Source organism: Macaca fascicularis, chromosome 9 (genome assembly GCF_037993035.2).
Source record: "Macaca fascicularis isolate 582-1 chromosome 9, T2T-MFA8v1.1".
NCBI lineage: Eukaryota > Metazoa > Chordata > Mammalia > Primates > Cercopithecidae > Macaca > Macaca fascicularis.
In genome coordinates, this window is record NC_088383.1 from 99,703,582 (window position 1) to 99,991,939 (window position 288,358).

Here is a 288,358-nt window from a genome sequence, read left to right on the forward strand (position 1 = left end):
TCACTCAGGAGGGGTGAATGAAATAAAAGTAGGATAAGGCCAAAGTCTGATCAAGCACACACCCAAGCCCACACACAGCCCAAAAAAGAGAGCTCTTCTGGGAGGATGAGAAGGGCCCAATGATTGCGTTGGATGTGAAAACATCCTCTTTTTCTAGGCTTCCCGCAGAGGAAGAAATGACTCAAGAGCCATCCTATCTCAGCCCAGGACTTCTACTTGATATAATGGAAATAACGATATCTCTCTCATTGGCTATTGCAAGGATCAAATCAGATAACTGATGTAAAATGCTTATCATAATTATACAGTACTTTTTTTTTTTTTTTTAAACAGAGTTTCCCTCTTGTTACCCAGGCTGAAGTGCAATGGTGCAATCTCTGCTCACTGCAGCCTCTGCATCCCAGGTTCAAGAAATTCTCCTGCCTCAGCCTCCCAAGCAGCTGGGATTTTTAAGAGACTGGTCTCATTCTGTCACCCACACCGGGGTGCAGTGGTGCAATCCATAGCTCATTGTATACTAACATCGAACTCCTGGGCTCAAGTGATCCTTCCACCTCAGCCTCCCAAGTAGTTCGGACTTTAGGTGTGTGCCACCACTTCTGGCTAATTTTTTTTTTTTTTTTTTTTTTTTTTTTTTGTAAAGACAGGGTCTCACTTTGTTGCCCACACTAGTCTTGAACTGGCTTTAAGCAATTCTCCTGCCTCAGCCTCCCAAAGTGCTGGGATTACAGGTGTGAGTCACTGCTCCCAGTCTTATACAGTACTATTATCTTCCAGTCATAAATGTCTATGGTCTTCTTCAAGCTGCAGATTCTTGCTGCCACAGCCATCCCTTCAGATCAACTTCTGACCCCTCTTCCCTATTCATCTCCCCTATTCTGTCTTGTCCTTTTCTTCTTCCCACTTCTCTCTCTGCTCTTCCACTTCTTTCCTTTCCTTCCTTCTCCCTTCCTACTTCTCCTTTCCTCCACTCACCTTCTCTCCAGTCTCCCTTCTACTCACCTTCTCTCCAGTCTCCCTTCTCTTCTTTTCTCTTCTTCTCCTCCTCCCTCCCCAACAACTCTAGTCTCTGCTTGCTTTGCTCAGGAAGCAGTACACTAGGCAAGAACTGAAACAAATTGCCTCCATCCACATGTAGTTCTACCACTACTAATGCCTTAGATTTCTCAGATATAAAAATGAATATTGATTTTAAAAATAAAATAACAAAAAGTAAAAAACAGTACTTCTGCAAGTCTAGATCTGAAAACAGTAATAAAACAAAAATAAAAAACAGCACTTAACACAGAGCTGCTTTGAAAATAAGATACATACATAAGTACTTAGCAAGTTTGCTGACCCTCAGTATAGTGCTAAATACTGATTGTTATCTATTCCTATTCTTTCTTACCTTTTCTATTCCTCTTCATCTAGGCTTAGGGTGCAGAGAAGAAAAGAGGTTTATATGATACAGTCCACAGCAAAAGTTCTGTGACTTTCAAAGAAGCCCACTTTAGTCTCATACTAGCATCAGATAATTAAACCGTCTCCTAGCTAAAGCAACTAGGCAATAAAAAGAAGTAAAAGGCATCCAAATTGGAAAGGAGGAACTCAAATCATTCCTGTTTGCAGACAACACGATCTTATACATGGAAAACCCTAAAGGCTCCACAAAAAAACTCCACCATTTAAAACTAGCGAGTAAATTCAGTGAAGTTGCATGATACAAAATTGACATACAAAAAATCAGTAGCATTCTGTATGCTAATAGCAAACTATCTTTAAAAATCAAGAAAACAATTCCATTTACAATAGCTACAAAAAAGATACCTAGGAATAAACTTAACCAAGAAGGTGAAAGATCTCTACAATAAAAACTATAAAATATTAAGGAAATAAAGATGACACAAATAAGTGGAAAGATATCCCATGTTCATGAACTGAAATAATTAATATTGTTGAAGTAGACATTCTATCCAGAATGATCTAGAGATTCCATGCAATCCCTATCAAAATACCAATGACATTCCTCACAGAAATATTTTTTAAAATCCTGAAGTTTGTGTGAAACCACAAAAGTCCTCAAACAGCAAGAGCAGCCCTGAGCAAAAAGAGCAAAACTGGGGACATCACAAAGCCTGAGTTAAAAATATGCTGCAAAGCTATAGTACCCAAAACAGCATGGTACTGGCAGAAAAACAGACACATAGACCAGTGATGTGACAGAATAGAGAGACCAGAAATAAATCACCTATAGCCAACTGATTTTTTTTAAAACAGATGCCCAAAACACACATTGGGGAATAGACAGTCTCTTTAATGAGTCATGCTGGGAAATTGGATATTCACATGCAGAAGAATGAAACTAGACCCCTATCCCTCATCATATTAAAAAATCAACTCCAAACAGATCAAAGACTTAAATGTAGGAACTGAAACTATAACACTACTATAAGAAAACAGAAGTGCTTCATGACAAGCATTGGGCTGGGCAAATATTTTTTAAATAACACTTCAAAAGCACAGTCAGCAAAAGCAAAAATAGACAAATGGGATTAAATCAAACTAAAAGGTCTCTGCACAACAAAGGAAAAACTTTAAAAGTGTGAACAGACATGAAGATATTTGGAAACTATGCATCTTACAAGGGCTTAATATCCAGAATATATAAGGAACTGAAATAATAACAACAAAAAAGCTAAAATAAATAACCCATTAAAAATGGGCAACTTGGCCAGGCACGATGGCTCACACCTGTAATATCAGCACTTCAGGAGGCTGAGGTGGGAGGATTACTTGAGGCCAGGAGTTTAAGACCTGTCTCATCTACATAGCAAGACTATTGCTATAAAAGGAAGTTTTAAAAACTATCTGGGCATGCATATAGCCAAGACAATCCTAAGCGAAAAAAGCAAAGCTAGAGACATCACTCTACCCAACCTCAAACTATACTACAAGGCTACAGTAACCAAAACAGCATGGTATTGGTACAAAAACAGACATGCAGACCAATAGAACAGAATAGAGATCTCAGAAATAAGACTGCACATCTACAACCATCTGATCTTCGAGAAATCTAACAAAAGCAAGCAATAGGGAAAGGATTCCCTATTTAATGAATAGTGCTGGGAAAACTGGCTAGCCATATGCAGAAAATTGAAACTGGATCCCTTCCTTACACCTCACACAAAAATTAACTTGCTTGTTTGTTTGTTTATTAAAATTAACTCATTTGGATTAAAGACTTAAATGTAAAAAGCAAAACTATAAAAACCCTAGAAGAAAATCTAGGCAATACCATTCAGGACATAGACACAGGCAAAGATTTCATGATGAAAACGTCAAAAGCAATTGCAACAAAAGCAAACATTGACAAATGGGATCTAATTAAACTAAAGAGTTTATGCACAGCAAAAGAAACTATTATCAGAGTGAACAGGCAACCTACAGAATGGGAGAAAATTTTTGTAGTCTATTCATCTGACAAAGGTCTGATACCCAGAATCCACAAGGAACTTAAACAAATTTATTAGAAAAAACCCCATTAAAAAGTGAGCAAAGGACATGAACAGACACTTCTCAATAGAAGACATTCATGCAGCCAACAAATGTATGGAAAAAAGTTCAACATCATGGATCATTAGAGAAATGCAAATCAAAACCACAGTGAGATACCATCTCATGACAGTCAGAATGGTAATTACTAAAAAGTCAGGAAACAACAGAGGCTGGTGAGGCTGAGGAGAAATAGGAAGGCTTTTACACTGTTGGTGGAGTGTAAATTAGTTCAACCATTGTGGAAGACAATGTGGCGATTCCTCAAAGACCTAGAAGCAGAAATACCATTTGACCCAGCAATCCCATTACTGGATATAAACCCAAAGGAATATAAATCATTCTGTTATAAAGATACATGCACACAAATGTTCATTGCAGCACTCTTCACAATAGCAAAGCCTGAAATCAACCCAAATGCCCATCAATGATAAACTGGATAAATAAAATGTGGTACATATACACCACAGGATACTATGCAGCCATAAAATGTAATGAGATCATGTTCTTTGCAGGGACATGGATGGAGCTGCAAGCCATTATCCTCAGCAAACTAACACAGGAACAGAAAACTAAATACTGTGTGTTCTCACTTATAAGTGGGAGCTAAGCAATGATAACACATGGACCAGGGAGGGAAACAACACACACTGGGACCTGTTGGGGTTGCAGGGGGAGGAAGAGCATCAGGATAAATAGCTAATGCATGCTGGGCTTAATACCTAAGTGATGGGTTGATAAGACTTTAATAGGCATTTCTCAAAAGGAGTCATACAAATGGCCAACAGGTATATGAAAAAATCAAAAAATCATCAGCCTCACTAATCATAAAGGAAATGCAAATCAAAACCACAATGAGATACCACCTCACTCCAGTTACAATGACTATTATCAAAACAATAAATGAAAATACGTGGTGGTGAGGATGTAGAGAAAAAGGAACACTTACTGTTGGTGGAAATGTAAACTAGTATAGCCATTATGAAAAACAGTAGATGTTCCTAAAAAAATTAAAAATAGAACTCTCATATAACCTGAAAGTTGCACTACTGGGTGTATAATCCAAAGAGAGTGAAATCAGTATGTCAAAGAGATATCTGCACTCCATGTTTACTGCAACGCTATTCACAATAGCCAATATTTGGAATCAACCTCCATGTCTGACAACGAACGAATGGATAAAGAAAATGTAGTATACACATAATGACATACTATTAAGCCATTTAAAAAGTATGAAATCCTGTCATTTGGGATAACATGGATGACACTATCTTCAGTGAAATAAGCTAGACACAGAAGGACAAATAATGTGTAATCCCACTCGTATGTGAAATCTGAAAAAAAATTAATTTGATAGAAGTCTAGAAAGTAAATAGTAGAACAACGGTTAACAGACTAGGGAGGGATTGGGGGAGGGAGGATGGGGAGAGGTTGCTCAACAGGTACAAAGGTAGATAGGACGAATAAGTTCTGATGTTGTATTGCACAGAAGGTGACAATGGTTAACAGTAAGGTATTGTTTATATATCACAAAACAGCTAGAAGAGAGTTTTTTTAATGTTATCACCAAAAATACATGAGGTGATGACTATGCTAATTACCTTGATTTGTTCATTATACAACATATACATATATCAGAACATGAAATTGTACCCTATAAATACGTATAATTACAATGTGTCAACTAAAAATGAAAAAATAATTGAACTATCACCTTATTCACCTTCACCACACATTGGTCATATTTTTGACCAATCTAGATTGTTATGGTCATAGGTGAAGATGCCTGTGTGACCCTGCAAAATTAACATTCGACATTCTCATGAAAAACAAAGGGTTTGTTTCATATGACCTTATTCTATTTGCAGAAGTAATACTCTCTTCTACTCCTACTTAGGAAATATCAAGTACTGGAAAAGGCAAAATATCTCTTCTTTACAAAAGTTAACCAAGAGGAGAATTGCATGCTACTGCATGGAGCAGATCCCTCCTGCCTTCTGAGAACGACAAGAAAATCGCATAAAGGAGTACTAATTAAGGTGTGGTCCATAGACGAGAGACTGTGAACTGTCTGTGATCAATAAATAGAGAAATTGATGGGTGGGGCACGGGAGTGGGCGCGTGTGAATCACAGCTAGGAGAGAGGACTGCTTGCGTTAGAGTCCATCCTGGTCAATAACGAGGTGCTCTCTCTAAAAACAAAACAAAACAACGAAACGAAAACTCAGCAGGCCACCAACCGGGACACTCCCCAGGTCAAATGACCGAGCCTCTAATTCTGTGATTGTTGTTGCTGTGCTCACGTTATTAAAACAAACAAACAAAAAGTGAAGATGTTTAGAACGTTTACAGTACTTTGGCATTGTCCTGATATCCGAGCTCCTGATCAGCAGACTCTATTCAGCCAGGTATAGGGCAGTTCGAGTGCTGTCAAATTTGTGATTCCCATGAGGCCAGGCTGCTTACCGGTGATGCATAAAGGACCACATCCTGGTTCGTGAAGAATTTGGAGGTAGGGGAGAAGGAGGGAGAAACTGGTCCTTTATCACAGGTGGTTTGAGAGCACTGATGTAAACTATCGTCACACTTTTGTAGTATAATTTGCTATTAATCCTCAATAGATCATTTACACTAAGTCGGAAAAAAGTGGAAACATCAGATATGTGGGATATGCGTCACCTTGTACATTTCTCAGCTGGAAAAGTGTAAAACATCTCAATTTTGCACCTCCCTTTTCAAACGTGTCTTTGGCTAAATCAATGTTGGCTGTAACCGCTCGTCCTCGAGCGAGCCCTGCCATCTTGTGGTTGAAGGTGTTGACTGCAACAGAGATTAGCGGTCTTTGACATCAACAGTTCTGATTGGGTAAAAGTACCCTCGTCTTGGGGTAGTTCTCTTTTGATGTCCTAGAGTCAGTCATACACAAATGCCTTCTTCCCGGAAAGTCCATTGTAAACAACGGAATGGACTTTAGGGAAAGGAAAGGAAAACGTGTTCTTTAGGACTCTTTAAATAGCATTCACCTATTAGAAGAATTCTCTGATTCATGAGCAGCGCTACATAGATACCGTGGGCGTGAATGTTGAACGAATTCATTTCTACACTATTTTATAGGAGTACTGAATAGTGGGGAATTGGAACCCCTCCAGGGGGAACCGAACATTATCATTCAGAAGAAGACAAAGAGGGACTGAAATGAAGCTGTTGATTTCAACACACAAATTCTGGTGGTAGTTGAAGGCAAAGTAAGTTTCTCCGAATCCCTAGTCAACTGGAGGTAGAGACGGACTGCGCAGGTTAACTACAGCTCCCAGCATGCCTGAGGGGCGGGCTCAGCGGCTGCGCAGACTGGCGCGCGCGGGTGGTCATGGAACTTCAGCATGGCGGTGTTTGCAGACTTGGACGTGCGAGCGGGTTCTGACCTGAAGGCTCTGCGCGGACTTGTGGAGACAGCGGCTCACCGTGAGTTGCCCCGGCTTCGCGGGCCGCAGCGCCTGCCCAACCTCATGCCACCCTGACCATCGGGACCCTCTTGGGAGGAACTGTTTCCTGATGAGTCTCTGTCAGGTCTTCCAGAGTCTCTGGGATGTCCCTGGAATGTCCCTGGAGGCTGATGCCCGCCGAGGTGTTGGTCTGATTCCTGGCGCGGAAAACTGAACAAGGTTGTTACCTTGTTCAGCTCCTTTCCTGCAGTGAGGGAACGGAGACACCCAACGAGGGCGAGGGATTCGCGTAGGGACCTACAGCTGATAGATGACTGAAACCGGAGCTGGACTCCAAGTGTACAATCTTCTAAGCTTCTAAGTTACTATCAGCCCTTCCTGACTCTCACGACAGTATCTAAACAAATGCTGGAATTTGGGGCACGGACAGGAAGCGCCGTGGAGGCTCAGAGAAGGAGGAGGATGCGGGAGTGTTGGAACAATATTATCCAGACAGAGAGAGGGTAGGTGGGGACATACACGGTGGAGTGGAGGTGGAGGAGGACAGCATGGCCCGAATCGAAGGGAAGCGAAAGCCTTGAGAGACTAGAACCTGTTTTAACTATTGGAGTTAGTCGTGGGTTCTGTATTCCTTAGACTGTAAAGTGTGGGGATAGAGATATTAAAAAGAATCAAGAGGTTCGTGCAGTAACATCTGCTCCTCAGAGACAGTTTTCAGCTCATTGTGAGTTCTGATTACTGATACTGTTCAGAGGTGGTGCTAGAAATGACAACCACTTCTTGGCAAAATGAATCACACCATTTTTTAAATTGTCCTCTTTATGAAGTACCCTTGGCGAAATGACTTTGCCTTTCCACTGCTGCCACTAAATGAATGTTATCTCTGTGGTACTTTGCTCATCAGCACGAAGAGGAAAGTAGACAAGATGATCTGGGCCATTTAGCGCTAATGTTCTTTGCTCCTGTAAAATAAATTTTCCTGGGTGTAGCTCGTCGCAATTATTACCTCCTCAATAGGCTTTTCCTGATGCCATCCCATTTTTAAATAAATCATGAGCTTCTTAAGAGAATTGCCATGTCTTATCCTTTTATTTACTGTGCTTAACATATTCACTTTGCAAGCACTAATGCATGGCAGTTACTCAGTTAATGCTTGTGGAATAAACTGAACACATTAAAAAAAATACAAAAAAGAAAAGTTATAATGATTTCTTTAGAGAATTTCCCCCAGTTTAAAATACACTTGAAAGAGATGTGGTAATTATGTACATTGTTAGTGGTTATTTTTTTATAAATTAAATGGAATTCATGGCATATGACAAAGTTGCCTCAACTTACAAGTCAGACAAAGGACTGCTATTTGATGAGTCTGGAAATAAATAGTGGACATTTTCAAAGAATAGGGAAGACAGAGCCCTGGTTCTTAGTTTCTGATGTGATATAAGAAACCAATAATAAGCTTCAGAAATACACTGCGTAAATTAAAATACCTTAAAGCCTGATTAGGGAAGTAAGTACTCCTAAGCTGCCAGATGAGGAGTAGTCTAGGAAAAAGTTTTGTGGAGAAACAGATCCTAGTTGACATTTCTGTAGAATGGTAGGGACATTGTTTAGTAGCCAAAAGGATATCCCAAATGGGTATAACAAGGAAGTTTAGAGCAGATTTGGGAGTGTGGTAAAGAAGAATAGGGAGAAGGTGTGACTGGTTGATTTGACTAACTGGGTGCAAGGTGAAGCCCAAGGTACAGGCATACATGTGATTTTTTTGTTTTTAAGGGTGACTTTCTCCAGGGAGGCTTTGTGACCCCTACACCAGGTTTCATTGTGCTATATACTTCCATAGAAAACTTACTTATAAAAAAATGTATTTATATACAATGACTCGCTTAATTGCCTTATTTGCCTTAGTTCTCCAACAGACTGGGCTGTAAATTTCTTCTGGAGAAGGATTGTATTATTTATCCTGTATGCTCAACACCAGTTTAGGGCTTGTCAAGTAATGGATGCTCAGTAAATACTTGAGGGAGGAAGGGAAGAAGGAAGTTGGACAAACTGTTGAGAGTTTGGCATTGATATGTATTTTAATATTAATATCCTTTCATCCCCATTGGTATTTTTAAAAATTAAAGATGAGAATCATGATTTTTAGATTTTTTTTGGTAGCCCAAAGGTCCAGAACAGTGCTAACTGATGAGGGTAATAAAGCAAGCCCTTGACCTCAGGGAGCTCCCAGTCTGTCGATAGTGTGCAGCTTCAAACGGGAAGTGGGCGGCAGTGGTGTGAGGGAGTTATCACTCCATTTCTCTCTAGGAAAGGAGTCTCTGAAGGAAGTAAAAGGACAAAAAGCAAAAGAATGAGAATAAAAGTGACAGTGATAAAGTAGGAACTTCATGGGATGAAAATGAATACAGGGACATGAAAGAGAATGACAGTTGAAAAGGAGAAGCACAAAGTTAAGAGTCTTTAGTATCATTTTAATAATAATTCATAATGGTTAAACAAAGACCTATGTGCCAGGCACTGTTCTCAAACACCTCGTGTGTATTATTTAAATTTCATGAGAGGTGTATGAAGTAAGTGTTGTTATTTTCACTATTTGACATATGAAGAACCTGAAACTTCACATTAAGTAACTTGTAAGTGGTAGTGCGTAGACTTTAAATCAGGCAGACTGACACTAGAGTTCACATTCATAACCACTCCTTAAATGGCCTCCTACTCTTGACATCTAGACTTAGGATGGACCTGTGTTACAGGAAGGAGAGGTTGTTATATTTAACAAAAGTGTTCAATTTTTCTTTTTCAGTTGGCTATTCAGTTGTTGCTATCAATCATATCGTTGACTTTAAGGAAAAGAAACAGGTAAAGTAATATTTCTGAAGTTAATAAGTTCATAAATAGGTATTTTTAATTCTGTTTATATTGGTAATTTGGAAGCTACAGATTAGAATATTTCTTAAGTGCACTCCTTTGTGCACTATTCCTTTTCTATTTTTATATGTTAACAGTTGAACTGATGCATATTTATATAAACAATGAAGATTTTTGTGAGATACTATGATATAGTGTTCAGGATTCCTAAAGTTGATTTGAAATTAAGTTACTTTCACTGTTCAAAAAGTGCATTGTTATTGGCTGGACTGTACTCAAAATATTTAGTCCTTTTTATTTTATTGTCGTGGACTTATTAACTAATTTCTCTCTTAAACATTACTAGTAAGTATGTATATTTCTCTTCAGGCCAACAACTGTATCCTGTAGATTATTTCAGTCTAAAAATTAGTTTTCATTCTTCCTATTCACTGATGTTTACAGTTGCTTCTCTGTTTAGCTTTCTTTTTAAAAATAATTTTAAAAAGTCTTTTTGAATACCAGAAATCACCTTGCTTTCTTTTAAAAATAAATGCGTATTTTTTTTCTGAGAACCCCTCCTAATTTTTCCATTATGCCTTGTGCTATTGATGTATTCAATCTGCGGTAACTATTTATCATTTGTTGTAGGAAATTGAAAAACCAATAGCTGTTTCTGAACTCTTCACAACTTTACCGATTGTACAGGTAGGTGTTTTGTTGCTTAAGAAACATAGTATCTATTTATTCAGTTAAAAGTTACCTAATTATGTGTGTATTCTCTAACTTGAGCTGCACCTTACTCTGAGTACCAGTCTTACATTTTCCTCAAGGCTCAGCTCTTCAGGAAACATTCTTTTACTATCAGTTCAATACTGCTTTGATGATCTTCTTTCCTGAAGTCCTACAACTTTAAAATTATCTCATTATGTAGTTTAAGATACATACATCCCTTTCTGTGTCTGTATTGTAAATTCATAGAGAACAAGGACTGGGTTTTACTGATCTTCACTATCCCTTATAGCCAGTACCTTTTAATGAGTACTTTCCACTGGTAAACAGGAAAATCAATCGTTGTCTTTTGTGCTTTTTGACATCATGTTTTTTTTTAAATAGGGAAAATCAAGACCAATTAAAATTTTAACTAGATTGACAATTATTGTCTCGGATCCATCTCACTGCAATGTTTTGGTAAGTTAATTAATTTTCTTCTCTCCTTTTGGCCTTGTAAGTTGTATTGATTAATGTTGAACAATGTTGCACTTTGTCTTCCCCCTTTTACATTTTCCCTCGCCCACCCTAAACCATGACACCTGCCTGCTCTCCTTGTCCTCAGAATTCACACAGTGTAATATGTCTGTTCTATTTACTCATGGCACATATGTAGTGATACCACAATTAAAAAGAATCCCTTGGCAACTGTTATTCTGAACTCATGTGCACCAGACTTGAGGTGGGTGCTGGGGGGTATTGCCATGAATAATATGAGCACAATCCTTGAACTTAGAAAGCTTAGAGTTTACTTGGCAAGACAAGCACTGAACAAATAATAATTACAAATGTAAGGAATGTTCCAAGGTAAGGAAGTGGTAAATAAAGGATGCTCCGGGAGTATGTAACCTGAGTAAGTTGATATTCAAGCTGGGAGACGGAAGAGTCAGTAAATGTTATATAGGTGACAAGCAGGGAGCTGGTGTTCCCAGATAGGATGGATTATGCATAGGTCCTGAAGCTAAGGAAAACATGGTATTTTCTGGGAAGTGAAACCAAACAATAGGGCTAAGCCTAGCGAGCCAGTTACATGGGATGAGGTTAGAGATATAAACTTGGGTCAGGATTCCAAGAGCAGTTGGAAGCCCTTGAAGGTTTTAACTAAGGGAGTGAAATTATGAGGTTTGAATTACAGATAATGGATTAGAGAGAGTTAGGGAGGGGACTTAAGAGGCATCCAGGAGGGAGAACTGAAAGGATTTGTTGGTTAATTGGATGTAGGATGATTACTCCCTAGGCCTGAGGGAGTGGCCTGAGCAGCCAGGTAGGTCATGGTACCATTTCCTGAGATGGACCATACAAACAAGCAGGTTTGGGAGCATCCTGATGAGTTACTGTGAGAGTTTCAAAAGAGTCTGTCAAAAAAGATGTGCACGGTGGCTCACGCCCATAATCCCAACATTTTGGGAGGCCTAGGTGGGCAGATCACTTGAGGTCAGGGGTTAAAGACCAGCCTGGCCAACGTGGTGAAACCCCATCTCTACTAAAAATCCAAAAATTAGCAGGGCGTGGTGGTGGGCACCTACAATCCCAGCTACTCCAGAGTCTGAGGCAGGAGAATCGCTTGAGCCAGAGAGGCAGAGGTTGCAGTGAGATCACACCAGTGCACTCTAACCTGGGCAACAGAGCCAGACTTCATTTCAAAAAAAAAGATGTGGCCTTCAGAAGAGTGATCCCAATTAAAGATGGTGCTTTGGAAGTGTTCACCTGCAGTGAGTAATTGAAATCATGGGAATGGATGAGACTTCCTGGCCAACGTGCATTGTGGGAAGAAGAAGTTTAGTACAGAGTCCCAAGGAACTTCACTATTTAATGGTATAAAAGAGGATGAACTAGAATTGGAGACTGAGAAGAGACTGCCCTAGAAGTAGAAAGACAACAAGCAAAGAGAAAACAGAAAAGGAGGAATGAAAGGTCAGCAGGGTCAGTATACCTGTGTAGTCAAGCAGAAAGGCAAAAAAAAAAAAAAAAAAGTCTGTCAGATTTATTGATATGACAGTCCTTTGCTGCCTTAGCAAAAAACATTTCAATGGATATGATAGAGATGTGAGAAAATGCAGACTCTGCTGCTGACTTTGCTTAAGAAATTTGACTCCATAGGAGAATGGGAGGCATAGGGTGGTTGGTGGATAAGAATCTGCTACATAAAGAGATTTTATTTCTTAAATGAGAGAGGTTTGGGTATGCCTGCTATCAGGGGAGAGAGAAAGTGAGATTTCCTGAGAAGGTGAACTGTTTTATCTTTAGCCGGGATAGACATCTCCATCATAGAATAGAAGTAATTAAGGAAAGACCCCCTTTATAATAGTTACTGTTGCCAAAGAACTTGTGAAAAACCAACTTTTGGTGTCTTATACACCTGCAAGGCAGCATTCTGGTTCCTTAGGCCCAGGTAGACATAAATGGAGCTGACTTTTGATAGATGTAAAGACTTTCATTTACTCTTGTTACCATGAACATCTTGGTTCATGTTCCTTTTTGTATCCTTCACAAGTGGGAGTGGGCAGGTGAAGGAGAGCAAATCCCAGATCCTGGCTATTTCTGAGACCTGGACCCTGCCCTATCTCAGCACAGGTCTGCCTAGCAGGCCCTCTTACCTGCTCAAGCACAGCACCTGCTGCTTCTCTTATACCCTCCTAACTTTTATTATACTTTTTACAAAATAAGAGATTGCAAAATTTTAGAAGATGCCAACAAGCAGAGAAGAAATATGACACTTTATTCCCTAATTCAGAGATTATATGTTTGTGTAGAAATATATATATTTTTTCTAGTCTTTTCATATACAGACTCACACAATTTAGGTTTGAAATGAGATTTTCTTCTTTTTTTTTTTTTTTTTTTTTTTTTGAGACAGGGTCTCACTTTGTTGTCCAGGCTTGAGTGCAGTGGCATGAATGTGGCTCACTGCAGCCTTAACCTATGGGACTCAAGTGACCCTTCTGCCTCAGGCCCCCCAAGTATCTAGGACATAAGTGCCTACCACCACACCCAGCTAATTTTGTAATTTTTTTTGTAATGATGGGTTCTCACAATGTTTCCCAGGCTAGTCTCAAACTCCTGGGCTCAAGCAGTCCTCCCACGTCGGCCTCCCAAAGTGCTGGGTTTACAGGCATAAGCCATCATGCCTAGCCTAATTTGATTTTTACATCTCAAACACAATGTTTGGTACGTGGTTAAAGTATAACCAATGTAGGAAGGAAGGAGGAGAATGATTAGTGAGATGGATATATGTATCTAAATTCTCATGTGCTTAGGTCTTTTCTGCCAACATACACAGCAAAGCAGAAATGTCAGTAGTATATTAGAAGTGTTCCATGATTGAAATATAAGTGTGAGTCAGTCACTAGACAGAATTTCATGTGTACAGATTTTGTTATTGTATGATAACATTCTTTTTGTATTCCTAGAGAGCAACTTCTTCAAGGGCCCGGCTCTATGATGTTGTTGCAGTTTTTCCAAAGACAGAAAAGCTTTTTCATGTGAGTAACGGATAAGTAAAAGAAAGTAGTATTTATGTGTTATGTAAGAAGTCTGATGATCTGCTTTTGTAGATGACCTGTTTTGACTCATCTGGAAACTTTTAGGATTTGTTATTTATACTTGGAGTTTCTAGAACCCCATAAGGGTATATATAACTGGCATTTGTGTTTTTTGTTTTGTTTTGTTTTATTCATCCTGCTATCATATGATGGGCTCAGTTTGAAAGAGCCCGTTTTCTTCTGTTTCTTTATCTGCTTCATTCATTCAAAACTTCTCTTAGGTAAGTGTTTCTAAAATCACTTGTTTCTGCCCTTCTTACCATTTGCTGCTCCTTGGGAGGGAAAGGAGCAAGGTTCTATTATGTAGCATAAAAGTTTCCACCTCTGTTTCAGATTCCTCCTTTGCATGCTCTGAGGTATAGCCCATATGCCAGCATGATTGTCTCAGCTTTTAGTCTTTCAGAAATTCTTCAAAATCAGCCATTTGCTAGTATAATCCCTCTTCTCATCTTGAGAGCCTTTATGAATTGAATTTCTTTTGTACTTTTAAAATTGCCATTTCATTGCCTTTGTAGAAGGGAAAGGAGCTTACCATGTATGCTTGTTTGTCACCTTGAGACAGAACACCCTGGGCATTTTAAATGATTACAGTAGGGAAAAAACATCAACTGTAATGCATTTTACTGTGTAAAATGAGGTATGGCTACTTTTAGAAAGTTTGAAAGTTGCCTTTATTTGGGTTCACAAAAGTGTCCATCTGCCAAAAGTATAAAATGAGGTATAGCTACTTTTAGAAACTTCTGAAAGTTGCCTTTTTCTAGGTTCACTAAAGTGTCCATTGCCGAAAATATAACCACCAAAGGTACTACTCTTTGATTTTTTTTTTAAAGACTAATCAAGTGCCCTATTAAGAAGAGGAGAAAGAGTAGAACAGGGAATTCAATTTGTAACTGACTGTGAATAGTCAAGATAACTGACTGTGAACAGTCAATTAAGATAACTGACTACCTTCAGACCAGCCTGGTCTTTGAGATTTTAATGTTACTTCAGGTTTTTTTTTTTTTTAAGCAAAATTCGTTCTAAAATTGCAGAAAGATGTTTTTGCTAGATGTATCCAGTAGATGGAGCTATTAACTAAGGATGCTAATGTGTGTGGTAAACATTAATAGTTTTCAAGACATGCTATCAATTCTTAATTATTTATATTAACAGAGGGAAACAGCACAAATTATTTATGAATGCCTACTCTTTTTTTTGTTGTTGTTGTTACTTCCTTTAAAAAATGCAACTGTAGCCCGGGCACAGTGGCTCATGCCTGTGATCCTAGCACTTTAGGAGGCCAAGGTGGGTGGATCACTTGAGGTCAGGAGTTCAAGACCAGCCTGGCCAATATGGTGAAACCCCGTCTCTACTAAAAATACAAAAATTATCCAGGCATGGTGGCACGTGCCTGTAATCCCAGTTACTTGGGAGACTGAAGAACAAGAATTGCTTGAACCCAGGAGGCAGAGGTTGCACTGAGCTGAGACTGCACCACTGCACTCCAGCCTGGGCAGAGTAAGACTCTGTCTCAAAAAAAATTTTTTTAATGCAATTATAGATATTCTCAAGAATTTTGTTTTAGTTAAAGGGGTAAGTAGAAGCAAGTGGTTTTTAGTCATAAAATACACCTGTAGAACTTTTTAAAATCAGGCACATTAGTCTTCACCACTGGAGACTCTGGTCCAATAGATTTGGGGTTGATTCTGGGTATTTGTTTTTTCATGTTCTGTAAGAAAGTATAATTCAGTGCTGAAACCACTAGTGTTTAATATAAGGCAGACCATGGTCATTTCCAAATTTGTTAAACAACCAGCAGCAACTTAGTTTTGTTATTAAATAATGGCAACTCAGTTGTGATTTGGAATAAAAGTTGCTGATGTACCAAGCATTTTGTTGTCCATTTGATTTCTGGATTAATTTTGAAGATCGTGCAACTTACATTTCCATATCCCTTTACTGATGATTAGAGAAACAAAAGAAGGTACACATTTGTAAAACCTTTCAAAAGCTTTTACATATTTATTTCCTTTAACTTTTACAACAGTCCTGTAGGATAATTGGGACAGATATTTATTACTATCCCCATTTTATAGAGGAGAAAACTGAGACTCAGGCTGAGTGATTTGCTCTAAATCTCCCAGCAAGTATGTTCTAAAGATAGGACTTTGGGTTTTAGACTATATTGTAATTTCATATAATAGTTTTATTTGTTTATCTTACTGTTTTTCTCAGACTTAAAGTTTGAATTTGCTGAACACATGCTTGATGATAGTAGATGGGCCTGTCAAAAATACTTTGGAAGATGGAAGAAAGCACAAAGTATTGACTTTACACATATACTCAAAAAGTTATATGAAAATGCAGTTTTAAAAATTGGAACATCTTCCTCTTCCCTATCCAAATATTACCCATTCCTTAAGATTAAATTGAAATTAGAGTTCTCCCTATTTTCTATAGGAAATCAATTTTAACAGACATCTCTTTTAAAGCTTTTATAAGTATATTGTGGTTTGGAATCAGGTCAAATGCCAGCAGTTTGTTTCTTAAGTTACATTCTATAAGTCATTTTATTTGTTTTGTTTGTAAGTTGATTATCTAGAATTCTAACAGCTATCTATCTTTATAGGTATGGTATTCTAAAACTAAGTTAGGTCTCCAAGATGAGTCATCAAGCATACACACACACAGACACACATTTATGTCAATAGTATAAAATCTAACCACATTAAATAGCATCATTTCCATAGGACATAACATAGCATTATATTTTCTACTCAGAGTATCTGGAAGATTTCTCACAGAAACTCCCTCTCCATAACTACTTAAGGAGATAAGGCAGAGGTTAAAGATTTTGAGGGTGTCCATTGGTTAGGGCTCCTTGGACTGTGGGACAGTTGTGGAATATGACACAGAGAGTTGCATAGAAGCTTCAGGAGCATCTGGACCAGTTATTCCCATTTAGGATTTAAAGCAGCTGAGCAGGTTGAGGAGAATTCAGGTTATTTAGTCCAGTGGTCTCTAATCTGCTTTGATTGTGCACCCTATCAGTTTAAAAATTTTTTGAGCCTGCTTCCAAATATATATATGTTTTTTATAAATTATTTGCATCTCTCATTGTACTGGTGTGCCTTACAAAAACTACATAAACACAAAACAAATCTTAAGATAGTGAATTAAAAATTTAGTAAATGGGCCAGGCATGGTGGCTCGCGCCTGTAATCCCACCACTTTGGGAGGCCGAGGCAGGCAGATCATCAGGTCAGGAGATTGAGGCCATCCTGGCTAACACGGTGAAACCCCGTCTCCACTAAAAATACAAAAAGTTAGCCAGGCATGGTGGCGGGCGCCTGTAGTCCCAGCTACTCAGGAGGCTGAGACCGGAGAATGATGTGAACCCGGGAGGCGAAGCTTGCAGTGAGCCGAGACTGCGCCACTGCACTCCAACCTGGGCGACAGAGCGAGACTCTGTCTCAAAAAAAAAAAAAGCAAATGGAGGCTGGATCCAGTGCCTTGTGCCTGTAATCCCAGCACTTTGGGAGGCTGAGGCAGGATGACCACTTAGACCAGGAGTTCCCAGACCAGCCTGGGCAACATAGTGAGACCCTGTCTCTATTTTTAAAAAATAAAAGTAAATGGAAATAAAAGTTTTATTTTCTTCCTGCTCCTGAAATTCATGCCTTTCCTTTGCAGAGCACTGTTGTAGAGTATCTTGAGGAAGGGAGTGTCCTGGTGTTTCTTGGAGTATGGTCTGGCTCCACTGGCTTTAGAATTACCTGGGATATGTATTAAAATGCAGATCATTAGGCCATACTTAATGAATCAATGGAGGTAGGGCATGGTTGTCTCCTTCTTTATACATTCTTTAGGGAAGTTTTATACACACTAAAGTTGAGCGCCACTGTTAATGGGCATCTCTCTTTTTCCTTGGTAAGCCTGATTGTCTCTTCACAATTTATCAACCTGATATCTTTGAAAGGGATTCAGGGAGGAATATGAATCCCTGCAGTCCTATTCCTTTTGTGCCATAGAGGCAAAGATGTGTATATACGTGTGCATGTTTATGGGAATACGTTTTCTTTAAATTGTCATGGGAGTCGCTGGCCAAAAAAAAAAAATGGTTTGGACAACTCATGTAAATTCATATGTAACCTACCAGTTTTCAGAGAAAACCATGATAAGATTCTTAACCCCAAGGCTCTATTGGGCATAATGTAATCTTTTAAAATGATATAGAAAGCATTTCATTGTAGTGTGAACATTAACTCTTATTTTGTGGTTATCTAAAAGTATCAATTAGACATTTTGGTTAATAGAAAACTAAATAACAAAATAATTCAGTTTGGGGCATTCTAAGGTTGAAGTGTCAGAGGGAGCCATGTAGAGCTGTCCCTTGTAATTAAGTTTATGTTAGTTCATGTATTTGCACATACTTAAACCAACATAGAGCCATTGTTTAATTGGCCACTCTTATATAGGAGAAGGGAAGAAAGGAACAATATGTATGAAAAAAGTATGTATGAAGCTAAACCTAATTTAGCTTCATTCTGGGGAGAATGTTTAACAGGCTTTTAAAGAATTAATCAGCTTTTTAAACTGAAGAAATAATTTATATTCATGATGACTAATTTAAACATTACAGAGGTACTGAAAAGTACTCCTTACTTCCACCTAAAACTCCCTCCCCATTTTTTCCAGAAGCAACCACTCGTAATAGTTTTTGTGTATCTTTTTAGAAATATTATTTACCTCATCTTTTTTTCCTTTGTTCTCCCCCTTTCTCCTTTCCTCTTTCCTTCCTGCCTAACACCATGCTTCTTTTACCTTACAGTTTCTTAGAGGTTGTTCCATAATATCCACTCGTCATTCCCTTTAACGAGTTGGCATATTCTGTCATATAAAGGGATCATAATTTATTTAAGTAAAATTGAGGGATATTTAATTGTGTCTAGTGTTTCATGATTGGTATTGCAATGACTGTCATTGTACTAATGTCCCCTGAGCCTTTGTAGGGTATATAGCTACATAATATATTTCTAGAGCCTCTACACTTATAGAGACTTCTCTATAGGAGACTTCACTTATACCTACTACATACCTATAAGTAGAATTGCTGGTGTGCGCGTTTAAAATTTTGGTAGCCATTGCTAAAATGTTTTTCAAGACCTTATACTGATTTAAAGACCTTGTGAGTACCTGTTTATTCATTCTCATGTCAGCAAGGTAGTACTAAACTCTTTTATCTTTGCCGGTATGATAGATAAAAAATGGTGAACAGAACTGAATTTGTTTCAGCTATCATTCAGAGCTTTCCTTCATCCACTCTTATTAAATTTTCAATGACTTTTATGAGTTGGACAGCTGTGGCAGTTGGGATGGGGCAGATTCTTTATGAGCCAATTATTTCTACCAAAACAATATTGCTTCCCAGGCTTACTAAGTTACTATGACTGTTTTAAAGCTAGCCAGCCTCTGATCTCTACTTGCTTCCTAAAGCCCTGGGGTTGGCGTAGGAGTGACTGAAGTGGGGATTCTGAAGAAAAAGGGCAAGATACGGTATTCCTGTCATTGCTGAAGGTTGACACCAATCCTACAGGTCATTATTGCTCCCTCTTTTCTGCTCTTCCTTACTCTGCCCTTTCCCCTGGTACGTGCCACTGATGTTGTTTTGTCAGCATAGCCATCCTGGAAGTTTGAATTTGTCTGTCAAGCCTGTACACACTAGCATTGTCAGTAAGCTTTATTTTTAATGTAATGTATAACAGCCAAATATTTTATCACTATAAATCAAATAATGGCAGAATCAGAGCCAGGTATATTTCTTCCAGCAGTGTCTTCTGGCTTGCCCTCTACGCTAGTAACCTTTTCCCAGCTTTATTTTTCTTCCCTGATTTTCCATTTATCCTGATTTTCTTATCTGTTTATTTTATCTTGTATGTGGTTTTTATAAGCAGTTTGCAATCTCTTTGAGAAGAAAATGCAGAGTATTACTAAGCAAGTCATAACAAAAATTAAAACAACGGAAAAGGAAATTAAAAGTTGAGAAAATGCATTCATTATCATTTGACTTGTAATAGCTCTGCTTTAACTATTTATGTAGATTCCTTCTATTAGTTTTTGAACAAATGTCATGAGGTGCTGTGTTCATACTTCTTTAGCTGCTCATTAGACTTGATAGGAGCCGCAGCTCTGGGACAATTCTTGGCACAGAGTTGTTCAATAAATAGTTTGTGGGATAAATGGACCATGCATACATTCCATTTGGCTTATTTTTTCCTTGGATTTAGAATAGTCAGTTTCTTCTTTCTGGAACAGTCTGAAGTAATCTTCCAGAAACTGAGCCTCACTCCACAAACCATCCTTATGTAGCAAACCATATGAGTTAGAGAGTCTCTAGGCTCCATCTTTTGAGAAAGTCTATGGACATAATCCGCTTTTGCTAGATTACAGTTAAACCATTTAAACCCAACCTAAAAGAGTAGCAAAACAGTTGACTTTGTAAAAGGTCAGATGTATTTCAACACAGAACCATCAAAACACCTATGGAGTGAACCATACTTATATTTCATTATATCGGGTTTGACCCTATCTCCCGTTCTTACTTGTGCCAATTTTCCTTTTGGCCTTACCTATTTTTTTTCTTCTTTATAGATTGCTTGTACACATTTAGATGTGGATTTAGTCTGCATAACTGTAACAGAGAAACTACCATTTTACTTCAAAAGACCTCCTATTAATGTGGTAAGTGTTATACTTTCCATTCTGTATTTGAATCTTAGAAACTTACATAGCAAATTGGAAGCAGAAGAAACCAGTATTCTTAGAAGGAAAAACAAAGGCTAGGGAATAGGAGGCGGTTTTAGAAAAGAGAATTTTAGTTTTGAAAGCTGAACAAAGGGAGAAAGAAAGTTTAAAATTTAAAATATCCAGTTAATTATTAAGATGTTTTTAAAAGGCTGTAGAACCCAAAATTTATGAAGGATATTTCTTGAGAGGATAGCTAATAATCATGGGTACTTATAACTTGAACATTGATTATTAAGGGAACAGAGCAGTCGAAAAAGAAGGGGAAGGGAAAAAGTAAAAAGCAGAGGATCCTTGAGGCACCAGCAAGCTAAAGAGAGTGAAGAGGGAACAGAGCATGGCATCACATAGACGTGGTCTATGCAAAATTAAAATGTGTGTTGAAGCATGCTTATTCACAAAGAGCCTAGAGTTATATTAACCTAATAGGATGGCCATGTGTTCAGAGAACTTTTTTGTTTCTCCCTCTGCTATAGAATTTTTCTCATTCCCCTTCTACATAGTTTTCTCTTGTTTTCCCATACCCTTCATCTTCCATCTGCCATGCCTTCTTCTAAGTCTTAATTTCCTCCCATTTCCATCATAAGGTACTATTATTTCACACCAGTAACTATTTTAGTAGCATAAGGTCAGCACAGCTGTTAACTATTTGCTTTGCCAATCAGATCCTAGGAAGAGTTGAGATGCTATTTTAGAATAGTGGCTTCCAAAACCCTACTTAGTCTCCTGTTCTCAAAAACTGGTATCCAGGGAGAAAAAAAGAGTTTAGCAAATACAGTCCAAATTACGTATCCAATCCTATCAGAGTCAGAAGATTAATTTTTGTAAGAAGTTTTTCAAAGCAGGATAATTCCCCTGCTCTTTTGCCTCTGTAGAATCGTAACTTTCTGAATTTTAATTCTCTTTGGTGCTAAGGCATTGGCTTGAGAATCGGGGGAGACAATAGGAGGAGAAAATGGAAAATTGGTATGGGAAAATTCAATGTGGCAAAAATAATAATTTATTATAATAAATTATATATAAAATTTATATATATACATTATATATATAAATAATAATAAATTATTATTATTATTATTATTATTATTAGATACAGGGTCTTACTCTGTTGCCCAGTCTAGAGTGCAGTGGCATGATCATAGCTCACTGCAGCCTCAACCTCCTGGGGTCAAGTGATCCTCCTACCTCAGCCTCCTGAGTAATTGGGACTACAGGTGCATGCCACCACACCTGGCTAACTTTTTTATGTTTTGTAAAGTTGGGGTCTCACCGTGTTTCCCAGGCTGGTCTTGAACTCCTGGGCTCAAGCGATCCTCCCACCTCAGCCTCCCAAAGTGCTGAGCTTACAGGCATGAGCCACCACGCCTTACCCACCCAATGTGGAAAAATTTAAGTTAGCTTATGTTCTACCCCTAAAAATATGCTACTCAAACTGAAAATATGTAATCATATATTTCAAGGGACAAACATGAAAGCTCTTGTTGGGTAAATTTTTTTTTGATACAGGGTCTTGCTCTGTCACCCAGGCTAGAGTACAGTGACACAATCTTGGCTCACTGCAACCTCCGCCTCCCGGGTTCAAGCAATTCTCCTGCCCCAGCCTCCCAAGTAGCTGGGATTACAGGTGCATGCCACCATGTCCGGCTAATTTTTGTATTTTTTTTTTTTTTTAGTAGAGATGGGGTTTCACCATGTTGGCCAGGCTGGTCTCAAATTCCTAACCTTATGATCTGCCCGCCTCAGCCTCCCCAAATGCTGGTATTACAGGCATGAGCCACCATGCCTGGCCTAGGGTAAATATTGACAGTACTAGTGAACATAACAATATAGGCTAAGCTCAAATCATTGGTTCCTTGTGTTGTTGCCAGTACTTATAAATAAGTAAACAGTGAAAAACCCCTGAATCACCACATTTTCGACTTGGAAATCTATGTTGTGCAGCAGCTCATTTGTCAAATGTGGGGAAATGAAAAACTGCAAGAAGTCATTCAGCTCTTTAGTCACACAGGATTAGGAAAGTTGTGATTGGTTGTCTGTCAGGATCTCTGATGTGCCCCAGGTACCTATGATAAAAGTCACAAATTAATACAGTACTCAAGGTTATGACAATCTTGTTGGCCTCACATATTGTTTCTCTCCAGAGGTAGCAATCTCTGTCTTTAGAAGTTTCCCTAACCTTTTTACAAGCCTCAAACTGCCAATACAGTTTCTATGGAAGTAGCACCCCCAGAGTTGGGCAATATAGCCACTCAGCAAATTGCTAGTGAACTTACAACTTTTTCACCTTTGTCTTCACCTTAATGAACTAGGAAGGTCATTTTCTAGACGGCTTTGCCTGAATAAGCCCACATATGATACTGTGACCTTGGTTGGGAGGAGCTAGCATGTGATGCTAAGCCAAGTCCATGGATTGGACAGCAGTGCACAGCACATAATTCCTCATGTCTCACGACAATGGTAAGATTCCCAGTGGCTACTTCGGTGAGAGCTTTTAATTGGGGTTCTTAGGAACTTGTATTATTGTTTAAACCAGAGTGTGAGCTTCTAGAGAGCACTAGCTGTGTCATGGTCCTTTTTTAAGTACTCCACTGTCTTGCCCATAATGAGTCCTCCTTACAGTTTGTTGAGTGAATAAGTACATGTTGAGCTTAGCATCTCAGGGTACAGCATAGGGGATGTGACCAAATTCTCGTTGTTGGTCGCTAGCTGGATGTCCGCATTCAGCAGGAAGTATATACAGTGAGAGAAATGGGGCAGCAGGGCAACATGAGGAGGACAGTGGCATTCAAGACAATGACACCAGGACACCCCACCCCCGATTCCATTGGGAAGTTCAGGAAAGCTACTTTTGTTTGATGGGCATTTTTGGCTTAATTCCTACATTTTTCAATTTAAGAATTCTGAAAAGTAAAAAATTTTGTCAATTTAGAGGGATACGCAGTTTAACACAGTGTCTGCTTTTAAAAAAATCTGGTGTGAACATTTTACATATGTTGTTTAATAAAAACTAGATGATGGAGTGGAAAGAAAGGCTGCACAAGATTATTTTTAGTCTTCATCTAGTAGAGGAGTAGGCTGCACTGTGAATTGGTCAAGAAGCAGAAGCGTCCCTGTTAATTTATTCACCTATTTTTTATTAAAGAGAGAAAGTTGGAAACATACAGGGTCCAGCTTGTTGGATAATAGTTGTGGTATAGGTATGTGTGTATTATTTATAACATAATATCCAATCTGGCTGTGTAGCTATTTGTCTACACAAAGGGTGGAAATGTATACATTGTGAGAGCACAGAACATGTAGTAAGTAGGTGTGGATAATAGTTCAGTCTTCAGTCTTGGTCCTTGCGTGTTCCCTTGGCTTTGAGGATAAACCTGTTTTTGGCCTTGAGAAGTTCATAGATTGGCTTTAAAAGGATCACTTTATAAGGATTACTTTTTTTGTTTTTTTTTTTTTTTTTTTTTGGAGACGGAGTCTTGCTCTGTCACCCAGGATGGAGTGCAGTAGTGTGATCTCGGCTCACTACAGCCTCCGCCTCCTCAGTTCAAGCGATTCTCCTGTCTCAGCCTCCCAAGTATCTGGGATTACAGACGTCTGCCACCATACCTGACTAATTTTTTTGTATTTTTAGTAAAGATGGGGTTTCATCATATTGGCCAGGCTGGTTCTGAACTTCTGACCTCAAGTGATCCACCTGCCTTGGCCAGGGTTACTTTAAATTAAGCACAGATCTTAATTTTGTTACAATTTGGGCCCTTTTCTTTGGTTGTGGTGAAAAGCAGTGTTAAGAAAGGTAAGTCGTTCATATTTTACCAATAGGCCAGACGCCATGTGAGGATCTTCAGCTTGGAAGGTTGGGATTGTGAAGGAGGGCCCAGGAGCTCTAGAGCATACCAGACACTCCATTTGTGTACTTTGCAGCTCATCTCCCCTTTGTCATCTTCACTGCATACTTAGGGCACCATGATTTCAATTATGCAATTTCCTCTAAAATCTCCCACAAACCTCTTCTGGAGTCTAAGTAACTTGTCATTGCAACTCTATCATGTGATAGATGTGTTTCTAAAAAATTGGATTCCACTCCTCTTCTTGGATAATCACATGACTTCAGATTATTTAGCATTTTATGACGAGCAGTTTGATACCTGCTGTGGCCCAGCAGCTTTGGGATGGGGTAGATATTAATTATCTCCATATGCAGGTAATACAGTCTTTCTCAGGTAGTTCATGGTTCACACAGTTAAATGACTCTCTCAAGGGGTTGACTAGGGTTTTGTACTCAAGCTTTGATTCCAAATCTGTCATTTCCTACTGGGAAATGCTATTTAAAGTTACTTTACAGCAGTACTCTTTGTTAAGCAGAGTCATTTCATATTTTAAAACACGAGCTTTATGAATTCAGGTTGTGAGAAGAAGGATGCTCTTAAAGCCGCATGTATCTCTTTACTTTCCCTTTGATTTTTTTACAATGTTATTTCCATTTCAATGTTATTGTCATTTAACAGTGACTTCAAGCTTATTGAGTTATTTTAAGGGATCTTATATGTTTTACACTCTGATGTTTTCCCCTCAGCCCTTCCTTTAACCCTAATCCATTTCTGTCTTTGTGGTCCAATTACTCCCCACTGAGAGATGTTTAGTAAGTAGTATCTAAAGCAGTGAGGTAGTTCCATGAATCCTGCTATAAATACTTGATTTGGATGTGAGTGTTCTGTAAACTTTGTTTTATCACACATGAATCTAATGTGTTAAGTACTGTGTCCATTCAGTGCCAGTATTAAAAATTTTTGTGGCAAAAACAACAACAACAGCAAACAACTCCAGAAACAAAATTAAAAGACAGATGACAAACTGACGGAAAATTTTCACTCATGTCATAGACAAAAAGCTTACTTCCTTAACACAGAAAGACCAAAGAGTGCTTAGAAATTAATAAGTTAAAAAAAAAAGATGAACAATACAAAAAAATGGATTAAGAATATGAAAAAGGCATTTCACATTAAAGGAAATGCAAACAGGCCTTAGACATATGAAAAGATGATTAAATTTATCATAGTAAGAGATTTCACATTAAAATCACCTGTGTGATTAGAGATACACTCTGTTGTAAGGCTGCAGGAAAGCAGTCATTCTCATACTTTGCTTGTAACAGTGTAAATTGGAACAATCCCTACGTGGAGGGCGTGTAATTTGGCAACAGCTCTTCAAATTACAAATACATTTACTGATTTAAACAACAGTTTTAAACTGTATGATCTCACAGTTCTGAAGCCTGGAAGTCTGAAATCAAGGTGTCAGCATGGACTTGTTCCCTCTGAAATCTGTGGGACCGCCATCTTTGCCTCTTTTTAGCTTTTGGTGATTTTCTGGCAATCTTTGGTAATCCTGGGCTTGCAGCTACATAACTCCAATCTCTGCCTTTGTCTTCAGTGTGTTCTCCCTGTTTGTCTCTGTGTCTTCACATGGCCATCATCTTACAAGAACACCAGTCATATTGGGTTAGGGGCCTACCCTATTCCATTCTGACTTCATCTTAACTCATTACATCTACAGTGACCCTATTTCCAAATATAAGATTACATTCTGAGGTACTGAGGTTTAGGGCTTCAACATATCTTTTGTGGATGAGGACATGATTCAACCCATTATGACTAGCAATCCCACTTTAGTGTTATTCTACAGATACACTGAAACCACCCAAAGGCTATCAGTAGAGATTTGGTTAAATACATGATATACCTCTACAATATAATACTGTGCAACTGTAAAACAGAGAAAGTTATGAGCTGACTTGGAAAAGCTTTCATGTCAGGACAAGAATGTAGCAGACTACCTTTTGTATAAGAAAGAAAAATAGTATCCATATTTGCTTATAGTTGTATGAAGAAACTCTGGAAGAAGACACAAGAAATTAATAAAAGTGATTATTGGAGTAAGGGATAGGGCAGATAGGATCGGAGATGCAAGTAGTACTTTTTATTGTTTTCTTATGTTGCTTTGTGAGTCATGTGGACAGATTACCTATCTTAAACACTGAAAGGGTGTCATTCATTTGAATGAATAAAGAACTAATTTTTATGACATTAACAGGGAATCAGTATATTGTCCCAGTAATCAGCTCCTTATTTTCTTCTGTCTTTCTCTAAGGCTTTGCTTAATACTTGGAATTTTAGTGCCAGTGTGTCTTGATTCAACTGTCACACACCTGTCCTTAGTAGCATCTTTATAACCATTATTTCTCATTAGTAAAAAAATCTGATCACCCACCCATGCCAGAACCTTTGGTCAGACATGAGAACAAAAGCTAATCAGGCAGGCACTGTTAAGAAGAGGCTGTTATGAACAATCATTTGATGAGCTTTAGTCAATTTGCATTAAAATGATCTTACAGCAAGATCCCAGGTAATGAGTCTGTATTTTATCCATCTAAAAATTTAAAATGAGATATTGTGAAAGAAATATTCACAACCTTCAATAGCGCATTATTTTTAATTTTTCTTTTTCAAGAATTCCTATAGCAGTTTTAAAGTAAACTTGATTCATGTACCAAGATGAAAATCAGAACTTTTTTCTTAAAAAATAATTGCGCTGATAATATCCTTTTTTTCTCCCCTTCCCCCTACAAAAGTTGTTTTTATTTTGATTTGGTCCCCACAAGGGTCTAGAAATTTAGATTCAGTCAATTAAGAATATTTTGAGATCTAGCCATCCAACTCTATGTATCATTCATCTCTTTAATTTGTTTCCCCTCTTCATCATCCTATTGCCTTGTATTATAGTTCCACAACTAGAAGGATAAGGAAAAGAAATACAGGTCAGCCTCTTCAGCTAATTAATAGTTTTGGTAAAATATATAGCCAAGGAGATGGCTGATAATATGGCTAAAAGGGATGTTTCTGTTTATCTGTGGCTTTTGGTTAGCCAGGTGCATCGAGGTTCCTTTGATGATGGATCGTCTATAATGAACAACGTTATTACAGGACATCTTCTCCATAAGCTACTATTTATTCACTCAAAATATAAATACACACTTTTTATGTAAAAGGCAGTCTAGCTCTCAAGAAGTGTACAAGCTTGGCAGAGAAAATGAGATACACGTTCAACTATGACAGAAATATTATCTTAACAAATGTCATTCCTAGAAATAATCAACACAGGTAAAGAATTAGAGATGGGGAAAAGTCAAAAAATGAGAGAGGGGAAGGTTGCAGTGTGGAAAATAGCATTTAAATTCTAACCAAACTAGAATCAGACAGACAGGAAAATCTAAAATAAAATCTGGGAGCCTTGAAGCCAGAGGAAGAATTAAGGAAATCTGTGTTCAGGAAGGAAAAGTAGAAGGGGCCTTGAAGTGCAAGTGAATTAAATCAAGAGAGACTGCCAGTTCTAGAAAAAGGCAAGTTTCTCCATTCCCTGTAAATGCTCAGGAGTAAACCCTAGGAGTCACAGCTGGGCCAGCCTCAACTCGTACTCTGGGCAATCGAAACTCATTTGCCAAGCAGAGACTTGGATCATACTGCCTAGAACATGCCTACCATTCTTTATTCATTGGAAAGAGTACTGCCACCCAAGTGACTTTTGCAATTGGATAAGAAAGAAAAATAGTATCTATTCATATTTGCTTATAGTTGTATGAAGAAACTCTGGAAGAAGACACAAGAAATTAATAAAAGTGATTATTGGAGGAGGGGATAGGGCAGATAGGATCAGAGATGCAAACAGTACTTTTTATTGTTTTCTTATGTTGCTTTGTGAGTCATGTGGACAAATTACTATCTTAAACACTGAAAGGGTGAGAATCTGATTATCCTCTCTATGCTGAAAATCCTTCAGATGTTTTCTTCATTAGGAATAATCCTCGTCATCAGCTCTAAAGGCCTGCACAGTTGGCCTTTCCCGTCCTCTTTAGCTTGTCTTCCTCATTATTTTTCTCCAGCATTTGACCTTCCCTACATACTGCCATGCTGCAACCTTGGAGACTTTGCCAATGCAAAAGTCTGACCTCCCTATGAAAATGCACCTTCCTCTGCTAATTAACTACTTAATTTCTTCCTTACCCCCATCCAATCTTCTCCTTGATAGCACTTAACACGGTTGAAGTTTTATATTTTTGTGTGGTTATTGATCGTCTGTCTCCCCCACTAAAATGTGAACTTTTAGAAGGGAGGAACCATCTCAGCTTTTGCACGTAGTGGGCTTAAAACATATCTTCTGTGAATGGATGAAGACATTTAGGTGCTCATTAGGAAAGCTGAATAGTATGGTGGTTAATTTCAATCTCATTTCCACTCATCTACTTACCTGTGGATCCCTGTGTAGTAAGAGTACATTAAATAAAGAAGTTTCTTTTTCTCATGAAAAAAGCCAGGCTTGTATGGTGAGCTGGGCAAAATCTTCACGGGCACTTCCTTCTTTTTTGTTGTGCAGCTATAAGCCCAGTGAAAAACCAGGGCCTTTATTACTAAAGAAAAAGGAGAGGACAGATATCCGGGCAATTAGCAGTCTTTGCAGTAATGCTTTATAAAGATATTATAGTAAGGATTAAATGTTACATATAAGACTCTCTTAGCATATAGTCAGCACTCAATTAACTATGGCTGTTATTCTCTCTTCAACATATAGGTAATAAATTACTTACCTGAAAGACCTACCCACCCTTGGTTCTTTGGGCTTTTTTCAGCTCTTCATTTCTTTGTCTCTTTGTGCATTCGTAGGTCAGATTACTTGGTTTACTATGTTTGCATACAGTTTACTCTAAATGTAGGGAGTACATTTCTGTTTTCCTTTTGATAGTGCATAGAGTAATAGCCCCTCTCTCACCCCATTGGGACTTCGTTCTTCTTAGCCTCTTCGTAATTCCTGTAAAGGAATTACGAAGTCAGCTTCCCCACAGCCAAGATAAACTCTTTTGATCAAGTAGAGCCACAGATTTATTTTCTTCTCCTTGTGGGTGGTGCCATTTGAGTGTTAATCTGTCTTTCATAAAGCTGTACCTTGACATGTAAGGGGTGAGTGGTAGGGAGTGAGGAAGGAGGTGAAGAGAGAATCTGTGAAAATGAAGTAGGCCAGTGCATGTTTATCTCTGACAGTTTTCTTTATTTCCTGTGAAGGCAATTGACCGAGGCCTGGCTTTTGAACTTGTCTATAGCCCTGCTATCAAAGACTCCACAATGAGAAGGTATACAATTTCCAATGCTCTCAATTTGATGCAAATCTGCAAAGGAAAGGTATGGTTCTATAATTAATTTTAGGATGTTTTTCGCATCTGGCAGTTTATTATTAGTGGTACACTGGAATTGTCAAACTGACTCCTTTTCCTTAATGCAGAATGTTCTCAAAGCATAGGAACAAATTCTCCCATTTCAGTGAGCTCTGCTAGTTTTAAAGGAAAGAAAAATACCAAGGGAAGAATAATATAAGGGAGAAAAAGATGTGTTGGAAGCCATATCTTTTGATAAAAATTTGCAGTTTACATACTGTGAAAGAAAAGTCTAGAATAACAATTGTCCTCACTGAGTTGAATTAAGATTATGTGACCTTTTCATCTTGTTTTTTAAACTTAATTCATCTGTACTAAGATCTGTTAGGAAAACATATTTTGTTTTTTATTAGAGATTGCCTTTAGTTTGAAATGAAATCTTTCATTTTTTTCACCTTAATCATTTACCTTATCTTTAAAAGAAGATGGTATTTGAGCCTTAAATGTTAAAATGTGATTACCGGCTATTTATATTATGAAACTCTCCTTTTTTTTTTTGCATTTATCTAAGATTAATATTAATCACTTTCTATTTTGTAGAATGTAATTATATCTAGTGCTGCAGAAAGGGTAAGTCTAGCATGAAGTACTTTATTTTCATCTTTCAGGTTATAAAACTTTGCAGTTTCTAGGAGATAAATTAAAATAGTAAATGAAAATTTGTTGCATTTTTTTCTATTTTAACTGCATTTGCTCATTGTAATTGCTAAACAGTAAAATTTATCCCCATTTTCTTTAGGCTTCAACTTTTGTTTATATAATTAGTTTTTCTTTTATACTTTTACAGAATGCTTTTCAAGCTTCTCTTATATTTTCTTTTTTTTTTTTTTTTTTTTTGAGACAGAGTCTCGCTTAGTCACCCAGGCGGGAGTGCAATGGCGCGATCTCGGCTCACTGCAAGCTCCGCCTCCCGGGTTCACGCCATTCTCCTGCCTCAGCCTCCCGAGTAGCTGGGACTACAGGCGCCCGCCGCCTCGCCCGGCTAATTTTTTGCATTTTTAGTAGAGACGGGGTTTCACCGTGTTAGCCAGGATGGTCTCGATCTCCTGACCTCGTGATCCGCCCGCCTCGGCCTCCCAAAGTGCTGGGATTACAGGCGTGAGCCACCGCGCCCGGCCTCTTATATTTTCAAAAACTATAAAACCCATCAATATTATAAGGACTTAAATTTATGTAATTTTTTATTTTTGGATACTTAAATATTCTATTAATTTGCTATAAGTTATTGAAATGTTATAAATAATTTTCTCATATCTACTCTTTGTTCATTTTATTTCAGCCTTTAGAAATAAGAGGGCCATATGACGTGGCAAACCTGTATCCTTTTCTGAGTAAAAGTGGTTGACATTGTCTTCAGGAAATTTTGAATTCAAAGCTGTATTATAGTTGAACGTGGCATTTTTCTCAACCTTTTACTGTAAGTTTACCAATTAATAACTTCAAAAATAAATTGTATAACCTTATAGAGATCTTTACGTTTGTTTTTTAATTAATCCTGAGATAGAAAAGAGGAAACGGGGGACTTCATATGATAAAAGCTTAGAGTTAAATGAGTCTTTTCTCAGATGCATGTTCCAGTTGGACTAAGAACTGCTGTCGAATTAATTAACCTCTCAACACGACCAGGTTAGCTGGCACTTTCTGTTATGTTTGTGTTAGTCTCGTGTCCTTGGCTGACTCTGGGTTGAAATCTTTAATGCTCCCCCAAGAGGCTTGCTGTTTGGGCTCTCTGAAAGTGATGCCAAGGCTGCGGTATCCACCAACTGCCGAGCAGCACTTCTCCACGGAGGTAAGCAAGTTCTTCCAGTACAAACTGAATGGTCATGTTAGAAGCAAGTCATTTTTACAGCCATACCTATTTTTATTGCCCTATCCTCCTGAGTTCCTTTGGGGTCATCTTTTCTCACCATGGCCATCAGTGTTTTCTCACCCTCACTTCAGGCTTTACTTTCTAAAGTTTGTAGAATGAGTATAGTTTTCATTACAGAAAGAGTATTGAATAGTTCCTCCAGCTATACATGTGTGCTCCTGCCCACATTTTGATAGACTTCTAATCTCCCTTCTTCTCCCTCACCAGAGGGCCATGCTTTCCCTGTTGAAAATCTGTTTTAGAGAACTGATACATTAAAAATATACATTAAACTATTTATTAGGAAAACAAAAACAGCAAATACATTTTAAAAATCCAACTAACAAAACATAGACTGTAACTTTTACATTTATTATAACTCAGAATGTTTCTTTTCCCATGTTTGCTTACCATGGTCAAGTTGTGTCCAGACTGTACTGTTTTTGTTGTTGTTGTTGTTGTTGTTTTCTGTTTTTAAATAGAGACAGGGTCTCACTATGTTAGCCAGGCTGATCTTGAACTCCTGGGCTCAAGCAATCCTCCTGCCTCAGCCTCCCAAAGTGTAGGATTACAGATATGAGCTACCATGCCTGGCCAGACTGTACATTTTTTACTTACGTTTTGTATACGTACCTTTTCACTGACTGAATTTCCTATTCATCAGATGTTAAAAATTGAAAGTATGCTGAAACTTTGGAAAATGAAAATGAAATTTTATTAAAACAACTTAAGCTTTTGATCACTGTTTTGTCTTCATTATCTTTATAATCCTTAGGACGAGTTGTAGTGGTTAAGAAGCAATTTCATTGATACCACCCAAATGAATTTTAAACTTTAAAGTAGATCGCTACATATAGACTAAGTTATTTGTCATATGAATAGCTAGGTTATTGAGGGCTTGTGTGTTGGGCTTTATTGATCTGATTTCCACTTGAGAGAACTGCTTACTGTATTGGCTTGCCATAAATTAGATGATTTTTGCTTTTAGTTTCAACATTTTTAGTTTGAGATTTTTGTGTTATGTAGCCTAAAACTCATCACATAAGCTTTAGGAGTGATCAAATTAATTGAGATTTTTTATGATGATTTTCTTGAAATTAGGGAACAGTTGGTTCACACTTTCGTAGTTCTGTCATTATTTTGATCTATTTTAAATAAACAATCATCAAGATTTTGAGTAACAGGGTTCCAAAATGGACTAAACAAGAAACAGTAACTAAAATACAAATACATATATAATTTTATATATAGGAAAATAGGAAGTCCTGCATTTGACTTTAAGAACTCAACTGTTCAGCATACAATATATAATATGTAATGTATTTTTTTTTTAGAATTTCTTTTTGTGGGTACATAATATGTGTATATATTTATGGGGTACTGAGATATTTTGATATAGGCATGCAATGCATAATAATCACATCATGGAAAATGGGGTGTCCATCCCCTCAAACATTTGTCTTGTGTTATAAAAATCCAATTATGCTTTTTAAATTATTTTTAAATATACAATTAAGTTACATTGACAATGGTCACCCTATTGTGCTGTCATATACTAGGTCTTGTTCATTCTATTTTTTTTGTACACATTAACCATCTTCACCTCCCCCTCAGCCCCCCACTACCCTTCCCAGCCTCTGGCAACCATACTTCTACTTTCTGTCTCCAGGAGTTCAGTTGCTTTGTTTTTTAGATTCCACGAACGAGTGAGAACATGTGATGTTTGTCTTTCTGTGTCTAAAATCAGGCTTTTATAGGAGCTAAACTTAAAGAAGACTTGTGAACTTCAGGTGGCATTACCATTCACCCCAGTGTACCCAGGACAGTTCTAGTTTATGCCTGCTGTTTCTGTGACCTTATTAGCACTTCTATTCCCTGAAGAGTGTCCTAAATAGATGATAAAATATGGTTACCCTGGTTTTCGTTGCCATTGGGATCAGTATGAGACGGTAGTGTGATGTGTTCTTAAGATTGCTAATTCAGCTTAGGTAATATTAGAAATAAAGGATTCTGAGGCGGGGCCGGGCGCGGTGGCTCAAGCCTGTAATCCCAGCACTTTGGGAGGCCGAGACGGGCGGATCACGAGGTCAGGAGATCGAGACCATCCTGGCTAACACGGTGAAACCCCGTCTCTACTAAAAAATACAAAAAATTAGCCGGGCGAAGTGGTGGGCGCCTGTAGTCCCAGCTACTTGGGAGGCTGAGGCAGGAGAATGGCGTGAACCCGGGAGGCAGAGCTTGCAGTGAGCTGAGATCCGGCCACTGCACTCCAGCCTGGGCGACAGAGCATGACTCCGTCTCAAAAAAAAAAAAAAAAAAAGGATTCTGAGGCAAGGAAATGCAAAGCCTCATTATTATACTCTTACTTATGAAATCTCAGCCAGCATCTGTATCATTCTGAGTGCCACATTTAAGAAGGACAGCAGTGCACTGAAACACTATTGGAAAATGTCTACTCGGTCCTTAAAGGGTCTGGAAACCTCATGATGAGAGGAATCATGACAGTGGTGCAGGCATGGATACCTGGCAAGCAGAAGACTTTGGACACATAGTAGTTGGCTTTCAACTTGGAAGGCTTGCCACAGGAAATCAGAATTAGGTTCCTTGGGGGTCCAGAAATCCAGAAACTAATGAATAGCAATTCTGAGGAGGTTGCATGGAAAGGATAGAGGAAAGAGGCCCAAGGTCAGAGTCTTTGGCCTGTGATTGACAAAGTTCATGCTGTCAGTCAGCCCCTGGACCAAAATGAACCTGTTGGGGACACCTGCCTTAGCCCCTTGTGAACAAAATTATTCACTTGTAAATAATCCTTTAGCTTTTCCTTGGCAAGATGATTAAAGGAAATACTATATGTGAAAACATTTTGTAAACTAAAGCATACCCAAATGTAACTTCTCGCTGTTACAGAAATGCATTTATTTTTAAAAGACACTAAAGAAATTAATGCATTTTGTTTAAAAGTGCTGATTTTCACAATGTTTTATTTCAGGTGATTTTTAGACTAGACTATATGGGTAGAGAATCAGTGATATAAATTAATAGCTATTAAGTGTGACGTTTTTCATTTGGTGAAATGGAAATAATTGACAGTTTTTATTTTGAGGTTCTCATTATATTGACATTTTAATGACCTTGAGAGCAGTTTTATCCCTTTTATAAATAAAAGTGTTTTAAAATAATTGGCAAAGCAGATTTACTAAGTTAATCTTGATAAATGGGAAAATAATGCTTAACACTTTATAGTTGACTTTATTTTTATTACTTGAAATAAGAAATAATTCATAGCTAAATTTCTCGTCAAGTTGTTTTGATTCTGCCACCTTTGTAGCTAATGGGTATCTCTCTCCTTCTCCATAATCCCTTTCCCTTTCTAAGAACAGAGTTGGAGTCTATTTTCATGACACTATGGCCTTTCATAAGCTACCCTTCTGGCCTCGTTTTCTCCTAATTTTTTCATATTCCTCCTCCACATCAGCCATATATTGTCCTCTAAACTGCCTTACCTAGGTTCTTCTTACCTTTCTCTCCATGGCTTTGTAAAGGAATACTTCTCTTTTTCTTATTCCATTTACCCTATTCAGAGTAGTGTCACCTTTATATAATACCTCATTGCTTTATCCAGCAGTTAATTCTTGTGGATGCCTCCACTCCTCTTATATTTGCTCTTACTGTGCTTCTCACATGCATGTATTATGGGGAAAAGCACCGACTGTTAGGCATCTTAATACCCTCTGTATATGGACACAGTGCCTAGCCTATTAGTAGGTTTCTAGGAGAAACTGGTTAAATTTAAGTTGAACTCTGCTGCCAACCTAATCTAAGCATTTAATAATTTCTATTAATTCTTTGTTCATTGTCACCAGTTAAAGAGATCAATAAATTTATGAGTTTGATTTTATTCATTAACTCAACTAGTATTTATTGAACACATTTTGCATAGCCAAGCCATTGTTGAGTGTTGGCAATATAATACAATTGATTCTTCAGAGGTACCTTGATGTTCTAATGAGAGAGATAGGGTACATGCTGTAAAATGAGGTACACATGTGCTCCACTTGGGAGCTGTACACTCAATTGCTGTGTTTGCTCTCTTGATTTGTCTGTCTCTCATATATAAAGTATCTGCTACACCAATGTCTATGACGGGGTTCTGGCTACATAAGATGCCATGGACAGACCACTGGAGATAACACTGTCCTGCAGTTTTACCCATGAGGTAATCTTCAGGAATGAATTAGATGTTAATAATATACTGATATTTGTGTATGTTGGGAAAAAAGATAATGACAGTAAATGGCACTAGCACCCGTAGCAGTTCGTTATGGCTTATCATTTACTAGTGCTGTAAGCCAAAGTAATATGTTAAACCACCTCATTTTAAATTATGTCTTAACTTCAAGCACAATGGTTTCCCTGTTTGTTTTATAGAAACTAGAAAGACTGCTTTTGGAATTATTTCTACAGTGAAGAAACCTCGCCCATCAGAAGGGGATGAAGATTGTCTTCCAGCTTCTAAGAAAGCCAAGTGTGAGAGCTGAAAAGAATGCCCCGGTCTCTGTCAGCACTCCCTCTTCCCTTTTATAGTTCATCAGCCACAACAGAAATAAAACCTTTGTGTGATTTACTGTTTTCATTTGGAGCTAGAAATCAATAGCCTATAAAAACAGTTTTACTTCCAATCCATTAAAACAACAAATGAAACCTAGTGAAGCATTTTTTTAATAGGCTGCCAGCTTAATGAATTTAGATGTACTTTAAGAGAGAAAGACTATTTATTTCTCCTTTGTGTAAGTGATAAATAACAGCAGATATACTTGAATAGGATGTTTCAGGTATTTTTGTTTTGTTTTGTTTTTGAGATAGGGTCTTGCTTTGTTGCTCAGGCTGGAGTACAGTGGCATAATCACAGCTCACTGCAACCTCAATCCTGGGCTCAAGCAGTCCTCCCACTTCAGCCTCTCAAGCAGCTGGAACTACAGGTGTGCACTACCAGGCCTGGCTATTTTTGTTGTTTTTTTTTTCCCTTGTAGAGACATGGTCTCACTATGTTGCCGAGGCTGGTCTCAAACTTCCAGGATCAAGCCATTCTCCTGCTTTGGCCTCCTCAAGTGCTGGGATTACATGAGCCACCACATGCAGCCAGATGTTTGAATATTTTAAGAGCTTCTTTCGAAAGTTTCTTGTTCATACTCAAATAGTAGTTATTTTGAAGGTATTCAAACTTACATTGAAGAAGTGACTTAGTTGATCTTGTTTTAAGCTTCTTCCATGTATTCATCAAATCAGCATTTTTTTCTAAAAGAATTGCTATAGAATTTGTGGAACGAGAGAGGATACACATGTGAAATTACACCTGGCCTCTTCCTTCACTGCTTCATACCTATGGGAGGTCTTTGAAATAGGATTCCTTACTTTTAGTTAGAAACCCCTAAAAACCTAATATTGATTTTCCTAATAGCTGTATTAAAAATAGCAAAGCATCGGACTCAGCCAATTTTGGAAATAATTTATTTTTATAATGGGATCATATTAAGTAGAAGTAGCTTTTTACGCAAATATGTACATTTATGCAATATTAATGTAAGGGCTCTAAAACACGATGGAGTGGAGCCAGAGGTATAACTAAATAAGAATTTTTTTTTTAAAAAAAGAGAAAAATGTTCTATGGGTTGGATAAAATACAATTTTAAAAAGAGAAAGCTTTATAACCTCACCAATGAATATAAATGTTTAAATAAAATATTGATTTAAAAAAACCATTAAAGCAAAGTACATCATGACCAGGTGAAATTTATTCTTTTTTTTTTTTGGGGGGGGGGGACAGGGTCTCATTCTGTTGCCCAAGCTGGATTGCAGTGGCACAATCTCAGCTCACTGCAGCCTTTGCCTCTTGGGCTCAAGCCATCCTCCCACCTCAGCCTCCCGAGTAAGTGGGACCACAAGCCTGCACCACCACATCCCGGCTAATTTTTGTATTTTTTTTGTAGAGATGGTGTTTCGCCATGTCCAGGCTGGTTTCAAACTCCTGGATTCAAGCAGTCTGTTCGCCTCAGCCTCCCAAAGTGCTGGGATTACAGGCACAGGCATGAGCCACCATACCCGGCCTTCCAGTTCTTTTTAATGCAGTATCCTTTATCATATTCATAGGTCAAAGAGAAAAATCAGAATATTTTTAACAGATGCCAAAAAGACATTTAATAAAGTTTAAAATCTCCTGATTTTTAAAATGACAACAATAAAAACCCATGGCAAAATTAAAGTAGACAAATATTTTATGCGTACATATATATGTTCGTATGTGTCTATTTTTTGTGTATATTAAACATGATGGCTCCAAAAGCATTTTTGACTACCACTTGGCCAATTTGATGGATTAACCTACCCATTCCTTCTGTAAAACAGGCCAGTGCTGCTGAGCCCACACACCAAAAGTCTGCCACTTCCTTCTGTGCAGTTTGCTTTTGTCTTCACCCCACTTAAGTTTAGTCAGCTGTGTTTATTCACAAATCTGTTTATGCCAGCTGTATTTAGCATTTTATGTAAATTAATTTTTTAAATATGAAAATTGATGAACTATTGGGGGGCAAATGAAGAATTCCCAGGAAAACTAAGTCAACACTTTGGAAAAGTTTGGAAAAGAGTCACTACAAAGAACTGCTGTCAAATTAGGTGTGAGAAAGATAACAAATTTGGGGGTGATCAGTAAAAACATTGGATTGCTTCGCTAATGTCAAGTTCGTTTTCTGCTTTAAAGGGACTAGAATTCAAAAAAGATAACTTTGGATCTCTCGTCAATGTATCCATACTCCCAAGAACAGGCTTTGACCCTTCTTTAAAATTGGTACCCAAGTATACATTTATCTATTTTAAACTCAAAATGCTTAACAGGATGTATGTTCAATTTTTTGCGATGTCCCACCTTAATTTATGAATTAGTGACATACCAGCTACAGTTACCAGATACAGTAAGATTTTCATGTTACAGAAAGGAGGTAAAATTATTTGCAGATATGACTGTCTTGGAAAACTTGTGAAGTAAATGGGAAAAAAATAGAAATAAGGTGCCTTTCAGCTTATGTCCATGTACTACACATTTGTGTAGTATGTGTTTGCAGTTGTGCCTGCTTTCTATTCATACACGTTTATGCCATTGTTCACAATAGTAGGGCATGATGGCTGATCACCAGTGAATAGCAGAGGCAGGTTTCCTTCTAATATTTACTTTTGTTAAAATGAACCACTGATTTAATTGCTGCAAGATGACGATACCTCTGCCAAACCAAGATGAAGTTTGGCAGAGTGGCCAATTATGTATAAATACGCAAAAAACAGTTTTGATTAGTAACCTGTTATATAATTTTAAAAGATGACACTATTCACAAAGATGTAAATTACCAAGAAATGTGTAGGGCCTCTATAAAGAAAACTTAATGAAAGTAATAATAAAGGGAAAATAAAGAATACATGGAGAGAGACATTCTGTTTTCTTGAATGAGACAAATTGCAAATCAAATTCTCCCCCAAATTATGCATTTAACAAAATTTAAAATCAAAATGCCTATAAGTATTTTTTGTTTTCTTGTTTATGTATTTGGTCTTTGGACTTGGTATTCTGAAAGAGTAAATATGAGAACTGGAAATTTCAGAGAAAAATCTAATGGGAGGGACTTACAATGCTGAATATTACAGAGTATAACAAAACTAGTACTGTAATTAGAACTAATTGGTGCAGAAATTCAGAACAGTGAAAAGAGCAGGAAGTCCAAGATCACACTTAAGATATAAGAAGAAATGATGGATTGATTGTTCAGTTAGTGATACTGAAATGATTGGTTATCTATTTGGGAGAGGCAGTACAGCATACCAGTTAAGTGCATAGGGGAAAGAAAAACTAAATTCATTAAAAACCCAACTTGCTAGTACTCATTAGCTATGACCTTGGGCAAATTATGTAACCTCTCTGTGCCCCACTTCATCTGTTCTCCCTACCTGTGACATTATTGCAAAGGTTAAATAGGTTAATATTTGTAGAAGGCTTACTTTGGACAGGGCCTATCATATAAAATGTACCAACTATGGCCAGGTGCCATGGCTTACCCTTGTAATCCCAGCCCTTCGGGAGGCCAAAGAGGGCAGATCACTTGAGGTCAAGAGTTCAAAACCAGCCTGGCCAACGTGACAAAACCTCGTCTCTACTAAAAATATAAAATTAGCCAGGTGTGGTGGCACACACCTGTAATTCCTGGTACTCGGGAGGCTGAGGCAGGAAAATTGCTTGAGCCGGGGAAGTGGAGGTTGCAGTGAGCCTAGATCGCGCCACTGCACTCCAGCCTGGGCGACAGAGTGAGACTCTGTCTAAAAAAGAGAAAGTATCAACTATTTTATTATTTATTACTTGGTTATATGAATTTAAATATTGAAGTGTCAGCTATTATTTAGGAAAAAACTAAGTCAAATCTCTATCTCACACCCAATACATACCCATAGTGAATCCAGGTAGATTAAAATTTTAAATTCTTTTAAAAACTTGTAAAATACTAGAGGAAAATATAAGTTAATTAAAAAAATGATAATCTTGGGTTGGAATAGACCTGCTAAGCATGGTCATCAAAGCCAGAAAACAAAGTTTGATTGATTTATCTCTACATAACAACAACTGGGAAAGTACATTTACAATGCATATTCCAGGAATGTTTAATATGCTTAGCTTTTAAGAATTTTTTTTTTTTTTTTTTAAATACCCGGCATGACATGCTGTTAGCATCCACACAGATCCCCGTTCCCAGGGTGGTGTACCTATTTTGCTGGTGCTTCAGACATTGGATACTAATGACTTCTCTTCACCCTTTTCCAGAGGATTGTCCTGGGCTGATGAGAGTCACTTTACCTGGAGATACCTGGGAAGTTTTGTCTCCTCTGAGGTTGGCCCATGGCCAGTGACTGATGCAGGGCATTACAGCCCAGCCCACTGGCCTCGGTGGTGGTACAATTTATGCTCCTGAGCACCCCATGGGATTACGCTGAGTGTGGATTTCTCCTGAAACCACATATTTGCCTCTTTTGCCCTGTTCTGTTTTTTCTCATTCCCTTGCAGAGGACTCTCAGTAAGTCACTTGCACAAGAATCCTAATTTGAAACACTGCTTCCGGGAGACTTGACTTTAGAAAATTGGACAAATAAAGTTGATTTTTTTTTAATGTCCAGTAACATGACGATGCTGAACTTTCCTAGTCATTTAAGGGAAAATCACCACAAATATATCTGGCTGATCAGGTTGAAAGTTAAAAGAAAAGAAGATTTATAAAGTGGGTATTTTCAAGGTTGAGGGGAAAGGCAATAACATTGTGGAGGGAGATATAATTTGATGCAAGTCTTATACTTTTTATGTCAATTTATTCTTCAGAAATAAATGGTTAATTATAAAGGGTGGATGGATAAGGATATTCACTGCAACAATGTCTAAAATAATGTGAAAATGGAAACAACCTAAATACCCAATAATAACAGGATTAAATAATCCATTGTACATTAAAACAAAAGAATACTGTCTATAAAGACGTCTAGAATAAGTTGTTCGGTTGAAAAAGATGTAAAGCTAAATACACAATAGCCATAATTTGCACAGAAATAATCAGAATGTCATGAAACCAGGATTATTGGTGATGTGTTGCTTCCTTTGTTGTTCATTTCTGTATTGGCATAATCAGTATTGGGTGTTCAAGAGTAGAGGGAAGGCAGTATGACAGATGTTATGACATGGGGAAAAAGCAAAGTACAACCAGAAGACACCTAGGGGAAACTAATAGAATCTAAGGACTCAAGGTTGGCTTCCTGGAGGAAATACAGCTAGACCAAAGGGGAGGAATGAGGAGAAGTGATGCGATGGGGCGGAGTGGGCTGTAGTGGGAAGAAGAGACTTCCAGGGAGCTGGCACAGTATGTGAAAACAGTAAAGCAAGTGCCTGGATTTTTTAAGGAACTGAAAATTTAGTTGAGTTGAAATTTAGAGTTTGGCTAGGAAAGTAATGAGAGATAAGAATGAAGAGTTAACAGCAGCCAGATTTTAAGGATTTTATAAGACATTTTTAGGAGTTTTTATTTCATCCTGAGGGAAATGTGAAGCCATCGAAGGGTTGAAAGAGGAGAGTGAGTTGATCAGCATTGCATTTTAGAAAAATCACTCTGGCTGCAACTTGAAAAACGTTCTGGAGGTAAGCAAGCCTGGAGGCCAGGAGCTTGGGAGGACTGTTTGCGTGATCCAGATGAGAAGTAATGGTGACCTGAACTAGGGCAGAGGCACCTAGGATTGGAAGACACAGACAGATCACAGCACTACTTACGTAGTATACTTGGTAAGACCTGGTGGTTGATTGAAAGAGAATGGTGAGGGAAAGAAGGTCAAAAACAACTAGGACTCTCCATTGGCCAGTGTGATGTGCCCTTCACTGGAGAGCAAACACAAAATGAAAGATTGTGGACAAAGAAAGAGTTGAGTCAGTGGGAAGGCAAGGAGAGAACCTTAATTTAAAAAGAAAAAATGACTGTGATTAAAAACGTGAATATTTCCCCCAACGTCTTTATCTTTTCCATTAGCAGAGATAACTAAGAGTTGGTCTTACTCTAATGGGATTTATTCCGTATTGTCCCTCATGCCCTCTAACTAGTTATTAGTGCAAATAGTTATATGTGGCAACACAAAAAAATAACTCTTTATTCTCTTCTCTCATGTACCTTCCATGAGGTACTCTTTAGCGGAGTGGATTTGAGGCAGATACCATAAAGAAAAGTTGGTCACATGGTGGTAACACATTGAAGTTATGCCACATCAGCACTAGCAGGAGAAATGTCTGTATTGTAGGTGCTTCACTTGGAAGAAATTGGAGGACCTTGAGCCTTAAAAGTCTGACAAACTTAAGCCAGGACCCCTGTGGGGAAGGTAGATGGGTGGACAAACAGGATTGGGAGTCAAAGAGATAACAATGAAATCCCCACTGCCTGCGGGAGGTGGACTCCCTGGATTGGTAAAACACTAGATAGAAAAGTCACAAAAATATTTCAAACCATTCTCACAACTCTGTATGTGTCTATGACCGGACACCTGAAAGACCTTCTGGTTATGGACTGTGCATATACACTCTTCCAGATGGTTAGAGGCATATCTAAGAGGTTAACATATATGATCTTGTCCAAAATGGGTCTCTTGGTTCTAGTGTTTCACATCAGACTTCATTGGCTTTCATGTATTTCCACAAGGGCCAAACATTTCTCATATATTTGCTGTATTCCAGAAAGCCGTGTTCCTGCTACCTGGAACACTTGTTGCTTGAATAACTTCTGTTTATCTTTCAGACAAACCCTAAAGGTTACCACCTCAAAGAAGTCTTTATGGAAGCCTCATCATCTTATTGACAGTCACAGCACTCTGTATTGTTTCCTTCATCGTATTTACTACAGATGGATACTATGCACTTATGCCTCACTTAACAACAGGGACACATTCTGAAAGGTGCATTATTAGATGGTTTCGTTGTGTGAACATCACAGAGTGTTACTTACAGAAGTCTAAATGATACGGCCTACTACATACCTAGGCTATATGAGCAATACAGCCTATTGCCCCTAGGCTACAAACTTGTACAACACGTGACTGTACTGAATACTGTAGGCAACTATAACACAATGGCAAGTGTTTTGTGTCTCTAAACAAACAGAAAAGGTAATGCACTGTACTATGATGTTACAGCAGCTAGGATGTCGCTATCAATAGAAATTTTTCAGCTTCATTTTAATTTTATGGGACCACCCTTGTATATGTGGTCCATTGTTGACGAAACATCATTCTGTGTCACATGACTATATATTTATTCCTTATTATTCCTTTAATATTAATCTCTTCCAGGAGGGCATGTCAGGGACAATCTCTTTTTCTCACCACAGGTCTTAGGACCTGGCCTAGCACCTGGCCAAGAACTACTGGCATACTTTCTTTTATTGTGCTTCAATTTATTGTGCTTTGCAAATATCGAATTTTTTACAAATTGAAGATTTGTGCCACCTCTGTAAACAGCAAGTCTATTGGTGCCATTTTTTCAGTCATGTGCCTGTTTTCTGTCTCTCTCATGTTGCATTTTGGTAATTTTCACAATATTAAAAACTTTTTCATTATTATTATATGTGTTTTGTTGGTTAGTGTTCTTTGATTTTACTGTTATAACTTTTAGGTAGCCACAAATTGCACTCATATCGGACAGTGAACTTAATCCATGAATGTTGTGCGTGTTCTGACTCCTCCACCGACCAGCTTTCCCCATTTCCCTCCCTCTCTCCAGGCCTCCCCATTGCTTGAAACAAGGCAATATTGAAATTAGGCCAATTAATAACCCTACAATGGCCTCTAAGTGTTCAAGTGAAAGGAAGAGCCACACATCTCTCACTCTCAATCAAAAGCTAGAAATGATTAACCTTATTGAGAAAAGCATGTAGAAAGCCAAGATAGGCTGAAAACTATGTCTCTCAAGTTGTGAATGCAAAGGAAAAGTTCTTGAAGGAAATTAAAGCTGCTACTCCAGTGAACACACAAATGATAACAAAGCAAAACAGCCCTATTGCTGAATGGAGAAAGTTTTTGTGGTCTGGATAGAACACCAAACCAGTTATAATAATGCCTTAATCCAAAGCCTAATCCAGAGCAAGGCCCTAACTCTTCAATGCTATGAACGCTGAGAAGTGAGGAAGCTGCTGAAAAACAGTTGGAGAACTGCAGTGGAAGTTGGTTCATGAGATTTGAGGAAAGAAGTCATTTCTGTAACATAAAAGTGCAAGGTGAAGCACAAGTGCTGATAGAGAAGCCACAGCAAATTATCCAGAAGATCTAGCTAAAATAACTGATTAACATGGCTACACTAAGCAACAGATTTTCAATGTAGATGAAACAGCCTTCTATGGGAAGACGCCCTATAGGACTTTGATAGCTACAGAGGAGAAGTCAGTGCCTGGCTTCAAAGCTTCAGAGCTTTGACTCCCTTGTTAGTGGGTGATTTTAAGTTGAAACCAATGCTTATTGACCATTCTGAAAATCCTAGGATTGTTAAGAATTATGCTAAATCTACCTTGCCTGTGCTCTATAAATTGGACCACAAAGCCTTGGTGATAGCACATCTTTTTACATCATGATTTATTGAGTATTTTAAGCCCATCATTGAAACCTACTGTTCAGGAAAAAAAAAATATTGCTTTCACAACATTACTGCTCATTGAAAATGCACCTGGTCACCCACGATTTCTGATGGAGATGTGCATCTGATGAGGATGTACAAGGAGATGAATGTTATTCTCATACCTGCTTACACAACATCCATTCTGTAGCCCATGGATCAAGGAGTCATTTTGAATCAAGTCTTATTAAGAAACACATTTCATAAGGCTGTATGCCATAGATAACGATTCCTTTGATGGATCTGGTCAAAGTAAATTCAAAACTTTCTGGAAAGGATTCACCATGCTAGATGCCACTAAGAACATTCGTGGGTCATTGGAGGAAGTAAAAATATCATTAACTGGAATTTGGAAGAAGTTAATTCCAAACTGTGTGGATGACTTGGAGGAGTTCAAGACTTCAGTGGAGTAAGTAACTGTCGATGTGGTGGAAATAGCAAGAAAACTAGAAATGGAGCCTGAACATGTGACTGAATTGTTGCAATCTTGTGATAAAACTTGAACAGCTGAGGAGTTGCTTCCTATGGAAGAGCAAAGAAAGTGGTTTCTTGAGATAGAATCTACTCCTAGTGAAGATGCTGTCAACATTGTTGAAATGACCAAAAAAAAGGATTTTGAATATTACATCAACTTAGTTGATAAAGCAGTAACAGGGTTTGAGAGGATGTACTCAATTTTGAAAGATGTTCTATTGATAGTAACATGCTATCAAATAGCATCAGATGCTACAGATAAATCTTTTATGAAAGAGTTAATTGATGTGGTAAGCTCATTGTTGTCTTCTTTTAATAAATTGACGCAGCCACCCGAATCTTCATCAACTACCACCCTCATCAGTCAGCAGCCATCTACATGGAGGGAAGACCCTCCACCAGTAAAAAGATTATGACTCACTGAAGGCTCGGATGATCGATAGCATTTTTTTTAGCAATAAAGTATTTTTAAGTTAAGGTATGTGCAATGTTTTTTAGATATCGTGCTATAGCACAATTATTAAATCACAGAATAAAGTAAACATGACTTTTGTATGCACTAGAAAACCAGAAAAATTGTGACTCACTTTATTGTGATACTAGTTTTATTGTGGTGGTCTGCAGGTCAAAAATCATGGACCTGCATGTTCTCTCCTGGGAGGTCTTTGACATTGCCAGCCCCTGTCCACAAGAATTGTTAAATCTCTAGTTAATTTGCATTTTTCTAATGATCAGTGATCTTGAGCTTTCTTCTCCAGATGTTTGTTGGCCGCATGAATGTCTTCTTTTGAGAAGTGTCTGTTCATGTCCTTTGCCCACTTTTTTGATGGGGTTGTTTTTTCTTGTAAATTTAAGTTCCTTGTAGATTCTGGATATTAAAGCTACGTCAGATGGATAGAGTCTGAATGGCAATTATTAAAAAGTCAAGAAATAACAGATGCTGGCAAGATTACAGAAAAATAGGAACACTTTTATACTGTTGATGGGAATGTAAATTAGTTCATCCATTGTGGAAAATGGTGTGGTGATTCCTCAAAGATCTAGAACCAGAAATACCATTTGACCTAGCAATCCCATTATTGGGTATATAACCAAAGGAATATAAATAATTCTATTACAAAGATACATGCATGCATATGTTTATTGCAGCACTATTCACAATTGCAAAGACATGGAACCAACCCAAATGCCCATCAATAATAGACTGCATAAAGAAAATGTGGTAGATATACACCTTGGAATACTATGCAGCCATAAAAAGAATGAGATCATGTCCTTTGCAGGGACATGGATGGAGCTAGAGGCCATTATTCTTAGCAAATTAACACAGGAGCAGAAAACCAAACACCACATGTTCTCACTTATAAGTGGGAGCTGAACAATGAGAACACATGGACACAGGGAGGGGAACAAAACACACTGGGACCTGTAGAGGGGTGGGGTGGGAGGAGGGAGAGCATTAGGGAAAATAGCTAATGTACCTAAGTGACGGGTTGATAGGTGCAGCAAACCACCTTGGCACACGTTTACCTATGTAACACCCCTGCACATACTGCACATGTACCCCAGAACTTAAAATTTAAATTAAAAAAAAAAATCACTCGTTAAGCCCTGATGGGAACTTCTTAAGGAATGCGGGTTTACCATGCAGAAATCATTCTGACCACCAGGGGTCTCTTTCTACACATGACTGGGACTGAAGGCTCGCTAGAATTCCTTTGTGTCTTTACAGATCTCAGCCTAGTTGCTGAGTGTGGTGGTGCCATTTCGTGGCCTGTCACCTGGGAGCTTATCAGAAAAGCAGAATCTCAGGCCCCACCTGAGACCAACTGAATCAGAAATCTGCATTTTAACCAGATCCCCAGGTGATCTGTATACATATTAAATACTGGGAGTGCTGTTGTATGGGACATTTCTAATCCACAAAACTTGGAAAACAATGGGAGAAAACCCCTCCTATAGAGCTTGTTTTTCACATAGGACATTTCCACCACACTTATAGACAGATTTAGAGGTTTAGAGTTTGCTTGCTTTTATTATGAATATAAAATGTACATACAATACAATATACATTTACACATTTACAGTTTGCATTTCCTTTCATCTTTTTTGAGCAAATTCAATTTTGCATGTCCCAGTTTGCCGCTCCTTCCACTGCCTTGCACTTACACTCATGACGTTCTCTTCACCTGGGTACTCTGTGTACTTGGTTAAAAAAAAAAAAAAAAAAAAAAAAAAAAAAAAAAAAAAAGTCCTGCCTGGGGGTAAAATAGCTGGCTTCACTGTCCTTTTCACAGAATCACTTTCCTTCCATTGTTTCCTTTCCTGTCCCTACATGCCTTCCCTTGCTTCATTCAAACTTCTGCATTAAAAATTCAGGAGAAAAGAGGGCTGCAATAATCAGCCCTCTCTTAAAAACTCTTACATAAGCGAATGACACGTAAGTAGGCACTTGAACTTTGCTCTTTCACCTGGTTTAAGAACTACCTATGGGAGGGCTCTGAAAGTGTTATATACAAATGAAGCTCTGGTCACCAAATGGATTATCATGAAGGTCTGAATATCAGTAGCGTGGTAGTAAATAAATAAACAGAAATACATAAAAATAAACAGAGTTTCACTAAAGGAAATTTAAACACATATAACCCTGTGCTTTCTCAAAACTTCATTAGGTACATCTTCACAACACGTTGATAAATAGAAACTAGATTTTATGGCTAGTGTCTCTTCTCTTGGGCCATGCCTTCAAAATACCAGTAAACATTTACTGATCAAAGAGTCTGTCGTTTCCCTCAGAATGTAGCTATGCGAGAGGTCTTGTAGGAGTTCTCTTTGAGGCTATCGAATATTGCTTTGGTTCCATTCTGCCAGTGTAGCACCAGATCCATTGGCGTCTTCCCAGCCTAATCAAATGAGACAAGGAAACTTGACTTTCAGGTGGGTGACATCTGTAAATTCACATTCTCTGTGTGTGTTTCATGAGGTAAGGATTAGGTATATAACAGTGTTTTACAGTTTCCACTAGTGCTCTGCAGTTTGTACTCAAACCAACCCTTCACTGTTTCTCAGAGGGATGCTTTTCCCATTTTAAGAGTAGAAATCTTTTTCACGTGGGACCATTCCAGGTATTGGTAAAATCCATTGTCCCTAGATACTAAGTGTCAAGAGCACCTCAAGTCATTTTGAAATTCATAAAATGCCTCCATACATCTTCCAGTATCCTGTGGAATGGGTTCCCGGAGGTGGCAGCATCCCTCTTGGACCAAGAATCAATGCCTATCCATTTGAACGATAGTTCTTTGATTGATAAGAAATGGTAGTAAATGAGCTGCATCAATAACTTGGCTTAAGTACTCAGGTACTGCTTGGGTACTATTACTGTTCCTGGGAACAGATTTTTCAGAACTTGTCAGAATTTTCAATGACCTCTCCCAGGAAATTTGTTTTTCTTGGAGTTGATGGCAATGACATGTGTGAACAAATCATTTTTGAGACGAAATTTTGATTTCCCTTATGCACATGTCTCAAGATTTAAAAATATTAAAACCATATCATCTCTCAATTCTTATCTATAGATCTGAGAAGTCCTAATTTTTTCCATCTCTATTCATTGAGAAATTTCTTTTTAACCCAGTGACTGCAAATTGGCAGCTTTGAGATGCAAACCAGAATAGAGACTTGTTTTGTTTTGACCCAAAGAGAACTTAGATTTTTGTTAAGATTAGTATGAATTGGCAACAATTGGAAACCAAGAGATTTCCCAACTGGATTTGTGACTTCTATGAAAAAATCAGAAGAGTTAACAACATGGTACCCATGGTTCTACAGAGCAACATAGACTGGGTTGGGGAAGGGCCACCTTTAAAAGAGTTATGTGCACAGACCCTGACAACCACACATTGAAGTCACTTATGCCATTTGCCCGGCACAGTGAGGTCAGCCTGCAGTCAGATTACGCGATCTGTAGGTATTTAAATTAGTGGCCCTATAACTTTCATTTTGGAACTTCCCCACCTTTGTAGTGTCTTTCTCTAGGAACAGTCATCAGTAGACATGAATATAGAGTTTTGGATAATGAGAAAATATTGTATGCTGCTCCCGATCTCCTTTACATGGTATCAATAGGTTATTGATCTTTGGGGAAAACATCAATCCATTGGGTCAATGACATTAATAGTTCCATAAACCTGATGCTAAGATCTAACTGATAATTCAGAGCCCTATTTGTATATTCTGGGCTACTCTTCCAAAAATTCCTTGCACTTCTCTCCATTGAAATTTATATCGTGATTTTTCTGGCTACTTACACAGTCTCCCTAAAGCTGTATGCTGCCATTTGTCTCTGCTGGGAGTGTCTGACTGCCTGAAAAAAACTCTTCACATTTTCTGCAGCTTTCAAGATTTCATTGAACCTGCTCTTTTTCTGAGAGTTTTAAAAAATTACTAGATAAGATCAATTCCAATATCTAGACTGAGGGAGCCCTACTGTTAACACTTTCCCACTCCAAGCAATCTTCATTTATCACCATTCTTTGTTCCTGTCACCAAGCCAGATTTTTTTTAAACGGTAAAATATTCTTCTCAGTCTTTGCAACACAAATAAGGGGAGAAAATTATTTGCATTTATATGATGACTGAGTTTCCCTCCCCACCCCCTCCTCTTTTTTGTAAAGTGATTCTTCAAAAGCTTCTTTAAATTTATTTCTTCAGAAATTTATACCTGTTCCTCTGGGCAATATTTTTTAAGCTTATATTAGATGGTGTTTGTCTGGAAATTGAGACCATGAGGAAAAGTTGGTTATGTTCCCTGCTTACAGATGAAGTTAAATTAATATGTACTTATACAAGAATTTTCAGGGCCTAAATATAGGAAATTATTTTGAGAGATGTGAAGACAAATCCAAGTGGAGAATGGATAGAAATTATCTGAAAAAAAATACAGGCAAAAGCACAGCTACCCCTGGAAGAAAATGATGACATTTCACATTGCTGTAAGGAGGAAAGGGACTTTCTGAATTACTCAGATTGGATATTGATTAACCTTAGTTCACTGCCTGCACTGACCCTTGTGGAATTTTAGGACATTTTGGAAATGGTGGATGCCTTTATTTCTAACTTCCTCAGCCCTTGCACAGACAGAAATGGCCAAGGCAGATTGGACTTCTAGGTGTTTGTGGGGATGAGCAAATTTTGACTATCTTTCATTTCCAAGACCAAATTGTAAAAGAATTATTATGCACTGTATCAGGCACTGAGGTCACTGAGGTCATAGAAGTATCTATGGCTTCCCCCATCTCTGGCCGTGTGACCTGAGTCCTAACCAAGATAAACACCATCCTTGGGGAAATGGGCAGGGGCATTTAGACCATCGAAGACCCCTCAAATGCTGCCACTGTGGGAGTCGTTTCACCTATTTAAGAAATGCTCCTGGAAATTGGAAAGCTTGCAAGCGGTGTTTCTTGTTTCCAGTACTTACACAGTTCTTGATGTTGAGATCCGCGCCATACATAATCAGGAGTCTGATCATCTTATAGCGGTTCAGTCTCACCGCATCATGCAACGGGGTATCTCCTTCCTAGAGAAGCAGAGTCAACAGGTTCAAGCTGGGTCTGAGGCCAGGAAGTGGGTCCTGCAAGGGCACCCAGGCTTGGGAGAGTGATTCCCAATACAAAAGCAGTGAAGCTTTGGGAAACCCGAGCGTGTCCAGCTACTCACTCTGTCTTTGGCGTTGAGGTCTGCCTCACAGGCGATAAGATGCTCCGCGCACTCATAGTGGCCAGTCCTCACCGCCACATGCAGCGCTGTGCTGAGCAACTGGAAAATTGGAAAACGCTGCTGATTCGCTAGGAATGAGGACAGAGGCTGTCCCAGACCCCAAGACATGTGCGAGGGGGAGAAGTGGTCACTAGGGTGCCTGCGCACAGCATGGGCCTCCAGATGACTTTAATGGAGAGGCAAGGTTAGGAGATGAAGGAGTAGGGGAGGAGGACGGGCGAGTAGGGAAGAGGGAGGCGGGGGGAAGAATGTGAGAAGTGGAGAAGGGGAGGCAGGGAGGGGGAAGGGATGAATGAAGGGAGAAGAAGAAGAAATACCTTATCTCGGGCGCTAATTTTTGCTCCTTTGTTCAGCAACAATTTTAAAACATCCAGGTTTCCTCCACGGCTTGCCCAGTGGATGGCTGTGGATTCAAGCTACACCGGGACGGAAAAAGACCCAACAATGTGAAGGAGAATGTGGTCTGGGGAATTAGAATCTGGTTGCTAGGGGCATCCGTGATAATACTGAGTTGTCCCCATCTAGATCGCCAATTCTAACTGGAGTCAAAGGCTCTTACCAAATGTGTTAGCTAAATTACGTGTGTGTGTGTGTGCATATGTGTGTCTTATTAGGAGGCTCTTAATAAATCTAATAATGTTTTAAAAGAATAAGAGCGACCATTTACTGAGACAGTTCTCATGCCAACATGGTGCTACACTCTAGACACCTTGATTCTTCCAGCAACATTTTAAGGTAGATGTTACTATGCACATTTTGCAGATAAGAAAAACCAGGTTCCAAAAAGTTCAAGTTTCTAGCCCAAGGAAACACAATTAATAAGAGGCAGAATACATAGTCCAACCCCCATCTGCCTGGAACTTCTAACTACTTTTGTCAAATGTACTCAAAAGTTCTAAACACATGTATTTAAAAATTCTAGCAGAATAAAAGTTGTCCCTTCCAAAATATTTTAATCTGAATCTGTCACCTCATCTAGGGTCCCTGTCGCTCTTTCTCTATCTCTGTGGGTTTTCTGCTCTCATTTTTGCTAGCACAGCCTCTGTACCTCAACTATAGTCACTTGTGTCTACAGTTGTAACGTGTATAGTTACACCTGGGAGACCCTCTCCTCACTGATCTATGTGGTTGATATGCCCCTGGCCTTAATCTCACACTCAAGATTTTTAGTTTCCATGCAAACTTCATATTTTGTTTCTTTATTTTTTTTTTCAATGTGTTTATGTTTTGGATTCAATTTTGGCCAAGTCCTTTGGATTTCTTTGATATCCCGTTTCTGCTTTGCTATAAAGTCAAAATGAGCTGCATTTAAGTACATAAAGAATTTTCCCAGCTCAATCTGCAGTTCATAAATTATGCTGCATACTGGTCTTTGTAAAAATCACAGTGATTGAATTATTGAGGTCTGAATAGCAGCTACTTTCCATAGATGCAACTCATTTCATATTCAGTCTAGCCCTAAATCTCATTGGTAACAATTGGCATCTATAATATAAAGTGTACAGCTAGAGAATTCATATACGTTGCTGGCAGCCAAGGGACCATGAGCAGGCTGCCCTGTGAACAATGGAGGGACAAGGCTGTTGAAAGGCAAGTGTCGAAAATGAATGACTAACTCACTGATGAGGATATTGAATTCAGTTGAACAGCTTTCACTTCCTTCTTTTCCCTAAAATATTCCTCTATTTTCAGTATGTATGGAAAATATTTTCACATGACCTACTCTCATCTCCCAACTTTTCTTTATTTGGAGAAATGAGCTTTTGCCTAGTTCTCTCAGATCAATTTTCAGTCCAATCAGTCCGGTTTTGCATTGGAGGTTTTCCGGAGCTTCATATAGTCTACTTCTTTTGGCTCATTCCCAAGCAAAGAAATATATTTACCATATCACGGAATTCGATCTGGGCTCCAGCTTCCATTAACTTCTCCACAATTGCCAAATGTCCTTCCAAGCATGCTCTATGAAGAGCTGTCCGTTTATACTGTCAGAACAGAGATTTTAAAAAGAGATAGCAATAAATATAAAAATGTGCATAAACCCTTTTAAGAGCTATGAAGCTGGAGATTCTGATGACCTAACTGATAGAAACTCAAGTGCTTCTTTATGAATAGAAATGTCAAAGTTAACTAAAGTTGCAGAATCAGAACAATTATCCTGCAACTAATATTTGAGCTTCCTTCAACATACATTTCTAAGGGCTCAAAGGCCTACGTTGAGGAATGTGAACTTAAAGGCTCAAAACTGTCTAAATGCTGACGTCTCCCTTTCTTGTATCTTGCACCTTCCTTGTTCATGTAACATTACCATGCAGATCAGACAGTTTTCTTGTATCTAGGACTGTTGCTAGACTGACTATCAAAAAGTTTCCATTCATTTTTAGGAGAATGGGAGACACGTTTTTAGTTCAACTTTAGAAGCGATCCCCAATTTCACTTCATGGGGGAAAGAATACAAAAGGATTAGTGATTTCTGATAAATTGGCTTTATCTGAATGGGCGAATGGACTATTAGAGCTGGAACAACTTTAGGCATTATTTCACTCCAATGCCCCATGTTTACAGATAAGGAAACCACAGCCCAGAGGATGCAAATTAGCTGCTCAAAACCAAATAGCCAAGTAGTGGTACAACTGGCCCCTGAACTCCAGTCTCCAGATTTCCTATCTAGTGTTGACATGTTTGGTTTTAATCCAAGATGATGCTAATTATCTCTCTCTAAAGGTGACTCTTTGGCCCACATTAAAATCTTATCACAAGGATCTAAGAAGTTAAAAAAAAAACTGAAAAATCAGCCAGATGTATATGAGTGCAAAAGACAATACAATCCGTAGCACTGATCCAATATCTATTTATTTTTTGGACCACTGAACTCTCCTATTAGGCTCCTGGCACACACAGCAACAGCTGGGGAAACTGTTTCAGGTGGAAGGACTTTGGCATTATATTAGCAAGACTGCAGTAAAGCATAAGAAACATAAAATTAATGTGCTGGATTTTGCAGTGCTTTGCATGAGTCTTACCTCATCACAAACATCTGGGTTGTTCTTGTCTGACAAGAATTTTTCTACTACTGGCAGTTTATTCTCCAGAGCAGCCTTCAGAAATGTAGGCACATCCACAGGTTCCGTCTAAAGCCAAAAAATATAGATATATATACATAGCATGAGAGTTACCGTGAGCTTGCCAACATTCAATCAAACCCTCCACAGATATTTGCTCCCCTGTAGCACAATACTGGACACGTATTACTGAAAACCAAAAAAAGTCCTTACAATGATTTCAGGTTCTGGTTCCTTTACAATGGGAACTTTAGTTTTCCTGTATTTTTTCCTTTTCTTCAGTTGAATGATTATTTCAAGGTCTTCTAAATTTTCAAGCTTTGATCTTTGTTCTAGTTTTTTCTTTTTGAGCTAAAAAGAAATTCGTATTTCAAAAATATGGTGAGTTCTACTGACAAGCATTCTGGTTGTGTCTAAACTAAATCTGCAAGGTCTGAGATAAACATGTGAACAGTTTGAGCAAAAACATTTTTTAAAAATTATATAAATCTTTGACTTCATTTTAGGGATTTCTTATTCAGATATTTATCTGGGAGTCTAATTTTCAGCTAATTGCCATCATCTTTACTTCTGTTGCTTGTAGAATCAGCTCTTGCCTAACTGAGGACACAATCTGGTCTCTAAGTGATGACTTTGTAATTAATGCCGTAAACAAGCTCTAGATTTTTGAAGGATTTTTAAAATTATGCTCAAAACTTGGTTTAATTTTTGAGCATGATAAAAAAGAATCTAACAATAAATGTTAAGCTCTGAAATATCAATGTCATTCTCTTTCACTAGGCAGAGCCTTCTAAAACAGACTGTCCAGGTACCACAGCTAACTAAAGCAACTTTTATCTGTGTTAGTAATTAAGGAAAATTCACCCAGAAACACAGATTGTGTCAACACAGACAGCAGACAGTTAAACAATGATCCAAGGACCACAGACCATGTTATTGAGAAAAAGAGATCTCCCTTGCTTGGGATTAACTACATGGTGTGTAACATCAGGAATTCACTGGACATGTGTATCTTTCAATCAAAACATGGTCACAGCACATTTATTCATTGATTCAGAATTCAGAGGTCATAGTCTTGTCAAAGAATTATTCCCAAAACCTGTTCCATACAAGTTGCCTCTTTATGGGTTAGAATCTGGTAAAGAAACATCTTAATGATTGGGTTTGCTTCTCTCTTCTCCTTCCCTGGCATTTCCAATCCCTGCTCCAGCCCCAACATCCTACTAGTGGATTCCACAGATGGCTCTCACCTCTGCCTCTCGTTGTTTCTCGCTTTTCCACTGTTGCTCCCCCAGGGTCACAGGGTGGGCTGGAAGTGTCTTCAGATCCTCCTGCTTCTCTAAAGTAACAGCAGCCTCATACTCTCCATCTCTGAAATCCTCAGGAAGGAATTCCCCTGCCTCCCCGTTGCCATTCTTCTTCCCAGTGACCTATTAGGGAAGAAGATGGCAGCGTCAGAAGCAGCAGCCTTGTCCTGGGTCCTTCTTCACAGACAATGCTGCAGGAGGCTCTGGGTCCTTCTTCCCTGGGAACAGCCACCTTTGAGCAGTGCACTCTCAGATCTCAAGCTGCGACACACGCACGCTGCTACAAATGTCTCAGAATTAACTTCAGGTGCTTGTCCTACTCTCTTGGTTAAATCAAAGCTTGGGTTAGGTTGACATATTTACATCTACTTTTAATCTGCTTAGTCACATTTCTTTTAGGAAAGTCACAAACCTTCTCTACTTAATTAAAACTCAACTTTAAGTACTTTTGTTGACGCTTCACCTTGTTGTAAAGTTTCCAGACTTACATTCTTGCAAGAAAACTTCTTGCCTAAGACATTTTGATAACTACATGTGATTCCACACCGTAGTAATAAAACCAAAGGAGAAGATATTAAATAGGAAATATGCAGAGAATTCATTGCTGGTAGCTCCATTTTTTTTTTCCAATTTTACTTGTTTCATCACGCCAACCTTTTTCCACATATGACATTTTCAGAGTTCCCTTGCATTATGCCTGAAAGCAAAGGGCATTTCCATTTTCAAACAAAAACCAAGATGAACCAGTTGTCAATTTATTAAATTAATGTATCTTACATACCAGTTCCTCTACTTTCAGTACCATCATGTTGGCTGAAGGAGTCTTGTATGTTTTTCTGTCGTGGAAGGAATCCCTGGAGTTGGCCCTGCTGGGCCCCTCCACACCGGTCAGCTTATATAGCTGGGGCCGGGTGAGATAATCTTCCAACCTGGGAACCCTAGTAACACCCCCGCCCCTACTAGGAGCCAACTCAGAGGCAGGTGAATTTTCATTCCAGACTCAGTGTCTGGGAAGCTGAAGAGGGAGGGGAGGACAAGCTAACCCCGCTGAATATGTGAATCAGGAAGAAATGTGAGAGGGCCATTCCTTTGGTGGTGATCACACCGCTCAGCAATGCAAGTCATCCTATTTGTCAAGAGGCAGGGGACAGCTGTCTGTTGACATTGCACCACATCACTGCCCTTTTTTTTCTTTGTCAGCTTTCATATGACTACCTATCAAGAAAATGTAGATGCCCTACATATCACACCCCAGTAATATCTTTCTGATAAGCAGACTTATCAACACTTCACTTAGGGGAAACTTGCCTCAGGACATCCTATTCCCTGGGTAAACAGCCTAAGGGGAAGGGATCTGGGCCCTAAGGGCACTTGTCTATATCTGTTTGGAATTCTTTGGAGTGATGTCTGGGGCTAAATAGGCCCCATGACATGCCACCTTACCATCATTATAAGAAATTGAAAGCATTCAGTAATGCACTTGTCTTTTATGATGTCACTGGCCATAATTAGCACATGACATGCTTACCGTGTTCTTAAACAGCATAATAATTGCAGCATTTTTTCTTCAAAATGGATCAGAGAGGTCAAGAAATAGAGTATATGAAACCAGCTATTGGCCAGGCACAGTGGCTCACACCTGTTATCCCAACACTTTGGGAGGCAGAGACAGGCAGATCGCTTGAGCTTAGGAGTTCAGTACTAGCCTGGGCAACATGGCAAAATTCCATCTCTACTAAAAATACTACATATATATATATGCACACACATACACACATACACACACACGCACACACACACATATGTGAAAAAAAAAGGGACCATTTATTAGCAATGGCAGGACTCTGATTAGGTCATTGGGCTGAAGTTCTCAAATGCTATGGGGAAAGGAATCACCTGTGGGAGCTTGTCAGAAATACAGATCCCTGGGCCCCACTCCAGGGAATTCTGAGTCCATTTATGGTATTTATGGTAACTTGCAGGAATCATCTTGAATTCCAAAGCACCCAGATGATTCTGATGCATCAAGATTTGAGACATGTGGCCAGAGGGATGATGCACTTTGCTTCAGGAAGGGTTGAAAAAGGTCTCTATTTCTGGTTTCTAATCTTTGAGGTATAAATTATGTAAAAATACTGGGGTCTTTTTATAGTTTCAGGAAAAACTGGGTTTACTATCCTTAAGTTGTTTAAAATCTTACCTTTTTTGTTTTTTTCAGTAAAAGAAAGAAGAATGGGAGAAGGGAATTGTGAATGGAGAGGAGGGTTAATTAGGAAGTTATGTTTGATCTTTGTGTGTCTATTTCTCCCCAGACTCATCCAATCAACAAATGTGGCTGCCATTCTCCTCTTCCCTCTTGAATGCTCAGCCAGTTGATGGTGTTTCTGGAACTTTCAGAAGACATCGACTCCCCACCCCAAGACAAAACACTGACAAAGAGGGACCCACCCCCCCAGTACCTTCTGCATCATATGTTCTGGTCTCCTAATGTTCTATCTTAAAAGGGGGTTAATTAAAGGAAATCTCCTGGGCTTTTCTTTGAGAGGGACACAGCTATCACTATTTTCTTTTTAATTTTTTTCTTTTTTCTTTATTATTTATTTATTTTTAGTATATGGAATGTTTCACAAATTTGTGTGTCATTCTTGCACAGGGGCCATGCTAATCTTTGTATAGCTCTTATTTTAGTATATGCCCTGCTGAAGCAAGCAGAGTCATTACTATTTTCATTGGTCTCTTCATCTAAGTCAGAAGTAGTCATGGACACTTTTTCTACCATTTCTTATGCCTTTTTGTTCCAGGCCTGACCCAGACTGGGGGAAGTATTAGGAGGAGAAGTCTTTAGGGGAAGGACTGTGGGATGTTTAAGGTTCTTGGATATGAAATCCTAGAGCTGTCCGTGCCCTCAAAGTTGGAGCAAGACTAATGCTCTCATTTTACAGAGAGGATGCTGAGGCACAGAAACGTTAAGTAACTTGCTGCAGATGCATAGCTAGTTGGTGAATGCTAGGTTGAAGACTTTTTATTCCATGGAACGAAGCACACAATCATTGAGCCCAACAGATTTCCAAGGGCAAGTCTCACTTAGACCCACTCAGGATGCAACCAAAACTGATAAAAAGGCTCTTTACTGTTTCAATCACCTCAAAGAATGCAAGTGAAAGTGGGCAGGGAGGCTTACCAAGCCCTTTTCTTTCTCCAGTCATTTAATTATCCCTTGAAACCTAGCTGATTCTATAGAGCGGCTCCAGGAAGTCTTGAAGAAAACTTCGCACAGGATGACACTTGAAGATGACTTGACGGAATGAGCTGAACTTAAAGGAGCACGCAGGTGGATGCAAGGATGTCAGGGCTGGTGAAATCACTGCCAGTTCAACCTTTTCCCATGTTGATTCAGTTTGTCATAAAACATGAGAGGTACAGCTTGAGGATAAGTGGTCAGAAGATATAAAAAGAATATGACAACAAATAAAGAAAAAAACATGAGAGAATCTGCTTTTTGAAAAGAGATTCTGGGCACCTTTAGCTCTCTAACAAAACAAAAACAACCACCATTGTATTTTCAAATCATTCGTATTTATCAAAGTGGAGAACAAAATTCCCCTGCCGGAGAGTTTTCTGTCATTTGTTTTTCAGGAGTATCCTTCCCATAAAAGTTCACCCAGTGGTGTAAATTCTGACATTTGTGTATTTGGCTTTATCATAGCCTCGATCCGGACATCATCTATCCTTACTCAGATGAATTAAAACAATAAAGGTCCTAGTCAGTTCTACAATCATGAAGCAACTTGGCATCACCCATCTCCAACCAGAAAGAGGAAAGAAAGCACCCCTGAGCTTCTCCAGTGTCACCCCATGAGCCTTTTCCCACTCCCCTCGGGATCACGTGGGTGAAATGACATGTGACTAGACTATGACCATGGTTATAGTTGGAGAAAGTGAGAAGCAGAGAAGTAGCACCTAAAGTGCTTACTGCTGTCACCTAGGGATTAAAAGAGGTGCTTCGACCCCACCCAGATCCATGTGCCATAGCTCAGCTCCAAGTCCAAGGGCAGTTTTATCTTTCTGTATAAAATATGAAGTTCAAGACATTCTACTTCTACTCCAACTTTTCATTCTTATATTTTAACTATATAATAGACACATTATTGTTAAAAATAGCACAGAGAATGTTACCTAGTTGAGATCTCACTGTTGATTTGATACTTGATTATTTTTCACCCAGTAACCGTGTCTTGGAGATTGTCTCCTATCAGCACAAACAAATCTATCTTTGCTATTTTAAACAACTGCATGAATTTCCATGTATGGACGTACCATTTCTTATTTAACCACTTTCTTATTTGTGGACATGTGGGCTGTTTTTTTATAATGGGCATTTTTATTTTTTAAAAAGGCATTTTATAGCACATAAAACTGTATTGTTATTAACACTCCTTGTCCTTAGAACACCCACCTTGATACTAAAAGGAAGTGCTCCAAGGGCTGTAGCCAGATTCTGACTTGGAAACCTCCTTGTTCTACTGTTGTACTTACAATTGCTCATTTTGCCATCCCTTTTAATAGCCTTCCCAGACCCAGCTGTTACTCACCTTCCTTGGCCCAGAGAAGTGGCTGACTTAGCCTGACCGGCAAGCCATGGCTCAGTTACATGTTTGAAAATGCCAAAGGAAGGTCACAAAAGTGAAGCAAATAAGGTTCAGTGTTGGAATGGAATAACCTGTATTTGAAAAGCAGAAAAGTACTGGAGACATTTTCAACAGGATTGTGGCACCTGCCTTCATCTCCTCTGGAAAGGCAAAGTCAAGACTAAAGTCCTTCTGCCCAGGACTCTGGATAAAAAGAGCACAAACTGCCCTAACACAGTTGGGCTGCCCACAGTAGGTTACTTTTTGGGGATATCGGTGGCCTCCTAACGTTAGAGGTAGGTGAAGGCTGTAGGTCTCACCTCCACACCTTACAGCACGTGCCTTGTTACAGTAAATAATGTATCTCAGTGCAAATTCTGCCGCACATAAGAACTCACGTCAGCCAACAGGCACAAAAGGCCACATGGACTATTCAGTAAACTCATGAAGCCCAACCCTTTGTCCATTTAGGCCCTTGGACAGTGTCCAGCACAAAAGATTCACTTGGCTAGGCACAGTGGCTCATGCTTGTAACCTCAGCACTTTGGGAGGCCAAGGCAGGAGGATCACTTGACCCTAGGAGTTTGAGACCAGCCTGGGCAACATAGCGAGATCCTGGCTGTATGTTTTTTATTTGAAAAAAGAAAAGAAAAAGTTTCACTTGAAGCAAATGAAACCACCACCACATTCTAGCAGCATATTTCAGCTAATTTTCTAGTCTACTCAAGATGACTACAGACTCCTCCACATACCGCCTACCACAAAATATGGACTCCTAGCACTCACTGTAGGCCTAGGACTCCAAGGACATAGAAAAGTGCCTGACACATAATGGGGCTAAATAAATATTTACCTGAGACCCAGCAGGACTCATATTCTTTTCTAACCAAACCACATATTTCAAATTCTCCTTTCAATGAGAAATAATTGGTAACATTTCTAATGCTAATTAACCATTAATCCTTCAATACTACTCAAAGGTAAAGATAGGTAAAGTGCTTGGGATTACCTCCACTGGAGTGGGAGCCGCTCATTAGCGTCTTTCAAATGCTAACTAACCCCAACAGTTGTAATCACAGAGTTAAGGCTTCTCAGGTGTGAACTAACATTTCTTGGAGCAGTGGTTCTCTAAGCTGGGTGCATCTTAGAATCCTCTGTGAAGCTTTTTAAAAAATGCTGATGCTCAGGCACATGAAATCCAAATCTCTGCTCTAGGGTCCAAGGAATTGGTATTTTTTAAAGTTTTCCAGCTGATTCTAATTTCCACCCAGCGTTGAGAATACTGCTCGACGGTGTAGAATTAAACGAATATGTATCTAAATACACTTGTATTTTCTCGAAGTTGTAGTGGACAGTCAAGCTATTGTTATTCTGGTCTCAGAATTTTGATTGATGAAGACTCTGCCTATGCTAAGACCATGGGAAACACACACATACAATTTACCCATTTAGTATTCATTTTTATTTTATTTCATTTATTTGAGACAGAGTCTTGCTCTGTTGTCCAGGCTGGAGTGCAGTGGCACGATCTCGGCTCACTGCAACCTCTGTCTCACGAGTTCAAGCCATTCTCCTGCCTCAGCCTCCTGAGCAGCTGGGACTATAAGCGCATGCCACCGTGCCCAGCTAATTTTTGTATTTTTAGTAGAGATGTGGTTTTGCCATGTTGGCCAGGCTGGTCTTGAACTCCTGGCCTCAAGTGATCCTCCCGCCATGGCCTCCCAAAGTGCTGGGATTACAGGCATGAGTCACTGTGCCTGGACTACTCATTTAATATGTATTTAGCTCTACTTTGTGTCAGGCACTTTTCCAGAGCTGAGGTATACTTATGCTCTCAAGAGACAAATGCCTCTGCCCTCATGGCATGCACACAGTTTTACTGAAGTATTTAACAAAAACTACAGACAATATAACATGCTGCTTCTGCCACAAACCAAGAAGAGTAAGGTGAGCCAGTAGTTTTGTGGGTCTGGTGGACATGAGATGAGGAATCGGGAGGCTTGCCTCTAAATCCTGGCTTTGCCCTGTGTTCCCTTGAGCAAGTCCTCTCACCTCTTACCATTTCAAATCCTGAAGTTATAAAAGGAGAGCTGTGAACAAAATGATTTCTAGGGCCCTAAAGTTTTATTGAGGTCTCAAAATCACTGAATCAAAAGGTAGAAATAAACATTCATAACTGCAGCATCACTGCAGACAGTGAAGTTGATTCTCCAATGCCTCTAAAAGAGGAAATGGTCCATAAAGCTTTCGCTAGCCCAGAGTATTTCCACTATCTTTAAGACATTCTCCCATTTGATAAACATAAAAATTTCACACTCTCTGTTACATGGATAGAAATTTCAAGAAGATCAACTTGGGGTCAAAATGAAATAAAAGTAATGGCAATTTTGATTATGCCTCTTCAAACCTTCCAAGACCACAGAGATTTTTATAAGGCCTCGTCCCCTTTCTTCCCCTTCTGAGAATCCCTGCCCAGGCTCTTGCCTAGGCTGGCATCTGTCCCCATAGAAAAGGTAGTGATAAGTGGCCAGGAAGGGTTGTCAGTGACTTTCTATCACATTCTTTTTTTTTTTTTTTTTTTTTTTTTTTTTTTTTTGAGACGGAGTCTCGCTTTGTCGCCCAGGCTGGAGTGCAGTGGCCGGATCTCAGCTCACTGCAAGCTCCGCCTCCCGGGTTTACGCCATTCTCCTGCCTCAGCCTCCCGAGTAGCTGGGACTACAGGCGCCCACCACCTCGCCCGGCTAGTTTTTTGTATTTTTAGTAGAGACGGGGTTTCACCATATTAGCCAGGATGGTCTCGATCTCCTGACCTCGTGATCCGCACGTTCTATCACATTCTTATTTCCCCAAATAATGGGTTCTTGTTTAGGCCCCTTACACTGATTCCCAGAACATTAGGAAGGCAGAGCCTCTAACAATCAACATTCTGGGACTGTGATAAGGACAACTGGCCCGTCTATTACAACCTCAAGAAGAATGGGTGTGGGTGGGAGAATCAGTTAAAATATGAATGCATAATGGTTCCCCTCCCACCCCTCAACTTTCTGAAAAGCCAAATTTACTTCATGAGATTAAATTTCACTCAATGGACGGTGGGTTGATGGAGAGTTTGCATTGAGATGATTTTTTAAAAGGAAGTTTGATTGTCATAGTAACGCTCTGAAAAGATTTTGATGTAACTTTGGAATGACTTCACACCCAATTACATAGGACATCTACTTGGAATGAGAGATAAGTACTTCTGTGACTGCAAATGTAGAAAGAAAATCCATTAACCTTTTTAGCCATTTATTAAAGCAGATGAAAATTATTTTAAAAATGCAATTTCTGACTTCAAGAAGAAGTACTGAAAAAAATATTTTCTTGGTTTATTTTGGAGTTTCCTAATAAAAGGAAAATGCCACAGAACATCTTAACTATGGATTCTTTGAGAATCAGAGAAATTTAGGGCCAATAACACACTGAGTGGTCATTGAGTCCATTCCCTGACCAGGAAGGGCCAGAGTTAGGCAGGTAGAACTCTATTACTTTAAAAACTAAAACCTCCCTTGGTCATTATCCTCATATTTAAAATCTTACTGTAATACAGTTTCTTGTGGTTTGCTTAAAGCTGGGCAGTTTAGTCTGTTTGTCTCATTCTAGTTTCAGGAATGATCATCACCAAAAACACGTATTGAGCATTTTTTATGATGACTTTTGCTAGTTAAAGGGAAAAAAGCTAAAAGGTGAAATTACTGCCACTGAAATCTTACTTGAACTACCTTCATCCACTGGATCAAAACCCTTTTCATAACTGGCTATTGTTAAGCTTTCCAAAACATAGGCTTTTGGACCATTAAAAGGGTTTTCACATTGTCTAGTCCAGATCTGTAATTGTACACATTGGAGCAAATGACACCTGAAGAGGTTCTATACATATGTATTATCTTACTCATTCAACACATTTGTTTAGTGTGTTCCTGTGGGACAACCGGACATTATCCATTTCCTGAAGTGCTGCAACAAGAAATACCATACACACCATCACTTATGTTCTTATCCAAAATTTTACCCTGAATCCAATTTCAGACAAATCCAGAATGTAGGACATTCAACAAGGCAACTATTTTGGGCTCTTCAAAAAGGTGAATGACTAGAAAAACAAAACAAAAAAAGAAGTGAGGAATTGTTCTCACTTCGATTAAAAGAGACGAAAGAGCATGAACCTTGGTGGGATCCTGTAGTTCAAAACACAAAAGCTGTAAAATATGTTTTTGAAGACAACTGGAGGACTATGGAAGGTATTTTAGACAATATTATTAACTGAGTGATGGTTTTCTTATGCATGATGATGGTTTTGTGATAAGGTAGCAGAGTGTCCTTATTGTTAGGGGATGTATTCTGAAGTATTTAGGAATGACCTATGATGCTTTCAAATGATTCAGCAAAAGAAGTTGAATGTGTGTAGAAAGAAAGAAGGACAAGAGAGAGAGAGAAAGAGAGTACAACTATAAAATATTAGCAATTGGTTAAGCTAGGTGACGGTGCTCATTCTACTATTCATTCAACTTTCTGTATATCTCAAAATTTAAATGTGAATAAACCATTTTAGTAAAACAGATACCCTAGCATGTAAGTTCCACGAAGCAAGAGATGTTTGTCTCTCCCACTGATGTACACCAAGCACTGAGAGCAGTCCCCAGCACATAGTAGGCACTCAATAAATATGTGTTTACATGGAAAACAAAAAAGGAGGTGGCCCCAGCATGGGGTCAGAGGGAGAGAGGGGATAGAAGCCAAGGAGTGGGCAAACCTGCTGGCACACCACCCTGACATCAGCGTTTTTTCAGAGGCTTCCCGAGAGCCACAGGAATGCTACAGAATAAGGCTCCTGTGGACAGCGCCCTCTCAGCTGCACCTGCTTTTGGTGCAGGCAGCTGGGCAGAAGATTAGGTAGAGAAGACTCACTCAGCCAGAATGTCTTACCCATGTTCCCCCCACACCACGATCAATCTGGAAATGGCATGGGGATGTTTCTGATCAGAGTGTAAAAATGTAGGCATCCGTCAGCTCGCACTGGTCCAGTCATCCCATGTATACAAGGGAAAGCTTGAATATATGTCAAACCTCAGGGATCGTGAGATCCACTAGAACCCACTTAATATTATGATGCAAATGGTGAAATTGAAGGTCTTACAATTAGGCAAGAACTGGCTTCTTTCTTCATTTGATTTTCTTTAATGGCATCATAATAATATACTGTTTTTAAAAAGATGAGTTTTCTAAGATTCTACTAGTTGATGATTTATTATCACATTTCCAAATTCCAGGGTTAAGGAAACATGTATATTAAGAAATGGCTAAAATATGAATAAAGCACAAATGCTCTGGGAGGCTGATGGAGGAGGAGGAGGGTACCATGGTGGCTGTGCGAGGTCATGGTCCAGCTGAAGGTCGATGAACTGAAAGTTTCCTTCTTTCCTCCTCTTTTTCTTTTTATCTTTCTTGTCTCATTTTCTTTCAAGGTCTCTTTTCTTCTTTCCTCCCTCTTTGCTTCCTCCCGCCCTTCTTTCTTCTCTTCCTCTCTTCCTTTCCTTCCCTCCTTCCTTCATTCCATTCTCCCATTTTAAAAACCACAGTGACTGAAACTAAAGAGCTGGCCTCCGCACCTCAGGGCTGAGGGCTGGTTAGCACTCCTTGCCTCCTGGCAACCATGCCCCTTCTAATAGTGACTGGTTGAGAAAGAGGCTCAGATTATTTTAACTAGACGAATCCCCCCAGGCATGTCATCTCTTTCCTGTGCAGACCTGCAAGGGAGGTGATCTTACTTCTCTCACTGAGAAGGAGCCTGGCAGTGCTTCTAAACTGAATTCTCATAAGAAAGGGAAGAGCCTGTTTGCAAAAACATACTCTTTTGCTGCCAACACAAGCAGATATTTTAGGGAGGAGGGGAACTGTAACCCCTCCAAGATCTTTGCTCTCCTTCAGCGCCAAGGCTCTCAGGTTTCACAAAGGAATTTATAGAGCAGACTGACGCCTCTGGGGTTGGAATCAGCTCACGACTAAGTGGAGAACGAGGAGAGGGACAGACACCCCTCTCTGCTCTGTGCAGGCTGGGGATTGTTTACCAGGGGATGAAAAGGTCCTCTCCCTGAAAAGGAATGTTTGGCAAGGAAATGACTTCTGGAGGCACAACTGAATGGCTCCCCAGGGAGTCAGTTTGGGTTAGTTACAGATCAGACCCACCACCCTGGACAAATCTCACTGGGCAAGGGCGGCGGGGCTGTGATCACGAGAACTTGGGGATGTTTAGAGCAACTCCTGCCTTTAAAAGACAGCTGTCCTCTTTTCCAGATAAATTCTGTATGGTAAAAGAAGGAAAAGGAAAAAAAATAGAGGTTAGAAATCATATTGAAAACTTAAAGGAATGTTTGATTTGTCCATAAGAATTTCTTGACTGTGCCACTTTGCTCAGCGCTTGTCCTAGGTCCTTCCAATATCACATTTAGTGGGTAGTGAGAAGGCATGGAGTAAGTGACTCTGGTTGCTGACATTCACACTTGGATGAAGTGGAGAAAGATGATGTCCTTCCTTATTTGGTGGCTCTGGAAGCCACATTCCCTTCTCATCTGCCTTCCCAAAAGAACCTTGTGGCTGGCCAGCGGAAGCCCACGCTATTCAGCAGCCCCCACCCTTGGCATTTCCTTATCTAGGAGTCTTCACTGCGGAATTCCAAGGCCCACCCCAATGCTCCGGATGTGTTTCAATCCATGGCCTGCCACTTTGTTCCTCTTGTGATGACAAGCAGATAACATAGCTCACATGCCTTCTTTTCCTGCATACCAACCAGACCTCAGTTCTGAAAAGGAAACAAACCACAAACCAAAAGAGATGTGTTATTTTTATGTAGACATTGTTAAGACGCTGCAATAAGCCTAGAATTGTGGAAAGTGCTTTCCCATGTTGCTCCAGTTAATCCCCTCAGTCACTCCGGCATTCATACAAATGAGGAAACCAGTGAGTGTGGAGGTTAGTTAAATAGTCAAGGTCTCATAGCAAGTGTGTGTGTGTTGGGGAGTGGGGGTTGCCATTTCAAAGTCCAGAATGACTCCAAGTCCACAGCATCTTTGTTGCAGTTAAATGCCATTACGACTAAGCCTAACCCCCTTGGCCATCATTACTAAGAGGCTTTACCAACTTCTGACATTGTTAACTTCAAGACAAGTATCCTTTTTTCAAGACAAGGCATCAAAAACTGTATTTCTGTTATTCATCATCACCATGGTTACAACCACAATTCAAAGACCCTCCATCTGAGAAACAACAAAAATGTGGAGAAAATATTTGCTGAACACATCAGTAAATAAATAAGTATAAAATATGAAAGTGGCCAGAATACACCCAAATCAATAAATATGAATGAGTTAAATGCCTCTTTTGAAAGACAAATATTGGCCGGGCACGGTGGCTCACGCCTGTAATCCCAGTACTTTGGGAGGCCGAAGTGGGCTAATCATGAGGTCAAGAGATCAAGACCATCCTGGCTAACACAGTGAAACCCCGTCTCTACTAAAACTACAAAAAATTAGCTGGGCATGGTGGCGGGCACCTGTAGCCCCAGCTACTCAAGAAGCTGAGGCAGGAGAATGGCGTGAATCCGGGAGGCGGAGCTTGCAGTGAGCCGAGATTGTGCCACTGCACTCCATCCTAGGTGATAGTGAGAGACATTTAAAAAAAAAAAAAAAAAAGGAAGAAAGAAAAAAAAGATAGATATTCTTAAAATTCAACAATTCCACTTCTGGGTATATACCCAAAAGAATTGAAAGTAGAGTCTTGAACAGATATTTGCATACCGATGTTCATAGCACCATTATTCAAAATAGCCAAAGTATGGAAGAAACCCAAGTGTTCATTGACAGATGAATGAACAAGCAAAATGTGGTATTTACACACAATGGAATACTACTCAGCCTTAAAAAGGAAGGAAATGCTGACATATGCTACGACATGGATAAATCTTGAGGGCATTATACTAAGTGAAATAAACCAAAAAGACAAGTACTGTATGATTCTACTTACATGAGGTACTTAGAGTATTCAAAATCATAGAGACAGAAAGTAGAATGATGATTGCCAGGAACTGGAGGGAGGGGGAAATAGGAAGTTATAAGAGTTTAGAATTTCAGTTTTACAAGGTGAAAAGAGTTATGGACATGGATAATGGTGATGGATGCACACTATGAATGCATTTAATACAATTGAAATATACACTTAAAATGGTTAAGATGATAAATTTTGGGGAGAGGAACTAGAACCCTAAAAATGAAAGAAGAATGAATTTTCTTAGAAAGATACTCTTATCTGATATAAAACAATACAAATAATAAAAATATATGCCATTTATAAGAGATATAGCAGGATGACACTGGAAGGTTGAAAATAAAGGAATAGACAAAGAGATACCATATGAATGCTGCCAAAATATGCAGAAGGGGCAATATTAGTGCCAGACAAAATCAAACTCAATGCAAAAAACACTAAGTGGGAAAAAGAAGATTGAAAGACATAATCCAACAAGAAGTTATACTAATAATTAATTTTTGTGCAATAAACAACATAGCATCGAAATATCTAAACACCAAGTCTGTGTACTTAGGCATGCTAAGAATGGGTAAATATAGTAAAAAGTACTGTTTTGGCCTGATAGGAACTTGCTGTCTCTTCCAGTGGATAATTTGTCTGCAGTGTATTTAAAGCAGGGAGCTTAAGCTCAGACTTCCAGATTGAAAAGATTCTAAGTATTTCAGGGAGAGGTTATTTATGCTGTATGAGTATTTTACGTCAGGGAAGCATTATAACAAATAGACCATAAAAATCGTACCACATCCAAAGGAAAAACAAAAAGCCACAGAAGGTTCTTGGAGTGTCTCTTCAGGAAATCCTCCACACTCAAGGCTCTTGCCAGTTAGGGTAACGTGTTCATAAATTTCCTCTAACAAACTCATTCCAGCATCAGAAAATGACAAATCAATCAAATTTTGGGAGATTGATAGCTAAACTCTTCCAGGACTATGGGCATAAATCCAGGAAAGGAATTTGTGCCAAAAATTGAACCCTTTCCTGCCAGAAATGGAAATGCAGACAGAAATAAAACCAGTTACTTCATTTCAACTCATATCTACCATGTTTTAGGCAAGACAGTGAGGATGCAGCTTACAACTTCTCACAGGTAAGATAAAATTTCTAGCAAAAGTAAGGTGCTGGCCAGTGTTGGAGCTTTGGGAAGTAGAGCTGGAGGATCCTTTGAGGCCAGAAGCTCAAGACCAACTTGGGCAACATAGTGAAACCTCATCTCTACAAAAATAAAATAAAATATTAGCTGAGTGTGTTGGTGCATGCCTGTAGTCCCTGCTACCCGAGATGCTGAGGTGGGAGGATCACTCGAGCCCAGGAGTTCAAGGTGACAATGAGCTAGGATCTAGGTACTACACTCCAGCCTGGGTGACAGAGTGAGACTGTTTCAAAAGCAAACAAAAGTAAGGCACTTAAAACACTCTAAAGCACTCAGTTGTTAAACAAATCTCATCTCCAGTGTGGACTGGGTTAGTGGAGCAAAGGGGCCAGGGAAGCCAATGACAGAGAAGGAATGGACCGGGAACCTGGGTTTTGAAATATCTTTCTCATAATTTGAGTTGATATTAAAGAAAAACCTAAACCTACTAAGGGCTAATCTAGCATTTTTTAATTCTGAAAAGTCTAAATTAGACATAAGGAATTGGTTAGAAGTACTGGATAATAATTTTCCAAGCAAAGAGGGCTTTTTTCTTCCAGATCCTTTGTCAGATGTACTGAGGCATGAACCCTATTCTTGAAAGGGAGTTGTTGCAGCTGAGCTCACTAGTACCTTATGTTCTACATCCTAAGCAAATGCATACCTACCAACTCTGGGGAATTGCGGAGTTGAGACCCTACTAGGTCGCTGGCCAGCAAGTTTTTTGGTGTGTGAATGGGTTGAATAAACATGCATGTAGATATATTTATGTATATCTAAATGGGTAGATAGAAAATAGATAGATAAATGATAGTTAGATAATAGATAAGTCATAGATAGATAGATAGATGATAGATAGATAGATAGATAGATAGATACATAGATAGATAGATACATAGATACATAGTGATATGGTTCGGCTGTGTCCCCATTCAAATCTCGACTTGAATTGTATCTCCTAGAATTCTCACATGCTGTGGGAAGGACCCAGCGGGAGGTAGATAATCATGAGGGCCGGTCTTTCCCATGCTACTCTTGTGATAGTGAGTAAGTCTCACAAAATCTGATGGGTTTATCAGGGGTTTCCACTTTCTCTTCTTCCTCATTCTCTCTTGCTGCTGCCATATAATAAGTGTCTTTCACCCTCTGCCATGATTATGAGACCTCTCCAGCCATGTGGAACTGTAAGTCCAATTAAACCTCTTTTTCCTCCCAGTCTTGGGTATGTCTTTATCAGTAGCATGAAAACGGACTAATACAGACAGATACACAGAGAGATAGATAGATAGATGATAGATGATTGCTAGCTAGCTAGATGATAGATAGATAGATAGATAGATAGATAATAGATAGAAGATAGACAGACAGATAGATAGACAGAGAGATACTACTTTTGGTCTTTCTATCTCTCCCTCTTTATTCCTGGTATTCTCTCTTCACTTCCTCCTCTCTCTGGTCTAGCTGTCTGCCTCTGTTTCATTTCCTTTGTGTCTGCAACTAGGTAGGTCTTGTCTCTCTCTGAGCATTTCTCCATGGGTCTCAGTGTATTTCTCCCCATCTGTCTCTGGCTGTCTGCCCTTCTTTCTTTCTCTCTCCATCTCCCTGCCTTCCTTTTGTCTTTCTTCCACTCTGGTGGTGGTTGCTGCCCTTGCTGCTGTGATGCATTTTCTATTGATGGAGTGAGCATTAAGGAGGCCCAAATATGGTCATGGGTTTCAGGCGGAGTTGAGATCACGGCAGCTAGGCAATGCTCACCCCCAGCACAGTCGTTGGGAAACTCAGAGCTGTCACAAACAGTGGCCCACCTTATATCCAGACACTTAAGTTCAGGAAGAGACAGAGTGATTCAGCCAGAGTCCCGTTCGTAAAAGGCAGCAAAGGCTCTCTGCTTTCAGTTGCCACTTACAATACAGTCAATTTTCTATCCCACAGCAATTTACATTCATGTCTCTGTTATAATCACTTTGCTGTGCCCTTACTGGAAGGGAAACCATTTTCCTTAGTATCACTCAGATAATCAGAGCAAGTCCTCTGGATAAGGAAAGCTCAGGTACAACAATGAAACTATTGAAATGTCTTTTAAAAACCTCTCCTTTTAAAAGAATGTTCAAAGAAATTGCCACATCAAAGTTCTGAAATGTCAAGAATTCCTATAATTTCCTTCTGTGGCTAATGCCAGGAACTTTCTAGAATACTACAATTTCTTATTCTTTAGAGTGCAGGATAAAGGATAATTTTGTTTGCCTGAGATTTAACCCACCTGAGAAGTATTTTTCCAGGGTTATGCTTGAGCAAAAGACTGGCTGAGAAACTTTCAACCAACCTGTGGGGAAATAACTTTTTGATTAAAGAGCTTTGATTAATTAAGCATTCCTTCATGGAATTCTTTTAGGGAATTCATTCTTTACTGAATTCTTCTAGAACTGCAGAAAATCTTCAGAATGGGCCGCAACAACTTTGGTCACAGAAGACAGCTGCAGCTGCACGGCAGAAAGACAGGCTAGAGAGCAGAATGGCAAGGGTTCAGCTCCATTTTTCCATGTTTCCTTTTTTCATGTTTATTTTGTAGGGGAGTCTAAGCCAGAAAAGTAGAGATGCCTTTCCCTTAAATTCATGACTCTTGAAATTATTATTATTATTTTTTTTGAGACGGAGTCTCGCTCTGTCGCCCAGGCTGGATTGCAGTGGCCGGATCTCAGCTCACTGCAAGCTCCGCCTCCCGGGTTCACGCCATTCTCCTGCCTCAGCCTCCCAAGTAGCTGGGTCTACAGGCGCCCGCCACCTCGCCCGGCTAGTTTTTTGTATTTTTTTAGTAGAGGCGGGGTTTCACCGTGTTAGCCAAGATGGTCTCGATCTCCTGACCTCGTGATCCGCCCGTCTCGGCCTCCCAAAGTGCTGGGATTGCAGGCTTGAGCCACCGCGCCCGGCCGACTCTTGAAATTATTACAAAAGGTCTAAACATCTTCTGGAAAGGTTACGTAGGGTGTAAAACTTTCCACCCAGGACAAATTCTAAACACTGTAATGGAACTTTTCCTTCAACCCAATCTATTTGGTACCATTTACTGAGCACTTACAATACATGGCAAGCCCTGGGATAAATGTTCAATGTGCTCATTTAAATCTCCCAGTAACTCTTTAATGCAAATCTATTATTTTCCCCCATATTACAGATGAAGAAACTGAGCCTCATGTGCTAAAGTGGTTTGTTGAAAATCACACAGCTAGGAGGGAAGAGATCTTGGATTCAAACCCAAGTCCGCTGGCCTTATAGTCTGTTTTCAAATACCTGCCTCATGCCAGGCTCGCTACTCTGACTCCAACTAGAGAGAGAAAATGAACTGAAAACTGGCAGAAAATTGGCAACAAATGTCTTAGATGGATAGATAGCCTGCTTACTCTCCTCTGGGCCTGTGCAGTAAGTCTATATAGTAAATCCTGCATGGGATGTTACAGAGACCATAGAGTAGCAAGAACTATTTAGATTGGTCCAACCCTATACCATTTGCAAAGCCTGATATCTGTGTTCTCAGATGATCTTTTCTAAAACCCTGTGACTTAGAGGTTATTGTTTCCATTTTAGCAGAAAAAGAGACTAACACCCGAGTTGGTTAACTGACTTGGTCAAGGTCTCATAACTGTTAACTGACCAAGCCAAGACTTGGTCCTAAGAAGGGTTTGACTCCTTACTCAGTGCCCTTTGAGCTCCTGCTCCTGAGCCAACTCTGGACAATTGATCATGACTGGCCTGTGGTGTTATTTGGGAAAAAATAGTCCTAGGAAGTATTAAGACTCAGCAAAAAAAGGTGTCACAGGCAAGGCATGGTGGCTCACACCTATAATCTCAGCACTTTGGGAGTCTGAGGCTGGAGGATTGGCTGAGCTCAGGAGTTCATAACCAGCCTATGCAATGTGGTGAGACTGTATCTCTACAAAAATTTAAAATTAGGCAGGCGTGGTGGCACACGCCTGTAGTCCCAGCTACTCAGGAGACTGAGGTGGGAGGATCACTTGAGCCCAGGAGATGGAGGCTGCAGCGAGCTGTGAAAGCACCACTGCACTCCAGGCCAGGCACCACAGCAAGACCCTGTCTCCAAAAGAGAACTTAAAAAAAGAAAAAGAAAAAGTATCGCTGTTGATTAAGCATGTCTGCACCTACACCAGCATGAGGAGTGACAGCATCCTTGCCACAGTGATGCCATCTCTAATCTATTTAGTGCAGCCCCTTAATTCTATAGAAAAGGAAATGGAGGCCTAACTCAGAAATTCTGAGACTTCTGCAGGTTCTCTCAGAAAGTTGATGACAGTCAGAACAAAACAGCCTTTTGAGAAGTTGTCCAGATCTCTTTTCATAGTACTTTAAACCTGGGATTTAGGCTTTTCCATGCTCATGCTTGCTCAACTCTAAGTCCCAGAGTCCCTTATGAATCGGGGACAGAAGGTGTTAAGCAAACTTAACAGAGAGCACAGAGAAAGCTGGGATTGGTGCAAGATGTAGCTTCCACTTAAGACTGCTAAGCCTCCCCTGACACCTGCCTTTCTCTCTCCTTCCCTGACTCTCACCATTGCCAACACTGACCTCTCCCAACCCTGCCCTGAGCTAATCCTCCTGCCTTTGAGAAGGAGTTTTATTCTACCCCATCTCTCCCACAAGACTGTAAACCATCTAAGGTCAACTGATGACACTGTCTTGTTCAGTCGTGTAGAAGCCTCATAGTACTCCACATAGGCTTGGCACACATGCTTATGGAACTCAATTGATTCTGCCCAAACTGGAATTGGAGTAAACTGAATTGAACTAAATGTACCTGAACCAAAGTAGGTAATAAAATAGGCCTGGTGACTAATGTATTACAAGGTGAAAAGTAGAAATAAAACAGGAAGGAACTGGAATTCTTGAGAGGGAAAATAGCACCTTTCTATCTCATATTCCCAATATCCTCCCCGAAATCACCAGCACATTAATAATAGCAAATATTATCAGCTAATTTATACCTATCACAAGACATTGAGGGGTACTTGTCTTCTTGTCCTAGTTTTGGTCTCTGGGACCTATAGCTAAAAAGCAAAGACAGCATCCACATATGGTAAGATGTGGGGCCGAAAACTGTACCACGAGGAGATGATATAAAAATTGTATCACAAGGAAGAGATGGTGCAAAGGTAATCACCCCTTTCATCCTCCTTTCTCAGTCTATATCAATGACTATCAAACCCATTGGACTGCAGGTCTTCATTTAGTGACAAATATCATGCAATGCCAATTTGCAAATTGAAATGTAATGGATAGACAATAAAACTTTGTATTAAAAAATTATATATGTATATAATTTTCTCCCAAAGCCAATATAATCCCTAACTTTATAGAGATAATATAAATAAAGGAGAGGTAACTTATTAAAATAATATGTGTTTCCTGGGGCACCACAACTCTAGGAGACACAACGAAGTAGTCAGTGGTGTGGGCCTGTTTGTAATGAATAAGTTTGCATTGATAAGAAAATAAGTCAATATAAAGTTGAATATCATCAACAATTTGTCTTTATACATATTGAAACAATGGGTAAATAAATTTGTTTTTATACATAGACTTTTTGCCAACTGAACAGATAAAATGCAGACTGATATTTTGACAACTTAAACAGCACAACTGGCTTTGCCATCAGCGAAGTGATTATTCGAAAGGCGAACAGTCTTTGGTAAGTTTCCAAAAGTAACAAGTACTGTATAATCTTCCCTTGATTTACATGGTAGTTATGTTTCTGGAAAATTCAATGTATATCAAAGCTATACAAAAATACCTTGTGTTTTTTACATAAAATGGAATTGAGTTATAGGCCTATGTCATTATAAAATGTCTGGGAGGACACCAGAAAGATGGATAAATGTGAGTTGGTTCTCCATGTGGAATTGTCTTGTGCATTGCAGGATGTCTGGAATCCCTGGCCCATTAAGTATCGGAAGATCCCCCAATCACTGTGACAACCAATAACAGCTCTGCATATTTCCAAAATGTCCCTAGGAGATGGTGTGACCCTCACTGAGGAACACTGCCCACTATATAAAAAGACAGGCAGAAGAAGAGGAGTCTGAGAGATGGTCATCCTTCCCGTGATTGGGTATCCACAGCAGACTTGCTCTTCTGCATCTGCATCAGAGACTTGGAGAGACGTGAAGGTGGAGACAGGTGGTGCAGCAGCTGCATACCTACCACTGGGTGTGACAATGAGCATGAGTTTCCCATGGGACCATTGGACACAGGGCATCACAGGGAGCTGACTTGAGCCATCTTGCTATTATCCCACCCAGGAGGGTTGTCTCTTGATGAAGATGCACTACAACAAGAGGATGTTGCACACAGGGCCCCTATGGAGCAGAGGTGGGCGGGGAGCAGGGAAGCAGGTGAGGTGGGGCTGGAGTTGGATCTTCTGGTCAGGGAATTAGGCAGCAAGGGAGGGGAAAGGGCCTTTAAGGGTCTCCAAAGAACTGCTGCATGAACTCCGTCACACTGGGCATGGACATTGGCTAGAGTGTGCTGGCTCCTCAGTAGCCATTAAAAACAAGTTGATTCTTTCTCCCTCCCTCTTCCCTACCCCAACCCAATGAGGGAGTGGGAGCCCTGAGGAGCGGAGAGGCTTTGAAAACATAGGAGATTGAAGTTTTGTGCTGTACCAGATCTTTCTCTCTCTCTCTTTATTTTTTTTTTTGAAACAGGGTCTCACTCTGTCACCCAGGAAGTGCCATGGCACAATCACAGCTCACTATAGTCACAACCTCCCAGGCTCAAGCAATCCTTCCACCTTAACCTCCTGAATAGCTGGGACTACATGGGATCCACGTGCCACCATGCCTGGCTAATTTTTTTTTTTTTTTTTTTTTTGGTAGAGACAGGATCTTCCTATATTGCCCAGGATGATCTCAAACTCCTGAGCTCAAGCAATCCTCCCACCTTAGCCTCCCAAAATGCTGGGATTATAAAAGCATGAATCACTTTGCCTCGCCCAGACTACATTTTAACTGCTGAAAGTGAAGCAAACGTCATGAAAGATGTTGTTAATTACACCTAAGATGTTGTTAAAGCATAAAGAATGATTTGATGGAGTATAACTGGGACTTGGGAACAGGTAGTGAAAGAAATTAAAATGTTTCATGTCTGTCCTCCAAGAAGTTGAGATTCTTCCATAACCCAGTTACATACTTGATTTTGTCCCACAATGGATTTAAAAGAGCTAATAAGCAGCCATTTAACAAAACAGAGAATGAAAACTAGACCCAGAAGAAATATAAACTGAATAGAATAACAACCAAGCAAAAGGGAACATCAGGTCAAAAATCCACAGGACTTTCAGTCCTGCAATGCCATTATGGTTAGGCCACCAATTTTGGCTCCCTAGAAGCCAAAACAGAAAGGAGAACATGATCCTTTAGCTGGTAAAAGGGATACAATATGTTAACAACTTCCAAAACAAAAATGGTCTGGGATGTACACAAAGTGGTCGAAGAATGAACACCAATGACTACCACTGTCCAGTGCTCTTTCCCCAATTGCTTTAATGATTTAGATAGGCCTTCCAGCTAATCATATACTTTAGATTAATAATATGTGCTGAGTATAGTGCTAGGATCTCTGTTATCACTCACATTTTATAGATGAGAACCCTGAGGCTCACAGAGATAAATAACTAGAGAATATTGTCCCAGCTAACAAGTGGAAGAACCAGAATTCCAAGTTAGGTCTGCTAGTCTGTATACCACGCTCTTCATTAAACCCAGCTCTATAATGCTGTTATGAGAAGTGAGAAAATACTGACAGTTCTGGCTTAGCTGGAGCCCTTGAGGATTGGAGCACTCTGGTAAACTGAGGAGTGAAGCCACTGGTGCCATCTCACAGTTTGGAAAAGGCAACACTATGACGACAGTGGGTAACACTGGCCTGCCACATAAATACAAAATGTTTCAAAACCCTACCTGATGAGGAGTATTCTCCATCATAGCTGCCTTTTCATGCCATGAAATAAGAGTCCACACACCTCTCATCATATCCATGGCAGAAATTTGAAGATTGTATTTTGATCGTTTGTTTTATCAAAGAAAGCACAAGATTGCTTTTATTTAAAAAATGTTTTTAAGGATACTCATCATTGAGCTTTTACAGTGAAGCTTTGGTTTCACAACTTAATGCAAGATCTGATTTACCTGATTCTGTGGTCCAATCGGCTTTAAGTTCTGAGATGCTTTTGTTCAGTATTAGGGAGGCTGCAGAAGTGTAGGAGGAAGCAGACTGAGTTTGGAATCTGAGGACCTGGGTGCAAGCTTTGTCACTTAAATTGATTATGTTGAGTGATCTTGATCTTCAATTTTCTTATCTATAAAATTGAGACAATAAATCCTAGTATTCAGAACAAAGATGAAAATAGATATGTTAAAAATCATTAGGCCGGGTGCGGTGGCTCATGCCTGTAATCCCAGCACTTTCAGAAGCTGAGGCGGGTGGATAACGAGGTCAGGAATGCAGCCAGCCTGGCCAACATGGTAAAATCCCGTCTCTACTAAAATACAAAAAATTAGCCGTGCATGGTGGTGCGTGCCTGTAGTCCCAGCTACTCAAGAGGCTGAGGCAGGAGAATCACTTGAGCCCAGGAGGCAGAGGTTGCAGTGAGTCGAGATCGTGCCACTGCATTCCACCCTGACAACAGAGCAAGACTTCGTCTAAAAAAAAAAAAAGAAAGAAAGAAAAAAAAAAAGAAAAAACTTTATGAACCCTAAATTGAAATTAAAATATACAGCATTACTTTTCTGAATTGAATTAAAAAGGCGAGAAGCTAGTTGAAAGAGCATTAGGTTAACGTTAACAAGATCACAGTATTTACCTAGCCTGGGTCCCAGTAAATCACCTACCACTCTGTCTAACTTCCTGGCTTTAGATAAATCATAATTAAAAAAAAAATTAAGACAGAGTCTTGCTCTGTCACCATGCTGGAGTGCAGTGATGCGATCTCCACTCACTGCAACCTCCGCCTCCTGGGTTCAAGCAATTCTCCTGCTTCAGCCTCCTGAGTAGCTGGGACTACAGGCATGTGCCACCATGCCCAGCTAATTTTTGCATTTTTAGTAGAGACCGGGTTTCACCATGTTGGCCAGGATGGTCTCGATCTCTTGACCTCGTGATCTGCCTGCCTTGGCCTCCCAAAGTGCTGGGATTACAGGTGTGAGCCACCACACCTGGCCATAAATCTTTTAAATGCCTTTTTTTTCCAGCTATTAAATTAAGTTAGATTGGTGTTACCAAAAGCCTCCTCTTTTTTCCCCCTTTCTTTTTTCTTTTCTTCAACTTTGTTTTAAAATTATGGGTTACATGTACAGGATAAATCGGTTTGTTACATAGCTAAGTGTGTGCCATGGTGGTTTGCTGCACAGATCACCCCATCAATTAGATATTAAGCCCAACATCCATTAGCTATTCTTCCTGATGCTCTCTCTCCCACCACTCCCAACAGGCCCCAGTGTGTGGTGTTCCCTTCCTTGTGTGCATGTGTTCTCATCGTTCAGCTCCATTTATAAGTGAGAATATGCAGTGTTTGGTTTTCTGTTCCTGTGTTAGTTTGCTGAGAATAATGGCCTCCAGCTTCATCCATGTCCCTGCAAAGGACATGATTTCATTCCTTTTTATGGCTGCATAATATTCCATTGTTTATGTGTACCATATTTTCTTTATCCAGTCTATTATTGATGGGCATTTGGGTTGATTCTATGTCTTTGCTCTTGCGAATGGTGCTGCAATGAACATATGTGTGCATGTATCTTTATAAAAAGAATGGTTTATATTCCTTTGAGTATATACCCAGTAATGGGATTGTTGGGTCAAATGGTATTTCTGCTTCTAGATCTTTAAGGAATCACCATACTGTCTTCCACAATGGTTGAAATAATTTACACTCCCACCAAACAGTGTAAAAGCGTTCCTTTTTCTCTGTAGTCTCATCAGCATCTGTTGTTTCTTGAGTTTTTAATAAGCCATTCTGATTGGCATGAGATGGTATCTCCTTGTGGTTTTGATTTGCATTTCTCTAATGAAGTGATGTTGAGCTTATTTTCCTATTTTTTTCGCTGCATGAATGCTTTCTTTTGATAAGTGTCTGTTCATGTCCTTTGCCCACTTTTTAATGGGGTTTTCTTTCTGGTAAATTTGCTTCAGCTCCTTGTAGACTCTGGATATTAGACTTTTGTTAGATGGATAGATTACGAAATTTTTCTTCCATTCTATAGGTTGTCTGTTCACTATGATGATACTTTATTTTGCTGTGCAGAAGTTCTTTAGTTTAATTAGATCCCATTTGTCAATTTTTGCTTGCGTTGCAATTGCTTTTGGCATTTTTGCCTTGAAATCTTTGCCCATGCCTGTGTCCTGAATGGTATTGCCTAGGTTTTCTTCTAGGGTTTTTATAGTTTTGGATTTTACATTTAAGTTCAACAGCCCCTTTTTAATCCCTAAACATTTTGGTCTTTGACTGTCAGCTTCCACTTAAGTTTTCATGTTTGTGTAAGAATATAAATTAAAATCAAGAATATTACGGTCTGAATTTCTATTTTGGAAAAGTATGAAACGTGAAAATTCTTAGTATTTGTAACTAATACATGTAAAATCTCTCAAATTGACTTTTGGAATAGTTTTATGTGTTAACAGATTTGAATAGTGGCATCTGGGTGATAAACGTCAAATTGCCAATGTGGTGAAACCTTTAGTTGATATCCAGTTAGAGTTTCAACTCTTAAAAAACTGCCTTTTTGCTTATGTTTACAATCTAATTTCCTAGGGTCACCTTAACAAAGTACCACAAACAGGGTATTTACACAATAGAAATTTGTTTTCTTACAGCCGGGAGGCTAGAAGTCTAAGATCAAGACATTAGCAGGATTGGTTCCTTTTAAGGGCAGTAAGGAAGAATTGTTCTGTGCCTTTCTCCTAGTTCCTGATAGTTTCCTAGCTGTTATGGGTCTCTACAAAATTCATATTTTGAAGTTCTAACCCTCAAAACCTCAGAATAAGACTTCATTTGAAGAGAAGATCTTTACAGAGTTAATCAAGTTAAAATGAGGTCAGTACGGTGAACTCTACTCCAATATGAATGGTGTCCTTACAAGAAAAATAAATTTGGATTCAGACTCATGCAGAGGAACGATGATGTAAAGACACAAGAAGAAAACAAGCCATCCACAAAACAAGTAGAGAGACCTGAAACAGATCTTTCTCCCACAGCTCTCAGAAGCAACAAACCCCACTGACACCTTGATCTCAGACATCTAGCTTCCAGAACTGTGAGAAAGTAAATTTCTGTTATTTAAGTACCCAGGTTGTGGCACAGTTGGCCCTTCATATCCGGGGGCTTAACCAACCACAGATCAAAAATATTCAGAAAAAAAATCTGATGGTTGTGTATGTACTGAACATGTATAGACTTTTTTTGGTCATTATTCCCTAAACAATACAGTATAACTATTATTTACATGGCATTTACATTGTATTAGGTATGATAAATAATCTAGAGATGATTTAAAGTATACAGGAGGATATATGTAAATTATTTGCAAATACTGCACCATTTCTATAAGAGACTTGTGCATCCATGAATTTTGGTATCTGAGGGAAGTCCTAGAACAAATTCCCCCAGAATACTGAGGGACAGCTATACTTTGTTACAGCAGTCCTAGCAAACTAAGAAACTGGCAATCTTTGGCATTCCTTGGCTTGCAGACGCATCACCCCGATCTCTGCCTTTGGGGTCACATGGTGTTCTCCCTGTGTGCATGTCTGTTTCCAAATTTTCCCTTTGGATAAGGACGCTAGTCATATTGGATTAGGGTCCACCACAGTTTAGCGTGACTTCTTCTTAACTAATCACATCTGTCACAACTGTGTTTTCAAAAACAGAGGTACTGGAGCTGAGGACTTCAAAAATGAAGGGGAGACACCAGTAAACCCATGACAATTACTCACTGGGGTAAACTGAAAAACTCAGCCACAATATTTCACAGCTCATCTCATCATGAGGTAGAGTCAGTTCCCTCATCCCTTGAGTCTGGGCAGGACTCGTGACTTACTCTGACTAAAATGGAGCAGTGGGGATGCTGAGTGAGGTCTGGAGCCAGCCTCAGAAGTCTTGCAGCCTCTACCTTCCGCCTCTTGGAATGCTGCCCTGAAAGTGCCACGAACAAAGCCAATTCAGCCTTCTGGAGGATGAAAGACCTTGTGGAGGGGAACCAGGGCGCCCCAGCCAGCAGCAACTGCCAGGTCTGTGACTGAGACTACCGGGGACCTTCTAAACTAGCGGCCAGATTTGGCCCACTGCCTATTTTTGTATGGCCTGCAAACATAAGAAATTTTTTTACAATTTGAATGGTTAGAAAAATTAAAAGAAGAAGAATATTTTGTGATATGTGAAAATCACATAAAATTCAAATTTTAGAGTCCACAAATAAAGCTTTATGGGAACACAGTCGCACTACTGTTTACATATTGTCTGTGGTTGCTTTTGTGCTGTACCGGCAGACTTGAATATTTGTGACAGAGACCAAACGGCCATCAAAACATAAAATATTTATTATCTAGACCTTTACAGAAAAAGTTTTTCTACCCCTATCCTAAGAACAGCCAGTTCTCTGCTGATTACAACTGCATGAATGAGGTCCAAGGGCAGCAAGCAGAGGAACTGTCCAGCCAATCCACAGATCACAAGAAGAGTAAGACCTTATTTAACAAGACTAAGTTTAAGGATGGTGTGTTACGCAGCAATAGATAACCACTTTTAGATAATTGTTACCTGATTTCTAGTCACGTAATTTTTTTTTAAGACAGGATTTTGCTTTGTTGCCCAGGCTGGAGAGAAGTGGCACAATCTCAGCTCACTGCAGCCTCCCCATCCTGGGCTCAAATGATCCTCCCACCTCAGCCTCCCAAGTAGCTGGGACTACAGGTGCACCCCGCCATGCTTGGCTAATTTTTAAATTTCTTGTAGAGACAAGGTGTCATTATATTGCCCAGACTGGTCTCAAACTCCTGGGCTAAAGTGATCCTCTTGTCTTGGCCTCCCAAAGTGCTGGGATTATAGGGGTGGGCCACTGCACCCAGCCTAAAAAATAGCTTTTAAGGCCGGGCGCGGTGGCTGAAGCCTGTAATCCCAGCACTTTGGGAGGCCGAGACGGGCGGATCACAAGGTCAGGAGATCGAGACTATCCTGGCTAACCCGGTGAAACCCCGCCTCTACTAAAAAATACAAAAAAAAAAAAAAACTAGCCGGGCGAGGTGGCGGGCGCCTGTAGTCCCAGCTACTCGGGAGGCTGAGGCAGGAGAACGGCATAAACCCGGGAGGCGGAGCTTGCAGTGAGCTGAGATCTGGCCACTGCACTCTAGCCTGGGCGACAGAGCGAGACTCCGTCTCAAAAAAATAATAATAAAATAAAATAAAAAAATAGCTTTTAATATGAAGACAAAACAAAACATGTCTGCTTTTGGGAAAGAAAAAAACTGTGAAGACACTGAGAATTTAGAAGTCAAACTTCTCAAACCTTTTTTCATATCCATAGCATTTTTTTTCAGGTGTTTCTTTTTAACTAACACTTTAAAGAGAAAATGACTGGTAGAGCTAAAACTCTCCACTAAATTTTGTTAAATCCCCTCAGTTTACATTGGATTTTGTACTAAATTCTGATTTTCAGAATTTCCTGCTCTTTGACTAGTAGCTTAAGATTTTGACCAGGTCTACTGAAAAGAGCCTTCCAAAGCTCGCTCTTTCCTTTGCATACTGGTAAAAGAATTGAGCTGCTCTGAGATGAACCTGGGAAGAAATAGGTTGTCAGTTTGTTTTCTGAGTACTTCTATGGTTAACTGACTTCCTGTGCAGGAGACACAGCCATAGCCTAACCACAGCGACATGCAGTTTCCAGCTCTAACAATGACAGCTAGGACCTATGAGGTCTGGGAAAACCTGGGCCTGAATCTTCCCACTTCATCTGGAGCTCCTGCCTCAACAACAGCAGCCAAGTTCACAGGGGGTGCCAGGGAAATGACTGAATGAAGAGTTGAAAGACCCAAGTTCTCATCTCGTGCCACCTTAGGTATCTTCTCGACAAATGAGGAGTATAAGTAACACCTAACGTGTCCTTCATTCGGCTGTTGAATGTTAACAATGTGTCCAGTATTTTCTAGGGACAGAACCGTAAACAAAACTAAGCCCTTTCTCTTATAGAACTCCTCATGGAAGAGAGAAAATTCTACAGTGAGAGAAGCTAAACAATACACATATAAACAAGCAAATACTGCATGGCAGTAAGCACCATGAAGGAAAACAAAACAAGGTAAGAAGTAGCTTACGTGTTACACAGGATGATAAGGTAACAGCTGAACACAGGCCTGAAGGAAGAGGAATCCATGTACATATCTGCAGAAAGTGCCTTCCAGCCAGAGGGAACCGCTCATGAAAAGTCCCTGAGGCAAAAGCATGCTTAGCGTATTTGAGGAATAGTGGAGAGGCAGTGTGGCTGCAGTGGAGAGAGAGAAGAGAAGTAGTGAAGGCCAGATCCTGTTGGAATGTTTATTTATGAGTTTATCTTTAGAAACCGGGTCTCGTTCTCTTCCCCAGACCAGAGTGCAATGGCACAACCTTTGCTCACTGCAGCCTTATCTCCTGGGCTCAAGCGATGCCCCCATCTCAACTTCCCAAGTAGCTGGGATTACAGATGCGCACCACCACACCCAGGTAACTTCTGTATTTTTTGTAGAAACAGAGTCTCACTATGTTGCCGAGGCTGGCTTCAAGCTCCTGGGTTCAAGGGATACTCCCTCCTTGTATCCCAAAGTGCTGGGATTATAGGTGTGATCCAGCCTGACCCTTAGGACTTTGGTTTTTTTAGACGGAGTTTCGCTGTTGTCGCTCAGGCTGGAGTATAATGACGTGATCTCCGCTCACTGCAACTTCCGCCTCCTGGGTTCAAGCGATTCTCCTGCCTCAGCCTCCCGAGAGGCTGGGATTACAGGCATTAGCCACCAGGCCTGGCTAATTTTTATATTTTCAGTTGAGACAGGGTTTCACCATGTTGGTCAGGCTGGTCTTGAACTCCTGACCTCAGGTGATCCACCTGCCTTAGCCTCCCAAAGTGCTGGGATTATAGGCTTAAGCTACCATGCCCGGCCATGTAGGACTTTTTGGATCATTGATACTTTGGATTATTCTGAATGAGATGAGAGATCCCTGGAGAGCTTGAATAGAGGAGTGACAATTTTTTATTTAAATGACACTTTTATTTATGTTTAAAAAGGATCTTTTGGCTGCTATGTTGAGAAAAGATGGCAAAGCAGAAAGGGTGGAATCACAGAGACCATTAGAAGGCTAAAACAATAACACAGGTCAGGATTATTGTGGCTGGGTAAAGCGGAAGTGTAAAAGGTGAACACAGAATGGGTATGTTTTGGAGGTAACACCAACCAAGATTTTCTGATGGAAAGGTGGTGGGTTATGAGAAAATGAGAAGAGTCAAGAATGAACCAAGGTTTTTCACTGAGCAAATGGGGAGATGAAGCTGCCATGCACTGAAGCGGGGAAGGCTTTGGGAGAGACATGTTTTGGAAGAGAAGGAATCAGGTTTTGTTTTTGGACATATTGAGCTTGAGATGTCTATTAGACCTCCAGGAAGGCATGTTGAGGAAGTAGTATGAATATAGGAGTTTGAAATTTAGGGGACTAGTCCATGCTTGAGAGATGCTTGAGAATTATCAATATGGAGATGTTATATAGAGATATAAAATTTACTGCTTTATTGGGCTGGTTACCATTTTGGGCAACTGGTCCCTGGTCTTGCTGGAGAAACTCTGAGGAGCCAGGTAGAAAGTATGTCAGAACTGTCTGAGTGAGACATGGTACAGAGGACTAGCCATGAGCTCTTGTTCCCCTTGATCAAGGGTTGTTCACTGGGATATTAATTCTCTCAAACCTCCAGATTTCTTTTCTTTTCCTTTTCTTTTTCATTATACTTTGAGTTCTGGGATACATGTGCAGAACATGCAGGTTTGTTACATAGGTATACACATGCCATGGTGGTTTGCTGCACCCATCAACCTGTCATCTACATTAGGTGTTTGTCCTAATGCTATCCCTCCCCTAACTCCCCACCCCCTGACTGGCCCCGGTGTGTGATATTCTCCTTCTTGTGTCCATGTGTTTTCTTTGTTCAACTCCCACTTATGAGTGAGAACATGTGGTGTTTGGTTTTCTGTTCCTGTGTTAGTTTGCTGAGAATGATGGTTTCCAGCTTCATCCGTGTCCCTCAAAGGACATGAACTCATCCTTTTTCATGGCTGCATAGTATTCCATGGTGTATATGTGCCACATTTTCTTCATCCAGTCTATCACCGATGGGCATCTGAGTTGTTTCCAAGTCTTTGCTATTGTGAATAGCACTGCAATAAACATACATGTGCATGTGTCTTTATACTAGAATGATTTATAATCCTTTGGATATATATCCAGTAATAGGATTGCTGGGTCAAATGGTATTTCTGGTTCTAGATCCTTGAGGAATCTCCACACTGTCTTCCACAATAGTTGAACTAATTTACACTCCCACCAACAGTGTAAAAGTGTTCCTATTTCTCCACATCATCTCCAGCAACTGTTGTTTCCTGACTTTTTAATGATTGCCATTCTAACTGGTGTGAGATGGTATCTCATTGTGGTTTTCATTTGCCTTTCTCTAATGACCAGTGATGATAACCTTTTATTCATATGTTTGTTGGCTGCATAAATGCCTTCTTTTGAGAAGTGTCTGTTCATATCCTTTGCCCACTTTTTGATGAGTTCTTTTGTTTTTTTCCTTGTAGATTTAAGTTCCTTGCAGATTCTGAATATTAGCCTTTTGTCAGATGGATACATTGCAAAAACTTTCTCCATTCTGTAGGTTGCCGGTTCACTCTGATGATAGTTTCTTCTGCTGTGCAGAAGTTCTTTAGTTTAATTAGATCCCATTTGTAAATTTTGGCTTTTGTTGCCATTCCTTTTGGTATTTTAGTCATGAAGTCTTTTTCCTTGCCTATGTCCTGAATGGTATTGCCTAGGTTTTCTTCTAGGGGTTTTTATGGTTTTAGGTGTTATGTTTAAGTCTTTAATCCATCTTGAGTTAATTTTTGTATAAGGTATAAGAAAGGGGTCCAGTTTCAGTTTTCTGCATATGGCTAGCCAGCTTTCCCAACACCATTGATTAAACAGGGAATCCTTTCCCCACTGCTTGTTTTTGTCAGGTTTGTCAAAGACCAGATGGTTGTAGATGTGTGGTGTTATTTCTGAGGCCTGTGTTCTGTCCATTGGTCTATATATCTGCTTCAGTACCAGTACCATGCTGTTTTGGTTACTGTAGCCTTGTAGTATAGTTTAAAGTCAGGTAGCATGATGCCTCCATCTTTGTTCTTTTGCTTAGGATTGTCTTGGCTATATGGGCTCTTTTTTGGTTCCATATGAAATTTAAAGTAGTTTATTCCAATTCTGTGAAGAAAGTCAGTGGTAGCTTGATGGGGATAGCATTGAATCTATAAATTACTTTGGGAAGTGTGGCCATTTTTACAATATTGATTCTTGCTATCCATGGACATGGAATGTTTTTCCATTTATTTGTGTCCTCTCTTACTTCCTTGAGCAGTGGTTTGTAGTTCTCCTTGAAGAGGTTCTTCACATCCCCTTTAAGTTGTATTCTTAGGTTTTTATTCTCTTTGTAGCAATCGTGAATGGGAGTTTACTCATAATTTGGCTCTCTGTCTATTATTGGTGTATAGGAATGTTTGTGATTTTTGGACATTGATTTTATATCCTGAGACTTTGCTGAAGCTGCTTATCAGTTTAAGGAGATTTTGGGCTGAGATGATGGGGGTTTTCTAAATATACAATCATGTCATCTGCAAAAGAGACAATTTGACTTTCTCTCTTCCTATTTGAATACCTTTTATTTCTTTCTCTTACCTAATTGCTCTGGCCAGAACTTCCAACACTACGTTGAATAGGAGTGGTGAGAGAGGGCATCCTTGTCTTGTGCATGTTTTCAAAGGGAATGCTTCCTGCTTTTGCCCATTAAGTATGATATTGCCTGTGGGTTTGTCATAAATTTAGCTCTTATTATTTTGAGGTATGTTCCTTCAAAACTTAGTTTATTGAGAGTTTTTAGCATGAAGGGGTGTTGAATTTTATCAAAGGCCTTTTCTGCATCTATTGAAATAATCATGTGGTTTTGTCATTGGTTCTGTTTATGTGATGGATTATGTTTATTGATTTGTGTATGTTGAACAAGCCTTGCATCCCAGGGATGAAGCCAACTTGATCGTGGTGGATAAGCTTTTTGATTTGCTGCTGGATTTGGTTTGCCAGTATTTTATTGAGGAATTTTGCATCGATGGTCATCAGGGTATACTATAAACACCTCTATGCAAATAAACTAGAAAATCTAGAAGAAATGCATAAATTCCTGGACACATACACCCTCCCAAGACTAAACCAAGAAGAAGTGGAATCCCTGAATAGACCAATAACAAGTTCTGAAATTGAGTCAGTAATTAATAGCCTGCCAACCAAAAAAAGCCCAGGACCAGGGGGATTCACACCTGACTTCTACCAGTGGTACAAAGAGGAGCCGGTACCATTCCTTCTGAAACTCTTCCGAGCGATAGAAAAAGGATTCCTCCCTAATTCATTCTATGAGGCCAGCATCATCATGATCTCCAAAGACTTGCTTTATGAATCTGGGTATTCCTGTATTGGGTGCATGTATATTTAGAATAGTTAGCTTTTCTTGTTGAATTGATCCCTTTACCATTATGTAATGCCCTTTGTTGTCTTTTTTGATCTTTGTTGGTTTAAAGTCTGTTTTATCAGAGACTAGAATTGCAACCCCTTGTGGGGTTTTTTTTTTTTTTTTTTTTTTGCATTTGCTTGGTAAATATTCCTTTATCTCTGTATTTTGAGTCTATGTGTGTCTTTGCACGTGAGATGGGTCTCCTGAATACAGCACACCGATGGGTCTTGACTCTTTATCCAATTTGCCAGTCTGTGTCTTTTAATGGGGGCATTTAGTCCATTTACATTTAAGGTTAATGTTACGTGCGAATTTGATCCTTTCATTATGATGCTAGCTGGTTATTTTGCCCATTAGTTGATGCAGTTTCTTCACAGTGTTGATGGTCTTTACAATTTGGTATGTTTTTGCAGTGGCTAGTAATGGTTTTTCCTTTCCGTATTTAGTGCTTCCTTCAGGAGCTCTTGTAAGGCAGGCCTGGTGGTGACAAAATCCCTCAGCATTTTCTTGTCTGTAAAGAATTTTATTTCTCCTTCATTTATGAAGTGTAGTTTGGCTGAATATGAAATTCTGGGTTGAAAATTCTTTTCAAGAATATTGAATATTGGCCCCCACTCTCTTCTGACTTGTAGAGTTTCTGCAGAGAGATCTGCTGTTAGTCTGATGGGCTTCCCCTTGTGGGTAACCCAACCTTTCTCTCTGGCTGCCCTTAACATTTTTTCCTTCATGTCAACATTGGTGAATCTGACAATTATGTGTCTTGGGATTGCTCTCCTCGAGGAGTATCTTTGTGGTGCTCTTTATATTTCCTGAATATGGATGTTGGCCTATCTTGCTAGGTTGGGGAAGTTCTCCTGGACATATCCTGAAGAGTGTTTTCTGCCTGGTGCGGTGGCTCACGCTTGTAATCCCAGCACTTTGGGAGGCTGAAGCAGGTGGATCACCTGAGGTCGGGAGTTCAAGACCAACCTGATCAACATGGATAAACCCTGTCTCTACTAAAAATACAAAATTAGCCGGGGTGGTGGCACATGCCTGTAATCCCAGCTACTCGGGAGGCTGAGGCAGGAGAATCACTTGAACCTGGGAGGTGGAGGTTGCGGTGAGCCGAGATCGCACCATTGCACTCCAGCCTGGGCAAAAAGAGCGAAACTCTGTCTCAAAAAAAAAAAAAAAAAAAAAAAGAATGTTTTCCAACTTGATTCCATTCTCCCTGTCACTTTCAGGTACAGCAATCAAGTGTAGGTTTGGTCTTTTCACATAGTCCCATATTTCTTGGTGGCTTTGTTTGTTCCTTTTCATTCTTTTTTTATCTATCTTGTCTTCATGCTTATTTCATTATGTTGATCTTCAATCTCTGATATCCTTTCTTCCACTTGATCAATTCCGCTATTGATACTTGTGTATGCTTCAGGAAGTTCTCATGCTGTGTTTTTCAGCTCCTTCAGGTCATTTATGCTCTTCTCTAAACTGGTTATTCTAGTTAACAATTCCTCTAACCTTTTTCAAGGTTCTTAGCTTCCTTGCATTGGGTTAGATCATCCTCCTTTACCTCGGAGGAGTTTGTTATTACTCACTTTCTGAAGCCTACTTCTGTCAATTCGTCAAACTCATTCTCCATCCAGTTTTGTTCCCTTGCTGGCAAGGAGTTGTGATCCTTTTAAGGAGAAGAGGTGGTCTGGTTTTTGGAATTTTCAGCCTTCTTGTGCTTATTTTTTTCTCATCTTTGTGGATTTATCTACCTTTGGTCTTTGATGTTTGTGACCTTGGAATGGGGTTTTTGTGTGGACATCCTTTTTATCGATGTTGATGCTATTCTTTTCTGTTTGTTAGTTTTCCTTCTAACAGTCAGGGCCCTCAGCTGCAGGTCTCCTGGAGTTTGCTGGAGGTCCACTCCAGACCCTGTTTGCCTGGGTATCACCAACAGAGGTTGCAGAACAGCAGCCTGTTCCTTTCTCTGGAAGCTTCATCCCAGTGGGGCACCCACCAGATGCCAGCTGGAGCTCTCCTGCATGAGATGTCTATCAATCCCTTCTGGGATGTGTCTCCCAGTCAGGAGGCATAGGGGTCAGGGAGCCACTTGAGGAGACAGTCTGTCCCTTAGCAGAACTCAAGTGCTATGCTGGGAGATCTGCTGCTCTCTTCAGAGCGGGCAGGCAGGAATGTTTAATTCTACTGAAGCTGAGCTTACAGCCACCCCTTCCCCCAGTTGCTCTGCCTCAGGGAGATGGGAGTTTGATCTATAAGCCCCTGACTAGGGCTGCTGCCTTTCTTTCAGAGATTCCCTTCTCAGAAAGGAGGAATCTAAAGAGGCAGTCTGGCCTCAGTGACTTTGCCAAGCTGTGTTGGGCTCTGCCCAGTTTGGACTTCCAGGCAGCTTTGTTTACACTGTGAGGGGAAAACTGCCTACTCAAGCCTCAGTAATGGTGGATGCTCCTTCCCCAACCAAGCTCAAGCATCCCAGGTCGACTTCAGATGCTGTGCTGGCAGCGAGAATTTCAAAACAGTGGATCTTAGCTTACTGGTCTCCATGGGGGTGAGATCTGCTGAGCTAGACCACTTGGCTCCCTGGCTTCAGCCCCCTTTCCAGGGGAGTGAACAGTTCCATCTCTCTGGCCTTCCAGGTGCCACTGGGGTATGGAAAAAAACTCCTGCAGCTAGCTCAATGTCTGCCCAAATGGCTGCTTAGTTTTGTGCTTGAAATCCAGGGCCCTGGTGGCATAGGCAACCAAGGGAATCTCCTGGTATACAGGTTGTGAAGACTGTGGGAGAAGTGTAGTATCTGGGCCAGAACGCACCACTCCTCACAGCTCAGTCCCTCATGGCTTCCCTTGGCTAGATGAGGGAGTTCCCCAATCCCTTACACTTCCTGGTTGAGGCAACACCCTACCCTGCTTCAACTTGGCCTCTGTGGGCTGCACCCACTGTCTAACCAGTCCCAGTGAGATGAGCCGGGTGCCTCAGTTGGAAATGCAGAAATCATCTGCCTTCTGCATTGATCTTGCTGGGAGCTGCAGACCGGAGCTGTTCCTATTTGGCCATCTTGCCAACCACTGCCTTTTTTTTGTTTTTTTAGACAGGGTCTCTCTTTGTCACCCAGGTTGGAGGTGCAGTGGACAATCTCAGCTCACAGCAACTTCCACTTCCCGGGCTCAAGCTATCCTCCCATCTCAGCCTCCTGAGTAGATGGGAACACATGTGCGCGCCACTCCGCCTGGCTATTTTTTTTTTTTGCATATTTAGTAGAGACGAGGTTTCACTATATTGCCCAGGCTGGTCTTCAACTCCTGAGCTGAAGTGACCCACTTACCTTGGCCTTCCAAAGTTCTGAGATTACAGAGTGGGCCACTGTGCCCGGCTAAACTTCCATATTTTTTTGTGTGCACCAGAATGCCTGATCATGTTCCCTTAGGCATACCATATGATGGTTGCTATGGTAGGCTTAATCACAGCCCCCAAATGTATCCAGGTCCTAACCTCTGGACCCTATGAATATTACTTTATATATATATATATATAATGGACTTTTCAGATGTGATTAAATTAAACACTTTGAAATGAAGAGATCATCCTTGATTGTCTGGGTGATCCCTAAGTGCAATCCCACGTGTCCTTATAAAAGGGGGATTTGACTAACATTGAAAAAGAAGGCCATGTGATGAAACCAGATTCAGAGAGACAAGATGCTACACCACTGGCTTTGAAGATGGAAGAAGGGGTCATGAGCCAAGGAATGTATGTCAAGAACCAGAAAAGTTGAGGAAGGAGGTTCTCCCCTTGAGCCTCCAGAGGGAGCATGACTGTACCAACACCTCAATTTAGCCCTGTAAGATTTAGTTTGGATTTCTGGCACCCAGAACTGTAAGGGAAAAGTTTTATGTTGTTTTAAGCTACCATGTTTTGTGATAATTTGTTATAGCAGCCATCAGAAACTAGTGCAGTGGCAGAGAACAGTGTTTCCAGGTTATACCTGCATGTTGTGGCAGCAATGACCAGCGTAAAAGGTGGACTAAGAGGACATGAAGCAAGGAACTAGTCTGGACCAACATCCATTGGTCCCTTCACATCACTTGGATCTGTTCTTGCCGTATGTTAAATCTAGTGCATCAGAGAGTCTTCAAGGTGTTGTGTGGTCTTAAAATCTATTAAATACTCAATTCAGGAGGATTGATGGAACAAGCTGGAGCCTCTGTGGCTGCCACTGCTCCTAGGCTATAATTGGTGTTTATCATCTTCTTCCTCCACTATCGTTTCCATATTTTTCTCATATTTGGCTTCACTTCAGTAGGTATAGGATGCTTGTCTGGTGGGGTGACCTGACTTTCACTTCTGAGGGATTGGAGCCCATGGTTAGTTTTTCCTTGTTGGATCATGATTCCTATAATTGCCCATTTATGGTTATCACTGAGCATGGAAGCACCAAGAAATACCTCTGATTCCAGATGCACTCCTTCCTGCTCTGACTATACAACATTAATCCTAGCTCCTCATAATAACCTGGGAAAAGAGTTATATTAATAATTAACAATTCCTGAATCTAACTTTTGGCCCATTGGCTTTAAAAATTAAACATGACTAGATGCTAATACTAGTTTCAGATTCAATAGAACCTTTACTGAGTGCCCTTGTGGAAACATCCTTCTCCTACTGCTCATAAAAAAAGAACCAGTCACAACTTAAGACTGCAGGAATAGGAAGCACAAGTTCACAAGTGAGTCCTTGAGAATTATGGTGAGAGGGGTCAATGCTACTCCCACCCTCTTGGTTCCCAGAACCATGTATTCTAGCTATTGGGTATACAACATTATATGTCAGTTATTGGTTCATTGTGTATACTGCATTCCAAAGGAATGCACCCCACTTCTGCAGGATATGTTTTTCTTGATATGATGCCATATCAAGAAAGCTGAGCCTTTAATTGACCATTCCACCATTCTATCATTCTGGTATCTTCCAGGTGATTTAGTATATAGTAGGACAAATGAGTTCCATAGTTATATGCCAGACATCACCTCCTCTTCACTGTAAAACAGGTCTGTTGGTCTAATACAATATAATATGTAGATTTCATGTCAAGAAATCAGACATTCTATAAGACCTGGAGTGGGGGGTGCTGGAAGAGGCACCACAGGTAGCGAAGGCACACCCATAACCAGAGAGAGAGATATCAAATCTGGTGAGGATGAATCATTGGGTATGAAGGGGTCCAGCATATCCTAGCCAATCATAATCCTGAATGCCACAATCCCAAATGTTGAAATTCCAAAAGATCTGGAAAAACTAATTTTTAAAATTATTTAAAATATACTTATTTACATTTTTAAAAGGGGATTTTTTGAGAAACATATAAAAACACATCAGAACATTTCATGGGCCACTCTAAACAATAAAATGGACAATAATAACACACATATTTTTGCAAGCATAAGCACTCAGGTATACTAATGACAGTCACACAGATATAACAGGTATGAGTAGGCAAACTGTATGGTAAAGAAATAGGTCAAAAAGGGAAATGTATAAACAAATGTCACTATGGTTGGTAATTGTGTGCACTCAGCTTTATAACTGTGGTCATCTGAAGTACTGTGATGAACAACCTAAGTCTTTTGACAAGATCAATCAAAAATCGCCATGGGTCACCACCACGTATGGGGTTACCCAAAGAGCTGAAGTTTCGAGAAATTTCATCTTTCACAAATGCAGATGTAAGAAAAGAAGGTCCAGGCCAGGCGCGGTGGCTCAAGCCTGTAATCCCAGCACTTTGGGAGGCCGAGACGGGCGGATCACGAGGTCAGGAGATCGAGACCATCCTGGCTAACACGGTGAAACCCCGTCTCTACTAAAAATACAAAAAAATTAGCCGGGCGAGGTGGCGGGCGCCTGTAGTCCCAGCTACTCGGGAGACTGAGGCAGGAGAATGGCGTAAACCTGGGAGGCGGAGCTTGCAGTGAGCTGAGATCCGGCCACTGTACTCCAACCTGGGCGGCAGAGCGAGACTCCGTCTCAAAAAAAAAAAAAAAAAAAAAAGGAAAGAAGGTCCCTTAATTTACTGAGAAAGTTTCAATGTTTTTACATATACACACAATGCTCACACACAAAATTGTGATAATGAACTTTTATGAGGTCAAGTTTGCAACAAATGCGTAAAACAAATTAGAACTCTCAAAAAATCTCTATACAATGTCTACCTCCCATATCAGAAATGATGCAAAGATGAAACAGAAACATAGAGTATAAAAAAATTGTAAAAAACAATGTTCGTAATTTAAAATAGTGTAAAAAAGCTAAAAAAGAAAAGAAACAACATAAAAAGAAAATTTAACATATGAAAAAGTACATTACAGGAATAAGTTATGGGCAATCATTCATAAGACCTAGCTAACTTTCACAATCATCAACTATATGTTGAAATCTTGCATCATGATGAATAGCTGCTATTTTTCTTTTCGGATATGGCTGTCCTTGGAGAACACATTCATACTAACTTTCTACGTGACATTGCTCTGTTTGAGCTTTTTCTATGAGTCACTGACATGAATGTTCCCTATTAAATTTTCCAATATTCTGGGTCACTCTTCTGTGTTGTTTGGGGTACTTGGAAATCCATACTGCATGCATTCATATACAGGTCACAAATTTGGTGGAAACAATACTGGTGATTGAACAGCAACACCCAAAATAATGCTTTACCAGGTTTCTACGTATTTCCCAATCCAGTAAAGTTGACACCTAAAATGAAGCCCACAGATCTGCCCCTTGTTAACTTGGCACCCATACACATCTTCTTAAGCCGTACTTAATTTCCAAATAAAGACAACAAGGTAATAGTTCTAACATGATGCAACTATTCTGTGATTGTGATCTTCAGAATTTTAGGCATCAGGGACTTTAAACTTTAGGGATTTTGATTTTTCTGGGATTTCAACATTTGGGATTACAGTGTTCCAGACTGTGTCTTGCAGGATTATGATCCAAACCTCCCCTTCTAGTAATATAGTAATCACATGATCAATAATAAATGCTACCATGTGGCTGGCTGGTTTCCTTACAATAATAGTGCCATAGCAAGTGCTCGGTGTCAGTCTCTGCAGATGTCAGGAAGGGCATTCATGAATGCCAGTGCCTGTGAGAGCCATAATAAGAGGAATGCCATAATCTTGGGCTCATTAATAGCACCATCCCTACAACAGTGGCCACTCATGAGCCCATTGCCCAAGTATTGAGGTGGCTGAGAGGAGATGCTGGCTTAGATCCATAGGACAACTCATCCTGCCTACCTGTTCAGTGCCTCCCCTTCAAAGATACAGGTGTGTTGCTCCCATTTCCATGACTCTTTCCCAAACTTCCTTTTCTCTGGTCTTTCAATCTTTCTCTTCCCAGGATCCCCTAGCCAGCCAAGCCACTCTTCACTTCTCTAGGTTCTGTGTATGTCTATACCTCAAGCTGTTTTTTGCTTTATTTAAACTGAATGACCAATTACACTGCTGAAAGTCTTGCTGACTGGGAGGATTTTCCTTTTGCACTGTCCTTTGGGACTACCTCTGAGTATTTCTGAAATGTGATAGCTGTACTTATTCCAGCTCTACACCAGGCTGGAGCTTTTTCTCTCCGTTAGTTGATTGCAGGGGAATCTCCATGAAGTCATAGTGAGAACTGAGGTCGAGGAATTTGTGCAACAGAGGTAGGTAACATGAAGGTCTGTGTAATCTATTCATGTAAACTTATTTGTACCTTTTGGGTCTGCTTGGATCCAAGTCTAAATGTACCATTTCTATTGTACAATGGATTGCCTGACCTCATGAAATGGTGAATCGGATAATACCCATCTCATGATCTGTAATTTTATGTCCCATGCTCAGGTACTTAACCTCTGCTAAGGCCCAGAACTACACCAGATGCTGCTTTGCAAATGGTAACTAGTTCGCTGCCATAGATGGCATGGCCTTGCTCCAGAAGCCTTGGGTCTGTGATGTGACTCTTCTGTTTGACCTTGGCAGAGACTCCACATGGAATTGGTATCTGCCATAGCTATTTTTAGCACTACTGAGTCTGATGAGTCATATGTCCTGAATGGCAGAACACTTTTCACTGCATCACAGCCTGAATCTGCTGCAGATTCTCTTGCTCTGGTCCCACTCAAACCTGGAAGCTTTCTGAGTCACTCAATAAATGTGTTGTGAATTAGTCCCAAGTATGGAATATGCTGCCTCCAGAATCCAAAGAAGCCTATTTAGTGCTGTGCCTGTTCTTAGTGGTAGGAGAAGCAAAGTACAACTTGTCCTTTACCTTGGATGGGATTTCTCCGCATGACTCAGACTGTTGGACCCAAAAACTAGACCAATGTGGAGAGTATCTGAATCTCCTTGGGATGTAGCTCCCTCCCTCTGGTATACATGTATTTTTACTACAGTATCCAAACTACTTGCCACTTCCCACTTATTAAGTTCAATCAATATAGAGGACCTGAATGATGCTCTCTGGAATGTCAATATGATCAAGGCCCTTTGGACTTCATTGTAACAGAGAACAGGAGATATTCCTGGGACCTAATCCTAGATAAAACAGTGGATATGTGCCACTCTGCAGCTTGAAAAAAAAAATCAAACTATTTTTGATTCTCTTTATTGGTGTTTGTTGAAGAAAAAGATTTTACCAGATTAATTGCAATTAGAAGCCCTATAATTATTTTATAGATGAAGCCCCTAGTGGAAGTCCCATGATTATTTTATAGATGAAGAAACTGAAGCTCTGGAGGATTATAAAACTCCAAGCATTGACCAGACTAGGGCAGCACACTACAGGATCAGAGATAGCTGGGCTGTCATAAAGTGGCCCAAAGTTACCTGGAGAGAGAGAGAAAAAAATGATGAAGGAAAACTGCTGACAGATTTTGCTTGCTGCACAGAGAATCATAGATCCTGGTGCTGAGGGTGCTTTGGAAGTCATCTAGCACAACCTCTTACCCTGACAATGAAGTGCCTCTGACACTGTTGGATTTAAGGTTATGCGTTTCATATAGTGAGGAGGGAAAAACACAGGTGTGCAGGTTTGGAGACATACTGTATCTGACAGCTATTGCTGTTAATAAACCACCCCCAAAACTTACTAGCTTAAACAACACTTTTTATTATTATTTTTGAACCTATAGGGTTGGCTGAGGGGTTATACTACGTTGAGCTGGGATCAGTCAGCAGCTGGCCAGCTGCAGGTTGGCTAGCTGGATGGCTTGCTGATCTTAGCTGGGCTCTCTCACACATCTGTGAACAGCTGGGCTGGCCTGGTCGTTCTCTGTCTGTCTCATTCTCTAGGCTACCCAAGCATATTCTTGTGGTAAAGTCAGAGAAACAAGAAGAATATAAGGGCAAGAAGCATAATTGGCTTGTATTCCATATGTTAACAAATGGAGTAACAATGGCTCATTAGCCAAATAAGTCATACGAGTCCAAAGTCTGGCAGAGCAGAGTGCCCTGGCTACAATGGGAGCAAGGAAGACTCAGGCAGGGCCTTGATGCAGGCAATCTAACACATATAACTCAATTCCAATCCTAGCCATGGCACTTATCAGATAACTCACTTTTCTGAGCCTAAGTTCCCCTAACTAAAAAAATGAACAATAATAACATCTATTTCAAAGCATATTATAATGATCAAATAATATTTATATAATGTATCTAGTATAGTGCTTGGAACATGAGGGAGGTGAAAAAATGGATGGTTCTTCTGATTATAAAGAGAGGTGTCTGAGTTGATATGCCTTTTGCTCTCTAGAGCTCAGGATGCTCTGTGGAGGCCGCCAAGGTAGCCCAAAGCTAGAGTCTCTCCCTAAACACTTGGTTGAGGGAGGCTGACCTTCTGAGGACCCACACTGGCCACAGCTAAAGGGTCTTAGGACTTTGGGGACTGAAGCTTACCACATCCCTGGGATGCGATATTCTCCAATGTGCTGCCCCCATCCTGACCTAGCCACCAGGTGGAGATGATGGGGAAAGCTCTGTGCCTCCTTCAGAAAAAGGCAGTATGAGTATTGGTAAGAGTCAGGCAGGCCAGTGTTTAAAGTTCGGCTTGGTCACTTACTGGCTGTGTAACTTTGGGCAACTTAGGTAATGTCTTTAATCTCAGTTGTGTTCTGTTCCACAGGCCTTTTGTGAGCACTAATAAGGTGACATCTGTTTGGGATACAGCATTACAAGGATGATGTATATGTGGTGAAATGGAGGGTTGGAGACAGAGATAATGATCAGGAAGACATGCGCATGATTCTATATTTCCCTATGGATGAGAATATGGTCTGCCTGACAGCAAGTTTAGTTCAAGAACCAGGAGAATCCAATATTTGTAAACATGTCCTTAAATATAAACACACAGATTTTTAAAAATTATTAAACTTCAAGTTCTAGGTACATGTGCACAACGTGCACGTTTGTTACATAGGTATACACATGTGCCATGTTGGTTTGCTGCATCCATCAGCTTGTCATTTATATTAGGTATTCATTCTAATGCTATCCCTCCCCCAGTCCCCCACCCTCAGCAGGTCCTGGTATGTGATGTTCCCCGCCCTGTGTCCAGGTGTTCTCATTGTTCAGTTCCCACCTATGAGTGACAACATGCGGTGTTTGGTTTTCTGTTCTTGTGATAGTTTGCTGATAATGATGGTTTCCAGCTTCACCCATGTCCCTGCAAAGGACATGAATTCATCCTTTTTTATGGCTGCATAATACTCCATGGAGTATATGTGCAACATTTTCTTAATCCAGTCTATCATTGATGGACATTTGGGTTGGTTCCAAGTCTTTGCTAATGTGAATAGAAGCACATAGATTTTAACTGCATTTTTTTGCAGAATAGTAATGCAATTTCAGGCATAAAAATGTGATGGCAGAGCAAGCCAAGAGCTTCAGATCTGTACAGACTTTGCTTTGTATGCATGCTGTCACCAGAAGTTCACCACTTGTTAGAGACTCTGGAGGCCAGGATCAAGTCTACAGATATAAAAACTGCACCTCGTCCCACCCTGTTGTGCTATCTGCTTCTCAAAGTTCCTGGATTCTTGGTTAGATAAATCAGGCATATAAGATAAGCACATGGTGGATTTGAATCTATTTTTTCTTTGCTTATCCATCCACAACCCACCGTAACTGCTGCAGCATACAAAACACTTAGCATAGTACACAACACTTAGAGTAGTACAAAACACTTCGTATAGTACAAAACCCAGGAAGAGCACTCAGTCAGCGTTGGCTCCTTCAAACCCTCCATTTCAGAGAGATAAGAACATCATAGTTAGATTCTATACTTTCTCATCACTTTTAGTTATTGGAACAGCCTTTTAGTTATTGGAACACTTTTAGTTATTGGAACCAGGGTCTTAAAACTTAGATCTGGCTGGGCGCAGTAGTGTACGCCTGTAATCCTAGCACTTTGGGAGGCCAAGGCGGGTGGATCACGAGGTCAAGAGATCGAGACCAGCCTGGCAAACATGGTGAAACCCCGTCTCTACTAAAAATACAAAAATTAGCTGGGCGTGGTGGTCCACGCCTGTAGTCTCAGCTACTTGGGAGGCTGAGGCAGGAGAATCACTTGAACCCAGGAGGCGGAGGTTGCAGTGAGCCAAGATTGTGCCATTGTACTCCAGCCTGGCGACAGAGCAAGACTCTGTCTCAAAACAAACAAACAAACAAACAAACAACAACAAAAACCTTAGACCTATTCATTTTGAAACAGCCATGCCTTGTTCAATTCAAAGTTCTCTTCCTCCCAACCCTGCTGCCCAGCTCAGGCTGCTCTGGGGGCTCTGGTTGCCTGGGATGGAACAGTGGGATGGAGGGAGATATGCAGCTGAAGAATGGTCCACCGTTCACTTCTCTGCACTTAGTTTTCTGGTACTGGGATGTGGGACAGAGAAACGATAAGCCCCACAAGACAACCTCTCCAGATGTGGTCCCTCTGGCAAGCTCCTCTCCTGAATCCATGTTCCTTGTCCAGGGATTGGACAAATTGGAAACACAAGGAACCTCACTGGCCAGTTATTCAGCCCCAAGCAGCCCCTTCCACACCCAAAAAGCATTAGTAGCTCCCTTCAAAAACCCATTTTCTCCACCAGCTAGGGGCCTCGTGCCTTGTTTTTCTCTGTGCCCTTGCCTGTGGTGGCCCAGAAGCCCTGGAGCTCCTTCCTCTGCCCAACCTTGTCTCTTCTCTGGAGACTTTGGCACATGAGGAATTGATTATTTTCTGCCTTTAGAGAAATGAGAACCTGAGGGAGATGTTCTTTGCCCTCTTTTTCTCCCTATCCTGCCTCTGATCTCTCCCCAGGGCTCATCTACCACTGGATCAGCATATCAAGAGGCTGAGCAGACATTCAGCTAAGGATGGAAATGACCATCGGCCCACCATAGTTTACAAGGCAGTTCTCTTGGGCATCACTTCAGTGCCTGTAGGGAAAAACTAGTTGGTGGCCTTCTTCTTGAGAGCGGGGCAGCCTGGCTTTAAATATGAAGGGTCTCCCCAAAAGCAACCTCTTTCCTCTATAAGTCAGCTTATATCTCTCCTCCCCAAGGGGCCCCAGGGTAGCCTCTACTGTACCCTGTGGTCAGTGGTGACAAGTGAGAAGGGCATCCTGCAGCCAGAAGTAGGACTTTCTTTGAATTCCAAGGGACTTGGATAACTTACACCTCAATGGTTCATTATCTCTGTGTCATAAATCAAAGTCAAGAGCAGGAAAAACTTCAGTCAATACTTCACAACATCCTATCACATAGAAATGAGTTGTTGGCAATGAAAAGACCCCCATTTGTCCCTAAAGACTTGCATCAAAGATGAGGTCCCCTGACCAAAGCAATTAGGGAAATTCCTACTGACAGAAGAGATGTAGAAACATCTGTTTCCCACTCATGTCAAGGCCGGGGTGGAGGCGCTGGCCTAAAATAACCTTTCCTGGACCAAACAGCCTAATGGGACATTTAACCTCTCTGAGCCTCAATTTCCTGATCTGTAAAATGACAATTGAATTAGTCTGTATGGCATTCCCAGTTCAGAGACTTTAAGAGTTAAGATAATGGAATGTGATGATACTGTATAAATAAAAGAAACAAGTAATATTTTTAAAAGCTATTTGGAAACCCCCTCCACAATTCGTGACTAGAGATATAATTCAGATTTATAACTGAAGATAATCTTTTCCTATCTCCCCAAATACTTGCAATTTACTTTTTAGCTTACTGTTATATTCCATTGTGGATAAGCCAAATGTATTTTGTTCTGATTACATAAAAGCAAAACCAAGTAACTACTCCAATTAGGTACGTAAAATGAACCTAGAGTGGTACCGCAAAGATGTAAATGAAAACTCACAAAATATAATAAAGGACTCTAGTGACAAATGGATAAAGAGCAATGATGTCTGTGTTCAGGACCATTAAAATGACCTTAAAACTAAAAGTGGAACCCAAGGGCAGACAGGACAGCAGGCCCCACGGGCACTGGCACCAGCAGCTGGGCCACCAGGGCATCCCTCTTGCCAGCGACCCAGGCACATGGCCTCTTATCTCTGCATATCTGCTTCCCTCTCATGATGAAGGGGTGTGGGCGGAGTGGACAAACTGATGAAAAAGTCTGCTACAAAGTGCAGCTATCTCAGCGAGGTTTTTCCCTAACAACACTGAGTCTTGGGTTTTAGCTACTTGTGATTCTGGTTTTAATAGACTTTGCTGCTGTGGGATGCCTAAGAAGCTTAAATTTGGGGTGCCTTAGGATCACCAGTAAGAAAAACAAACAAACCAATAAAGATTTGGATAACAAGAGAGAAGGTGATTGAAAACTGTCAACTCCCTGAAAGTTTTAAACTAGGCACGAAGCCTCCTGTGTCTTTCATTCGTCATGTTTCTGAAGACAGTTGACCTGTTGACTTAAACACATCATTTAAGAGAGTCAGCCAGAAGTAACGACGGTGTGAGGACCTGCTACCCATGCTGAGTACTGAGAAAGAGCTAGCTCAATAAGAAAAAGTGGACCTTGGCCTATTACTCAGACATCTTTGGCTTAAAAAAAAATAATTTTCATATCTCACAATAATTTGGGCAAGGAGTTAGAAGGTTAGACCCTCGTTCAGGTTTGAGGCTAATTTTTCAGAAACCTTTTTCCTGGAGCTATTTGGTTAATACCCCAGAATCCCTTCCCTACTGCCTTCATTGGCTAAATGTTTTGATGTTTTGGAGAGTGCTAGAATCCTAGTTTCATCACTTACCATCTGTATGCCTTGTGTATGTGACTGAACCTCTCTAAGCTTTTCTCGTTATAAAGAATTGTTAGCTTTCTTTTTATGTCTATGCGATTTGGTTTTTTTGTTATATTTTTTAACTCTTTAAAAGCAGTATTTCTCACCTATGATACTTTGTCCTGTATCTTCTACCACCATTAGCATAAAGCCAATCTGGGAGACTGTGCTCAATAAATGTTGTTATTTTTTGATTTGGGCATAAATATTAATAATCGTTTATTGAAAAGTCTCTCTGGGCAAGATATTGAGTCTTGTTACTACATGAGGGGAGACAGGAAGGACAAACAAGGAATGAGTTTTTCCTTAAGGAAGGTTCAATTCATTGTGGGGTCAGATAGCTATAGACATGCAGCAAACTACTTGGCAGGTCTTTCCTCTTCTCTCCCACAACATGCGACTCTAGGGAGTGATTTGGGAAGTAGAAACTGTTGGAACAGAGCTATTTTCTGGACAGACAATCCTGGCTTCCTGGATCCTGTTTCTACCAAGACACAGGAAGGGAGCTGCTGATGCTCATTTGATGCCCATGCCCCATTTTCCTAAAACAAACACATATTGGACATCAAAGCAGCTATGTAGTTCTTTTCTAGAACTTTCAGTTAGTTACCTTAAAGGTCCTAACTAGAGGCTGGGTGTAGTGGCTCATGCCTGAAATCCCAGCACTTCCAGAAGTTGAGGCAGGAGGATTGCTTGAGACCAGGAGTTTGAGATCAGCCTGAAGAGAATAGGAGACTCGGTCTCTACAAAAATAAAAACAAAACCATTAGCCCACTGTGGTAGCCTGTGCCTGTAGTCCCAGGCTACTCAGGAGGCTGCGGGGGACGGGGGAAGGATCACTTGAGCTCAAAAGTTCAAAGCTGCGGTGAGCTGTGATTACACCACTGCACTCCATCCTGGTGACTGAGTGAGACCCTGTCTCTAAAAAAAGAAAACCAAAAAAGATCCCAAGTAGAACAAGCAGTGATAAGCAGGGATGTGGAGAAGAAGAGAGTTATTCATGCCTGTCGTCCTGGTCCCCCTCCTTCTCTAATCACCTTGCAGTCCTTTCAGCCTGCAGGGACCCGGGGCCTCACGGTGGATGCTCCCCTCTCCCCAGCTCTCTCCCTCTTCTGGCCAGTCCATGCTGATCTTGCAGAGTAGAAGGTGAGGTTGGGAGCAAGCTCTGGTTTCCACAGATGAGGGGAGAGGATGCGGCTGAATGAGAATGGAGTGAAGGTAGAGGGACAGAAAAGACAGACTTCCATTTCAGGTTACCATAGTTTCCTCCTTAATATTCTAAAATCTAACACTATTCGCCAGTAAGAGGACTTGCTTTCTTCCGGTAATACCCCAGTAGCCTATGTGAGGAGATCCTATTCCCATCTGAACAGAACTTTGGTCCTCTGTCTTGTGAAATAATAACTCTGGACTTATGGAGCTCAGGGAGTGTTTGTCCCCTCCATGCTCGGGTTTATTGTGAAGCTTTCTGGTGTTAACTGACAATAATGAATGCCTGTTATCCCTAATTTCTCCCCTTCCCAGGTGGGGGAAAGGAGGCAGAGAAGAGTAAAGTTTCAGCCAACCTCGTAACAATGAAATACATGTGCCAATGTTAATTCTAGCAGTATCTTTCTATAGGAGTCCAAGAAGTGTTTGTCCCCTGAGACATTGTGGAAGACATTAGCGGATAGTTGAATCTGAATGTTGATTACACTGCTTTCTTCATGATTTCTAGAGAAACTGCTCGAGTGACACTTTCCTATATTCTGAGAGTACAGCACAAACCCAGTGTAATTGTTTTATTCATTTCTACCACTCCCTACTTTAGACTGTGAGACGCTTGGTGACAAAGGCTGCCCTATCACCACTAGCAACTAAGGGCATTCAACCTTCCAACTTGTCTCTGGCATACAACATTTTGTAAAAAGAAAAGAGGGAATCTTTTGCCTCCATTGTAAGTGTTTAATTGGTTCAACAGCATCCTCCCTACCACCCAAGCTCTCGGAGTTAAATATAAATTCAGCCCGTGATTGACGTGACAAAATATATACAAAGACAAATAAAAGACAGATTGCCTATCAGGTCTGAAGCAGGAAGGCCCGGGAATTCTAGCAACATTGGCTTGTCTGAAACAGCACAGAGTGAATAGTATTATCATAACCAAGTGTGGTCAGAATAGCTGGACAACAGTAGCTGTATAAAAGGAAAGTCCAGGAAGCAAGCACCTGAAATGTGTCTCTGGGGCTGACCCACGGTTGTGATTTATCTGTTCCTAGTTGCACTGACAGATGATTCAGCTCTTAAGAGCCCAAAGCCATAAAATACTTGCACCATACACACAATTTCATTTGTTCTGATTTTATTCTCCCTAAGCAACTGACAAATTAAGATTTGATTTCCCATTTAGTTTTCAATGGTTCACTTTGTTCTAAAAAGTTTATAAGGGGCTTATAAAAGTGTATATGCTTCAGTTTAAAAGTTAAAATGGAATGTAAATGGACACAGTGGGTTGTGGTTTTGCCTGCCTCATATCCATTTTACCCTTATTATTTTCTCTGGGGAAACATTCTACCTCTCAAGTGGAACTGGTACCATTTCATCACAAGTTCTGAGTGAAGGAGTGTAACCCACACCTGGCCTATTGGTCATTTCCATCCATCTGGTCTCAGTGGCTTGGCCAAGTGACTCACAGAAACTCAATCCTGGGGACTTTGTCAAAATGATAGGGAAAGAGAAGCTCTTCTTCCACTGGCACTTTTTTTTTTTAGATGGATCCTCCCTCTGTCCCCCAAGCTGGAGTACAGTGGCTCGATCTCGGCTCACTGTATCCTCTGCCTCCTGGGTTCAAGCGATTCTCATGCGTCAGCCTCCAAGTATCTGGGACTACAGAAACGCACCACTACACCTGGCTAATTTTTGTATTTTTAGTAGAGACGGGGTTTCATCATGTTGCCCAGACTGGTCTGGAACTCCTGACCTCATGTAATCTGTCTGCCTCGGCCTCCCAAACTGCTGAGATTACAGGTGCAAGCCACCATGCCCGGCCTCCATTGGCACTTCTAACTGTAGGATGATACAAGCCTGGTGCAGCCAGAGGCCCTAGACAGGGAGGCAGGAATATAAGAATGGAGTCAACACAGAAGAGAGAAGAACTCTGAGATGGAGAGAGAGACAGATTATAAAGCTGAAATGTGAGACATTTTTGGTTTTGTTTGTTTGTTTTTTAGTTTCCAGATCCAACCATGGCTGAAGCTAGAATGATTCCTGGAATTTCTTAGTAGGTATCATATAGCCCCTCTCTCTCTTTTTTTCAATTATGTTGAGTTTCTGACCTGGCTGAAGGTCCTGATTAATTCAGTATATGAGAAAAGTAGGGTGAGAAAAATAAAAATAGTGAAGAAAAAAATGAAACTAGTAGTCAAGTGAGCACATATTCGCTAAAATGTTTGCCATGAATTCCAGGATACTTGCTGGTACAGGCTGATCCGTCTACTCAAACTTCACAGCCATCAGCACAGGGCCAAACCTGCTTAGTCATGTTGGCCAGAGTGTCCATAAGATTAAAACTCACCCAGCTGCTCAGAAGAAAGAAAATTATATTCCTGATTATGGTACTTGAAAAAAAATTCTACCTTGGGCTCCTTAGAAGGAAGATGCTGTGTAAAATGGTGATTCATACCCTCAACCATATTCCTACAATAAACATGACAATGAATTAATGGATTTCATGGGACTGTTTCTTATAACACCCTGATGAAAAAACACCAAAGTACAGTTTAATGAGAGCAGTTTTAAAGTCAGGAAATGATGCAGGCCACTTGTGTAGTCACTGCTAGAAAGGCTAGTCAGAACAAAGGTGACACCTCCAGGATAAATGAGTGTAGGCTTGTTACAGTTTGGATCTGTGTCCCTGCCCAAATCTCACGTTGAATTGTAATCTCCAATGTTGGAGGAGGGGCCTGGTGGGAGATGACTGAATCATGGAGGCAGATTTACCACTTGTGCTGCTTTCATGATAATTAGTGAGTGCTCATAAGATCTGGTTGTTTAAAAGCGTGTAGCACCTGCCTGCTGTCTATCTTGCTCCTGCTGTGGCCATGTAAGATGTGCCTGCTTCCCTTTCACTGTCCACCATGACTGAAAGTTTCCTGAGACCTCCTGAGGAGCTGCTCTGCTTCCTGTACAGCTTGCAGAACTCTGAGACAATTAAACCTCTTTTCTTTATAAATTACCCAATCTCTGATATCTCTTTATAGCAATGCAAGAATAGACTTATACAAGGCTCTACCCCTAGGTGACCAAATGGTTTAGGGCCATAAAGCCACTTAAAAATTCCTTTGCTTTGAGCAGCTGATCTAAGTCTTATATTCTATGGCAATTAATTGACAGAAATCTTTGTCTATTGAATCCATTTTTACTCTGATTCCAGAAAACCACATCTCAAGCAAAGAAAAGGTTGTTTGTCTTTCTCTTTCTTATGAGGGGAGTGGGCTATGGGAGTGGGCTTCCCAGCTAGTTTTCCTAGAAGAAATCCCTCTCTAAGTTAAAAGAGCCTTCCTGCCTACAATCTGGCTGAGATAGAAAATTTTTCATTTGTTTGTTTGTTTGCTTTAATATGACTGTCACCACTGAGTGACTAGCATGGAAGTAGGCCCTATGGAGTTGAAGGACAGTTCAGGCAGTCCCTGCTTGCTTACATAAAGTGTTGGAAAACACACCTGAGTTGGACATGTGATAATCACACAGAAATATACGTAATACAAGTTTTCTGTTCCTACTGAGATGGAAAAGTCTATAAAATCCCTAATAACACTTTACGCTCTGGATGCAATTTTGGAAGCTAGGTTTCTAGCATTTTGTATGTCCAACCAATTCTTCTCATTTATATGACCATTATTGATTCTAAAAATGTATGAAAAGTTCATTTTAATAATCACAAATTTTAATTTGTTCCTTTTCTCCCTTGAGTTGTATTTCCATTCCATTTCTTCTGTATAATTTCATCCTAATATATTTTTAAATTTGAAAGTTCTTTTGTTGATAGTTATCTTGAACAAATATACTTTTGTAAATTGAAATTCATTATTTTTATTCTTGTGACTGTAAAGTTCTTAGTGTTAAAATTTTCATCTGGATTCAGTTAACACACAATAGATATTAAAACCTGATTGATCAAAACAACAGAACTGTATTATAAATTTTAGTGAGTACTTATTAAACATAAGAAATAAAATTTTATTGAATAGTCCTCTCAATGAAACTTAACAATACTATTTTTTTCAGTTAGTTCATGTATTTATGGACAAATATCACTTATTGCTAGAATAAGAGGATTCAACATCAATTCTATTTCTCAGTTTTGTTTTTATAAATATAAGCATTAAGAAACTTCGTTTACATAAATAATTAGACAGAAACTAGATGGAAAACATCTTGCTTTCTCAATGCAACTTAATCATTTGAGTGCCTTCTAAGTTATATTCAGAAAATCACATAGTGATCCATGTTAAAGTAATTTTTAATGGTCTTTGAAAAAATATGTGGCTTTCTTTTAATTTTCCTGAAGCAAAACACTAGACACCATAATGCTTGGGAAAAGATTTTTTAAAAATCCTGTCATTAAAGTCATTTACTTTTGAAAACTTTTATTTTTAATTGCCCCATTTTTCCAGCCCCAGACTTTTTCATACCCACAGTAAGTTCAGGTTGAGTGAGTGGCATGTACATAAGATAAGCACGACTGTGATAGGGGAATGGGAAATGGAGAACTAGCGTAATGTCTCCATTGCAGGTCAGTTTCATATGGAAATTAGGTATCTGGAAAAAGATTCCCTTAAAACTGATTATTTATACTCTTATATCTTTAGAAGGCCTTATGTACCTCCGGAAGTATGTGTATCTCAGTTTGAGGGCCAATATTCTCGTAGAGACAAAAATGTATAAAATTATACACAATGTGATACTTCCTGATACTAAAAAAAAAAAAATGCTATGAAAGGAAGCATATGGTAAAAACCTGGAGGGAGAGTGCTATTGAGATAAGGCAAAGAGAGAGGCCCCTGTGAGAGGGGACACCTAACCTGAGCCTGAAGGATGAGCACAGTTGGCTTGCAGAGCTGGTCAGGCGCGTTCTAAGTGGGAGGAACAGCATGTGCAAAGGTCCTGCTGGCATGTAAGCTTGGCATGTTTGAGTGGCAGAAAGAGGATCTGTGGGGCTGGAACATGATGACCAAGGGGAAGAGTGGAAGAAGGTGAGGTCCAGAAACGGGCAAGGCCATATTTATAAGGCCCTGAGGGATCTGCACATTATTTTCAGCATGATTCAAAGCCATCTGAGGTTTTAAGCAGGAGAATGACAAGAGCTGAGTTTTGCTTTAGAAATATCTTTCTGGGTACTATGAGGTAGGGGCAGTGGATGGTAGGGAAGTAAAAATAAGCTAGCAAGTAGCAAGATAGCTATAGACTACTGCTGTCATCCACGAGGGAAGTGACTGCAGCTTAGAACAGGGGAGAACACTGAGGCTGATAAAAGGACCTCAATTTAGGAAAGCGTTTGGAGAAAAAGCCAACGAGAATTACTGATGGGTTGCATATGCAGTGTGAAGAAAGAAAAATAATCTACCTGTAGAATAAATTCTAGAGGTGGAATTGCTTAATCATGTCTATGACATATTTCAAAATCAAAAAAACATAAACTCTGAAGTACTGGGCAGATATTTTGGACGTGACAATATGTGATCAAGAACTCCAGTCTGAAAATCTACCTGGATAAGCAGTGATATGGACCCTACTCATGGGCCATTCTTCCGTATCACCATACATGCCCCAGGCAGTGAAAACTGCCAAATAAACCTTCTTAAAAATGAGGTCCATTTTCACGGAACAACTCTTATTGACAGTTCTGGTCAGTCCAAAGTATGCAACTATCTAGTTTCAAGTGCATTTTATTTAAATAATGCCACAACTATCTAGTCTTAAGTGCATTTTATTTAAATAATGCCAATAGGGAGTTGTGAAGTTAAAATTAATGTTTTGAAACTATCCATAATTTTTAGATGAATTTTTTATTAACCTTGCAAGAGACATGATCTAAATTTTTATCCTCTTCTTGCTATGAAACATATTATAAAGATGTTGTTACACAAAAATCAATCAAAGAACAAGCAGCCAATGTGTAGGGAAAAAGTATTACAGAGAGTTGTCAGGCAGGTAATTAATAAAGTTTAATGTTATCTTGCTTGACTTTGTGATTCTTGTGGTATTTTTCAGTAGTTTAAAATTTGTAATTCATTGTAGTTTCCTTTTCTCAGACTAAACAAATACTTTTATACTAAATATGTATTTAAATTTTGTATTCTTTATGTGAAAGAGGGCTCCCTAAATTTTTTAAGCTTCAGGACCATAAAACCTGGAACTGCTCCTGGCAAGTGTCATCACTCAATAACATAGGAAAGACACGACATGGAGCAAATGATTGTTGCTGTTTGGGGAGATGTAATGTAGGGGACAATTAATAGGGCTTTTTTGGCTAGGTTAAGTTAGAAATGTCCATTAACCATCTGAATGGATGTAGGCATGCTTTCAAGCAGGATGAATATATGCACTGTCATTGCTTCCTTTTTCTTTTTCTTTTTTTTTTAAATATTTATTTATTTATTTATTTTGAGACAGAGTCTTACACTGTCACCCAGGCTGGAGTGCAATGGAGTGTAGGATGATGGATCTGGAGCTCAAGAGTTCTGGGTTGGACATATAAGTTTGGGTATAATTAGTATCTTTAAGAGACTGTGAAGATTCCTAGGGAAAGAGTTTATACTGAAGGAAAAGAAAAGAAGAGGATTCCTGACAGAGCTCTGAGGTCCTCAACATTTAGAAATTTAGTATAAAAGCAGAATCAGCAAAGAGGGCCAAGCAGCAGCAGGCAATGCCATAGGAGGGAAACTAGGCAGGTGGTGGCCGAGAAACCTAGAGAAAGGATTCCATGGAAGAAGGGCAGTCAGTCAGGCCAAGCCCAGCTGGGAGGTTGTCTTAGTTCATTTAATGTTATTATAACAGAATACCCGAATCTTATTTAGCTCACGATTCTGGTGGCTGGAAAGTCCAAGATTGGGCAGCTGTATCTGGTGAGGGGCTTATACTTCTATAACTCAAGGCAGAGTGCAGAGCAGAAGCAAGCACGTGCAAACAAAGAGGCCATGCAGGAGGAGTAATCTCACTTTATAACAACCTGCTATTGCAGGTACTAATCCATTCCTAAGAGAGTGAGAACCTACTCACAACATTAATCTATTCATGAGGGATTCGCTCCCATGAGACAAACACCTCCCACTAGGCCCCATCTCCCAATTCAACTGAACTGGCAATTAAACTTCAACATAAGTTTTAGTGAGGACAAACCACAACCAAACCATAGCAGAGGTCACGAAAGACAGATGTGGGGTTGGTCAAGAGCCTCAGCCATTGGTGACTCTGACATGTGCCATTTTCTTAGAGTGGTGGATGAACAACTCTGGAGAGAATTTAGGGGAGTCTGGGAGGTAAGGAAGCAATGGGCCTGGCACAGTGGCTCCCACCTGTAATCCCAGCACTTTGGGAGACTGAGGTGGGCAGATCACCTGAGGTCAGGAGTTCGAGACCATGCTGACCAACGTGGTGAAACTCCATCTCTTCTAAATATACAAAATTAGCCAGGCATGGTGGTGCATGCCTGTAATCCCAGCTACTTGGGAGGCCGAGGTACGAGAATCATTTGAACCTGGGGGCCAGAGGTGGCAGTGAGCTGAGGTCGCACCATTGCACTCCAGCCTGGGTGACAGCGTAAGACTCTGTCTTAAAATAAATAAATAAATTAATTAAAATTAAAAAAAAAGAAAAAGAACAAGGAAGCAATGACAGTGCATATATTCATCCTGCTTGAAAATTTGGCTGCAAAGAGGAGCAGAAAAGGGTGGTAGGAGCTGGAGAAAGTGTGGGTCCAAGGGGTGAATTTAGTTTTTTTTTTAAATGAATAATATTAAGCATATTTGTTTGCAAATGGAAATGAGCCACTAGCAAGGAAATATTGATATTGCAGGAAAGAATGGGGATAATTGCAGAATGATCTAGGGTTTGAATGGAAGTCTTTGCCTGATCTATTTTCTCTATACAACATGGGGAGAATTTGGAATCAGAGAATGACTATTCTGACTCTCAGGAATGGGGCACAAGAGAAGGAGTAATAAAGATTTGAGGTGAGAAGAAATGTGAGGTATTCTTGAAGGGAAACATGACTTTGCTATTTCTATACTTTATTACAAAACTCTTTAGGGGAGGCCCTGTGTGTTATACATTTATGGAAATCCCACAGAGTCAGCATAGCATCTTGCATACTGTAGGCCCTCAATGTGCTCCTGTTGAGTAGGTGGATGGTTTGGATGAATGAGAAGTGCCTTGTAGGAATCCAAAGGAATAAATTAAAAGACTTCATCAAACGGAGGAAAATTTGAGTGATGAGGAGGATTCTAGATAGGAGGGTGGCATGAGTAAAGATGCAAGTGTAGCTTCTCCTGGGGGGACTGTGCCTGGATCTGAGCAGAGATATGTGTGTTTGAGATGATGGGAGATGCATTCATATGTGTTGGTGGGATAAGCCCAAGTAGGTGATGCCTTGCAAGTAATGTTAAAGACTTTGGATTAGCATGTAATTAGCATGTAATGTGGTATCCAGGCTGGGACTTTTTGAAACTTAGTAAAACCTGGACAAACAGAACATTTAAAGCCACAAGTAGTTTTCAGTCATTCAAAACAAAGAAATTTAAACTAGAAAGATAAAGACTTCTGTTTTTTGGGATATCATCTCAAGAAGTCTACAGTACAAAAATGTAAAATAAATACTATTTTCTAAAATGCAGCTACTGTTACCCCAAGAGGCTGGAGATTAGCCTAGAAAGTACCATTATTAAACCATTGTGTTATCATGCAATTGTCTGGTAGGGAATGGGGGACAGAGGAACATGTAAAATCTCAATAGATGGAGGGTGGTATTTCTCTTGAAAGGAGTGAACATCACCACTGTCAATTGCCCTGGGAAGAAGTAGATCCTATGACAGGAAGTAAGGATTGAGAAGGTAGAGCACAGACTAGAGAGGAGGAAAAACTCATCTGTTTCTGTGGGCCTCTGGTGATGAGCCTGACCAGGCTTTGAGTACTTGCAGTGGCGGGCATGAGCGTGTACTTTGTAAGCAAGTCAACATTTAGGCAGAAGGCAGTGGGTTGGCCTGCAGATTCAGAGAAATCACATCTTACATTAGCTCTAAGTTATCTTCTTGTGCTTCCCCAACCCTTGAGTCAATTTCAATTCACTTTTAGCCTGGCCTAAGCAAGGTGGTAGGGAGAGAAGAACATGCCTGGGACATGTTTGGGTCCTGGTGGTGAAGGGCAAAGCAGAGCCCTTTCCTGAGGCCTGAATGGTAAAAGCATCATAGATGCCACCATGAGCCACAGAGCAGTGATCCTTTGGGATCACAGGCAGTAGTGGCAAAGGCATGAATCATTATTAAACAAAAGAGTTTGTGATAAGCGATTTTCTGAAATAACTGAGGGAAACCACAGGAGCAGGTGGTGGCCAAAGTCATAGTTTAGCAATTTAATGCAAAAAATCTTAGTGTTTAAGCATGTGATGATAAGTCATTCCTCTATCCCCCCTCTCTGAATTTGGAACCTTTAGAGATTTAGATACAGGAGACTAAAGATGAAAACATCAGCTTTATTACTAGTAGCACTGGCTTGGAAATTGTCATATAAACACGGTAAACAACCAGACAGCAGACACACTCTCTCTGTTGTGCCAATGTTCCTGGGGGAAACCACAAAGACAAGAATAGCAGCAGGTGTGTGGGTCCCCAGTGCCCGCTGCCTTCTAAAGAAGAACAAAGTGATCAGTGGAATCAGACATCAACTTTCAGGAAAGGGACTCTGCCCCTTGGGCTGAGAAATTTTAGAGCTGCATTAACAGCTCTGGAGTAAGTAGAGGTCAGAGTACAATATAAGGATAATGTACAGTTCTGGCATGGCAGCTCAGGGTTTGTGGCTGGGGGAACATGAGCCCCTCCCATTGCATAACCAGAAAGCTAGGTCTATGCCTGGCCATTGCTGCTGTGTACTGTGACAAATTCACAGTGTGAAAGAAAAATACCTTGGGCTCCCTAAATCACTAAGCTAAAGGGAAAAGTCAAGCTGGAAACTGCTTAGGGCAAACCTGACTCCCATTCTATTCAAAGTTATCCCCCTGCTCACTGAGATAAATGCATGTCTGATTGCCTCCTTTGGAGAGGTTAATCAGAAACTCAAAAGAATGCAACCATTTGTCTCCTATCTACCTATGACCTGGAAGCCCCCTCCCTGTTTCGAGTTGTCCCACCTTTCCAGAGCAAACCAATGTTCATCCTACATATGTCGATTGATGTCTCATGTCTCTCTAAAATGCATAAAACCAAACTATGCTCTGACCACTTTGGGCACATGTCAGGACCTCCTGAGGCTGTGTCACGGGCGCGTGTGCTCAACCTTGCTTGGTAAAATAAACTTTCTAAATCAACTGAGACCTGTCTCAAATTTTCTGGGTTCACGTTAGCATGACCTGTTCCCCCAGCGTTCATGATTGGGAAGCCACCGCCTTTCTCCTGGCCTGCTCAGGAGGCCGGGTCTGATCCTCGGGATTCACTGGGATTGGCCGCCTTCCACCCACAGCTATAATTCATTTCCAAGGAGCTTTGCATCCAGCTCCTTTTCTAGAAGGCTGATGAGTGAGAATCAGTCTTGGACACATTAGGGCTTACCTTTCTGAGCCACCCCAAATGAGCTTCCCACACCGTCTTCCCAAATTGTCCTTACCTTCTCAGATCTGCAGGCCTTCCAGCACAGAGGTAGGATCTGCCTGAATAAAGTTTACTGGTTGGAGGAGCAGAAAACGTATGTGTCCTGAAGCAAGATGCTGTGAAAGAGAAAACCCAAAAAAGGCTGAACTTCAGTCCTTCTTCCAAATCATCAGCTTAGTCATTCACCTACCCTTGGAGAGGGGAGCAAAGGATGGAGAAACTGTCAGAAATATTCTAGTTTTTCCTCCTGGGGAGGGAAGCACAAGTTTTTTGTCTTCTGTGGAAATGTGCAGCAGCTTTGGATAAAAAATAAGCTGGACATGGATGGATGGTGGTGATGGCTTCACAACAGTGTGAATGTATTAAATGCCACTGAACTGTACATGAAAAACTGGTTAAAATAGTAAATTTTATGATATTTTGCTCTAATCACCCAATCAATGTAAAAAAGGAACTGGATATAATCATGTTTTTGATTTTATTTTTGCTTTGTTTTGAATAGTTAATATATTCGTATGGTTTTAAATGTAGAAAACACAAATGACCCCTTCATCATCTTTTCCTAGCTAATGCAGTTTCTTCTTCAGAGGCAAACAATAAAAGCAGCATTTTTGTATTCTTCCAGAGATATTTTATGCATTCTCTAGCAAATACTTGTTTTAAAAATTTTTTGACACAAATGGTATTATATGTTACACACTGTTCTGTAATTTGCATTTTAACTTAATGAAATTTCTTGGGGAATGCTCCATATCAGTGTTTCAGAGTTCCAGCATTCATAGAGCTACACATTTTCCTAGAGCACAGATTTCTGTAGTTGGTTTAACCAGTCCCCTTTATGGTGCAAATATAGATATTTTTACTCTTTTGTTGTTCCAAACAGTGAATAACCTGTTATGTGTGTCATTTCTCACATTTATCTACTCATAAGATAAATTCATAGACATGGAATTGTCCAATCTTGGTTTTAATAGTTTTCATTATAGGCAAACTTGACTTTAATACTGTTGAGTAGACATTTGGAATGCAGTGCTAACTGACCAAGACCTCTAATCTGACTGGCTATCCAGAAAAGTGACGATACCTTTCCTACTCACAGATCATTGTTCCACAGTTTCATATGTGCACTAAGGTGGGAAAACCATCAAACAGACCCCAAGAAAATAATGTCCATTTTCAAAAAGCAACTCTTTCTGGCAGAGGTCTGATTAGCCCATAACATATAACTATCTGATTATAAGTGAACTTTCTTAAGATAATTTTTAATATTTTTCCCACTGTAATTTTTTCATGTTTCTATGCATGCTATACATTTTTGTTTTGTAACAATTAAAGAGCCCTGACAGGTTAGCCAGAGAAAGTAATATTTATTATCTGTGTATTAAGGTGAGAAAACAAGGAACATAGGCCAAGGGAAATTGCCACTTGTCCAAAGTCACCTAGCAAGTTAGTGGGAGAGCCTGGACTAAAATGCAGGTCACAACCTAATCCCATGCTCTGTTCACTAATCTGTATTTGTCCTTTTTGCCAGTTCTCAAAAGTAAGTGAGCTGTTCCTGAAGCTATTAGGTCCAGGAGAGGTCTCAGTTTATGGGCAGCTGACGATGTCTCACTATGAAGAACTTGTCCTGATGGTGTGCAACTGTTGAAAATGAATAGCAGGGATCTTCCATAGGAGGTCCAGGAAGGCTGATATCTTCCAGGTTTGCCTATAGGCTTATGTGGCTCACATGCCAAGAGGGGAATAGGTAAGTCTGAGCTTGGAGGACGTTTGATGGTGCTAAGAAGAGAAGAACCAGGGGTGAGTGAACTTTGTGCAATGGGGAAGAATTTTTCACATTGTGTGTACTAAAATGCTATGAACTATGAATACTGTCATGCTTTGCATAATGATGTTTCAGCCAACAATAGATCACATATACTATGGTGGTCTCATAAGATTATACTCGAGCTGAAAAATTCCTATTGTCTATTGACGTAGCCATCATAACATAGTACACAATGCATTATCCATGTGTTTGTGGTGATGCTGGTGTAAACAAACCTACTGCACTGCCAGTCATATGAAAGTGTAGCATGTACAATTATGTACAGTACATAATACTGGATGATGGTAATAAATGACTATGTTACTGGTTTATGTATTTACTATGCTATCATTTTAATTGCAATTTTAGACTGTGCCCCTTCTACATATAAAAGAACAAAATTAACTGTAAAGCAGCCTTAGGCAGGTCCTTCAGGAGGTATTCCGGAGGAGGGCACTGTTATCATAGGAGATGACAGCTCCATCCTGTTATCGCCCCAAAGACCTTCCAGTGGGACAAGATGTGGAGGTAGAAGACCGTGATATTGATGATCCCGACTCTGCGTAGGCCTAGGCTAATGTGTGTGTCTTAGTTTTTAAAAAAGTTGAAAAAGTAAAAAACAACTTAAAAATGTTTATTAGAATAAAGCTTACAGAATAAAGATATAAAGAAAGAAAATATTTTTGTACAGCCATAGAATTCGTGTTTTAAGCTTAGTGTTATTACAAAAGGATCAAAACTTTCAAAACGTTTAAAAGTTTATAAAGTAAAAAAGTTGTAGTTGGCCGAGTGTGGTGGCTCACACCTGTAATCCCAGCACTTTGGGAGGCCGAGGGGGGTGGATCATGAGGTCAGGAGTTCGAGACCAGTCTGGCCAACATGATGAAACCCCATCTCTACTAAAAATACAAAAATTAGCAGGGTGTGGTGGCAGATGTCTGTAATCCCCGCTACTCGCGAGGCTGAGGCAAGAGAATTGTTTGAACCCGGGAGGCGGAGGTTGCAGTGAGCTGAGATGGCGCCACTGCACTCCAGCCTGGGTGACAGAGCAAGACTCTTTCAAAAAAAAAAAAAAAAAAAAAGTTATAGTTTAATTTTTAAGGTTAATTTATTATTGAAGAAAAAGTTTTAATGAGTTTAGTGTAGCCTAGGTGTACAGTGTTTATATAGAGTCTACAATAGTGTATAGTAATGTCCTAGGCCTTCACATTCACTCATCACTTACTGACTCACAGAGAGCAACTTCCAGTCCTGGGAACTTCATTCATGGTGAGTGTCCTATGCAGGTGTATTACTTTGTATCTTTTGCACTATATTTTTACTGTATTTTTTCTATGTTTAGAAATGTTTGGATACACAAGCACTAGTGTGTTACAAATGCCTATAGTATTCATTCAGTACAGCAACATGCTGTTGTAGGCTAGAAGCAATAAGCTACACCATGTAGCCTAGGTGTGCATTAGGCTACACTATCTAGCTTTGTGTAAGTACCTTCTTTGAAGCTTGCACAATGACAAAATTGCCTAATGACACATTTCTCAGAACATAGCCCCATCATTAAGCTACGTGACCTAAACCCTTCCTATGCAATGAAAACTCAGGTGACATAGAAAAAAACAGAGAACTCAAGCATTGCATACAGAGAAGCCATTCTTGGAACAGCAGACAATAGGCATTGCATTAGATCAGAGCAGCTCTGAGTATACCTATGGTCAACAAGAAATGTTCTCAAAGTCTGAACTTTGAGCTATAGTAGACAGAGAAACTAAGAATTCCTTGAAGCTAGTATTTCCAACCTTGGTGTAAGAGTCTATTCTGAGTGTTTTAACAAACTATCTTCAGATCTGGCTGGAGTAACACAGTGAAAGTTTGTGTCTGACCCATCACAATTGGGTATGGCTGTATGAGGGAGGTGTGAGGAAGGCTCTGCTCCACGCATTCATGGAAGTGGCCTTGATCACCAGCCTAGCACTTCACTGGCAGGGCTCAGTCCATGACATCTAGTGGCTGGGAAGCTGGGAAATGAGCTTTCCTTTGTGCTCAGAAGTAGGACTCGGGTGAACACATAGCAGTGTCTCTGCTCCATCCACATAAACTGGCTCAGAACTTGAATGGAAAGAGACACTGAAGAGGGCACCAAGTATATGAGAACAGGGACAGGGAAAGAAACAAAGATCTAAACAGGATCAGATAGAGATATTTGCCTATAGACAAGTCCTTGGTTAAAAGACCGTGGAAATTGATTCCAGAACTCTAGCCTATATTATTTATGGTTTGTGGGACATAGAAATGTGTTCTGGTTACCTGTGTAATAAACTGTGCATACTTCTTTTTTCAGAGTTGGAGTCAATCACGCTCTGTTGGCCTTTTTTGCTGTCTTTACAAAGTCATGGGTTAAAGAACCCTACCGGGTACTTCTAACATGAGGTGTCTGGGCTGGGAGAGTCTTACTGGCAATTGAGGTCAAGACGCTTTGTCCAGAGGCACAGAGCAGAAAGGTTCTTGGTCCACAGACACCTTAAAACAAGGCCATCCTGTCCGGGTTTATTCCTTTGTGGCGGCCTACACATTTCTTATATCCTGGAAAAACTAGTGAGCAAGCAAGCGTCAACCTCAGAGTCCCTGACGGGGTTATTTTGAAACCACACACCATGAAAACTCTCAGGGAAGTTAAAAAACAAACAATCATAACCAAGGCAGTTAAGCTGTTTTGAAAAGAGATGGAGCTTCATTACTTCAAACCCAAACTTCTGCAAGCCTGGCAACCACCTTACCTCAAAATAAATGTCCATCTGCTAACTGAAATGTTTAAAACACAGGTGAGCTCTATTCTCTGAAATACAACCCTTCTCTAACCTGAGAAATGTAAATACCTATGAAGGTGGGTCCACGAAGGGGCGGTTGATGAGGATGGGCCTATGTAAGAGTGTGTGTTGAGGTTGTTACTTGTGTTTGTGTTACCCTGTGGATGTGTGTGTTTGTGTGTGTGAGAGAGAGACTCAGAGCAGGAAGAGGAAGGCAACTCACGTGGATCCATGTTTTTCATAACATTGTGTAAAACTCAAGTTAATTGACTGTAAAGAAACAGGAACCCACAAGTAACTGACATTAGTACTGCTGAAAGGCTCCCGGAAGACCTAACTCTTGCTGGCTCCGTAATCACAAGCACCTGCAAAGCTCTGCCTTCGTGAGGAGAGGGCAGAACACACCTGCTAGCCGACATCTGCCTGGAGGAAGGAAAGACAGAGCTTCAATCCTGAACACAGAGCGCAGGTCCCTCTTCTGTGCTTGGCTGTCATGCTCAGTTGCATTGTGCGTGGGTCTGCCTGCCAGCCTGCACTGAATTTTGTAGCACTGTTCCAGGGTTTACTAACTGCACTCTGTTCCCAAAGACCTGTTGCCCCTACCTGTGTGCTCCCAGAGGAATCTGGTTTCTATAACAACAGACCCCATCACCAGCGTGGTGCACAAGGCCACCTGCCAATCTCTGCTGATTAAGCCCAGCCCTCAGCCTGTCCCCTCCAGACCTGTCACACCGATTCCCATTCACGCACCAGCACTGATCATCAGTATTTCCCAAGAGTGGAAAGGGGAAAACGGAGACTCAGTAAATATGTAAATAAAAGCAGAGGTTTCGTAAGCCATTCTAATCTTGATATAGTTTGCATTTCCTTCGCTGTTGCTTTATAAAAGCCCTTTTAAGCTTGCAGCAAGAAGAATAGGAAGTCAGCTGTCAATTGGCTTACTATGATGTTTTCTCAGTCATATTTTGAAAGAGAAGTTGAATTCAAGGTTTTCCAAAAATCTGCAAACAGCAGCATGCTGCATTTATGGAGATGACACCTTTTATGGGTTTTTCTCTTTCATGGGTAGGATTTTTCTGAGAGACCACATTGGGAGAAGAGAATAGGTGAGGAGTTGCTCTGTGAGCTTGCTGCAATCTGGAAGGAATAAAGTTGCAGAAATAGGAAATCGGAAGCAGAAATAGGAAATCGGAAAGTCTTAAGGACTACGATTTTTGTATTGCAGCTGGATTCACATTTGCAGCCATCCTTTTAATAAGACGAGCCACTCGACTAATGCGTGCTCTGAAGGAGCAAACAGAACTGACTAAACTAATGCAGAAGCAGGGGCTCAGTGGCTGCAGATTACATGAAAAATTGCCACTTGCAGTTGCAGGGCCCCATTGTGAGCATCAGTCCTCTGGGGGAATGCTGGGCTACTTCTTTCTTTGCCAATTGTAGTTGCTAAGAGCAGGTGACCTCACACACTGTTTTAGCAACCCTTACTGCTGGGAATTATTCTCTTGGGAAGTTCAGAAGCTGGCAAAATAAATCTTTATGTTCACTCTGCTTATATTCTAACAACACTGACTAAAATCCTCTGCTTTGAGAAGGAAATATTCTTCCCAGGCAAATGCAACTGATGGAATAGATTCTCTGTGTGTGGCTTTGAAGGTGTTAAAGTAATGATAATAATTGCTTTCATTTTGATAAGCTTTACAGGCTCCAGAGTTCTCTCACGAGTTCCATTTCATTTGATATTTGCAGTTACCATGTGAGGTAAGCAGAGCTGACCTTGACTGGCATCCCTATCAGAAGCTCAGTGGGATTAAATGGCTTGCCAATGTCACAAGGTGAGAAGTTGACATGAATTGCAATGCAAATATTCTGGCAAATAAGTTAGCAGGCTTTCTATTCTACCATTCTGCTCAACTTAAAAAATAATCCTGAGGATTTTTAAAACTGTAATGGCCACTCATGCACAAGCCCCTGGAATATTCACAGGCTGATGAAAGCAATCTATTTTGGTGATTCAGGGAATATTGAGCTGCTGGTTTGGAGCAAAAGCAGCTGATGCAAATAAGCGTGATATATTCATATATTCATCTGTTTGAAAGAAATCTGATGGCAGGAATTTTCTCCCAACAAAGCAGATTCTAGGATGTGCCAGCATCTGTACAAATGCATGTCATTCTTTGCAACCTCCATACTTATAGGGGGACCACAGACTCCTTGAGTATGAAGACTAGGCAGAATCTTAGAGGTAATTTTATTCAACTTCATGCTACATGGGAGGAAAGCAGGTTCAGAGAGCAGCGTTTGCCCAGGTCACACATTTAATAGTTGTCAGAAGTAGGACAAGACCCCAGACCTCCAGATATCACACTCAGTTCAGAGTGACTCTTCTGAGTCCCTGGGAAGGTTCCAAGTTACTACAGTACCACTAAATTATATGCACTGCAGTATTTTAGCAGATGAGTGCAGTAAGGCCTTTTAGCAGGATTTAGAGCAACAAAGGCTGAAATCAAAAGCCTTTGATTAGCTTAAAGTTGTTCTGAGAGTGGATCTCTCCAGAGTGCAGGTTCACTGAAAATCAGCGTCCTACAGCCTCAGCATTGGAGTGCAAAGCTGGAGTTGGCTGGTGCTTGGTGTGGTGTGATGGCTGGGGTAGGATTTGGCTCTGTGATCCTGTGCTTTCTACATGGCTTAGTTTATCAGCCAGGGCACAGTGTGAGTCCCAGAAAACCTGGCCAAAACAATCCTAACCCATGTAGCAAGGGGCTACGGTATTTATTCAGGGGCTTTCTCAGAAGGCTTTCCAAATAGTCCACTGGAAGGTCTATTTTCAAACCTCAGTCCAAGACCAAACCACTTAGAGTTATGTCAGCAGCTGTGCCCTAGGTGTTCCTGAGCTGTTGTCAGCAGGTTTCTAAAAGAGCCACACTGGCTTGGGACTCGCACTGTGCCTCTGAAGGAAAATCCTGCGAGTAGGGTCAATAAGAAACTTTCCCTTACCTCTCTGCATCAGGAAATTGATCAGACAAAATAGGGTTGAGGGATGCTTCTATGGTGTAGCAGATACTGTGATGGTGTAGCAGATACTGTGTGGTGTGCTGTACTGACCCATCTCAGGACAAAAGCACATACCCTCCCAGATGATGGGAATGTGGCCTGCTGATGGCCCATAGCTGAGTTTCACCACGGATTGTCCTTGGTCAACGGTTGCTGCCTTATGCAAGATTGCAATGCCTTCCCTGGGAATAGCCTGCATCTGACCACAAGCCAATATAGAGGTACAAAAGTTTGGCCCCTTTGTTCAAGTTGGGCCCTCTTTGAAGGACTACCCTAACTCCACAGCTCCCCGGGGGTTGGGTTGAGGCCTCTGTGCTACTGCATTAGAGTGCAACTCTCCATCAGTGCAAGCCTGCATCCCCCACCCTTTTACAGATGTTGTTTCCCCACAGCACTCCCCAGGAAACACCTGCATGCAAATCTTTGTCCCAGAATCTTTTTCCCAGGGACCTTGGCATACCACAGACACACAGACATGCACACACTCAGACACATTCTCTTTTGCCCTCTTTGGTTCCAGCATCTTGTCACCCAATGGAGAATACTCCATCAACAACTCCATATCAAATGTCTGCAAGGCTCTTTTCTATCCAATCAGCCAAAGAAATCTGTATTCCTTTCCTATGGCTGCTGTAACAAATGACAACGAACTTGGTGGCTTCAGACAACACACATTTATGCTCTCATGGTTCTGGAGGCCAGATGTCCAACATCATCAGTTTTACTAGGCCAACCTCAAGGTGTCAGCAGGGCTGGGCTCCTCTAGAAGCTCTAGGGGAGAATGCAGTTTCTTTCCTTTTCCGGCTTTTAGAGCTGAATTCTTTGCATTCCTTGGCTTGTGGTCCCTTCCTCCATCTTCAAAGCCAGCAGTGTAACATCTTGCTTCAGTGGTTATGCTACCTTCTCCTTTTGTGTCAAATCTCTCTTGGCCTCCACTTTGTAAGGACATTTATGATTGCATTTAAGACCCACCTGGATAATGCAGGCTAACCTCCACATCTCAAGAACCTTATCTAATCACACCTGCAAAGTCTCCTGCCATATAAGGAAATAATCACAGGTTCTAGGGATTAGGACCTGGAGATCCTTGTGGGCTGTTATTTAGCCTACCACAGAATCATAGAGCAGGTTCTGAGACACATACATTATGATTTCAATTTGTAGTTTATCTTCGCCCCAAAGTGAGGTAGCCTCAGAATCTTCTTTTTGCCATCCATTTGCTATTGTCCCAGGCAAACTGGTCTCAGCTGGGATGGCTACTTCTTGATTTAGGTCTTTATTAGGATACACCAGTAATTGTTACATTTTTACCTGCCGCTACTAGAACCCCTCTCTCTGTCTCCCTCCCTACCCCTGCTGCCTTTCTACTCCTCTACTCACCGAATTGTGTCTGCACTCACTAAGCGACCCTGCTGTTTATGTGAGAGTAACACTGTGGCCACACTGTGGCACTGGAGGTGGGGGTAGGGGGTAGGGTAGAAGGCGGGGGGAATAGAATAGTGTTTTAAGCCTAATCAGCAGATTCCTGTGTCACTTCCTTAAAGCATTCTCTGTCAGTAGCAATTTGGGAGGATACTGCATGACCCTTCAGAATGGAATTGGAATGGCTGATCTTCACATACTCATTGACCAGAAATAAGACCAAGAAATCTTCTGCAATCTCATTTTTTCCCACCCCCAATGATCTATTTTTTAAAAAATTGTATTGATTGGTTGAGAAGTCTTTTTTTTTTTTTTTTCGAGAGAGAGAGAGGGAGAGAGAGAGAGGAAGAGAGAGAGAAACACAGAGAGAGAGGATCTCACTCTGTCACCCAGGCTGGAGTATAGTGACGCAGTCATAGTTCACTGCAGCCTCGACCTCCTGAGCTCAAGTGATCCTCCCAGCTCAGCCTCCCAAGAAGCTGAGATCACAGGCCAATGCCACCATGCCTAGCTAATTTTTTGTATTTTTTTGTAGAGATAGGGTCTCACTTTTTTGCCCAGACTGGTCTTGAACTCCTGGGCTCAAGTGATTCTCCCGCCTCGGCCTCCCAAAGTGCTGGGATTACAGACATGAGCATCATGCTCAGCCTCCTACCCCCAATTCTTTTAGCTTGTTGTTTCTACCTCCTCTCTGGACCATATGGCTTGATCTACATATTTGTCTCCCCCACTAGAATGTGAGCTCCTTTCTTCATCTTTCTGCTCCAACGTAGCAACTACCCAGGGGCCACCTAACAGAACATGGCCGCTGCAGAGGAACCCTGCCACCTGCAGTCAGTGACACGGCCTAGGTCCCAGAGGCCTCGTGGTGCCTCACACACAAGGACAGGCACCAACACCCGGTGACATTTTGACAGTCAAATGGAACCTGTGACTGCCATCTGTAGATGTGCCAGCCAAGAATGTGACCCTGGGGAAAGCCCTTCACACAGGTCTTTCCTTGGTGTATTTATATTTAGTTCCTGTGAAAAACTGCAGTTGTTTTACTCAGTGACAGGCAGCAAAAGATAACCAAAAAGAATGAGAAACGATTGTTCCCTTTCTCCCTGTTAGAAGACCGTACTCTTTGAATTTGGGACCACAGCTCTCTGACAACTAGCTCTCCCACGCCTGGTTCATGAGATGTCATAAATGTTGATTGTATTAAAGACAAATCAGAGGGAAAGGACTTGAATTCTGGTTCTAAGGTTTTAAAAAATATTTCCACACTTTAATTTTTAAATTAAGAAAGATTTTGTACATATGGAAAGGTGCAGAATATAAAACAGACAACCATATGCCTACCATCCAGATTAAACAACTGTTAACATTTTCTCATATTTACTTCAGATCCCTTGAAACAAAAGAAAGACAAAAAGATATGGCTAAAGCCTTGGCCCCCTTCACTCCCATCCCTCCCGTCTTCCCCTCTACAGAGCAACCTCTGCCTGAAGTTGATGTGTGTCATTTACATGCATGATCTTGTGCTTTCACTACATATTTGTATATCCAAAACAATACTAGTGTTTTGTGTACATTCTTAATTTACATAAATGGCATCATATTGTAAATTCTCTTGCAACTTGGCTTTTCTTACTCAACAGTACATTTTAGAGACTTATTTATGTTGTGTGGATACAGTGTAGACCTAGTTCATTCATTTTAACTTAATTGTGAAATACCATAGTTTACTTATCCATTTCCCTATTGGGTAAAATTAGTTATTGCTTTATTGTTGTTGTTGTTTATTGCAATGAACATGCCTGTGCCTGCATCTTTGTGCACGTGTTTTGTTAATGTAAATGCCCTGAAGTGAAATTGCCAATTAGTAGGAAATATACTTCTTTACCTTCCTTAGCAGAGACAAATTGTTCTCCCAGGTGGTTGTACCTATTTGAACTCATGCTAGATTAGAAATTCCTGTGTTCCTACATCCTTACCATCATTTGTGAGGCTTTTAATTTTTCTTGTCCAATAAGTACAAATGGCATTTTATTGTTTTAATTTACATCTCTCTAATTATTCATGAGCTTAAGCATTTTTACATGTTTACTAACCAGTTGTGTATGTGCATGTGTGTGCATGTGTGACAGAGAGAGAGAAACCAGTTTTAATCCTTTGTTCTTTTCTTATAAATTTATAGTTGTATTTATTCTGAAGTTCTTATCTGAGTTGAAAAATGTTCTCACAAATGGTATCTTGCCTTTTAATTTTGTTTATGTCATGTTCTATTATAAATAGCTTTTTAATTTTCATGTAGTTAAATTTATATGTCTTTTCAAGGTTTGTGGGCATTTGTCCCTTAGTTAATAAATCTGTTTCTAACTCTACATTCAAGATATTCTCCCACATTGTTTTCTAAAAATTCTACATTTTTTTCCCTTCACATTTAAATTTTTGTCCATCTGGAATTTACTTTTGCTTATGTGATGAGTAGGGATCTAATTTTATCTTTTTCCAAGCAGAAAGTTAATTGTCAAGGATAATCCAGACTTTCCCGCTGTTTGAAATGTCATTTCTGGTGGGTTTTTTTTTTTTTTTTAGATGGAGTTTTGCTCTTGTCACCCAGGTTGGAGTGCAGTGGCATAATCTCGGCTCACTGCAACCTTTGCCTCCCGGGTTCAAGCGATTCTCCTGCCTCAGCCTCCTGAGTATCCAGGATCATAGGCGCAAGCCACGCCCCCCCTGGGTGATTTTTTGTATTTTCAGTAGAGACGGGGTTTCGCCATGTTGGGCAGGCTGGTCTTGAACTCCTGATCTCAGGTGATCCACCCACCTCGGCCTCCCAAAGTACTGGGATTACAGGCAAGAGCCACCATGCCTGGCTGACATGTCATTTCTGTTAAATACAAATTCCCATATATAAGTGGATCAATTCCTAGACTCTACCATTCTGTTGGTTCATTTGTCTATCCCCACACCCATACGAGAATTTTAACATTATTGTAGTTAAAGAGCAACTCTTAACAGCTGGTGTGGTGTTTATCCACTATTTTTTTTTTTTTTTTTTTTTTTTTAGCTCAAATTTGTTTTGGTTTTCATTAGTCTTTCCTCTTCCAGTGTTTTAGGATCAACTAGTGGATTCCTCAAAAAATGCTATTGGAATTGATAACGGAAAAGTATCTAAATAGGTTAATTTGGAAAAATTTTGCCATTTGTACTATACTTCTCTACGGTAAATGTGATATATCTATTTAGGCCTTTTTATATTTATATCATTTAATATGGATTTATAATTTTTTCTGTAAAGATTTATATATTTTTATTACCCATATTATGAGGTATTTATAGTGCTTGCTACAACTGTAAATAGTAGCTTCTGAAAAATGATATTTTCTAACAATTTGTTGTAGGTGTTCAGGGACCATCTTTAAAAATCAGTTTTTAATTAGGTAACTTGTTGACTTTCCTTACTTCTTTCAATAGTTGGCTATTACTTATTTTGAATTTTTTAAACTAGATAATTATAGCATCCCAAATTAATAATACGTGGCTCACGCCTGTAATCCCAACACTTTGGGAGGCTGAGGCGGGCAGATCACCTGAGGTCAGGAGTTCGAGACCAGCCTGGCCAACATGGTGAAACCAAGTCTCCACTAAAAATAGAAAAATCAGCCAGGCATAGTGGCAGGCACCTGTAGTGCCAACTACTTGGGAGGATGTGGCAGGAGAATTGCTTGAACCCAGGAGGCAGAGGTTGCAGTGGCCAAGATCACCCCACTGCACTCTAGCCTGGGCAACAGAGCAAAACTCCATCTCAAAACACACACACACACACACACACACACAAAATAAAAAAAGAAAAAACAAACCCAAAAACAAAACAAAACAAAACAAAATTAATGATACTTTCATTTCTTCCTTTTGAATCTTTATTTTATTTCTTTACTTATTATCGCTTTACCCAATAGGACTTACAAAGCAATGCTAAATAAGGGCTTTTGATAGTAGGCATCCTTCCCTTACTCCTGAACTTAACTGGAATTATTTTAGAGATTCACAAAGCATAACTTTCACTGTAGATTTCTGGTATATCACTTTATTGGGTTATTATTTTTATTTCTAACATGCTAAAATATTTTGGTTATTAACGGGTATTGAATTTTATCAAATGCATTTTCTGCACCTCTTGAAGTGATCATATTTTTTTCTTCTTTATTATGTGTGTACAGTAAGTTACCTTAATAACTTTTCTATGGTTAAACTTTTACTTCTTAAGTAATCCAGCTTTGTCATAATGTAATATTTTTAAACACTACTAGATACAGTTTGCTAATATTTGATTTCAAAATGTTACATGTTTATAAGTGACATTAGCCCACACTTTTCCTCTTCTGTAGTGTCTGTTCCAGTTTTTGTTTTCAATGTTATATTAATATCATATAATGGGTTGAAACATTTTCAGTCTTTTCTTTTTTCTGTATCAGATTGTACAAAATAGAAATCAAATTTTTCCTGAAACTTGGGGAGAACTTACCTGCAAAACTATCTGAGGTAACGACTATTTTTTTGTGACTAGATTTTTTTGTTTTGTTTTGTTTTGAGACAGAGTCTTGCTCTGTCGCCCAGGCTGGAGTGCAGTGGCACCATCTCAGCTCACTGCAAGCTCCGCCTCCCGGGTTCACGCCATTCTCCTGCCTCAGCCTCCGTGTAGCTGGGACTACAGGCGCCCGCCGCCACGCCTGGCTAATTTTTTGTATTTTTTCAGTACAGACGGGGTTTCACCGTGTTCTCCAGGATGGTCTGGATCTCCTGACCTCGTGATCCGCCCACCTCGGCGTCCCAAAGTGCTGGGATTACAGGCTGAGCCACCGCGCCTGGCTGTTACTAGATTTTTAATTATTGATTAAATATTTAAGGCCATAGGTTTATTCAGCTTTTTTACTTTTTAGTTACATTTTCTGGAAATGTTTTTATTTTATCTAAAAGTTAAATATTAGTGGCATAAGGTCATATACAGCAGTCTCATGTTTTTGTAAATGTGTGTTATATCTATTGTTACATATTTTTCTTTCCCAATACGGTTCATTTGGACCATCTTTCTTTTTCTTCTAATCTTAGACCCTTGTTGGCCATCTCAGTTGCTTTTTTTCTGTTTCACTATTTTTTGCCCATATCTGTGTCTTCTTTCCTTTGTATTTTCTTACATTAACAGTTATTTTTTTTTTTTCTGACTTCCTGGATTGATTACACATGTTCATTAGTTATCAACCTTTCTTCTTTTCAGGTGTGTGTGTGAATATCTAAAATTTTCTCTCCAAAGTATTGCTTTAGCTACATCTCCAAAATTTCTATGTTCAGTTTTCCCCTTGTCATTCAGGTCTATTTTTAAATCTCCATTATGATTTCTACTTTGACTCATTAATTATATAGAAATGTTTCAAAATTTCCAAACATCTGGTTCCTTTTTTTGGTTACATTTTTGTAATTTATTTTCAGTTTAATAGCATGTGAAAAGGGAATGTGGTCTATAGGACTGATTCATTTTTTATTTTTAGATACTTTTTTGTGGCCAAGTATGTGGTCATCCAAAAATAAGTTCAATGTGTATTTTCTAATTGTTAAGTACAGAAATGTTATGCTTGAGTTATTAAAACTGTTATTTCAAATTTTGGTATGTTTACTAATTATTTTGTTTGCTTGAGCTATTTATTATTGAGCATTGTATTAAAATATCTTATGTGGCTGTGGATTGCTTGATTTTTTTGTGATTCTGGTCATTTGTGGTTCATATATTTTGAGACTACATTCTGAAAAGTCTACAATTTTGGAAGTTTTAGATCTTCATGTGGAACGGTGCCTTGCCTACCTGTATGATTATACCTCCATTGTCTTTAAGTCTTCTTCCTCTTGGAACTAAGTCAGGTCCAGGGGGACCTTGATGCCATTGCTTATGCCTCATTTCCCCTGCTCTTAGATTGAGGGTTTTTGTTTTGTTTTGTTTTGTTTTGTTTTTGAGACAGAGTCTCACTCTGTGGCCCAGGCTGGAGTGCAGTGGCACAGTCATGGCTTACTGCAGCCTCACACTCCTTGGCTCAAGTGATCCTTCTGCCTCAGCCTCCCAAAGTGCTGGGATTACAGGCATGAACCACCACACCTGACTGGATGAAGTTTCACAACCCACTTTTGAGACGCTGGTTTTGCTAACTTTGCTCCAGGATACCCGTTATGCTGCCACCCATGCACTGCCTTGCTCCAAGTCCACTGCTGTAAGGGAGCATTTCCACTTATTTGGTGATTCTACTTTTAGCCATCTCCAAGCTTTGTTAAAATTAGAGATTGAATTTTATTTTTCATTCTTCTTGTTGCTTTTAGACATTTTCCATGAAACACTGTTTTTTGCTGGCATCTACACACTGAAATTTTGACATGAAGCCTAGAGTTAATATCTTTGCCCTCCTGCTGGGCATTACCATAGTACCTATTCATTCTGGTCACTCTTTCTTGAATCACATGTCTCTTTGTCTAATATGTTAGTTACACCTCGTTGTTTTTTTTTTTTTTTTTTTTTTTTTTGAGACGGAGTCTCGCTCTGTCGCCCAGGCTGGAGTGCAGTGGCCGGATCTCAGCTCACTGCAAGCTCCGCCTCCCGGGTTCACGCCATTCTCCTGCCTCAGCCTCCCGAGTAGCTGGGACTACAGGCGCCTGCCACCTCGCCCGGCTAGTTTTTTGTATTTTTTAGTAGAGACGGGGTTTCACCGTGTTAGCCAGGATAGTCTCGATCTCCTGACCTCGTGATCCACCCGTCTTGGCCTCCCAAAGTGCTGGGATTACAGGCTTGAGCCACCGCGCCCGGCCAGTTACACCTCGTTTTTATAACCCCAAACTAGTTACCATTATATTGTTTTGGGATCAATGCCTGTTTAGATTTGCCTCTATATTTAATATTTACCAGTCTCTGCTCCTCTTTGCTTCTCACTTCCTGCGCCTTCTCCCAGAGAAACAGAGCTTTTGGAATTCTTTCAGCAGGGGACTGTGAGTAGTAATTTATTTAAATCTGTGCTTGCTTGCCTGATGATGTCCTTATTTTGCTCTCAGTCTTGAATTTTGGTTTAGCTGAGAATAGAATTCTAGGGTGTCAGTTATTTTTCCTCAGCACTTTGAAGTTGTCTCGTTACTTGTTTCTATTGTTGCTGTGAAGAGATCAGCTGGCAGTTTAATTTACAGTTTTACAAACTTTGTTTGATTTGACATTCACAGAAGTAAAACCAACTTTGTGTTTGTCCTCTAGAATAAGTAAATATTTTACACATAAATTTATCTGTGTATTAATATACTAATATGTACATAATAGCTGTAAAATAAAAACATAAATGACTACATACATAAAAAGTTAAAAAATCAAAATGAAAAGCATTTGCTTTTGCTAAATTGTTATTAGCTATAATTAACAATATTTTAAAGAGTTAAATGTAGATATTAATGCTTCATTGATTTTAAAATATCTTGATTTAACATTTAATTTGACACTGCTTTAACATAAAGCAGTAGGAAGATCTGGTTTTATGTTTGGCTTATTTTGATGCTTGATTTCAGTGGCAATAATTGCTAAAAACAAAAAGTTTAATTACCTCACAAAGGCATGTGAATACAAATAAGAAAAGTGATAACTGCACTTACTAAATCATGATGCTTATTTTTTAAAATCCCATTTACCAACTGTACCAAAGTTTTTGCTTAAAGTTAGCTATTATATTTCTGTTTCCCTTTATGTCAATCAATTCTTGTAACAAACAATTTGGAATTTGTTGCATTTTTACATATTTAAAAAATGTGTTCAACCCACTAAAATTCTGAAACATTTAGAAGCATTAGAGACAGATTAGAAAATTCTGTTTCTAAATTTCGTTGTGTTCTTCTTTTTTGTAAATATGAAAAAATGCTCAACATCACTAATGATCAGGAAAATACAAATCAAAACCACAATGTGATATCACCTTTTTCCTGCAAGAATGGCCATTATCAAAAAATAATAATAAAAAAAAGATGTTGGTGTGGATGTAGTGAAAAGGGGACACTTCTATACTGCTGGTGGGAATGGAAACTAGTACAACCAGTATGGAAAACAGTGTGGAGATTCCTTGAAGAATTAAATGTAGATCTACCATTTGATCCAGCAATCCCACTACTAGGTATCTACCCAGAGGAAAAGAAGTCATTATTTGTAAAAGATATTTGCACACACATGTCTACAGCAGCACAATTCTCAATTGCAAAAATATGGAACCAGCCCAAATGCCCATCAGTCAACGAATGGTTAAAGAAGTTATGGTGAATATTACTCAGCCATAAAAAGGAACTAATTAATGGCATTCTCAGCAACCTGGATGGAACTGGAGACTATTTTTCTAAATGAAGTAACTCAGGAATGGAAAACCAAACATTGTATGCTCTCACTCATAAGTGGGAGCTAAGCTATGAGGATGCAAAAGTATATGGATGATACAATGGATTTTGGGGACTTGGGGGAAAGGGTGGGAGGGGATTGAGGGATAAAAGAATACAAATTGGGTTCAGTGTATACTGCTTAGATGATGGGTGCACCACAATCTCACAAATCACCACTAAATGACTTATTCATGTAACCAAACACCACCTGTTCCTTAAAAACCTATGGAAATAAAACATTTTAAGAAATATATGCAAACATGAGGTCTGTGACACCCTTACATTGTTTTGGTGACCAAAAAAATCACATAATTACAGAAAACGTTTGACATGCCTAACAGCGGGAACTACTTTTGTTATGTCTCTGTGTCACTTTAGGCAAAATGCTTCCATTCTGTGTACCAGTTTTCCTCATCTGAAAAACAAGAGTGCTGGCAGATGAGCTCTGAATGTCCCACCAGCCCTAAGGTGCTCAGATGCATTCCTAACCTGCCCTAGCAGAGCCCAGCAGAAAACACAGGCTTTTGGGTAGATCCTGTTACATGAATAATTGCACATGCACATAGTGGAATACTGTGCAGCCATGAAGAAATGAGGACACTCAGTATGTGCTGGTCTGGATGGAGTTCCAATGTATTGTTTAAAGAAAACAGCAAAGCAAAGAAGAGTATGTAAAATGGGATCCCTTTTGTATACGTTTTTTAAAAAAAGAACAGGTGGATAAATGGATATGGAGTTGCTGGTATAAACAGTTTTGAGGTACAGAGATTTAGTGATTAACTGTTAAGAATGGTTGACAGTTATGGGAAGAGAAGTTAAGGCATGGAAGCTCGCTCTTAGTCACTCTCTTTTTTCTTTGCACTTTTAAAAATATTTGAGGCCAGGAGTGGTGGCTCACGCCTGTAATCCTAGCACTTTGGGAGGCTGAGGCAGGTGGATCACTTGGGGTCAGGAGTTTGAGACCAGCCTGGCCAACATGGCAATACCCCATCTCCACTAAAAATATAAAAATTAGCCAGGCATGGTAGCAGGTGCCTGTAATCCCAGCTACTTGGGAGGCTGAGGTAGGAGAACCATTGGAACCCAGGAGGTGGAGGTTGCAATGGGCCGAGATCACGCCACTGCACTCTTGCCTGGGTGACAGAGCGAGACCCGGTCTCAAAAAAAATGTTTTTTGAATGGTGTAACTCAGCATATATAATACTATATACACATATATGTATATGTATGTTGTATATGTATGCGTGTATATATATTTGAGATATCATATATACTATATATATGTATATATCAGCAGGAGTTTTCACAACCGGGACACTGAACATCGATTTTTTTCTGCTTAATTTTCTTACTTCTTCCTTTCTATTTAAAAAACTTGTAAAGAAAAAAAGAAGTAAAAGACTAAAGTCCTCATAATATACCTATATTCATTGGCTAGGACTGCTGTAACAAAGTGCTACAAACAGGGGGTCTTAACAAAACTGCATAGTCTCACAGTTCTGGAGGCTAAAAGTCTGAACCCAAAGGGTCATCAGGGCTGGTTTCTTCTGAGTGCTGTGAAGCGGAATTTGTTCCAGGCCTCCTTCCTTGGCATGTAGATGACCATCTTCTTCCCGTGTCTCTTCCCATCATCTTCCCTCTGTGTGCATCTGTCTCTAGCCAAAGTTCTTCTTTTTAGAAGGACACCAATCACATTGAATTAGGGCCTGCCTGATGTCCTCATTTTAACTTGATTACATCCATACAGACTCCATCTCCAGATAAGGTTGCATTCTGGAGCACTGGGAGTTAGAACACTAACATATCTTTTATGGAAGGAATACAATTTAACCCACAAGTATACCTAATATGACAAAAATTCATAGAAATAGAGAAAAGAAATACCTTATTTTTCTGGAGAAGGTGGCATTGGACTTCGGTCTTGAAGGATAAATTGGCCTTTATCCTGGACTAGAGAGAAGTAGTTATTTCAATAGCCCTTTCCCCTCTTTCCCTGGAGCAACATGAGGAAATGTGTGGTTGGAAATGAAGATTACACATGACCAGTACACTCAAGAAACCTGTCTGCTTGAAAATCAATGTTTCATTCAGTTCGGTGAACATAACATGAGACAGAACTGAGGAGGCCAGAATAAGGGAGTAGATCTAAGTGGAATACAAGAAAGAACATCAAAACACCCAGAGCTGTACTGGCATGGAAATTGTCCATCCCATAAGTAAGTGATGCCTGGGGGAAACTGAGGCCGTTTCACTGGAAAGGCAATTAGATTAGACCAATTCTTGTCTTCTTGTGAAGTCCAGCCTGGTCCAAGTTTACAGGGAGAAGCCTTGGGTAGGGGACAGGTGTAAGAGCGTTATGAACCAGCAACACTCCCACTCCGGGAGAAACAAAACCCTAAGTACAGGAAGAGTCGTTCTTATCTAAATCTGAACCAATGACAATGGAGTGGACAAAGGATTAGGGGAGAAGATTCTTACTCTAATGAGGAGGCTTTGATTTTTCAGAACAGAGCTTTGTAGCCATGTTTTCAGGGAGCCACAAAATCCAGGCCCAACACATAGGGTCAAGAGTATGAGAATTTTGGCCCAAGACAGATAAACCTGGGCCTCAATAGCTGCCACCCACTCTGGAAATTGGTATGTTCAGAGAATGTGAGCGCTTGAGACTATTTCTAGTTCCAGCTGCTCCATGGTATTAATAAAGGTCTAATTGCTAAAACCACATGGAGTGGACATGGCGTTCATTTTCCTGACACATGCAAAATGTGGTTTGGAGGCTGAGTTGTCAGGACCAAATCACCCCCAGATATTGCCTATTGCAAGCACATTTTATCACCAGGCAGGGCTTGCTAAGCTTGGTGGATGGCCTCGTTTGGGCTATTTGTATCCTAACACTGTGGCCAATGTGACAGGTTAGCATTCCTATCAGAGGAACGTGGCACAAAACTTCCTTCTAGCCCCATTTCCCAGGTAATGTGGTGTGGAGAAAGTCCATCATATTGTTACTCCTAAAGACAAAGGAGCGGTTTGTCCAGCATTTAGAACAGCTTTATAAAGTGTCTCCCCATTCTCGCCAGATAATTGAATATAGAGGATGCCAGAGACTCTCTGTGTAGACAGTTAGGCTTCCTTTGCAAATGGGGGTGGACAGGGCTATAGCTACCTGTCTGTGCAGGGAGAGAAATGAGCAGACTCAATGCTGGTAGGGGACAGTTCCACCTTCTTGTCCCACCCCACCCACAAAGAGTGGTTGCTGTCTCTCCTCCAAGTCTAAATGTATTTTACTACCTTATTGCCTTATGGTATAACAATGCATATTCACAAAAGCTAGTCCTAAGTTGCCCCATACTAAAAATACTAAATTCTATAAGTTTATATTTTAATACATATCTCCATTTTTTAAATGGAACGCCTCACGAATTTGCATGTCATTTTTTTAATGGGGAATCTCCCTCTCTAAATTTACTCACTTCTATTTTTCTGGCTTACAAGGGGGAGTTCCTGGCTAGGGCTTAGTTCCCTATTGGGTTTTCCATGCAGGGTTTATATCTAAAGCATTAAATGACCCTTATGAGGGATTCCATAGAAATATGCATTGCTGACTTATGGGCCTGCATCCAGGGACACATAAATCCCTGAGTTTTCAGAAATCCTGGATATTGATTGACAAGCTGTATAACATAGTAATTAAGAGCCGGAACTGTGTAGTAAGACTACCTGGGTTAAAATGCTAATTCCCCCATTTATGCCTCATGTGACCTTGGGGAAGTGTCTTAAGCTATCTGTGCCTTGACTTTCTTAGATGTAAATCAGGAAATAGTGCTTCTGCCTAGAGTAGTTGTGAAAATTAAGTTATCATGTATAAAATGCTTTGCAGTAAATGCCAGTCATTATTATTGCCTCCACAGAAAGAAAGTGGTTAGACTAAGTAAAAGTGAGGTCCTAGTAGCATCCTCTTGAACATGAGGATTGAGCTCAACATCCTCTCCTACTGGAGACCCAGTAAACAAATGCTGAATTTGCACAGGTGTTTCTCAACAGAGTTACACTGTTTCCAGTGTAACTGGTGTGTAGTGGTCATGAAATGGTTAAACAGAAAAATCAAATATGGTTTCAATCACTGGAGGAGTGGGTGTTCCATGATGCTGATTAGGAAGTCCAACCTGAAAGAGGCGCTTTGAAGGCTCCTGGCCCATCGTAGCCAGAGACAGCTCAAAGACAGACAGATATCCATGATTTATAGTGAGCTCAGCAGAGATAGATGAAGAGAGACCATCCTTTGATCAAGCGGCCAGCAGGAATTTTGCGGGACATTTTGTTTTATTTTGTTTTGTTCTGTTTTGGAGCTCAGCAGTGCCTGAATCTGTGCAGTAGTCAGTAGGGACAGCTACAGCAGTTAGGGATGAAGAAGGTACTTTAAGCCGGAGTGTAGTGGAACTGCTAGCAAGACGACTGGTGTGGTTCACAGGCCAAGCCCAGATATTGATGTCAAGCCAGAATGATGAAAGAGGATTCGTATGTGGCCATATTCAGATGTAATCTGTTCAGAGCTCTCTGCTCAGAAGACACTGTCATGCACACTGTGGAGTGCTGAGATGAGCCTCCTGATCCTCCATCAAGGGTGTGAGCAGGACTTACTCCCCAGCTGCTGGTGCTCAGCCCTCAGGTGTGAATCCCCTCTGAAATTGCTTTAGTTGGGCTGCTTCACTCAGGGTCACATCCTTTCCAATGACTGACCAACCAACTTAGGGATACCAAGGTCCAGCCCTTTTGTCCCAACTCAGAATAGTCCTGAAGTTATCTCATCTTCAGAACTCCCCACAATAGCAGCTAAGGCCCCTGAGATGACCCTGAGGCTTGACCTCTCCCTCTGCCCGATCCTGCTTCCTTCCCCTCCTTTCCACAGTATAGCTCCGACAGCACTCTCTGGTAGATGAGCTGCGTGCTAATCTGCAGGTCAGAATCTCCTTCCCTGGGGTACTGTGACTCTCAACTCATCAGCCATGGGCTGCTCTGCATTTCTTACTGGGTAGGTTGAGGCCATGTGACAGGGCTCTGGCCAATGGGAAGGGAACTTGTCTGTGGGATCATCCTGGGCTCTCCTCCCGTTATGGTGCCCTTGAGGGCAATATGTGTAAAGGGGTCCCATACAGCACGGAGAAGAAAATAAGCCTTCACTCTGTTAAATCTCTGAGATTTGGGTTTTGTTTTTGGTTTTATTTTCTTAACAAAGCCTAACTTATTCTGTCTTTTCTAATGCATCAGTCATGTTCATTTAAATACTTTTCTAATTCCAGAGTACGAAGCAACCAAAAGTTAGTATTTGAACATTCTTTGAAATATTAGTTATTTTTCACATATGTCTTCTTAGGTTTAACTGTTGGGGAAAAATAACAGTTCAGCCTACATCACAGATTTGGTTATTTTCAAGAATAATATCTCTAATGAATTCTTTTCTTGGGTTTGTAAGTTTTAGTTATTATCAGGATAACATTTCTAATGAATTTTTCTTGTGTATTTATAAAGTCTCAGCTTAAATGAACCATTTGAGTATTTTAACAAGTGAATCTGAACACAGTAGATCCAATTGAGAATTTCAGTCAGCATTCTGATGCCCTGAATAGAAAAGACTCAATAAATATAAATGTAAATAAGTATGTATACACACACGCACACACACACACACACACACACACTGATTGACTCTTAACTAACACTAGTAAGTGTCTATTATATATACCATGTTCCTGAAGTTCTGCTACATGGTAAGGACTGCCTAGGCTTAGGGAGCTAATTGGTCCATGAAAGAGGCAGACCATTTCCAAGCCTGCCACTGGGATGCAGTGTCATCAGACATGCCAGGGTGCACAGGTGACTGAAGGGAGATGGCACTTAGCTTTGCCTGGAGAGGGCCAGAGAAGGCTCCACAGAAAATGACTCTTAAGCTGCAAATTAGAGGGAACAGTTGGAGTTCACCAGGTTCTTGAAGGAGGGAAAGGCATTCCAGGCAGAGATGTGCATAATAGCATAATGCATTCAGGACATGACAGGGCTGGCAAGGTGATGTTTGCCAGGTGCTATGGTTTGAATGTCCCCTTCAAAACTCATGTTGAAATTGAATTGCCATTGTGATGATATCACAATAGTACCTTTAAAAGGTGATGAGGTCATGAAGGCTCTGCCCTCATGAATAGACTAATGCTATTATCAAGTGATTGGGTTAGTTAATGAGAGAGTGTGTTCCTGATAAAAGGATGAGTTTGGCCCAATTTCCTGTGTCATCTTGTGTGTACACTTCCTAGCCATGGGGTGCTTTCCACCATGTTTTGATGCAAAAGAAAACCTCACCAGATGTGGCTATTCAATCTTGGATTCCCAGCCTCCAGAAGTCTGAGTCAAACAAATCTCTTTTCTTTATAAATTACCCCAGTCTGTAGCATTCTGTTGTAGCAGCAGAAAAGGGAGTCAGACAGGAGGGGTGGTGGTAGGACATGAGCTTGGAGAGAAGGCACAAGCTGGGTTCTGGGAGGTAGGTCTGTATGCAGTGCCATGAGACTTGGACATTTCCACTTTATTTCACTTACTTATTGCCATTTTTATTCTGGCCTTTTAAATTGTTGCTCTTCTCTTATCCAATGCAGACATAGTTTATTTCTGAGACACAGAGTTTGCAAAATCAGAAACTTTAGGCATCATCAAAATAAATTTCCCACATTGCATACCGGTAAAAATAAGATTCCAGTGACTCTGAGCTGCCAGCTGCCACATGGCAGGCACTTAGTCCTTGGTCCCCCAGGCAATTCTAAAGATCCCTGTAAGATGCTTTCTTATATGTATTATTAAGATGGCCAACTCATCCCAGCTTGTCCAGGACTTTCCTGGTTTTACCACTGAATGTTCTGTGGCCCAAGAACCTCTCAGCCCAAAGCAAACCAGGTTGCTCATCCTAAGTGTATTTGGAAACATGTCTGACCTGCTCAGGTGTTTTTTGCTCAGGGCCCATCCTCAAGCTGCCAAGCCACTGCCTCAGCCAAACACCCCAGGGAGCTCTGATAACCCGTAACAGCTCTCCCTGGCCAATCTCTGTTAGGCAACAGATGCCACCCTTCTAGCTTTGGGGAAGGAGACATAGCCCTCTTACACTGAGTTCCAGACATGCTTACCCACCCCTACATTAACTTTCCAGAGCTCAACTTCATTAGTCTGCTCTCACATTTCTAATAAAGACATACCCAAGACCGGGTAATGTATAAAGAAAAAGAGATTTATTGGACTCACAGTTTCACATGGCTGGGGAGGCCTCACAATCATGGTAGAAGGTGATGGAGGAGCAAAGGCACATCTTGTATGATGTCAGGCAAAAGTGTGTGTGCAGGGGAATTGCCCTTTATAAAACCATCAGATCTCATAAGACTTATTCACTCTCATGAGAACAGCACAGGAAAATCTGCCCTCATGATTCAATTACTTCCCACCAGATTCCTCCTACAACATGTGGGGATTATGAGAGCTACAATTCAAGATGAGATTTTGGTGGGGAGACAGCCAAACCATATCATTCCACCCCTGGCTCCTCCAAAATCTCATGTCCTCACATTTCAAAACCAACCATGCCTTCCCAACAGTCTTCCAAAGTCTTAACTCATGTCACCATTAACTCAAAAGTCTACAGTCCAAAGTCTCATCTGGGACAAGGCAAATCCCTTCTGCCTATGAGCCTGTAAAAGCAAAAGCAAGTTAGTTACTTCCTAGATACAATGGGGTACAGGCATTGGGTAAATACCCCCATTCCAAATGGGAGAAATTGACAAAAACGAAGGGGCTACGGGCCCCATGCAAGTCCAAAATCCAGCGGGGTAGCCAAATCTTAAAGCTCTGAAATTATCTCCTTTGAATTCATGTCTCACATCCAGGTCATGCTGATGAAAGAGGTGGGCCCCCATGACCTCGGGAAGCTCTGCTCCTGTGGCTTTGCAGGGTACAATCCCCCTCCAGGCTGCTTTTATGAGCTAGCATTGAGTGTCTATAGCTTTTCCAGGCTCACAGTGTAAGCTGTCAGTGGATCTGCCATTCTGGGGTCTGTAGGACAGTGGCCCTCTTCTCATAGCTCCACTAGGCAGTGCCCCAGTGGGGACTCTGTGTGGGGGCTCCAATGCCACATTTCCCTTCTGCACTGCCCTAGCAGAGGTTCTCCATGAGGGCTCTGCCCCTGTAGCACACCTCTGCCTGAACATCCAGGTGTTTCCGTACATCCTCTGAAATCTAGGCAGAGGTTCCCAAACCTCACCTCTTGTCATTTGCACACCCACAGGACCAGCTCCACATGAAAGCTGCCAAGGCTTGGGGCTTGCACCCTTTGAAGCCATGGCCCGAGCTGTACCTTGGCCCCTTTCAGCCATGGCTGGAGCAGCTGGGATACAGAGCACCAAGACCCTAGACTGCACACGGCAAGGGGGCCCTGGGCCCAGCCCACAAAACCATTTTTTCTCCTCCAGGCCTGTGATGGGAGGGGCTGCCATGAAGTTCTCTGACATACCCTGGATACATTTTCCCCCTTGTCTTGGTGATTAGCATTTGGCTCCTTGTTAGTTATGCAAATTTCTGTAGCCAGCTTGAATTTCTCCCTAGAAAATGGGTTCTTCTTTTCTACTGCATCATCAGGCTGCAAAATTTCTGAACTTTTATGCTCTGTTATCTCTTGAATGCTTTGCTGCTTAGAAATTTCTTCCACCAGATACCCCAAGTTATCTCTCTGAAGTTCAAAGTTCCACAGATCTCTAGGGCAGGGGCAAAATGCCACCAGTCTCTTTGCATAGCAAGAATGACCTTTACTCCAGTTCCCAATAAGTTCCTCATTTCCATCTGAGACCACCTCAGCCTGGACTTTATTGTCCCTATCACTGTCAGCATTTTGGTCAAAGCCATTCAACAAGTCCCTAGGAAGTTCCAAACTTTCCCACATCTTCCTGTCTTCTGAGCCCTCCAAGTCTCTAGGAAGTTCCAAACATTCCCACATTTTTCTATCTTCTTCTGAGCCCCAACTGTTCCAACCTCTGCCCATTACCCAGTTCCGCAGTTGCTTCCACATTTTTGGGTGTCTTTACAGCAGCTCCCCACTTTCTGCAACACCAATTTATTGTATTAGTCTGTTCTCACACTGCTAATAAAATACCCAAGACTGGGTAATTTATAAAGAAAAGGAAGTTTAATGGACTCACAGTCGCACATGGCTGGGGAGGCCTCACAATCATGGCAGAACGTGAATGAGGAGCAAAGGCACATCTGACATGGCGCATGCAAGAGAGCATGTGCAGGGGAACTCCCCTTTATAAAACCATCAGATCTTATGAGACTTATTCACTATCATGAGAACAGCACGAGAAAACTCACCCCCATGATTCAACTACCTCCCACCTAGTTGCTCTCATAACACATGGGGACTATGGGAGCTACAATTCAAGATAGAGATTTGCGTGGGGACACAGCCAAACCATATCACCACCAGACAATTAACAAAACTTCTTCAAAGGCGTATGGATAATGGAAGGAAAGCTCAGCCTCAAAGGTAATTTCAACTTTTGGCAAAGCAGCTACCTGAAACACACCTACCAGAGCCATTCTCAGTAGCAGGTCCAGCTCCACGTAAGAGTCCAGCACACGTCTGCCACCAGAAAGTTTGGGCCCAGCTGTCAAATGGCTTTGAGAGAGGAAAGACTTCTCTGTCCCTCTAGTTTCAGGCTGGCTTCTCAGACAGGCAGAAACTACTACCACGGCCTGGCATTCATTCCCCCACTTTCTTAGTAAGAACACCCTGATTTACTTAGGACGGTAAAATGCCCAGATAAAAGGCTTCATTTCTCTATTCCTCAGCCAGCTGTGGAAGTGTTTGCAGGAATGCCAGAAAAGCTATTTAAAGGGAGAATCAGTGAGGAGGTCTCACTCCAATACCCATACACTCACACACACTATTTATTTTTCCTCTTTCATTTTTCTTCCTTCTAGGCTTCAATGTGGATATGATGGCTGGAGCTCCAGCAGCCATCCTGTGACCCTGAGAACAAGCCATTCCTTGAGGCTAATGAAGCAGAAAGAAGGCATCCTGAGTCCTTGGGAAACAAGGATCTACCTGAATAGCTCCGAATGCCTACTTCTAGACGTCCTTTTAGAAAGAGAAGCAAACCCTTATGTATTTCAGCCACTGTTATTTAAGGTTTAACCTAATCATGATATAATTGGTTTTTCTTCGCATGATTCACAGCGGTAATTTTTTCTTCCATAAGAAGCAATCCCAACCCCTACCACTAGGGGGTGGCCTTGCCCTGTAGGCCTCAACATGACAATTAGATCACTGCATTATCAAGAGTCCAACATCAGTGCATTCTGTGTAATTCAGTCTCAAATAACAATGTGCATGTGACAGCAGTGGTCCAGTCTGGGCTAAGCTGTGCCAAACTCCATCCAGTTCCTCTAGCGTGAGATTTGGATCTCATGCTTTTCTTCTCTTTTCTATATCCAATTCTTCAACTCCTGCAAGCAAGCCCCAGGACCAAAAAAGCATGCAGGGAATCAGTTCTGACTCTAGCAAACACACAGTTTGTATTTCCAAGCAGAACAATGAGCTTCTAGTCTGAACAACATCCCGTTTGATGGTAACTTGACACTTTCCTCTTTTTGTTTTTCCAGCAAGAAGCAATGGGTAGGTACTTGCTTTACATTTGTGACAAGATACCTGGCTGGTGGTTCTGATAAAGAGAGATTCCACCCCGACAGGATTATTGATATCTCTACTTCCTACAAGGTGGAAAATCACCTGCAGCATTTAAGTGACTGTTTTTCCAGTTTATACTGATCAAAGTTTCAAAACTCTCTAGGCAGAGTTTTAGTCATTAATAATCTGAAGTGAAGGGAGTAATTTATCTAATTATTGCTCAGGCTAAAAGCAAGCTGCTGTCTCAAAATGAAAGTACAGTGCTCGTCCTATAAACACCCCCTCACAACTAACCAACAAAGGAGTTTGTGGTGTGAGAAGTGGAACTTTTGGTAGTTTCAGATTGCATTGCTTCGGTATCATCTGTGCTCTCCTTGTCTACCTCCATTTACAGCGCGATGCTGTATAGTTAAGACTTGGGCAGAGGGAGGAAAGGGGTTCATGGGGAGCTAGTAATCTTGCATTTTTCCTCAAATTTCTTACAAGACTGCCATATTAGATAAGAACAAAAACATGTGACTATAGAATAGTCTAACTAAAGAACTTGAGAAATAATCACTTCTTTCTCCTCTATTTCTGTAAAGACCATGCAGAAAGTTTTCATATGTAATAAAACCAGTGATCAGCAGGTAATCTCAACCTAAGAGAAAGAACCCAAATGAACCACTCACAAGAAGAGAAACAGGCATCCCTTGGGAGTAGGGTTTAACAAATGAAAATACAGGACACTCTGTAATTTGCATTTTCTGCAATATTTGGGACCCGCTTATATGAAAAAATTATTTGATATTTATTCAAAATTTAAATGTAATGGTATGTCCTGGATTTTATCTGGCAACCCTACTTGGGGGTAAAGAATCTGTTTCTTCCTTGTGGGGGATGGGAAGAACAGTACAAAATGAGCAGATTCTGAAATATATCAAGGGGATTGTCACTGGAAAAGTCACTGATTAAAAACAAAACACCCACAAACCACTAGGCCCTGCGCACAGGTTCCTCCAAGAAACTAAGTCTTCTTGTTTTTTATTTTCACAGAGTCAAGATGCCCTTCTGCTCTGGGCATATTGAGAGCTCAGTGAGGAGTGCTGACCAACTGGATGGTCAATGACCACTGAGGAGGAGGTGGCTATGCAAGTCCCAGATCTCTGGGATCATGGATTCCGTACTTTCAGACATGCATCTGCAATGGCCTGGGATGCCAGGAGTCCTCTCCTTAGAAAGGCAAGGCAACATCAAGGCAATCAGTTGTTACCCCAACGTCCAACCTCCCCTATTGTCTTTCAGAGGGTATTTTGTCCAAACTATGGGGTAAGAAAAGGGTTTGGTTTTACACTTTTAGCCAGAGTTTACCCTCCAGGAATGCTCCTTCTACCACATCTGCCAGGGATCTATTTTCCAAAGGTACTGTTTGGTTGCTCAGAATCCACTGGGTGCAGACATGCAAAGATGTGCAACTTCTCCTCTGCATCGAGTAAGGATACAGGTGGTCAGTGCTCCCTTTTTCTGCCTTTTCAGTCTCTACACTAGGCTTTGTAGATATAAACATGTGAAAGCACAGAACAGTAAGTCAAAGTCAGAGGGAATTACAGGTAAGGACCCCCATCTTCATTCCAATTCTCTTCTGACATTGACCATGCCATTCCGTAAGGCTACAGGTCTCACTTACTTTTAACTTTCTTGAGTTTCACAGGGTGAGTACCTGAAAACTTAGACTTCTCTCCTCAGTGATGTCCTCTCCCTGGTTCTATCCCACTCCTGACTCAGTTTACTTTGAGCCCCCTCCCCAAGCACCTTAAGTATTGTCTAAACTTTTGTCCACCTCCCCACCATTTTTTTTTCTTTTCTTTTTTTTTTTTTTTGAGACAGGCTCTCACTCTGTTGCCCAGGCTGGAGTAGAGTGACACATTTATAGCTCACTACAGGCTCGCTCTCCCAGGCTCAAGCAATGCTCCTGCCGCAGCCTCCCACATAGCTGGAACTACAGGTACTTGCCACCATGCTGAACTAATTTTTTATTTTTTCAGTAGAGTCAAGGTCTCGTTATGCTGCCCAGACTAAACCCGAACTCCTCATTCTCCTACCTTGGCCTCCCAAAGTGCTGGGATTACAGGCAAGAGCCACTGCACCCGGACTCCCCATTCTTACCTACACGGGGAAGTCTCATTCTTTGGATTCATCCTTCTTCCCCATGCAAGGCCTCAAGTTTGCTTTCAGTCTGAAATAGCGCTGCTGGATGATCAGAAATGCCCATTGCCACCCGAATCTTTTTGGTTTGTTTTGTTTTTTAATTCCATCACCATGGATAGATATGACTCCTTCAGGCCACAGTTCTATTTAATTTCAAGCTGCAGTCATAGCAACCCTTTTAATCAGGGACCTGCTAAATTAGGCACGTGGACTCTCTCAATGTGTACTGAATCCACATTGAGAGACACCTGTTTTCTCCCTGGCACGACAACTAAGCCCCCCCCAGTTCCACCTGGGGCAACTCATTAACAAATGCTATCCCTAGAAAGACCAGGAAGAACTCATTTAACTCAAACTGGTTTAATTTAGGTTCAGATTGTCTGCTTGTGTGGGAAAGGGAAAGGGAGTGAGGACTGATTGGCAGTTCTTCCCACTACACAGCTCAACAGCAAATGTACATGGAGTCCTTAATTCTCTTAAGAGTGGCCTCAGAGATGCTGACTCTCTCTAACTTATGATGCTGATTTTACAGCTGGATTATTATAAGATTAGAGTAAGTTTGGTCACTTACACTTCATCTTACTATTCCTTCCTCACCTTATTTTTTATGAGAGCTCATAGGATCCCATTCTCCCAACTTCTGTTTCTCTTTGTTCCTTCTATGGCTACTCTAACCTCTGTGTTCCCCACATACCACCAGCTCCTCCCATGGATCTGGTTTTCTCGGACTTCCTGATTTTGGCAAAGACTTTCCCTTCAGTCTAGAACAGTCTTCTCCCACCCTCCTGCATCTGACCTACTCACTTGGGTAAATGTTACTTCCCTATTTAGACCATGCAGACCCCGATGGCGGGGTTTCTCACACTTCAGTATGCATGAGAATCACCTGGAGAGCTTTTTCAACTATAAATTCCCTCTTCCCATCTCTATCCCCTTCACCAAATTATGATTTAGTAGGTCTGGGATGGGGCCCAAGAATCTGCATTTAAACAGCCTCCCAGAATCTGCATTTAAACAGCCTCCCAGGTAATCTCAATAGTGCTGGTCTGCCTGCCACACTTTGGGTACCACTGTCCCAGACTGAATTAAATCTCCCAGCTCTATGATCCTGGAGCTCCCTGTATTATTCTACCAAAACATATTATTGTTAATATTCTTGTAGTGTCTTTCCTCCCTGATAGGCTGAAAACACAGTGAAAGCAGGCTGTGTCCATTTTATTTGCTGCTGAATCCCCATCAATTAACACAAGGCCTATCACACAGGATGTGCTTAATAAATCCAGGATTTATAAAAAGGGGGTAGAAGAAAGCGGAATCTTTCCATGCTGAGAATCTTCAACACGTGAGCATGGTGCTTTGAAGTCAGTCCTCAGAAAGGAATCCAGAATGTACTGATGGTGGCCTTTGGAAGAAGGGTCTAGACAACCCCAGTGGCAATTTGCAATGTCATTATTTGCGTTATTTCTGTTACCTTTGTGGGGTGGGGCTGGGGGAATCTATGAGGCAATTTTTCAGTTATATTTAATAAAATAGCTATGCAAATATCTACTCAACCAGGATGATGAATATATCCGAGTAATTAGCTAGGAGAATTCACCCCCTTTCCATCCCGGGCACTCCTTGCAGGGAATGCACGGCTGTGGAATAATACGTGGGCAGAACATAGACTCTGGAGTTAGACCCAGAAGGCCAGCTATACCATTTCCCAGCTCTGGGGCTCTGGCCAAGGTAACTTAACTGTCCTAAGCCTCAGTTTCCACATTTGTGGATGAGGATAAAATGGTACCCATGGACAGGCAGTAAGGTGTAATAGTTTAGAACACAGGCTGCCTATGTTTGAATCCTGGCTCCTCCACCTACCAACTGCGCGACTTTGGGAAAGTTATTTAACCGCCATATGCCTCAATTTCTTCTTCGGTAATCACTTCTTGAAAAATGATTGTATTAACTTGAACTACTTTAAACTGCTATTTTGTAGGTCAAAAACAGTCGAATGTCAGTGATTTCAAATAACTCAAACTAATACCTACCTTACAGGCTTATAAAGAGAAGCAAGTGCATGAGTCAAGTTTAAGTCAACAGGCTTAAAATGATGACTGTTACATGTTAAGCACCACACAAGAGTCAGCTCTTATTGCACAGCTGAGTTTGTTGGGGAATAAAGTGAATATGATAATGTGGTAAACACTTGGCATAGGAGGACTGTAAACATTCAATAAAATGCTACTTGTTCTTTTTTGTACTTATATAATCCCTTAAGAATATTTCACTTTAAAATTACTAATGTTTTCAAATGGTTGTTTTTGCACTGCCCTCAAGTCCTCCAGCCCCTGAGCACATACAAACTTATTACCATGAAGTTCAGAAGGAGAGTGGGTGAAGCTGTGAAGAGAAGGGACAGCTCAGGACAATGGACCTCGGAGAGATGGAAGCCCAGGACAAGAGTACTCTACTGTTAGCCTCTTGCCTCCCCAAATATTAGGTTGAAACATATGAAACTCATTTATATAGGCCAAAATGGAAAAACACTCACAATTTCATATGATTAAACATACTAGATTCCCCTAGCCAGCCTGGATTTATTTCATATTCTTAACAGTCTATCAGTTAATACCATATCTCTTTTTCCCTTTACATGTTAACATTTTTGGCATTGGGATGTATCTTACAATCATGTGTGTCTTTAACACGGTTGGATTCCTTGCCCTTTCTCCTTCTGAGCAACTAGGTTCTGGTAATCTCACTTTTTGTCTAGTGTCCTCAGGGTGGTAGCTGCTTTACCTCAGCCCTGGGGGAAATAACTTCTTCCAACAAGTATTAATAACCAGTTGTCTCAACTTCCTGTTTTGCTCTTCCAGTCTTCCAACAGCTGTGGATAAAATTCCCTGTATTAAATCCCCTTTGTCTGAAATACCTAGCAGGGTTTCTATCTCTTGACTATGCTGACTACTGCATATATGAATTTTAAAAGAATTGCTTTCAATGGCAAATGAGAGAGTTAAGCATTCACATAGTCACATAAATTGTATAATCAGATTTCTTTCCCTTTATCATGAATTTTTACTCATCAGACATTTACTGAACGTCTAGTTTATGCCACAGCCTATGTACATATCATTGGTAAAAAGATGAAAAAGACAATTTTTGTCCCAGAGGAGCTTAGAGTGGGGATAGAGCTGGGACTACAGCAGAGACAGAGATCACAGCATGGTAAGTGCCATGGGAGCACATAGGGAGCATTTAGCCTAGTCCAGTCCAAGGCAAATGAACTCAGGGAAGCCTCCTTCAATCTGTCTGTCCTGCATGTACAGCCATGGAGGAGAAGGAAAAGGGAGGAAAGACCTTCTAGGCAGAGCAAGGAGCAAATGCTAAGGCTCAGACTTAGAGAGTAAGGTTTGTTTCAGGGCATTGAAATGCTTCAGTATAGTTGGAGAAAAGTTGGAGGATGACAACAACTGAAGCTGGAATGACAGGTAAAGGAAAAGATCATGAAGGATGGTGTACACCATGTCGAGGAACTATATAAGGCTATGTTTTTATATCGAGGTCAGTGGAAAACCGTTGAAATTAGTGACTTGATCAAGTTTACAGTTAGGAAGATACTGCTCACTGACAAAAGGAGGACAACATACTTTCTAGATGCTACCAAATGACTGACTGCCTAGTCACAGGGGTTAAGGCAGCAGTTCCCAACCTTTCTATCACCAGAGACCAGTTTCATGGAAGACAATTTTTCCACGGACTGGGGTGGGGGATGGTTTCGGGATGATTCAAGCACATTACATTTATTGTGCATTTTATTTCTATTATTATTACATTGTAATATATAATGAAATAATTGTACAACTCACCATTATGTAGAATCAGTGGGAGCCCTGCGCTTGTTTTCCTGCAACTAGACGGTCCCATCTGGGGGTGATGGGAGACAGCGACAGATCAGCAGGCATTAGATTCTCATAAGGAAGTGTGCAACCTAGATCCCTCTCACGCACAGTTTACAACAGGGTTTGCGCTCCTATGAGAATCTAATGCTACCTCTGATCTGACAGGAGGTGAAGTTCAGGCAGTGTGAGCCATGAGGAGTGGCTGTAAATACAGATGAAGCTCACCTGCCATTCACCTCCTGCTGTGTGGCCCAGGTCCTAACAGGTCATGGACCAGTACTGGTCCGTGGCCTGGGGGTTGGGGACCCCTGAGTTAAGGTGTTAATGGCTTCTTCTTTCAGTCACTAAACATTTAGTGAACACTCACTATATATCAGACACGGTGACTGATCCTTGTAAGATAAATAAACTTCATGTCCTCCAAGAGCTTACAGTCTAATGAGGGAGAAAAACATCTTAAATAATTATGAGAAGTATTACAGAAATACAGATGAGGGAGGCACCAAGTAGGAGAAGATGGAAGATTCGACAGAGGACACGATATTGCCTTGGATTTTGAAGGAAAAATAAGGACATGCAGATAAAAGAGCAGAAATACAGCATTCCAATTAAAGGGAGCACCACTTGCAACAGCATGTGGACATCGTGTTCTTGGTGGTCTCAGAGAATAGAGAAGAGTCAGATGTAGCTGGGCCACAAGGTTTACAAATTGGTTGAAAATAAGGTCCTAGGGCCTGATTCTAAAATACTTTGAGAGTCTTGTTGGCATGAGGCATCTCCTCTAGGTAACAGGGAATCACCAAAGGTTGTTAAGAGAGATGGGGGTTGATGAGATAAGATTCACATTCGTGCTTTAAAAACTGTGTCAGAAATAGAACTGAAGAATAGAGACTGGCAACATGGAGATTCATTGTGAGGCTGAGGTCATAGTTCGGGTGGAAGCTGACCAGAACTTGAACTAAGAGAGAGGCAATTGGGATGAAGAGGAGCAAACCAATCCTGGGTCGATATACTTCATCTTGGAAAACACTTTCGTGCTAAAGCATCCATCAGTGCCCAAAAGGAGCTTCAAAACTATGCTTTCATTCATCTTTCTCAAAACTTTGTTAGAGTCTGTTTAACTGTGTTTTAAAATTCATGCCCTAGTGGAGCAGACTTTTCTCATCCCAAATTATGTTGGAAGGTATAGGCTGCATTGCTAAGGAAAATGCTGAAAGGGAAGTGTGAGGACATGGTACAAAGTGCAAGTAAACACTCTGAGATGCAGGGGAAGAGCTTTTCAAAGAAGAAAGGGCAGAAGCCTGGGGTAGAGAAGTGGAAAACACCTGAGTCTGAAAGAGATGTGACACTGGGGAGGATTTTTCTTTATTCTTCTAATTGAAGGAGAGAGACAGAGGAAAATTCTGGAAGCAAAGGCTTAAAGGTTCCCAAAGGTAAACACCTCCAGGAGCCAGCAGCAGGTGACAAGTAAATAAAGCAGGCTTGCTTTAAGAACATGGAAGTGATCCCAGCAATTTGGGAGGCCAAGACGGGAGGATCATCTGAGCCCAGGAGTTTGAGACTAGCCTGGGCAATACGGTGAAACCCTGTCTCTACAAAAAAATACAAAAACTAGCCAGGTGTGATGGCACATGTCTGTGGTCCCAGCTATTTGGGAGGCTGAAGTGCGAGGATCAACAGAGCCTGGGAGGTCAAGGTGGCAGTGAGCTGCATTCACACCACTGCACTCCAGCCTGGGTGACAGAATGAGAGCCTGTCTCAAAAAACAAAGAAAACCCATAAAACAGACTGAGCACCATGGCTCAGGCCTGTAATCCCAGCATTATGGAAAGCCAAGGTGGGCAGATCACCTGAGGTCAGGAGTTTGAGACCAACCTGGACAACATGATGAAAATTCATCTCTACTAAAAATACAAAAATTAGTCAGGCGTGGTGGTGGGCGCCTGTAATCCCAGCTACTCAGGAGGTTGAGGCAGAAGAATCACTTGAACCCAGGAGGTGGAGGTTGCAGTGAGCGGAGATCACACTATTGTATTCCAGCCTGGGTGACAGAACAAGACTCCGTCTCAAAAAAATAAAAACAAACACAAATACAAACACAAAACAAAACAAAACACGGAGGCCAGGTGGCAGTGGCTCATGCCTGTAATCCTAATGCTTTGGGAGGCTGAGGCGGGAGGATCACCTGAGCTCAGAAGTTTGAGATCAGCCTGGACAATATAGTGAGACCTCGTCTCTATTTTTGTTTTTAAAAAACTTAAAAAAATACATGGAAATGCATGGTTTATGAATGGGGCAGATACCCCCAAGCTCCAGCCAACTGTTGTCATGTGGAAATGCAATGTTCCTGATCTTGTGATTTTTCAAGAGAAGCCAGAAATCTAGATATTCCTGTAAAATCATCCACTGTTCTTTAATGTGGGCAACAAATTCAATTTTTTTCTACAACAGGCTGGCCAAATAAAACATATGTGGCTGCATTTGGCCCTTGGGTGGCCAATTTGTAATCTCTGGTCTAGAAGGAATGCTAGGTTATATGAATAAATCCTACCAGCCATGGTGGATATGCAGCCTACTTGTGCTAGAATATAAACAAGTCATGGGAGGATACCATTTCCCAGAAAAGCAATTCCCATTAAATCCACTGGCTAAGTTTGGAAAGATAATACAGAATGTACTGATACGTAAGTTTAGTTTTGCTTTGTTGGGAAAATTTTTATGAAGCCAAGCTAAAAGGAAGGAAACTGATCTTCTCTGAAGTCATTTCTATTATATTTCTTTAAGAAGTCAGGAGAGAGTCACTTTGGAAAAGATCATAGTCTAATGTCTCTTTCAGGAACCAGCACTGGAAATTCAAGTCAATTATTTCAACCTGTATCACAGACTGTATATAAAGAGTTCCCATGAATCAACAATAAAACAACATCCAAAGGAACATGAACGAAGAATATGCACAACTCTCAGAAAAGGAAATATTATAGGTTTTTACCTATAAAAACGCTTGACTTCACTTAGCATGTGAGAAATTCAATTTACAATGTTTTTCCCCTATAATATAGGAAAAGTTAACCAGAACTACATATATATAATACACTGTCTAGGCAAAAGTGTTGGTAACTTGGCACTGTCATACATTGGTGGCGAAATTTTAAATTGGCACGACTGCTAAGGAGGGCAAATTGGCAGGATCCATTAAAATAAAAAATACATATATGCCTTGACCTAGACATTTCTAAATCTAGGAATTAATTACCTACCCTTATTCACACTTGTGAAAGGACATATATATACACATGTGTATATTAGAATATTCATTATAGCATCATTTATAATAGCAGATGATTTGAAATAATCTAAATGTGCATTAATATGGAAATAAAATAAATGATAATAGACTCAAACAATGGCATCCACTGAAGCAATTAAAAAAAAGCAGCTCCATATCTACTGAAAAGAACGCCTCTCATATATATATATCTTAAGAGCAAGGTTAAGAAGTGTAAATTGTATAACACCATTTCATATTGCATAAACATATACTTAGATATGCACAGTGTATTTCTAGAAGGCTTAAAAGCATCTTTTAGAAAGGGTTGCCTCTGTGGAGGGCTGAATGGTGGGAGACAGACATGGGAAGGAAAGGTTTTGCTCTATACTCTTCCATATATGTGTACACAATAATATGCAGATAATACATTATGTATTGTATAATGCAGTAATATGTATAATATAATGTCTATAATTTATTTTTATATCTATATTTACATTAACTCACTAAGTTTTTTTCATTTTTATTTATTTATTTTTTGAGACAAAGTCTTGCTCTGTCACCCAGGCTGGAGTGCAATGGCGCGATCTTGGCCCACTGCAACCTCTGCCTCCAGGGTTCAAGTGATTCTCCTGCCTCAGCCTCCCGAGTAGCTGCAATTACAGGCACCCGCCACCACGCCCAGCTAATTTTTGCATTTTTAGTAGAGATGAGGTTTCATCAGGTTGGTCATGCTGATCTCGAACCTCTGACCTCAGGTGATCCACCCATCTCAGCCTCCTAATCCATTAAAATTTTTAAGAAAAAAAGTTATATTAACGTTTTAAAAAATCACTAACTTATCATCAAGCCTCTCTAAAATCTCCTTTCACTTTCGAATTCCAAGGTCAAAGTTTGGGTTCAAATTTTTACTCTTACTTTTGAATTCTGAGGTCAACCTTTTGAGTTACTAGTAAGTCTACCAAAATTTTAGCTGTTGAACTAATTGCAGTTATTTTTCTTTTGCTATCTCAGATTCAGATTCAAACCGCCATTGCTTTTTCTATCCAACATGCTGGTAAAAGCACATCCAAACCCACAAATGTGAAAAACAATGAGACCTAGAAGTACATTTCATCTGTAGAAAAGTTCTGAGTCAGTTCCTTTTCAGGGAGTCCAGACGGTTCCTGAGCTTTTCTCTGAATGATTTCTCTGAGTCAAATAAAATGATAAGGCAGGCATTTAAATGACAAGAAGCCAACCCTGAGTCTGGTGTACTGGGAGTGGAAAATTCTGTGAAGTTTTTATGTTCCCACTGTGTACAAGCACCGATTATCTTTCTCAAGCAGACACAGAAGCATATAGAAGACCTAGAAATTCCATTACTTTCAGTGTCTAGTGCCAATAAATTTAATAAGAACTGGAAGCAAGGTTATTTATTTGTTTTACAGCATTATAAAGACTGCACAGAAAGAGACTCTTAGAAGAGTTTAGATCAGTAATTGACTAAAACATTCATGATTATTCACCAAATCCCCAAATATTCCCTGAGCACCTTCTGAGTACTAAGTCACTGGGCTAGCCACCATGGTAGGATTAAAATGACAGGTAAGGAGTTTCTAATTTAATTCCATGCTTTCCAAAGAGTCTTCTGAGGAGCACTAAAATCTTAGGAATATGAATATAAGACAAAAACAATTTCCTTGGTAATTAAGAATCAGAAAATAATTAAGCCAAGTTTTAATTGGCACAGGACTTTTCAGATCTTTTACTATGCTCATGTGCAATGTGAACCTTCTAGAGAGGCGTATGCTATGCAGTCTTTCCTAAAGCATACCCCAAATAATTCTAAAGTTATTCAAACACAATTAACTTTTTTGTTTTGGGCAGCTGCAGAAACTCATGTCTATGTAACATACATTAGGAAAACAATAGCCTTAAATGCCAAGACAAACATAAATACATATGTGAAAAGTCAAATAGCAAGACAAAACTATCATAAAGCAAACTGGGGTTAACTGCCCAAGTACTTGACCTGGATGTAATAAACAGCTTGAGTTTAAAAGATAGTGGTGGTAGATAGAGTTATAGAAGCTGGGTGGAACAGAAGGAGCTGGGTCTAAGCCTGATAAAAAAGGAAAGTATCCGTCAAGGAGGAGAAGCCACTGAAAAGTGACGGAGCTATTTGGAGGATGAAGGAGACCAGCCAGCCAGAGCAGAGGGTTCATCATATAGGAAAGACACGGAGTTAACTATAGATAGGACCAGATTGAAACAGGCCATGACTGTCGGGTTAGGAAATCTGAACCTTACCTTGCAGGCAAGAGGGAGCCTTTAAAAGCCTCTAAGCAAGACAATGAAATGTTCATAGTGGTCTTCTAGGAAAATCACTCTGGTGCTCATTTGAAGAAAGGCATGGGAGTATGAGGGTGAGTGGAGTGGGAAGAGAAGATGGGAGCCCAGTGCTGACTGTGAGATGAAGGTCTAGAATAGTGTTAGTGCACAGACTAAGAAGGGCATTTTAATGAAGAATTGACAGAAAGTGAAGACTGGATGTCAGAACTGTATAAATGGGTCATGGAGTTTGGCTTCTGGATGATAAAGTACCATTTTTATGGGGAGGACAGTTTTTGATATGCCAAATTGCATCTTACTCCTTCCCCATCTCCAACCCCCCACTAATTCCACAAAAGCAGGCAGGCCTTTCCTATTTCTTTGTTTGAAGAGCTGTCAGCTCTACCTGTCTTTTTTAAAACCTGAAGCTCACCAAGGGATGGTGGTGGATATCCCAGAATGATGAGCAATAATAACTGAGAAAGGAGTTTTTTCAATGTTAGGGGAAGAGAAGGCAGCAGAGGTGAATTTGAAGAGACTAGGAAGAGAGTCCCATGAGAAGCATGCACCCATCTCAGCTCCCAGCTGCCCTCCAGGAAGATGGCTAAATTCAGAGAGGAGGGCTGCAAGGTGCACCTGGAGAAACCTGAAGATAGGTTCTCCCAGGAGGAGGAGTTGAAGATTCCCATGTCTCACATTTTAAAGTGTGTAGGGATGAGGAGCAATGGGAATGCTAACTGCTATGTGAATATAATCCACTTTGGAGAGCCATTTAGCTCTAGCTACTAAAACTGAAGATTCCCAGAAAACGTCTAGGTATATACTCACATACATATATACTAGTATATACCTAGTATAAACATCTAGGTATATACTCACAAAAGGTACAAGGATGTAGAAGGGCAACGTTGTTTGTAAGACTAGAAAATTGGAAACAGCTTAAAAATCCAAGAGTAGGATGTTTAAATACATTGTGTATATTCACAAAATGAACTGCTAAATGAATCAACTAGAGCCACATGGATACATTTCAAAAAACAGTGTTGAGTATCAATAAGAAGTTTTGGGAGGAAGTTACCATTTATGTTAAGATTCCCAATATACAAACCATATACAAGTATACTATGTATTATCTATGGGCATACAAACAAAGCATCTCAAACCCTCATGAGGTCCACAATCATTAAAGTCAGGATAATGCTTGCATTTGGAGTAAGGGAGGTAGAAAGGAAATTGGATTAGGAAGGATCATAGAAGCTTCAGGTATATCTAATGATTTAAATCTAAAGGAACCATAGAAAAATGTTAAGATCTGTCAAAACTTAGTAGTGGGTACACGAATGTTTATTATAGTATCCTTTGTTTATCTGAATTTTTGAAATATTTTACAAAAGTATTTTTAAATTATTTTAACAGCTCTTTTTAGGCATAAGTGAAGAAACCATCACTTATAATGTGAACATATAAAACATAGTGAACATATCTATCACCCCAAAAATTTTCCTCATGACCCTTTTGAGGAGATCTGGCATTTGGTATTTTCTCATGCCTGTAATCCCAGAACTTTGGGAGGCCAAGGAGGGCAGATCACTTGAGGTCAGGAGTTCGCGACCAGACTAGCCAACATGGTGAAACCCCATCTCTACTAAAAATATAACAATTAGCCGGGCATGGTGGCATGCACCTGTAGTCCCAGCTACTGGGGAAGCTGAGACAGGAGAATTGCTTGAGCCCAGGAGGTGGAAGTTGCAGTGAGCCAAGATTGTACCATTGCACTCCAGCCTGGGTGACAGAGTGAGACCCCATCTCAAAAAAAAAAAAAAAAAAAAAAAGGGTTGGGCTTTGCCCCTATGATATATGATTTGAACTTCCTGCCAGCTTGGGAGAAAGGGATTGCAGAGTCAGATTTATATTAATTTAAAGAAAAATAAGTAATGTGATGTTTTTTGACCTTTTGAGTTTATGATTGAAAATTCATACTTGCTACAAGCAGCTAGGGACATTTGGGCAGAAGAAAAAGTTTAAAGGTAACAGTGGAAACATGGAGTGGGCAATTAAACATGAGGGCTAGAGCTTCAAGGAGAGGTCAGCACTGGAGGTTGAGGCTTTGGTGGACATTTGCCTGGTGCAAATAGTTAAGACCATGTGAATAGATGAGATCTCCAAAAGAATAAGGGTAGACAAAGAACAGCCCTGGATGTAGGTCCGTTCCTTGGCCTGTGCAATTGAGATGGGTGCAGAAAAAGGAGATAGTAAAGAAGATCTAACCGTGGTGAGGCAGGTGGTGAATTAGTATACACTAATGGTCAGGAAGCCAAGGGAAGAAAGAGTAAGGCAAATAGCATCACATACCTTAGAGAAGAAAAGCAAATTGAGGCTGAGGAGCCATTAGATCCAGTGACTGAGAGATTGCTGATGTCCTAAAATGTGTAATTTCAGTAAAATTGTGAAAACAGAATTCCACTTTAGACATTTAAAGGGAGAGTGGAGACGAAGACACCTCTGAATAAATACAGATCATTCCAAGAGTTTTGCTGTCTAAAGTTGAGAAATGCAGGAATGGTGTGAGGAGGACCGTGAGGAAAAAGTGGAAGGATTTACTGACAGAAAATCCTAGGATGTATGTTTAATAATGACCATCTTCTCCATCCTGAAGTATTACTATTGTAAAATATTTGCCATAATTCCAAAGCTTTATTTTTAGAAAGCTAATTCACTCAATTCACCCACCTAGAATAAAAAGAAATAACATTTGCATTTAAAATGTGTCATAAGCAATGGATGTTGCTTTCAAGCCCTTAATACAAGTGGAAAAATTATGAAAACCTTGGTACTCAGAGTGTGGTCCATGGACCAGCAGCATAAGCATCACCCGGGAGCTTGCTAGAATGAGAAAAGCAGAGTCTCAGATCCCATCCCACATCCACTAAACCAGAATGTGCCTTCCCAGGTGATTTGTCTGCATGTTCAAGTTTGAGAAGGAGAGTTGTCAAAAACGTTCAGGAATTATGACATGACTGATACTTTGAGAAGTTCTCTAGGGATCAGACAGCAGAGGAGCAAAACTAGTCTGTCTGGAAGAAATCATCAGTTGATTAGTGAAACATCAATCAGGGATTAATCAAGAAGGATTTGAAAGCGAACAGGAATCTGGCAGCTAGGGAAACTGAGTAAGAGGCTGAATCTAAGAACCAAGCAAAATCTTACAAAAGCAAGATACCAGACTTCAACTTTCAGGAGCATAGTCTTTAGTGGAAACTCTTTATCCCACTTGGTGGTTGCAGGAAAGAGTCACTTCCAGCAAGGTAAGGGGTGGTAGGAATGTGGTTGGCAGGAGGTCCCTTTGGGGACTTTGCAGACAAGAACCTCCCTCTGTGACAGATAGGCATTGCCGTTATCTCAGGCTAGGCTGGCCTCCATGCTAGCAGGCCCAGGCTACCTGTGCTTACACCTCTTCCTTCTTCGCTCAGCCTCTGCATCACTATGCCGTATGGTCAGGCCTCCAAAATCTGCCTTAGCTGTATTCCTCCATCCTCTTTGCTTTTAAAGGTTGAATTTCATCAGGATTTCTCTGAAACTCTCGTTTAAAAGGCTGAATCTTGCCCTCCCACCTCCAAGTCCTCAAGGGACCTGATAGTGAAGGTCCAGGATGGGATCTAGAAAATACATTTGTAATAAGCACCATATGTGATTTTGCTGCAGATGTTTCCAGACTAGATTTGCAGAAGCAGCCTTCCTTCTGCCCCAGTCCTTTGCTGCTCAGGGTCTCACAAATTGAGAGGTGAGGATGTGGAGGCTCTCAGATACAAGCTGGATCCTTTGTAATATCTACTGCCTCTCTAACTTCTCCTTTGCAACGTTAGTTTTCCAGACTGTGTTCTTCTTCCCCACTCCTTCATCACTCTTTCCCTCTGCGCTCACTACCTTCCAGTGACCTTCAGACAGGTACAGGCTACCCATCCACAAATATTCAGCCCTCACCAACTCTCACCCACTCTAAATTCCTCTAACATGGTCTTTTTCTTGCTATCTCCAATTCCACTTTTGGAATTCTCCTCTGGATTCCAGCCAGCTTGTACTCTTCTCTTCTACAGTTTCTCCAGGTCTCCAATTACTTCTTTGAGGGCATAATAAAACGCCTCTTTATACTTCGCCTCCTTGACCACACAGCTGCATCTGCCACTGCCAATCACCCTCTTTTCTGAACACCCTAGCACCGCTGGGATGGGCATGTTCAAGGCTGCATCACACTTTGCCTTTCGACAGAATCAATGAGCCTGGCTCCTCTACTGTAGATAGATCTCAGGATTTAGCAGGTGTGCCTTCTCACTGTCTCAGGTGCTTCCTTTAACCCTCTGGAAATTGTAATACTTCTGGGGAAGCCTAAAAGCTAAATGATCTTCACAACTGATTGTATTAGGATTGTTTGAAGATCTGATCTTCTAGTCAGGACTGGCTACATGGTGTGCAAGGGCCAGTGCAAAAAGAAAATGTGGACCCTTTGTTTAAAAGGTCTTAAGAAATTTCCAGATGATGGTAGCAAAATTTAAACCAGGGGCAGGGCTTTTTATTTTTAAGTGCAGAGGCTGTGTAACTGCATAGATCACATGTTCAGGAAGCCGGCTCTGTTGGTGATTGACCCAGTCTGTTAGCTTGGTGACTCTCAGGACCAGATAAGTTAGTGAGAACATGGTTAAAATTCAGATACACTCATAGCTCACATTCCCAATATACCAGCTAGTTTTCCCAGCGCAACACCCTCCATGGTCACAGTCTTCACTTCTCACCTCTGTGGGCCTTGTAACATGGGCCTCATCGTCACCAGAAGGACAGGGGAGCATGAGAATGACACAGCACAGCTACTCACCAAAAGGATGGGAAAGAAACAGCCCAACAGGGCACGTCAGAAGCATCATCATCATTGTTGTTTTAATAATTGGAGTACAGAATAGTATAAAACTTAATCCTAAATGCTGTGCTCTAGCTCTTCCCCATTTCCAATCCCTAAACCCCACAAGACCAGACTGGAGACAGAAACTGGAATCCAAGCAGCAACAAGCCTCCCTGCTTTCTTTGGGGCAGAGCCAAAAAGAGATAAAGAACGTGTTGTATTAGGCAGCAGTAAACAGGCAAGGGACAAGCAGGCCTTTAATAAAACAGACCTTTATTGGGGCTAAAATGGCCCAGGACTGACCCCACCCTAAATCCTGGCAGTGTCCAACGACAGGAATTCAGAGGAACAAAAACGCTGGCATTGCCTGCTGCATCCCATGCATACATAACAGAAAGCACTGCAGAGCCTCGCAAGCAAGGAATACATAAATGCCATTATCCAGTCTTTCAGCCAAAACTTATTTTTTAGTCTGGACGACTATGCTATTCTGCTTTCTCTGCCTCCAATTTCTGTCCTGTGACTCACAGGGAGGGCTTTGGGGAAATGAAATATCCCAAGACCTAAAATAGGTCCTTCTCCCTCCCTCTAATATCAGGATGAGTTTCCTAAGGCATTTGTTTCTTCTTTAATTAACCAGGCATGAATGATAATATTGCCTGGGTTGAAGAACTCATCTCTGTCACTGGTAAATATAAATAATGAGCCCTGTTCATAGAAAAGCGTGCCAGAATTTCATTGATTAACATCCCGTGCCACAGCCTCTCCTTGAAATTAAAAACACTTTCAATGATACTGAAGAGAAAAGACATCGCACAAAAGAAATATTTCTAAGACAAGGTTGTCATTAAAGCATGCCAGAAATAGAACTGTTTTTATTTAACCATCCTCACTCCTCCCCGCCCCCTCCCTTTCTGGCTGTGAGGCTGCATGCAGTTAAATCACAAGGATTACAGAAAGTAATTTCATCCATTTGAATTTTAGAAGCTTCAGAAGCAGACCTGTGGATAATGCTTAGTTGATGTGTCTCTTTGCCCCCATGACAAGTGATAATTAAGGAAGTGATATGAGCAGATTTAAATTCCAGCTGTTTAGTAATTCACAGAATTTTTTGATTTCTTAACTGCACAGCAGATTCTGCCCCACTGCCATTCTCTTAGTCCTGACCCTCATTGTTCTCTCCACACAGCCTCCTAATTGGTCTCCTTGCCTCTAGCTGTAAGCCACTGTTTCGTGGGGACATCACTGCTGGGCAGAATATGAAAACTGGTCATTGGAGGGCCAGAATCACTGCAGACTTGTTTGTAAGTACAGTGGGTTGTTTGGTTTGGTTTGGCTTTTTAGATTTGCAAAGCCTTTAAATGAGTTTAGTGTGCTTGCTACACAGCCTCCTCAGTGTTCCACCTGCAATCTCTTATACGAGATCCTCCACCACGTGACCCCCATCACTTATGCATCTTGATGTGTCACAGTTCCTTTGCTTCTGTGGCCTCTGGTCCCTTCTGCCAGCCTTGGCCATCTATGCATTGGGCAGGAAGTGCTCTTCAGCCCACCACAAGTCCCTGGCCTTTCCCAGCTCTGCTTGAAATCTAATGACAAAAACCACATGATTATCTCAATAGATGCAGAAAAGGCCTTCGATAAAATTCAACACCCCTTCATGCTAAAAACTCTCAATAAACTAGGTATTGATGGAACATATCTCAAAATAATAAGAGCTTTTTATGACAAACCCACAGCCAACATCATACTGAATGGGCAAAAGTTGGAAGCATTCCCTTTGAAAGCCAGCACAAGCCAAGGATGCCTTCTCTCACCATTCCTATTCAACATAGTACTGGAAGTTCTGGCCAGGGCAATCAGACAAGAGAATGAAATAAAGCGCATTCAAATAGGAAGAGAGGAAGTCAAATTGTCTCTGTTTGCAGATGACATGATTGTATATTTAGAAAACCCCATCATCTCAGCCCCAAATCTCTTTAAGCTGATAAGCAACTTCAGCAAAGTCTCGGGATACAAAATCAATATGCAAAAATCACAAGCATTCCTATACACCAATAATAGAAAAACAGAGAACCAAATCATGAGTGAACTTCCATTCACAATTGCTACAAACAGAATAAAATACCTAGCAATGCAACTTACAAGGGATGTGAAGGACCTCTTCAAGGAGAACTACAAACCACTGCTCAAGGAAATAAGAGAGGAAACAAACAAATGGAAGAACATTCCATGCTCATGGATAGAAAGAATCAATATCGTGAAAATGGCCATACTGCCCAAAGTAATTTACAGATTCAAAACTATCCCCATCAAGCTACCATTGACTTTCTTCACAGAATTAGAAAAAACTACTTTAAATTTCATATGGAACCAAAAAAGAGCCAAGACAATACTAAGCAAAAAGAACAAAACTGGACACATCATGCTACCTGACTTCAAACTCTACTACAAGGCTACAGTAATCAAAACAGCATGGTAGTGGTACCAAAACAGATATACAGACCAATGCAACAGAACAGAAGCTCAGAAAAAGCACCACACATCCACATCCATCTGATCTTTGACAAACCTGACAAAAACAAGCAATGGAGAAAGGATTCCCTATTTAATAAATGATGTTGGGAAAACTGGCTAGCCATATGCAGAAAACTGAAACTAGACCCCTTTCTTACACCTTATACAAAAATTAACCTAAGATGGATCAAAGACTTAAATGTAAGACCTAAAACCGAAAAAACTATTGAAGAAAACCTAGGCAATACCATTCAGGACATAGGCATGGTCAAAGATTTCATGACTAAAACACCAAAAGCAATGGCAACAAAAACCAAAATTGATAAATGGGATCTAATTAAACTAAAGAGCTTCTGCACAGCAGAAGAAACTATCATCAGAGTGAACAGGCAATCTACAGAATGGGGGAAAAGTTTTGCAATCCATCCATCTGACAAAGGGCTAATATCCAGAGTACAAATAACTTAAACAAATTTACAAGAAAAAAACAAACAAACACATCAAAAAGTGGGTGAAGGATATGAACAGACACTCTCAAAAGAAGACATTTATGCAGCCCACAAACAGGAAGAAAAGCTCTTCATCACCGGTCATCAGAGAAATGCAAATCGAAACCACAACGAGATATCATCTCATGCCAGTTAGAAAGGCGATTATTAAAAAGTCAGGAAACAAGAGATGCTGGAGAGTATGTGGAGAAATACGAACGCTTTTACACTGTTGGTAGGAGTGTAAATTAGTTCAACCATTGTGGAAGACAGGGTGGCAATTCCTCAAGGATCTAGATCCAGAAATACCATTTGACCCAGCAATCCCATTACTGGGTATATACCCAAAGAATTATAAATCGTTCTACTATAAAGACAAGTGCACATGTATGTTTATTGAAGCACTATTCACAGTAACAAAGACTTGGAACCAACCCAAATGCCCATCAGTGATAGACTTGATAAAGAAAACATGGCACATATATACCATGGAAAGCTATGGAGCCATGAAAAAGGATGATTTCATGTCCTTTGCAGGGACAGGGATGAACTGGAAACCATAATTCTCAGCAAACTAACACAGAAACAGAAAACCAAACACCACATGTTCTCACTCATAAGTGGGAGTTGAACAATGAGACCACTTGGACACAGGGAGGAGAACCTCACACACCAGCACCTGACAGGGGTGGGGGGTTAGCAGAGAGATAGCATTAGGAGAAATATGTAATGTAGACAACAGGTTGATGGGTGCAGCAAGCCACCATGGCACATGTATATCTATGTAACAAACCTCCACGTTCTTCTGCACAAGTATCCCAGAACTTAAAGTATAATAAAAAAAAAAAAAAAAAAGAAAAGAAAAGAAAAGAAAAAGAAAATCCAACTCATCTTTCGAGGTCAAGTTGAAATGTTACCTTCTGTATGAAGTGTCTGTTATGTTCTGTAGTCAATCTAGTGTAGCAGAGAAAGCAAGGACTCTGACATCAGGCAGACCTGAGTTTGAATCCTACCTTTTTCCTTTATAGGTCCGAGAGCTTAGCTATTTTCTTAATATCTTTGAAGTTCCACCTATTGATTTGTAAAATGAGAGTGATTTATACTGCAGGTACCTATTATTATCATTATGTGCTTTGCTCCTTCTTTTTTTTTTTTTTTTTTTTTTCTGTTGCCCAGCCTGGAGTGCAGTGAACAATCTCGGCTCACTGCAACCTACGACTCCCGGGTTCAAGCGATTCTCCTGCCTCAGCCTCCCGAGTAGCTGGGACCACAGGTGACCACCACCACACCTGGCTAGTAGAGATGCAGTTTCATCGTGTTTCTCAGGCCAGTCTCAAACCCCCGGCCTCAAGCAATCCACCCCCCTTGGCTTCCAAAAGTGCTGGAATTGCAGGCGTGCTTTGCTTCTTTCACAGAATATTGTATAGCACTTTCTACATTTGTCTTTTAATATGATATTTGTGCATCTCTCTTCCTCCTCCACTGAATCACAGCACTGGGCTGTCATCTGTTATATCATTGCATTTCCACAGTGCCCTGCATGGACCTCATACCTTGGCACTCAGTGGACATTTATTAAGTGTGTGTTTTTGTTCAAATTGTCTGCTTTGCTTTAATGAAACTGACAGTCATTTGCTTTGTCAATTCATATCTGTACTTCTTTACATTCCTCATTTTTAGATTTTTATTCACATGATTTAGATTTTGACTCCCCAAATTATGATATAGTGGTAATAACTTATTACTTGTGTGTGTGTATGTGTGTGTGTATATATATATATATATATATATATTTAAATTTTATTGTAGTTATATAGGGTTTCCTATTAGCCAGGAAGAAGTGTAAGTGCTTCACATATATTTCATATGTAATTCTTACAACCAACCTAGGAGGTAGATACCACCCTAATCCCCACTTTACAGATGAAGTAACTGAGGCTTGGAGGGATGAAGGTTAAGTGATTTGAGTGAAGTCTTGCAGCTGGCACCTGGTGAGCCTGGAGCCAAACCCAGAAAGTCTGGCTCTGGAGAAGAAGATTCTTACCACTAGCGAGTAATGACTTTGACATACTATCACCAGATAAACCAGAAAGCAAAAAGTAAATGGAAATGATCTAATCGGTTACTGATTCACACACACAAAATAACCTAGTTCAACTGTTGTTCTGGTTAGTTAGACGTCCAGGTGCCCCTATGTGAGTTTGTGTGAGAATAAAAATGACTGACAGAGTTTTTGCCCACCCAGCTGCTCCTGTGGCCTCTGGCAGGTAGTGCTGGGTCTCCTGAAGGCCCCTTCTCACCTCTCCTGTAGATCTAGACGTAACTTGCGAAGAAAAGCAGTTGTAGGACACCAAGGTGTGCAGCAGCAGGGAGACACTCTGGCTAGAGATCCAGATCCCTACAGAAGCAAAAGTCTCCAGAAGCGGAGAAAGAGGATGTCTGCCACAAACTCCTAGCTCGGGGGATGTCAACCAAGATGGCTTGGTCCTGAAAATGCCTCAAAACTCAGAGCTGAAATTTTTTGGAAGATTCATGGAGTTGGTAGAAGCAGCCTCAGGCTTGAAGAGCACACGGCCATTCTATGGCTGTGAAAACCACCCATGCTCACTCCTCTGCCCCAGGAGCTCCAGACATACCCACTGGCAGTATGCTGCCACTTCTGTTCCAGACTCAAAGACCATAGAATGCCATTTCCATATTGTAATCTATGTTAGTGCTTCTCAACCAAATGTGCAGACAAATAACCTGGGAGTCTTGTTAAAAATGGAGATTCTGACCCAGTAGGTTTGGGGTTGCCTGAGATTCTACATTTAAAAAAAAATAGAGATAGGGTCTTGCGATGTTTCCCAGGCTTGTCTTAAACTCTTGGTCTCCAGGATCTTGCTACCTCAGCCTTTCAAAGTGTTGAGATTACAGGCATGAGCCACTGAGCCTGGCCAGATTCTGCATTTGTAAGAAGCTCCTGGGTGATATTGATGCTGCTGGTCCAGGGATTACATTCTGAGTTGCAAGAGCCCACGGATACGAGCCTGTAATGTGTTAAGGTGCATTGCAAATCTTTAAAAAGTGTCTGTAATACACAGCATTTCCAGGATTTATTTGCCCAAGGGACCTATTTTAGTAGAACATCTATTCAAACCTCTATTAGTTAATTAAGATTAAGGTTTAATTTTGAATAACATAAAATCCAGAATAGCTGACATTTTTCCTTTACACATAAAAGAAATCTAGTCTAGGGTTGGCCATGGCCCCAGACAGCCTCAGGAACCCCGTCTCCTTCTGTTGCATTGCTCTGCCTTCCACAGCTTGTAGCTTCCACATCCATGTCCAAGATGGCTGTCCAGTTTCAGCCATTACAAACATGGCAAGAACAAGGAAGGACAGCAGAAGGACATATGCACTCTCCTTTCCAATGATACTTGCAAGGAGTTGCACACACTACCTATGTTTTCGTATCATTGTCCAGAAACTCATCACATGGCACAGGTGCAAGGAAGACTGGCCAATGTGGTCTGCATTCTGAGTACCCATATTCACATCCAAAAATCGAGGGCACTAGTACCGAGAAAGGAAGGGGAGTGCATATTCCCCTTACACAGTGTCTTAAAGAACTAGTAGAAGTAGGGAAAGAAGTGATGCTCTGGTCTGACCCCTTCATTTTGCACAACTGGTTGGCAAATGTCCACATAAGCATCTGAGTCTCTTGGCTGCTCTTCCACATCTTGCTCAATTACTCCATGGTTCCTCTTCAGATGACATCCTTCCTATCCCTGGTGGCCAAAAGGAGACCCTAGGAAGTCCCTGTCTTGGCTGCTTGAGAGCTGTAGCCCTGTTGGGAGCACCTGATTGATAAGACTACTCTGCCTGGCTCCCATTGGGCTCAGAGCATGCATTAGTGTCACAAAAGACAGGCAAGAGCACTGGAGAATAAAACCATGGTCCATTATTTTGTACACATCTGTACAGGCATCAAAAAGTTATTATATGTATGCAGTTTTATAGTGAACCCAGTCTTTGTGATAGCATTTCTGTGAGTTTCTCAATTCTGCATCTTTGCTTCACTGTCTTCGAATATCAGTGACCTGCTATGGGAGGAAGGTAGGCTCATTCTCCAACACTGAACCATCATGCAAAGTCTGTTATGATTTACTGCTGAGATTGCTTACTACATAAGAAAAGAATAAAATGGGATCTGGGAAAAGGCAGATTTAACATTTATTGACTACCCCCTATGTGCCAGGCATGAAGCTTGGTGTTCATATACTTATCTTTTCATGCTAATTACAATTTATGACACAGTCTGGTAATGACCAACCTGAGAGTTCAACCAGGTATCTATGCCTCTAAAATCCATCTCTTTTTATCAAAACAGAAAATAGGAGCAGCCTTCTGTGCAGCTAACTCTCTTTGTCTCCCTGATCTAGCCTTCCCCCTACCACATTCTTTCACACATTGATTTTGTGTTCATCTTTTCCCAGTAATTAGTAAATTATAACCCCCACATCTCAAATTCTTGACATTCATTTGCTGTTTCCCAGTAATTCATTCCATTTGGTATTTGCCTTGAAAAAGGATCCAAAGTGCTGGCGAATGCAGCACGCACTCCCTTGCCTGGATGCAGCCCTCCACCTCATTTATCACATTGAGCCACTGGTCCTGAAGTCTGACAGGCAATTCAGGCTTTCTGAATGCAATTCAGGCATTGATTTTAATCTATAAAGCTTTCACGTCTGGGTCCTGGCTGCCATGGAAATGAAATAGCTTCTTGGATACTTTTCCACATGCTACTAACTATTCTGATATGCAGGGTTTTGAGAGACATTTCTGTACTTCTGATGTACAAATGTCCAATATGAATAGCCTCGTAACCTTAACCATCATTGTGAAACGGAAGGGAAATCCTAAACAAGGACAAATACGTGGCGCACACTTACACTCACAGTCCTAGGCAATGAATTTATTGATAACAATATCTGGCTAAAAACAAATTTTAAAATACAGACCACAAGGTGGCAAACACATTTGGTTTTCAAACAGGAAATCTCAAAGCCCAGGAGGACACTGGGTACCAGGAAACCAGTGGAGAAGCACGATGTTTAGACTTCGGTGTGTAATCTGATTTTCTCTCACCCACACAGGGGAAGTTGGTGGCAAGGAAATGATTCTAAAATGTATGCTTTGTCAAGGTGGGGACAGGAAGAGCAAAAACTTGGTGCTTACACTAAAAGTATGGTGGCAGGAAATGAGCTGTCATTTCAAGCCATGGGAAGACATGGGGAAACTTAAATGCCCATGACCAAGTGAAAGAAACCAATCCAATAAGGGTCCATATTGCATGATTCCAACTGTAGAATCTTCTGGAAAAGGCAAAACTGTGGAGACAATGAAAACATCAATGGAGGCCAGAGGTTAGGAGAAGAGAGGGTTGAATAGGCGAACCAGAGAGGATTTTGAGAGCAGTGGAAGAAGCTATTCTGTGTGATATTACAATGGAGGATACATGTTATCACGTATTTGTCCAAACCGTGGAATGGACGACACTAAGAATGAACCCAAGTGTAAACTGTGGACTTTGGATGATAACGACGTGTCGACGTCACAGATGCACCACTCTGGTGGGGAGTGCTGGTCATGGGGGAGGTTGTGCCTGTGTTGGGGCAGGGAGTATACAGGAAAGAAGCCTCTGTACCTTCCTCTCCATTTTACTGTGAACCTAAAACTGCACTAAAAAAAAAAAAAAGAGAGAGAGAGAGAAAAGTCTTAAAAAAAAAAAAAAACTCGAAAAAACAAAAGTGCAGTGGCAGGGCAGTGTGCCCAGGGAATATGACACCACTTTTGTTCCAGTCGGCCCTAGAGGCTGGGAAATGGGGGAGGATGACGGGAACTGTAAAGGGGATTTAAACGCTTCCACCACAGTTCTGCTTTCATTCTCTTCCCCAGAAGGTTCTGGCTGGCTGCCCTTACTGCTCACGTGGCTTTCATTCCAAAACGCAATTCCTCACTTCAGCTTTTTAAATTCTGATGACACTGGCATTAGCAAAGAATGTGACAAAGCAGTTGATATGTTGACATATATCCCTAAAAGGATAGAGCTTTAATTAAAAAAAATTAAGAATGTGTCCAAAAGACAGAAACTTAAGTAAAAGCAGAAACAGAAAAAGATGACTCTGAGGCATTTTCAAGTAGCAGATGATGGTTGAATCCACTCGTGGAGCTTTATTTTGCCGTGGAAGAAGGCTGTTAGACCACGACTTATCATATGGAGAGAGCTGGGTGAAACATAGATTTAACTGAGTCCCTGAAACAGAACTTCATATAAAATGTTCAGTGGCACATGTAAGTTAGGGGGCGGATGCCAGTCCCTGCTCTCACGAGCAGTCAAGCATACACTCAGCTACAGTTTTTCGGGAGTTTCCCCTGTCCTTTTCCAATTATCCAACTCTGTTTAGAAAGTGAAAATTCTTCCAACACTAAGAAATACAAGTTTAATATCGTAAGTATACTTTTTAGGGTCTGGTTTCAGCAAAACCCAGCCAGGCCGGGAGATGAAGCCGCCATCAGCTGGCGTCAGGTCAATGCACACAGACATTTTTTTCCAAACTACAAACTGTGGTTGTTTGTGTGATATCAAAACAATTGTACGATTAAGTCAGTTTCTTCAAGAATCCCTCATGGCAGTTGTTTGGGATGGAAACAGAGACTGACCACATTTTTCCTTTTCAAATGTGAATTGGGTAGCCTTAGATGTGTTATCTAGGAGTGAACAGTAGGCAGGAAAGGTAAGCTACCTTTACATTTTGACAATTCCAAGCAAAAACCAACATCTGTGGCTCTTACGGGGCTTTGGTGCCTGTTGTCCCTGCCACAGGCCCTCCTTAAGCTCAAGTCCTCCCCATTGTCAGGTCAGCACAGTGGGCACTTGCCCATGCTCACCAGCACTTTATAAGTTCAAGTTTGTAGTAAGCCCCCTTCAACCCCACCATCGTGGATCGCTCACAAGCATCCTGGAATATACCCAGCAGTGATGAGACATTGTCCCGGCCCTTCAGGGGCTCTCGGCAATACTGTTCTCTCAAGCCAACTGCCTTGTTATCAGGAATGGCAAAACAGGGTATATAATATTGGGACTCCTACCTGTTTCCTCCCAGGAAAAAACTCTGTGCTCCAATTCCCATCCAGATTCTTGGATGTAACAGACACCAACTGAAGCTCACAGTGATTTTTCCTTCCCTGAGAACAGCAAGGACTCAGGGAGGTGGAACTCCAGGGCTGTGCCTGTTTTACACGACCCTGTTCCATGCATATCTGACAGATCCAAAGGAGAATGAACCCAGGGTGGATTGATCAAGACTTCACCTCTCTATCCACAATCGATCACCCCGGGAGTAGGTAACAATATTAGCTATTTGCCTACAACTAGCAATTGCCCTTTAAAATGGTCAGAAACTTAAACTGGGACACCTGACCTGGGGAGGCCAGACTCATTAGATTATTTCCACAGAGTTGGGACTAAAAGAAGAGGAGCATCTCCCCTCTGGGGGTAGAAGCCACAGGACATAAGACTTTAACTCTGTGAACAATCCTGTTCCCCGATGGGCTGAATGCTGTTCCCGCTTCAAGGCGGTGATGCCTCTGCTCTTCAGAGAGAAGTAGAGATGAGAGACAGAGACAGAGAGCCCTGGGGACATTTGATCACTGGGTCAGAGCTGCCCCTTCCACGCTTTATTGGCAGTTATATGAGGCACCCCCTTATTCCTCCAACAAATTCTCTTTTTGCCTGAGCTAATTAGCATTGGGTTTCTATAACTTGCAGGCAAAGCGACACATTGGCAAATTTTCTTGCCCTGACAGCTGGCCTGTCCCATAATTAGATGACCCTTCCTATGTTTTTTGGCTCAAATCATCCTTGTGTCCCTCTTTCCTAAAGGCTCTCTCTGAGTCACAGCCTGGTGCATGAACCACCCAGGTGTTCAAGATTTCTGGAGGACTCCACTCCCTTGTGACACTCAGCTCACCATGGAATTCTTCTCGTCTACTATGGCCCACATTCTTACCTTCTCTCTGTGATTAGAATTCTGGACCTTGGTTCAATACCTTTCCATCCTATTACATCCTTTCTCTGTGGTTGCTTGCAATTTCTGGCAGATGATGGTGCAAAATTGGCAGATGTTCCCCGTCTTCAATCCAGGATTGTGAACTTCCCTGTCCCCAGGAATTTTAAGTAGTAGCCTTTCTTCCTCCTTTCCCTTTCCTCTTTTAGCGTTAGACCCGAAGCCATGGACAATTAAAAATTATCACCCCTTTCTAGAAATCTGAGAGACTCCTGCTTTAAGACCTTGTTTGGAAACATTTGACATTGATTTCGATAGACATTAAGAGATCTTATTTCTAAAATCTATATATAGAGGCCCTTGACATTCTCAGATTTAATTCTCATCATCTCCCCATGTAGCAAATATATTTTAGGCTGCAGAGCATTTGAATTTCTTTCTGGGTGGGCTCAGTGGTTCATGCCTGTAATCCCAATACATGGAGATGCTAAGGTGGGAGGATTGCCTGAAGCCAGGAGTTCGAGACCAGCCTGGGCAGCATAGCAAGATCCTGTATCTACAAAAATAAAAAATAAAAATAAATAGCCAGGTGTGGTAATGTGTACCTGTAGTCCCAGTGACTTGGGAGGCTGAGGCAGGAGGATTGCTTAAGCCCAGGAGTTCCAAGTTGTGGTGGGCTATGATCGTGCCACCGCATTCCAGACTGAGTGACACAGTGAGACCCTGTCTTTAAAAAAAATAAAAATAATAAAAATAAAAAATGAAAAAAAGAATTTATTTCCTGTGGCTGTAGACAAAATCCACTTTCTCCTGTAGAAGCCAAAAAGTGCTGATATTCACTTTTCCAGCCTTGCTTGCTACTAGAGCCTACACACCCAGAGTAGGCTTGGCCCATCAGATGCACACATCTGGGGCTTAGAATCAGAAGCTAATTAGGCAAAGAAGGAGGAATCATGGATTCTCCATCTGTTAGAGGCAGCAAAAGTGGCAACAACATCCAGTCTGTGGGGCAGTCATGGCCACGGTGCCCACCATGGTGGACCAGTGGGGTCCAATGCCCACCGCCAGAGGCAGCAGTGTCTGAACAGGACAACTGTGACATTGATCTTGGCTGTGGTCTGGCTGCCCAGGCCCACTTTTTGCCTGCCACTGTCTAAATCTGGTTCCCCAGCCTCCCCACAAGGATTCTGTATGTCTCCAGTGTCCTTTCAACATATCACCTTCTTATTTATGTTGCTCACAGCAAGAAACCTTGAATGGTCCAGCCTCGTAGGGTTCACTATAGGCAGTCATTTATTTTTTCCTTGTGGTGCAAATTTTGAAATAGGTAGTCTGGAAGGCTGATATGTAAGAGCTGGTCACTTCACTAGTGAGTGAGCCTAGCAGATCCCCAGTTCTGTGACTCAGTACAACTTTAGTTTTTCCCTGTGAGATGATAAAAGACATATATGTTCCTTTTGGGGTGGGTACGAAGCATAACTGTTCAATTGAAGCTGTGGGAGAAGTGCAGAGAAAGGGAGACATAGTTCTTACCTAAAAAGTAACTTTATAAATGACTTAAGTCCTGTGCATAAAATCTTGTCAAAAGTGTGACAGGATCCTTTCCAGTTGGTTTTTTTCATTTTATGGGGGAAACTATATTCTGTAGTGATCGTGTGACTATTTGGTTTATCAACTAAACCAGGGTAACACTGACAGTGAAAGGGGATGCTATATTAATAGCATTCATTATTTCTTATTCCATTAGAAACACTAAGATAACAGACATAATGGTCATCCTAAGTGGTAGAGTGGAGATTGGAGAATCTAAATAGTCTTGGAGTCTCTCAGGCACTGAGCTGTCTTTGGTGGTGTCTGCCTCACAGCACTCTCTCCATGTTCCTCAATCACATTCTTTCTCTTCGGGACCAGTGCTGGAGACTGACAGGTATCAGCCTGCCCGCCCCTTGCCCACACTTCCCTATTCATGCAACTGGCAATCCATTCTAGATTTGCACACATTTCTACAGATGCAATTTCCATAGCAACAGCAGGACTCTATAAAAAAGGCACCTGAGTGATGCTCAAAGATAAATCACCCTCTCTCAGAGTCCTCCACTCTAGGGAATACAGGCTACCGCAACTTAGAATTTCTTCGTTCGTTTTCACATATAGAAATATGTACATTTCTAATCCCAGTTTACTGTCTTTCAGTTTAATTAATTATAAACATTTTAACCTCTTTTTTAGGCCAGAAGATAAAGAGAGATGCTTGCTGCACAACAGTGGTTCAGAAGTGTTTTAATGAACTAAGAAGGTAGGAGGAAAAGAAGTCTCATGTTAGGAGTGCCTACTATGCACCAGGCACTTTTACCTAAATTATCTCCTTTTCATAGAAACCCAGGCAGAACAAGGACACCTCTGCAGTGCAGGCTGAGCTCATGCTAAAATGGCAAATTTTATATACAACATCCCACTCCCATATCTCATCACCAAGGAAGCCAGAGAAAAAGAGGGTCTGCATCGGGGAAGGGGTAGGAGTGGGAGGGGTGGGTGGCAGGACTGCCAGTTGGGGAGCTGGAAACACAGGGCTCAGGCTGGAGGTTCTGTTTCCAAATCATTCGTCTCATCAGAGCAGTGGGGAAGGAGGTGGGAATTAATGATATTGATTTATTTTCTTATCTGAGGAGAAAGATGCCCTGAAAGCAAAGGGTATTAAGTAATTGGGCCTTGCTTCCTTGAACCTACCTGTCAGCCCCAATGAAGTCTCTCCTCCTTTTTTAATTTAAATAAATCTCTACACAATGCTACGATTAAAAAAAAATTAGTAATTGTTTAGCTCCCTACACGAATCTTTCAATTTTCACGATTTCAGGGTCTTCTTTGTTTGGTTGGTCTTTGTGCTTTGGAGCAGATTTGAAAAAGTCTTGTCTTACCTGTACTTGAAAATTCAATTCATTCATTTGTCATTCATTTATTCACACTAGAAGTATTCCCTCATCTCCTTTCTGGCCTAGTCATGGGGCTTTGGGCTGAGAAATGCACACAGTCATGGGCCTTACTCTCCTAAACTTGTCATCTAATTCAAAGAAAGAAATTAATTAGTTCACTATACAATTATGTGACTACAAACTACAAAAGGGCAATGAAAGAAAAAGTACATGACAATATTAGAAGTGCAAGGGGTGGCTCTTGTTCCCACATCGTCCCACCATTAAGATCCATCCATTTGAAAAATGCATATCTTAGGGCATAAATCACCCAACTCATAGCATAAATAAGGTCAATCAGATTGTTTTCCTCCAAGTGGGTTCATGAGATCAGTGTGCTGAGGAAGTGGGAGGATTTATGGAATCAATGAAAAGTAAAGGAATAATCTAGGAACGTAGGACATCGATCGGTGGGCAGACCTGGTTAGGAGTTCCAAACATCCTCACTGTAGCAAGAAAGCACCAGGTGCCAGAGAGAGAGGGAGAGGGACACAGAATGAGAGGCTGAGAACACAAGGAAATAGATCTGTCCTAAGGAGGACCTTACCCAACGCTGCACACACCTAGACAAAGGGCGAATATAAGGTATAGGGAATGACCGTTAATTCATTGGTCATCAGTACCCAAGCTACTCAAAGCTAATTTTCAATAACTTCATGATTAATAACAGACACAAATGTTTGGCATTTTGTCTGAAATCAAGTGGCATCTTTTTATTAGAGATTTTCCAGATGGCTGTGTTTGATGCTGCCAACTATCCCAGATGGAGAGGGTTTCCTCACCTGCACCCAATCTGTACCTCTCTCCAGTTGTTTCCTGTCAAGCTTGGACTCCTGAATGAGATAACACTGGAAATGGTTGAGTTAAATGAACACTTGTTATTTCCAGTTATGACTTAATCCCTGATAATGATTTCTATCTGGTTTTATCCTTAATCCCTTTCTGCTCATTTACCTTAGTGAATCAGATCAAATGATTTATACACTCGATGTTTCTCTCCCATTTTCCTTTATTTTAGCCAGAAGCCTAAGCCACAGCTAGGTATGAGAGGCCAGTCCCCAGGGTTGCTTTCCCCTGGGCTTCTACTTGGCTCTGCATATTCCTCTGGATAAAAACAACACCCAAAATGATGGCTCAGCCAATGCTGTTTTATCAGCCTAGAGGCAGAAGTGAAAAGAGAGTCCCCTGGAGCTATTTGTCATCCATTTGCCCTTTCCATCAGAGTCTCTATTGCCAGGTCTCGAAGAAGGGTATGTGGACCCTCCACTAAGCCCATGTGAAACTCCTCCCTGAGTTGAGGGAAGGGAATGTGCAAATGCTTTCCCAATTTGGGGTCAGTTGGGACAGTTTCTGCAAGGGCAGTTATCTTCTCCTCCATAAAGAACTAATGTGGGTTTCCTCTAGAATTTTCCCTTCTCATAACTCAAGCAAGAATCTGAACTTTCTCTTGGAGTCTGAATCTCAATGGGATTTGGTTTTCCGCAGATTGGAACCTTTGTATGTAATTCAACTTCATTTTGATTTAAGAAATGTCAATGAGCTTCATCTATGTGCCTGGGTTTGAGTGATCCTGGGACTGTTGGACTATGTCTACATTTCATCTACAATGTATCTTGGCCATAGCCTCTGCAAACCAAAAGTTTATCAGTTGTTCACGTTTAAGGCAACTTCTCTGCTTTCAGAAAATTTACAGTCTGGCAGAAGAGATAACAGCAAGCACACACAAAACAATATATAAAGTAGTATGGTACAACGGGAAGTGTTTTAGGCTGGAATTTAAACGCTCACATCAGAGTAGTAGTTCTGCCATCAACATTTCTTTACTTCTCCAAACCCCAAAGTTCTCATCTGTAAGGTGAAGTTGAACTGGATAATATCAGGGGGCTCTCTATGGAGTCTACCTATGATCATATTCAAAATATCTTATCTTGTCTCCATCTTCACCACTGCTCCCATCCAAACTACCACTCTCTTGTTTCTCTACATCTGTAAAATTTCCTAGCCTGCTTCCAGTCTTGCTATCCTAGAATTCATTATTGCAGTCAGAGTAATCTTTTGAAAATACAAATCATATCTTTCTACATGCCCCCCCACCCCCGCCTAAAATCCTCCCACAGCTTCCAACTGCCCTTAGAATAGACCATAAGCTGCACAGATGACCTTCCATGCCCTCCGTAACCTGACCTTTCCTCCTGTGCTCTCTGACCTAACAGATTGAGTGTGTGCAGGAGTGTGTTCTCGTCCTCACTCACTATGCTCTTACCACTTCTTTGCCCAAACCATATCCCAACTAATTCTACCTGCTCTTCCATCTAGAAAATTTCCTTTTCAATGGAATCATATTTTCTGGTCTTTTTGCTCCAGGCACACCTAATTCTCTCTCTATCCCTCGAAGTACAACCAGGGGACCAATGAGATAAGCAGGAGAAATCAAGATTGGATTCTAGTCCAATCGAGAAATTAAGTCAAGAATGACATTAAGGTTTCTAATTTGGGAGACTAATGAAGGCTAGAACATAAAAGAGAAAGAGCCGGTTTAGAACCTGTGAAAGAAATTTGCAGTGGATAGTTTATTAAATCTTCGCCCTTCTTTAGGTTCCTGTCCCTTGCCTAGGACGTGTAGCCTTCTTTTTTCAGGAAGAAGATGGTAGGCATAGTTAAAGCTAAGCTGGTAGCTATGCTCTGTGTCTGGCCTATTTAGCCAATGCTCTTTTCTATTAGTCAGTGCCCAGTTGATCCAGGTGTTAACAGTTTTCAATATCACAGTTACTAGTGCTCTTTCAAGTGCCATGCTTCCCCCTCTGAACTTTCCCTTGCTGTATGCTAGAAGGTCATCCCCAAGAAGGGCTTCTCAACATTTTCCTCCCTGGGACCTTTAAAGGCAGAAACTCCTGGATTTGAGGATTTAGAGCTATCCAAGAAACAGGCCGAATTTATTTGAAAGCTCTTCTCTTAAATCCTTACAATTCATGAAAATTTATATTCTGCTTCACAAGAAATCTATACTTATTTCAATATAGAAATAATGTTTAAAAGTACTATCAAGCATCACAGTTTAGAGAATGAGCTTCAAAGTCAGAAAGGTCAGAGTTTGGTTTGTGGCTTTGTCAATTACTTGTTGTTGGACCTGGAGCAAGTTCTTTGACCTCTCTGGGCCTCTGTGTCCCTCATGTGGTTGTTGACCACGTGGTCAATGTTCCATAGATTTAGCACCCTGAGGGCCAGAGTCTGTCTTCTCTTCATTTGTGTCTCCCACACAGAGACCAGAGGAGTGTCCTGTCCACAGAAGGCCCTTGGTGTGTGTTCATTCCTCTACATCAGACATAAGTGCACCTATGGTTATCCCGTTTTTACCACTAGATGGAGAGCACGTATCCTAGAAGTTTTAATCCATTAGTAAGTGAGAGAGCAAACATTTGTCTGTCTTGTCTTCACCAAATCAACTTATTGAATGATGACAGCATCATTAAAACTAGCTCTCAATAAATGCAATTATAAGGTAACTTTATAACTTTCAGAACTATTTCTTCTTCTTCTTCTTCTTTTTTTTTTTTTTTTTTTTTTTGAGAGTGTCTCACTCTGTCACTCAGGCTGGAGTGCAGTGGTGCTATCATTGCTCACTGCAGCCTTGACCTCGCGGGCTCAAATGATCCTCCCACATTATCCTCCAGAGTAGCTGAGACTACAGTTGCATGCCACCACTCTCAGCTAAATTTTTTTTTGTATTTTTTGTAGAGACAGGCTTTTGCCATGTTGCCCAGGCTGGTCTCAAATTCCTGGGCTCAAGTAATCCACCTGCCTCAGCCTCCCAAAGTGTTGGGATTACAGGCATGAGCCACTGCACCCAGCCTCAGAATTATTTATGCTTAAAGTAATGAAAAGGTGAAAGCAAAGGAGAAACATTAACTTCAGGACAGTGGCTACCTCTGGGAATGGAATAATTGGAATTGGATAGAAGGAGGAAACTCCAAATGTATCTGGCAGCTTATTTCTTACTTAAGAATAGGCTGTGGCTCACGCCCGGAATCCCAGCATGAGGCAGGTGAATCACTTGAGGCCACATGAGGCGGGTGAATCACATGAGGCGGGTGAATCACAGGAGTTTGAGACCAGCCTGGCCAACGTGGTGAAAGCCCGTCTCTACTAAAAATACAAAAATTAGCCAGGTGGGGTGGCACATGCTTGTAATCCCAGCTACTTGGGAGGCTGAGGCAGGAGGATCATTTGAATCCAGGAGGCAGAGGTTACAGTGAGCTGAGATAACATCACTGCACTTCAGCCTGGGCAACAGAGTGAGACCCTGTCTCAAAAATAAATAAATAAATAAAATCTACAAAATGTCCCAAAATGTTAAGTTTGGGTGAATTCTGGGTGGTAGGGGAGAAAACTTAGATGTCTCATTACTTTCCGTATTTCTCTGTTTGAATTTTTTTGTAATTGCAAATGTTTTTTAAGTGGGGGGAAAACTCAAAGGTAAAATTTATGCTGTGTCTAGCTCTATTTATACTGCCTAACGAGCTCTTTAATGTTCTCCTCAGAGATATGCAATTTGCAAAAGAAAACAACAACAGAGCAAAAACCATACGGATGTCTCTCTGCTTGGGCTCTCATGTTGCCACCTTTCTACTGAACTTACATTTTGCCCTCAAGTTAAGTCTTTTCAATGGTCATAGCTTAACTCAATTGCTAATTAGCTCTTGTCTCCAAATTGTATTGTTTTCAACTAATCTGAAAGATGAAGAAAAGTTGTTTCCATACATCTCTTCAGGTTGGTATTCCATGTAACAAACTACCCCAAAACGTAATGGCATAAAACAACCATTTTATTAGGTTCATGGATTGTGTGGGGCAAGAATTTGGACAGAATACAGCGGGGATACTTTGTCTCTGCTCCATGATATATGGGGTCACAACTTGGGGGTAACTTGACAGTGGGGAGTAACTTACTTGATGACTGGGACAAAACTCATTGGAAGGTGTATTCACTCCTGTGCCTGGTTGTTGATGCTGGCTCTTGACTGACACTTCAGCTGGGGCTGTCTACAGAGTCGTCTACTCATTACAATCAAGTCACTGTCGTTGGCTCAGATTCCCAGGGAGAGGGTACAGACTCCCACCTCTCAATGCGAAGGGTGTCAAAGAATTTTCATGCATATTTTAAAACCCCCACAGTATCCTTTTAACTCTGTTGTTACAACGAAGTGGGTTGATAAGTCTGGACCCCACTTTCTCTTTATTTACTCAAGTAATCCATAGAGGGAACATTTAAGTGTATCCACTAAATTGTCTAGGAACATGTTTGATCAAGTTATAGCAGCTCAGATTATAAACTAATAAGAATATTTATTTTATCAGTCCTATTCCTTGTGAAAGCAGACTAGTTTTTTTAAAATGACCATTCAACATAAATGTATACATCATAAATAACTCATAGAATGAAATTTTCACCACCAACGAAATATTCTCCAAGGGGGACTCCATTATCTATTGCTGCACAGCAAATTACTCTATAATTTCTGGCTTTGTAGATTTAAAACAACAAACATTTATTATCTCACAGCTTCTGTGGGTCAGGAATTTGTGAATAGTTTAACTCGGTGGCTCTGCCTCAGGGTCTCTCATGCAGTTTCAGTTAAGATATTGTCTAGAACTATGTCATCTGAAGGCTTGACTGGGGCTGAAGGAGCTGTTTCCAACATGACTCACTCTCATGGCTGTTGAAAAGAGGCCCCAGGTCCTACCATGTGGACTTCTCCATAGGACTGCTTGAATGTTCTCATGACATGACAACCAGCTTCTTCTAGAGTAAGAGATCCCAAAGAGAGCAAGGAGGAAGCCAGAGTTATCTTTTATGTCCTGGTCTTTGTAAGTGACATGCTGTCACCTCTACCATTCTCTACATTAGAAAGTGAGTTACTAAGTCCCACTCATATTCCAGGCAAAAGACATCAAGCTCCATCTCTTGAAGGGAGGCATAGCAAAGACTCTGTGATGATGTAGTAAGACTGCCACAGGCAGCTGAAGAACAGCCTCTCACTCCATCCTGAAGGAATCTGCCTTCGGGCATCTGTCCTTATTGAAGCAATGAATGTGGGGAAACAAGTTGTTTCCATATGGAAAATTATACATCAATTTCCACTTTGCCATTCAGGTAGGAAATACACCTGGACTACTCTCTTCTATTCTGCTTCTATCTTCATAGGATGGGAACTATGATTCTTGCCAATAACAGCCTGGGGAATGCTTTGCGTGTTTTATATTCACATGCAATTGTGGTAATATCATGGAAGTAAAGGTATTCCAGGGCCTATTCTAATGCCTTCATTGACATGAGGGTTCATTTGGTCAAGTTGCCTGGACAGGTGTGCTCTTTCTTGTATTCCATTCTATTATGCATCTTTCAAAACTACAAACTTGAATGGGCAGGATGATAGATGGGGCTATGCTTCAGGTCAAGGGAGATCATAAGATGCAGAAAAAAATTGCCATCTGCAAAAAGCAAAACCCAATGAAGTGAAATGCAATCCGAGTAACTGTTTCTCATCTTTAGTGAGGCATTGCAGAAAAGATGCAATTACTCATTCATCTGAGAAAAGGAAACCTAGGGTGCACCCAGTTCAGAAACCTAAAAGAAGATCTGCTAGAATTTCTAACTTAGGAAATACCAGTCTTTAGGATGGGGTAGCTAGTTCACTGACAAGAAGGTGGGGGTCCCTCCCTTCTAAGAAAAAGGGTAGAATTGTATCTGGTTCTGGATCTAATTCAACTTGACTACTTAGCAGTAAAGATAAATTGAACCCGAAGAGAAAACTGAAAATCACATTTTCCTGGCAAGTCCTTCAATGGGCTTAGTGTGTTTAGATTTATGAGGGAGTGAATGACCTTCTCTGCCACAGTTTTTCACATTTTCGTTTTTCCAGGACTGATTTTCCATCTGGCCTAACCAGAGTCTGAAGTTGCTGAATCAAGCAGAGCCAATAGGTCGGACTTGAGCTGGCTGGAGCATGCACAGAGCTGGGAAGCACAAGTATGTTCCTTTTGCAAAGGGCTATCAACCAGATGCCTCCTCCTCCCTCCTCCCAGCCTGCCTCAGATCACAGCCCTGAAAGAGAAGACATCCTGTTTTTCCAACTCAAGAGACACCCCTGCAGGGGGAGCAGTAGCAGGCTTGGGGGGGTTTTCCACTCAAGAAGCTGGCTATGGGAAGAGGCGGGATGGCAGTATTAAATGCAAGAACATTGTCAGACAGACCTGGTTCCTATCCCAGAATCCTGGGTTGTTGGGGGCGGGTGGGAAGGGTCAGAGAAGGCCAGATGCTACTCATCTCTAGCAACCCCAGAGAAAACGTGGAAGAGCAGTGCAAAGTTTCCACATACTCGAGAAGAGTTCAAGAGTAGCAGAGCACTGATAAACCCAGGTATCCGGCAGAAGTGACAAAAGCACATTATAAGAGAAAGCCGCAAGACCAGGTGAGGTAATGAACATTGCTGGAGTGCTAGTAACTAGAAGCGGGATACCTCTCAGGAGAGGCAGGCTTTGCCGGAATGCCACGTAGGCTACCCCACACAGGTGCCATCTAAAGGAGATGAAGACAATAGAGAAAATCCAGAATTAACTGAATTTTTAACATGAAAAGACTGAGAAAACACAGAGGTTTTCTAGAAATGATTAACGTTGCATGTTATAATGTTAAGTAAATTAAGTTACATTATACAAAATAATATTATCTAGTTTGCACACTCAAGTTTGTGGCTTAAGAAAATTCAAACCTGTTTATCAACGTCCCATTCTCTGTTGTTCCTACGGCTTACCCTGTATTTCATGCAATACAAAGGAAGATGGCTGTTTGGGGTTGCTGTGTCTCTTAACAATTAAGGAGATGGCTACGGCCAAGTGTGAAGTGACAGCACCAGAAAGTTTTCTACACCAGAGGTCAAAAAACATTTTCTTTAAATGAATATTTTAGGCTTTGCCAACTATACAGTCTCTGTCGCAACTCTTCAACTCTGCCCTTATAACACAATACTTAAATGAATGGGCCAGGCTATCTTCCCATTAAATTTTATTTATGGAAACTGAAATATGAATTTTATATCATTTTCCTGTTTCACAAAATATTATTATTCTTTTGATTTCTTTCAAGTATGTAAAAATGTAAAAACTATTCTTAGCTCATAGGCCATGCAAACACAGGTGGTAGACTGGATTTGACTACTGGAAGTAGTTTGCTAGCCCTTATTTTTGGCTGGTCACTGATCTCCACACCATAGAAGGAATTATTGTATTCAGGCTCATGGCCCTGGATAAAAAAGTCCACCTGCTTAGGAAAGTGCTCAGGAGATAAAATCCTCCTGGGAATCACAGAATCTTTATGTATGTATGTATGTATGTATTTATTTATTTATTATTATACTTTAAGTTCTAGGGTACATGCGGATAACGTGCAGGTTTGTTACATATGTATACTTGTGCCATGTTGGCGTGCTGCACCCATCAACTCGTCAGCACCCATCAACTCGTCATTTACATCAGGTATAACTCCCAATGCCATCCATCCCCCCTCCCCACCCCGTGATAGGCCCCGGTGTGTGATGTTCCCCTTCCCGAGTCTTTCTTTTTTTTTTTTTTATATCTTTTTCTCTTCCATTGTCCTGTGGCTTTTCACGTGGTTTCAAGACAAGTGTCAAGCTTTACATTTGACTTAGAAAAGCCACAACTCATATTCAAACTCCTACTGTGGTGGCAGAAGACACCTGGGCTCTAAGCCCCAGGAAGACAGGGACTGTGTGTCTTTTTCCTTGCTACTATATTGCTGGGATCTAATGTAGCATCTGACAGAGTAAGGCACTAAATAAATGTTTGTTGATTGGATGACTAAGTGACTAAAAAGTACCTTTAAAGCATTTTTTTTTTTTTTGGTGTTTTTTGGTTTTTGTTTTCGAGATGAAATCCCACTGTCTTGCCCAGGCTGGAGTGCAGTGGCACGATCTCAGCTCACTGGAACCTCTGCCTCCCAGGTTCAAGTGATTCTCCTGCCTCAGCCTACCAAGCAGCTGGGATTACAGGCGCCTGCCACTACGCCTGGCTAATTTTTGTAGTTTTTAGTAGAGATGAGGTTTTCCCATGTTGGCCAGGCTGGTCTTGAACTCCTGACCTCAGGTGACCCGCCCGCCTTAGCCTCTCAAAGTGCTGGGATTATAGGCATGAGCCACCATGCCTGGCCTAAGCACTTTTAAAAACTGTTTTGTTACTCCATTTTACATGTGTTATACAACTCTCTCTTTAAAAATGTCTATAACAGTGATTTAGAATTCAGAAGACTCATCATGCATAAATAGATTTCCTTCAAAAGCTGGACAAAAATTTTATGTCAGTGTGAAACTGCAAAATCATTGTTAGCTATGTTTAAAAGAAAACCTGTTTGCACCAAGAAGTGAAAGAAAAGTAACTGCAAATATCAGAGACTGGTCTTAGTAAGGAAGCAGCCACCTGGGCCTCTCTCCTGACATTAATGTTGTGCCTTCCATTTGGCCTATGGAGGTGGTTTCTACCATTATGCCCATGACATGAAAAAGCTACCTGGGTAACAAAAGACTGGGAAACTTACCAGAGACCCACGACATGGGAGGAGCTGATGCTGAAAATCCTTCTGCTCTGTTCCAAGCTGGCAGCTTCTCTCCCCATTAAGCCACACAACATCCAGGCAGAACAGAGCAAACTCAGAGAAAACCACACAGCTTCTGGCTGTCTGGATTCAGCATTTTATCTGAACAATCATCTTAGCTCTCCTTTTAAAGTTCTCTTTTCTTTTTAAAAGCTCAAGTGAATTTGCAAAGGGAGGTATGAGAATGTGGGGGAATTGGGGATGAAAACTAGTGTGTGGTACCCAGAAGAGGCAAAAGAAAAAGATCAAAGATTAGCTTTCCTAAACTGGGTGGCACCTTGGCACTGAATCCTGGGAACAGATGCTGGCTGATTTGAATTAAAAAAGAGCAAAAGTAACCAAAGATAAGAAATAATTGGCTAAAAAATACAAAACCATACTTCTGACTGGGGACAATAAAATGTTCCAAGCAGATGTTAGAATAACTGACTTTTAAAAACCAAGCTCAAAGAAAATAGGGAAAGAGACTCATTGCTAAATATTTTTCCCTCAATTGTGAATTAAGATGTGGTCAGAGGAGAAGAGACCCTTTCCAGAGTCTCAGCAGGATAAATCAACCTTGTGGAGGCCTTTGTGTTCCTGGAGAATGATGTCAGAACCCACCCCAGGAAGAAGAAAGAAATGTTTGCACTGAAGGTCACTTGAGAACTATAAAGAAAAATGCTATTTGTAATGACCTAGAAAGACTTCCAGGAAGAAGAGGAATCAACTCACTGTTTTGGAATCAGTGGGGAAAAAAACAACAAAACCTTTCTGGTGAAAAACATTCTGAGGGTCATTTAGACATTCTAAGAAAGTCTATGAAACTTTGAGAGAAAAGAATCCAAGAGTAGGATTATGGGAAAATTATGTTTTATTGTTTAACTGTTTAAAGCATGTGGGGCATTTAGATATGTGTTGGTCATACAAAAATAATTGGAAAGGTTTCTGGCAGTAAGCAGAAGGCAGGGACTGATGGTCTTTCTACCCTATTTACTGCTGACCCTGAGAATCCTTGGGGTAATCAGATATGCGTGGCTCACAGAGATATCCAGGGGTTTAGAAGAAAGAACACTAGCCTGTGAATCAGAAGACCTGGCGTCACATTTCAGCTCTATCGCCTTCTAACAGGAGAACTGCTGCGTGTCATTTAACCTTTCAAAGCTTTAGTCTTCTTATCAGTTAAGTGAAGATAATGTGTGTTCCTTGTGGGAATATTGTTAAATGCAGTCCCTATATAGAATAGACACATAGTCGGAGCTCAGTAGTAGTAGACTTGAATCTGTTGCCTCAGAATTAACTTACTTGCTATCTATATTGTGCACTCACTATGTGTAAGTCTGTTACTCACACTGTATTGGGTTTCCCAACAGCCCTGTGATCAGGGGCAATTGTTATCCCCTTTATACAGATAAAGTCACTGAGGCTGGAGAGGTTAAGAAACTTGCTAGTGTTAAGTGGTCAAGCCAGGCAGCCTGGCTCCAAGCCCCTGCTCTTATCTGACCAAATATGAAGGGAAGATTTACTGAACTTATATCATCTTCTTCCTCTTTGTTTCTCTTATGACGCAGGGAACAAGATGAAGAGGTTTTCCTCTCCCAGAAGCATAAAAAGCTACAGACCTCATCCCAATAACAACAGTTAAAGAGAATGACTTTAAATACAAAAGATACAGTAATAATGACACTTTATGGGCCAGGCAGTATTCTAGGTGCTTTATTATATGGGCTGATTAATTAATTTAACAACTTTCTGAGGTAGGTGCTACCATCTCCACCATGTTATGGGAACTCAAGCAAATGTACAGAGCCCTTGGAGCTCCAAAGACTGCTTTCAACCGTTCTACTATACAGGCTGTCCAACACTGGGCTCTCAGAGGCAAGCCAACAGGCAATTATGGATGCTGCCTTGGCTAGATATCAGGGGTGGAAGGCGTATGGTCAGTAATGTAGTCTCAGGGCAAACTGAATTGAAGTTAAAAGAGAAGTGATATTTATTGACAGCTTATAATTTAAGTGAGTAGGAATATTTTAAGTTAATAATGCCCTAACTGGGATTCCAAGTCCTTGGACTTCACCAAAGAAAATCACAGGGGTTTGGGAGCTATTTTTAATATTTCAAAAGGCCTATTAGTATGTCACTAATCATATAAAATACAGTCTTTGTATATGGCAACAGAGTCTTAAAGAAGAAAACTTTTAGGGAAAAATTCATTTTTAGACTTGAGCAAATTTTCAAGTATTCCTAATTCTGGAAACAAGTGAATTTCTGTCCTGTCAGAGTTGAAATAATCCTTATGCATGTCAAATTTACCCTAATAGAGAAGATACTCATTATCAAACAAATTCAACAAGACTCAAAGACTTCAGGAAAGAAGTTGCCGGCAGACATGAAAGGCAATTTTAGCCATTTACTTAGAATTGCCAGTCACCGTAGGAGCAGAAGAGGCATTTTTCTGCCAACTGGTTGAAGCTTGTGCCAGAATGATCCTGCTGTTTTTTAATTGTCCTAAAAGCTTGTAGCCAGCAATTTCCCTGCCAAGTCTGACCTCACTTTCATGTTTTTTATAATATGCAGATCACGAAGTGTCCCATTCAGAGGGGGAAAACAAGAAATTACTTCTTCATCCTTACTCTTGAAGCCCATCACATAATCTGTATTATGTCTCTGTAAAATAATACATCAATGGCCATCTCAAAGCCTTCTGTGCCATTTTTTAGTACCACTGTCCTTGCGTACCTTTGAACATATGATTAATCCTCACGGCAAACTTACAAGGTAAGAAAGGGGACAACAGTGTTACTCCCATTATGAGTGATAAACCGACGGAATTATGACTGATGGACATACAAATCTATGTGTGGTGTATTAAGTTGCAAGCTGCATAATGAAATTTAGAGTATGCTCTCATTTTTTGGTATAAAAGAAAAGGCATGTAACTGTGTACATGTATGCATGCATATGCAGGTGTGTATAGAGGTGGGATATAAAAGCTCACAAAAGATCTTGTGATATACAAATCTAGTTACTTCCTAAAGTGGTAATGTTACCTCCTAACAGTTACCTCCTAAAATGGGAGTGAGTGAAAGAAGCTACTGAGAACGTTCACTTTTATATCTATGCACCTCTGTATTGTTTTAATGTTTTGCAATAAGCATATATTGTTTTTACAATGTCAAAAAGAATTTTTAGAAAGAGAAAAGGTTTAAAGTCGGTGATAGATGTTCTCCACAATCAACAGCCCTATCTAGTTTATTCCATTGGATTCAGATTTTCAGAGCAATTTTAAAGAAACATTTGGAACACCTTCCTCAACTCTGGAAGAAAATAGCTGCTTGGTATTTGAGTCTTGGAGAAGCAACTTTCTACTTAATGCTTTTTGGGGGCCCTTGCTCCCAGATGGAATGGAGATTCAGTTGGGATGACCAGAGGCTTCCATCAACCAACACCTTGGGTTCATGGAGTTCTTTGAGGAGCAAAATAAACATGTAAAAAATGGGAATGCAGAGCTGTACTGTGTGGCCCGGCAGTCTAGGCACTTCTTGGACAGCATGTCTCACCAGATGATGAAATTCCTGAGCAAGAAGATGGAGAAGTGGAACCTCAAACTGTGGCAGCAAAATCTAAAGTTGTAGGCGGCCTCAAATCTGACCCTATCAGAAACTCAAAATGGAGATGTGTCTGAAGAAACAACGGGAGATAGAAAGGTTAAAAAATCAAAACATTCTATAAATGTGGCCTTATCAGAAACTCAAAATGCAGACATTTCTCAAGAAATAGTGGAAAATGTAAAAGTTAAAAAATCTCCCCAGAAATCCACCGTATTAACCAATGGAGATGCAGAAATGCAGTCTCCCAATTCAGAATCAAAAAAGAAAAAGAAGAAGAAAAAGAGAAAACTGGTGAATGATGCTGGGCCTGATACAAAAAAAGCAAAAACTGAAAACAAAGGGGAATCTGAAGAAGAAAGTGCCAAGACTCCTAAAGAAACAGAAAATAATGTGGAGAAGCTAGATAATGATGAAGATGACAGTGAGGTGCCCAGCCTGCCCCTGGGACTGACAGGAGCTTTTGAGGATACTTCATTTGCTTCTCTATGTAATCTTGTCAATGAAAACACTCTGAAGGCAATAAAAGAAATGGGCTTTACAAACATGGCTGAAATTCAACATAAAAGTATCAGACTACTTCTGGAAGGCAGGGATCTTCTAGCAGCTGTAAAAACAGGCAGTGGTAAAGCCCTGGCTTTTTTCATCTCTGCAGTTGAACTCATTGTTAAGTTAAAGTTAATGCCCAAGAATGGAACAGGGGTCCTTATTCTGTCACCTACTAGACAACTAGCCATGCAAATTTTTGGTGTTCTTAAGGAGCTAATGACTCACCATGTGCACACCTATGGGTTGATAATAGGTGGTAGTAACAGATCTGCTGAAGCATAGAAACTTGCTAATGGGATCTACATCATTGTGGTCACACCAGGCCGTCTGCTGGACCATATGCAGAATACCCCAGGGTTTATGTATAAAAACCTGCAGTGTCTGGCTATTGATGAAGCTGATTGTATCTTGGCTGTTGGGTTTGAAGATAAATTAAAGCAAATTATTAAACTTTTGCCAACACGCAGACAGACTATGCTCTGTTCTGCCACCTAAACTCAAAAAGTTGAGGACCAGGCAAGGATTTCTCTGAAAAAGGAGCCACTGTATGTTGATGTTGATGGTGATAAAGCTAATAAGCTAATGTGACAGTGGATGGTCTTGAGCAGGGATATGTCGTTTGTCCCTCTGAAAAGAGATTCTTCTGCTCTTTACATTCTTTAAGAAGAACCAAAAGAAGAAGCTCGTGGTTTTTTCATCGTGTATGTCCGTGAAATACCACTACGAGTTGCTGAACTGCATTGATTTGCTGTCTTGGCCATTCATGGAAAGCAAAAGCAAAATAAGCGTACAACCACATTCTTCTAGGTCTGCAACGCAGATTCGGGAACACTATTGTCTGCGGATGTGGCAGCAAGAGGACTGGACATTCCTGAAGTCAACTGGATTCTTCAGTATGACCCTCCAGATGGCCCTGAAATATATTCATCGTGTGGGGAGAACAGCCAGAGATCTAAATGGGGGAGGCCATGCCTTGCTCATTTTGCACCCAGAAGAATTGGGTTTCCTTCATTACTTGAAACAATCCAAGGTTCCATTAAGTGAATTTGACTTTTCCTGGTCTAAAATTTAGGATACTCAGTCTCAACTTGAGAAACTGATTGAAAAGAACTACTTCCTTCATAAGTCAGCCGAGGAAGCATGTAAGTCATACATATGAGCCTATGATTCCTACTCTCTGAAACAGATCTTTAATGTCAATAACTTAAATTTTCCTCAAGTTGCTCTGTCATTTGGTTTCAAGGTGCCTCCCTTTGTTGGTCTGAACATGAACAGCAATGAAGGCAAGCAGAAAAAGCAAGCAGGATTTGGCGACCAGAAAACTAAGAAAGTTGAGAAGTCCATAATCTTTAAACACATTAGCAAAAAGTCATCTGCAGCAGGCAGTTCTCTCACCTAAGACGTGCCTTTCTTTATCTTGAGTAACTTTGTACTAAAATGAATTTTTACCCCTTGATCTAACAGGATTTTTGTAGCATTTGGAATTTGGACTGGTCTGACAAGAGTATAAATTGACTTGGGTTGCAAGCACTGAGCACTGTTACTTCTATCAAGTCTCTTTTATTTTTGGGACATAAAACAGGCTTTAATTTTCTTGGTTGCCCAAGGACAGAGCAAGGAATGTCTGCTGTTTCTTGTGATGATATAATATTTTAATTTTAAATCTCTCTCCCTCATACACACAAATGTATGTTATTGTTTTACTATAATTCTTTTTGTACCTTTCCTTCTTGGTTTGTGAAGATTTCCGTGGCATGGGTTGCTTTGCTCACTGCTGTAAAAGGTGACCTGGTGTACTGGGAAGCTGGTGGTAATGCAGAAAAGAGTCTCAGGTTATTTTTTGTTTTTAGTTATTTCTTGGACACTGAGAGTACCTAATGACTCCTCCTGAAAATGCTGTAGTATGAAAGAGCAAAGAGCTTTGGAAAATACCTAAGAATCACCTTAGGATTAGGGTGGCATTGCTTTTATAGATTCTTGATTTTAAAGCAATGAACATTTCTCAGGTGTTTTTGTTTTTTAGAGCAAAAACTACGGGTTGTAATTTGAATAAAGTGTCACTAGCAGTCATAACATCTGATGGGTGTGGGGTAGGAAGAGGGTGGAATTGAGATGTTTGAGCCTCGTTTACATCAATAGAGGTATAATACACGCATTTCTTTATTTGGTAACACAGCAAAGACTTTTAAAACACACATACAAAGAATAGTGATGCTCCTCATTCAGATTTCTTTAACTCAAGGTGGTTTGGATTTTGGTAAGCCTTTTTGCTCTGTACAGTACATGGGCAGCTGCCTTGTCTTAGAGCCAAGCCATCAGACAGTGCCTAGCACATATTAATGTTTGCTTCTTTCTGAGAAAATTACCTCTTCCAGTCCCTGAAACAAAAAAAACACATTTGTTGTGAAGATTGAAAATGAACAAAGTCAGAAAGAAACAGCAAAGTTAGATGGGTTTTTTGTTGTAGGAGCACTTGATTTCTAGTGTGTTTTGTATAATATATAACTACAAAATAATAGATTATGTAGCAATTCAAAACGAAAGTTTCTGGCATCACTTTGCTGTTGTGCCAGTTAATCATAGAATCCCATTAAATGTAAGTGTGCTAATATCTAATGTAGAGGAAACTGTTTGGTAAAGAATATTCCAGTAGGAAAAGAAAAGAACAATCTTCCACTTCGGGGCTTGGCCATTATCACACTGGTGAGACGTGTTCTGGGCTTCCAACCTTGACTGCTGGGCTCCTGGTTTGGCTTCTTGGATTCCTAATTCCTCGTGTTTAGTAACTTTCTCCAGGATCATGTTTTCCCTTTTGTTTTTCAATTCCAGAAGTAATGTTTTTTAAAAGACAAAAACAAAGGGAGGAATATTTAATTACTGAGCAGAAGTAAATACGATTGGCATTTTGTACCTAATCTAATTTTTATATGCAAGTTCATGCTTTTTAATTTTTTATCAAAAAATGAAGTCATCTACCTACTACTTGTAACCAGCTTGTTTCATAACATGTTATTTTCCTGTGTCATTAAATAATAACTTCAAAAAAAAAAACAAAAAGGAGAATGCAGTCTTCGTTATTTATTTAGATTTTTGTACAAGTCTTTGATATGGTTCCATAATAAAGGCAGTTTGGGGATGATAGTCTACATAGCAAACTCCTTCCATCCAACTGGGAATGTGACCAAGGAATGATGGTGTAGTAGAAATAACAAAAATTTGAATTTTGACAGACTTTTATTCACATCCTAGCTGCTATTTAAGAGAGGTTTGGCCTCAGACAATCTACTTAGTGTCTCTGAAACTCTGCTCCCTCTACTATAAGATAGAATAATAGAGAGATGAAAGGTTATATGTAAAGGGCATCGCATAATACCTGGCTCATGGAAGGTGGTCAAAAATTCCCAGGCTAATAAAAAAGTGTAAATGATTTTTAATCTATATTGACATTTGTAGTGAACAAATAAGAAAACTTACAATTGTGGAAGATTGGCAGGAGACAGTGATGATTCTGTCCATGGTATAGTCACTCCATCATATTATCTATCAGGCCAGGTCAATCCATCACACTGCAAAAACTACTTGAGATGTATATCTTACTGAGGAAGAGCCAATAGCATCAACTCTGCATATGAAACACCCAACATGCAAAAACTAGAAAGTGATTCATTTGTAGATTTATTTGTAATTGGGCCGTGTTTGCAATTGGAGGTGTCTAGCTCCGGCATCTTCTCAGACATTCTGCATCAAACAGAGATGACAAAATCTATTAAATTTATTTGAAACATTTCTCTGATGACTACACTTGGCCATGGAGAGTGAAAACCAACCAAAGGGAAATTTCTTGGTACTTACTGAATAACAGGCACACACTGGTGACTGAGGAGTTCCAATGTGCAAATCCAGAGAAGACACTTGAAAGGAATGAAAACAGACTGCATTTGTAGGAAGATAGGTTTTGGATTCTCCAACATACCCCTGGAAAGACACCTGGATGTCTGTCTTTCATTCACCTCGTATTTGTGAGCAAGACACCACCTTAGGTCCTATAGGAGGTTTAAAGACTCATAGTCTAAAAATGAGTCTTATAAAATTACAGAGGACAGTGACTCACTAGGTCATCTAAGATTCAAATGCACTGATTGTAATCATCATTAAACAGCTTCCCTGGAAAGTGTTCTCTGTAATGCTTCTACCATTAGCTGATATCAAATGCTATGCTTTCACATGGAAGAGCCGTAAGTCTTGCAATAAATCATCAGAAAGATACAAAAGGGGACAATGAAGACCCTCTTTGAGACCATGTTCTTGGTACTGAAGTTCTTGCTCTATAATTTTTCGTCTCCCTGCCTACAGGTTGACCACCAGCAGCACTACTCTCAAGTCATTGACGTGGAGAAGTGACTTTACAAGAGTGTGAGGAGTACTGCGACATTTTTAAAGAACACCCATCTTAGGATGAGGGCAGTTATTAGAGTCCAGCCCCTTCCTTCTTCTGTCTGGCTTTCTAAATCTGAATTTTTCTTCTTAATTCCACTTGATTCTGTATCTCTCCAAATACTGAAGACTTTCCCTTGGCTGTCCTTGTCCTGAAGCAGTAAGACTCTCTGATCTGCCCTTCAGATTTCCCACTCCCCAGATCCTAGGAAAATGGGAATCTTGGGTACTGTGAGGAGCTGCTAATTGGATGATGATACTCGCTTGTCAGCACACCCCAAAATTTTCCCATAGACTAGCTTGTCGAAGGCATCATCTTCCATACCTTCTGTTGTTTTTCATGATTCTCTCTTTCCCATAATGGCTGCCAGCACCCAAAGCCTGCATTCCATCTCAAAGCTTTTGCCCAGTCAGTTTGAAACTCCAACACAAATTATACTTTATTGATTTAAACTGTTAATTGGTGGCTTGTGTTCTCATGATGCCTCCATGGCCACGAGTGAGTCAATTCAAGTCTCTGAGCTCCAGGTGACTGGATGAGGAAAACTCCATCCTTGACAAAGTCATGTTCATTGGGCACTCACATGCAAACACACATACACACATGTAATTTCAGAATGAGTTAAGAAGGTAGTTTGCATTTCCAGCTTCATTGTTTACTAGAATGTATAATCGTGGGCAAGTTAGTTCTCTGAGTCTCGGTTTCTTCATCTGTGAAGTGGAGAAGATGACACCTATTTCTATGTTCTATGAGTAGGGAATGAAATCATGTGGGAGAAGGACTTAGAACTGAGTCCAGGCTCAGAGAAAGGATGATTCACAAATATTAACGTCTAAAAGTATTTTAGCATCACTAATAATCAAAGAGTTCGATGGAGCAGGAATATAGGGCAGGCAATATCAATAAAATTGTAAAAAACCAAAATGGCCCACAATAGGCAATTGGTTATATCTGGACACAGTGGAATGTCTTAGAAATTTCAGGTTACAAAACACAGGGAAAGTTTTAGTAAATGTCTGTCCCCATCATTGCTTTTCTCTCATTTATAGGATCTTGCAAGTGCTGCGTGCTCTCCAAAGGCCCCTTCCCACCCTGCCCCCCACCACCCTTATTTCCTTTCTTCTTTTCTATCATCTTAACTAAATGATTCTTCAATTTTCCTCTATTTTCCTCCATTTGCAGTGGAAGTGATAGAGGGCTGCAAAGAGAATGGATTTGTGTACTTTAAATGTACCACTTCCCACTAACTAAGAAATTATAGCAGCTGTACCTATACTTCTGTAGCCTTGGTAGCCAGTAAAAACAATATGATTAAACTGTAGAGCTGACCCTGAAGTTCACTGAAACCAGTCTAACCATTTAAATCATAACTTTCTGAACAACTTTTTATTGCCATCACATCATATTCTTGTGAGGAAAAGCCAACAGCAATATTAGATGACTTCCTAAAAATATTTTCTCTAACATTTTTTTCTGTGAAAATTATACTATAGGAAAAAATTGTGTATAATTTTAATATCTCTTTTATTTTTTCTTAAAATTTACTTTGATTTGGCTTTCCTGTTTCACATTTATTCTAGAAAATTGGAAATTACAGAAAAATATTTGGAAAAATTAAAATTATTCATAGTTACACTTCTAAAAATAAATATTGTTGATATTTGGAGAGTATTCTTTTTAAATGCTTTTATTTTGAAAGCTAAGAACATATTTGCATATATAGTTTGTGACCTGATTTCTTGATATTTTATGATGCCGATACAGTTTTTTTGTTAACAGAAATTTCCAAGATACTCCATAGTATCCAGATTTAACCAATTGCCTGTTGGGGGCCATTTTGGTTGTTTGCAACTTTATTGCTTTTGCCTGCCCTACATTCCTTCTCCTTCTTCCTCTTTGATTATTAGCGATGCTAAAATACTTTTTTATGTTTATTCACCATTAACATGTGTGAATCATCAGTTTTGACCATTTTAAGTATCTCTTTTATTTATTTTTATAATGATGGTGGTGGCCATAATCATGGTCTTCATTGTGGCACGTGGGGACCAGGAATTGTCAAGGCCAGGTTAGTTCAGAGACCCAGGTGAAGAAGAGAATTGCAGACAAGAACTGATCTGATCTCATTCCCAGCACTGACCTTCCCAAAACTCTGGGACCAGGTGGTGTTGAAAATAGTTGTTTTTGATGTCACAGAAATCTATTGGAAAGTGGACTTCCAAGCACATCCAGTCCCGGTGTGTATTCTGCAGTTGAATGAGAAGCTAGCAAGTCATGGGCCTTCTGAAGACAGCTTTAAGTTCAGCTAGAGGAATGAAATCCTAGGAAATAGTGAAATAAAACACAAAACATATTTTAAAATTTGTAAATAGAAATTGTTCCTCAAGGGAGGAATTAATTTTCTTCTAAATTATTCCCTTTTTGCCTGGATTGCTACCTTGCCCCAGGTCAGCTCTCTACATGGAAATCTTCAGAGGACAGAGAATAGAAAATAAATACTCATGCTCCAAATTTGGGCTTATACACCAACCAGGATCTTTTCATGGCCATCTTCCTGCCAAGCTCACTGATAACCAGGTTTCACAAGTCAGGGAAGGCCAGTCTAACTTGGAGGACAATTAGAGAGGTTGGTTCTTTCCCCCAAGGAGAAAAACCAGTCATTTTACCTGTCACCCTAAAAAGTTTCTGGGATGTCATCTGGTGTTATGTCCTAGGCTTGATGTTCCATAACCTCTACAACTTTTGGGCACACAAAAAATTCACATAGTCTCATCTATAAGAACATCACACTCTTGAATTTAGAAATGAAATCTTCAGCTTCTTTAAAACTCCCACTGTACAGCAGCTGCTCTAATCTGTCAGACTAGGAGTCGCTCTGAAGATGTATTGCTTTGCTAGGTGCAAGTCCCTGGAGGGCTGGCAGTCCCCTGGAGGGATGGATGTCATTGACAGAAGGGAAGGAAGTGGGCTGGAGCAAAATCAAAGGCTAAGAACTTGAATCAAACATGAATTAGCTTATGGCAGCGCCCACTCAATGCCCTCCTCTAACCCCATATCACTTTGAGTAGAAGCTAGTGTTCTTATGATGGCCTACGAGGTCCCCCATGATCTGGGCTACAATACTCCTTGCTTACCTCTCTCTCCTCCCTTTCCTTCTACTATCCACTCCACTCTCTGCACACAATGTCCGAGAGTGGAACAAAGCTGTTCCCCCTGCCTATAAGAATGTGGGGTCAGCTTGAAAGCTAAGGCTAATCCTGAGAGCCTAACAGCTGGATGCTATCAGATAGCTGCATTTCTAGAAGCTGAGCAGTACGTTCTTTCTTGAAGGGAAATCCAAGTGGTTTATTTCCATGGCTGCCACTCTCCCCAAAGTTATGTTTCCCAAGAGACTTTCCCCATAACCACCCCCTAACTTACCAACCATGCCTGGATTGGATGTCCCAACTATGTGCTCTCACAGCATCCTGTGCTCCCCCATTACTGCACATTCACACTGAGCGCAATCGCTCATTTACTTATCTTTTCTCCCACTAGGCTGAGAACAGGGGCTGTGCAGTCATATTCAATATTGAGTCCTCAACCCTAACCAGGGCCTGGCACATACAAGACATTCAGCAGATGGTTGTTGAATGAAAATATATAAATGAATGAATGATTACCAGCTGCTTCCACTCCCTTAACCTGCTACAGAATTAATAAATTAATCTTGAGCATAGTGGATATATAAATATAAAAGTGTCGTTGAGGACTGTCAGGCCAGCCTCTCTATACTGGTTACTACATTCTACTTGTTGATTTATGCTACTAATTACTGTCACTTTTATTTTGGATTTGTGCACAAAACAAGAGTGTTACTTAAAGGAAGGCTTCCAAATTTCTAAGTGTAGGGTACCCTGCTAAGGACATGGAGCTTCAAAGGGCTCACAAGAAATTCATCACACATATGTGTGCACATGCACATGGCACACACATTCAACTTTGTAACATGTAGTAGACCACATCTACCACATCTAGAATAATATAAAATTTCATCTCAAATGATCAGCTCCTGACCCTCCAAACCCATGACTGAGTCAAAGATGATATGGCATCCCTGTAAAGATCAGAAGGAAAACAGTAGAGAAGAACCCAGAGTTTCCCTCTACACCAGGGTGTGTTTCTCAACTTTGGCTGTACAACAGAATCACCTGGTGGGCTTGTAAAAATGCCAACACTCAGACCACACCTAAGACCAATTACATCAGAATTTCTAGGGAAGTGAACCAGGGATGGTTTTTTTTTTTTTTCCAAGTACCTCTAGTGCTTCCACTGTGCAGCCAAGGCTGAGAACCACTGCTCTAGATTCTCCTCTCATTGAGCCTTACTATGTGCCAGGTGTTATATGGAGCAATGCCTTTTCTTTTAATTTACTGATGTAAAATGTTATCTTATCCATTTTACATGGCCCAGCTTACACCCTGGAAGGGAAGCAATTTTATAAGTCCTCATTATTTACTCTATATAGTTGGGGCACTAGGAAAATAAGAAAAAAAAAGATTTTTTTGCACTCACTTGCTTAAGCTATCCCCTTACTACCTAAAGGGAACACTTTAGTGTAATTCTTTATAACAAAGGTGACAGTAAGACTATTTGGGAACTGAAGCCATTCCATAGATGAACTCTACAAAGTTTAACGTACACACTTTAATTTACACGCGATGGGATAAAATTGTTAATGTTTGGAGGTTCACAGCATTCTCCCTCCATCTTTGCCCACTAAGCTCCTTATTTCTCCTTCACTTTCTATTAATAAAAGGGAAAAAATCAGATGCTGGTGAGCAATTAGCATAGAACCAACCCTCAATCTTCAGGGTGCTTCGTGGAGCTGGGGATGTGATTCATCTAGAGCCTGTGTAGACTTACACATGGCCCAGAGAAGAGAGAGGATCAAGGGACCAAGGGGGCAGAGACATGGCAGAAGAAAGAGAAGCCCAAAGGAATGTAGGGGTGCTGAAGATAGAAGCAGACAAGAGATTTTAATGAATTTATAAGGACTAAGTGTTTGGATTCATTTACATGTTTTTGAGAGTGTGAAGTATAAAGACTAAACCTGCTGTATAGGCCATGCTACTGAACTCTAACCACCCCCTGGACAGGATGGCAGGGTCATGACTTTATGTGAGTTGCATGAATGAGCTGAGTGGGCAGGTCCACCACTGGAGCACTCAAAATGTGGCTAGTACAACAGAGGTACTGAATTTTCACGTTTTGTTGATTTTAGCTAATTTAAATAGGCGAATGTGGCTATTGGCTACCCATATTGAACAGTGCAGACCTATAGTGCTTAATCACAAGGCACACCTATCTATTTGTTTATACATGTATGGACACCTACCTGCATAAATAGTTTTGTGTTTGCACATAATTATATATCCTCATATCTCAAGAATATACATATAGACACAACTAGACACAATTGCACAAACAAGACACCCAGTCTTGTGGAAAGATAAAAAGAATAAAAATTGAAATTGGAAATATGCATGGGTCTGTGTAGGGAGATTTGACACAAGAAGAATTGGAGCAAGAAGTACATGGGTGTGTTGGACAACATGATGAATTTGGGATGATGCTTTGATAACAAAAAATGAAGAGAAGAAAATTCTGTGAGACCACCAGGGTTTAGGAATACAAGCAGCTTTATTTCCCTTGATCTTTTAATCTTTCAGCAAAAGGCCTTTACAAATGACATACATCCTTCAAAGGTGGACTTGACTGTCAAGGATGGCCCTGACAACTGGGAGGAACTCCAAAGGGCATAGATAGAAAGGGAAGAAAGCACTTCTTAAATGATATTCATTTGCCAAAACATTTTAGGCACTCTTGTTTCCAGGAGAAGTATTTATTCCAAAGTTATTAAAACTGTATGAGATGGAATAGATGAATTTCCAGTTGTCAGAATTATTAGTTTACCTAAAAGTTATACCAATTCATGGACTATAATATTAACTTTTTCCCTATTGAACAGGTAACTGAATTCTACCCATATGAACTAAACAACAATTCCTCCATCCAGAAAGTGGTATCATTGTTAACAGCTAGAAATATTATGATTTGCTTTCCAGTGCTCATATTATCCATTTCAGTCTCTTGATGGATACCCTTCACTAATGCTGGCCTCGCAGTTCTTTCAATATGCTATGCTCCTGCCTGCCTCTTAGTCTTTGCTCATGCTGTCCCCTGCACGTGAAACGCTCTTCCCAAACTCTTGCTGAGTTAACTTGTGCACATCTTCCAGGTCTCATCTTACCATCCTTACGAATGTCATCTCCAACCCACCCTTCCTGTCCCAGATTAGATCAGTCCTTCCTGTTTTATGTTTTCATAGTACCCTGTTCTTCTCTTTCATGGCCCTTTTTTACAGTTATAATTACTGAATTATTTGTGTCTTTATTATTTAATTTTATCTTACTCTCTGGATTGTGAGCCCCATGAATACTTTGGTTCAGATGTTGTAATCTGCCTTATTCATCACAGTACTATGTCCCCAGGATGTAATATAATACCCATCAAATAGTAGATGCTCAATAAATACTAATTAAATGTTCAATAAATGAATAAATGTTTCACTATAGCTTTATTTATCTAATTTCTCCCTTTCTTCCATTTTTCTGTATCATAAGCCATACTATTATACAGTCCTATACAATGGTAAACAACTAAAAAACTCCTAAGCCCTCTACATAGTTGATTAACTCTAATATTCCTCGTTCAGTTCCCCTTAAGTTTTTATAGACCATCTGGTGGTATATCATTTAAGTCACAGCAGCTATAAACATGTTAAGGCCCAGCATGAACCTGGTCTGACATCCAACCAGTCTTCTGGCTGTCACAGAAATGCCTTCATCCATTTTAGAAATGTGCTTACTACAGAAATACGATGCTAAGCTTGCTGTATTTATGAGACACTGAATTTTCAGGATGGCTTCAATCAATAGAAAATAGACATTATATTCTTACCTGAAGGCAATAGTAATATGACTGGCTGTGAATTTGGGAGTGAAGGAAATAAGAAGGCTCTCAGATGATTATTTTAATATAGAGATGCGCTAGCTTACCTTAAAGAGCATGGCTCGCAAAACAGTGGACTTGACTGTAATGAGAATGACAGAAAACTGTAAAATATATGTTGGTCCAAAGGGGGTTGATCAGTGATGCAGACATAAAAAGGAAGGAACAAACACTGGCAGAGGAAGTTACAGGCAACAGAACTTGAGGGACTGTGGTCACATTGGCAACACTTTTTCTTCCCTCATGAGTGAATTGATCACTATCTGTGTCTATGGAGGTTTAACATCCATTTTATCTAACCCCCTGCTTTGACTCTATGCTCACCAAGCTACCTTTGATTATAATTTGGTTTCTCACATGCATCTGTCTACTGGAAGGGGGTATGTTCATCTTGCCAGTGTGCACTTCCCTGCTGGCATCACTATTTTGTTTCTGATTGGGAAGACATGCACTGGTACATCAGTCTTGGAAACTTGGTTAACCTGAGTTCTCCCCTGAGTGGTTCACCTCGTTAGGTGGACAGCAAGAGTCAGGTGTCAAAGCATGTACAGCTGAGGCCAGCTGGAAGCCGGAGCCTCCCCTACAGAAGGCCGCCCTGGCAAGCTTCCAAGAATTTTTTGCCCTCCAGATGCTCCAGACAACATTCCAAATCTTGCTCTACACTACTTCTTTTCCTAATTTAAAATGGAGATCAGGGGAATCTGAAATGTCTGTTAGGAACAGCCACAGACTCCTAGAGATCTTTTCGAAAATTTTAGTGATGAGACTCAAAATCCTAGTCACATGCCACGATATAAACGAATGGCTCATGAAAGACAAGGAAAATTGAGAGGTGGCCAGGAAGGAGAAGGGTGGAAGGAAAGAAAGAGGGGCTGATATCCTTATCTCAGAAACTGAGTAGACAATAGACACTGTCTCAAAGACATGAAAATCAACACGGAGAATATAACTAAGGTACAAATAAAATCAAAGCAACTAAAAATAGGCATAGTGATTACACTGGGAAGTTGAGAAAAGTGGAGGTGCAAGTGTGTCACATTCAGCTCTATCATAGCAGGGCACCAGTAGATAATGCTGGCAGCTGATAAATCAAGAAATGTAAGTAGAAGTATGTCATTTAGAGATCTCAGGACAACTAGCAGAAGGCATAGCTTAAAAAGTTCCAAGTGGTTATCTTTAGAAGTGTGACCTAGAAGGTTTGGGGAAAAAGAGGTTTTTTGTAAGTCATTTATTATTATCATTTCTTTATTATTTGATTTTTGATCATCTGCATTTTGATTTATTCATTTGTTCAACAAATATTTGTTAAGTATTACTATGGGCAAGGCAGAAGATAGGTTCTAGAAATATAACACTAAACATAAGCTAGATGTGGTGGTAAATGCCTGTATCAGCTACTCAGAAAGCTGAGGTGGGAGGATCACTTGAGACTGGGAGGTCCAGGCTGCAGTGAGCTGAAATTGCACCACAGCACTCCAGCCTGGGTGACAGAGCAAGATGTCACTTCAATAAAGAAAAAAAAAAAGAAAAACAAACAAACAAAAGAGATTAAACATCTAAACATAACAAAAATCCTGCCCTCAAAAATGTAGTAGAGGAAATAAACAAACAAGTGAAATATTAATATATGATATGTTAGATGGTGTTAGGTGCAATGAAGAAAAATAATGCTCTTTTATATCAGGTGAGAGATTTGGACACAGATTTGAAGGCGGTAAAGGAGGAAGCCTTGTGGATTCCTGAGGGAAGAGTGCTCCAGGCAGAGGCAACAGACAGTGCAAAGGCCCTGAGGTGGGAGTGCCCAGTGAGTTTGAGGAACAGCAAGAGGCCAAAATGGCTGGAAGACACTGAGTGAGGAGTCACGTTGAGAGAGGTGGTGGTGGCAGGATGGAGGGGAGGCCACTTGGCATAAGGCTTTGTAGCTGTAGCCGGAGTTGGTCTTTAGTCTGAGTGAGGCAGAAAGCCCATTAAAGGGCAAAGGAATAGCATCTAAGTTTTGCGTTTGTTTTAAAATTCTGCCTTTTTTGAGGATAGACTTTTCTGAAATGGTCTGAAGATGGAGCAGAGAAATCAATAAGGATGAAGACTCATTGATAAGAATTTTTTAAATTATAAAGAAGTGAAGTTAAAAAACACTCTCCTAATTTATTACTAAATAAAAAGGTGTGTTTTCTTGTTTTAACATGTAAATGTCTACGTGCTAAGTATTTTTCATGACACAATAGGAGAGCTTCCTATAGTCGCCCTTGGATGTTCCTTTTACAGGGTTGTTTTCAATGATAGTCCATCTACCAGAGATTGCAACTAAGAATGGGTTTGAAGAGTTGAGCAGTTCCTTGGATATCCCGGCCTCTACTCTCGACTTTGAGTCATAGCTATTTGTGTCCCTGTTGTTCCCACATCAGCAGCTCCCAAAATTGGCTGATCATTAGAATCACATGCAAGAGTTTTTAATGAAAATAGACTCCTGGGCCTCACCCCTGAGAAGATTCTGAATATTATGGTTTGGGGTGGGATCCAGGCAGTGACATGCCAAGGGCAGAGATGATGGGAGCAGTACACACAGGTGCAGGCAATAAATGGGTGCATTCTCTGAGAATTAAAAGAACAATCATAGAACCAATTGAAGTCAGTCTGCTTTTTATTACCACTATGTGCTAGCAGTTCTAAATGATATCAGTGATGAAATACTTCTCCCCTCCCCTGCCGAAAATTGTGTTTTAGTTTTTTTTCTTTGAGACAGTGACTCACTCTGTCACCCAGGTTGGAGTGCAGTGGTACAATTATGACTCACTGCAGCCTCCATCTCCTGGACTCAAGTGATTCTCCCAACTCAGACTCCTGAGTAGTATAGCTGGCACTACAGGCACGCACATCCACCCCTGGCTAATATTTCTATGTTTTTTAGAGATGGGATCCCTCTCTGTTACCCAGGTTGGTCTCATTCTCCTGGGCTCAAAAGATCCTCCTGCCTCGGCCTCCCAAAGCACTAGGATTACAGACCTGAGCCACCACACCCAGCTCTGAAAATATATATATATATATTTTTTTTTTTGGTGAGGAATCTATGTTCTAAGCTGCTACTATTGAGTTTCAGTAATACATATTCAAGTTTTAAATTACACATCATTATTACTTATCCTTTCATAAACATCTTATTTAACATGGAAAGAATTTGAGGAAATTCCAGTATTATGTATTTAATATATGCAGTCAGCCACATGGTCTCACCTACACATATTCATTTGAAGAGAAGGTTTTTAATGGTTGGGAGTTTGAGTTTGCTTTGGGTTTAATTTGTGTCTTCAACATCTGTAGTACAACATTTTCTTGCATTCAAACAGTAGGCTCTAAATAAACAAGAATAAGACGTGGTAATAGTCTCAGTCTTATTACAGACTAAGAAACAGAATTTGAGTTACTTCAATTCTGTTATTCAGCATAATTATCTGGAGGTTTTATTTGTGTTTCAAATTTAAAATAACAAAATAGGACATAAATTATGATGTATATTATATTTTGGAAAGAATGAATTTTATTTCATACATGAACTATTTTATTGAATAATATTTCTTCATAACGGTTGTTCTCTCACTTTTATTTTAATTATTTATAAACTAAAAATGAGTTAAGGAAATGTTATTTTATCTATAACATTACTTACGTTGTTTTTATTATATATACATGGTGTATAACACATACACACATTACATATAATATTTATGTGTCTATATAACTCGTGGTTACTGATGATTGCATAATTACTATTAAATAATTTTGTCACATAGAGGAAAAAAAGTGTTTATCTGCTCCAAGAGTCAAATGTGCTAAGTACTAGGGGTCCTTATCTTTTCAAAAGTTCCACAGGTAAGCCGGGCACGGTGGCTCACGCCTGTAATCCTAGCACTTTGGGAGCCCGAAGCAGGCAGATCGCCTGAGGTTGGGAGTTCGAGACTAGCCTGGCCAACGTGGTGAAACCCCATCTCTACTAAAAATACAAAATTAGCTGGGCGTGGTGGCACATGCCTGTAATCCCAGCTACTTGGGAGGCTGAGGCAGGAGAATCACTTGAACCCGGGAGGCAGAGGTTGGGTGAGCCAAGATCGTGCCATTGCACTCCAGCCTGGGCAATGGGTGAAACTCCAGCAAAAAAAAAAAAAAAGTTCCGCAGATAATTCTCACATGCAGTCAGATGTGGGAATCATAATCTGTAGCATGTTTATTACTTGCTCTAACTCCATTTCTGTATTCCCCAACTTCCTTCTCTGCACCTACTCTTCCCCTAATTTTCACCACATTAGTTCCACTAAGGTCCCTGGTATAGGTGAAGAGGTGCTAATCAGAACCCTTGTTGCTTCTAGGCAATGGTGTGCTGGTAAATACTTAACTATGGGCTCTCTGGGGAATTTACACATTTACTGATTTTCATAGTGTAAATATTCCCAACATGTTGATTTCCAACCACCAATGAGATGTCAATCTGTTTGGGAAGTTCCTGAAAATTTAACAGTTAGCTCTCCATGCTTGCGCAAGTCCCCAGTGTTCCAGGGATTCCTAAGACTTTCTGCTAGAAGGATAATGGGGTCCCCTATGGAAGAGTTTTGCTTTTTTTCTTTTTTCATACTAAAGTTCAGTTTTCTGGATTATTTCTCAAATTTGTGAGCTCATCTTTAAAAATTAGACCACTCTTATACACATTCTCCCTACAAGGGTCAGGAGTAATAACCTCCATGTTTCTTTCTTTATCCACGTTCTAGAACACACTCCAGTCCTATATCCAGGAGTGCTTTCAAGTGAGAAGTTGACTTTCTAGCAATCTGTGTGTAAATATCCACCTACAAAGTCTTCTTTCTCCCCTTAAGTTTGTTGGAGGAATGTACCTGAGAGAATTTATGCTGCTTCCTCTGTCCCCAGTCAACCTGTTCCTCCATATAATTCCACTGTCTTTCTTCATTCTTTCTTCTCAGAAGGAGCTACTAAGGGATGAGGAAAGTTCCTATCCTGACTTTGGTACCTCACTTACTGGTTAGAAGCATGAGCCATAGCCAGAGACCTGGGTTCAAGTGCCAGCTCTTACCACTTACAAGATATGCTCTCTGAGCCTCTGGAATAGTTGCTCCTTTATAGGGTTGTTGTGAGATTTAAATGACATAATATGAGAAAAGTGCATTGCCTGTGCCTAAAACATAGGTAGCCTCAGCATATGCTATTATTATTCTAATTCCCTTGTTAACTATTAATGGTATTACTCCCCTAGACTTTTCAGTTACCGTGGAAATGAATAGCTGAGGGGCTGATGCTCACCTAGATACATGCTCCACTGGACCCAAAACAATTGAAGGATCTTTTAATACTTCTCAGTCCTTACTCTTATAATTGTTTGCAAAGCATTGTTCAGAAACAATCCAAATATACAATTTCTCTGTATTACTTTGTATAAAAAAGTCATAATACTAAATTCCTCCTTATTATTTAACTGTTCACTTATTATGCTTTGTGGAATCACAGGATCCATGCCTTATTTATCAGCAAGCCCTTTCACAGCACTTAGCAGAGTACCTGGTATGAAGTGGTTATTCAGTAAATATTTGATTGACTACGTTCTTTATAGAAAAAGTTTGAACTCTACTTTGTTTTCTTGCTTTCTTGTTGCAAATCTGTAATATTTTTCTATTCTTGATTGCCAGGGACTAAGAACTGTGGACAAAGCAAAGCAACACCTGCCCCCATCAACAGGAATGTATGCTATTTATATCAATACGAAGTGCATACATATAGGGATATATTCAGTTAATAAAAGTGGTTAATGGCAACAATTCCTAGACAATGCCCTAGAATAAAGAATATAGCTTTATCAAAATGATAAGAATGCATTCAGGATCCTCAGACCCGTTGCATCTCTCTGTGCCTTTGTTAGAAACTCAGCAGCCCACAAAGGGCACTTTGGGAGGTGACCTAGGCTGTATGCATGACTAATTGTTCAACACCTGCCTGCCTCCAGACAGATCTTCCCATACTGTTCTTAGAGCGAGGTCAGGAAGCAGGAAGCCTAAAGAAACCCTGGATCCTTTGTACCAGCTGCATGGCTATGACTAGACATGAGTGACAGCACATGCTGAATGATACATAGGGGATGAAAGACAGGGAGGACCATAGATGGAGCCAGGTGTCTGACTGAACCATGGGATGGATACAGTTGACTGAATTGGACAATTCTGGGGGGAGAAACAAACTTCAGAGGAAAGAACATTGTCTAGTTTTGGAAACATCAATTTTGAGATGCTTGTAAGTTAGCAAAGTGCAGTTGCCAGGGAGGAAATTGGATATTGGACATAAGAGACCAGAACCCTAAAGAGAAGTCTTAGCTAAATACATAAGTTAAGGGGTCATCAACATAGAGATGCCATTTAAAAATATAGGAGCAAATAAATTTGCCTGGGTAGACAAATGAGAAACTCCTACTTAGAAAAGGCAGAGAGAAGAGTGAAAGCCTGCAAAGAAACAGATATGGACTGGACGAGAAGCAGGAGAAGGACCAAAAGAAAGTGGAGTCACAGATGCCAAAGGAGGAGCACTGGAAGCTGTCCGGGCTGGCTTCCTCAGGAAACAGACTCTGAAACAAGTTTGGTGTCCCAGGATCCTTATTCAGGGGTGTCTTTGGGTTCAACATCATGGAAAGGAAGGGAAGAAGACAGGCGTAGGTAGAAAGAGAAGTTGAGCTGCGATGCAGAACTAAAGGCACTTTGGCCCACCTACAGGTTGTCTGGAGCTAGAATGGCTGTTCAGAGATTAGCTGGGGTGGCCAGGCCTTTATCCTCCCACACGCAGTCATATTGGATGTAGTCTGTCTGAGGTGAAGCATGATCTTGGCTGAGGGGATGTCTGCGGCTGGGGTCATCCCTAAACAGGCGCACAGCCCTCCTTACCCTCAGTCACTGGGGCAACAGCCCCTCACCTAAGGGGGATCTGGGTGGTGAGTCACAGTGTCCAGCCAGACAGCAAGTCGTCAGTAGTGCTGAGGCTCAGGTACATTGAGAGTGTGAAGACATACGTTACTCTTGACAATCTAGTTTGGTGGCATTATGGGCTAGAACTCGGTTTCAGAGGGTTTCAGGAGTCCTGGAAGTGAGGGAGTGCAGGAGGGTGTGACCATCTTTGCATTTGAAGGGGAGCTCAAAAATGGGGCAGAGACTAGAAAATGGAATGTGGGATAAGGTAAGTGTTTTTGTGGTGTTGTTGTTTTAATATGAAAGATCTTCTCCCTCCCTGTGACCGAACTGCCTTCCCACAGTTGGATTCAATGAGACAGTCCCACATCCTTAAAATAATTACCCTTTCTAGGCTTAGGCTATGTGAAGGTGGTTTCTTATTACTTGCAACAAAAATGTCTCTATCAGTGAGGATATGATCAGAGAAGCAGTCTACTATGAGTGCTGTAGGATAAGGGATTTATTATAGGATTTAGATCTTACACAATAGTGGGATGTGTGAAGTCTATGTAAGGCTGTTGCCTCTGCTTCTGACGTTGGACCTAAGCCACTATAGATCAGCCAGGCTGGCAGGAAGGAAAGCTGCACAGGAAATGGGGGAGAGTAAGGACAAACTAGAACCCATGGAGACAAATGGAACTCATGAGAACAAACTGGAATACACAAGGACAAACCACCTCCAACCTTGGCGGCACGAGTGACCTGTGGGAGAAGTCAGTGCCCTTAGCCATGGTGCTGCACACAAGCCTCGCCCAGGCTTCAGAGAACCTGAAGGAGGAAATCCAGTGGGAGATGGAGGAGCTGGGAGCCTGGATGCCGCCCGTGCCCACAAGGGAGCCAGCAGATCAGTGACAATGTGTGTGAGCTGCCACCAAGCCTGGTGTGGAAATGGCTGCTTCACTTCTATCTTCCAGATCTCATCCAAATTTCTCTTGTGGCCAACCCTAATCCCAAATCATATAAAGATGTAATTTTGCTTCTCTAAATGTACACAATAAAAAGCCACCACAGAGTCCCCAAAATAACACTAGGGCTATAATTTCCTTGCAGAATTATTGTAAAGGACTAGAGATAATGCAAGTAAATCTGACACAGAGACATGCACGTAACTGGCTCTCAATAATGGGAGGGGAATGATAATGCTGTTGATGCAAATAATAGAATAATTTGTTAAAATGTTAACTTATGATTTCTTCTCCTTTTACGTCCCCTGATCTTTTAAGACTGCCCTAATTGTCTCCCAACAGATACTCCTTAGCACTAGAATTCCCTCCAATACTGTATTTCTTTTGAGCTAGGTGTGGCCTTGTGAACTAGTTCAGTCAACGGTTCAAGAATAAAAGTGACACAACAGCTTCTAGATCATCTCGTTAAAGACAAGTTTTCCCTTTCTGCAGGCTGTGCCACAGACATGAAGGTGACACAGCTTTGGCCATGCAGATAGGGACATGGCAGAACTAAAAGGTGGAAGGAGCCCTGAGTCCCTGCAGGACCACATGGAGCAGAGACGCCCCAGCCATGCTGATCGGCTCAGTGACTGGCTGCTTTTTGAGTCATCTCACTTTTGTGTCTCTTGACACAGTTACTTAGCCTAATACCCTAACTAAAACTCATGCTGTTTTCTTGCATCTAAGGTCTTCTTCTGAAGGCCTAATGCACAAACTGCTTGAAGTCTCTCCTAGACTTCAATACCTAAACTTATTGAAAAGATGTTCCTGGGAGAGGAAGAGAGAATAAGAAATGAATTTTGGACAAGAGGAAAGAAAAGGGATTATTTCAGAATCCATGAACAGTGGGGACCCTCTCTCTGCTCTCTGGCAGAGTCCCAGGAATAGTATGTCATAGGGGGAACTACTGCATTGTGCCCCAGGGAAGCTCCAAGTGTCATCATACAATACCATGTTTGGGGGTGGTGGGGGCAGAGATGCCAGGTTCGAGGGGAGAATTTGAACTGGAACAAACAAAGGCTTAGCAATAACCAGCCCATCAATTAACAAAGAGGGCATGCTAATGCTCTACCATTGGAAAATCCAGGAACATTTAATCCAATAGCTATCAGCGTGGAGCCTCAATAGTAAGTAAGATGGATTTCCCATTAGCCTGGAAGGATGGAAACACTGAGACAGAATTTACTTTTAAATAAACACAGAAGTGTGGTATTTCTGGCACTCCAAAGTTTGTGGGTCTAGACTCAATCAAATACATCATCATTGTTGTTGCTGTTTTACCCAAGAGTCTCACCAGGTTTTGTATCTATACCAGGGTAATCCTTGCCTTGGCTTGGGGACTATCTAAGGCTGAGCTGCAGGGTGAAGGCATTTATGTCTCCAGTGAGGAGGACAGGGGAGGCAAGGCAGGAGGCAACCTCATGCTCTCAAACGACTATGGCTCTATATCTGGGTGCCTCTAATGCCTACCAGGTTATCTTTCTCTCTACCACAGTACTGAGCTTGACAAAATCAAATGGGGTAGCTTGGGGACAGTGATTACTCAGTCTCCTTCATCTAAAGCTCCTTAGAAACAGTGAATTCCTGGGTATAAGCATCACAAGGAGATGGGAGTCTTTGCGCCTTCCTTAGAATTGCAGATGAGCTATAGCCGAGAAAGACTCTAGAGATCCTACAACACAACCAGTTCTTTACCCACATGAGCAAACCAGGACCCAGAGAGAATGGACTTGCCCACATTTACACAGCTAGTCGGAGGCATAGATGAGACAGGGACTAATGGTCTGTATTCTCAGACTAGTTTCTAATTTGTTACACATAGGAGGAACCTGGAGAAAATTTGGTCCACTGCTTTCACTGGGGGCAACTTAAAGGAGGATGAAATGTCCATATTCCCCTTCCATAGTCCTGCCACGGTGCCATAAATTCTCGGTATTTATTTCAACACTTGAAGCCTTAAGCCCATAAGCTCTTAAATGGACATAAGCAGGAACAAAATTCCATGTGAATGCAGAAGGGCATGTGGAAGACAAAATAATGCTGACAAGTGGGCTTCTGGAGGACTCATGGGAGAGCTGTCTTCCAGCTGTGTTCCAGCATCTCTCTTTCATTCTCTTCATCCCTCCCTCTGTCCCCCTCCATCCCTCTCTCCTTCCCCCTTTACTCCTCCCCTCTGTCCCTTCTCTCCCTTTCTCCCCTCTGTCTCCCTGAATGACAGACATGCATATCTTTCCTAGCTAGGGGAGGGGTACAAGAGGAGCTAGAGTTAATAAAGACAAGAATTTTTCTAGTGGCCAGTGCCTCCTGGAAACCTCCGAGATGCTTTGTAAATTACAAAGGGCTAACAAACTGTGAAGAGGCTCACCAAAAACGCCTGAGATTTTATGGCCCTAAGTCAGGTGTAACAAACAGCTGGAGAAGGCAAACAAAGCTGCTTCTTGGCACCCAGGTGCACTGGTCCAGAGAAGTGAAGTAGCCAGCCCACCTGTCTGTTCTCAAACTCTTCCTTCCTCTCGTCCTTTCACCATCTCCCCCTTCTTCCCTCCATCCTACTTTTCCTCCCTTCCTTTTCTCACCCGTTAACTAATCCAAAAACATGTATTTGAGTTTATTGCATTAGCCAGGAACCCTGATTAGATTCTGTGGTTACAAAGACAACCTTTAGTCTCTGCCCCAGAGGACATTGTGCCATTTTTATAGATTATTCATTTATTTATTCAACACACATTTATGAGTTGCTGGGTTAGGACAAATACGCCCCCCTGGGATTGAGGCTTACACGGATATACACCCTACACAATTAGTAACTCCCTTCTACTAAGCATCCAGAGAAATACACAGTTCTAAAGACTGATTACAAAATCGTCTTTCCCTTTTCCCATCCCTTTCTTAACTCCTCAATGCCTGTGTCCACTAATCTTTCTTCCCAAAAAGGGAAATAGTTTGTGCCTGAAATTCTAAACTCCCTGATTTCAGGCAAGGCCTCGAAGAGTATAAATAAGCATATGAATATTTAGCAAAAATGACTGCTATGCAAAGCTTGAAGCACTGTTGTCATAATGCAGAGCCCGCTTTAATCACAGCCACAGGGAAAGCATTTGCTGCTGTCTTATCACACAGGAATGATTTTCCCATTGGCAATGGCAGCCTGCCAGCTGGCTGTAGAGCCAGCGCCTTCCTGGTCTTTCAGGTCACAATCTCAGATGGCATGCTCCACCACTGCCAGGCACTGACATTTCTATTTTTGCAGGACATGCTAGGTCAGGAAACAAAACTGCAGAATCACAGACTATTTCTTATTTACATTGAATGCGAATCTCATTTTGGCTCAGAAGCCTATGAATTTCCAACTCTTGTAGTTCAATACACCAGAGATGGCTCAGAGCTTTGCTGATTGAAGTCAGCTGATGGTCTTTGGATCTTATCATTCCCTTTAAATCCCCAAGGTGGTTCGTAGAGTGCATTGCTATAAATCTGCAGTAATTTGCCATTTATAAATAAAGCAGCAACTCAGCTGGGGCATCACCTTCATCCAAGCCCAGCTCAGAACGAACACAAAAGAGAGATGGCTTATATGGGAAAACAAAGTTCTTTAAGAGAAGGGTTTGGAACAACCATTAGTTGCCTCTCCCAACAAATGCTGCTAAGAGCTCCTTCAAACCTTTATCTGAGACAGTTCTTAGCCATTTAGATGCCATGATAACTGCCTCTTGGAAATCTTTTAAAATTAGATCTGCACTTCTGATTCTAGCCAAGATGGAATAACAGAGATCAGATTTACTCTCCTACATAAAAACAAAACAAAAATATGGACACAATTTATGAAATAACGAACACCAAACAGCAGGCAATAGAGGATCTCTGAGAACTGAGAAGCAAACAAGATGAGCACTATGATTGTCTGACTTGAGAGATTTCAGGTTGCAATTCGGGGAGGGAAAACACAGGCAGAGTATGGTGGGCTCCCTAAATTGAGAGATGGGGCTGAGAGTCTGAGAGACCAAGGCAGTTAGGATTTGTTGGACAGAATATTGGGGAGGAGAGATCAGCATGCCGAGAGCACACTGAACATCTCCAGAGAGTCCCCCTCGAGTATTCAGCTGAACAGTGATCAGTGCAAGCATGTGAAGAAACCACGTGAGGCTGGGTAAGGAATCACCTGAAAGGATTAGAGGTAATAATGTCCAGCAATTACATACAGCTCAGAGTAGTACCTGTTCCAGCTACCCAGACTGAAAGAAACCTCATGATTCATAAGCACTGGATAAAGTCCACAAAAGAAATTTACTTCGGTAGTGGGGAAAAGTTAGACCTCCACTGTGCACTGCTCCAGTCCTGCTTAACAAGTTTTAAAAGCAAGATCCAAAAGGGTCAGAGTACTTCCAAATAACTTAGCTGTACCCCAGAAAATAGCTCAAGAATGTTCATAGGAATACAAAAATATCCATCACTCAACAAAGTAAAATTCACAGTGTCTGTCACCCAGTCAAAAATTACCAAGCATTCAAAGAAGCAGGAAAACATAAGTCATAAGAAGGAGAAAAACTAACCAATTACAATTAATACAGAGTTCACACATCTCAATGTGTGAGACGAAAAATACTTTGGATGGGATTAATGGCAGATCAGACACTGTAGGAAAAAATATCAGTGAATTTGAAGACAGAGCAATAGAAACTATTCAAAATGAAACACCAAGTGAAAAGAGAATTTTTGAAATCAGCAGAGCATCGGTGAGCTGTGGGTCACTCCAAACAGTTTAATATAATTGGAGTCCCTGAAGGAGGAAACAGACAGAAAAATATTTGAAGAAATAATAGCCAATATTTCCAAATTTGCTAAAAGCTATAAACCCACAGATCCAAGAAGGTCAATAGACCCCAAGCACAAGAAACAACAAGGGTTATAGGGTTATAATAATCAAATTGCTCAAAATTCAATGATACAGAGAAAATCATGGAAACAAAGCAAAGGATACCAGCAAATTTTTCATCAGAAACAATACAAATGAAAATCTAGTGGAGAAACATCTTTAAATTATGAAAAAAATGAAAACTAGAATTCTATACTCAGAGAGAAAATTTGTTTTTCAAAAACAAGGGCTAAGTAAACACCTTTTTAGAAACAAAAAAGCTAAAAGAATTTATCATCAGCATATCCACACTATAAGAAATGTTAAGGAAAATTTACAACCTGGAAATATGGATGTATACAAAAGAATAAGGAGCTTCAGAAATGGTAACTACATGGGTAAATTTATAAGATTTTTTTCTTATTATTTAAATCTCTTTAAAATATAATGATTTAAACAAAAAGCATAACAATATAGTATGGGATTTATAACATACATGTGTGTTTAAAAGTGTATAAAATGTATAACCATATCATAAAGTCTGGGAGGAGACAATTGGAAATATCATTATAAGGTTCTTATACCATTCATTAAGTGTGCATTAAGTAGCATTATAGTGTCATTTGAATGTAGACTGTGATTAAGTTAAAGATAAATTTAGTAAACCCTAAATAAATCACTAAACTAACAAAACAAAGAGTTATAACTAATAAGCCAACAAAAGAGATAAAATAAAATCATAAAATTTAATTAATCCCCAAAGTATATTGTCTAAGAACCTAAAAAAAACAAATCCTATCAAAAATTGAGGCAGTAATTTACAGGACACAGAAAGTAACAGAAGGGTGGAGGGCTATGAGAAGGAGTGGAATCAACTGACAGAAGAGAATGCTGAACAGAGATGCTGAATAGAATGGAAGGGTATAGAAAAAGCTGGGGAGAATGCAAGTAAAATTAGGGCGATGGAAGGTCAAGAAAGAGGGTCTTGAGACACCTTCTATGCTTTACCATTAAAAAATGATGAAAACTTGCCCTTGGATTATACAAAAAAAAAAAAAAAAGTTAATCACTACATCTTTCCTCATTTCTCAATCCTGCCCTACCCCTACATTTCACTGGTAACTTTATCTCATAAGACATTGAAAAAGATAGCAAACACTGGGCAGGAACTCTCTGATCTACATATGAGCAGTTCTACCAACCTGCTACATCTGCTCCTAACTGCTGCTTCCTGCCTCCTGGTTCGTATGAAAAAATATCCACCCTCTTTCTCCTCCTCATCTTACCCAGGACTTTGTCTCTTTCTTTTGTATCATGGTCTCTTCCTCATTAACAGATCATTCTTTGTGGCACAGATGTGTGGTCTACTGTTCCTCTGTACCCTGCTTCCCACCACATAACCATGGGCTAAACCTCCTTTTTTGTTTGTTTTTGTTGTCTTGAGATGGAGTTTTGCCCTTGTTGTCCAAGCTGGAGTGCAATAGCTCTATCTCTGCTCACTGCAACCTCCGCCTCCCAGGTTCAAGCGATTCTCCTGCCTCAGCCTCCCGAGTAGCTGGGATAACAGGCGCACTCAATCATGCCCAGGGAATTTTTTGTATTTTTAGTAAAGACAGGGTTTCACCATAGACAGGGTTTCACCATTTTGGCCAGGCTGGTCTGGAACTCCTGATCTCAGGTGATCTGCCCGCCTTGGCCTCCCAAAGTGCTGGGATTACAGGCCTGAGCCACCACTCCCGGCCAGGATAAATCTCCTTCTAACCGTTGCCATGCAGACCCAATTTGGTGGCCAATCTTGCTCCTTGGTTTCCTGTTGAGTGCTAACCCTGTCCTTTAACTACTAGCTATTTTGACTATAGTTCTGAATCTCACCGATATCACGCACATTCTATCTGCAGCCATGGTCTTCTTTCTTGTTCCTGTTAATTATACTAAAATGATCCTATGATATATGCCAAGAAAATAATATCCCCATTTACCAATAAAAACATTGAGTGAGGTCAGATGATTTACCCAAGGTCACATAGTAAGTGGAAAAGCTTGGGATTTAAGCCCAGGTGTTCTGGCTGTAAATAATTTCATGACACCAAAGCAGCGGAGGTAATGGCGATGACCACACTCATGGGTGAGTTTTAAAACTCTGACTCCTCTTTAGATTGTACTTCTCATGGGAAATTTCTAGGAGGCTGATTCTTTTTCACAATCAGGAGAGTTCTCCTGTCCCATCTGCTATTCATCTGTTCCTCCAACTCTTCAGAAGCCCAGAACTTTGGAGAGAAAGAGTCTCTGTTCTGTCTTTGGCCATAGTTTATTTTGATTAGGGGTAAGGACATGAGGTAAGAAAATCAATGTAGATCAAGTGTATGCAAAATATCCTAACTACATTAACTCACAGAACCATGATAACAATCTTGTGAGTAGGGACTCAGGATACCTTTATGTTTGTATGGGTGTGTGTATGCATGCATGTAAGTATCTATCACTTGAACTAAGATGTAATCCATTAGCTATTTAACAGAAAATAAAAAATAATACAGCAAGTTGGAGGACTCACAGTACCAGATATCAAAACTTATTGATAAGTTTAATCAAAATAGTGTGGCATTATTATAAAGACAGACAGAGTAAAGCAAAGTAAACAGAGTTCATACAGTGTAAGATTTTACTTAAGCTCTAGGATGGAAAAGCATACAGTCATCTTGCCTACCATATAAAATAGAATGATGGATCTCATTTCAAACATGTCAGTCATAACAACTGTGATATGGTTTGGCTGCGTCCCTACCCAAATCTCATATTGAATCGTAGTTCCCATAATCCCCACATGTTGTGGGAGGGACTCAGCAGGAGGTAATTGAATCATAGGGGCAGTTATCCCCATGCCGTTCTCGTGATAGTGAGTGAGTTCTTACGAGATCTGATGCTGGGCCCTTCTGATAAGGGGGTCTTCCGTCTTTGTTCCACACTTCTCCCTGCATCGATGTGAAAAAGGATGTGTTTGCTTCCTCTTCTGCCATAATTGTAAGTTTTCTGAGGCCTCCCCAGCCATGTGGAACTGTGAGTCAAGTAAGCCTCTTTCTTTAGTAAATTACCTACTCTCAGGCAGTTGTGTTTTTTTTTGTTTTTTGTTTTCTTAATAGCAGCGTGAGAACAGACTAATATAAACTGGAAATGGGCTAAAATAATCTATTATATCAAATTGGCCCTCAGAGAAAAATTCAACTATACATTGTTTGTAAGAAACATTTTACAGAGGAAACAAAAGAAGACTTGAACAAATGAGCTACATGCCTATTCTTGGATGGGAATCCTCAGGTTATAAAAATGTCGACTCTCCCAAAGTTTAATTTATAATTTTGAAATACTCTTCAATAAAATTACCAATAGGAATCATTTGAAACTAGACAAGCAAATTCTAAAGTTTGCTTGGGAAAATAAATCTAAAATAGCCAAAGACATTTAAAAAAAAGAAAATTAATGAATAGATGTTAATGCATATTATGAAATGACAATAATTTAAGCAGTGTGATGCATGAATTAATAAACAGTGGATTATAATAGGAAGCAAGATATGGATCCAAATAAATTGAGAGATTTAGTAAATTGTTAAAGGACCATTTCAAATTAGTAGAAAAAAACCTATTAGTCAACAAATAATGTTCAGACAAATGGGTGGCTACTTGGAAAAAATAAAGTTGACCCATGGACCTCATACCATACACCAAAATAAATTCCATAGAGCTGAAAGATTTGAAAGGGAAAATGAATTCATAAAAGTACTAGAAAAATACTTTTGTAAGTTTGATAAGAAACCCAACCAAGAACAGTAAGTTCTTAAGTTAACTCTTTAAAAACATGCATGTAAGCCCATACATGTATATTTATATATCAAGAGACACTGCCATAAAGAACATATAAATGGCAAAGTTGCAGGAAAAAAGAAAACCATATTTAGACAAAAGCTAATAGTCTTGATTTTATTTTATTTTTTGAGACAGAGTCTCACTCTGTCACACAGGCTGAAGTATAGTGGTGCAGTCTTGGCTCACTGCAACCAATGCCCCCACCGGGTTCAAGTGATTCTCCTGCCTCAGCCTCCCAAGTAGCTGGGATTACAGGCACGCACCACCATCCCTGGCTAATTTTTGTATTTTTAGTAGAGACGGGATTTTGCCGTGTTGGCCAGGCTGGTCTCAAACTCCTGACTTCAAGTGATTCTCCAGTCTTGGCCTCCCAAAGTGCTGGGATTACAGGGATGAGCCACCGCACCCAGCCAACAGTCTTGATTTCATATTAGTAAGTATTAGTTTAAAAAGGGGCCAACAATAGAAAAGTGGATAATGTTTTCTTTTGTAGATGTATATTTTATTTTTTTAAGTTTTTTTTATTTGTACAAATTTATGGGGTATATGCGCAATTTTATCACCTGCATAGATTGTGTACATGGTCAAGTCAGGGCTTTTAGATTACCCATCACCCAAGTAACAAAAATTGTACCAACTATTTTCTCATCCACCTTCCTCGCAATTCCTCACCCTTCCAAGTCTCCATTGTCTATCATTCCACTCTCTAGATCCATGTGTACACATTTTCTTTTTTACCACCCATTTATGAGTGAGAACACGTGATATTTGACTTTCTATGTCTGGCTTGTTTCACTTAAGATAATGGCCTCCAGTTTCATCTATGTTGCTGCAAAAGATATGATTTCATTCTTTTTTATAGCTGAGTGGTACTTAATTGTGCAGACATACGACATTTATCCAATCTTCCATTGATGGACACTTAGGTTGATTCCATATCTTTACTGTTGTAAATAGTGCTGCAATAAACATACCAGTATGGGTATCTTTTTGATGTATTGTTTTCTTTTCCTTTGGGTGGGTACCTGGTCATGGGACTGCTGGATTGAAACAAATGGTAGTTTAATTTTTAGTCCTTTGAGAAATCTCCATACTGTTTTTCATAGAGGTTGTACTATTTGAAAATAATTTGTATTATTTTTGTCCTTTTAATAATAATCATTCTGATTTAGGCAAGATGATATCCCATTGTGGTTTTGATTTGCATTTCTCTGATGATTACTGATGTTGAGCAATTTTTCTGTTGGTCATTTGTCCTGTATTGAAAAGTGTCTATTAGTGTCCTTTGCTCACTTTTTAATGGTATTCTTTGTTTTTGTTGTTTTTATTAAGTTGCTTGAGTTCCTTGTATATTCTGGATATTAGTCCCCTGTTGTATGAATACTTTGCAATATTTTCTCCCATTCTATACGCTATCTGGTCACTCTTCTATTTCTTTTGCAGTGCAGATGCTTTTTAGTTTAAATAAGTACCATTTGTCTATTTTTTGTTTTTTTGCCTGTGCTTTTGAGGTCTTGGTCAGAAATTCTTTGCCTAGACTAATGTCCATAAAAATTTTCCCTAGGTTTTCTTCTAGTATTTCAGTTTTGGTTGTTGTTATTTTCAGTTTGTTTTTGTTTAAAGGCAGTGTAGAGTGCAATGGCGGAATCATAGCTTGTTGCAGCCTCAAACTCCAGGGCTCAAGCAGTCCTTCTGCCTCAGCCTTCTGATTAGCCGTGACTACAGGCACACGCCACTATGCCTGGCTAATTTTTTTTTAATTTATTTTTTGTAGAGTCAGGGTCTCATTGTGTAGCCCAGACTGGTCTTGAACTCCTGGTCTCAAGTGATCCTCTTGGTGCAGGCTCCCAAAGTGCTAGGATTGCAGATGTGAGCCACTGTACCATGCCTCTTCTAGTATTTTTATAGTTTCAGGTCTTATATTTAAGTCTTTAATCAATCTTGCATTGATTTTTGTACATAGTCAGTTTCATTTTTCTTCATATGGCAATCTAATCTTTCCAGCACCATTCATTGAAAAAGGTGTTCTTTCCACAGTGTATGTTTTTGTCAGTTTTATCAAAGATCAGTTGGCTAAAAAAAAATATAGCATTATTTTGAGTTTTCTTTACTATTTCATTGATCTATGTGTCTATTTTTATACCAGCACCACACTACTGTTTTGGTTCCTGTAGCCTTGTAACATAGTTTGAACTTGTAATGTGGTACTTCTAGCTTCGTTCTTTTTGCTTAGGATTGCTTTGGCTATTCTGGCTCTTTTTTGGATCCATATGAATTTAGGATTTTTTTTTTTCTAATTCTGTGGAAAGTGACATTGATATTTTGTTTTATTCTGTTCTGTTTTGTTTTGTTTTAGATGGAGTCTCACACTGCTGCCCAGGCTGAATTGCCAGTGGCACAATCTCAGCTCACAGCAACCTCTGCCTCCCAGGTTCACATGATTCTCCTGCCTCAGCCTCCCGAGTAGCTGGGATTACAAGCGACCACTGCCACACTTGGCTAATTTTTGTATTTTTAGTAGAGACAGGGTTTCACCACATTGGCCAGGCTGGTCTCAAACTCCTGACCTCAAGTGATCCTCCTGCCTTGGCCTCCCATAGTGCTGGGATTACAGGCATGCACCACCCCGCCTGGCGACCTTGGAATTTTGATAGATTGCATTGAATCTGTAGGTTGCTTTGAGCAGTATGGTCATTTTAACAACATTAATTTTTCTGATCCATGAGCATGGGATGTTTTTTATCCATGTGTTAGTGTAATCGGTCATTTATTTCATCAGTGTTTTGTTGTTTTTCTTGTAGAGATCTTCCACCTCCTTAAATTTATTTCTAGGTATTTTTCGTAGCTATTGTAAGTGAGCTTGCCTTCTTGATTTCTTTCACAGGTAGGTCATTAATGGTGTACGGAAATGCAACTGGTTTTGTATATTGATTTTGTATCTTTCAACTTTACTGAATTCATTTATCAAATCTAAAAGATTTTTTGAGGGTAGTATTTAGGTTTTCTGTATATAAGATTATATCATCAGCAAACAGGGATAATTTGGCTTCCTCTTTTCTGACTTGGATGCCTTTTATTTCCTTCTCTTGCCCGATTGCTCAGGCTAGGAATTCCAGTACTGCGTTGAATAGGAATTGTGAAAATGGATATCCTCATTTTGTTCCAGTTCTTAGAGAAAATGCTTTCAACTTTTCCCTATTTCAGTATGCTGTTAGTTGTAGGTTTGCTGTATATAGACTTTATTATTTTTGAGGTATGTTCCTTCTGTACCAGATGGTTGACAGTTTTTATCATGAAGGGATGCTGAATTTTATCAAATTCTTTTTCTGTGTCTATTGAGATAATGATATAGGTTTTGTCCTTGATTGTTTATGTTTATGTATCATATTTATTGATTTACATATGTTGAATCTTCCTTGCATCCCTGATATAAATCCCACTTGATAATGGTATATTATCTTTTTGTTGTGTTGTTGGATTTTGTTTGCTAGTATTTAGTTGAGGATTTTTGTGTCTATGCTCATCAGGGATATTGGCCTGTAGTTTTCTATTTTTGTTGTGTCATTGTCTTGTTTTGGTATCAGAGAGATACTGGTCTCATAGAATGAGTTACAGTAGAATCCTTTCTCCTCAATTATTTGGAATAGTTTCAGGAGGATTGGTACTAGTTATTCTTTATACATTTGATAGACTTTAACTGTGAATTCAGCTGGCCCTGGGCTTTTCTTTGTTGGGAGGTGTTTTTGGTTTTTTTTGTTTTTGTTTTTGTTTTCTTTTGAATATTGATTCAGTCTTGCTGCTTTTTATTGATCTGTTCAGGTTTTCTATTTCTTCCTGGTTCAATCTTGGGAGGTTGTATGTTTCTAGGAATGTGGCCATTTCCTCTAGGTGTTCTAGTTTATAAGTGTATAGTTGTTCATAGTAGTATCTGTTGATTTTTTTCTATTTCTTTAGTATTAGTTTTAATGTCTCCTCTATCATTTCTGATTTTGTTTATTTGGGTCTTCTCCTTTTCTTGGTTAGTCTAGTTAGTGGTTTACAATTTTATCTTTCTGAAGAACCAACTTTTCATTTCATTGATCCTTTGTAATTTTTTAGTCTCTACTTCATTTAGTTCTGCTCTGATCTTTGTTATTTCTTTTCTTCTGCTAATATGAGTTTGATTTGCCCTTAATTCCTTGAGGGACATCATTAGATTGTTAATTTATAATCTTTCCACTTTATTAATGTAGGCATTAGTGCTATAAACTCCCTTCCTAGCACAGTTTCTGCCATATCTTACAGGTTTTGTTATGTTGTATTTCCATTTTCATTTGCTTCAAAATGTTTTCATCTCTGTTTTAATTTATTCATTGACTCAGTGGTCATTCAAGAGCATGTTGTTTAATTTCTATGTATTTATATAGTTTCTGAAGTTTCTCTAACTTTATTCTACTGTGATCTGAGAAGATTCTTGATATGATTTCAATTTTTAAAAATTTGTTGAGACTTGTTTTGTGGCCTAACATATGTTCTATCTTGGAGAATGTTTCATGTTCTGATTAAAATAATGTATATTCTGCAGCTGTTAGGTAGAATGTTCTGTAAATTGGACTTATATTTTTAAATTCTGTAATGAAAATTTTTTTTTCATTTTCTGGTCTCTTTCTATAACACCTTTAATATAATAGTTGTTACACTTTATTGAAAATTTACTTATTCTTTCAAATGCTTTTCCTTCTATATATTCCCTGTTTTTTTCATTTAGCCATCCTCAGACACCAGATACTCAATTTAAATTTCACCATCACTGGCTTCCCTGATAACCCTTTAAAGACAAGTCTAGGCTTTAACAGTAATTTCAGGCCAACTACCTGCTACCCATGGAGACCATGGAGTTTAACTCAAGTTTCTTTAACACCTAAACCTGGGTTCTTCTCATTTCTCTACTCTCTCTTCCAATCAGCAGGTCTGTTGGATGTATCACAAATATCTGCCCCATGTCCTAGTATTACGCTTTAGTGGGCATGAATAATTGATTCTATCACCCTTTCATGTTCACCCTATACCTGTGGAGCTGCACTCTTCTTCAAGACAGATTACAGGCACTTCAAAGAGGTGAAGACATTCAAAATTCCAGCCAGGGGTGGATCTAGGTCTGTTTACATCTCGAGTGGCATTTATCATGACATTCAAGGCCTTCATTCACCCCTGCCCTGAAGGTTCCAGCTGCACAATGCTAATGTGCTAACTGGCGCCCTTCTAAGTTCACGTCTTCCAGTGTTAATGGAAAATAGTAACATGTTTTTACCTTATGTTTGTTCTACTTCCAACACAGAGAAATCCCTAAGCCCTTCTGTTTATAGGGCCCCTTTTAGCTTTCCATATTTGTAGTATTTGTCCAGAACCAAAGTCAGCCTGGATTTATATTTGAAATTTCCTTAAATGTAGAGAAGAGGAAGAGGAAGGAAAAGACTGTTGTTGTGGAATGCCTATGCACTGAGAACAGCAAAAGAACCATTTTTGGTTTTGCCCAAATTAGCATTGCTAGATAAATTGGGAGACTTATATCTTTCCAGTTGCCAGGGGAGCATGCCAGCTAATTTTAGCCCGTTGTGTAAATATAACCAGCACTGGTATGCACTGGCCTTTAACATTCACAAGGGTCAATGATGTCCTGCAACAGCCAGAGAAGTGCCTACACTGGCCCTGTATTGACTGAACTTCCTGGGTCCTTAGTCCCCTGTGTCTCCCAGATATATTAATTTTCCTTGGAAGTGACCTTGGAGATCCCTTGGCCTGACCCCCTGCCCAGGGCATGACCTTTTCCATGTCTTTGGACAGAAAATTGCCACAGCAAAGGTAGCAACATTCTGCAGCCCTTAAGGCAGGTGCAGCCTCAGTCATTTTTTCTCAACAGTGTAACTCTCAGGCAGCAGAGCTAAGAATGAAGTTTTAGAAGAAAATATTGTGTATGATCCTATTTGTCTTCCTAAAAAATGCTTTTTTTAAAATTCAACCCCTGAAACACCCTGCCCCCCAATGAATATGCTATAGCTAAATGTAATTGTTTTCTAATCTAATTGCCAGGAGAGGTCACAATAGAGCTTATACAACCAACCCTCTGAATCCTATCTGCTCTACAACTGGCAGGGGCAGATGATAGTCTCTGGGAGGTGAATATAACTGAAGCAGAGGAAAATCACAAAGGAGGAAGCTGCTCCAACCCCCACCGAGAGATCAGGCTTTAAGCTATACTGTCCCTCAGTATCCTCATCTGCTAAATTGAAGTGTTTATATATAGTTCCTACCTCTCAGAGATTTTATGGAGTTTAAATGAGTTAATGCATGCCAAACTATTAGAAGAGCTCTTAGAAAATGATAAATGCTTAATAAATGTTGGTATAGTTTGGACGTTTGTCCCCTCCAAATATCATGTTGAAATGTAATCCCAAATGTTGGAGGTGGGGCCTGGTGGGAGGTGCTTGGATCATGGGGTGGATCCCTCATGAATGGTTGGTTTGTGCCTTCCCCATGGTAATAAGTGACTTCTCGCTCTGTTAGTTCACGTGAGAACTGGTTGTTTAAAGAGTCTAGCACCTCCCCTCCCCACCCCCCTATCTCCTGGCTCCTGCTCTCACCATGTGGTGTGCCAGCTGTGTTTCCCCTTTGCTATGATTGTAAACTTCCTGAGGCCATCACCTGAAGCCAAGCAGATGCCGGCACTATGCTTCCTATGTAGCCTGCAGAACCATGAGCCAGTTAAACCTCTTTTCTTTGTAAATTACTCAGTCTTGTTATTCCTTTATAATGACACAAAAACAGCCTAATACAAATGTTGGCCATTGTTTTATTATCGTTATACGGATTGAAATCACAGTTCCAATTTACTACTTGGAGGACCTAAGCCTAGATTTCTTCATCTGCAAAATAGGCATAAGTAAAAGTCCTACCTCATAAAGTTGCTGTTAGGATTAAATGAATTGAAAGGTATAAAGCTCCTGGCATTTGCCTGGTCCTTGTGTGTGCCCAGAGTGTGGCAGTTCCTCTTGTCATTCCTTCAGGTGCTTAAGAATCTCTTCACTCAGCAATCACAACTGCTTGCAAACCACTCAGATTGTTCCAAAGACAATTTCAGAGTGGCTAAAGACATTAAGCAGGAGATGTGTGCTGTTCATTTTCAGTATTTTTTCTTGATGGCAACAGAGAGTAAGGTAATGATAAATACAAAATGGCTACAAAATATGTAAATATATAAAATATATTAAAATAACCATGAAATAGGGTTCAAGAGAGAAAAGGAACATTTCCTTTGTCTTGTTTCTGGGTTTCATTTTGAGGGTTTCATCTTGTTTGTTTGGGTTTTGTTTGTTTTTATCTCAGAGTTAATCACAAGAGTGAGAGTGTGATAGAGTGATTAGCCAAAGTGGACTAGCTATGCTGCTATTCTAGTCCAAAGACCCTCAGCAGACATACATAATAACAGAGACAAGTAAAAATGGAGTATTATTTCTTTGTAGATGACATGTCCCTAAGAAAGCCCTGGCGGGCTAATATACGCTATGGGATAATCCCCCATGTTCTCATTCAAGTAAGCATGTGTCATGGTATTTCTTTTCAGCAGCCAATTGATCCTGCTCTGTTTTTGCTTGGACTAATATTAAAATTAGTTTGCATTTCCTGAGGTAGCCAAGCAACTGGAGTAAGATAGTGACGTGGAGAGGGAGTTAGCTCAGACTGTTAAAAGTGGCAGCAGAACAGCTAAAAGCAAATAGCCTAAAAACAGAAATCAGGAGGAAATTCCTTATTTAAGGTTGAATATTGCTAGATTATTTTCTTTTCATAAAAGAAGCACTTCTTTTAGGCAAACCATTGCTTGTATTAAAAACTCCCAGTTTTAGCCACTGCACTCCAGCCTCGGTGACAGAGTGAGACTCCGTCTCAAAAAACAACAACAACAACAACAACAACAAAACTCCCAGTTTTTCCTAATTTGTTAATTCTAATGATAGAGTTACAGTGTGTGGTCCTCAGCAAACACTTATTACTATAGATCTTTCCACGCTCCCCATGATTCTCAGGGGAGTTGCAGTCAAGCTATGCTGTTGTATAATAATGGGCTGCGACAAACAAGTAGGGAGAAATTGCTCCTGTCCAACCTCAAACCTCCATATGAAAAGGTTGAATGTTTATGGAGCTAGTGAAAGGAGCACAGGCCCAGAAATCAGACATACTTTGAGTTTAAAATCCTGTTCTTTAAACCACAAGTTATGTGACCTAGGATGAATTCCTTAACTCCTCAGAACTTTTTAACAAGAGCTGTGGTCCTACTTTGCATTGCTTGCTTTTAGCTCAGTAAAAGTTAGTGCTTTGCATGCATGATTCTTTTTAAGCTTTGTGATACCTCTGTGATGTGGGCATTATTATTAGTCATGTTTTATAGATGAGAAAACCGAAGCTAGTAAGTGATTCAAAAGTCGTGCTTTGCTACTGTAAGCCTTCTATAGGGCTACTAATGAATACTGCACATGGCTTGAATGGCCCTCATGAGAGGATACTGACATGCATGGAGATTTGGTTCACAGATACTTGAAACAGACTGCAACGGTATTTGCCACTAGTGGGAGCAGACAGCAGAAGATGGATTTAGCGCCCCTGCATTTGTACTCCTCTCAGTCCATTTGTCTCTCTCCCTTTTCCCCACTCTATGTTGATAACAATTTTTCTGACCTGCAGGTAATTTAGTTGCCTAGAGTGGCTATTCTTTTTTTTTTTTTAGACGGAGTCTCACTCTGTCACCTAGGCTAGAGTGCAGTGGCACAATCTTGGCTCACTGCAACCTTCACCTCCAACTTCAAGCAATTCTCCTGCCTCAGCCTCCTGAGTAGCTAGAATTACAGGCACATGCCACCACACTGAGCTAATTTTTGCATTTTTAGTAGAGATGGGGTTTTGCCATATTGGAATGACTGGTCTCGAACTCCTTATCTCGTGATCCACCCGCCTCGGACTCCCAAAGTGCTGGGATTAAAGTAGTAACATATCCACCTAATTTCTTCTGTTAATAGACCTTCTCCTTCACACCCCACAAAGGCACATATGTACATATACACACATGCATACACACATCCATACACACACAACTTCTTACCATTCATATCCTGTCATGGCCACAGGGGTGGACACATGACTTTTCTTTGCTGTGATACTAAATTTGGCCTGCTGAAAACCCAAAGTCCAACAACCTGAAATAGGCCTGTCTGTAGTAGGAAATTAAAAGATCAACACAAAAAGAAGCAGAGACCAGCAGAAATGAGAGATGCACAGAAGGCAACTCATGTGAGCCAACCAATAGCACCTCCTAAGGAAAAGGCCAACAAGTGCCTGTTTCTGATATCTCTGGTGTCTCTGGGCCCAGCCTTCCCCTTCCAATATCCTGATTGTTCATCTCTTTCTTCAATTCTGTGAGCTTCTCAATATCCTTTCCAGCTACCTGAACCAGTCTGAGAAGGCAAATGTGAGTTGGGTCTCTATATGAGTCCATGCTTGCATTGCCATTAAAAAATACCTGAGACTGGGTAATTTATAAAGAAAAGAGGTTTAATAGACTCATAGTTCTGCAGGCTATACAGGATGTGTGGTGGCTTTTGCTTCTGGGGAGGCCTCAGGGAGCTTTTACTCATAGTGGAAGGCAAAGCAGGAGCAGGCATCTTACATGTCTGGAGTAGGAGGAAGAGAGAAGGGGGGATGTGCTATACACTTTTAAACAAGTAGATCTCATGAGAACTCTATCATGAGAACAGCACCAAAGGGATGGTGCCAAACCATTCATTCAGGATCCATCCCCATGATCCAACTACTTCCCACAAAGTCCCACCTCCATCACTGGGGATTACAATTCAACATGAGATTTGGGTGGGAACACAGATCCAAACCATATCATTCTGTCCCTGACCCTTCCTAAATCTCATGCCCTCCCATTGCAAAATACAATCATCCCTTCTCAATAGTCTCCAAAGTCTTAACTCATTTCAGCATTAACTCAAAAGTCCAAAGTCTCATCTGAGACAACGCAAGTCTCTTCTGTCTATGAGCCTATAAAATCAAAAGCGAGTTAGTTACTTCCAAGATACAATGGGTGTATAGGCATTAGTTAAATACTTGTTCCAAAAGGGAGAAATCAATCAAAAGAAAGGGCTACAGGCCCCATGAAAATCTAAAACCCAGTAGGCAGTCATTGAATCTGAAAGCTCCAAAGTAATCTCCTTTGTCTCCATGTCCCACATCCAGGGCACAATGATGCAAGAAATGGGTTCCCAAGGCCTTGGGCAGCTCCATACCTGTAGTTTTGCAGGGTTGGGCTCCCAGGGCTGCTTTCATGGGCTGGCATTGAGTCCTTGTAGTTTTTCCTGGTGCACAGTGCAAACCATCAGTGGCTCTACAATTTCAGAGTCTGGAGGATGGTGGCCCTCTTCTCACAGCTCCACTAGGCAGTGCCTCAGTGGCAGCTCCAATCCTATGTTTTCCCTCTACACTGCCCTAGTAGAGGTTTCCCATGCAGGCTCCACCCCTTCAACAGGCTTCTGCCTGGATGTCCACACTTTTCCATACATCCTCTGAAATCTAGATAGAGGCTACTAAGCCTTAGCTCTTGCATGCTGTGCACTTGCTGGCTTAATGCCCTATGGAAATTGCAAAGGCTTATGCTTGCACCTCTGAAGCAGTGGCCCAAGCTCTACCTGGACCATTTTGAGCCACATTTGGAGTTGGAGCAGCTGGGATGCAGGGAGCAGTGTCCCAAGGCTGCACAGGGTATCGGGCCCCTGGGCCTAGCCCAAGAAAACATTCTTCGCTCCTACGCCTTCAGACCTGTGATGGGATGGGAGGGGCTGCCACAAAGGTCTCTAAAATGCCTTTGAGGCCTTTTCCCAATTGTCTTGGCTATCATTATTTGCCTTCCTTTTAGTTATACAGATTTCTGCAGCTGGCTTGAATTGATTCCCTGGAAATGGGCTTTTATTTCTATCACATGGCCAGGCTTCAAATTTTCCAAACTTTTATGTTCTGCTTCTTTAACTATAAGCATCAGTTTTATGCCATTTCTTTGCTCATGCATATGAGCATAGGCTGTTAGAAGCAGCCAGGCAACATCTTGAACACTGCCACTTAGAAATTTCTTCTGCCAGATACCCTAAATCATCACTCTCAAGGACAAAGTTCCATAGATCTCTTGGGCAGGGGCACAATGTTGCCAGGTTCTTTGCTAATGCATAACAAACATGACCTTTGCTCCAGTTCCCAATTAATTCCTCATCTCCATCTGAAACCCTCTCAACCTGGCCTTCATTGTCCATATCACTACCACCATTTTGGTCACAACAATTTAATGAGCCTCTAGGAAGTTCCAAATTTTCCCTCATCTTCCTGTCTTCTGAGCCCTCCATATTCTTCCAACCTCTGCTTGTTACCCAGTTCCAAAGTCACTTCACATTTTCAGATATCTTTATAGCAATGCCCCATTCCTTGGTACCAATTTTTGGTATTAGTCCATTCTTGCATTGCTATAAAAAATACCTGAGACTGAGTAATTTATAAAGGAAAAGGGTTTAATTCACTCACAGTTCAGCAGGCTGTACAGGAAGCATGGCAGTTTCTGCTTCTGGGGAGGACTCAGGGAGCTTTTACTCATGACAGAAGGCAAAGCAGGAGCAGCCATATTACATGGCCAGAGAAGGAGGAAGAGAGAGAGGGGTAGTTGCCACACAATTTTAAACAACCAGATCTCATAAGAACTTTGTCACAAGAACAGCACCAAAGAGATGGAGCTAAACTGTTCATGAAGGATTCACCCGCATAATCAAATCACTTCCCACTAGGACCCACCTCCACCATTTGGGTGGGATTACAATTCAACGTGAGATTTAAGTGGGGATATAGATTCAAACTGTATCAGTCTCTGATGTTTGCAAACAAAAATGTTCTAATTTGGCATACTTAAGTCTTGCATCAGAAAGTTGAGGAGAATGAGAATCCTAAAGGTATTATATATATACTTTCATTTTTCTGAGGATGACCCAACACTCATTCATTCAACACTCTTACTGAATACCTGTTACATGTCAGGCACTGTGCTGAGAGTGTGCAATTCAAGGATGAATAAAATATGGTTCCTGTTCCCAGTCTAGAAGACGAAGATGGACACTGATAAAAATGCAATAAAATGTCACCAGTGTTTTTATAAAGGTCATAGGAAACTGTAGGTACAGGAAGAAATAAATAGTCAATTATTTCTGGAAGTCTTCAGAGAGGTGATAATCCTTTGTTGACATTTGAATGGTAAGTGTTATCTAGGCCTTTGCTATTCAAAGTGTGGTCTGTGAACCAGCAGCATCAGCATTACCTGTTAGAAATACAGAATAGGGGTCCCACTCCAGATGTAATGAATCAGCATCTGAATTTTAAAAAATCTTCAGGTGGTTGGTACCACATTAAAGTTTGAGAAGTGCTGATCCAGACAACAAGAAGGATAGAGGAAGAGTAATTTCAGACAGAGGGACTAGTTTGAACAAAGGCTGGCAGACGTGATAGAGCATGATGTGTTCATGAGATTGTAAGTCATAGCAGAAGATGTGAGGGAGGATACAGCACAAATTATAGCAAGTCCAGACCACAGAGAGCCTTGTAATCGATGCAGAAAGGACTGGACTTTATCCGACGAGTAATGAGGAACCAGTAAAGTAAAAGTTTGATATAATCAGATTTTATATTTAAAAGTAGAGTAAAAACATTTCTGGCAAGCAGTGTAATAAGATGAAGTTTGGACATGATCCCGGATAAAAGGGAGATTTGAGGGGAAAGAATAACATGATTTGATTGATTTTGATTTGATGCAATTTATCTTAATGTTTCAAAGCTAAATGCCTGACAACAGTGTGGAAGATGGATTGGAGAGAGGGCAATACCAAAGGCAGGGAGACCAACTGGCATAGTCACATACTGGTAAGTAAGAGATGATCAAAACTACAAAAGTGCAGCAGGAGTGGGGAAGAAGGGTGGCTATCAGAGAGAAAATGGGACAGAATCTGCAGACCTTACTCAAAAACTGGAAGCTGCATATGGCAGCTAAGTGGGGCAAGGAAACCCGGCATATATGATAGAAGAGACAAAATAGAAGAGTCCATGGTGGAACAAAAGAAAGCAAGTTCTGTTCAGGGTCTGCTGAGTTGAATCCCCTGTGGGATGTATATATGGAGGAAAGCAGACATGGACACATTAGCAACAAACACTAACCTCATATACAAGTCTCTCTTGAAATTCCTCAACTAGAAACTACTTTGTTTTCCTAGAAACCATCTAGCTAATTTTAAAAAGAATTAACTCTGATGAAGAATTCAATGACTGTGAACTCAGACCATACAACCTAGAGCTGATCTTCCACCTGTTACCTGTTGTATTAGTCCATTCTCATACTGCTAATAAAGACATAACCAAGACTGGATAATTTTTAAAGGAAAGAGGTTTAATTGACTCACAGTTCAGCATAGCTAGGGAGGCCTCAGGAAACCAATAATCATGACAGAAGGAGAAGCAAACAAATCCTTCTTCACATGGTGGGAGCAAGGAGAAGTTCAGAGTGAAGGCAGGAGAAAGCCCTTATAAAACTATCAGATCTCATGAGAACTCACTCAGTATCATGAGAACAGCATGGAGGTAACCACCCCCATGATTAAATTACCACCCACCAGGTCCCTCCATTGACACACGGGGATTATGGGAACTACAATTCAAGATGAGGCTTGGTTGGGGGCACAGTCAAACGATATCATTCCACCCCCAGCCCCTCCCAATCTCATGTTCTCACATTTCAAAACATAATCATGCTTTTTTCAACAGTCCCCAAAGACTTCACTCATTCCAGCATTAACTCAAAAGTTCAAGTCCAGTCTCATCTGAGACAAGGCAAGTCCCTTCTGCCTATAAGCCTGTAAAATCAAAAGCAAGTTAGTTACTTCCTAGATACAATGGGCCTACAGGCATTGGGTAAATATACTTATTTCAAATGGAAGAAACTGGCTGAAACAAAGAGCTACAGGCCCCATGCAAGTCCAGAATCCAACAGGGCAGTAGTTAAATCTTAAAGCTCTGAAATAATCTCCTTTGACTCTATGTCTTATATCCAGGTCATGCCAATGCAAGAGGTAGGCTCCCATGACCTTGGGCAGCTCTGCTTCTGTGGCTTTGCAGGGTGTGGCCCCATCCTGGCTGCTTTCACAGGCTGGAATCAAGTGTCTGCACCTTTTCCAGATGCACAGTGCAAGCTGTCAGTGGATCTACCATTCTGGGGTCTGGAGGACAATAGCCGTCTTCTCACAGATCCACAAGGCAGTGCCCCAGTGGGGACTCTGTTTGTGGGCTCCAACTCCACATTTCCCCTCCACACTGCCCTAGCAGAGGTTATCCATGAGGGCTCTGCCCCCATACCACACCTCTACCTGGACATCCAGGCTTTCCCATACATCCTCTGAAATCTAGGCAGAGATTCCTAAACCTCAATTCTGTCTTCTAAGTACCTGCAGGACCAACACCACGTGGAAGCTGCCAAGGCTTGGGGCTTGCACCCTCTGAAGCCATGGCACAGGCTGTATCTAGCCCCTGGAGGTGCTAGAATGCAGGGCACCAAGTCCCAAGGCTGCACACAGTAAGTGGGGGGCCTGCACCCAGCCCCAGAAACCATTTTTTCCTTCTAGGCCTCTGGGTCTGTGATGGAAAGGACTTTTGTGAAGGTTTCTGACACGCCCTGGAGACATTTTCCCCATTGTCTTGATGATTAACATTTGGCTCCTTGTTACTTATACAAATTTCTGCAGTCTGCTTGAATTTCTCTGCAGAAAATGAGTTTTTCTTTTCTACTGCATTGTCAGGCTGCAAATTTTCCAAACTTTTATGCTCTATCACTTCTTGAATGCTTCGCCGCTCAGAAATTTCTTCCGCCAGATACCCTAAATCATATCTCTCAAGTTCAAATTTCCACAGATCTCTAGGATGGGGCAAAATGCCACCAGTCTCTTTGCATAGAAAAAGGGTCCTTTACTCCAGTTCCCAACAAGTTCCTCATCTCCATCTGAGACCATCTCTGCCTGGACTTTATTGTCCATATCACTGTCAGCATTTTGGTCATAGCCATTCGACAAGTCTTTAGGAAGTTCCAAACTTTCCCAAATCTTCCTGTCTTCTGAGCCCTCCAAGTCTCTAGGAAATTCGAAACTTTCCCACATTTTTCTTTCTTCTTCGGAGCCCTCCAAACTGTTCCAACCTCTGTCTGTTTCCCAGTTCCAAAGTTACTTCCACATTTTTGGGTATCTCTACAGCAGAACCCCATTCCTGGTACCAATTTACTATATTAGCCCATTCTCATGCTGCTAATAAAAATATACCTAAGACTAGGCAATTTATAAAGAAAAGAAGTTTAATGGACTCACAGTTCAGCATGACTGGGGAAGCCTCAGGAAACTTACAATCATGGCAGAAGGGAAAACAGACATATCCTTCTTCACATGGTGGGAGCAGAAAGAAATAGAGTGAAGTTGGGGAAAAGTCCCTTATGAAACCATCAGATCTCATGAGAATTCACTCACTATCATGAGAATGGCATGGAGGTAACCACCCCCATGATTCAATTACCTCCCACCAGGTCCCTCCAACAATGCATGGGGATTATGGGAACTACAATTCAAGATGAGATTTGGGTGGGGACGCAGCCAAACCATATCATCTGTGTTTATTGTACACTCAGCAGGAAAGGCCATTGAAGAGTCAACAGAACTCAGAGTGTGATTCTGGGGACACAACAAGAGGACTTCTTTCTGTTCTCCCTAAATGCCCACAGCTCCTTGAAGCCTTAATTACAGTTCACTTTAAGAAGTAACAATGGACATCTACCATAAGCCAAGCACTGTTAGGCACTGGGGATATGACAATAAACAAGAAATGCTCAACCTCATTGGGCTTACATCTAGCAAAGGAGACAACAGTTAAACTGAAAATAAATGTGGCAGATGCAGTTATCCCTTCAAGTAAGTACTTGCTACCAGCTATCAAGAGTGTGGCTAGCTGACAGCCCCCAGTACTTAGCACTTTTGGGTCTACCCTGGCTTTCGATCCAAGACCACACTATTCTTACAGTGACTCCTAGACAATGGCTGGGCAAAGCAGTGGTATCTGAGAGCATGTACATCTTGGAGTGACCCCCAGCTAGAGTTGCCAGATTTAGCAAATAAAAACACAGGGTACCCAGTTAAATTTGCACTGCAGATAAACAATGAACTTTTTTTACTATAATTGTGTCCCAAATATGGCATGAGAAAGACATACTTGAAAAAAACTCATTGTTGGCTGGGTGCAGTGGTTCACATCTGTAATCCAAGCACACTAGGAGACTGAGGCAGGCAGATCACTTGAGCCCAGGAGTTCAAGACCAGCCTGGACAACATGGTGAAACCCCATTTCTACAAAAAAAAAAAATTAGCTTGGTGTAGTGTAGTACTCCTGTAGTCCCAGATACTCGGGAGGCTGAGGCAGAGGATTACTTGAGCCTGGGGCAGAGGTTGCAGTGAGCTGAGAACTGCACTCCACCCAACTTGCAACAGTTGGTACCAGGAATGGTTTGAGAAAGCATGTGGTAAGATAAAGACTTGGGAACTAGATCACTCACCACTTTGCTGGTTGTAAGGACATAATGCCTGGTGGTAGACAGCCCACTGCATGAGATGGAGGTCCCATTGTTAAAAAGGTTCACCAATGGTAGACTGGGATGGCAGGTAGGAAGAGAGGAATGCACTGTTTCAAGCATTAGAATGTAGGGGAATCTCTATGTATGAAAATAATAGAATTTGCTGATTATTACTAAGTTACATTGATGCCCTACAGGAGGATAATGAAAAGCTGAGAATAGTTAACAAACCACTAAAACTAAGTGTGCAAAGAGTTTCTACAAAGAATCTGTCTTACTGTGAGTGAGCAGAAAAAGCTGAAGATGGGGCCGGGTGCGGTGGCTCAAGCCTGTAATCCCAGCACTTTGGGAGGCCGAGACAGGCGAATCACGAGGTCAGGAGATCGAGACCATCCTGGCTAACACGGTGAAACCCCGTCTCTACTAAAAACATACAAAAAACTAGCTGGGCGTGGTGGCGGGTGCCTGTAGTCCCAGCTACTCGGGAGGCGGAGGCAGGAGAATGGCATGAACCCGGGAGGCAGAGCTTGCAGTGAGCTGAGATCCGGCCATTGCACTCCAGCCTGGGCGACAGAGCAAGACTCCGTCTCAAAAAAAAAAAAAAAAAAAAAAAAAGAAGCTGAAGATGAAGCACAGGATTTAATACAGCTACTGAATTTCAAAGACATTTGAATGCTCAAAAAAGCAGGGCTGTTAGACCAAAGTCAGGGCCCCAGGTGGCAACACCTGAGACTCTAACACATGGGACTGAAACATTTGGATGGATGTTCCTAGATTCCTCTGAACCTTCTGAGCCTGTAGGGATGGCTCACCCTTCTCAATTAAGAGCTAGCACATTCCTGTGTAAAAAGATGATATTAGGGGCTTTCCCCTAAAAGGCAATAGGTGGCTCCCTCCTCCACTCCTGGACATCAGCACACATCACAACACATCTGAGCCAGGAATATGCTGGGCCTGATAAGGAGTATAGCACAAATGAGCTGCAAGATGGCATCAGAATGAGTCATCAGGGATCAGGGTGCTTGATCAAGATGGCTGGAACATAAGTCTGGATAAAGGAGAGTTGCTTTTTGGTTTTGTTTTTTTACTTGGGGTCACTTTGTTGAGATACAGGATTTAACATCCCAGGAAATGATGCGAACTTGCTTCTGCGAACTTGCTGCTAGGGTACCTCCTAGAAGCCTAGAGAAAGTGATGGCCCCCACCCCACTGAAAGGTTGAAATGCCTGCTTGCCATGGAAGACATAGGGGAAGTGGTTAAAAGGCTCAGGGAAGTAGGATTGCAGGAATGGGTGTATTAGGAGAGGCCAGAAAACCAATCAGAGGACACACCATTTACCAAAGCCATCAGGAATGTGGACCAGAGTTGACAACAGAAGAGTCTGACACAGAACTTGGCTTGCTGATGACAGTGGAGCTCTTGGGCTCTCCCAAAGCAATTGACACCAGGTGGTGGTACTTAAACACCAGAAGCCAGGAGACTGTAATTATCATAACAACCAAAAAGAACAGAGTGGCAGTCAGGAGGGCCTAACCTATAGATCATCACAGAGATAGTGAATAGAACTTAGCACTCTTAGGAACAAACTAGATAGCCAGCAAGTGCTGTCTGTCATATGTTTGACAGATGTTACATATATGTTATATGTGTATTCAGAAGAGAGGAAGAATGGGTGAGCATGAGGCTGAGGGCAATTGCCTCAATAAAAAGTCATAATAACTTTGCCAAATTTCCAGGCCTGAGCTGATTTTCAGATTCAAAACCTGTTGGCTAGGTCTGCAAGGTGACTAGGTGACTAGGCGACTAGGTCTGCAAGGGGAAGGACCCTACAATACATTGGCAAGTCCACACTGTGATGATTCCCAATGTCCTTCTCCAAACGAACCTATTGCCATTGACTTGATTGACTTTACACTGAGAAAAGAAAAATAGCCAAACCTTTCAACAGCTGTTGGAGGCAGGGTCTGAATCGTCATTGATACGTAAAGACCTGAAGCATCATCATGGGCTCCTGTGAGAAGTGGAGAACATGAATGTCAGGCAATAAATAGATTCCTGGCTGAAGTATGGTTTATAGTGAGTCCACTGATCCATGGGCCCACATAGTGGTCATTTTTCCTGTTCAAAAATGTATTATTGGTATTATTATACTTGGCAGTTGATGTAACTCCCTCACTAGGTCCTTGGCTTTTAGACAAGAGTTGTCATAATGGAGAAGGCCAAGTGGAGATCTCAGAAATTGCTGGCTATGATAAGTAAATCAAAAACAGTATTGCATCCTGGGAGAGTAGTGGAGATTAAAGAGGCAAGGATGCAGGGATGATCGTCCCTGTCATATCTCCATTGAATACCCTAGTCTGGTCCCCACAGAAACTGAATGAATCCTAGAAAACGACTGTAGACTACCACAAGTACAACCAAGTAATGACCTTGATCATATCTGCTGTGTCCAACACAATGCCATTGTGGGAGCAGATAAATATGGCCTTGGGTTTATGGTACCCAACCATCAATTTGGCAAATGCATGCTTTTCAATCCCAAATAAAAAAGGCCATCAGAAACAGTTCACATTCAACTAGAATGGGCAATATGTGTGGAACCCATATTCCTGATGGACCAGGGGATCTCTTATTACTCCCTCGATCAGTTGTGACTATGAATGGACAAAAGCAGCAACCCTGGTCTAAAACAGGTATAGTTACCTGGGACTCAGAGTCTGGGGCTCACCATTGGGTAGGCTACCCAGACCACCAAAGGTAGTAGCTGAGGGCAAAGATAATTTAGAATGGTTGGTGAAAGAGGGGACAGTGAGCATGTTTGTAGCCCCAAGACCAGCTGCAGCAATGAGAGACTGCAATTTGTCCCTCCTTCTTCTAGGTTTTCCCTTAGGAAGAAGGGCCCACCAGAGCCCTGGAAAGCTGCCCCTTGCACAGTTTAAGGGATGGACTGTGGCAGAAATGTGGCAGAGATGTGCTGCTCAGATCCCCCTTCAAGAAAAACAAGCTGGGCTTTAAGGACTGTCATTGACTGGCAGCTCTTAGCTTCTTTAAAGTCGATTCTGTTTTCACGGTAGCCCCTAGCCAAAGACAGCAAGGCGTGGCCAATTCCATCCAAAACTCTAGTGTGTAGTCTACTCCAGAGATCCCTGTTGGTCGGCAGGGATCTGCCGCATGGTCTGGCAGCTGTTTCTAGTTGCCTCCCTCCACCGGGTGAACAATGCCCCAGCTAAAAAGATATGTCTGAATCCTAATTTCTGGAATATGTGAACATTACCTTATTTCAGAAAAGGGTATTCTTTACAGATGTGATTAAGTTGAGGATTTGAGATGAGGAAACCATCCTGGATTACCCAGGTGAGCCCTAAATGTAATCACGTGCATTCTAATAAGATAAACACACAGAGGAAAAAGACAGACACAGAGAAGAGGAAAAAGCCATGCCACCACCGAAGCAGAGACTGCAGTGATGCAGCCACAAGCTAAAGAGTGCCTGGAGCAGCCAGAAGTGAAAGGAAGAGATTCTCCACCCTACCCTCAGCCTTAGGAGGAAATGCAGCCCTGCTGATACCTTGATAATGGACATCTGGCCTCTAAAACTTCAAGATATAACTTTTCTTGTTTTCTGACACCAAGGTGATAGTGATCTGTTGTGGCAGCCCTAGAAAATGAATGTGCTCCCCTTTTCTTTTCAGAGTCTCTCCTCAACCTTTTCTGCTCCTAACTATGACTCTGCATCTGCTTCTTGGGGTAACCTGAGTTGCAGCAGTAGGACGTAACACAATGAGAGGGTATGGTTGAAAGGGCATGGAGGAAGGGCATCTAGCCCCAAGGCAGAGGGTAGAGGGGCAGGGAAGACAATCTAGAGCAAGTGACGTCTCAAGTGGCCTGAATGATGGCAGGAGCCAGCTAAATCAAGGGACACTAAAAAGAGAAAGTGTCGCACCCTCAAGAAACTAAAAACCACTCAATGTAAGGGAAGATGAGCTGTGTGAGACCGGAGCAGCAAGGCAAGCAGCAGAGGCTGGATCCAACTGGCTTTGTGAGTGATCTCCGGTCTTTGTATTTAATGCTAAAGGCTTTAAACAGAGGGTGCCATGAGCAGCATTTCACTAATAAAGATGAATTGGTTTGGCTTAAAAGAATTGCAAGGATACAACTATTCTTGAGAAAAAGATACCACAATAAAACCTGCTCATTTATTGATGCCTTTGTGGGAACAGCTGTGTCTCTAATCTCACACTAAGAATGTTTCCACTGGGGAGATGGAAACATTATGAGGGCCTCAGGCACTCAAGCTTTCTCTTCATGGTGTGATAAGGACAATTTACACCCTTTTCTCAATCAGTATCATAAAGCACTGTGCAAAGGCAGCTTCAAGTTCCACCTTCCATGCAACCAGATTATCAGCCCTAAATCCTTTCTAAATAGAAATTCTGGAGCTGCTTTTGGCCATGAGTACCTTCAGGACAAGAAGGATTTTCAACGTGGCAGAAGTGGAAGGGATGCATGAAATGGCAGAACCATCTGCAGCCTTGGACTTCTCCTTAGGGACTGCCCAGGGGACTGTATTGGTTTATTATCTCACAAGAGCAGCTGTGGGGTATGACCAGCCCTGGTGAGGGAGAGGTGTCCGCACCACCACACTCTAGGACGGCTCAGCCTACACAGGAAATTGTTATCTTACCTCCCTTGGGGAACAAAGGAGAAACTTTGTTTGATGCAGACTTCAAAAAAGAGTGGCCTAAGGGCCACATCTGGTGTATTTTCTTTGGTCTCCAATGCTGTGCTCTTGTTTTTAATTGAACCAACATTCAAATATTAGAAGAGTTCCCATGACAGTCCAGACTGCTAGGTTCCCTCATCAAATCAGGAGCGCCGGCTTCAGTTCACCCCCATTCCTTCAGGGATCAGAGCCCAGCAGCAGCCACCCACACTTTGCTCGGGACAAGCCTGCTCCAAGCTACACAGTACCTCCTCACCCTGGGGATTTGGATCCACAATACGGAAGCCAAGAGTTTTGTTTTCCTAACACGGGCATAGAAATATTTATCTGTACCCATATTCCCACCGTAAGTGGGAAAATGCAATGCTACATTGAAAGAGCCAGAATTTCTAAATAAATACGAAAGAGTCTATAGTATTTTCCCTCTGACACCAGCCAGCTTTGTTTATTTAGTTTGAGTGTCTGAGTTTGTGCCCCCTGACTTCAATGTTTTCAGGATCTCAGTTGCTCTTCCCACTTGGCCCAGTTCATCTGTTCTGCCTGCAGCACCTCGTCATTCTTCCACACTCGGCAGGCAGGCCTTGGTCCACGCTCGCAGGTACCACACGGGAGACCGTTTCTGCGAACTGGGGGGCTCCAATTTTCTCCAGGGAAGAAGCCTCAGACAAAATCCTGAGGGAAGTGCAGAGAGAACTTCAGCAGAAAGGCCCTGATCACAAAGGAGATGTTACTCTTTTGCTTCAGGTGCCCCTCTCTCTTCCTCTCCTCTCTTGACACCCACACACCCAGTCTAGACCATACCTTACTATTAAACATACCAAGAATTAGAGTCGGCTTGTGAATTATTCTTTTTGCTGACACTCCTCCCTGCTAGGGAGCTGCTCCACTCCCACACCCCCTCTCACTCCTACCCCATCCTGTAGAATACTCTGGCCTGAAGAATTAGCAAAGGAAACGGCCACCACCAGATTCTCATCTCTTTCCCAAATGGGCTGCCGCTTCTCTGAGTGGAGAGAGGAAACTACACCTTCTCCCTCCCTGCACAGGGCCAGCACCATTTGTTTACCTCTCAGTGCTTCTGAATGAGAAGGAAGAATAATTCACAAGCCGACTCTAATTCTTGGTATCTTTAATAGTAAGGCATGGTCTAGACTGGGTGTGTGGGTGTCAAGAGAGGAGAGGAAGAGAGAGGGGCACCTGAAACAAAAGAGTAACATCGCCTTTGTGATCAGGGCCTTTCTGCTGAAGTTCTCCCTGCACTTCCCCCAGGATTTTGTCTGAGGCTTCTTCTCTGGAGAAATTTGGAGCCCCCCGGTTTCCCAGAAATAGTCTCCCATGTGGTACCCGTGAGTGTGGACCAAGGCCTGCCTGCCCAGTGTGGAAGAATAACAGGGTGCTACAGGCAGAACAGATGAACTGGGCCAAGAGGGAAGAGCAACTGAGACCCTGAAAACATTGAAGTCAGGGGGCACCTCTGCAGTGCTGGCCCTGTGTAGTTTCCTCTCTCCACTCAGAGGAGCGGCAGCCCATTTGGGAAAGAGATAAGAATCTGGTGGTGGCCATTTCCTTTGCTAATTCTTTAGGCCAGAGTATTCTATAGGCGGGGGTAGGAGTGGGAGGGGGTGTGGGAGTGGAGCAGCTCCCTAGCAGGGAGGAGTGTTAGCACTGACATTGTTTAGAATTGCTGGCACAATTCAGTATTCAGTGAGTACTGAATTGATTCAGTAGTTGCAACAACACATTTCTCCTCCTCCTCCTCCTCCTCCTCCTCCTCCTCCTCCTCCTCCTCTTCCTTCTCTTTCTCCTTCTCCCCCTCCTCCTCTTCCTCTTCCTTCTTCTTCTTCTTTCCCTTCCCCTTCTCCTTTCTCCCTTCTCCCTCCTTCTTCTTCTTCTTCTTTTTGATTTCCAATTTTTATTTTAAGTTCAGGGGTACATGTGCAGGATGTGCAGGTATGTTACACAGGTAAATGTGTGCCATGGTGGTTTGCTGCACAGACTATCTAGGTATTGCTCTCTCTCCACACCAACCCTTTGACAGGCCCCAGTGTCCAGAGTGTGTTGTTCCTCCCATTTGTCCATGTGTTCTCATTGTTCAGCTCCCATTTATAAGTGAGAACATGCAGTGTTTGGTTTTCTGTTCCTGCACTAGTTTGCTAAGGATAATGGCTTCCAGCTCAAACCATGTCCCTGCAAATGACACTGTCTTGTTCCTTTTTACAGCTGCATAGTATTCCATGGTGTATATGTACCACTTTCTTTATCCAGTCTATTATTGATGGGCATTTGGGTTGATTCCATGTCTTTGCTATTGTGAATAGTGCTACAATGAACATACATGTGCATATGTCTTTATAATGAAATGATTTATATTCTTTTGGGTATATACCCAGTAAAGGTATTGCTGGGTCAAATGATATTTCTTCCTCTAGGTCTTTGAGGAATCGCCACGCTATCTTCCACAATAGTTGAACTAATTTACACTCCCAGTTGTGTAAAAGTGTTGCTTTTTCACCACAACCTCACCAGCCATCTGTTGTTTTTTGACTTTTTAATAATAGCCTTTCTGACTGGTGTGAGATGGTATCTCATTGTGGTTTTGATTTGTATTTCTCTAATGAGCAGTGGTATTGAGGTTTTTTTCATATGTTTGTTGGCCGCATGTATGTTTTCTTTTGAGAAGTATCTGTTATGTCCTTTGCCCACTTTTTAACGGTGTTGTTTGAGTTTTTCTTGTAAATTTAAGTTCCTTGTAGATGCTGGATATTAGACCTTCTGTAGGTTGTCTGTTCACTCTGATGATAGTTTCTTTTGGTGTGCAGAAGCTCTTTAGTTTAATTAGATCCCATTTATCAATTTTTGCTTTTGTTTCAATTGCTTTTGGCTTCTTTGTTATGACTTCTTTGCCTGTGCCTATGTCCTGAATGGTACTGCCTAGATTTTCTTCTAGGATTTTTATAGTTTTGGGTTTTGCATTTAAGTCTTTAATCCATCTTGAGTTTATTTTTGTACATGGTTTAAGGAAGGGGTCCAGTTTCAATTTTCTGCATGTGTCTAGCCAGTTCTCCCAGCACCATTTATTAAACAGGGAATCCTTTCTCCATTGCTTGTTTTTGTCAAGTTTGTCAAAGATCAGATGGTTGTAGGTGTGCAATCTTACTTCTTGTTTTCTATTCTGTTCCGTTCATCTATGTGTCTGTCCTTGTACCAGTACCATGCTGTTTGGGTTACTGTAGTTTTGTAGCACAGTTTGAAGTTAGGTAGCATGATGCCTCCAGCTTTGTTCTTTTTGTTTAGGATTACCTTGGCTATTCAGGCTCTCTTTTGGTTTCATATGAATTTTAAAATGTTTTTTTCTAATTCTGTGAAGAATGTCAATGGTGGTTTAATGGGAATAGCACTGAATGTATAAAATGCTTTGGGCATTATGGCCATTTTCACGATATTGATTCCCCCATCCATGAGCATGGAATGTTTTTCCGTTTGTTTTTGTCATCTCTGATTTCTCTGAGCAGTGGTTTGTCATTCTCCTTGAAGAGGTCCTTCACTTCCCTTGTTAGCTGTATTTTTAGGTATTTTATTCTTTTTGTGGCAATTGTGAATGGGAGTTCATTCATGATTTGGCTCTCAGCTTGCCTATGCAACAATACTTTTTATTTCATTTTATCACTACTTTTAAATTTTCTACATAAAGGGCACCCAGGGTAGCAAAGCCATGGCCCGTCCTCACTTGATGTGCCCTTGGGGTTCCCCACTCTCCATTGCAGTCTCCATTACATTGAAGCTGGATGGTCAGGCTACAGCCACACAGCTGAGCCTGTTATTAAGCCAGGCCTACAGTAACATGCATGTCTGATTGAATCTTCCCAACAACACTGTAAGGTTGTATAATCAAGCTCATTTTTCAGACGAGGAACCAAGGCTTAGGGAGGTGAGGAGACTTTCCCAATATCACACTAGGGAGTGGTGAAGCACAGATAAGTCCAGGTTTGCCTGACTTCAAGCACTTGTCCTTTACTGATCTGCACACCCACTTTGTTTCTTGCTGGTCAGTTTCCCAATTTTCTTAGTTTCTGGCCTGGGATCTAGTTTCTGTTTTGACCTTGGCTCATTCCCTAGGTTGGGGTACTGGGGTATCTCTTCCCTGACTCAGACCTTTGATTTTCTGATCAACCATATTTAGGAATCTCCCTCTTTCCATGCTGCCCTTAGTTTCCCAAGGAAGATCCCCCACCTAATCCAACCTAGCCTGTAGGAGGTCTTTGGATCTTGGAAGATTTGCCCCTTTTCTATCAACGGGATCTGAACAACAGGAACATACAAGTATGTGTTTATATGGACTCACGTGTGTGCCTGTGTGTGCATGTATATATTTGCACAAGTATAAGTGGAGATCTAGCGATGTGAAATGGCACAGAGGTGCATGGGATGGGGCAGTCCTATTGGGACAGAGTAATTAAGAGAGATATGGGAGAAAATCTAGGAGTGACAGATGCTGACTGGATGCCCTTGTACACTTTATGTTTCTTCCAGATAGATTTCCTGCCTGGAAGACCATTCCCCAGGTTAGCATTTCCTTTTCTTGCCTGATGCTCTTCAGGAACAGTTCCTGTGTTTTGCATCTTGAACATCCAGTAAGTGCTTAATCTAGCAATGCAATTTCCCCCATTTGCAGAATAAAGAGGCACTCCTCATTGGTTCTTCACTAGGTCTTCTCTCCCTTATCTCTCAGACTCTGGACCTTAAGACACAGGCCTCAGCACCTGCTATTCCTATGCCACTGTGCAAATAGGAAGGCTTCCAGGGCACCAGGCTGTCAATGTCCTCATGCAAAAGATGGAACTGGGATAAAGATATATTTTAAATTAACAATGCCATTTAAGTGCTACAAAATAGTTTTAGAAATGGATTTTTAATTTCATAATTAATGCATATTCATTGAAGAAAATTAGAAAATCCATTTGTGCAAAAAGATGAAATCTTACCAACCATGCAGGGAACCTTTGATAACCTCTTATTGCATCGTCCCAAAGCTTTTTCCATTAATGTGAATGTGTGTGTGTATGCATGTGTTTTTATAACAAGCATATACAGTTTTATAATCTGCTTTTCTAAGGGATTGATTATTATGGCTTGGTATAGTTCAATAATTTTCGAGAAATGCAAGTTTCTCCATATTATGCTTCCTTAACTTTTTGTATAATAATTTGATGCATCATTTACCAAACAAGTTACTATGGGTGGGTCAGGAGCAAGAAGAATCAATTTTTTTTAATTATGTTTCTGACCAAAGGTCTGCCTATTATGTACTGGCAGCTGTACATGAATCATTTCCTGTAATCCTTACATTAGGTTGATTTTATTACTTTCATCCTATAGATAAGGAAACCAGGCTTAAGAGGTTAATTAACCCACCCAAGGTCACATAGCTGAAAAGCAGCAAATCCATTCAGGTCTCTCTGACATCAAAATCTAGCTCTTTCCAACTTGCCTATCTATCATTGAAATAGAATTTGACTTGGGGTGAGCAGGAGAAGGGGCTAGCAATACTGATAATGTGATTTTTTACATTTATTTTTATTTTTTATTTTTATTTTTTGAGACAGAGTCTCCCTCTGTTGCCCAGGCTAGAGTGCAGTGGTGCCAGCTTGGCTCACTGCAACCTCCACCTCCCGGGTTCAAGCAATTCTCCTTCCTCAGCCGCCCAAGTAGCTGGGATTACAGGCACATGCCACCACACCCAGCTAATTTTTGTAATTTTAGTAGAGACCAAGATTCACCATGTTGGCCAGGCTGGTCGTGAACTCCTGACCTCAGGTGATCCACCTGCCTCAGCCTCCCAAAATGTTGGGATTATAGGCATGAGCCACCGCACCCAGCCATGATAATGTGATTTAGATAGTTAAAGAACATGTCCACCATTATCATGAGGCCCATCTGCAGCATTTGGTGTGAATGTCTCTGATGAAGGCTCATACAGAAGGTCAATCCTAGGATCTTAGTCTCTACTGATTAGCCTACCTTTTAAAAAAATTCTTCAGCGAAGATAGCAGAAGAGATGACTTATATAGATGTTATACTCAGCCACATCTGAGAGCAGAACTAGTCTAGAATATCACAGGTCCAGACTAACAGGAGCTGTTTTGGTGTGAGCAGAGTGGGTCTCACAGAAGTGGTCTTGGTGATCAGTTGGTGATGGAAGTTCTAGATCCATTGAGAGATAAGTTCCAGACAGTGGCACACAGTCCAACAACTTGTACCAGCGTCCCCAGCCTCTGACATTCCATGTTTCTGCTCCTGTGGCCTCCACAGTGCACATGCTAGCAGTTTACCTGGACCTCTGCCTCATCTTTCTTCTTTTGCGCTTCAATCTGCATATTCACTTCTTCCTCCACATGGCTCTCATGGAGCAGAGGTGTCTAAAAAGATGGTAATAAGGCTGAGAGCTGAGCCTACTCTTAAACAACCCAACCTGCAATAGTATGCTTGTTGGAGCAAGGAGGAAACTGAGGAAACAGGCAGCCAAGCAGACTCATTAAAAGGCAATACTGTCTTTGCCTTCTTGGTACAGCAGGCAGATATTTTTAACCGGGGCTCTGCTGACTGAAGATGATTGGCAACAATGCCAGCCCTACAGTGGACTTCAGGGAATGCCAAGCAAATACACTCAGGGTCTACTAAATTTATATTCTTCTTCGCAAAGGGTCTCTTCTATTTTCTGTAAAAATTCAGCGTAAAACAGGTGAATTTCCCTGTGGTCACTCACGGGCATTGGCTGATCACATTCTGAAAGAGCAGGACAAACAATTATTCCATGTTAGGAATTCTTTTTTCTTCTGAGAATGAAACCAGAGAGTGTATGTGCCCACTTGCAGATTTTGGTATTTCTGCTATAAGAGTTGGAGGATTAGCACCCTATAACTTTACCCTTGCCTTGAAAGAGAGACAGTTATTTGCTAGTACTTCAGTTATTCATTTCCTTCAATGCTATAGTCATAACTCTAAACTAGTTTAATGTCTTTGAAGAAAATTAATTAGCTCTTGTGTTGATACTTCTAAAGTGCTTTAATGCAGGTCTGGTTTGTACTCGGCCTTTAAAAGAATTTCCATGGCAGCCATTTAACAGATAACAGACTTTTCTGGAAATGCCCAGTGCTTTGTAGCATTTGAAAAAGAACATGTTTGATGGACATTTGTGCAATTAAAAATATAATTACTCATGATAAAAGTGTACTATTAATTTTAAAAATTCCTTTAAAAATGAAAGGTATGTCTTATAATTCATCAGAAAATAATTCCATGGCCAGTGTGCTTAATTATAAGGAAACTTTAAAGTATATGGCAGTACTTAGTAATCAGTGCTCAGAAAATCACAAAGTATTTAAAATCCCCAGAGTAAAATTCATTTGCTCTTGGTAGTATATCCCTATGTTTGACAGATATTTTTGTTCCAAATGTTCTCCATTCATTCTTAAATCAGATCTATCAAAAGCATTGAGCACCTGCTGTGTGCCAGGCTAATTTGTCCATCATTGTTTTAAATAATCCTCAAACCCAATTCCACATAACAGGCAGTAGTAAAGGAGAAAAACATCCTCATTTTCCAGATGATAAAAATTATACTTTGGGAAAATTAATTTACAAGGCTAAAGTCATTCAGCTAATAAGGATCAGAACCAGAATTTGAACACAGACCTTCAGCCTGTAGTGTCCAAATATACACCCACTTTGTTAAGGGGCTGCTGTGGAAATGTGACCAGCTGCACAGCCACAAACATGCCCATCCCTTCTTTTTGCCTCATCTCTATGCCAGGGCTTAGGTGAAAGTTCCTAAACTTACTGATTGGAATCCAAGTCCCTTCTGTGCTGCTGTAACAGAATACCTGAGACAGGGTAATTTATAATGAATAGAAATTTATTTCTCAGAGTTCTGGAGCCTAAAAATTCTAAGATCAAGACACCAGCATCTGGTGAGGGCCTTCTTGCTGTGTGATCCCATGGCAGAAGGTAAGAAAGTGAGAGGGTAAGAGAGAGACAAAAGGAGGCTGAATTTGTCCTTTTATAAGGAATCCACTCCCATGATAATGAACCCACTCCCACCATAACAGCATTAATCCATACATGAGGGCCGAATACTCACAGCCTAATCACCTCTTAAAGGTCCTACCTCTTAAGACTGTACTGTTACAGTGGCAGTTAAATTTCACATGAGTTGGCAGTAGACAACCATTCAAATCATAGCAAAATCCTTGCCTTGTGCCCTGGGCATTTGTATTTTAAAAGCTTTTCAAGTCATTTTCATGTAGAAAGAGTTGAGAAACATGCTTACAAATCTATGAATCCAATTCTTTTGGCCTCTGCTCATAAATCTCATTTTCTGCAAACCATCTTCATTTTGCTGTTGTTCCCTTTGGGATCCATCCCTCATAATTAATGTGGAGTAGCCCTGTAAGAAACTACCAGCTCCAGGAGACAGAATGATAGAATTGTGGCTTGCTTCCTTTCTGTCAAACTTACTCAGTATCTTCTCACTTACTCAAATTTAGGTGAAAAAGCCAGTGACATTTTTCCTAAAGCTAAGAAGCAGTAAGTATAACTGTGGAGTCAAAAATATTGGTAATTGGAAGAACATGAAGAAAAGCCCCAAAGATGTTTTTGTTTTTGTTTTGAGACAGAGTCTCACTCTGTTGCCCAAGCTAGAGTGCAGTGGCGCAATCTCCACTCACTGCAACCTCTGCCTCCTGGGTTGAAGCAATTCTCCTGCCTCAGCCTCCCAAGTAGCTGCGATTACAGGCGTGTGCCACCATGCCCAGCTAATTTTAGTAGAGACTAGGTTTCACCATGTCGGCCAAACTGGTCTCGAACTCCTGACCTCAGGTGATCTGGCTGCCTTGCCACAGACTTTTATTCAAATCCTTGTGACATGATTTTGGTTAAGCCATTTATCCTCTCAAACCTATAAAATATAGATAATTATAGAAACTTCTTTGAGTTGTTAGGAGATCATGTATGGGTCTCAAATAAATCTAGGCCACCTTCTTCCCATCCTGTCTAGCCAGGGTGTCACACTCAAAGGAAACAGAAATCAGTTTCAAAATACTTTGAAAAGTAACACATATATACTAAGAAGTGTCTTTAAGGATGGCAAACGGGACTTAGAAGGGGCAACACATGTATGATTAAGCCATGGACTTAAGAGTCAGATTGCCTAAGTTCAAATCCTGCTTTTCCCACTTTACTGTTTGTGTTCCGTTGACCAGGTTACCGAGGTCATCTCTGTGCCTCTGTTTCTTCATCTGTAAAATGGAGGTAATGAAAGTATTTACTCTGTAGGACTGGAAATGACAAGAGGTGGAATGGCCAAGTTAGGACAAATGTTTCTGAGGCCTGCTGCGTTGTTTCTTGGAGACCTATCTTGATTTTAGGTAGGCTAGGGCTTCAGAATTTAGATGCGAGACCTGTGTCTGTGCCCATTCTTCTTCCTACCACCCTGACAACCACCCTGACTTCTGCCCTAACATTCAGTCCCAATGGTCCTTAAGCTCCGAAGACTCAGCTTCTCTTAAAGCCAAGGCCTAGAGGCTCAAGATTCAATATATTAATAGATATAAAGAACAGTGCTGGGACATAGTACTAAAAGTGTATACTATGAAAATTATTATTGAAGTACCTAATACAGAGCAAAATATCCTTAAAACTCTTGACACGACCAAGTCCCCAAAGTCCCACATTGGGTGGCAGGTGTCCCAGCCTCTCATCTCTTTCTCTCCTTAACACTCCTGCCTCCTTTGCTGATACCCTCTACCTGCCCTTCAGGTATCTTCTTCACATTTCTCATCCCTGTAAGCTCAGGCTCTTTCATATATAATATAGTTTACCTGGTCTCCACTTTTCTTGTTTCTTTAGTAAGCAACCTTTGCTCCTATCAGGCTAACAGAGGTTATCAAGGGGTTGGGGAGGCAGAAGATTGTGGAATGTTTTTGTCTCAGACACATACATATATACATAATATAATTATGATGCTTTCACCTGGTGGGCACTCTGTAATATGAGTGCTTCTCACTTTAATGTCAACTACTGAACAAGGGCAAAGTGACGCATTTCAGATATTTATGGAAAATCTGATGCCACCGATTCCTCCTGATTAACAGTGTATTAATTCGCCTGCCCAATGACTTTGGTCTGAAACCAGGAACGTAAGTGGATCCATGGGGGTGGGGCACATGCCATCTGAGACCTAGAATTGTGCTGTCCAACATGATAGCCACCAGCCACGTGAGCCTATTTAAATTTAAATTAATTAAAATCAAATAATATTAAAACTTCATTTTCTTAGCGGCACATGTTAAGTGCTCAGTAGCTACATGTGACTCGTACACTTCAGTCCATTGTCACTCCATTGGATAGCACAGACATGGAATATTCTCGATACAGCAGGATGTTGTATTGGGCAGTGCCAGTCTCTAGAGAGATCAACAGAGCTTGACTTGGGTATTCACAGAACCTCATTTCAGGCCTTCCTAAGCCTCTAGGCCATGCCTACAAAAAAGGCTGAGCCCCCAGAGGTTCAGGATCATTGGAACTGGAAGTTAGGGTGAAGGTGAGGATGGCAGTCAAGATGGTGGGAAGGAGTATGAGGACAAACACAGGCCGGGTGAAGGTGAGGATGGCAGTCAAGATGGTGGGAAGGAGTACGAGGACAAACACAGGCCGGGTGAAGGTGAGGATGGCAGTCAAGATGGTGGGAAGGAGTATGAGGACAAACACAGGCCCTGCATGTACATTCTGCAATATCTGGTCTACTTAAGATCAAAATGAGTCTCCCAAGAAACAAGGCAAGAGGCCTCAAAAAGATTTCTTCTGCCCTCAGCCATTCCACCTCTTGTAACTAAACTGCTTGAGAAAGGAGCTCAGAGGTTATTTATTGCCTTTTAAATTGAAGTGGCAATTGGAAGTAATCATTAGGACATTTCAAAAAGAAAAATGCCTGAAATAAGTGATCAACAAGATTGATGCAAAAGAAAGTTTTCCACCCTGAATTATCCAGACTGCTGCTTTGATTCCCATGTAGACACAGACTGAGAACTTGTTGCCCACCCTTGCTTGTGATTTCTTCACACTGTGAAGTGAGAACCATAAGCGGTGGGAGTGGCAAAGACAGCAGGGAAGACAGGCTAGCAGACGTGGGCCAGGCAGGTGGCAGAATATGGTTGAAGAACTCAGTATCAGTTGGTTCTTGAGAGGTTCCCAAGGCTGCTGAAACACTGACTGTCAAAGGCATTCTTTCCTCCACAGGGCCTCCTGCCTGGAGGCCTTTCTTTGCCACTGTCCCTCAGAAGTTTCCACACACAGAGCTGATGAGTGGGGACTTCTGTACTTTTCTTTGTAGGGCATTTTTTAAATTATTATTTTTAAAAAATTTTTAAATAAAACAAACTGAGGCAGAAGCTTCTGAAATCTCCTGCCTCAGTTTCCCTCCTTTTTGTGCACCCTTTCCTACTGCTCCACAGAACCAAGACAGAGAGAGACAGACCCTGATGCTTATACAATAAAAGCTTTTACTTGGGGAGGATCTCAGCTTATGCTTGCTGGGCATGAGTGGCATCTCAGGGTGCCCACAAGTCAGCACAGCAGCTGTCCAAAGTAGTCATGTGTCTGAGGAAGGACCAGGAGGGTGCATAGGCCCCACAATCTCTGTAGAATATGACTTTCCTCTCCAGGGAAGAACTATGGGATACAAAGCAGGTTGGCAGCTTTGAGGGCACTTGGGCAGCTTAAGGAAGCTTCTGAAGTCTCCTGCTTCAGTTTTCCTCCTTTTCCTGCTCCCTTTCCCACTGCTCCACAGAACCAAAACAGAGGGAGACAGAGCCTGATGCTTATACAATTTGTAAGGCTGTCATTAGGAAAAAAGGATTAAAAAATGTGAAAACACATCAGGTACAAAATGAATATTTATTTAGACTTTCAAACTCCTGGAATCTTAGAAATTCAGAACCATTCCTCTGAGAATGGTTTTTAGGTGGTTTTCCAGAAATGAGTACATAGGAATGTTTCCTGATGGCAATGTAGCATTTCTCTCCACCTAGAACATTCTACAGCTCCTTGCAGCAACTATCATTCACAGGAGCTGTGCAAGTGAGGATTTCTGGAGCTCAAACTTTATTAGCTTCACAGCGAATCCACCTCTGACCGCAGATTGTAGACCTGTCGGATGGAGTTGGAGGGTGACCCCAGGTTTTGTAGCCCTCCATTTTTGTAGCCCTCCATTTCTTTTACAAATAAGAAAACGACCCCAGAAAAGTAGTTTCTCCACTATCCCACAGTTTTTAACACCGGGAATGAGAACCCAGATCTCCTCTTCCCAGCCTGTGTTCTGTCCTCTAAACCACTGAGTTTGATAGGAGGTAGTATCAGAAAGTGGTCAGAGCTCCAAGCTTAGAGTCAAAAAATTTGAGATAAAAATCCCTAACCTGCCTTGTTAGCAGTGAGATCTTGGGCAAGTCCCACAGCTTCTCTGAACCTTAGCTCCTGATTAAAAATAGAGAGAGTATCCTCGACCCCTTGTTGCTGAGTACATTAAGTGAAATAATATATATGAAAATGTATACAGTGTAGTAGGTGCTTAATAAATATCAATTGCCTCGTTGTCTCCAATGCCATCGCAAGAAGTATGCCTTTCTACCAGGAGAGTATGTGTTAGGGAAAGAGAATGTGAAATTAAATGATGTAACTAAAATTTCTTAAATTATTTTTTGCAAGTCTAAATGAAAAGGAGCCATGTATCCTTATATCATCTTTGCAATTCAAACAACCTAGGTGTCAGGTCTTCAGAGTAAAAAATCACTATCAAATTAGCTCTAACCACAAAGAAAATAAAGTGTAAAAATGATTTGCAATTGATATTGTCTGCATTCTTCTTATGATATCTTCATGGCTACTTTTACATTTAAAAATATGAATTTAAACAAATATTTAAAACATAAGGTATTGGTTCTATTTCCTGTTTTCCCTCATGCCAGAACAGATTTCATGCTGTCATATACACATTCAAGCAGAAAGCCATTTCGCTTTTTCCATTTGTTTTCATTACTTTTTTTCTATATTTGTTCTTTGACACTGTTTGTATTGAAGCCAGGGTTTGCCTTCTTTTCACTTTATCTCTCCATGGCAACAGATAGATTGCAACGCCACACACAAAAATGCAGAATTACAACCTCCCTGCCAGATCAGGCAGAAAGAACTGTGTACGGTATAACTAGTGATGGAAATAGGATAGTTAATGAATAAGCCAAATCTTTCCATTTCAGGCAGAATATAAAACATAATTCCTTTTCGCATCTTTTCTTTCCTCCCTAGGAAAGACCCCTAGCAGGCACTCAAGAATTATTTGTAGAATGAAGGACTGATTGGCTATTACCGCTTCGTTTTCTAAGTGCTTGTCAGTCATGTGCTTAATAAGCAATTTGAGAAATTGTAACTGTAATTGTTGCTGTTTATTGAATGCTCTCCATCTACTGTGCACTGTACTAAGTGCTGTATATACATGAGTTCACTGCACCTTCACATCCCTATAAAATGGTCATTTTCATCTGTTTGCAGATGAAGAACCTGAGCCCAGACAGCTAGGAAGTGGAGGAACTGAAATTTGCTCCTTTACAGTGTGTCTGACACCAAGCTTGGGCTCCTAACCTCTCTGTTGGCACACTAGTCCAGAATTTGGCAGGGAGATCAATATCAGTTCCACTGGCCTATTCTTTTCATAAGCTACCACTCCCATCTCTATGTTAAAAGGGGGTACATTTGTTCATCACTGATGTTTTCCCCGTGTTTTCAGAGGGTTCTGACAGTGGCTGTCTATTACAGTCCAAATTTCCTTCAGTGTCTAGGACTTGTCTCAATCCAGTGGTCTGAATTCATCTGAAGTAGCTACATGTCCTCTTTCTTTATAATGTCTGCTATAGTCCTTCCAGGATCAAGTCCAACTTCTTTGCTAAAGATTATTTTCTTTGATGATTCATTCTCCTTAGAAGCACTTATAAGGTATTGACATTGTTTGGGTTCATGGTGTTGAATTCTATGTGACATTGATCAGCTTGTTACTGAGCTTCAGTTTTCCTCATCTGTAAAATGAGAATGTGGTCATATGGTATCAAACTTCTGGTAGTCTTCAGTGCTTAAGAAATGTTACTTGCCTCTTTTATTGCTCTTTGGACAGCAAAAAAGAGATTAGGCTTATGCTTTAGATATGTCATCTTAAATATCACCTAAATAGGTTTTATCTGACCACTTGCTCTAAGTAGAAACCCCTCTTTTGTTATTCCCTATCATCCATACACAATTTGTTTCCTCAATAGCAATTATCTGGAATTTGGGTATTTTTGTTGCGTATTGTCTTTCTTTCTTCCTTCCTGGACCAAGCTCCATGAAGATAGTAACAAAATGTTTTATTTCCCCGCTGTATATTCACCTCACCATCTAGTAGTGACTGTTGCATAGTATTTGCCCAATAAATACTTGTTGAATGGATTTTAAAAGTGAATGAATCTTTCTTCTTGCCTCCCCACTCATTCCTTATTAAAGTCAGTATAATGTGCCACCATGTCTTCAGTCACCAGGCTCACAACTCAGGCGCCATCTTTGATTTTTCTTCAGTACTTACCCCAAAGTCTTGTTGATTATTTTATCTGCAATCTATTTCAGACCAACTCTTTCTTTTCCAGTTGTGTAGCCTCTATTGAGTCCAGACACTTTTATGTGACCCCTAAATTATTGCAAAAGCCTCTTGAATACATTCTCTTTGAGATCTCTATCCCACCCAGTTCTCCTATAAAAGCATTCAGGATTCTTTTGTTTTGTAATTTACTGCAGCATTATGTTTCTTCAAGGATAGTTTTGAAATCCCTTCATCGTCATTGAAATAGCCCATTTTCTCATTCTTTTCAAAACCAGACCTAAACTAGAAAAATCCATAGGTCTCTGATATAGTGCTTACTAATTTCTTCCCCAAACTTTCTTTTATACTACTCTCCTCCCAACTGAAATCCCTTCTCCAATCCTTTCCCTCAAAACTTTTCCTTTCCCTATAAACCCCTACTTTGAAATTCATTTTTCGTGATTTGAGATGTAGCTTTTCTCTCAGCTCTATCATTAGCTAGTTTTGAATCACAGATAAACCCTCAATTTCCATCTGTTTAGGCAAGTTACTGAAAATGCTTACATAGAAATGCTCCCCAAAGATCAAATTTCCTGGGATTCGTGGTGCTATTGTTAATTAAGGCTTCCCTTTTGCTTAGTGCCCAGGGAGCCTCACAACTTGTAATAAGGCACCAAAGTAAGATCTTAGGTGGGTGAGGAACATGTCTTTCTTTTGTAAAGTGGGAAAATGACTACTGTGAACAGGAACCACTTCTTAGGCAGACCTAATTTAATAAAACACAAAGTTTAATAATAATAATAATAGTATGGAAGTTCAGGATCTAGAAATGGATCCTCTTCAAATATCTGTGCTCAAGTACCCTTTGAAAAATACTTCTACTCCTCTAGAAATACAAATGCTCCAGTTTGAAGATCACTGGACTAGAAGATACTTGACATTCTTTTCAATATAAAATTCCATGTAATTCACATTTAAGGCAGTATCTGGGCACCCTGTGAAGTGCAAGTTCTGGAATGAATCTGCATGCAGATACCAGTGTATTCTACCAATTACTAGTGTGTGATCTTGGGCATGTTACTCATCCATTCCTTGGCTAAGTGGAAATAATAATAGTACCTGTCTTGTAAGCATATTGTGAGGAATAAATGAGTTAATGCAGATAAAGCACTTAGAGCAATGTTTGTCACATGTTAAGTATTTAGGAATTATTTGCTGTGATTGCTGCTGCTGTTGCTGCTGCTGCTAATACGACTAACATAACTAGAGAGATGCCCTGGCAAGAGTCTGAGAAGTCAGTCATATCTGTATGGTTGAAAAGCTATCTGCACACAGGTGGTAATGAAACTGTATGTAATGATGCTTCTGTGGAAATTCTTTCATTGAACAAATGCCTATGGATCAACCACTGGCTCTGTGCTAGCTGTTGAAGAACAAATAAGTCAAAGCTCTTATACTCTAGGAGCTAACACCCTGAAAGGGAAAGTTAAGTCAGCGCATGCTATCATGCAATTGAGGGACAAAATGATTGGTTAGAGAGGAAGTTACAGGAAGTTAGAAAAGGGGAAAGCAGTGAGGACTGAGGCCTAGGAAACTGAGCTATGCTGTAAAGGAAAATTTGATTTGGATAAATGTGGGAGGAGCTAAACACAGGGAAGCTTTCATATTTCACCCATAGCCATAGTATCTGGGGAAGAAGAGCTAGTATAGAAAATTAGGTTGATGAGAGAAACAAAACTAACTCAGTCAGCCAGCATTTAATCTTAGCAAGAAAGGAATAATGGTCCCAAGCCAGCAAGACGACAATTGATAAGGATAAATGCAAAGTCCTGTTCTCATGTCCAAAATGTGAACTGCACAAGTTCAGAACTGGGTAACCCTAACATGATAGTAGTTCATATGAGAAAAATTCAGGAAAGGGTAAATTAGGGATCAATTGATTGCAAGCTCAGTATGAATAAGAATTTTTCAGCCTGGGCTGAAATTACCAACCCAACCTAGGAGGCTGCTGACCATCAGGGAGATCATTGTTCAGTGTGAGGTTTTTCAGACCCTTGAAGTAACCTTTGAAAAGACTATTCGAGGGATTAAGTTTGGATTTAAATTTTAATATATGATACTTTAAGATATGTATTTTAACAATCGATTTCTTAAGCTTTTAAGTTGAGGTGACAAAGCCTATCACTCAATTATAGTAAATTTAAACAATCTTTTTTAACACTTTTATTTTAGGTTCAGGGGTACATGTGCAGGTTTGTTATACAGGTAAGCTCATGTAACAATCTCTTTTATTTATATATATATATATATATATAAAATACGCCCGGCCTTAACAATCATTTTTAAAAGGACTTTGAAATAATACTTGGCCCTACCTATGAACTTAAAGACCTTAAAACATTTGAACTGTATTTATAAATTTAAAATAGCTGTTATATTTTGGCAAATCTCTTTAACCACTGACTTACAAGACAAAACTTCCCAGGCAATTAATATTAAAATAATATATTTATAAATATGATGTCCCAGATTTTCCTAAATGTTCTAATACTGTACATAAATTTAGTAAGATTTTCAGTTAAAATTGTAAGTCTAAGTCAAGTTCTCAACTACACATTTTAAATTGGGTTAACAAGAATGACCCTCAAAAATTTTTCTAATTATTTCAAATACACAAATTGCTAACTATACACCAATTTCATGATATAAAAATATTAATATACTATGTTTGATTCTTCTTAAAACATATCTACACAATTCCAAATCTTCCAAGATAGGAAACAGTTTAGCCTTTAAGTTAATTATTTTATTATCCTGTACAAATTTTGGGATTACCCACTCATATAATGTGTATAATGTGGAAAATGACCTTCTCAGAATGAGATTACAAAATCATCAGAGATTTTAGTGGGGAGCCATTTGTATTTTCTTTTTATGAAAACTCGATGAAATGCTTTGTACCCAATTAGTTTTTATCGTAATACTATGTAATATCAGAGTGTTTATGAGATGAGAGAAGAGGGAGAAGGGAGGACAAGAAACCCATTTCCCTGGATCCAAGTTCTATACTATCCCTCATTTTTATTCTTCGCCTAGATATCTGCAGTTCCTACCCAAACTGATTATTTGACTGGATTTTGCATTTCTTTGGTTCTTAAGACAAATAAGTGCTTTTCCATCTAACTAAAAGCCTTATACTTGGTGGAACATTCTAATTTTTTTTCATGTACTGGTGATTACTTTAGGATCACACAACTTTTGCAATTTGTGTTTGCAACTAAATTCTGGGTATCTCTCCAGGTTTTGCCTTGTTTTTCATCCCAATCTGCAAGGTCACACTGCCGATAGTCCAAATCCATGTAATTTGGTGCTGGGCAGACCATGTAAAGTATTTTCTGTCCAGCACTGCTCCAGGTGCTTTGAAAAGAGATCACGACAATGAACTGAACTCCTTCCAATGACAGCTATCAGAACTGTCCTGAGGACTGGACACAAATGTCTATGTGGAAGGGCAGAAGGGAGGGTTTAGGAAGACATAGTGAAAACCTGCAAATGTATGAATGACTATCCCGTGGAAGAAGGAGTAGGGTTTTTTATTTGACTCCTGAGACCGCTGGATAGATGTAACAGAGTGGCAAACTCTTAAGGAAGAGCTTTTTCTAATAATTGGCTTTCTCATAAAGGAATAGATTACCTTGGGAGAAAAGTGAGCCCCTAGACACTGGAAGCATCCAAATGAACCTGGGTACCCGTGGGTCAAGGAGGTGCTAGAAGAATTTTAACAATAGTCATGAGGTTGACTTAAAGAATGTATAAAATCTCTTCCACCTTTGAAAACCTCTGATTTCAGAAAACAGAGTTCACAAAGCTAGATGGCTCATAAAAGGTATCTAAATGTCAAAAATGTAATTGTGTTGTTAGATTGCCCCACTTACTGGAGCATCGGCATTGCAAACCTCCTATGCTGAAAGCCTTCTTTTTTCCTGGGACAGAAAGCCCTTTGAGTTCTACAGAGAGATCAGAAATGGAGATGGATTAGGGAAGTGAGGTGGAGGGAGAAGGAAGGGAAAGATTTGTGGCAACAGCTGGAAGACATTAGAGCCACAATAGAAATTAAAAGGAATGGATACGCTGAGCAGAGAAAGAAAACATTACTAAGCTGCACTTTAAGAAGGGGAAATGGTGAACAAAGTTTTATCTCAAGACTGTTGCCTTCGAAGAAGTAGGAGTGTGTGTGTGTGTGTGTGTGTGTGTGTGTAGAAAGAGAGAGAGAAACAAACAATGATAATTTGACCTAAGGATATCAAAGACAAAGTAAATTATTTGGACACTTCATTAGTATTAATCATTATATTATATTTTTATAATAGTCTTAGCTAACATCTATTAATCCCTGCTCAGTGACAGGAGCCACATCAGGCATTTTCTGTACTCTATCTTGTTCTATACCAGCTACAGATTCACTACAGTTTAGGAATCTGAGAAGAGACAAAAGCCTAAAGATCACTGTAGAAAGATGTCCATTGACTATTCATCAGATCACGCAATTAAACCTTCAAGGTTCTCTGGTCAGAAACCTGGCTTTGAAACTCAGCTTCACCATTTTACCAGGTTTCAAAAACTTAACTTCTTAAACTTTTCATTTTTCAAGATGTAAAAACATCAATAAATTACATACCCACTATTTCATAGGAAAAGTTAGGAAAACTAAATGAGGAAATGCATGTAAAGTGACGACTACAATACCTGGCACATAGTAAGTGCTCAAGGCAGGAGCTACTCTTCTATCACAGGGGTAGACAAACGTTTTCTTCGAGGTGCCAGATAGTAAACATTTGAGGCTTTGTGAGCCATACAGTCTCTGTCACAACTTCTCGACTGCCCAAGTACTTCATTTATAGACAATGAAATATGAATGTAATAAAAGTTTCACATATCACAAAAGATTCTTCTTTTTTTTAACTATATAAAAATACAAAAAACATTCTTAGCTCACAGTCTGAGAGCCGTAGTTTGCTGACCCCATGCATGCCAGCATTCAAAAAACCTTTGCCTCCACTCCACAATAGCCACAAGGCAGGCTTCTCAGGCCATAGACCTTGTCCCCAGAAGAATACTCTTTCCTCTCTAATATCTCATTTTCTCTCTTCAGCTACAAAATGAAAAGAAAAAAAAAAAGTCTTTGCTAAGTGTCCCTACTGTGCTGAATCTTGCAAGGAAAATAGACTACCCCTTTGGCAGTTTCAACCCTGGTAAGAGGCAAGGAGCAAACCGATGGAAAGTTGATGGCCAAAGCCTGCAGAAGCACGCTGTCTCCCACCCTCCACACACATCCATCAGAACCTGGCTGCTTCCTCACTAGGGCATCTGCACACTCCATTGTTTCCTTCCCAGTGCTGCAAGATTCTCTCCCCAATCTAGGTCCCATGGCAACTTCGCTTGAAGCAACTTGCTTTCAAGCAACAGGCTCCATTAAAGTTAGAAAAGTATAAATTAATCAATATAGGGAAACACAGCCTGATAAAGCCCCTTTCGTGAGCTTTTTATTACGGCCTTTTTATCAGAATCGTGTTAATGGACGACTTTTCAAATAAATTAACATTTCTATCCTAATGCAAATTTAAAAAGGGGTATCAGCAAGGCATTTTATAACACATAAAGATATGCACTCTACATTTTTCCTGGAGAGTTACTTGGCAATATATATCAAGATTTTTAACATCACCATTCTTTTTGACCAGGTAATTAACCTTTCAAGAATGTGCCCTAAGGATATAGTCATACGTATAACACAAACATTTATGGACGAGATGTTCACCACAGCCTGTGTCCCTCAGGCTAAAATCTTGAAACTAACTGATTGGCATAATCGGGCCCATGTTTTTCTCCCTGTGGCCTATCTCTGGTGCAAACAGCTAAGACTGAAAGGGTTAGGAGAGGAGCAGGGTCTTGTGGTAATCAGGGTGGTCCCTTTAGGGGACTGTGAATAGAGTGATAACACTTTTCACACAAGAATATTTAATGACACAGGAAAACAGTCACAGTAGAATGGCAGATGAGAAGAGCAAACTGTAAGCTGTACATATGATAGATCTTAACTTTGAAAATAGTTATTCAAGAAGAAATAGATATTTACCCAAATGACTTATTCAGTAACTAAGTTATATGTGAACATGTCATCAAAATCTATTTGTAACAAAACTCTCAGAGTTATTTCTCTCCTCTTACAAATGTTTCATACGTGCCCCTCCTGCCACATGTCGCTCATCAGTTCTGTGGTCTATTCATCCCAGCATATTGCCACCACCAGTGACAGCCGGGATTTGTTCCTTTGTTTACTTAAGGCTATGAAGAAAAGGCAGTACAAACATAGGTTTTTGACATATATCTACAAGTAGAAGTTGTATAGTACAATGAATTTTGTAATGTGTTCAATTATTTTTTAAGTAACCTGAAGATATATAACACAAATGCACATATACACCTTTGCACACACACACATATGCATACACACAGACAAAAACACTAGAAGGAGGAACACCAAAATGCAAATGGTTATTATCTCTAGGTGCTGAGATTAAAGATTACCATTGTATTTTGTTTCCTTCTTCCGATTTTTCTATATTTTGTTGATTGGTTGCATCTACAAATGAGCATCATTTTTTATAATAATAAACAGTAAATTTTTTAAAAAGATAAAAGTATTAATATTTTTTTACAAAAAGTAAGTAATAATCTTGACCATACCAGGCCCCAAGCCACCACCCATCCCCACATCTCCACCCTGCCTTTTTTCTGTTTTTATCTGGGGAAAGTAGAGCCTCATTGGAGGAAGATGCAAAGTCATACTGTCCGGCCCTGCTATGTACTCTGTGCTGACATCTTCTACTTGATTCCCCAGTTCCACTCTCCCCTTCACTCCACTCTGTGGCCCTGTAGACTGATCTGTAGAGGTCTGCGTTAACCAGGCTCCTCTGCCCTCTGGCATCAGTTGGATTTGGCCAAGGTGTGGTATGTATCAGCAGGGTCTCTGGAAAGCCATAGCTTCACAGCTCCTGTCAGGCAGCTTTCTCTGTACTTCTCATTCCTTAAGCCCTTGTAATTGGTTTTTCCCCTTTCCCCTTCAGGCTGGTAAAGGCTCCCTGTTCTCTCACTGCTCCAGGATTCCGCACCATCCCTTGTCACATTCCGTAAGCCCTGTCCACACCACTGAAATCAACCTTTTATTAAACTCTCTTTAATTGCCCAGCTTGAGTGGGCCATCTGTTTCCTGCTGAGTCGTGGACAGACAGATACTCACGTTGCTGTACACATCTTAGCCCTTAGTACTCACTACCTGTTTACATTAATCCTACTGACTCTCCAGAGCTCTCTCACAATGGTGTCCTTACCACAAGCATAGCTGACTCCTGCCATTCCTCAGGCCTCATCAGACTTAATTTCCCCCTAGACATCTATCCTTGGGATCAGAATGAGGGCTCTCACAGGTTCCATATTATCTCTTTCCGAGTGCTGCCCCAATGTGGGCCCACTGCCCAGACTGCAGTGACACCCCAGATATTCCACCACTGTTCCTTTTTCCTTTCCATTGAATAAGACATTGTTCACTTTTGTTTTTAATCCCCAAATCCAAGTTTTGGCAACAGTCAACTCCTGGATTGAAGAAAATTCCCTCAACCCCAATTAATGTGTCCAGCTCATAAGCAGTTTTGTCTTGTGCTCCTAGTTTCTCCATTTAGTTCAGAGGTTGTGATGCCTCTTCTTGTCATCGTCTCTATGAAGGTAATGGCCTACATCCTAAAGGGGTTGGGATGTGGCAGGAAGTAGGAGAGGAATCAGGGGTAATCCCAGCCATGTATGCTGGTATATGACATGTGAATTGTTCATGACACTCACTTAAAGAAACAGCACTTTTGCTCGCTTTTTCTAAATGAATGAAATATGACTGTAAGTCTACATATCCTGAGGCTAGAGGTGTCTGTTATAAGTGAGTGGTGGTAGCTCCCATTTAGGAGGCTCATATAACAACCCTTAAGCTCATAAAGCACCTGGAAAATGGGGGCAGTACTTGGATCTAATTCCATGTAGTTGCTATAATTATCATTGGTCTTTCTACAATGCGATGCCTCTGTCCAGTGCTGATTCTCTAATGTCTGTCTGGCACAAGGCACTCCTCTGGGTGGGCTGGCTTCATGTTCTTTTACGGGGAACTTCACCAATCGCAGGTTCTATTATGGGGGACTGTATTCGTTATCTATTGTTGTTTAATAAACCTCCCAAAAACTTAATAGCTGAAAACAACGATTTTCTTATATCTCATGATTTTGGGGGTTGGCTAAATTATTCTTCTGCTGGTCTTGCCTGGGCTAATTCATGTGGCTATATTCAGCAGGTGCATTGGCTAGGGCTGGCTCAGATGAGAGAGCTGGGATGACTGGGCCTCTTTTCCCACATGATCTTCCCTCTGGCTGTCTTCATGGCATGGTGGTCTCATGATTCCAAGAGGGTGAGAACAGAAGCTGTGTAGCTGTGTGTTCTCTTAAGGCTTAGCCTCAGAAGTTGCACAATGTTATTTTCACTACACCCTGTTGACAAAATGAAGTCACAGGGTCAACCCAGATTCCAGGGGCAAGAAAATGGACTCCATCTTTTTTTTTTTTTTTTTTTTTTTTTGAGACGGAGTCTCGCTCTGTCACCCAGGCTGGGGTGCAGTGATGCAATCTCGGCTCACTGCAACCTCCGCCTCCTGGGTTCACGCCATTCTCTTGCCTCCGCCTCCTGAGTAGCTAGGACTACAGGTGCCCGCCACCACACCCGGCTAATTTTTTGTATTTTTAGCAGAGATGGGGTTTTATCATGTTAGCCAGGATGGTCTCGATCTCTTGACTTTGTGATCTGCCCGCCTTGGACTCCCAAAGTGCTGGGATTACAGGCGTGAGCCACTGCGCCTGACCTAGATTCCACCTTTTGATGGGTGACAGCAAGGTCATATTGCAAAACGACATGCAAAATAGAAAACATTGTGCCATGTTTGGAAGCAATCTACCAGAGAGGAGGGGGGATATAAAATATCTCTTAATTTTTCATGATAAACCTCTAGTCAACAAAGAAAGATACTATTAATTTCTTAATCAAATTGTTTTTTCCAGTTATAATTTTATCATAAGCTATATTGTGTAAGAGTATACATAATGTATAATTTTAAAATAATAATTTTAAAATTAAACTAACCTACCTTAAGAAATATAGCATTCCCAATACCTTGAAAGTCACCTAGATGCTTCACAATCAATGCCCCCTCTCTCCAGTCCTCTCTAGTGGTAACCACGACCCTATATTTCATGCTTGTTATTCCCTTATGTTCTTGTTTTTGTGACCACAGCTCACTGCTGTGGCCATATAACCTCAGTCTCCTGGCCTCAAGCAATCCTCCTACCTCAGCCTCCCGGGTAGGTGGGACTACAGGTATGTGCCACCACACCTGGATAATTTTTGTACTTTTTGTAGAGACAGGGTTTCACCATGTTGCTCAGGCTGCTTCCAAACTCCTGAGCTCAAGGGATCTGCCCACCTTGGCCTTCCAAAGTGCCAGGATTACAGGAATGAGCCCCTGTGCCTGGCCCTTGTGTTCTCTAGAGTTTTACCACAGGAGTTGGTATGCCTAACTATGTATTACCTAGTTTTGCCTGTTTGTTGAACTTCACATAAAATAAATCATTCAGTAGTTTGATTTCATCACTCAGTATTGCTTTTTACATTCATTCATATTAATGTGTATAGCTGTAGCTTTTTCATTTTCATTTATAGAGAGTTTTCCATTGTGTGAATATATATTAATTTTTTTACACATTTTACTGCTACTGGACTTTAAGTTTTTCCAATTTATTAAAAAGAAATTATGAGCAATGCTGCCATGGACTATTTTTTAACATCTTCTTGGGTATGCATGCACAAGAGTTCATCTAGGGTATATTCCTACTCCTAAAATAATTCCTGGGTCATAGTGTACACAATGTTCAACTTTACTAGGCAATACCAAACTATTTTCCAATTTACCCTCTTTCTAGTATTGTATGAAAAGTCTCATTGCTCCATATCTGGGTCAACATGTGACATCATTGAGCTAATTTTTTCCAATTTGCTGATCATTAATTATTATCTCATTATGGCTTTAATGGGCATTTTACTCATTAATGGAGTTGCTAATATTTTCTTAAGCTTATTAATCCTTTCTGTTTATTCTTCTGTGAAATGTCTGTGATAAATATTTTAACCAACTCTGCTGAATTTTTACTATTTTTAACAATTCTTTACATAATCAGGAATCCGTCCTTTGTTAGTTATATGTATTGAAAATAACTTCTCTCCCAGTTAATGGCTCATCTTTTTATACTTGCTAAATTCTTTCCCTAAATCACCCTGGTATACCTCTAATTATATTGAGAATGATCCCACTTCTCCAAACCCAATCTCTTGTCTTGGAACCAAGTTTGTACACCTCAACTCCCTTTCTTGGGAAAAATTCATTTCCATCGGGCTGGAGACACTTATTCAAATAGACTTCCAGTAGGTTCACTCATTCTGCAACATGCCCGGAAAGTTATGAATCCTTGTTTCTTGGAAAACGCCCTTAGTTCTCCAAGTTGTGCCACCATGAATAGGCCAAACAAGCCATGAATGGCGTGAGTGAAAGAGAAGGCCTCCCAGTGCCACAACTGGAGTGATGAGGAGACCAACAAACTGCAGAGAGCTGGAAGGATGAAGTATGGGTTTGGTACCTACACTGGAAAACCACCTCTCTCTCCCACTCTTCAGTCTCCATTGTTTTTGTTTCTGTTTTTCTCTGTCTCTTTATTAGGGTAGTCCTGTTTCTTCTTCATGGCAAACCCCCAGCAGCCTGGCATAAGGCATTTTTCCATCACATTGACAAATAACCAAGTGTCCAACCAAAACCTTGGTGGGAACTTTTGAGCAGGTTTTGACACGCCTGCTGTTACACAGCCTGAAGGTCTGCCTTCACTTAGGCCTTTTCAAAGCATTGCTTTTGGGAAAGTACCTGTCTGTAATCTCGTTTTGTTTATTTTCTCCTTCATGTTCAACAGAAGGAACATTATACTCTATCTCCTTCTGAACTTTCCCAAGCAGACCTTCAGGGTCACCTTGGAGTATTCTTAGGTTTTTCTCCTTTACCTCTAAAAGCTCACCAACTCTCCATGAACCCACAATATTTTTAGAAAGCAATATGGGGAGTGCCATCTAGGTGGGAGAGGCTGTACAGCCACTGCAGAGTATGCAAAGAATTAAAAGAGCTTTCAGTACATAAAGACATCTGGAGTGAGAAAGCTAAATAACCAAGTTTAGAAACAGTTTAAGCAGGTTCTCAGGGCAGCCACTAGACCCTCATCACCAGGGTTCTCTCCACCCAGCACCTGACTCATAGTGGTCGCTCCAGGAATGTTGGTTCAGTAACAGACACAAGGCAGCCTCCCTCGGTGCCCCCACAGCCAGCCCCTCTGGGGTCCCACCCTCTGCCTGGAGCTCTGCCTCACCAACTAAAGCCCTGTTCCATCTTGAGGAACTGCTTCCTCTCACCTGCTTTGGCTTCATCCTTCCCTATGTACGCCACTTGGCATCATCCTCTCAATTTAAGCATTTAGGCTTTCACAAAAGTAAGGAAAAGAGTGTGATTAGAGTTTCCAAATTAGAGTTTTGGAAAACTCGTATTCTTCACTGACAACTAAACTGCTTCTGAATATCTAAAGACTTTCCTGATGAGATCCACGGTAGTAACAAATGCATTTTTTTGATATTGTAGAATGAAACATATTAACATTTGCAACACCTACAGAACTCAGTAATCAATAATTTCCAAATGAAAAATTCACTATGTTACATAAATTATGTACAAGAAGCTTCTGAGGTGTAGCACTGCACACACACTAGAGGCTGGGACCATCAAGGAAGGCCTAGCAGGAACAAACACATGTTCAGAGCTCCCTAACTACCCTGCCACACTAGTCAGGAGAAAGCTTCTGTCTTGCTAGTCTGAAACCTCACTGGTGGCAGAATTGGGTGGAAGGGGGGTTGAAGGCAAGGGCAGGCTCTTGGCAGTAAGACAGCAGCTCTAGCTTGAGGCTAGGACTGGTGAGATTCACCTGGGACTGCAGAGCTCTGATTGTCTGTACCATTCATTAAGCTTTGAATCACATGTTGGCTTGCGGCAAATTCTGATATTGTTGTCTTATGTCTCTATTTAGTTCTTGGATTCTCATTTCCCTTATTACGGTTATATATCCTGCCTTACCAACTACACTCAAGTTCTCTTATAAGAGCAGGACCCTAGGGATACGCCTCTTTATATAATACATAGAACTCTACAAGTGCTTGAAAAATACCAGACAAATTAAATCATGACCTTTTAAACTACAGACAAACCCCCTCTCTTTCTGAAGTAACATTCTAATTATTTTCATCTTTCTTCTCTTATAGGTGGTTCCTCCAACCCTGAATAACTATAGTTACTATTCTCCAAATAATTGTCCTATGTGTAAACACAGATATGTCAACTACAGAAGAGACGTTTTTAGAGGAGCAGATGTTTTTAATGAAATTCCTTGTATTTGGTTTCTAATACTAGTCTGATGAGACTGAACATTTTCTTGTCTATCTTAGGTGAAGCAATGTACACAGGGTTTAAAGTGTGGTACACAACACTTCAGGTCCCTGAGACCCTCTCAGATGATCACTAAAGCACAAAGTATTTTCATAATAATACTAAGAAATCATTTGCATTTGTTGCTGTGCTGGATTAATACAGATGGTGCAAAAGCAATGGTGGATAAAACTGCTGGTGCCTTAGCACTAGTAGTCTTTGTATTCACCACCATACACTCATAGTTTTTTCAAAAAAATCTAATTTCATTTAAGATGTCCTTGATTAAGCGTAAAAATAATTAATTTTATTAAGTTTTGACCTTGAGAACATGTCTTTTTAATATCCTGGATGACAAAATGAGAACTACTCATAAATCACTTCTGCATCATTAGAAATATGAAGGTTGTCTTGAGAAAATGCACTCGTGCAATTGAATTGTGAGCTACACTGGTTGCTTTTCTTCATGGAACACAAGTTTTACTTAAAAGAAAAACAAAATATGACTATAGGAGCTGGCACACATTTTTTCCAGAATGAAGGAAGTGAGCCTATCACTTCGAAAAAAATAAAACTGAAGGAATTTGTTGGCAATGACAAAATTCTAGTTTTCAAGCAAAAATTAGAGTTTTGGAAAACTTGTATTCTTCACTGACAACTGAACAGCTTTTGAATATCTAAAGACTTTCCTGATGAGATCCATGGTAGTAACAAATGCATTTTTTTGATATTGTAGAATGAAACATATTAACATTTGCAACACCTACAGAACTCAGTAATCAATAATTTCCAAATGAAAAATTCACCATGTTACATAAATTATGTACACATTTAAATTTTTTTAAAAAATTCAAAATGAAAGATAAACCAATAAATTTTAGTATAACAGAACATGAAAAGTTAATTGATATGATTACAGATTCTACATTGCAACTAAAAAACTACCACTTGTTGAGTTTTGGTGTATATCAAAGAAGAATATCCACAGTTATCTCAAAAGGCTATGAAAATAAACTCCTTTTCCAACTACACATTTCTATGAGGCCAGATTTTCTTCATATACTTCATTTAAAACAGCATCTCAACAGCTTGAATGTAGAAGCAAATGTATTCATCCAATTCTTACATACATTAAAGAAATCTACAAAAATACAACTCATGTCATACACTAAAGAGACTTACAAAAATAAACAATACAGGGCCTGGCGCAGTGGCTCATGCCTGTAATCCCAGCACTTTGGGAGGCTGAGGTGGGTGGATTGCTTGAGCTCAGGCATTCAAGACCAGCCTGGGCAACATGGCAAGACTCTGTCTCTACCAAAAATAAAAAATTAGCAGGGCATGGTGCACTCCTATAGTCCCAGCTACTTGGGAGGCTGAGTTGGGAGGTTCTCTTGAACCCAGGAGGTCGAGGCTGCAGTAAGGCAAGATTGTGTCACTAAATTCTAAGCTGGGAGACAGAGTAAAACCCTGTCTCAAAAGATAAAAATAAAAAACAATACCATTCTTCTCACTATTTTTTATTTGAAAAATATAGTTAATTAAAATTGTTTTATTTACATTAACAGGTAATGAGTTTATTGTGATTCTGAAATAAACTAATAAATAGCTATTTGGAGTCCTCAATAAATTTTAATGTTTTGGTTCTGGGACCAAAAAGTTTGAGAACTACTTATCTAGGAGACTTTAATTTGTAGGTCTCCTTTGATCAGACTAACAGGCAGGGAGTAACATCTTTAGAGCACAAACCCAACATCCTCAAAGAATAAACCAGATTATTTGGCCCATGTGCATATCTAACCCTTGCTTACCCTGAGGCTCCTGTGGTGTGCTTGCACCAGGTTGCAAGGGCTCAACTGAAGAGCCTCCTAGGTTTCATTTCACAGAGTAACTGTTATTTGAAAACTTGGAGGTTTTGCCTTTCCAGTTCATTCATAAAGAAATTGAGTAGGATTGCCATCTGTATTTATTACCCCTAAAAGGCGTCTATTTATTTAGCTTTATGTGTTTCCTGTCTCAAAGACAACTATCTGCCCTTGACTAAACATTGCCATCAGTTTCACAAAATCTCAACATATCTATAGTGTGTGGATCTAGATAAAGGCTGATAATAGACCAAATCTACATCCATAGTTTCCCTTCACTATACGTAGATGTAACCCCTTGAGGATTCCTAAGGGATTTTTCAAACATGATTTCTCCTTTCAGAAAAACTTCCCCCAAGTAGTTTATGCTTGATTTAGTAGTCCTTGATCTCATAACTCAAGTGACTTATTCCGTAGGGTCCTAGTCACTCACAGCTGGTTCATATTAAAAATGGTATTCTTTGTTCTACGTGATTCTTTAATTTCTGCCTAATTGCTAATATGAACTTGATCCGACAGAAGTTATATGCTTTTCTGTTTCTTTCATTTGTGGAATCTTTCCCTTCTCCCATGAAACCCTTTTATTTTACCTCCAGTGATTTCCTTTAGTGAACAAAATGTGATTTTTTCTCCAACATCTAATTTGTAAAATTGGTGATATTCATTTTTCACAAAAGTATTTGAAAAGTCTTCAGATTCTCTTTGTATTATTTTAAAAATGTAACTACAGGTATTTATTTCAATCTAGCACTTTAGCTTTATTTCCTTTTAAAACTTAAGCATCTTAATGGGATTTTTTAAAAACTCCCCCCCCCCCACCCCCCCGCCTGCCAGATTCTGAATTCAATCATGTTGTCATTGTTATGTAACAGTTCACCCACAGCCACTTTCTGTAGCTATTCCTGATCACCACTCAGGATAAAATGCAGTATATTTCTTTCCTCGTGGATTTAAAGGCTAGCTTTTCTAAGAAAGAATTAGTATTATCCCAAACTTTTTATTTCTGTATGTGGTCCTGATTCAAGAAGAATTGTTACAATTTGTTTAAATCCTTCTTTGGGGGTAAGTTCCTGGCTCTTATCACTTGGTCTAATTTTGTAGCTTCCCTCCTTATTATAACATATCAGTGCAGGCTCATTGCTGAATTCAATAAACCTGTGTCAAGCACATACTGGAATAAATGCTGTAGGAAATACAAATATAGAAGACAATATAAAAGACTGAACATGCTTTGGCCTTTAACCTTCAGGGGTTCAGCCTAATAGGAGAAACAGAGGCCGACATGAGCAACTCCAACTGGCACATACCCAATGCTTTGGGGAGCACAGGGGAGGGTGCAGGAACTCCTGTTACCGTGGCTGCATTATTGAAGGTGACGGCTTGTCCCTTAAGGTCCTCTATCACTCTCTGTCTAGTCCTTGTTTCCCTGAGCTACACCAGTCTCGGCATCTATGAGGCGTGGGTAAAAAGTGCAAAGACACTTGCATCCATCCATCTCAAAAGGTTATATTCGGCGCCCTGAACTTCCCAGCGTACCCTCTTCTGGTGAACTCTTTGATTGCTTTGTTGTCTGCACTGCCTCTTCTAACCCGTGCCTGGATCCCACTGCACACTCTCACTGTGGCCATGCCCGCCAGAGCCTGTGGTGCTGGGCTCTGCTGCCCTTGCTGCCATCACTGAAGAAGTTCTAGAAGCTGGGACAGTATTTTCATCCAGTCTTTGAGGTCTGAGACAGCCGTTGATTACAGTTATTTTTATGCTCTTAGGATGCCCTGCCTCTCTTGCTTAGCCTACTTTGTAGAAGAACTTGAAACGAGCTCTGGAGCGTGGGGATGGAGTGGGAGAGCTGGTTTAAGAGTCGCCAACCACATCCATGTGTTGAGCACTCAGAAATATATTTTTTTCTCATGGTAAATTCTCTGCCTTCTTGGAGTCATACTGATCCCTGAGGTTGTGAACCTTTTTATGTCCTCTCGGTGGAGCTGTATGATGCAGGGGTCCCAGGATCTGATCATCAGCTTCAAAGGCCTTCACCATGTATCCCAGGTCCCCATGCTAATAGGTGTCTTGAGGGAGGCCTGACTATCCCAGCGTTTCTGAGGCAGGCATTCGGATTAGGCCGCCACCCCGTCCTCTCTGTACTTTTCTAGTAAGATTTTTCAATGATCAGGACTTTAGTTAGTAATAATGTGTCAATCCTGGTTCATCAATTGCGGCAAATTTGCCATATGGATGAAAGATGTTAATAGGGAGTACTAGGTATGGGGTGTAGGAGAACTCTGTGTACCAGCTTCTCAATTTTTCTGTAAATCTAAAATAGAGTTTATTTTTAAAGTTACCAAAAAAGTAATATATGTTCTTTTTCAAAATTCAAATTGTACTCAAATTATATATAAAGTAAAAGTGAAAAAAAAGGTCCCATCACATCCTCCCACTAATCTCACTCCTCGGAGTTTTAGAGATAGCTACTATTTCAAATTTGGTGGGTTTTTTTGTTTTGTTTTGTTTTTTTCTATTTTCACACACATGCACACACACTCACTACACATACACAGGCACATATATATTCACATATTTTTTAACAAAATAATATATGCATATTGTTTTAAAACTTTTCTTTTTCCAATAATAATATGTTACTCTCTTACCATGTCAATTCGTATCATTCTACTTTTTTTTTTTTTTTGAGACAAAGTCTGGCTCTGTCGCCCAGGCTGGAGTGCAGTGGCAGGATCTCGGCTCACTGCTACCTTGCCTGGCTAATTTTTCTATTTTTAGTGAAGACAGAGTTTCACCATGTTGGCCAGGCTGGTCTCAAAATCCTGACCTCAGGTGATCCACCCACCTCGACCTCTCAAAGTGCCAGGATTACAGACATGAGCCACCACACCCACACCCGATTTATGGAATTTCATAATATGGAAGTACCATAACTTATATAATCCTTCCTCCACTCAAATATATTTATATTGTGCCCACTTTTTCAAACAATACTACAATGAATATCTTGTATGACCAATTATGTATATACATATATTTATTTAAAATATCTATTTAAAATAGATAATTCCAAAATCACAAGATTTTAAGATTCTTACCAATCATGCTGCTCCTCATATATGATATGTCAACCCCTTCCATATGTCTGCTCCCATCCTTCATCAAGAGTTTTTCATAGCCTGGTAGTTCTCTGTTCCTTTGTTTGCCCAAAATCTGAACTATGCCCAAAATCTGAGGAGAATGGGGGACCGGGAGGGAAGCAGGTACTTCCAGGCAGTCTTTATTTTATTAACTGCTATTTGTATATCTTTAATGTGACTTTTCTACCACTTCGCATGAATGCAGGCTGCTTAAAGAGATCTTATTTGGTCTAGGAGCCAAGCTATGAAGGGATGGAAAATATTGTAAGAAATTTTTGTCGCTGTCCTTAGAAGGCCTAGAACTATCTCAGGATCAAGGAAGAGTCAAGATGTGGTAAATTATTTGCAAAAAGGACCACCATAATTCCCATTCTTTGTGTTATCTTCTCAGGTGTCTTTGGGCTTGGCCATGTAACTTGCATTGGCCAATGGGACACTAGCAAATGTGACACAAGCGGAGACTTGAGAAGTTTACATATTTTGGCTTGATTTTTCTAGCCGATCTTGGGAACCCTGGACTACCATGTGAAAAAGCTAAACTTTGGACTAGCTTATTGGAGGTTTAGAGACCAAATGGAAAAGAGAAGCTTCTCAACAAAGGCCCCCTAAATCAATCATCCCGCCAAGCACCAGACATATTAGTACCATTACCTGAGGTCATATGAACCCCAGTCAAGCTGCCACTTGACTGAGCTCAGACCAGAAAAACCACCCACAGCTGGCAGAGAATTATATGAAATAATATTTGTTTATGTTTCAAGCGACTAAGTTTTGAAGTGTTTTTTATGCAGCAAAAGTTAACTGATACAGAAGAATTTTCTGGAAAAAAATGGCATGAGATAGAATAATTTTAGATTAACCTCATATCTGGACAAAAATACAAAAAACATAAACATACATAAACGTTACCAAACTGAATCCCACAATACACACACGTGCTCACACACACACACGGCATCATGAACAACTTGGGTTATCTTACAAATACATGATTTGAGACCATCCTGGACAACATGGCTAAACCCCCTCTCTACAAAAAATATATAAATTGGCCAGGTGTGGTGGTGCACGCATATGGTCCCAGCTACTCAGGAGGCTGGGGCAGGTGGAGGAATACAGATTTGTCACATAAATCATTCTATTAACAGCAAAACGGGAAAATGTTTCTAATTCTCTTAATAGATACAGAAAAAACATTCAATGAAATTCAAAAGCAATTTCTAATACAACTTTTAGCAAATAGGAACAGAAGGAAACTTTAATGTTATAATGATTATCTTCCCAAAAACTCACATCAAATATCAGAGTTAATGGTAAAACTCAGAACTTTCCCTTTGAGTAATAAGATTAGGATGTTTGTTATCACTGCTTCTATTCAATAGTATTCTAGAAGTCCTAGTCAGAGCAATGAGACCAAAAAGATATATAAAAAATTTGACAGAAAGAAAACTTGTCATTCACAGACAATATGATTACATAATATAGAAAAATCCAAGAGCATCTAAAATCATTAAAAGTTTAAAAGATGTAAATGTGTTGGCAGGATACAAAACCAGCATATAGAAATCAATGGGACCTTCTTGAATAACAACAGTAACTAATTAGAAAAAAAAAGGTTTTTTGAATAATAATCATCACAAAGCCCAGTCTACCCCAGTCAACCTTCCCATGTGATCCAGATGGACTAGTTGCATATTTCTAAGTTCTATGAAGGCAGGAATGGTATCTGTGTTGTTCACCACTGTGAGTCTAATGCCTGGCACATAGAGGATACTCAATACATATTTTTGACCAACAAAGCTGATAGGGCGACCATTGACCTGGATTTCCCTGGACGGAGGGCTTCCCAGGACATGGAAATTTCAGTGCTAAAACCATTGATCACCCTACCTGTCAATAAAATCCAAATGGAAAAATCTGAGTGTCTATGGTTAAATAAGGAATAAGTTGTTGCTTTCGGGGTTAACAAAGAAAGAAAGTGAATGAATTTTGGGTTAATGGGTTATTAACCAAATCAGACTGAAGCGAATGAGTCGGGTACAAAACAGTGCCTCCCTATAATAAAACTTGTATACTGAATTTTGGAATCTATGACACCATTAAAACCACCAAGATCATGTAGAGCTTATAAATATGATTCTTCCTACACCATTCTAACACAATCTAACAGCATTCCAAAGTGAGAAGCCATAAAAGAATTGTCTTCATTAAATTGCAAGTAACTGTAATATCTTTTCTCCCAAAAGAACCTGAAAAAAGAAAAAGGCCCTGCTACTCTGAAAATAATAGTGAAATAATATTTGTCTGATCAAACAACTACTCTGATGAGAAAGATAAGTAATTAATTTCTATTACATTTAATACCTGAAAATTATTTTTTCTAAAACACCTTCAAGAACAGTACAGATTTTCTATTTCATATTACTATTCATTACATTCAAAGTGCAGAGAAGGGAAACAGTGACATAGACTATTCAATAAATAAATAATATTGCTATGGTTTGAATGTATGTGTCCCTCCAAAATTCATATATTGGAACTTAACCACCAAGACGGTGGCACTATGGGAGGTGATTAGGCCATCAGAGACTAATCCCACCCTTATTAATGGGATTAATGCCCTAACAAAAGAGGCTTCAGAGAGCTTCCTGGCCCTTCTGTCTCTTCTGCTATCTGAGGACACAGCAACAAAGCACCATCCTGGAAGCAGAGAATGAGCCTTCACCACCAATTGAACCTACCAATGCCTTATCTTGGACTTCCCAGCCTCCAGAATTGTGGAAAACAAATATTTTTTTAAGACAGGGTCTCACCATGTTGCCCAGGCTGATCTCAAACTCCTGGGCTCAAGTAATACTCCCACCTTGTCCTCCCAAAGTGCCAGGATTACTAGTGGGTGCCACTGTGCCTAGCCTGCAAAATAAAATTCTGTTGTCTACAAATTACCCAGTCTAAAGTATTTTGTTATGGCATCAGGAACAGATTAAGACAATATCGCTTACCAAAAAATTGTCCTGTCATTTTCCATGACTTACCTATTCACAAATAAACACAAATTTCTTCAGCATCTGTGATACTGTGAAACATTTATTTGGTTTTCATCCCTGTTTCCTGATATACAGCTCCTAATAACACTTGAAGTCTCTAGAGTGGTAAGAATGTCTTTCATATGCTGATTATATGACTGGTGATTGGGGCTCCTAGATAGCTTCAGGATGGAGACCAGTCATTAGAAGATCAAGACAGTGTTACAGTGCTGGGACTTTCATCCCCAACCCCAAAATCCAGGGAGAAGAGAGGGGATGAAGGTTAAGTTGATCACCAACAGCCAGTGATTTAATCAACCATGTCTATGTAATAAAGCTTCCATAAAAACCCCAAAAAACAGGCTGAACACATGGAGGTTCCAGAGGGTGGCTCACCGCATGGAAGCTCCAAATGCATTCCCATATACTTTGCCCTATGCATCTTTTCCATCTGGCTGTTCACCTACATCCTCTGTAGTACCTTTTATAATAAATGATAAACATAACTAAAGTGTTTCCCTGAGTTTTCGTGAGCCACTCTAGCAAATTGAACCCGAGGAGGTGCTCATGGGAACTCCAACTTAGACAGCTGGTCAGTCAGAAGCATAGACCACAACTATGGCTTGAAATTGGCATATAAAGCGGGGGGCAGTCTTGTGGGACAGAGTCCTCAACTTGTGGGATTTGATGCTATCTCCATGTTGTACATAGTGTCAGAACTGAATCCAATTATAGGACACCTAGCTGATGTCTGCTGCAGAATTGCTTCGTGTGTAGGGGAAAATCCCCACACATCTGGCCACAGAAGTGTTCTGTCTTGCGTATTACATATATACCTATGTAACAGAGTAGGAAAAAACAGTTCGGTTTTTCCTGTCACTGATTGCTTTGTGTACAGAGAAACATTCCCAACGCCCATTTTGGTGTCAGAAGTGGTGAGTGGTTTATGAGTAGAAAAAGCACATTAGTATTTCCTGTATCTTTACAACATCCACATGGGACTTATCAATTCCAGCTGAAATGTTTATTTCATTTGTGGCTTCTGTCTCAAACTTCCTCTATATTAGACACGTCTTGATGACTCTACCTTTATAATACTTTTCTAATTCTTTTCTTCTGCCTATGTTGATTCCATGTCTGATATGATGGGAATGGAAATAGAAAGCCAATAAATTTAGGGTACTTTGGATGGATTAGCCAAGCAGTGATGGAAAAAGAAAAAAAATAACACATAGTAAGTCTCCACAACGTGCTGCTAAATAAGTTGTCTAATTTAATCTTTAAAGTAACTCTGAGAGGTAGGTATTAATGTCTGTGTTTACTTACGAGGAAACTGAGGTGCAATAAGTTTGAACATATTGAGCAAGTTCATTCAGCTACTGAGCTACAGAGTTCAGATTCAACTTCAGTCTACCTCCAGAGGATGTGCTCTCCTGCTGTATCTCATTCCAGTGAATACTCCAAGATGGTTTGGGTAGACTATGATAAATAAATGATTTGGACCCAGATCATTGAAAAGTGAATATTTCTGGCTTTTGACAAATATGCAATATAAGAAAATTAACTTGTGTAAATGTGTAATCAATTTTAGATTTTATGTCAGACATGGTTTTTAACTTCAAATTTTTATTAACCTCAGATAATGTCATATATAATATAAACTTTGCCTGTTCCCTTCAAAAGAATAAAACTCACCACTTTGTAGATAAACCTGTTCTCTTATTGTACCTTCAATGCATATTAGTAATTTCAGTTGGGCTTTTATCTTATTTCAAAACTTTATCTGACTTAGGTTATCTCATTTCACATCAAATTATGTAACACATGATGCAATGCATGAACCACAAAGCCACAACTGCTAAATGTTTCTTACACTAAAAAAAAAAAAACCTTTGGCCAGACATGGTGGCTCATGCCTGTAATCCTAGCACTTTGGGAGGCCAAGGCAGTTGGATCACCTGAGGTCAGGAGTTCGAGACCAGCCTGGCCAACATGGTAAAACCCTGTCTCTACTAAAAATACAAAAATTAGCCAGCCATGGTGGTGTGTGCTTGTAATCCCAGCTACTTGGGAGGCTGAGGCAGGAGAATCGCTTGAACCTGGGAGGTAGAAGTTGCAGTGAACCAAGATCGTACCACTGCACTCCAGCCTGGGCAACAGAGTAAGACTCTGTCTCAAAACAAACAAAACAAAACAAAAAACCTTTTGTTGGGCGCAGTGGCTCACACCTGTAATCTCAGCACTTTGGGATGCTGAAGTGGGTGGATCATCAGAGGTCAGGAGTTCAAGACCAGCCTGGCCAACGTGGTAAAACCCTGTCTCTACTAAAAATACAAAAAATTAGCTGGGCACGGTGGTGCATGCCTGTAATCCCAGCTACTTGGGAGGTTGAGGTGGGGGAATTGCTTGAACCCAGGAGGCTGAGTTTGCAATGAGCCAAGATGGCACAACTGCACTCCAGCCTGGGTGACAGAGCGAGACTCCATCTCAAACAACAACAACAACAACAACAACAACAACTTTGCCTCAAATGCTTGACTTTATTAAAATTTACTTTACCCTGTTCAAGTGATATTGGTAACACCATATTATTTGCTAGATTACTTAATAATACTAATTTTATTTATTTAAAATTATTTTTAGACTATGAAATAAATTTATGTAATTATAAAAAGTCAAAAAATGTAATTGGGTATAAAGAAAAATTTAATAGAACAGATGAGGTTAGAGAAATAGGCAGGTATCAGTTTATACAGGGTCCTATAGGTCAGATTTAAAAGCTTGGATATATATTCAATGGGAAGCCAATGGAAGATTTTAAACAGGAGAATAACATCTTCTGGTTTATGTTTTAAGTAAAGCACCCTGGCTGCTATATGAAGGGTGGGTTATAAAGGAGAGGGCAAGAGTGTCATCCATGAGGCCTGTTGAGAGATGTGGTGGAACAATATCTTGGGGAAAGACAGTGGTGACTGGGAATGGTAAGGAATGGTGAAAATAAAGAGAAGGGTCATTTTTTATATCTTATTGGTGGATTGGATTAGGGGGTTGGCTGGCTAGAGAACAGAGTCAGAGGTATCTCCCGGGTTTGAGGACTGAGCAATGGATGGCAGCATTTCCTGAAACAGAGAATAAGGGAAAAACCAAATGCTCCCCCTGTTGTAAAAGTTTCTCTTTTTCTATCTCTTTCTTTCTCTCCCTTTCTGTGTGTGTGTGTGTGTGTGTGTATGTTTGTTGCAGATGGTGTGCCTTCTAGAATGTTATCCTACTCCACTGCTCTTGTACCTTTTGTAGTTTTCGGATTGCAGTAGACAGATGCTCTGGTGGCCCCCATCATCCTAACTTCCTGGTGCTCATGCCTTGTGAATCCTCTCCCTTGAGTAGGGATGGGATCTGTGATTTGTTTCTGACAAATGGAGCAAGCTGCCATGTTGTAAGCTGGCCTACAAAGAGGGCCAAGTGGCAAACAACTGCGGATAGCCTCTGATTAGTAGCCAGCAAGAAACCAAGGCCCTTAGTGCAACATCCTGCAAGGAACTAAATGTGGCCAACAACCACATGAACTTGGAAGCAGATCCCTTCTCAGTCAAGCCTCAGGTCAGACAGCAGCCCCAGTCAACATCTCGATTGCATCCTTTTGCTACCCTGAAGCAGCTAAGTTACCCCTGAACTCCTGATCCACAGGAACTGTGAGATAATCAATGTGCGTTGTTTTAAGCCATACATTTTTGATAATAGCGCTAAGCAGCAATAGATAACTAATATACCAATTTTCTTAAAATACTTTCTTAAAAGAAATTATAGTTATAATACGATTCAGGTTTCTCACATATATAAATCCTTATTCCTGTTTTGAAAAGGTTGCTTTTTATAAATGTATAATATTTATAAAAGTGTAAGTCTATATACTCTCTCCAGTTATGAATGCATAAAATTGTTGCATATATCTGTCAATATAACACTTATGGAATTATAAGTTATAAGGAAACTTGGATAGGTGAAGCAGCTTGCTCAAGTTCCTACAGCTAGTGACAAATCCAGGAACAAAACTTACCACACTGAAATGTGGTTTTAGCATTCAAGTGACATATAACCATGGAGAAAGTCTTGACAATCTTCCATTTCTTAAAGTGTATACTATCAAAACCTTTCAAGAACTCCTAAAAGGCAACAATTTTCTCACCTAGAAAGTATACTGCCATATGTAAATGTTAGCATTATAAAACTCATCAGAGCTGAATCAAATGGCTTTTATTTGTATTTGACTCCTTTATTCACTCTAAATTATTTAATGATAAAGGAAAAATGTTTCTTGGCTTTTCTATTTCATTCAGGTTCTTACTACATATACATGCAGCCATAGTAGATGCCAAGAAAGAAGGAAAACAGCTTCCGGACTCACAAAGGCGCTAGTTTGAAGTGGCACACACAGATTTTTCTTTGCTAAACAAAAAGCAATCTTAAAATGTTTCCTTTGGTCTGGATAAGAAAGCATTCATGATAATGCCTGCATGGTGCCTGGCATGCAGTAAATGTATGTTATTGTTATTATTATGCAGCAACGAAAAGGGAGGTTCACAGGGACAGTGTGTACCAAACTTTAAGCAAGTGATGAAGCAAACCACACCACCCTATTACTTTGTAATTCCCATAATTTTACTTTCATCAGTTTGTCATCCTATTAGATAAAGGCCCTGATAAAAAGAAGAGAACGTTCAGCAGCATGCTGAGAATAACTGGAATGATTCATCAAAGTGAACAATTGCCCAACCATTGCTAGATGAGAAAAGTGGCAGAAAGTTGCACCAATATGAACAAATACTCTTGGACTTATGCTAAAAAGCCCCAGAAATGTTAACAGATAAACTGCAGTGTTGAGCAGACAAAACCTCTATCTCTTTTATGCTTTTTGGTAGACATTTATTGAGCACTTACTGTGGATCAGACACTACACTAGACACTGGGAATGTAAAAATGAGTGAGACACAGCCTTTGACTTCAATAAAAATAAATTATAATGGAATTCTACAATAGAGAAATATATGATGACACACAAAGGAATAAAAGATTAACTCTACCAATGGGAGTTAGAGAAAGCTTCTTAGAGAAGGAGATGTCTGGAGTTGAGTTTTATGGGAGGAATAGGAAAATTATCAGAAAAAAAATAAATAACAACCAAGTGCAAAAGCACAACAGATTCTTTCCAATTTCAAAACTTACCACAGTAATTAATACAGTGTGGTATAGGCATAAGGATAAACATAATAGATCAATGGAATCGAATTGAGAGTCCAGAAATAAACCCTCACATTTAGAGAATCGATTTTTGACAAGGATGCCAAGACAATTCAATGGGAGAAAGAACAATCTTTCAACAAGTGGTTCTGGGACAACCAGATGGCCACATGAAAAAAGAAATTGGACCTCTGCTTGACACCATATACAGAAATCAACTCCAAATGGACCAAAGACCTAACATGTAAGAGTTAAAACTTTACAAATTTTGGATGAAAATATGGGGGCAAATCTTTGTGATTGTAGATTATGCAACACTTTCTTAGATATGAAACTGAAAGCACAATTGACTAAAAATATTTTTAAAAATTGTATGTCATCAAAATTAAAAACTGTTGTGCTTTCTCAGACACACCATTAGGCAAGTGAAAAGATAGTCTACAGAATGGGAGAAAATATTTGCAAATCATATATTTAATAACAGGCTTGTATCCAGAATATACTAACAAAAACTCTTACAACTCAATAGTTAAAAGATAATTAACAAATTAAATATGGACAAAAAATCAGAATAGACATTTCTCCAAAGAAGATATGTAAATGGTCAATAAGCACTTGAAAAGATGCTCAACATCATTAGCCATATGGGAATGTAAAGCAAAACCACAATGAGACACCACTTCTTGCCCACTAGCATAACTCTAATAAAAAAGACAGACAATAACAAGTGTTGACAAGAATGTGGAGAAATTAGAACCCTCATACACAACTGTGAAAATGTAAAATGGAGCAATCACTTTGGAATAACAATTTGGCAGTTCCTCAAGGTTAAACATAGAGTTACCATATGACCTAGCAATTCCACTCCTAGGTATAAGTGTATACCCAAAAGAAAAGAAAACATATGTCTAAACAAAAACATGTACATAAATATTCATAACAGCATTATTAATAATAGCCAAAAGTGGAAACAACCCAAATGTCCACCAATTAATGAATGCATAAATATGTGATATAGTAATATAGATAAATATTATTTAGCAATAAAAAGCAATGAAGTACTGATATATGTGACAACACGGAAAAGCCTTTGAAAACATGCTAAGAAAAAGAAGCCAGTCACAAAAGACCATTTGTTGTATGATTCCATTTATTTTAAATGTCCAGAAAAGGCAAATCCATGGAGACAAAAAGTAGATTGGTGATTGCCAAGACTGGAGGGTATGGAGGGAGAAAATGGGGGTGACTAATAATAGGTGTGGGGTTTCTTTCTGGGGTTTGAAAATGTTTTGAAAAAGAGATTGTGGTCTTTGTGGCACAACCTGTGAATACAGTAAAAACTACTGAACTGAACACTGCATTTAAATTTTTTTTTTTTTTTTTTTTTTTTTTAGAGACAAGGTCTCACTCTGTCACCCAGGTTGGAGTACAGTAGCATGTCATAGTTCACTGCAGCCTCAAAATCCTGGGCTCAAGTGATCATCCCAACTCAGCCTCCCTAGTAGCTGGACTACAGGTGTGTGCCACCATGCTTGGTTAATGTTTTTTGTTGTTGTTGTTGTTGTTGTTGTTGTTTTGTAGAGACAGGATTTTGCTATGTTGCCCAAGCTGGTCTTGAACTCCTCAAGTGATCCTCTCATCTCAGCCTCCCAAAGTGCTGGGATTACAGGCATAAGCTACCAGGCCTGGCCTGAACTGAAAAATTTAATTGGGGGAATTGTATAGTTGTGGGAATTGTATAGTTATATCTCAAAGTTGTTAGGGAAAAAAAAAAGGCACAATGGATGTGGGGTTATTGGCTGTGCAAATGGCCCCAATTCTTCACTCCCTCTGTATCCATGCCCTTTGCCATGTGACTCTCTACTTTCTCTCTCTAAAGATGTGGGGTGGGTTGGGCTATTCTTGCATTGCATAAACAAATACCTGAGACTGAGTAATTTATAAGAAAAGAGGTTCAATTGGCTCACGGTTCTGCAGGCTGTGCAAGCATGTTGCTGACATTTGCTTGGCTTCCGGGGAGGCCTCAGGGAGATTTTACTCATGGCAGAAGGTGAAGCGGGAGCAGGCATGTCACATGGCCAGAGAGAGAGAGAGAGAGAGAGAGAGAGAGAGAGAGTTGGGGGAGGTGCCACATACTTTTAAACAATCAGATCTCATGAGAACTCACTTATCACCAGGGAGATGGCACTAAGCCATTCATGAGGGATACACCCCCATGATCGGAACACCTCCCCACCTTCATCACTAGGGATTACATTTCAACATGAGATGTGGTGGAGACACAGATATCCAAACTATATCATGGAGTCATTTCCCTATTCACTGAATCTAAGTTGATGTTGTCACTTTGTCCAATAGAGTGCAGGGAAATGACTTGATGTCACTTCCAAGCCTGGGACTTAAGAACTCTTGCATGTTTCCATTTGGCCTTTGCTCCTCTGCCATTGCCATGACAATATCCCTGGATTAGTCTGATAGAGAATGAGAGACGTGACACAGAGAAGCTTCTCTTCAATCATCCCATCTAAGGTCATCCTAGATCAGTCAATAGCCAGTTCCCAAGCATGTGAATGAGCCCAGCGGTGACCAGAAAAACCACCCAGTCAAACCCTAATTCTCAAATTTTAAACTTACAGACTATATACATGTTTGTTGTTTCAAGCCCGTGTGTTTTGGGATTGAAGTATTTGTGTGAAAATAGGTAACTGATACAGCAGGATAACACAGCATTCATTGCCATCTCAGGAACTTGAAGGAAGAGAATAGAGAGGAAAGGTAATGAAATTTAGTACTTCCTAGACCTCAAGTCCCTTACAGAGAAGGAACTTGGAAAGTTAAATATTGTGTGCATGCATAAAAATATAAAAATGTGAGTCAAAAGTGATACAAGGTGATTGGAAATTCCATGGTGACATTTAAAAATATATAGCATATTCTATTTACTGTCTAGTAGTGATTACACTAAAAAAAAATTCACCTTAATTTTTTTTTTTTTTTTTTTTAGACAGAGTCTTGCTCTGTCACCAGGCTGGAGTGCAGTGGTGCAATCTAGGCTTACTGCAGTCTCCACCTCCTAGGTTCAAGCTATTCTCCTGCCTCAGCCTCCCGAGTAGCTGGGACTACAAGTGCACACCACAACACCCAGGTAATTTTTTTTTTTTTTTTGTATTTTTAGTAAAGACGGGGCTTCACCATGTTGGCCAGGATGGTCTCAATCTCCTGACCTTGTGATCCGCCTGCCTCGGCCTCCCAAAGTGCTGGGATTACAGGCATTAGCCACTGCACCTGGCCAATTTTTTAAATATACAACTTTACCCAAGCAAATCACATCTGTGAAAAATATATAACTTTATTTTATTCATGAGAAAATGTCAATAGTGAGACAGTCTGCTAAAAAACTGACCAGTACTCTCAAAACTGTCAAGTTCCTGAAAGACAAAAAAGATTGAGGAACTTTCCAAAATTAGAGAAAATAAAAGAGATACAATTAAATGAAATGTGGAATCATTGGATTTTGGAATAGAAAAGGGACATTAGTGGAATAATTGGAAAATTTTGAATAAGATCTATAGGTTAATTAATAGTAAAAAAGTATTAAATCAGTGTTCATTTTCTGGTTTCAATAACACTACTATGAATAAATAAGTTGTCAACATTTGGGAAGCTGGGCTCAGGGTTATACAAGAATCATATGCACTGTTCTGCAAAGTTTTTGGAAATCTAAATTTTTTTTAAAGTTGGGCCACATTTATAATTTTTTAGAAAGGGGGAAAGAGTATATAGAAAAATGTTAACAGTAGCTATTTTCCACAAATAATTTGTTGACATGCCAGACATTATTTTGGTACTAGGGCTACAGCAATCAATGAGACAGAAAAATCCCTGCTCTTATGCAAGGTTCTCTTCTTCATAAGGTAAACAGAATATATGCAAGATCATTTGAGCTAGTGTTAAATACTGTGTAGAAAGTAAATCAGGGTAAGGCAGTAGGAACAGACTGTATGGGTCACTATAGCTGAAGTGGTGAGGACATCTCTCTTTGAGGGGCTGTTAATTGAATGAGACCTGAGTGACCTAAGGAACTGACTCTGTATGGAAAGGACATTTTGGGCAGGTTAAAAGCAAAGCAGAGGCCCTGGGGCAGAAGCAAGTATGAAGTGTGTTAAGAAGAGGAAGGCCAGCCTAGTCAAAAGTGGAATGTTACTAGCTTTCCAAGTAAGACTGAAGCAGTATGCATCATCCAGAACAGGTAGCTAGGGTCAGGAGTTTGCATTTTATGTATAAAAGGAAGTGATCAGGTGGTTTTAAGAGGGTGGGACATGATGTGACTGGGATTTTTTTAAATGTCATTTCATTTTTTGTGGGAAACGACCTGCAAGAGGAGGAGGGCAGCAGAAGTGAGGTCTGTTGGGAGGCCATTGCACAAGTCTAGAGAAGGAGAGTCGGTGGCTTGACTAGGATGATCAGTGAAGTGGCAGAGTTGCAACTGGCCCTGGATGTATTTTGTTGGAGGTAGAGCTGAGTAAATTTTACAGATGGACTGAATGTTCTGGTACAGGGAAAGCAAGGAATCTAGGATAATTCCTTGTTTTCTTGTCCAATTTGGGTGGATTTTGGTGCCACTTACCAGGAAAGAGTGATAGAGGAACAGTTTTCTGGGGGAAAAATCAAGAATTCTGTTCTGGATATATTAAATTTGAGACTTTTTAAAGACCATTATTTAATGTTTTTGCAATGATTAATGAATATATGTAAATGTATTTTTTTAGGAGCTTTCCATTTTGGGAAGAAAATGAAGTAGGTTTTGGGAACATTCAAAAATGTTAGGCAAACTGGGTGCTAAAATTATTTAAATAAAGACAGAGGTATATCTCACCTGGAAAAGTGATCGAGAGGAGACTAATATCTAGGACAAAAGGCTCCATCCCAAAAAGTAGCACTTGTAGAATGCACAAGTAAAAGTGATGTATTAAATTTGTTCCTGGGCGTGAACAATGATGAGCATCCATAGGTGAACTTTTTACAACTGTCATCACCCACATAAATACAACATTTGTCAAAAGAAAAATAAAATCATGCAACTATCCTTCAAGTTTAGAAAAGGGAACTCTGCTCAAATGTGCATGTAGAAAGAGATATAATGGTATGACAACTTCTCTTTCTTTTTCTTTAAAGGAACAGTATACAGGAACAATAGGAGGGTAATTATTGAAAGACTATGGTATTGCGGTCAAGGGTGTGGACTGTGGAGCCCAGTGATCTATGCTCTACTCTTATCTCTACCACTTACTGGTTGTATAACTTTGTTCAAGTTCTGTAACCTTTCTGTGCCTCAGTTACATCATCCGTAAACCGAGATAATAATATGTGGTAGACCCTGCTATGCACCCCACACACCCCCCTCCCAGATTCCACTTCTCAGTGGCTGGGAATATTACCAGAAGATGTCCCTTAGCTGTCAGTCCTTTTTGGGATTGTCTTGGTTGAAGAAATTCTCTCCCTCGAGGTCACAGCCATATCCAATGACTGATCAATACAGGGTATAAAGGCCTGGCCCCATCACTCCAATTCAGGGAAGCTAAAAGGGCCTTCCCAGCTCCAGAGTTCTAGATGGAGTTGGCTGAGGCTTCCATTGGGCCTGCATTCCAGCTCAGCTGCTCACTTTGCTCAATCCTCCTTTCTTCTCCTTCTTTTCCCAGGTGTTGATCCCAAGACCACTCCCTAGTAAACATCTTGTAATCTAATCTCCCTCTTGGAATCTGCTTCCCAGGGAGTCTGACCTGCAACATAAGAGTACCTTCCTTATAGGGTGATCTTTAGGAATCAATAAGTCACCATACATAAAGCATGTGAAAGGGTGCTTGCACATAGTGAGCGGAATGTGTCAGCTATTATTATTGAAGCAATCCTCTTATGATGCTATCAACTCCTGCAATTGTCTTTATTTTTCCCTCAGTCATAAAAGGCTCGTTATAGTGGTTTGAGTTAATTTTCCGTATGTTGCAAATAAATTTAACTGGCTTGTTTTAGGTGATGAGAAATGAAAGAATAAAACAGGTTTCTGACCTATTTGTTGCTATTGGAATCCCCACATTCTTGTCAGAGAGGCTGTCTCTGTGTTTGCAGGCTGACTATAAGCATCTTCTCTGTTTGCATATTGGGTTTTTATTTTAATTGAGAAAAGGTAGATGTGAATTATTGTATTTTCATTAGGCTTGGATTATATACATGTCCCAATAAAGCCATCTGCATGACAAGAATCTGCACTTGTAGGGTCTTCTTCTGAAATGAGAAGAAACCATTATCTTCAGCTTAGTTTATTCTGTTCAGACAGAAAGAGTTCTGATAACCAGAGGGCTGGATCTAAGCTCATTTTGTCACTGCATTTTTTTTTTTTTTTGGTCTGGTTCATAAGCACTTGATCCTTGTGGACAAAAATAGAGATTGAACTTTTCCTATAAAACTGAAGCTCTAAAAAAAAAAAAAGAAAGAAAGAAAAGCCAGAAAGCTCCCATACTCAAAAGCAAGGAAAACAAGACCACATAATGCTAAATTTAAAAAATAAATGTTAACTCAAAAGTCAGATTATACATTAGATTATGCCACATTAAAACATCAGGAGGAAGAAGAATTGACAAATGCAAACTGGCTGAAAAGTAGAGGCTATGGTTGTTAAGGAAGATGTCATTGTTTTTCTTACAATTCTCCAAAGAGCAGTAGTTGTGTAAGTTAGTTTAAACCATGTATACAATATATACAGCATGTGAGTATATTCTTCTAACAGGAAAGCCAAAACTTCTGTGATCCCATTTCCCCATATTTGTCTAATATTATTCCCTAATACAAAGCCTTCATATAGCACAGTTTTGGAATTAATCACCAAAGAGGTGACCCTCCCTGTCCTATTTAGTGGGAGTTATGTGCTGTTTGCCTCTTACCCACTCTTGATCATTTGAAGGCCTTTGGCTCACACGAGACTCCAAGCCACTATCCCTGGCAATCAGGATACATGTCCTCACTCCATTGGGCACCTTGTTTCTCAGACACAAGTTGAATAAATTGGGAGTGGCTGGCATAAAGCTCAAATTTATCATTAATGTCCACCCATTTCACTTTCTTGGCATCATTGCCAGCTTCCAGAGGAAGATGGTCCATTATTTCACCGGTTTCATCATGGTAGTTCACAGCCTCTGTCTCTATCCAGGAGTTATCTGTGTTCCGAGAATCATCCACATAGCCTTTATAGACCACAAAATGTTCCTGGCTGAAGAATTTGTGCAATTGTTTCTCCAACTCCTGCATTTCTTCCCTAGATTTCTATAAAGACTTCATGGCTTCCTAGCCAAATTCTCTCTCCAATGTAGCACTCATTTTCTCTCCTGGATCTACCACCCACCCTGGGATTGCCTATTCTCCACAGTCCTTCCTTTTGATGGCTACAAATTGCAGGATATTTTTCCCAGAAATAGGGTGGGTAATTTAGTTTCCCTTGCTATCCCTTTTCCATCTGGTTAAGATGGGATCTGCAGTATGATTGGGGCCTCAACACCCCAAAAGCCCTGGGCCAACCAGTCCTGTCCGACATGCAGGAGTTCTAAGTCTACCTTCCTCAATCTCATACAAGCCATGCTGGCTCCTTCTCTCCACATGCCCATCCTTTTTGTTAAACTTAGGAGAGAAGTTCCTTTCACCCACTTGAGGGTCTGCCCACATGGGCCCGTCCAAGACAGAGCTGGCAGTGTACTCTCGGGGCGTTACTCTCGTCACTCGGCCAGCCAGCTCACTTTCTCATGGGGAACCAGGCTTCGCTCCACCTTGGAGTCAGGGTACTGAGATGTCCGGGCCTTCTCGTGGGGCTTCTCAGCAGTGCTCTTCCAATCTGACATGAAGTTTAGAGAAAACCCATGTCAGGAAAACAGGCTCCAGCTGACCGGGATGTTGGGGCAGCTGCTGGGCCTGCCTGTCACAGAGGCCAAGGTCATGAAGGGAGACACGGTCGCTAAAGCCTTGGACAGGCGGCATCCAGGCATCCAGCCATGCAAGACCCAGCGGCCCAAGGGGATTTCGGTCGCTCTCTGCGGGGGACGAGGTCTCCACCGCAGATCAGCACCCGCCCGTGGGGAGGTGGCCACGTTTCTCTCCTGAACACCGGCTAATGGCCCGCTTTCCTAAAAGACCGTGTGGTGTCTCCAATGGCTACAACGGGGCGCGCCGGTGGCTCAGGCGAGGGGGGGGGGGGGGGTAACGGTGCCGCGGAGTGGCCAGGGGCGTACCACGACTGGACCGCGCCCTCTCGCTGCCACCCTGGAGTTTTGGTTGTAAATAGAGATTCTGGCCTCTGAAAAAGCTCCCAAATGGAAAGTGCTGGGGTTGAGAACAACTTTCTAACAACAATAAAATTAGCAAAGGACAATCACCAAAGTGCCATTAGCCCACTAGCCATTTACCAGTAAATTTAGTTCACCAGGTTTAGGATGCTGTCTATTAGGGAGAGGGCAGACTGAACGTGGGGGTAGGAGTGGACAAAATTCCCTGTTTGGGACGTTCAGAAGCCGAGTGGGGGTGACCTCAAAAAAGAAGGGGGACTCACCTGGTGCACTGAGCGTGGTGCTGATGAGAACTCCATGAGAGGGTGTGATGAGCAGGGTATGTGTTCAAAATGTGAGTCTATCATTTACTACCTGAATGGTTTTGGCAAGTTGCTTAATCTCTCTTTCCAAAGGAGTATTTGCTACAGAATGCCAAGTGCTGTGCCAAGCACAAAAGAGTGAACTGAAGGCTGAACCACGGGCCCTTTGCTTTCAAAAGGATTCTGCTTGGAGAGGCAGCAGATTTTTATTTAATTAAAAAAAAAAAATAGCTGGGCACGGTGACTCATGCCTGTAATCCCAGCACTTTGGGAGGGCAAGACGGGCAGATCACGAGGTCAGGAGATGGAGACCATCCTGGCTAACACGGTGAAACCCCGTCTTTACTAAAAATACAAAACTAAAATTAGCGGGGCATAGCGGCGGGCGCCTGTAGTCCCAGCTACTCGGGAGGCTGAGGCAGGAGAATGGTGTGAACCTGGGAGGCAGAGCTTGCAGTGAATTGAGATCATGCCACTGCACCCCAGCCTGGGCAACTGAGCGAGACTCCATCTCAAAAAACATATATATATATGATATATATGATATATATTTAAGATTAAGACAAATGGTGCCTTTTAAGAAATGAGTTAGGCAGGATAATTAATACACCCATATATATATATGGAGAGAGAGAGAGAGAGAGAGAGAGAGAGACAGACAGACAGACAGAAAGAGAGAGAGAGAACTAGCACCGAAAGGGCAATGCCAGGTATGAGGTAAAAGTTGAACACAGGTTAAAAACCCAGCTCCAATTCCTCCGCGTGCCACTTTCTTGGGGGAAGTTACATAAGCTCTCTTCAGGTTCCTCATGTATAAAATGAAAATATTAATAACTGCCTCATAGGGCTGTGGTGACAATTAAGTAGGATGTTATAACACGTGTTAGCTCAATGTCTGGTCCACAGCACAAACTCAATAAATATTAGTTGTCATCACTGTAATTATCATTAACTTTTTTTGATTCTGCAGCTTGAAAACTGTAGATTAGAACAGGACAGCTGAGATGATTATGGGAACTGAGCAGCTCACATATGAGGTCAGAGTTAAACAGCTTATGATTAGAGAAAATCAGGATAAGAAATAACAGAAATTTGGGCTGAGAAATAACAGCATCTGTCCTGAAATGATAAATAATGAGAAGAGGTGCCGTCTTAGTCATTACTCAGAAGGAAACAAGCCCTAGGGAAAGGTATCTGATCATTTGAAACAGTCCCATTAGAAAGATGTTCAATGAGTAAATGATTTTCTGGTCAAATATGTTTGGGGAATTCTACATATTTTATCACCCTGCCCCCTTAGAAATTCAGGATTCACATTAGTGTTCTAAAGATCCTGAAAATTCCTATAAACACAAATCAACATTAAACTATTTAATTTTGTTTCATCCAGTATTTCCATTATCTGGTTAGAAACATTCTAACCAGAGAATGTTTCTTTTTTGCAATAAATGGTAACATATTAGGAACATACTTCTTTAAGTTTAGAAAGCTTTCAAAATGTATATGTCTGATTGAGGGTAGATCCCTAATCATTTGAAGTTATTACCATCATCATAACTATGGAAGGCAGCTACAGAATACATACCCAATGCCCTCATTAAACTCCAAACAAGATGAGGCAGGTTTCTAGAAGGCTTGAAACACAGAAATAGCTGGGGCTATGGAGAACAAAATGGTAGAAAAGGACTGAGAACAGAGAAATATGAGATATAGTCATCCTTAACCATCATTGTCATAAACATTGTTGAGGGTTGGCTGTGGGCAAAGCACTCTACAAAGTACCACTGGGAAAGAAAGATGATCCTTAAGGGACACAGTCCCAGCTCTATAATTCTTGTCTCTCTATGCCTCAATTTTTTAAATCATGGAATTCTATTCCTCTAGGTCTCCTGAAAATGTATTAAGAAAACCACTGATACAAAAACTTAAAACATTTGGGGGAAAGACACTTGTGAATTCCTCATTATTTCCAGGTCTCCTACTCCAGCTCATAAGAAACAAATGGAGCAGATGTCTTGGGTCTGGTTCTGGCTTCCTCCATCATAGGCTTTATAGCTTGCACCTGACCCTTGGCTTCTCTGGGTCTTAGTTCCTCACTAGAAGACGAATCTGTTGGCCTCGGTTATCTATAAAAGTCCTTCCAGAGTTGGCATTTTATGATTCTAGGATCTATGAAAATTTCATTTTAGAAGGGCAAGGTCAATTGTTCCTATGAATCCAAAAGACTAGATGTTCAAATATAAACAGCTAGATGCTCAGGGAAAAACATACCATTGAGGAGAGGAAAGGAACAGGGAGGGTATGGTGTGCCACATACAAGGCAGAAATATAAT

At 40.5% G+C, this 288,358-nt stretch overlaps 2 protein-coding genes, 3 long non-coding RNA genes, 1 other non-coding gene and 2 pseudogenes across 8 annotated transcripts; 3 read left to right on the forward strand and 5 right to left on the reverse strand.

The window, feature by feature from the left end:
- The first annotated feature begins 6,901 nt into the window (after positions 1-6,901).
- Positions 6,902-36,661, forward strand: RPP30 (ribonuclease P/MRP subunit p30). 3 transcript variants are annotated; one of them, XM_005565927.4, is made up of 11 exons: positions 6,902-6,996; positions 9,784-9,839; positions 10,479-10,535; positions 10,944-11,018; positions 14,009-14,080; positions 20,771-20,860; positions 30,031-30,147; positions 30,720-30,749; positions 31,459-31,496; positions 31,889-31,968; positions 36,457-36,661. In XM_005565927.4, exons 1-11 carry the CDS (start codon positions 6,915-6,917, stop codon positions 36,564-36,566), a joined length of 807 nt encoding a protein of 268 aa, XP_005565984.1. In that variant the 5' UTR covers positions 6,902-6,914; the 3' UTR covers positions 36,567-36,661. The 3 variants fall into 3 exon arrangements, 2 of the variants coding, with proteins under 2 accessions (XP_005565984.1, XP_005565985.1); XM_005565928.4 differs by lacking the exon at positions 20,771-20,860; XR_012417926.1 differs by lacking the exons at positions 30,720-30,749; positions 31,459-31,496; positions 31,889-31,968; positions 36,457-36,661 and adding an exon at positions 23,233-23,380 and having other exon boundaries at positions 30,031-30,171.
- Positions 36,662-47,722: 11,061 nt separating this feature from the next.
- Positions 47,723-56,724, reverse strand: ANKRD1 (ankyrin repeat domain 1). The gene is made up of 9 exons (XM_005565932.5): positions 56,638-56,724; positions 55,800-55,979; positions 54,763-54,900; positions 54,511-54,618; positions 53,374-53,472; positions 51,808-51,906; positions 51,431-51,529; positions 51,192-51,290; positions 47,723-48,618 (listed from the first exon to the last, which is right to left on the reverse strand). The coding sequence occupies exons 1-9, from the start codon at positions 56,662-56,664 to the stop codon at positions 48,508-48,510; spliced, it is 960 nt and encodes a 319-aa protein (XP_005565989.2). The 5' UTR covers positions 56,665-56,724; the 3' UTR covers positions 47,723-48,507.
- Positions 56,725-58,464: 1,740 nt separating this feature from the next.
- On the reverse strand, positions 58,465-58,566 carry LOC123566963 (U6 spliceosomal RNA). Its single transcript, XR_006689677.1, has one exon. It is a non-coding gene; the product is annotated as a U6 spliceosomal RNA (small nuclear RNA).
- Positions 58,567-65,950: 7,384 nt separating this feature from the next.
- LOC123566837 (uncharacterized) lies at positions 65,951-183,154 on the reverse strand. The gene is made up of 3 exons (XR_006689487.3): positions 183,065-183,154; positions 114,687-114,786; positions 65,951-67,322 (listed from the first exon to the last, which is right to left on the reverse strand). It is a non-coding gene; the product is annotated as an uncharacterized lncRNA (long non-coding RNA).
- On the forward strand, positions 166,507-174,627 carry LOC107130933 (uncharacterized). Its single transcript, XR_001493708.3, has 4 exons — positions 166,507-166,535; positions 167,839-167,845; positions 172,736-172,784; positions 174,178-174,627. It is a non-coding gene; the product is annotated as an uncharacterized lncRNA (long non-coding RNA).
- Positions 183,155-183,962: 808 nt separating the features above from the next.
- LOC102130433 (ATP-dependent RNA helicase DDX18 pseudogene) lies at positions 183,963-188,682 on the forward strand (annotated as a pseudogene).
- A 714-nt stretch (positions 188,683-189,396) lies between these two features.
- LOC102120064 (uncharacterized) lies at positions 189,397-193,350 on the reverse strand. Its single transcript, XR_010578029.2, has 4 exons — positions 191,110-193,350; positions 190,732-190,995; positions 189,986-190,066; positions 189,397-189,635 (listed from the first exon to the last, which is right to left on the reverse strand). It is a non-coding gene; the product is annotated as an uncharacterized lncRNA (long non-coding RNA).
- Positions 193,351-284,244: 90,894 nt separating this feature from the next.
- Positions 284,245-285,408, reverse strand: LOC141407709 (ADP-ribose pyrophosphatase, mitochondrial pseudogene; annotated as a pseudogene).
- Between the last annotated feature and the right edge of the window lie 2,950 nt (positions 285,409-288,358).

Excerpts from the sequence above, each read along its gene's own strand:
- ANKRD1 (XM_005565932.5), bottom strand. The coding sequence starts at position 56,664 with ATGATGGTACTGAAAGTAGAGGAACTG. Across the intron at positions 54,619-54,762 it reads AACCAGAACCTGAAATCATT|ACGGAACCTGTGGATGTGCC; the intron begins GTAAGGACTTTT and ends TTTTGGCTTTAG. Across the intron at positions 48,619-51,191 it reads ATCTCAACATCAAGAACTGT|GCTGGGAAGACGCCAATGGA; the intron begins GTAAGTACTGGA and ends TCATTTGATTAG.
- RPP30 (XM_005565927.4), top strand. The coding sequence starts at position 6,915 with ATGGCGGTGTTTGCAGACTTGGACGTGCGAGCGGGTTCTGACCTGAAG. Across the intron at positions 30,148-30,719 it reads TGCAAATCTGCAAAGGAAAG|AATGTAATTATATCTAGTGC; the intron begins GTATGGTTCTAT and ends TCTATTTTGTAG. Across the intron at positions 31,969-36,456 it reads AGCAGCACTTCTCCACGGAG|AAACTAGAAAGACTGCTTTT; the intron begins GTAAGCAAGTTC and ends TTTGTTTTATAG.